This window comes from Plecotus auritus (genome assembly GCF_963455305.1).
Source record: "Plecotus auritus genome assembly, chromosome: 6".
Classification (NCBI taxonomy): domain Eukaryota; kingdom Metazoa; phylum Chordata; class Mammalia; order Chiroptera; family Vespertilionidae; genus Plecotus; species Plecotus auritus.
Window position 1 is genome coordinate 142,781,413 of NC_137773.1, and position 288,358 is coordinate 143,069,770.

The window sequence follows — 288,358 nt, forward strand, 5'->3', positions numbered from 1 at the left end:
GTTTGAAAGCCAATGGGCTGTGTGGATTCTGGATGTCCTTCAGACTCTGACCTTCTGGCATTCTGAGTTCGTTTCTCACACTTTGTGCAATTGCTATGGGTTATATGTGGGCAGGGATTCCATCTTCCACACTGTCAGCCCAGCCCCAGCACAGCATCTGGCCCATAGTAGGCAGCTGAGCATTTACTGAACGAGTGAAGGGATGACTGAAGGATGAGTTGTACATTTTTTACAAGGGTTTTCAGACTTTGGTCTGCTTGGAGGCAGGTACTGTGTTTTCATTTCTGAACCCCCAACTCCCAGCACGGACCTGGTGCAGAGTAGGTGCTTGGCAAGGGTTTGTTGAATAGATAAATGAGTGAATGAATCAATGGCTTAATCCTGTTCATGAGACAAGTTGAGGACGCAAAATATCAGTGCTTTTATACTCACCGTGTATGCCTTAGGATGCTTCGGGTGCAAGCAACGAACAACTGTAACTGTAGGGCAAACAGAATTTACTGGGAAAGTATGGGGGAGAGGCTCGCAGATCATGCCATCGAAAGCATGTGTCAAGGCAGCAGACCTGGCTCATCTGTTTAGAAAACCTCTATGTGGGGGGGGGGGGAGATAAGTAAAAGGCCCTAGCTGGTTTGGCTCAGTGGATAGATCTTCAGCCTGCGGGTCCCTGGCTTGATTCTGGCCAAGGGCACATGCTAGGGTTACGGGCTCGACCTCCAATAAGGTGTGTGCAGGAGGCAGCTGATCAATGATTCTCTCTCATCATTGATGTTTCTATCTCTCTCTCCCTCTCCCTTTCTCTCTGATATATATATATATATATATATATATATATATATATATATATATATATCTTAAGAAAAGGAAGAATTAAGGGAGATGTCACCAACACAGGTAAGCTCAGAATGTGAGGACAGCCCCAGGTGCCACAAGGGGCAGGGGGCAGGAGGCGGAGAAAGAATTGAGCAAGGGGCTAAGAAGCTAAGAAAGACTGGGGCAACTTACTTTCTTCTTCTTTTAAAACTCTTGGCTAAACTACTGACTAATCCTGATCGCCATCTCTTAGCACCAGGGCCATTTCCTTTCTGTTTTGGAAACTTCAGGAGGCTTTGATTAGATGGTCCAAGGAGAACCATTCCGAGTAAGGTGTGCCAGTGGTCTGAGGTCCTACCGGGCCAAATCCCGAGGCATTTGCCATGTAGCAATTGCCTCCAGTCCCAGCTCCAACATATATTTCAGGGGAAATGGGGGAAAGAAAGAATACTGTCCAAACTCCCCTGTGGCACGTGTTATAGGTCTGTTTTCTTGTTTAATGCTTGTCGGCGAGGTATTATAAACCCCATTTAGCAGTTGAGGCAACTGAGACTGAGAAAGTAACCTGCCCAGTGACAAAGTCAGCATTTGAACCCAAAGGCCCTGCTTTCTTGCTGTAGCAGGTGCCTCCCCACTGGTTGTTTTAGCTTAGACAGGTCATGTAGCCTCTCTGGGTTTTCCCATCTGCAAATCCAGGGTCTGAAAGACAGGCTCATCTCCTGCCCTAAAGAGACTATTCAGCAATGTTCCAGACAGCCCCAGAGGGCCACGGACAGGTGCAGCCCTGTAGGGTGGGTGCAGCTGGTGTGGCCTGGGCCCACGGTGAGTCTGTCCCAGATGGAGATGACTGGTTTAAGTGACTTTGCGCAGGAGAGCCAGCCCACTACAGGCTGGAGGCGAGACCTACCCGTGTGAGTCACTCCACCTCTCCCTGCCACCAGAAGGGACGGTAACAACCTATGTCTGGTCCCCCTGGGCCTCTACCCCCACCCCCAGGGGTGTCCTGTAACCAGGGCACAGCGATTAGGAGTACGTGCTCAGACACACACACACACAGACTTTGCAAACAATGCAGGGAAATAAAGTTCTCACAGGAAACATTATCATATTGACTCACGACAGACCCATCCATAAAACAAACTCCGGGTACCTGGGGCGGCTCGGAGAGCAGTGGCCTGGAGATAGCAGCCAGGCAGCTTGCTCCTGGGCCCCAGAGGAAGTGGGTGCTGCCGGGGGAAGGGCAAGGTGCCCTGCTGCTCTGACGCTTGCCCAGGATCTGAATTATTTGTCAAAAGGAACAAAAATTGTCATTTTTTAAAAACACAAGTCCCAAAGCACTATGGCCTCTTTGCCTTGTCACAAGAGCTCTATTGCAAAAACCCCTCTTAATACCGTGGTATTTTGCAAGTCATCTGCCATGGCAGTGCAGAAAGTATTACCGTCTCCAGAGGCCTGTGTCTCCATCAGTCCTTGCTTAGCAAAGCAGGATTGTAGAAAACGATTTTGCTCCAAAACTCTATTCAGATTTGGGAAGGCAGCTTGGAGCATCTGCCAGGCATCAGATGGACAGGCCTCTTACTACATCTAATCTACTTGTTTGGAGCCTCAGTTTCCACATCTGCAAAATGGGAGCAGTCCTGAGAATTAAAGTGAGAAAATGTGTATGCAGCATATAGCACAGTATCCACCTTCCTGACCTTTTGTGAGAAGCAGCCCGAAAAAGTGACTCTACTCTCTTATTCCTGGGAGCTTTGGCACCCCTCGTCCTACTCTGTACTTTGATTTCCTCCTCTGGAAAAGCAAGGGGTATAACTAGCCCTGGCTGCCTGCCTTCCCCCATCAGACGTGCCTGTTAGAGGAGCTGGATTGTAAGCCAGGCTTACGACACTGGGTTGTGAGGGGTTCAGATACCAAGGAGATGGTGCCTGCAGTGTTTGCATTGTTGCAATCCCAGCTGAGCCCTGGCCCGGCCATTTTTCCATCTTGGAATTAGAATGCCGTCCCAAGACTGGGCTGAGAGAGGAGCAGGGTCAGCATCCCCTTTTTAGTTGTGAAGATTGAGCTGGGTGGCCACTGGGAAGGGGTCATTGGTGGTGCAAAAGGCACCCCTCCTTCAGGCCTCAGCAGACTGCAGCTTCCCCTGAGAGCGCTGTCAGCTGACTCCCAGTCCAGGTACCTGGCAGGGAGTTGGCACATCACACGTCCACGGGCCATGCCTAGCACTGACTGAGGTCTTCATGAAATCACGCCCAGCCTTGCTCTGTCCATCCATTCATTCCCCAGGTGTGACTAGGGTCTCTCTCAAGAATATACTCAGACCAGGTCACACTCCTTACCTCAGTCGTCAGGGTTCTTTGGAGTCTGAGTTCACCAGCTTCCCCCTCACCATTTCTCTCTCCTGCCCTACGTTTCAGAATCACTCAAGGATCCGCCGTTTCCTGAACCTGCCATGGTTTCAATCTTAGTGCCTAATGCATGCTCTTCTGACTGGTAGGTTGTTCCTTCTGTTATCTTCCAACAAACTTCTATTCGTTCTTCAAAGCCCAACTTCAGTGTCCCCTTTTCTAAACCATTCTCCAAACAGTTGCTCTCTCCTCTGTGCTACTTCAGTGTCCTTTCACCTCTCTGTCATAACAGCTCTTATGCCCTCTTATCATTTACTTCTTTACAGAGCTATCTGTCTCCTACTTGGGACCCTGGGCTTAATAGGTTAGGAATGTGTGGGTTGCTTCTGTTTAAGGAATCTCTGATGGTGTCCAGATTTACAACCAAGTGTCCTTCAAGGAATCCAACTTCACCTTGAAGCTTTAGTAGCTTATTTTTCTACCAGATAGAGTGAGACTGTAAATGGGTCTGCAGTTGCTGGTGCACTAATGGCAGCTGACGCATGCCTGCATGTTTAAACAGTATGAATGTGTAACGCTTTCATTCTTCCCAGGGAGATATTTTCTGGGCGATAGAGATATTTTGTAAATAACACACTTCTTTCTTATTAGAGGTAAAGCAGGGAATGAAAAAGCAAAGCTCCAGAAGAAGTACAACTGTCTTGCCAGACTCTAGGTCAGCTCCAAGGATGAGAAATAGGATGCATTTCAACCCTAAGGAATGAATGAAACTTGGGATGTATGTCTGTCAGGCAGGATTGTCTGGAGCACTTCCTAGAAATCTTGACCTGTCGCCATCAGTGGGGAAGGCTAATTAAAGGAAATCAAAGAGGAGATTCCAATGTGCTGAAAAAACAAAGGCAGCCAACCTGCAAACTGCTACGTCAGCTCTCTACTCTGCCCCTGTCCCTCCCCCGCCCACACCCACCCAAATGCTCTTTCTTTTCTTGATCTGATTTTGCAGACTTTCCACTACTGACATCTACTCTTTTCTGTTACCTGGAGGGGTAAGCAGAGATCAATGCAGTAACTGACCCTCAGGGGCTGCTGCTGTCCCTTCCTCGTCCTCTGTCCCATGCAGAGCCAGCCAACTGACCATAGTGGTTCAGAATGAGGACAAGGAAATGCACATTAAAACTACTGGACACCTCTATTCCCCCATCAGAACAACGGAAACTAAGAAGACTGGCCATAGCAAGTGCTGGTGAGAATGTAGAGAAACGATCACTCAGACACTTCTGATGGGAATACAGTATGGTGCAATACACTCTTGAGAAAACACTTTGGCAGTTTATTATAAATCTAACTATACTCTTTACCATATGACCCAGCCACCCCTTCCCAGGCACTTTTAAAAGTGAAATGAAAATATATATCTACACAAAGACTTCTACATGAATGTTCAGAGCAGTCAAAAACTGGAAACAACCAGAATGTAGTCTGTCCATACACTGCAATATTATTTGGCCATCAAAAAAGGAATGAACATTGATGGATGTTATAACTTGGAATGAACCTTGAAAACATTATGCAAAATGAAAGAAGGGCGTGACAAAAGACCACATATTGTAAGATTTCATGTATGTGAAATGTCCAGAATAAGCAAATCTATAAAGACGGAAAGTAAATGAGGGGTTGCCAGGGGCTGGAGCGAGAGGTGAATGAGGAGTAGCTAATGGGGAGGGAGTGACTTTTTGGGGTGCTGAAAATGTTCTAAAATTTATTGTGGTGATGATGGCTGCACAAATCTGTGAATATATTTAAAAACACTCCGTTGTATACTTTAAAAGGGTGAGTTGTATGGTATGTGAATTACATCTCAGTGAAGCTGTTACACACACACACATACATGTGGTGATGGGGACCATGACTCAAGCCCAATGCAAGCAGCACAGCACAAGGAATCTCATAATTAGACTGAATTGGGTTGTGGAATCCTGTTTGGCTTGGCAGCATTTGAAAACATTATTTAGTCTCTGTGCCTGTAGGCTGGGCATGTGCTCATTTACACAACCTACATGGCTTGACGTGTTCACCCTTGCAGCAAGGCGGGGGACCCCTGAAAGCCCAGTGGGTGGGGGTACACAGTCCTGACCTGGGATGAACTTCTTTAGAAGCTGCTTTCACAAGTGTTATATCATGAGATGCCACAACGCTGGCAAGTAGGGCTGCCATGTTTCTGAATTGGCAGAGAGTGGGCCCTGGATGGGGCCCCACATCAGTGTGAGGCTGGTCTGATGTGTTATTCCTCCCTCTTTTGCGTAAGAGTAATAGTAGGACATTTATGGAGTACTTACTGTGTGCCGGCCCAAGCATCCACCTTAGGCTGTAGCATCTCATTTAATCCCCACCATGACCCAAAAGGACATTCCTGTATCACCTCGTGTACCCAGTGGTAGGTGTATACCTTCTTCAAGGCCACCCAGCTATAAGTGGTGGAACAGGGATTAGAACTCCAGTCAGTCAGGCTCCAGAGCCACAGGTGGGTCACAGTGGCAGAGCCACAGGGCCTGAAGTGTCACCTGCTCCTACTGCACCCAAACCAGGAGACAGCAGAGGGCGGGAGGACACAGGGCTTGCCCGAAGGTGAGGCAGCCAGAACTGGACACTTCAGCCTGTAGTCTCAGGCCAGTCACACTGGCTGCAGGTCAGAAGCAGAGGAGCTGGGCATTTACCCTGTGACAGGTGAGAAGGAGAGAGAAACACCGTGGGCGTTTGTCCTGCAGAGTTCAATTTGGAAAATTACCAGGCAGAAAAGGGGCTTCTGATTGAGAGAGAGGATGGGAGGGAAGGAAGGAAGAAAGGAAAGTCTTCTCAGCTCAGTGAATATCGAAAGATGGGTGGTTTTATTTCTTGGTTGGTTGTTTTTCAGGGTCATTAATTGCGGGCAAAGCATAGGATTAGTTGCCTGTTCAGAGTAGTTCCTGAACCTTCTTATTGAAGAAAACCCTGGCAGCCAAGCTTTAGCTTCCCTGAGATCTCACCCTGTCCAACAACCACCCCTCCTCTGTGTCTTCTACTCTACTTCCCAAACTCTTGATTTTGAAAGGTTTATCCACTTAAGAGAGACTGGGCTGGGTTCACCCTTAGACATAGCTACAGGTCATGTTCTTAAACACGACTCATTTCAAACATCATTAAGTTTGCATCATTGCCAAGTAGTAACGGTGAGCATAGCTGGCATCACTCTGAGGCTCTGCGCACATTTTCTTCAGACCCCTCCAGGCCCTTGCAAGGTTAGCTCTGCTCCCTTCATTTTCGAGGTGACCAGACTGTGGCTTAGGAGGGGTCATGTCATATAAGTGACTCGGGGCATATCAGTGAGAGCTCTTGAATTCTCGAATCTTGGGGAGTAATGCTTTTTATCTGTTTTGGCTTTTGCTGATGACTAGCTTTAGTGCTTTCTGTAACTTTCCCTGCCTGGCTCTTTAACAAACATTCTAGGTAGAGTTACTGTCCTGTGGGTTATATGGGAAATTCTCATTCATTTACTTTATATCACAACCTAAAAACAAAACAAACAGGGGACGGCATTCATTAAAAATATGAATCAAATTGTACCAATCAAAAGAAGTCTATCGCCGAAACCGGTTTGGCTCAGTGGATAGAGCGTCGGCCTGAGGACTGAAGGGTCCCGGGTTCGATTCCGGTCAAGGGCATGTACCTTGGTTGCGGGCACATCCCCAGTGGGAGGTGTGCAGGAGGCAGCTGATTGATGTTTCTCTCTCATCGATGTTTCTAACTCTCTATCCCTCTCCTTTCCTCTCTGTGAAATATCAATAAAATAGATTTAAAAAAAAAAAAAAAGAAGTCTGTCGATGGTTTTTCAATGTATATACAAATTCTTTTCTCCTCTGCACTTCATCAGTGCAAATGACATACTCTTTTCTAGTATCAGGACCAAGACAGCAACCACCCAGGTGCTGTTTCTGCCTTCTGGCCAGTCCACAAGCGTTCGCTGACATCTCTCTGGAAAGGGTCAAGGGCGCAGTGGGCACAGATGAGTAAGACCCAGGCCACAGAGGGCGATAAGGCATGCTCATTAAATAGCAGTGGGTGCCAGGCCTCATCTGATAAGTGCTGTGGGAACGGCTTAGATAAGATGCTGAAAGTGTGTGAAGGGAGAGGCCTTTCTGTCTGGGGAATCGGGCCAGGCTGAAGGATGGGTACGGATTGGATAGGAAGGCGCCGTGAGAAAGAACTTCCTTCTTCTGAGCTTCTCCCTCACCATCACTGTGGCTCTCATGGGTGGCTACGTGCCAGGCTCTGGGCCACCCACATTATCTACATTGTGGTATTTAATCCTTAGAGCAGCCCACGGGGGCAGTTAGTTTTACCTCCCCCTTCTTTCAAAGGAGAAACTGAAGTTCCAAGAGTTTAAGCCACTTGCCCAAGGTCACAGGAAAGTTCCAGAAGTGGACTTTGAATCCAGGTCCATTTGAAGTCACAGCCCCTGCTCTTAGGTTGATTTATCATTTTCTTTTTTTCACATTTAAAAAAACAAATTTTAAATTGTTGCCATTATTACATATGTCCCCATCCCCCCTTGAATTTATCATTTTCAAAGAACTTTCAAAGGCGTTCTCCCATCTGATCTTCCTGTACCCAGAGTTTCTCTATGTCTCACCAGCCTGTTGGCATAGATGAGTCATGCTACCGGTAACAGGGTGAATTTTACTCTCTCACCACCTCCCCTTCCCCTGGCTCACCCTGGTCCTCCAGCCACCTGCAAAGCCTCGCCCCTCTGGTGGGAGTCCCCAGGGAGTGTCTACAGCCGCCTCTTTCTCTATACCCCCCATTAAGTTCAAGGCCCCAAAAGGCCCCAGTCCCTCTACCCAGGTGTAGGCCCCCTTTGAGATTCCTTTCTCAGCCAGTGGCCTCAGGACACTGCGCCCAGGGCATGACCTCAGCTATCCTGTCATCACCCCTCTGTGAGCCTTGGTTTCCTTCTCTGGGCAGGGAGAGGGAGCAGTTCAGTTCCACACTCATTCCCTGAGCAGTGGCTGAATATAACAGTGAACCATGGAACTGAAGGAACGGATGGATCAGGCCAGGCCCTGGATAAGACACACACATAAGCAATTACACCCCCAAGCCCCCTGTCTGGGGAGGGAATGGGGGAGTAAAATGCCACGAGGCAATCAAACTATTGTGGGAAGGGCCATTCCTGGCTGGGGAGAGGCCCATATGGCGGCCATTCACGGAGGCCTTAACATAAGCCAGATCCCGGGCTCAGAGCTTTACCGGCATTAACCCGTTTAACCCTCCCCCAAAGCCAGTTGGGCAGGAACCAATATTATTCCCATGGTAGAGACAACAAAACTGAGGCGCAGAAAGGTGACGTTACTCGCCCAAGGTACACAGTTAGTAGTGTTGGGATCTGGCATAACTAGGTCTGAGGGTCCGTGTTCTAAATTGCTGTCTTTATAGAAATGAGGCCAGTAAATCTTGACTTTGAAATATCAGCTCAGTCCTGATGCTGCTAAGCTCCATCTCTTCCTACATTATGCTTCTTGGGCTAGAATCATACATTGTTTCCCCATCTGCTAAGTCAGCTGGGACAAAAATTCTGCAGCTCAAGTAAAGCCCTGGGGATCATCTCCCAATTCACAGAAAAAAATCAAGTCAACAGAGCTGTTTCAGTTGGGAGTTTTCCTCCTGTGCAGTTTTCAGAAATCTTGGGAGTCTATCCCTTATTCCTCCTGGACATCACATAAGATGGTGTCTGGCTGATCAATAACAATCATACCCATGAGTTTCATCGAATATTGGCAAGCACTTTACATGCATTGCCTCATTTACCCTCGCCAACACATGTGGCAGATATGTGATCTCTGTTTTACAGCGGTGAGGACCAGAGCTCAAAGACGGGAAGTGGTGGCCCAGGCAATAAGTGACCAGCCCTTGAACCAGGTCTGGTGGTGTGAAAGCCTGTGCTCTTAACCATGCCCTGTGTGAGTTTCTTATTTTCTCAGTGGTTCTCAACTCAGGCTGCACGTTTGAAATGCCTAGGATACTTTTAAAAAATACTTTGGCTAGCCTTAGCCGGTTTGGCTCAATGGATAGAGCATCGTCCCAGGTTCAATTCTGATCAAGGGCACGCCGTACCTGGTTGCAGGTTCGATCTTCAGCCCTGGTCGGGGCACGTGTGGGAGGCAATCAACTGATGTGTCTCTCTCACATCGATGTTTCTTTCTGTGTGTCTCTCCCCCTCCCTTCCACTCTCTCTAAAAATTAACAGAAAAATATCCTCGGGTGAGGATTAACAACAACAGAAAAATACCTTGGCTATACCCATCCCAGACCAATTCAATGGGACGCTCTAGGATTGTACACAGCTTGGAGACCTCGACTCTAGGAAATTCCTCATCTTCCACCCAGAGCCTCCCTTTGACATGGAACTAAAGGGAGACTTGGATTGTGGTGAGGGAGAAATGGAGTTTACCAGATTCTTCTCCCCCTCACCTTCCCTGCCATCTCCTCCTTTTATAGCTCACCAAGAACTAGCCTCTAGTCTCCCTCTCAGTCTGACACCATTGTGATTTGGGATAACATTTCTATGTGGCCTCTACCCCGAATGGTGTCTCACAAGCCTAGCACATACTAAGTGCTCAGGAAACATTTGGTGAATAAATTTATAAAGAGACCTCTCCAGCCATTCTTTCCAGGCAGGTGAGATTGTATGGATCTATTCATGAGTTTAAAGAACATGCACAATGGGGCCAAGCGGTGCCCCGCCCAGGAGGTAGCATTATGTTTCCACCAGCAGCACATGAAAGTGCCCCTTGCATCACCCCTTTCCCAGCAATATAGATTAATTTTTAAAAAAGAAATCCTTTCTAATTTAATAGTTAGAAAACAATCTCGGTTTTGGTTTGAATTTACGTTTCTTAGACTACTGGTGAGAGTGAACATTTTTTTCATGTGCTTATTAGTCATTTGTATTGCTTCTGCGAATTGTCTGTTCCCAATTTACTAATTTACAACGAGAAATATAACTGCCAAAGGGACCGGATACACGTGTCCTCCAGCCAACACACCAGCTCCCTATAGGCACACCCCACGGGAAGCCAAATTCTAATCAGAAGGGTGCTTGGTTAGCAAAGAATGAAAAAAAGGGAGGGGTTAGTTATTGGACTCCAGGGTTAACTACATCAGCACAAGCTAGACCTACCGCTGGGATCATGATATCCTTGGCCAGCGCATCCTCCCTCTTTCTCTTTTCTCTGCCTCCCTGACTACCCAACTCTTCCTGAGATGGACACGTTCTTTTTTAGAAACATTACTACATTCATTTAGGATTCCCTCCTGGTTTGTATGGTTAATCGTGCAAGGCAATCTTTCTTCCTCTCTCCTTTGCCTCCTTGGACTGCCTTCCCATTTTGGAAGGATTTACAGAGTGTAGATGACATCTTGTGGGGTGTCTGCCTCCCTCCCTCTCCTGGAATTGCCCCATCCCTTAAGTGAAAACAGCTCTAGGGGGTCTCCACAACACATCTGACATTTGGAATGTTCACCTACTTGTGTAGTTTTCAAGCCTTACCTTAGCCTCTCCCAGGGGTCTCTGACCTCCATGAGATTAAGATCCATCGCCATGAGGACTTTGAGAGTGGAGAGGAAGGTTTTGATGGCATGGTGCAAAGAATAAGAACTAGAGGAACCAGTAAGAATAGCTCTGGGATTTAACACTGTCCTACACTAGAGATTGAGAGGCATAGCAGAGCTACCTAATACATAGTCACAAACCCAAACAGGCAGCCAAAATGAGGAGACAAAGAAACAACCCCCAAATGAAAAAAAACGAGAGAATTCTGCAAAAGAAGAGAGAAATGAAATGGAAGTCAGAAATTTATCTGAAATAGAGTTCAGAATAATGATGTTAAAGATGCTCAACAGCATAAGAAAAGATACAGTAACTATGAAAACAGAAATAAAGAATGACATAACACAAATAAAGAACACGTTGGAAGGAATACACAGCAGATTAGGGGAAGTGGAGGACTGAATCAGTGAATTAGAAGACAGTGTTGAAAAAAATCACTCAATCTGCCAAAACCGGTTTGGCTCAGTGGATAGAGCATCGGCCTGCGGACTAAAGGGTCCCGGGTTCGATTCCAGTCAAGGGCATGTACCTTGGTTGTGGGCACATCTCCAGTGGGAGGTGTGCAGGAGGCAGCTGATCAATGTTTCTCTCTCATCAATGTTTCTAGCTCCCTATCCCTCTCCCTTCCTCTCTGTAAAATATCAATAAAATATATTTTTTAAAAAAAATCACTCAGAGAACCAAAATGAAAAATAAAAATAAATAAATAAATACAAATCTAAAAATAGCTCTGGATAGGTGTGCGGTCTGGGAGAGTGCCTGGAGCAGGAAGGACAGGAAAGATTTCATTCAAGGACCAGAGGAGAAAGAGGATTTAGGTGGGCAAGGGCTGGGTATCTCTGGCCTGGAACATGCAGCTGCCCCTTTCCTGGTGGCCCTCGGCCCTTGGTCCTCTTTACTCCAGGCCTCCAGAGTGACCTTCCTAAACCATATCTGACCAAGTCACTCCCCTCCTTTAACCCTCCCCTGTCCCCACCACCCATGGGATAAAATTCAAGTTTCTAAGGACAGCCAGCATTCAGGGCCCTTCACAATAAACAACTTTCCTTTCCAGGCTTGTTTCTCTTCCCCAGAAGACTGTTGGATGTTCCTGAATGTGCCATGTGTGTTCACACCTCCAGGTCTTTGCTCAGGTAGGGCCTTCTGCCTGGGTTGCCCTCCCTGACTTGGCCCATTCCTCCTCATTCTTTAAGACCCAGCTCAAATGTCCACTCCTCCCTCCAGTCTTTCCTGGACCAGAGGAAACTCTTAATTGTAGCATTTTTATGAGGAAGAAAAAGTGTAACTTTTCCAAGTATCATCCCCTGCTGGCCCCTGAGAACTTTGACTTCAAATATCATGTTTGGTTTATCAGAGTGTCCTAATCGCCATCCAGAATGGTGCCATGTGCAGTAGAGACTGGATGAACAACAAAGTCACTGTTATAGACTTGCTCATGGGGAAGCACCATGCAGAGAAGACAGAGATCTGGACTTTGGGGCCTTGGCAAATTTTTATTCTCTCTAGACCTCGGGTCCCTTCTCTGTAGAAGGAGAGCACTGGGACATGACAATCTGTGATGCTATTTATTAAGACTTACTCTGTACAGGCACTATTCTAGAAATAAGCACAGTAATTATATAAGGTATGTAAATATTTCTGGTAGCATGAAAATATAAAACAAAGTCCTTAAAGTTACTTGCAGTCTAGTTCTGGAACCAAGGAAGGGAAGACCAAGAACCCTTAGGGGGAGAGGTTTTAAATTGCAGGGGGTTAAGCAGGGGGAGGTGTATTTCATTGCAAGAATCATTGTGCCACTCTTGGCCCCAAGGAGGCGGTGTGATGAAGCGTGAGAAGCAGAGCTCAAATCCCAGCTCTGCAACCCTCCAGCTGTGTGACCTTTGGCAAGTCACTTTACCTTTCTGAGTCTTACAATTTGGAGATTGTCTGCAGAGAGTTGCGATGAGGACTCAGTTGGATCTAGGACTCCACAACACTAGGAGTGTTATATTATATAAATCAATATATATTATTGATTTTCTACAGAGAGGAAGGGAGAGGGATAGAGAGCTAGAAACATCGATGAGAGAGAAACATCAATCAGCTGCCTCCTGCACACTCCCTACTGGGGATGTGCCCGCAACCAAGGTACATGCCCTTGACCGGAATCGAACCTGGGACCCTTGAGTCCGCAGGCCGACGCTCTATCCACTGAGCCAAATGGGTCAGGGCAGGAATCCTTTCCTTTTAATCCCAAGGAATATAAACTACAAGCCTCATTGTCCTCATCTGCCAAATGAGGGTTGCCAGGAGGGCTAATCAGAGGTGAAGTGAGATCATGGGTGCAAAAAACTGTGCTGGGATATTTCATAATGTTAGCTTTCCTCACAACCCGGCAGTGTAGCATACACCCAGCTCCATCTTGAGCAGAAAGCTTAAAACAAGGAATTCAGAGCTCTGGAGACAGCGGAGAAGGAAGCACAGTCAAGAAAAAGAGTCAGAGGAAGGCTCTGGAACACGTGATGATGGCCTCTCCCATCAGAAAATGCTCTTAAACAAACAGCAAGTTTCCTCCATTAATAAGGCCTGTGGAATGCAGATGAGATTTTTTTCCTCCTCCTTTTTTTGCTGATTAAGTTCCCCCAAAACCCCCTTAAGAATTTTAATAAGAAATGCAAAAATCAACAAAAGTCCAGCAAACCCTTTCCTGTTATTAAATAAAGGGAAAGTAAATATTGCAAATTGGACATATTTCATAAGAGGATGTTTTGTTTGGGCGAAAAAAATGAGAAAGTAAAGAAAAAGCTATTTGCTTTCTGGCAGCAAATACATGTCTTTGCTGAATTTTGGTTTCAAATTTGATGACTGGGGCATTATTTCTGGTTTGCCTGGAATTCAGACCTTTTGACATCTGAGGTGGATGTACCCAGGCAAGCAGGAAAGCCAGGTTTGAGCCATGTCGGCCTATTCTCCCCTCTCTCTAGTGAGCAAACCAAAGATTTCTTCGGACACCCAGGGTTTATGATCTTGAGCTCAGTGTTGGGGACCTGTGGGGGTCACACACAAGACAAAAGCAACTTCGAACAAAGAAGATTTTTATGAAGGAGAGAGAGAGAGAAAGAGAGAGAGAGCGAGAGAGAGAGAGAGAGAGAGAGAGAGAGAGAAAATGTTCTCTAAACCTCCTTTTTAGGATAAGATATGGGATCATAAAATATACTATATTAATGCAACACAGAGGCCCTATAGTTAGGCAGACCTGGTTTTAAATCCTACCTCTGTCACGTCTTAGGTGGGTAATCTTGGGCAAATTACTTACCTTCCTGACTCACTTTCCTCACCTTCAGAATGGGAAGAATCAATGTACTTACTAAAAGAGCTGTCATGAGCAATAAATGAGTGGGAAAATGAGCCCATGCAAGGCAAACACGAGGCTCTATATGTATCCCATATTCTTTGTGTAGTGTGACCAATGTAAAGGAAGAGAAAAAGCAGTAAGGCTCTATTTCTCTCTATTTCTTTGTGGTGATTAACAGTTTGCAAAGAACATTAGCACTCATGACTTTACATGCTTGTCACCTCAGCCAGAGGAGATGGGCAAAGTGGGAATTGCCCTTAGTTTCCAGTTGGAGCACCTGGTGCTGGAAAGTAGGTGTGGCCACTCAAGGACACACTACATGTTCTTATGTGACCATGAGTTCAGAGAAAATGATGAAAGGAAAGCGAGGGAGGAAGAGAAGCAGAGGGTGTGGCCACATCCAGCCATGTTGCCCCCACAGAGAAGTATATCTTCCCCAGGTCCCTTACCCCCTCCTGGTCCTGTCTGTCTTCCTTGTGGGGTTCCCACGGTCTCTCCCTGGTGGGGAGGGCAGTCACAGGTGGTGGGACCTTTTGTGGGATGCCAGGAGTTGGATCCCATCAGCCGCATTCCCTTAACAACAGAGTCTGGGCCTGTGCTTCCCAGTGCTAAAATCTGTGTTCCTCTCATGCCATCCAAGAGTACTGGCAAACCCCATCTTCAAATCAAAAAATTATTTGGATTTTTGTACTTTTCTATCTTTGTATTTGTTAGTTTGCACAAATTACCTTGTGCAGAAATTAAAACAGATGAAGAAATAAACAAGTAATTTAACAGTCATCTATATTCCCACTCCCATATTAGCTTCTAGGGTCTGTTTGTTTTTTGTTTTTGTTTTAAGAAATAAAACATAAGCCTTGGCCAGGCAGCTCAGTTGGTTGGAGCATCGGCCCAATATGCTAAGGTTGTGGGTCCAATCCCCAGTCAGAGCACATACAAGAAACAACCAATGAAAGCATAAATAAGTGGACCGGCAAATCAATCTCCCTCTCTCTCCCTCTTTCTCTCAAATCAACAAGAAAGAAAAAAGAAACAAACCATAACGCTACAAGTCCCACAGATTTCCTGTTAATTTAAGTTTAGCTTACCTATACATATTCAGTATTTTACATTGTTTTGTGTGTATTTTAGTTTACATAAATGGTACATAGGATTCATATTGTTCTGTGTCTTACCTTTTTCACCATTATGTTTTTTTAATCTATCCATGTTGATATGTATATAAGAGAGCTAGTTTATTCTTTTAATTTAAGCTGCATAATAGTCCATTCTATGAACCGTTTGTAACACATTTTATATGTCCATTCCGTTAGGGGTGGTCATTTAAGTTGTTTCTCCCACCCACCCCATCCGCTTTTTTTTTTTTTTTTAATTACAAACCACCGTTCTTTGATTTTAAAACTCTTTGTGTGTCTCTGGGTATCCACATTTCTCTTGGAAATTTACGCAGAAGTCAAATGTATTTTATTGTTAGTCGTAGGGCCGAAGTAGGCATACTTGAAATCCAACCCCCTCCGATGCCTACTCCCTGTGAGACCCTGGGCGACTCATTTCACCTCTCTAAATCTGTTTTCTTATCTGTAAAATGTGTGTGCTAATTCCTAACTCATTGGATTATGAGAGAATTAATTGAGGCTATTTCTAAAAATCACCCGGAATCCTGCAAATGGTAGGAGTCCAGTTGCTCTCATCATCCATGCTACCGGTTTTCCTAGCAGCCACAGCAGGATCTAAGGCAACGCCCAAGCCTTTGCAAAAGGGACCCTGGGCCCAGCAAAGCAAAGCGCTAGGGATTTGCCCAGCCCACCGCTTACCACATGGTATCAACTCTTTCCCCTGCCCGGTCTGGTGTCAGCTCCGTAAAGAATTGAGCAAATGTACCCTTCTGCACCTCAGTTTCCTTGCCTGTAAAAATGGGATGACAGCACCAATTTGAAGGGCTGTAATGAGACTTAAATGCTACATAATGTATGCAGGGTACTTGTCAGAACTGTCTGGCCTTTCCTGCTCACTCTGAACCCTTTCTCCTTCAAAGCTGTGAAACTATCTGACGTTCACCGGCAAGGTAAAGTTGAATTATGTCCCTAATTGGATTTTGGTTTCACGACCCCTGCGTTTCACGTTGCGTATGCTGCGAGTAAACGCGCGCGGAAGCTTTGCGCGGTCCCGGGGTTTGTTTTCCTCACCGCAGTGTCTGCAGAGGCCCTGTGGTTTAAATTTGCTAAAATATCTCCATCTAGTGGACTCGCTGAAACATTGCAGGGTTCGGCCCCACCTGGGGGAAAAACAATGGGTGACACTGGGGCCGCCCTGCCCTGCTCAGAAACGCCGCTGGCTCCCCATTGTCTACGGTGTAAAGTCCAAAGGCCAAGCCTGGAATTCGAGCGCGCGCATAATGCAGCCCCGCCCTGCTTATCGGATCTTATCTTCAGCTTGGACCTCCAGCTCCGCCGGCCCAGCCCCGCCAGGCCCAGCCCCTCCGGCTCCGGAACCTCAAAGTCCACACTTGCCTGGCACATGGACCCGCCGTGTGCCCCAGACCCCACCTGCCCTCCCCTCTTCACTTTCCCAAGGCTAACCCTCCTTCCAGGCTCAGCTCTAAGGCCATCTCTTCCGGGAAGCTTCCTGGGTCCTTCAACCCATCCGTCTTCCCTGACCTCCCACCAACACTTGCGTCATTTTTGTATTTCCATATTTAAAGCTGTGTTTTGACAACGCACTGCTCTCTCATATCCAGCGTGATGGATCAAAATAAATGCAAGCCCCATGGTCCCTGGATCTAGATCCTCCTCTGGCCTCCACGACTTCCAAGCTCTGAGAACTTGGGTGAGGGACGGAATCTCAACAGTGAAATAGAATAGTAGTGAGAACACCTATCCCACAAGGCTGTGGTGATAATTAAGATAGGATGCAAAACGGCTGATATATATAGTCAATTCTCATTATTGGTGGATTCTGCATTTGCAGTTTCACCTACTGGCTAAATTTTATTTGTAAAGCCAAAATCAATACTCACAGAGCTTGGTCATTCACAGACATGCAGGCATAGAGTGGAGAAAAATGTGGGTTTTTTTCTTCCAGAATGCACATTCTCAGCTGCAGTAAACAGATGATAGTCTTCTTGTTTCAGCTCTCATTCCATAAATGTGTTTTTTAGTACCACGTTTTGCGCATTTTTTTTTTTACTTAAAATTTTTTTATTGATTTCAGAGAGAAAGGGAGAGGGAGAGATAGAAACATCAATGATGAGAGAGAATCCATTGATCAGCTGCCTCCTGCACACACCACGCTGGGGATTGAGCCTGAAACCGGAGCATGTGCCCTGACTAGGAAGCAAAATGTGACCTCCTGGTTCATTGGTCGATGTTCAACCACTGAGCCACGCTGGCCGGGCTTTCGCATGTTTTTTAATCCTCACCCAAGAATATGTTTATTAATTCCAGAGAGAGAACGTGGGAGAAACATCGACTGGTTGCTTCCTGTATGCTGAATCGAACCCACAACCTTTTGGTGTCAGGGAGGATGCTCCAAACCAACTGAGCCTCCCAGCCAGGGCCGTTTTTCGAATTTTTGTGCTTTCTGGTGATTCTGCTGTTTCAAATGGACCCCAAGCAGAGTGCTAAAGTGCTGTTCCTAAGCCAAGAAGGCTGTGATGTGTCTTACAGAGAAAATATGTGTTAGATGAGCTTCCTTCAGGCATGCATTATAGTACTATTGGCCATGGGTTTAATGATAATGAACCAACAATCGATATTAAATGAAGTATTTTTAAAATAGGAACACAAGACAAGGTTATGTATTAAATGGTTGATGAAAATGTGGCAGGAGACTGGCAGGAATCTATCCCTATACCAGGGGTGGGCAAACTTTTTGACTCGAGGGCCACAATGGGTTCTTAAACTGGACCGGAGGGCCGGAACAAAAGCATGGATGGAGTGTTTGTGTGAACTAATATAAATTCAAAGTAAAGGAGAGGAGGGGAGAGCAAGAGAACCGGATAGAACAGCCGGATCCGGCCCGTGGGCCGTAGTTTGCCCACGGCTGCCCTATACCCTAGGACAGTGGTCGGCAAACTCATTAGTCAGCAGAGCCAAATAACAACAGTACAACAATTGAAATTTCTTTTGAGAGCCAAATTTTTTAAACTTAAACTTCTTCAAAATAGACTCGCCCAGGCCATGATATTTTGTGGAAGAGCCACACTCAAGGGGCCAAAGAGTCGCATGTGGCTCGTGAGCCGCAGTTTGCCAACCACGGCCCTAGGAGGAATGCCTCAGTATTCACTAATTCAGTGTTTACAGTGACTCCATAGAACTACCGGGATAATGAGAATTATATATATACCTTTATAATTCTCATTATATATGTATATATAATTCTCTATATATGTATATAGGTGTGTGATAAAATTTTAAAATTAAAGGTACATACTGAAATATTCTGATTGAACTTATGATGTCTGGGATCACTTTAAAATGCTACAACAGTGGGATAAAGGTGTGTGTATGGACAGTGTAAAAGAAACAAAAGGCTGAGGATTATGGAAGTGATGATTTATTAGATAATTCCCTGTACTTTGTGTATGTTTGAAAAGACCATTTAATAAAAAACTTAAAATACACTTTGAGAGAAAATCTTGGGGGAAGAATATCTTTTTCAGTAACTTCTACGCTGGACCCTCTGTGGGGACAGGGCTCCAGATGACACTACCTGAGATTCCCATTATGGGGGATTCCCAAGCCCCTGAGTGTGGAGACCACAACTGAGCCTCGCGGGATGGCTGTAGTCTCAGCAACCCCCTAACTTGCTTGGCTACCTCTGGCAACTCACCGTGCCTCTGAACCTTTTTTCTTATCAGTTAAATAAGGAAGTTGAACTGGACAACTTATGAGTTGCCTTTCATTGTTAAAACCCTCTAATTCTAAAACCAGTATTTCCTAAATTGGCATGTTCTGGCACAATATTACAGCCTCCCCACAGCTCTTTTCTTCCTTTCCCAATCCATCCCAATACCACTCTTCTCTGAATCTTGCTGAAGTTCTTTTTTGCAACATTCCAACAGGAAGCTATTCTGATTTTGGTCTATCTAAAGTCTGAACTCCTTAGCTGAGTAGTTAAGGCACATGGTGTCTTGCTAGAAAGAGCTCACAATCCAGTTAAGGAAGACCAGGAAACAGGGAACACAGAGGAAAATCACCCAAGCCAGCCTGTGGAGGCAAGAGGAAGTCTCCTGGAGGAAGAGATATCTAAAGGGTGACCAGGAATTACTGCTGCAAACAGTGGGGAAGGATGTTCCCGGCAGAGGCACAGTGTGTTCCAAGGCCTGGAGACAAGAAAGTTGGGAAAGGTCCAAATTTTCAAAGACAGTCACACCTCGCCTCATCCTCCCTGTTACCAACCTTCCCAACTGCCCATCATGTGTGGTGTGTGCGCTGGGGACCCTGAGATTCATATTTGGGGAGGTATATATTGAACTCCCTACCAGGCCTCCTTTAAAAATAACCAGGTCAAGCCCATGGACCCGGGCTATAGGGTAGTGAAGAACTCCGGGTAAAGAGGGGAGGAGGGGGGACTGGGAGACATCTGTAATATTGTCCACAATAATATATATAATAAAAAATAAAATAAAATAACCAGGTCAGGAGAAACTTCTACACTTCACAGCGCGCTTTTGTTTCGCTCATCTAAGTCATTCCTTCCAGACAGCCAGCGAGGGAGAAGGTGGGGATTGAAATGCAGGTCTGACTCCTGGTGTGTTGTCCTTTACACTGCACAGGGCAGCCAGCGCACAGTGGCTTTGGGTCAGTTGTCTGCGAGAGGGCGCTTCCTTACACCCTGCATGCGGCAGCCTTTACGTATGCATTGAGAACGCTGAGACCAGGGCAGGGGCAGGGTCCGGTAATAAGTCCGGTGAGCTCAAGCGTCCCATCGCCTAAGGGACGGGGACTCCCAAGTCTTTAGACCAGGACTCCACTAGCTGCTGGCAGAGTGACATTGAACAAGTGATTCGGATCTCATCTGTAAATCGGGTCCTGCGGGATTGTTGTGAGAATTAAACGAGAATAGTAACAGCATAACACTGAGGAGGACAGGAGAGGACATGCTGCCTCTGCTTCACTCTTCACGAGGGGCCAGCAGTACACACAGAACACCGACCCCACTCCCCGCTTTCAGGCTGCACGCACGCGCACTCAGCGAAGACTAGGCGGGCGCGCCACGGGTTCTGCGGCTGCGCATTCGTCCAGTTTTGCGGCCGCACTACTTGACGGCAGAGGTGTCCGCCCCCCACCCCCGCCGGCGTTGTCGGGGTAACGGCGAGCGCGTGGGGTGGACGAAGGTAAGGCGCCAGGCCTAGCGGCGGGAGGCGCGCTGGATCGCTGAGCGCGGTGGGCCCAGTCCACGGCGCCGGGGCGAGGTCTCACCGCTGTAAGAGACAGCCACTCCGAGAGCCTCGCGGGCCAGAGTGAAGGGCCCAGAGCCTTTCCCTGGGTTCCACAGCCAGACTGGGCCGGGAGGAGGAGCTAGGCTGCCGGGAGGAACTCCTCTCCTCCTCCTTATGCGCTTCGTACTTCTCTTTCTTCGTTCTTTCTGGAAATGTTCACGCCACGTCCCAGGGCTGGAGATGTCGAGGTGCATCTGACCCCTCTCTGCCCGGGAGGAACCTCAGCCGCTAGTGGGGTTGCTGGGGGTGGGGTGGGGGTGGGGTAGGGGTGGCGGGCACTGGAGGAAACCAGCAAAGGGATAAGTTAAGGTAGAGTTAACGACTTTGTTGGGCCCTTCACACTTTTTGGCTTGTGTGCCGTCATTTGTTGCAGCTGCATCTACAGTCTGGCTAGCACTTCCCCATGGTAGCCCAGTGCTGTGCGCCTTCGCACAATTACCTGTTTAATCCTCACCACAGCCTTCAAAGGGTTATTGTTTGTTTATATGCCTTAGTCTTAGGTTCTAACTTGAAAGCTCCCCAGAGGCAGGATTGTTTACCTCGTCCCTTTTATCCCTGCCTCCCCTAGCCCCGAGGTAAGCAGTTGGAGTTCAAACGCTTTTTAATTGGGAGAAGGTGAACCTTGCAGGGTGGGAGGTTTTAACCAGGCTGGTGGACCCAGCGAGTTGGAAGATTAAATGTAGTTTTGGTTTTGCTTTGTTTTGTTTGGAATAAACATTTATTGAGCACCTAAAAGGTGTTAGCTTATCTGCTCAAGGGAAAAATAAAGAACAAGCCCTGCTTTTAATAGAAAAGTAAATATATTTAGCACTTCGGGCGTCTGGAATCAGGTATGCCCTGGTTTGGGAAAGGAAAAGTAACAACCTCTTAAAGGTACAATGCATTCAGCCCTTCTGAATCCCTTTCCTTATCTGTACAATAGGGAATAGGGGCTGTTGGGATTAAGTGCGTTTGAATAGGCCATCCAGTAGGCAGTGGTTGGCAACTTGGGCTACATGTTGAAATCACCAGGGTCCCACCCCAGAATTTCTGATGTAATTGCAACTAAGGCCTAGGCATTAGGAGTTTTAATTTACTGCCAGTGATTCTAAGGGCAGCTAAGCTTGAGAGCCACTATTACATGCCAACCCAGGTGAATGTTGTTAATCTCTTTTCATTTGTCATAACCTACACCCGTGGTCGGCAAACTGCGGCTCGCGAGCCATATGCGGCTCTTTGGCCCCTTGAGTGTGGCTCTTCCACAAAATACCACGGCCTAGGCGAGTCTATTTTGAAGAAGTGGCGTTAGAAGAAGTTTAAGTTAAAAAAATTTGGCTCTCAAAAGAAATTTCAATCGTTGTACTGTTGATATTTGGCTCTGTTGACTAATGAGTTTGCCGACCACTGACCTACACTGTCTCCAAGTCTAAGCCAACCACCCTTCACATCCCAAACTCCCTGACAACTGACCCAGTCCTTCCTGTACATCTGTGTGTGCTTCAGACATGGGTCTTCTTCTAGGCCAGTCTCCCTGCCTTACAAACCTCACATCTTCCCTAACAATGGGGCTTTGGACAATGCGTTGCTCCCCCTCAGCCTGGGTTTCTGTGTCTGTGAAATCAGGATAGTAGTACCCACCTGTGTAGCATACAGCACTGTACCTACCGATGATGGTTACCTCTTCAATTTTACTCACCTCCCACATCTTACATCATACTGTTCTCCTGTCATGGCACTAAAGAAACATTTCCTAAGTGGCTATTGCAGATTTTGAGAATAGCAAATTCAATCCTTTCTCCCCTTCTTTGCCTTCCAAGGTCAGCACAAGGTAATTCTTTCACAAAACTATGAAGCTAGAGATCATCTTGTCTTACTGAATTTTTAAAATAACAGCTTTCTTGAGAGAGCATTCACATACCATAAAATTCACTTTTGTAAAATGTACAACTCAGTGATTTTACTATATTCGCAGAGTTATGCAGCCAGCACTGCAATCTAAACATTTTCATCACTCTCAGAATAAACTCTATACCTATTAGCAGTCACTCCAACATTTCTCCCTTCCCCCAGCACCTGCAATTGCTAACCTAATTTGTGTCTCTATGGATTTGTTTATTCTGGACATTTCATATTAATGGTTTTATACGTACGGTATGTGGTCTTTAGTGACTGGCTTCTTTTACTTAGCATAATGGTTTCATGGTTCATCATGCACATTGTAGCATGTATCAGTACTTCATTCTTATATTATTGACTAGTGGCCTGGTGCACAAAATTCATGCGGGGGCGCGTGGGGAAGGAATTGTCCCTCAGCCTGGCCTGTACCCTCTCCAATCTGGGACCCCTCAGAAGATGTCTGACTGCCAGTTTAGGCCTGATCCCACAGGGACCACTGGCTCCTAACCGCTCACCTGCCTGCCTGCCTGATCACCCCTAACCACTCTGACTGCTGGCCTGCTCACCCCCAAGTGCCCCCCCCCGCCAGCCTTCTTGCCCCCAACTGCATCTCCTTGCTGACCTGCTCACCCCCAACTGCCCCCCCTCCAGGCCTGCTCACCCCAACTGGCCCCCCCTTGCTGGCCTACTCGCCCCCAACTGCCCCCCTGCCAGCCTGATCACCCCCAACTGCCCTCCCCTCCTGGCCTAATTGCCCCTAACCACCTCTGCCTCTGCCCCACCACCATGGCTTTGTCCAGAGGACGTCCGAAAGGTCTCCCGGTCTGATTAGCATATTACCCTTTTATTAGTATAGATAATAATATTCCATTATGTGGATATCCTATAAATTTGTTGATTCATTCATCTGTTGATGGACATTTGGGTGGTTTTCATTTTTGGGCTTTTATGTTAACATTCACATACAAATTTTTGTATGAACATGTTTTCACTTTTTTTTTTTTAAATATATTTTATTGATATTTTACAGAGAGGAAGGGAGAGGGACAGAGAGCTAGAAACATCAATGAGAGAGAAACATCGATCAGCTGCCTCCTGCACACCTCCCACTGGGGATGTGCCCGCAACCAAGGTACATGCCCTTGACTGGAATCGAACCCGGGACCCTTCAGTCCGCAGGCCGACGCTCCATCCACTGAGCCAAACCGGTTTCGGCTGTTTTCACTTTTTTTATATCTGTACCCAGGAGTGGAATTGCTGGATCATATGGTTACTCTGTGGTTAACATTTGGGTAACTACCAAGCTGTGTTTCTAGTCCTGTTCAATTTGAAGATGAAGAAACTGGGCTCAGAGAGCTTAAGTGGGTTGTGAAGGTCACACAATAATAATGGCATCTTTGTATATATGGAAGGCCTACTAGGAGCCAAATTCTTGATGTGCATGCTGTCACATGGGCAGAGATGACACTAGATCCTGGTTATTGAGGTTTTGTGAAAAACTGTTTTGTTTTGACAAGAAATCTATCACATACACTTGGATTGGAGTACAGAGTTGGTTTTCTAAAAATATATTTTTATTGATTTCAGAGAGGATGGGAGAGGAAGAGAAAGATAGAAACATCCTATATAATAAATGGCTAACATGCAAGTCGACCGAACGGCAGAACGACTGGTCGCTATGACTTGCACTGACCACCAGGGGCAGACACTCAATGCAGGAGCTGCCCCCTGGTGGTCAGTGCGCTCCCACAGGGGGAGCCCCTCCCGCCTCCGCGGCAGCACTAAGGATGTCTGACTGCCAGGTTAGGCCTGCTCCCCCTGGGCCTAAGCCATCAGTCGGACATCCCTCAAGGGCTCCCGGACTGTGAGAGGGCTCAGGCCAGGCTGAGGGACCCCTCCCCCCAACTCCCTGAGTGCACGAATTTCGTGCACTGGGCCTCTAGTCAATGATAAGAGAGAATCATTGACTGGCTGCCTCCTACAACTGGGGGTTAAGGACTGCAACCTGGGCATGTGCCCTGACTGGGAATCAAACCATGATCTTCTGGTTCATAGGTCAATGCTCAACCACTGAGCCACACTGGCCTGGCAAGAGTTCTTGCCATCAAGTGTCATACCTCAGACTTGCTTATTTAGTGTACATTCACCATCAGAAAGGGGAAAATCCTAAACAAACCAGACAAATTAAAATATAACTTTTCATTTCACTTGTTTGAGAGGATTTAAATTGGAAGTTCTTGAAGTTAGCCATTAAGTATTTTCTTTAAAAAAAAAAATCCAAATGTAATATATACAAGTCAAATATTAACCAGAGGTTCAATTATAAAAGTGAAAGTCTCATAAAAGTCTGAATTGCTCCTGGAAATCCCTAGGAATTTGCTCACTAGAGATTAATGTCCTGCCTCAGAAAAGCTAATACAGTATTGCTTAAGCTTTAAAATAAATTGCTATTTCTACAGTTGCATACCAAAGAATTGACTTAGGTTGAGGACTATGTCAGCAAGTGAAAATCTAGTTAAGATACCCTTGGAAGAAAATCTCTTAATTGCCCATTAACATGTAGTATACATAGTTTTGTTATAAATGCTGTAGTGTGTGTGTGTGTGTGTGTGTGTGTGTGTGCTATGTGTACAGTCATGCTCAGTATGTGATCACATTGAGGGATCTTACTTAGAAATTATTCTAGCATTTTGCTGCTTGGAGTACTTTGGCACTTCTATGAAGGTTCTGACTTGCTGATCTTATTTTTCACCGTTACCTTTGTAACTGATTTATCAATTTCTCTGACTTCCTTAATCTATGTTTTCCTTTGTCCTCATTTTATTCCTCAACTTCTTTGAGAAGGTGGATAAAGACATCATACATTGGACAAAGCTTTTATTTTATTTTATTTTATTTTTTGAATGGTCATGAGTCCTTAAGACCACTCACCTTCCTTTCACCGCTTTGGCCACTTTCATTGGCTGTGTCAGACTTGGTTACATCCCCTGCCCAGTGTGATGTTGGTTTTGAATGGAGGAGGCACCTAAATAATTAGTCCTACTTCTTTGTGAGGGTTTGGAGCCATGTACTTTACACATTTGTAAAAGGGCTCCACTGTATCTTCAAGCAGCAGACACACTCTCAGCTTTAATCGAGTCTAGACCCAGGACTGAGGGAGCAGCAGATTCAAGTCTTCTGTCCCATTCTAGGGTGTCTGCTCATCACTTGGGGTGGTTAGCCAATCTCTTGCACTGTTTACATTTTTTTCCCCTTGCATATGGTTGAGTTTTCCTAAGTTAAATGCATCTACCATGGCTCTATGTTTCTATCGCACAATACACTCAACTCTCCTTCCTTTAGCCATTATTGAATTGCAGCCTGTTAGGTGCTTGTTTTGTCTCAGACTGAGTGTAAGGCTTGAAAGGGAGAGGTACTGACTTCAGCTTCCTTTACTCCCTCCTACTGCTGAGTGCACAGTAAGTAATCCCACAATTCTCCATAACCCTTTAGCTTTTAACCTTGAGAAACAGTGAGCCTTCAGACAAAGGGGGACAGATGCTACCTGTGCTTACAGCAGAACCTGGAGCGAAGAGCATGGGCAGCTTTGGAGTTCAACAAACCTGGGATGGTCTAGTGCCCAACTCTGGAGCCTTTTATATAATACTAGAGACCCTGTGCACGAAATTCATGCAAGGTGCTCAGCCCTCGCAGCCCCTCACAGCCTCGGCCAGCCCTCGCAGCCCCGGCTTTGTCCAGAAGGTCGTTCAGCTGTTTGGTCTAATTAGCATATTGGCTCTTTATTATATAGGACTAGTGCACCTTGAAAGAAACTGTGGGCCGCGAAGCTGTGGTGGGCACAGGGGCCCATCCTCCGCGCCCCTGCCCGGCCCCTCCCGCCGCACCCCTGGTCCCCTGTCTGCCAGCAGCCCCGCTCGCACCCGCTGACGACACAGTGTGATTGGGGCCGGCGCCAGCAGCAGATGCAGCAGATGTGAGCAGGGCTGGTGCTATCAGCAGGTGCAAGCAGTAGCTCTGGCACAGGCTGCAGGTGTGAATGGGGCCGGTGCCGCAGTAGGTGCGAGAGCCGGGCGGGACCACAGCATGCGGGAACAAAGAATTTTCAGTAACCACCAGAGGCTCACCCTGATGACAGTGACTGGTGCCCCGCCTTGGTCTGGCGCCCCTGCTCACCTGCTCCACCATCCTGCCGCGGCCCATGCCTGCCATTTTCCGCACTCTGCTGCTTGCTGCTGATGCCTGCCCACCATGTTCCATGTGTGTCCCTGATGGTCAGCACACGTCATAGCAACCAATTTTTCAGTTCTGCCATTCAGACTATTTGCATATTGGGGTTTTATATATATAGGTCTTAAACCTGAATCCATTTCCTCATCTATATAATGATGTTGGTAGTGCTCATTCCATAATACTAATTATAGCAAATACACACATAGCGCTCACTATGAACTGGGTACTCTTCTAAGCACTTTATGGGTCTTAACTGTAACATGGAGGGTTGTTGTTTTTCATTCTTATTTTGCAGATGAGGAAACCAAGGCACAGAGAAATTAAGTAACTTTTGCTCACAGTCACATGACCAGGAAGTAGCGAAGCCAATTCCATTCCAATTGGAGGTACATTATGGACACTTAATTGGGAATTTCTGCTGTCATTTTTATTTATCAGTTTATCTTAAAAATTGGAAGATGATTGCTTGGCCGGTGTGGGTCAGTGGTTGAGCATCGACCTATGAACCTGGAGGTCACGGTTTGATTCCAGGTCAGAGCACATGCCTGGGTTTCGGGCTTAATCCCCAGTGTGGGGTGTTTAGGAGGCAGCTGATGAATGATTCTCTCTCATCATTGATGTTTCTATCGTTCTCTCCCTCTCCCTTCCTCTCTGAAATCAATATACTTTTTTTTTTAAATTGGAAGTTGATTGACATATGTTTGGAATGTATTTTAAGATTGCCCCCCCCCTTTTTTTTGAAAATGAAGTGCTCACTAAATTTAATTCTTTGAGAACAGGGTCTCTTGGTTTTATCTTTATATCCCCAGCACCTCTGATATTAGGAGCCCCTGATAGGTACTCCATAAAAGTCTATTGGCTGAGTGAAAGAATGGGAGTAATCCTAATAGGCAGGAATCCTATTGTACTGGCTTTTAGGAGACTTTTGCGTAGCATTGTGACTTTTTGGGCATATCGCTAGGCCTCAGTCTTGTCAGCTGTAGTTAGAAATAATGCCACTGACTTCTTGGGCATTTTTATAGGAATTAATTGAGATATTCTAGGTGAATGAGATTTGCACTGCTTTTACAAAATATTCTTGTGACTCTGTGTCTTTTAGTTCACTGCTTTATAAATATTTTATATTTCCCATAGACCTAGGTTTTCTGAGCCTAGGTATAAGTGTACTCACATTTTTTTTTATCAGTGTAGTTATTGATTGTTTCTTTCTCTTCATTGTATTCTTTAAAGAACAGTTACACTCGAAAAATGGCGGAAGCCTTTTTCCATGCCCCAAAGAGGAAAAGAAGAGTGTACGAGAATTATGAGTCTCCATTTCCAATCCCTTTTGGTCAGAAAGACTTTAAAATATTCCGTGCTGAAATGATAAACAACAGTGTAATTGTGAGGAACGCAGAAGATATTGAGCAGCTGTATGGGAAAGTAAGTACAAGGGGCCCTGGCACAGCTACTTCCTGACAACCTGGAGCCAGCTATCCTTCCTCCTTCTCTCCATCCACTCCCAAAACAAACCATAAATGATGCATATTCTTTTCTTGCTATTTAGTCTCCTGTAGGAACACTACAGTTTGACTCAGGTGCCCTAAAGGCATATATTATGAGGATAACTGCCCCACCCTGGACCCACGTTTCAGCAGTGAAGTAGGGTCAGTAACATTGCCCCTTCTTATCTTTCAGTTATAAAAAGCAATGCACATTCATTGTGTTAAAAAAAAAAATTCATGCCCTAACCAGTTTGGCTCGGTGGATAGAGCATCAGCCTGCGGACTGAAGGGTCCCAGGTTTGATTCCGGTCAAGGGAATGTACATGGGTTGCAGGCACATCCTCAGTAGGGAGTGTGCAGGAGGCAGCTGAATCAATGTTTCTCTCTCATTGATGTTTCTAACTCTCTATCCCTCTTCCTCTCCCTTCCTCTCTGTAAAAAATCAATAAAGTATATTTTTAAAAAATTTTCAAGCAGTTTATAGAAATTAAATTAATGGGTAAAAAGTTAAAATTCCCCACTTATTCCCATTCCATCCCCAGAGGTAGCCAGAGTGGCGTACTGTCCTGGCTCATGGACAGATCAGATGAGGCTTCAGCATGTACTCTGGCTCTGCTTCTGCTCTCTCTCAAGTTGGGGACCTCTTCTTAGATGAGGACAAGTTGTATAGTTTTTGCTGATTTCTGTTGATGATAGGTTAGGGTTGAGATTGGTAACTTGCTCCCCTCCCTGCCCCACATAGCCAGTTCATCAGTGGGCCAGTTTTTAAACAGCTTTATTGAGGTATAATTTACAGCCATAAAATTCACCCATTGTAAGTGTACAATTCAGTGATTGTAATACATAGAGTTGTGCAATTACCACCACAATCCCATTTTAGAGCCTTCCCATCCGCACAGAAAGTTCCTTCACGCCCATCACACTTAATCCCTGCTCCACTCCCAGCCTAAGGCACCCAGTGATCCACTGCCTGTCTATAAATGTGCTCTCTTTAGACATTTTTATAAAATATATAGGTTTTGCCTTAGCCAGGTGGCTCGGTTGGAGCGTCATCCTGTACACCAAAAAAGGTTGCCGGTCCTATTCCTGGTCAGGGCACATATCTAGGTTGCAGGTTTGATCCCCAGTTGGGGCACATTCATCAGGCAACTGATCGATGTTTCTTTCTCACATCAGTATCTATCTATCTATCTATCTCTCTCTCTCTCTCTCTCTCTCTCTCTCTCTCTCTCTCCCTCTCTCCCTCCCTCCCTCCCTCCCTCCCTCCTTCCTTCCCTCCTTCCCTCCTTCCCTACCTTCTTCTCCCTCTAAAATAATAAAAACATATATATATATATATATATATATATATATATATATATATATAGATGGATGGATGGATGTTTGTTTTAACCACCTTCCCAAAGTGGCATACAGTGGGTGGCATTGACCTTGGTTAGATGGAGGTCTAAGCCAAAGGCAGTCTATTCACATTTGTAATACATAACATTAAATAGGAGCTTTGTAAATTGCTATACACATTATTTATTCTGACTGTTAAATCTAGATGAGGGTAAAAGGTGTTCATTTTATTATTCGCTCAATTTCAGTTTTCTATGGGCTTAAATTAAGAAATGAGGCCGGGTGAGGGGGTGTGGGTAGAACCCATGCTGTTTTTTGAATCAGCAGGAATGAGTACAAGAGAATCCAGGAAGTTTTTTTGTACCTGGTAGACTTGGTTCCTGCTTTTAGACACATGTTCCTGCCTCTGCCTGCCCTGTTGCCTTCAGCTTATCAGACCTAGACTGAAATTATTAGTTATGAGACAAAAGAGGTATACTAGAAACTTATCACAGAGACAAAATGCTAAGACCTGTATTTGTATTCATTAGATAATCAGAGGGAAGGTGTAAAGCTGTGAAAAGTGGAATAAACTTTGTTAACTCAAATTGTGATTCTCCCTCAGCTAAAAAATTGATAACTAAAGGTGAACTAACTTTATTTTCTCTCTTCCTGGAAGGGTTATTTTGGAAAAGGAATCCTGTCTAGAAGCCGTCCAAACTTCACAATTTCAGATCCCAAGCTGGTTGCTAAATGGAAAGGTAAATTTGCATGTCATTCAGTTCTTTTGGCAAAGTATTATTTTCTTTCATTTTTTTATCTTGTACCTCGGATTATATCATAAAATTCTAGTGGAGAAGTAAGATGCACACTGACAATTTTACTGCTAAAATAGTAGTTAGTATCATCTAATAACGGTTGAAAAGGCTCTTATAATTGAAATGAGTTTTATCTAATTTCTGGAATTATCAAAAGTGTTATTCAGGCTTTTCTGTTGTTAAGCATTGCCTAGAAGACTACTGAGCATGTGGAAGGTGGTGATAATTAGGTACCTGCTCACCTGAATGCAAAATGAGTTTTATTTCTAGAGTTAGAATTTATAACAATAACTTTAACATTGATGTATTTGTTAAAACATAGTAATGTGTATAGTTCTCACTTGCTGGTCCTCTTTAATTTATAAATCTTCTAGTATATTTCTCTAGGGAAGTCTCATGGTAATTACATAGCCAATATCAGGTTAAAACATAATTAGAAAGGATTTTTTTAATCCTCACCTGAGGATATGCTTTTCATTGATTTTTAGAACAAGAAAGGAAGGGAGAGAGAGCGAATTATCGATGTGAGAGAGAAACATTGATCAGTTGCCTCCATAGATGCCCCTACGGGGATTGGACCCACATCGTGTACCCTGACCAGGAATTGAATCCATGGCCCTCAGTGCATGGGACAATGCTCCAACCAATTGAGCCACACCAGTCAGGGCTAGAAAGGATTTTTAAAAACATTATATTGTAAAAAAACAAAAACAAAAAAACACAAAACTCTACTGAGATATCACTTCAGCAATTACATTGGCAAAAATCCAAAAGTCTGACCATTGGTGAGGCCCTGAGAAACACTCTCATGCATTGCTGGTAGGAGTAATCCTATCTAATAAAAGAGTAATATGCAAATTGGCCATCACTCCAACACACAAGATGGCTGTCCCCATGTGGTCAAAGATGGCTGCCCCCATGTGGACACAAGATGGCCTCCACAAGATGGCCAGCAGGGGAGGGCAGTTGTGGGCGAACAGGCCAGCAGGGGAAGGCAGTTGGGAGGGACCAGGCCTGCAAGGGAGGGCAGTTGGGGGTGATCAAGCCTGCAGGGGAGGGCAATTAGGGGTGACCAGGCCAGCAGAGGAGGGAAGTTGGGGGCGACCGGGCCTGCAGGGAAGGGCAATTGGGGGGGACCAGGCCTGCAGGGGAGGGCAGTTAGGGGTGACCAGGCCTGCTCTAGTTCTTGAAATAAAAAAGAGCCTGTATATCAAGTTGGTGGTATAGCCACAAGGGGGAAACTATTTTGAATGACTTCAAAACATGATAATTTGACTATTCAATTCTAATGGGATAGACTTCACATCAATTATCTCTTGCTATAGTGTTATTTAACAAACCACCCCAAATTTCAGTGGCTTTCAGTAGCAACCAAATTGCTTACAAGTCTATAGGTTTGCTGGGTAGGTGTGCTGATCTTGGCTGGATGGGCTCATCCTTATGTTAGTCATGGGTCAGCTGGCTGCTCTAATGGGTCTAGTCCAGTAATGGATCTAGCTGGACTCACTGATTGTCTGGTTGGCTGTCAACTGGTCTAAGATGGCCTCACCTGGTATGAGGAATGGGAGTGGGGGGGGCCCACCATGTGTGTCATCCTCTGGCAAGCTCTCCCAAGTATGTCCTCATGGTTATGGTGGAGGGTCAAGAACAAGCCCCAGTGTGCCGGTGCTTTCCACGCCTCTGCTTGCATCATGCTTGCTGATACTTCACTGGCCCAGCGTCAAAGGGTTTGGCAGATTGGCAGACCTGAAGAATTGGGGCCATCAACCTGCCATATACTCTAAAGAAAGAAAAGAGCTACAAAATAATCTTTACATTGTTTTCAGCAAGTATTTTATGGGTTGTAGTGTTGTTATAGTTATGCTGAGCCTGTGATATGTATATTGTATAATTAAGCAAATCAGTAATTTTGATGATGTGGTTAAGAGCAGCCAGGATCTTTTAGATGAAACATTTTGTACCAGGAAGCAAGGAAGCTACCATAAACTACTAGGCTTATTTCAAAAGAGGCTTTTACTGGCCACGGAAACATTTGGGCATCAATAAGAATAATGCTACAATTTATTTTAAAATGTATTCATTCATAATAATACCCCCAAAATGCTTGAATCCTTTAGTTCATACTGACACATGCCAGAAGAAATTCATCAGTCACCTGTGGAGGATACATCATTTTGAAAACTGGAATATATGAACTGGTTCCTAGGGTAGCCACATAGTGAGGGGTTTGTCTTTATAGAAGAATCCCGCTAATAAACAAAGAATAAATAGTAGGATTAGAATGTCACCGTTTTGCAACCTCTAATGAATGATTAGATCTAGGCATTGGTCAGCAGTGGTGCTGATGACATAAGAAGAGTCAACACGACATTCTGTGTCTTCTGATGGTTATGTTGTGGTTGGTTTGTTTGTTTTGTATTGATTTCAGAAAGGAGGGGAGAGGGAAAGAGACACAGAAACAAATATTTTTCACCCAGCCCTTCAACATTCCTCCCACCCAGCAACCATCAGTTTATCCCCTATATCTATGCGTTTGTTTCTGTTTTATTTTTTCATTTACTTTGTTTTCTCGTGGAATCATATGGTGTTTGTCTTTCTGTGTCTAACTGACTTCACTCAGCAGAATACCCTCTAGGTCTATCCCATGTTGTCTAAAACCCACACCATTAGGTGACCCAATAAACATTTTAGGTGGAAAGACCTCTCCAACCAGATACCCAGAGCTAGAAATAGAGCCCAGAACTCCCAATCCATATCCAAAACCCTGGCTGGGTAGCTCAGTTGGTTAGAGAGTCACCTGATATGCAAATTCACACCCAAACACCACCATTTAACTTACTTTAACAGCCCTTTCTTACAGGCACAGCTTTCACTGAAGATGCTTTAGGTAGCACGGGGCAATGAGGGTAAAGTGTATAACGTTAGGGCCTCGGTATTCTCGTCTGAAACTTGAGAGCATGAGCATTCAGAGGTGGCAGAAAGGATGCCTCTTGCACGCCATCCTGCTTCGCTGCAGTGTTGAGTTGAGAAGGATTCCGAGGTCACATCTGAGCCCAGCAAGAGCACTGATTGGTCAGCTGCTGCACCTGCCGGGGTTTGAGTGCAGGGAGTGATGGCATATAAAGCACGTATTTGCCATTGCTGTTGGACAGTCAGCCTTCTAGGTGTGTGATTTTGTGGATGTTGAAATGCTCTTAGTGTTTTCTAGGTTTTCAGTGGTTTTGCTCCTTAAGGAAAATTTGTCTGAATTAATAGAACTTCTTTGTTGTTACAGATATGAAGACAAATATGCCTATAATCACATCAAAGAAGTAAGTCATGGTGAACTGCGGCCTTGGTCAAAATTATGGCTTAAACTGGGTCTATTTTTAGATAACCTTTTCTGATGTGGTATTTCATACTTTTTTTTTTTTTTTGGAATAGTCTTTGAAAATGTGTCTGAATTTAATGTAAATCAAATAATATTTGAAATGTATTAAGTTTAGTTTTAAAAATAATTCTAAACCAAATCATTTGCAGGTTGAATTCCTTCCAGAATATGAACAGAACAGCTGCCCTGTAATGTGTATGTGTTTAAGTGCCAAGGTGCTTAGGCTTACGTTTAGAACTGGCTTCCTGTGCTGTGTGGGCATGCACGCCCTGACCCTGTCCTTGCTCAGCACTTGCAGGGTTAGGGAAAGGCTTTCACCGAGGCTCTTCCTCGTCCACTCTAGTGCGACTCCTTCCCCTGGGCTTTGTTCACGCTGTTCCCGTTTCCTGGAACATTTCTCCCTCACCCTGCAGACATGCACACAGCCTGGCCTTCACACTCCACACATAGCCTACTGGTCGCTCTCTGAGTTTCTCTCCTCACCACCACCCTTCCCTCCACTGAGTTGGGGGTCATTCCTCCAGCTCCCATGGAGCCTGCTTTGGGACCCCTCACTGCACGGTTTGTCACACACCAAGATTTAGAATGTCAGTTCTTGGAGAGCAGAGACCACGTCTGGTTCCTCTTGGCAGCCCCAACACTTAGTGTTCCCTTGGTAGATCTTATTGATTTACGTTAGTCCGTCTAAATCCTCATCATCCCTGAGGAGCAGTTCGAGTCGCAACTCCTCTAGGAAGCCTTTTAAAACCACACAGCCCTGCCCTAGCCGGTTTGGCTCACTGGATAGAGCGTCGGCCTGGGGACTGAAGGGTCCCAGGTTCGATTCCGGTCAAGGGCATGTGCCTTGGTTGCGGGCACATCCCCAGTAGGGAGTGTGCAGGAGGCAGCTGATCGATGTTTCTCTCTCATCGATGTTTCTAACTCTCTATCCCTCCCCCTTCCTCTCTGTAAAAAATAAATAAAAATATTAAAAAATAAAAAAATAAAAAATAAAAAAAAAAAACCACACAGCCCACAGTGGTTTCCCATCTTGCTTCTGCGTGTTCGACAGGATCTGAGAGCCCCTTTTTTTACATGCCCAGTAACCCCGTGGCCAGATGAGTGTCTGGGAGGCAGTGGCACCAGGGAGATCTCAATGGCTACTTTGGCTGAGATTGCAGGCTGGGCGTAGGGGTAGGGCCCCAGACTGTGGGAGGGGCCTGCTAAGAACCTGTCAGAACCTGCATCCCAGGAGGCCTGCAGTATAGGCAGGTTGCTGCAACCAACACTGAGACCAAGAAACGGAAGAGAAGCCCACCCCTTAGCTGTATCCTGATTAAGCTGGCAATAAGGTGATGTGACATCAAGCCAGTTTGAATATGTAAGTTTCTGAATGTCATCTACCTGAGGGTTATCCCTTGTAACCTCTGCAGTGTAATATTCCAAGGATGTTATTGATCCTTGTATTAGTTCCCTAGGGCTGCCATAATAGAGTACCACAAACTTGAGTGGCTTAGAAGAACAGAAATTTATTCTCACAGATCTGGAGGCCAGAAATCCAAAACCAAGGCACATAGGGCTGTGCTCCCTCAGACAGCTCTAGGGGAGGATCCTTCCATGCCTCATGTTAGCTTCTGGTTGTGGCCAGCATCAGCATCCTCATCATTATGGCCAATGGGTTCTGGTTGCTCCAACAGTGCCAGTTACTGGTCTGTATACCTGTATCATCTCAGTTCATCTTAAGAAACCTTTCAGGTAGGTGTAGTCATTCCCATCCCATACATGGGAATCTGCAGTTATCTTGCCCAAGATTACATGAGATTAAGCCAGAAAGTCCAGCTCCAGAGCCTGAAAGAAATTGACCATAATGAGAATAATATAGTTTTGTATGCTGGCATTTCTGAAATACGTTCCTTGTGCTAGGTACCATGCCAATAACATGCTTATGGATTGTCTCCGTAAGTCCTTCCATCCCCCTGTGAGGTAGGTCCTGTTATTTTCTGTCTTTGACAAGTGAGGAAACAGAACCAGAGGAGGTTAAACTTGCTCAAGGCTAGTACTTGGACCTAAGCAGACTGACTCAAAACCAGTTTGCTGTGAACTTCCAGTGATAAAGGGACTTTAAGCAATAAGATGGCAGAGAAGGGCATTCCATGGAAATGGAAGAGGTGTGCTCAAGGCATAGAAACATGAGTAGCTGAGGCGTGTTCAAATGGTACCATCTGTGTTGTTGCCCTAAAATGGGTCTGCTTTTCATCAGTCTCATTACTGTTTCTAATCAGAGCCGCTGCCACCTTTTCCTTCTGCCACTCTCCCCTATGTTTTCTGACTTTCACTTTTCTTTTCCTGCCGTTTCTCCAGCAGTGTTTGGGGTTAATTGCAGTAGGATTTGGCTTTTGAAGGCATTGCCAGCCAATTAGAGGACACCTGTTCCATGACCCATATGCCATATGTGTTAGTCATTTGTGCATCTGGCTGTTTTCATCACCAGTCTTACTTAGAGTCTTTCTTCTCCATACTTTTATAGCCACTTTCTCATTTGCACTTTCAAAAATGAACATCTGAGGTCATTCTGAGACAGAAATGCAGGCATGATTCTGGCATTTGTCAGAAAAGCAAAAAGAGGCTGGAGGTGCTAAGTGGCTTAGCTGAGAATCGCGGAAATGCCAACTGCAGAACGTGAAGTGTAGTCCTTGCCCCCACATGGCTGCCCCTGCCCTCGAAGAGCAGTTAATTAAGGTGTACATTTCCAGTCATTAAAATGTCATTTGCATTTCAATGTGATATATATTGAGTCAAATGTTTTTATTTTTCAAGTCTCCCTAAAAACCTGACAATCATATAGTAACACATATTTATTGAGCACTTACTACATCCTGCGCACTTCACATGTCTTGTCTCCTTCAATCCCTGCAACAACCCCGTGAGGTAGGTACAGTGACCCCTGGTTCACAAAAGAACTGAACCTTAGGAAGGTACATAACTAGTGCAAGACCATGATGGAGTGAGGGTTTAAACTCACATCTGCTTTGGCTACATTTTTGCAAAGAGCAGAGCAGTGACCTGTGTGTGCTGTCTCTCTCTATTCCAGATCTTTTGCTCAAAGCGGGGAACTGTTGAATCTTTAATTCTGTGCTGCTTTCATATATTTTGAGTCAAGGAATTTGATAAAAGTGGATCCCTTCCCCAGAAAAATATACATTGACACAAAAATTTGTGTTCAAATGAATAAGATTTATAGATCCATAAAAGCATCGAACCAATGCTTTAAGTGATATGAAGAGCAAAGGTTCTTTTTAGATCTCTCAGGTGAAAGTTTTGACTGCATGCACCAGTGACCATACTTTTCATACAGGTGAAAGGCATCTCGCTGTTGTATGGGCAGCTACATTTTTTTGCCCTGATTATAAAAAGTAGTACATAACATGATCCTTCGGCGGCATTAGTACCATTTCCCCATCTTATGGGTAGAAAAACTGAAGCAGGGAGAAGTAATTGGCTTTGTCACACACTTATAAGTGACAGAATCAGGGCTGAACACAAAATGTGCAAGCCAGAGTCCATGCATGTCATCACTGCATCATCCTGTTTTTTCAGTGTTAGAGACACCTTGCCAGGTTCTAATTTTTAAATCTAAGAGACTAAGCACTGTTGGTGACCTGTTAAATCTTGCTGTGGCTAACAGGTTCCATTCCAGTGCTACAGCAGTCCCAGTGACCCGGGATTGACTGACTGGTGGCTCTCAGTTTCAGGTCTTGGAGACAAGAATCGGGGGGCGGGGGGGCGGTGTTCCCAGTATATAGGAATGCATGTTCATCCCCATCCCATATTATAAAAGTGTAATATGCAAATCGACCAGACAGCAGAATGACCGATCGCTATGTTGCACACTGACCACCAGGGGACAGACACTGAATGCAGGAGCTGCCCCCTAGTGGTCAGTGTGCTCCCATAGGAGGAGCGCCACTCAGCCAGAAGCTGGGCTCACTGCTGGTGAGAGCAGCGGTGGTGGCAGGAGCAAGTCTAAGCCGTCAGTCAGACATCCCCCAAGGGCTCCTGGACTGCGAGAGGGCTCAGGCCAGACTGAAGAACCCCCCCCACCCCCAAATGCACGAATTTCGTGCACTGGGCCTCTAGTGTAGAATAAACAGGATATGGACAGTTTGGAGATTCTTCTGATGAATTAGTATTAAGCAGCCACAGATCTTTTTCAAATACTGCAGAAGCCACCTTCCTTGTTTAACTATGTGTGGGATGTAGCAGTTTATAAGCTATGACATAGTCATCCCTATGCAGACAAAATACTCAAGTGAAGATTAAAATTACATCTGACTTCTCACAAGCTATGTGTCCTCTAACTTAGGTGCTTTTTACACTAATTGCTGTAGGTAGAGGCCAGAGTGCTTGAGTTTCACAGAGTCTTTGGCCTTCCGCAGGCCAGATTTCCCACACGTGGCGTGGCCTCACATTCCATGTACCATCCCAGCAGCATCGTTAGGTGCTGACAGTCAGCAGAGCAGAGCTCTGTTGTCTTGCTATAAATTCTGTAACCAGGAGGTGTTCAGGGCTTGCCTTCAAGTTAAGAAACTAAGCATGCATTTTCTCATTAAAATATAGTTTAAAAATTATTATGGAAGAAGGGGCCTTTTCTATAAGGATGCTTGGCTGTATGTACATAATTGTAATCATTTTTTTCCATGTGCAGTGGAGACATTAGGAGGTACTGTGAAAAATATTGAAATGTTCATTTTTGCTTTCCAATACTAGACAAAGGCTCTTTATGTTATGAATGAAAGATATATCTGAAAATGTGATACCTAAAATTGAAAATAGCACAGAACAAGTTCTGACAAAGGGTGGCCATTTTCTCTTTATATTTACCAAAATCATTTGGTCCACCAGTTTTAAATTACACAAATTGTCATACTTTGCTAAACTGAGGTTAATTTTTTTTAAATTCAGCAAGTTAAATGAAGCTCTATAATAAAAGCAAACAAAAGTAATACATGTTCATTGTAAAACAGAGGATGCAGAAAAGTATAAAGAAAACATTTACCGCCAAAACCGGTTTGGCTCAGTGGATAGAGCGTCGGCCTGCGGACTGAAAGGTCCCGGGTTCGATTCCGGTCAAGGGCATGTACCTTGGTTGCGGGCACATCCCCAGTGGGAGGTGTGCAGGAGGCAGCTGATCGATGTTTCTCTCTCATCGATGTTTCTAGCTCTCTATCCCTCTCCCTTCCTCTCTGTGAAATATCAATAAAATACATTTAAAAAAAAAAAAAAAGAAAACATTTACCTATAGCCCACCATTGAAAAAAACCACTGTAAACATTTTGGCATACTACCTTCTCATCCTTTTTACATGTTCTGTTGTCTTTTATTTTTTGTGGGTTTTTTTTTTTTTTTTTTTGTCTGTTGTCTTTTAAATTCTGAAATTCAAGTGTTGTTGCTAACACTATTTCTATTTTTCAGGTATCATCGTAGTGTAGAATGGGCCACAAAGTTCATGCAAAGACAGGGAAAGGATGAGAGTACAGTGCACAGAATCCTTGAAGATTACACAAAACCACTTGAGCATCCTTGCATAGAACAGAATGAAGACGTTTCATTGCATGATGAGCTGAACTCTGAAATGGTTTCCAAAATAGAAGCCACAGCAGATAGAACGAAACTTTCTGTGATGAACGGAGACTTGGGAAAGTCAGATGATATGAAGGATCCTAGCAAACCATCAGACTGCCTGCAGGACGGCTCTGGGCATGACCCACTGACTGCAAACGGCTTGGATAAACACTTATTGGAGGTCACTGCACCTCTGTCCCAAGTCCATTGTAGCCAAAAAGATGTTCTCTCCCAGTGTGGTACTCAGGACAGCAGCCAACGAGTGGGTCTCCTCTGTGCCAGAGAGGGAGAACCTGATGATGAGTACGTGCTGGTGGAGGAAGTCGTGTGTGATGTGAGCGAGAAGGAAGATGTCCCAAGTGAGAAAGTAAGTAGAAGAAAATAAATCACTTCTTCCAAAGCCATTTGTTTCTGGCCAATAGAAGGTGTTAGCTAATTGGATGTCCCTCACTTGGAACTGGTAGCAGTCCCATATTAAGCACCCAGCTTATGTGAGAGGCAGTCAGGACATCATACTGCAGACGCTCCAAGGGAGCTAGCAGACACTGGGTCCTGCCCTGTTGACTCAGTAGTTGTGAGGGCTGTTTCAACTAAAACCTTGAAGTTTGTGAATAACTTAACTTTTTTTTTTTTTTTAAATATCTTTTATTGATTTTTTTACAGAGAGGAAGAGAGAGGGATAGAGAGTTAGAAACATCGATGAGAGAGAAACATCGATCAGCTGCCTCCTGCACACCCCACACTGGGGATGTGCCCACAACCAAGGTACATGCCCTTGACCGGAATCGAACCTGGGACCTTCAGTCCACAGGTCGACGCTCTATCCACCGAGCCAAACCGGTTTCGGCTAACTTAACTTTTTAATAAATTAAAGCAGATCCAATAATCCTATCTTGTTAGGGAGAAAAAGAAATGCGGTGTTGATTGCAATTAGTCTTGAGTACAGCTGAAGGGCGGGTCTCAAGTGTGGAAGTTAGCGGTCACCAGGGAAGCATGGGAAGCAGGTTAACAGGCACTTCTTAAGGGACACTCAGAGTTGCCCTAGAATTATCTGTAATAGCTTAACATGAGAAACAATCTAATCGTTAAGGAGTATGTGAAACACCCACTTGAAGAAATATTAGCTAGCCTTTCTTTATATATATATATATATATATATATATATATATATATATATATATATTATTGATTTTTTACAGAGAGGAAGGGAGAGGGATAGAGAGTTAGAAACATCGATGAGAGAGAAACATCGATCAGCTGCCTCCTGCACACCCCTTACTGGGGATATGCCCACAACCAAGGTGCATGCCCTGACCGGAATCGAACCTGGGACCTTTCAGTCCACAGGCCGACGCTCTATCCACTGAGCCAAACCGGTTTTGGCTTAGCTAGTCTTTCGAGTGAGGTTTGTGGCTCATTAAGAACCTAGGCACAAGCTTATGAGATACAATGAAAAAAAGCAGCACATAAAACCAACTAACAAAATGATCACTACGGGAAATACTCATGGGGCACAAAGAAAGGAAATAAAGTGTTAAAGTAGAGAAACAAAACTTTTCCACATAAGTAATAAAAACTTATTTTTTAACAGTATGGATCCAACAAATGTGAATCTGGGAAATTTATAGGAAAGTTGTTCATTTTAAAATGCAGTGTCCTTTGTATAAAATGTAGTGCTTCCATTTGTTCTGTGTGTATTATTTTTCTTTCTTTTCAGTCGGCACAAAAGAGACTAATCTGCAGAAGAAATCCATATAGGATCTTTGAGTATTTGCAGCTCAGCCTAGAGGAGGTATGTGCCCAGCCTGTTTCCTTTCCAGCTACTGGTCTCTGGGACTGGGCAACACTATAGATTATAGAGTCTACCTCCAAATGCAGTTCTGCATGTGATTCAGTAACTCTGGGTATTCCCTTCTGCAGAATTACCAACACATGCTCTCTTTAAGACAATAGCTGCTTTCTCAAAAGTTGACTTAAAAAATGGCATTCTAGCAACTGCATCATGTTTTTCCTCTGATTTGGAATTCCTCTAGCCTGTGTTCACATGACATTCAGTCCTTCCTTTTTTTTTTTTTTTTTAATATATTTTTATTGATTTCAGAGAGGAAGGGAGAGGGAGATAGAAACATCAATGATGAAAGAGAATCATTGATTGGTTGCCTCCTGCACTGGGGATCGAGCCCACAACCCAGGCATGTGCCCTTGACCGGAATTGAACCTGGGACCCTTCAGTCCACAGGCTGACACTCTATCTACTGAGCCAAACTGGTTAGTGCCAATCCTCCCCTTTTTTGCTTACATTTGTACTGTACACAGACATGTCCTTTCTGCCCTTCAGGGTAGCACCCCTTCCTCAGCCTCATGTCCTTGGGTGTGCCTCCTCTCTAGGAGCTCTCCTTCCGGGCTTGGATAGCTTCTGCAGTGCCTAGCACAGTTCTTGGCGTATATCTAGGTGTCAAGGAGTGCTTGTTAAATGCATCCACATGGGTGATTTCATAGATGCATGCACAGAGAAGTAACTGTGTCTCTGTAGCCTCTTGATCTCCTGGTCTGCACATCCTCCCTTGCAGAGAAGCCAGTGATACAAAGAACAGACTTTCAGAGCAGGAAGGGATGTTTGGAATTATTTACTTCATCTCATTTTACAAATGAGACAGTTTAGTCTACTGTTGAATATACAATAGCCACTAGCTGCGTGTGGCTATTTAATTAAAACTGAACATAATTCAAAATTGTTTCTCAGTTAGTTGTGCCAACTACATTTAAAACACAACAGCCCTGTCAGTATGCTCGGTGGTTAGAGCGTTGGCCTGCGCACTGAAGGGTCTTGGGTTCGATTCCTGGTCAGGGGCATGTACCTGGGTTGCAGGTTCATTCCACAACCCCTGGTCAGGGCATGTGCAGGAGACAACCAATCAATATGTCTCTCTCACATTGATGTTTCTCCCTCTGTCTTTGTCTCCCTCTCCCTCTCCCGCCCACTCTGTCTAAAAGCAATGGACCTGGGGAGGGAATGAGATCTGGGTAGAGGGGATCAATGTGGGGAAAAAGGGGGACTTCTGTAATACTTTAAACAATAAATAAAAATTAAAATATATCTATATACATAAAAGCCTAAGGGACCATTATGACTGAACAACCAGTCGCTATGACACACACTGACCACCAGGGGACAGATGCTTAATGCAGGAGCTGCTCCCTGGTGGTCAGTGCACTCCCACCAGGAGAGGGGCAGCAGGCCAACCTCCAACAGTCCCTACCCCCTGGCTGGCCAGCCCCCCGATAGGCCTCGATGGCTGGCCAGGCTGAGGGACCCCCCCCAACCTATGCACGAATTTGTGCACCAGGCCTCTAGTATATATAAAATACAATAAAAGCAATGGAAAAATATCCTCAGGTGAGGATTAACATAAATATGTAAATAATAAAAACATAAAAAGAAAAAAACTGTAAAATAATCACAGCTACATGTGGCTAGTGGCTACTGTATTGGACAGCACTATGGATAGGTGCTTGACCTCTGAGTCTCAGCTTTCTTCTCTAAAATGAGGGTTATAGCCGAAACCAGTTTGGCTCAGTGGATAGAGCGTCAGCCTGTGGACTGAAGGGTCCCGGGTTCGATTCCGGTGAAGGGCATGTACCTTGGTTGCGGGCACATCCCCAGTAGGGGGTGTGCAGGAGGCAGCTGATCAATGTTTCTCTCTCATCGATGTTTCTAACTCTATCCCTCTCTCTTCCTCTCTGTAAAAAATCAATAAAATATGTTTTTTAAAAAAAATGATGTGATCTTTAAATAAATAAATAAATAAAAATGAGGGTTATATAACACCTTATTTATAAGATGGTCTGGAAATTAAATTATGCCTGTAATGAGTTCAGCACAGTGCCTGGTATATAGTAAATGCTCAGTAAGTGTTAGTGCCTGTTATTCTTATCATTATTAAGTTAGTTGTAAAAGCTATTTAGTAGCTAATTGGAACTTTCTTTCACAGGTGTTTTTTTTTAATCCTCACCCAAGGATATGTTTTTATTGGTTTAAGGGAGAAAGAGAGAAACATCGATCAGTTGTCTCTCATACGTGCCCTGACTGGGGATCGAACCTGTGACCCTTTGGTGCACAGGATGACACTACAACCAGCAGACTAATGAGCCAGGGCACAATCAGTGTTTTTTTTTAATTTAAGTATAGTTGGTATACAGTATCACATTAATAAAAATTTATTTTTTAACAGTATGAATCCAACATATGTATTTGTTCTGTATGTATTTTCTTCCTCTTCAGTTTCAGGTATGTGCAATCAATATTTTGCAAAAATATTCACTGGGTATTTACTTTGTGCCAGGCACTGGGTTTAGTACTAATAATACAGAAGTACATAGAATATGGCTCTGGTCCTAGAGGTAGCTCCGAAGTAACTGATTCTGTGTGATAAGTACAGTGTGATATGTATGTATTGTCCCAGTGTTGCTCCTCTTGTGTCCTTGTACCCAATGCCTGTCATCCGTTAGGTGCTTAATAATTATTTGTTAAATGGATGTGTACGAGGTGTGGGATTTGCACAGAAACTGGTGGAGTCTGGAGGGACACGTGCTAGCTGGAAAGATTTTACAGAGTTAGTGATATCTGCAGATGTTGAAGGATAAATAGGGATTGCCAGATGGACACGGGACAGCATGGGCTCTTTCATGCAGCTCAGTCCCGGAAGTGAAAGCACAGCACAGGAGGACTAGATTGTGGGAGGCGTACCTACGAGTAGGTGTCTGACTTGGTCATGGTGGCACCGGGGAATTACAGGCAGTGATATAGGTGAGTGGCAGGGACCAGAGCTGGCATCAGGAGGAGCTGAGGCCATGAAGACCCTCTCGGCTCCGGTAGGCGACATCAGTAGGCCTGGAGAGAGTATCAGGTGTAGAAACTGGGGTTCAACCTTACTGTTCCAGGTGGGTGACCCGTTGTGCTTTTAATGACAGAAAGCCTCCTCCCAAACACTCCCTGAAGAAAGGCAAGAGTAAGAGGAGATAGCCGATGAGACTGCTCTGCATTCTTGGAAGCTGCTTGGCTCCTGAGAACATTCCAGAGACATATTGCAATAGTTTTCAGGGAGCACGCAATTAAACCTGGTTCTGCTTCTCAGTTCTGTTTGGCAGATTGCCGTTGAAAGAATCACCCGTGTTTGGCACGCCACTTGCACTGTTTAATGTATTTCCGTAAATGTCTGTCAGGAATACAAGCAGCCCTGCTGTGGTGACTCAAAGCAGTTCTTTTTAGGGACTGAGAATGGTAATACCACAGCTGACTTAAAGATCTGCTTCTCAGAGATCTGTTATGAAGAGCTATTTTGCTGTTATATGCAACGTTAAAATAATTGTTAAACTCATCCTTCTATCTTATTAGTATTGTCGAAGAAAAAACTTACCAATGAGATCTCAAGGGACATTATTGCCAGTCTCCCCAGACCTCCCCAGTGTACTGATGACTTACTTCTAAATAAAACCAACTCAACTGAAGTGAGATCCTCTCCATCTGTAATTAGTGCCTGAAATCAGTTTGCATTGATTCATGAAAGCCTAATTTTAGGCCGATTAAAATGAGGCATTGGTTTCATCAGTTCTTAGGGAAATGTATGTTTGCTAATAATGGAAAGTCTCTGAAGAACTTAAATTCTAACAGACACCAGGAAGGAATTTCTTGCTGGGCAAAAATTGGATGGAACTTTTCCAGCCTACAGAATCTGAATGATTGTCAGAAAGGAAGGGAAACTAAAGCGAATTAAGCAGTTAAATGTTTGCATAGCTTTTTAAATTTTTATGAGATTTAATCTCATTAAAACTTCAAGAAGGCATTATTATTCCTATTTTATAGGTGAGGTAGTATAGTTTAAGTGAGATCTCCAAGGCCCTGGCCATTAATGAGATTCCATCCCAGATCTGTCATATCTCAAAGCTCATTCTTCCTGTTACACCATTCTGAACCAAGAAGTGAGAAAATGAAAGGGAAAAAAAGACGTGGCTGTTTGAGGAACCAACTTTGTCTTTTCCTTTGCACCTTTAGGCCATTGTTGGTGTCCATCTGAGAGAGAAAAAGTATTCTGTATTAATAAGTATTGGGCCATGGGAAGGGAAAAGGTCAAAATAAGATTGAAGACACCTGGGAAGCTGTCACCAGTAGCTGAAAGGAGAACGATAACCTGGTGTCCACACTGAGCACTCCAGAGAAGAGCTGAGGGCCTGGCCTGCTCTAGGTGGCTCTAGGCCTAAACCAAGGGCAGGATCCAGGGACCTGTTTCTGTATTCTTCCAGCACAGGCATTGCGCACCCATAGTGTACTAGACCCCTTTCTACACCGTTCTGCTCTCATAGAATTTGCATTCTGTTTGTAGAGACATACATAAGAAGGATATTTTCAGACAAAAATAAGTGCTCTTTTGAAGAAGACAGTCAATATGGGGGTTATTTAAACCGTGTGGCTGGGGAAGTCCTCTGAGAAGTAACCTTTGAGTCTGGGGCAGATTATGCCAGATGTGGGCATAGCAATTACAGAGGCAAAAATGAGCTTAATGTGTTTAGGGGACAAGTGAAGCCAAGGCTAGAGAGACTGGTGATCAGACATAGAGCTGCTGCTGATGGTGGGAAGCAATAAAGGCCCTGGCTGATGTTGCTCAATGGTTATAGCATTGTCCCACAGGTTCAGTTCTGGTCGAAGTCAAGAGCACGCACATACTCAGTTACAGGTTTGTTCTGGGCCCAGTTGAGGCATGTGCAAGATTGATGTATCTTTCTCACATCAATGTCTTTCCCTTTCTCTCCCTCCTTTTCCTCCCCCCCCCCCCCCCCCGCCACTTCCACTCTCTAAAAAATCAATGGAAAAAATCATAGGGTGAGGATTAACAAAACAAACAAAAGAATTCAATAAAGCCCTTTGGAGGGTTTTAGTCATGGGGGCCACATCTTCACGTTTTTTGTTTTGCTTTGTTTTTTTCTTTTTGCTTTTTTAAGGAAGGGAAAGGGAGAGAGAGATAGAAACATCAGTGATGAGAAAAAATCATTGATTGGCTGCTTCCTGCACGCCCCAGTGGGGGCTTGAGCCCGAAACCCAGGCATGTGCCCCGACTGGGAATCAAGCCGTAATCTCCTGATTCATAGGTCAATGCTCAACCACTGAGCCACACCGCCTGGCCAGTCTTCACGTTTTGAGAAGATGGCTCTAGCTCCTGTGGAGAGTGGACTGTAAGGGACTAAGTAAAAATAAAGAGGCCTTGGCAAAAGTCCAGGCAGGAGGTGGTGTCTGGACCATGGCGATTGAGACCATGAAACCACCTTCATCTTCAGAGAATCTCTAGATTCTCTGAAGATGTAGTAGTTCTCAAGCCATTTTATTCTTTTAAAATTTATTGAGAATTCCAAGAAACACTGTTATGTGGATTATGGCTATCAACAATTACCAAGTCACCTCCTTGGTTAAATTTATTCCTAGATATATATTTTTTTTTTGATGCAATTGTAAATGGGATTTTTTTTTTCATTTCTCTTTCAGATGGTTCTTTATTAATGTACTAGAGACCTGGTGTTCGAAATTCGTGCATGGGGGTGGGGGGGGTGGGAAGGGTGTCCCTCAGCCCAATCTGCACCCTCTCCAATCTGGGACCCCTCAGGGGATGTCCAACTGCCGGTTTAGGCCCGATCCCTCTCACAATCTGGGACTGCTGGCTCCTAACCACTCGCCTGCCTGCCTGCCTGATTGCCCCTAACAGCTTCTGCCTGCCAGCCTGATCACCCCCTAACTGCTCCCCTGCCGGCCTGATCGCCCCCAACTGCCCTCCCCTGCCAACCCGATCATCCCCAACTGCCCTCCCCTGCCAGCCTGATCGCCCCCAACTGCCCTTCCCTGCCAGCCCAATCTCCCCCAACTGCCCTCCCCTGCAGGCCTGATGGCCCCCAACTGCCCTCCCCTGCTGGCCCGATGGCCCCCAACTGCCCTCCCCTGCCAGCCTGATCTCGCCCCCAACTACCCTACCTTGCATGCCTGGTCCCCCCCAACTTCCCTCCCCTGCCAGCCTGATCACCCACAATTGCCCTCCCCTGCTGACCATCTTGTGGCAGCCATCTTGTGACAGCCATCTTGTGACAACGTGAGGGCAGGCATCTTGTGGCGGCTACATTGTGACAATGTTGCGCGAGGGTGTCGTGCAAGGGCATGATGCTACCTAGGCTTTTATTATATAGGACTAGAGGCCCGTTGCACAAAGATTCGTGCAGTAGGCCTTCCTTCTCCTAGCTGCAGGACCCAGGCCTTCACTCCGGCTGCCGCCTTCTGTCTTCTCTCCAGCCAGAGCCTTCAATCTTCTCCGCTCTGGCCAGAGAGCCGCTCCTGTAGCTCCCTCTGCCCCCCACCCTCCCCCTTGCAGCAGGCGTCCTGCCCCACCTGGCCACTCCACACCTGCATTTGCAAATTAACCCGCCATCTTTGTTGGGTTAATTTGCATACTCCTGATTGGCTGGTGGGCGTTATGGAGTTACTATCAATTTGCATATTTCTCTTTTATTAGTGTAGATAGAAACTCAATAGATTTCTTTCTATGTATTTTATATCTTACAACTTTGCTGAATTTATTTATTAGTTTTAATAGTTTTTTGGTGGATTCTTTAAAGTTTTCTATATATTAGATCATGTCATCTGTATATAGTGAGTTTTACCTCTTCTTTCCCAATTTAGGTGCCTTTTATTTCTTTCTCTTGCCTATTTGCTCTGGCTAGTACTTCTAGTACTATGTTGAGTAAAGGTGTCAAGAATGGGTGTTTTTCACTTATTTTAAACCAGTTTGGGACATTCATATTTTCTTAGATTTTTTTAATCTTCGAAGATTATATGATCCATTTCTGTTAAAAATATGTGACCATTTTGATGAAGATTCAAGAACATTAATTTGTATTGGAGGTGAAAACAAGTCAATCTGTAAAATAATTTCTCAGCAGTTGAAATAGTTTCTAATGAGCATTTTCTGCTTGCTCTGTTTTAGGCCTTCTTCCTGGTCTATGCTCTGGGGTGTCTAAGTATTTACTATGAAAAGGTAAGTTGTTTTATTTATATGTAATCCACGTTAAACTTTTCCTGATATTAAAAGTAGGTTGTAGTAATTTCAATTGCTTCCCTAAATAAAATAGGAAGTGACTTCTTCTCGAAGTTCAGCTTTGGGTCCTGATTTGGAACTGTTCAGGCAAAAGCCAGCTTTGACCCTTTTAGGTTGAATTTTATTCCTAGAGGTTAGGAGAAAAGCAATATCTTACATAATGACCAGGAAATCTGTGTCAGGACAGTACTACAAAATTAACAACAAAAGTAAAAGCTACCAGTGTTTAACACTACTTCAGGCTGTGTGTTAGGTGCTTTACATACAATATTTCTAATCCTTATTTTCATCTGCTAAGAATTTTATAGATAAAGTGACTGAAGCTCAGAGAAATTAAATAACTCCCCCAAGGTCAGGGTAGCTCCAAAGCACATGATTTTGTACAGCAGCCTGCTTCCCTTAGAAGAAAGGTCATCCCATTAGAAGTTGATACCATTGCTTGCCTTCTAGTAAAGGAAGTGGAGGGCTGAGTACACATATGGGAGGGAGACTTTCCCCTGTACACTTTTTTTTTATGAATAGTTTTTTATTGATTTTTATAGAGAGAGGAGGGAGAGATAGAGAGAAACATTGATGTCAGAGGAAACATCAGTCAGCTGCCACCTTCATGCCTCCTACTGGGGATCAAGCCCGCAACCCAGGCATGTGCTCTGAACGGGAATTGAACCATCAACCTTTCAGTGCACGGGACAACACCCAACCAACTGAGCCACACTGGCCAGGGCTCCACTATTCACTTTTTGTACTTTTTGAATTCTGAACCATGTGATTATAATACATATTCAAACTGATTCAAATGAAATTTAAAAAGAAAAATGTAAGCACAACAGTAAATAGACAAGAGAAAGCATATTTCATTATGTTCTTAGAAGTACATGATTTCATCACTCATCAGATTCTAATTATATAAATCTTTTTCACAAGTATTCCATGGGTTTGAAAATGGGTGTCTGGCTGATGGGTGACTCATTTTTCCAGATGGAGGCCATTCTTAGCCCACCCTGCCTCCTCTCCTGGGCTTCAGCTGAAATTTGTCAGAATATTCTAGCTGCTACATAGAACCCTCAATATCTGAAACATGGTGGGCTATCCAATTGGAGGTTCAGCCTTCTCTATAAGACTTGCTCTCAGAGGAGGGGTTAAGTGTTTCCTCGCAGTGGGATTTGAAGGCCACACACATATGGAGCTTCCACCTTAGGAATAACTCCAAAAAAGTAAAAGAAAAACCACAACTCTAACTCATACTTATGGTATTAAAATCTTCATCTGAGCCAACTGAGCAAATCTTTTCGAGTGACTGAACCTTAAACCAACTGAAGAATTGACCATTTTACCAAGCACTGAAATGAAGCAGAAAACTTTCCCAACTTATCTGGTTTTCATTGTTGTATTTTTTTGTATTGATACATCAGAATGTTCTCTGAACCGAACATTCTCAGTCTCTTCAAGTCCTACATTAGAAACAAAGTCCTCTTATAAGTAGTGGATTATTAATTTGTGCTATCAGATAACAAATTCTCTAGTTTCAAAAACTAAATGGAGCATTCTTTTAAAGCTTTTACAAAATTATTTGTGGCTTTTCTGAGCATGGCCTGACATATACTAGTAGTAGCTGCTCTTTAGGGTCTTTTGGAACATGCTGCCTTGTGGACTTGTTACATTTGAGGCCCCAGCTCAAATGTACTCGTTCCTCTGCCTGGAATGTTCTTCCCCAGCCACCACCCCCCCCTTCCAGATCCTCCACCACCCGCTTTCACTCAGATATCACTGTCTCAGGGCAGCCTCTCCCGAGTCCTTTAGAGCAGTGCTATCCACTGGAAATGCAATGGGAGCCTCAGACAGGAGCCGTGTGTATAATCTAAAATTTTATGGTAGCCACATTAAAAAGTATTTTTAAGGTGAAATTAATTTATAATATATTATATAGTTTATGTAACCCAACATGTCCAAAATTATGGAGATAGTTGTTTTTATACTAAGCTTTTGAAATTTTGTGTGTATTTTACATTTGCAGCACATCTCAGTTCAGGCACCTCATTGGACAGCACATGTCTAGCTCTTCTAGTTAAGTCCCTCTGTTCTGGGTACCATGTTTGTTGTTGTTAGATATTTTTTCCATTGATTTTTAGCGAGCGTGGTAGGGGGAGGAAGAGAGAGAGACATTGATGTGAGAGAGGCACATCGATTGGTTGCCTCTCGCATGCACCCCAACTGGGACTGGGGAACGAACCTGCAACCCAGGTATGTGCCCTTGACTAAGAATCGAACCTTGACCCTTTGGTGTTCGGGCTGGCACTCTAACCATTTGGCCACATTGGCCAGGGCGGTACCATGTTTGTTTTATTCACTGCTCCAGCTTCACACTTACTGACATTGATTCACTAGAATGATGAGTGAGTACATACATAATAATGCCTATTTTTGTTCAATAACTTTAGGAGCCTTTAACGATTCTGAAACTCTGGAAAGTTTTCACAGTAGTTCAGCCCACATTCAGGACTACCTATATGGCGTACCATTACTTCCGAAGCAAGGGCTGGGTGCCCAAAGTGGGACTTAAGTACGGAACAGATTTACGTAAGTAATTTGTGGCTTGGTAGGTGTGAGAACTAGGGTTTGCATCAGATCCTAGGATGAAAATCAGATTTGGTTATATGTGCTGTTGCTCATCTTTTCTAAGAGGTTCTTCCTTCTGGCTTAAATAAGAATATTGGATATTTGGATTGGGTTTAGGGTATGTCCAGAGTGAGTGAAAGGGCAATCTAGGAGAAAAGCCCAGGAGTAGAAACTTGAAGACCCAAGTCAGGTTTCTCCTCTTGTCTGCTCTATAATCTACAGCATCCCCATATCCCTACCCTCACCTCTCATTAACCATGTGGTCATGTTATATAGGGCAGTCCCTTGTCCTCTGGGCCACAGTTGCCTCATCTGGCAAATGAGAATAGTCATCCTCCTATATAATAAAGAGGTAATATACAAATTGACCCTCGTGCCCTCACAAGATGGCTGCCTATGACCAGGCCAGCAGGGGGATTAGTGAGGGACGACCAAACGACTGAACAAGCAGGCTGCGTGGGGCAACCAGGCCAGCAGGGGGGTTAGTTAGGGACGACCAAATGACTGAACAGCAGACTGCATGGGGTGACCAGGCCAGCAGGTGGGGGGGGCAGTTGGGGGCAACCAGGCCAGCAGTGGGGGGGGCAGTTGGGGGCAACCAGGCCAGCATGGGGGGGCGCAGTTAGGGGCGACCAGGCAGGCAGGCAGGTGAACGATTAGGAGCTAGCAGTCCAGGATTGTGAGGTGGATGTCCGACTGCCGGTTTAGGCCCGATCCTGGCAGTCAGACAACCCCTAAACCGGCAGTCGGACATCCCCCAAGGGGTCCCGGAATGGAGAGGGTGCAGGCTGGGCTGAGGGGACAACACACACACCCTGTCCCCGTGCACGAATTTCGTGCACTGGGCCTCTAGTTATATTAATAACTACAGCTCTCATTTATTAATAATCATTTAGTACATGCCAAGCATTGTACTAAGTGTTTTACATTCATTAGCTCATTTAATGCTTACAGCAGTCCTGGGCAATGGATACTTGTTAACCTCATTTTTCTGAGAAGGAGATTGCAGTTTTGGGAGAATGGGTCATTTGCCCCTAACAGTTTTCAGGGCCAGTAACTTATAGAGCTGGACTTTTAATGTTGGAGCCCAGACTCTGAGAAACTTCTACGTAGTTCTTCCTCAGCTGATCTTTACTCGAAGTGAGGAGTCTGAGCCATGTAAGCACTTCATTCAACAGAGAATTGCTGATGGTCTCCTGTGGGCCAAGAATACAGAAGTGAACAAGACAAGCACAGAGCTGCCTTGATGGGACAACTTACTTTTTGGCGGGAGAGACAAACAAGCAAACAAATACATAATGCATTTGCAGGTGCTGATAAGGATTGTAATTAAACAGCAGAGTAAAGGACGCTGGTAAAGGTGGTCAGGAAAGCACTGAAAATATGTGACCACAGCGAGAGCCATTCACTTGAGAATTTGGGGAAGAACATGCTAGGTAAAGTGAACAGTAAGTGAAAAGGCCGGGAGGCAGAACAGCTTGGCAGGTCTCAGGAACCACAGGAAGACTGTGTCTAGAACTTAGAGGTCCAGAGGAGAGTGAGCGTTAGGCTGGGGCCGGCTCACGTAGGCCCTGGCAGAGACTTTGGATGTTACTCTGCTGATTGGACGTCTTGGGAGATTTAGGGCAAGTGAGTGACTTAAATTTAATGACTTCATTTAACAGGATCCTCTATCTCATCTCTTACTAAAAGACTGCAGGAGAGCAAAAGTGGAAGCAGAGTGACTTAGTTAGGGAAGCTGAGCCCAGCCAGCCCTGCAGATGCAATGTATGTGAGATTTGTGGGTAAGAGAGGAATCAGGGATAATGCATAGGTATTTGGCTTAATGTTTTGGACACATTAAGTAAGCCCCCTGGAGATATTGGGAAGATAGGCCAGATATTTGAGAGGCCTTCTAAGAAGTCCCTGGCCCCTGAGGTCTTTGGAGCTCTGTCACATACTTGTTCCATATGCTTTGGAGCCTTTTAAGTACCCAAAGAAAGCCAATTCAATCTTTTAAATATTTAAGTGCTCTAAAGTTGAGTGTGCTTAACCTAGACTCAGAGGATAGTCTTCAGGGGCTGGAAGGTACCTCCTGAAATTTTACTCAAAATCCCATATCGCTAAGATCAATGGTTGGTTTTGTTTCTTCCATGCCTGGATTTCAGATACAGATATTCTAACTCAGAGTTACCACACAAATATTCAAGATTAGCTTGAGATTAGTTTGCTAGGTTTCCAGATAATTGTGCTGGCTACAGGTCACGTTGCTTAAATAAGGGATGTGCCTGTTTCATTTTTCTTCATTGGCTTCCTGCCCTGTTCTCCTTTTCATTCTCCTGTAAGAGTAGCCACTCAGGCCCTGGCTGGTGTGGCTCAGTTGATTGGAGCATCGTCCCGTACACTGAAAGGTCACAGGGTTGATCCCTGGTCAGAGTGGGTACAGGAGGCAACTGATCCAGTTTCTCTCTCCTATCGATGTTTTTCTTTCTCCCCCTCTCCCTTTCTCTCTCTCTTAAATCAATAGGATTAAAAAAAAAGGAAGAAAAACAAAAGAATAGCCACTCAGTGCAAATGCTTGGCAGGTCTTCTCCAACTTTCTTAATTTATGGGTGAAATTTGAGTAGAATTTTCCAGTGGATAAGGCTGCAGTGATGCATTAAGAGGTGGCATGGGGTGATGGAAAGATCACTCTTTGGGGTCACAGCTGGCTTTCTTCATCTCTCCAAGCTTTCGTTTGCTCTTCATATAACATGGGTAACAATACTTGCTTTGTAAAACACCTTTTTTTTTTTTTTCTTTTTCAGAGAGAGGAAGGGAGAGGGAGGGAGAGATAGAAACATCAGTGATAAGAGGGAATCATTCATTGGCTGTCTCCTGCATGCCCCCTACTGGGGATCGTGCTTGAAACCTGGGCATGTGCCCTGTCTGGAAATCAAACCTTGACCTCCTGGTTCATTGGTCGGCACAACCACTGGGCCACACCGGCTGGGCAAGAACTTTCCTGATTTAAAAATAAACTGCCTTATAAGGATAAATGAAAGAACGGACAAGCAGGCAGATTTTCTAAAAGAAATCAATCAACTGCTATTTCCCAACTCCCCGGAGGCCTTTGCCACAGCTGGGGCCTATCATGCACTTGGAGCTGCCTGTATTATTAATGTGAGACCAGGCCTCTGGCCCAGCAGCCACACGAAGGGTGTCTTCCCAGTTCCTGCTTTAGCAAGGGTTCACTAGCAGTGCTAGCCTGGGATGGGAGGAACACTTCCTAAACTTTACCCCTTCTCCAGGCACAGCTGCTCAGTGCCTGGTTTTTAACAATATTATTTTAGTTTTGAAGGCTAGTGACCTAATCACATGTACCTCAGAACTGCCATCCCGGGTTAAATCCAGGACATTCTTTTAACAGTTGTTTCTGCTTACAGAGCTAATGACTCATGACAAAGGGCCGTTATGAAATTCACATCTTATCAGGGAAACTCTTCCTTGAATAAATCTTGTCAATCAAACTTCATTCCAGGAGCAGTATTTGGAACAAATGATAGGGATCTCAAATCAAGTGCAGCTGCAGAGCTAGTTGACCTTGGTCACCCAGTGCTGAAAAGGAGACTGGAAGCCAGGGGGAGCCTCTCTTTACATTTCCACCCAGAAGCTCCTGTGGTGCTGGCTCCTTTGACCAAAGCTTGCTTTTCTGCTCTTGTCTAATTCAGTCTTTCTACTCCTGTGAGGGGTGGTGTTCGCCTCCCTGCCACAGGCTGTGCCTCCCTCCAAAGGGCTCCCAGGACCTCGTGGCAGAGTCCCTGGCCCCATGCTTTCAGCAGCAGCTCCTGAACTCCACAGACTGAATTACCAGTAGTCCCCTATTGTCAGACCTTTCGCTTTTCTCAATTTCAGTAACGTGTGGTCAGTGTTGGTCTGAAAATATTAAATGGAAAATTCTAGAAATAATTCATAAGTTTTAAATTGTGCTTCATTCTGAGTAGCATGATGAAGTCTCTTGCTGTCCCGCTCCATCCCTCCCAAGACATGAATCATCCCTTTGTTCAGCGTCTCCAGGTCTCCACGCTGTAGATGATCCCCACCCATTAGTCACTTAGTAGCTGTCCAGTCAGCCATTGGGGTATCACAGTGCTCATGTTCAAGTAACACTTATTTTACCTTAATTATTGCCCAAAGCCATTATAATGGTTCTATTTTATTATTAACTAGGGGCCCAGTGCACGAATTCATGCACCTTGAAAGGAACTGTGGGCTTCGAGGCTGCTGTGGGTCTTGGCCCATCCTCGACACCCCTTCCTGGCCCCTCCTTCCACAGCCCCTGGTCCCCTGTCTGCCAGGAGCCCTGCTCCCATGCGCTGATGGCGCAGCCCTGCCCACACTCGCTGACAGCATGGAGCGATTGGGGCCAACATCAGCAGCAGGTGTGAGCGGGGCTGAAGCCATCAGTGGGTGCAAGCGGCAGCTGTTGCCCCAGTTGCCCCTCAGGAGCTGGGGGGAGGTAGAGAAACCCTTGGGTAATCGAGGCTGTCAGCCACTGCTCGCACCCGCTGACGGTACCGAGCGATGGCGACGGACGCTGGGTGTTGGCTGCAGGTGTGAGCGGGGCTGACACCGGCAGTGGGTGCAAGCGGTGGCTGCTGGCCCCGATCGCCCCTCAGGAGCAGAGGGAACGGGAGAAGCCCTGAGGGGCAATCAGGACCAGCAGCCTCCACTCACACCTGCTGATGGCGCCGAGTGATCAGGGCCAGCACTGGGAAGCCCTGAGGGGCAATCAGGACCAGCAGCCTCCACTCACACCTGCTGATGGCGCCGAGCGATCAGGGCCAGCACTGGGCACTGGCAGCAGGTGCGAGGGGGCTGGCGCCAGCAGCAGGTGCGAGCAGCTGGTGGGACTGTGGCGCACAGGAGCAAAGAATTTTCAGTAACCTCCAGATGCTTGCCCTGATGACAGCGACCGGTGCCCCTCCTTGGTCTGGCACCCCCACTCACTTGCTCCACCATCCTGCTACAGCCGACACCCACTATGTTCCGCGCTCTGCCGCCTGCTGCCAAAACCCATCATGTTCCATGCATGACCCCTGGTGATCATAGAGACTGGTTGTTCGGTTGTTTGGTGTGCCGCCGTTCAATCTATTTGCATATTAGGGTTTTCTATATATAGATTATTGTCGTTGATCTCTAACTGTGCCTAATTTGTACATTAAACTTTAATACAAATATGTATGTATAAGAAAACCACATATATAGGGGCTTGGTGCTATCCAGTTTCAGGCATCCTCTGGCATCTTGTAACATGTCCTTCATGCATGGGAGGGGGCACTACTGTAGTAGGGCAGACCAATCTGAGTATTGTGTATGGTTTTGTGATTTCTTTTCCCCACTTGACTTTGAATTTCTTAAAAATAGACATGAGCCTTGTTCATATCTAGCACCAACACCTAAGTCAGTACCTGGCCAGATTAGCTCAGACACTTTGAATTACATTGATTTGACATGAATAACAAAATGTTCATCCACACCTGGCCTGTGTTGCTCAGTAGTTGAGTATCGACCCATGAACCAGGAGGTCAGGGTTCGATTCCCGATCAGGGCACAATCCCAAGTTTCGGGCTCAATCCCCACTAGCAGCATGTAGGAGGCAGCTGATCAATGATTCTCATCATTGATGTTTCTCTCCCTTCCTCTCTCTGAAATCAATAAAATTTTTAAGAAATAAAAATGTTTATCTACTTTATACAAGTTTCACATTCTTAATACACTTTCAAGCGCTCACGCCAGAGAGTATAAAACAAGCAGCAAGATAAGAATCACTTTTACTTGACTTTAGAATTCATTTGTGGGGTGGGGATGGGAGGAGGGTGTTAGGGTCTTGGCAACAGATTTGCTTTACTAATTGCATTTCAGGGGGAATAACAGTTTGGATTTTAAAAATAGACTGCAGGGCATATTGCAGATTACCCACATACAGATAATTGGGTGTTTATATTTCTGTGGAGCAGAAAAAAACTTACATAATAAAATAAGATTTTTATTTCACATGGTTATACATTTTCTTTCTCTTTCTTTGCAGTGCTGTATCGAAAAGGACCTCCATTTTACCATGCAAGGTTTGGAGTGATTTTTTTAAATAACATTTTTTTCTGATTTAAGAGAGAAAGAGAGAAAGAGAGAGATAGAAACATCAATGATGTGAGAGAATCACTGGTCAGGTGCCTCCTGCATGCCTCACACCGGGGATCGAGCCCGCAACCTGGGCATGTGACCTCACCGGGAATCGAACCATGACCTCTTAGTTCATAGGTTGGTGCTCAACCACTGAGCCACGCGTCCAGGCTGGAGTGATTTTTGAATGTCAGTGACTTAAAGGGACATGATATTTTTGGCCTGCACTTTAATTTTTAGTGCCACAGAATCGGTCATGTTCCTGTTGGCCTGATAAAGATAAAAATACTATGTGTCTGTGCCTTACCCACCAACAGTGTGATACTATATAAAAAATAATAAATCTGTGTTTTAGTATTAAACATTGAGTTAATCTATGTAGTAACTGTTCATCTTAATTCACTGAGTATTAGTATCCAAACCATTGAGTGAATTCTCAGCTTTCATATTGGGAGAAATATTTCTGTTCCTTTTCTATATGTGTTGAAATCAATCTAAAATTTTATAACATGAAGTGTGAGTTTTTCATTAATATTTTCTCAGCAGTCCAGGGAAATTTAGCATCAAATGATGTACATTTTTTTTGTAGCTTCATTCTTGGTAGGAAAAACAATATTCTTTTTAAATGGATTGATTTCATATGTTTTACTTTTAAAACTCCCTTTGTGTGTTTTCCAGTTACTCTGTCATTATTGAGTTAGTCGATGACCATTTTGAGGGCTCTCTTCGAAGACCTTTCAGTTGGAAGTCACTGGCTACCTTGAGCAGAGTTTCAGTGAATGTCTCCAAGGTAACAACATCAGCTCTGGCATTATCTGTCACTGAAATGGTTGGATTTTTTTTTTTCTTCTTAAATGTAGTAGAAATAGAAAAGTCATTTGGAGAAACTTCAAAGTGTTTCTACCAGTGAAGTTCTGGAAGATTGGGCTAGAAGCTCTCCTCCCCCTTATGTCCCTCCCACCACCACCTGGTTCTAAGCTCCAGGAATTGAACTTTGAAGTTCCCCATAGTGATTGATGTTGGTGGGCATTGCCTTCCTTCTCTGGGGTGCCTTGGGTAAGCACAGCCAGCACATACTCAAAATTCACCCACACATTCACAAAGGAGTCCAAACACTGACATGTTTCTTTTTAAAGTTCGCAGATCTCTTGAAAAGGCAACGAGGGAATTAATATTTATTGCTAAACACTTTACATGTTTCTCACCACCATTTCTTATCCTCATCCAAAAAGTGAGGAATCAAAGTGTCAGAGATGGTGAGTGAGAAATCCATGATCATGCAGCTCAAATGCAGAAGTGGGATTCAAACTGAGAGCCAGCTGACTGCCCGGCTGTGTTCTGTTTCCTGCTGCCATCAAGATAGGAGGGAAGTCACCAGGACTCTACAGGATGGAAGCTCTGGGTGTTCTCTGTGATTCAGTAGTTTACTAACTGAAACAAATTGTGGGCCCCCTCCCATCTGTCCCACTGCTGCTGGGAGTGTGAGAGCTGAGACTGGCGAGTCCAGAGGGGCCAGGTGACAACTGTCTTCAATGCCAGGGAAGTTGCTTAGGCTGTAGCCTAGGAAATATGGGAGTCTATACTGTTTCTAATGTTTTTATGCCCACTTTTTGAGCAAACATTTAATATATTAAATTTTATGTTTATAACCAATATATCTACTTTATTTGCATTCTCCTGACATGTCAACAATGTCTAAATGGCAGGTCCTTAGTCTAGAGTGTGAGCCCAGCTATGATGTTCCCAGGAGGACACTGCTGTGCTTCTTGATGTTCCCAGGAGCACATGGTGAACAGGAATGGAGACTGCATTTCCTGCTGGCGCACTCAGATTTGTATTATGATTTTGTGGAATATGGATATTGTTTTTATTTCTCAATAGGAACTCATGCTGTGCTATCTGATTAAACCTTCTACCATGACTGACAAAGAAATGGAATCCCCAGAATGCATGAAGAGAATTAAAGTTCAGGTGTGTAACTTAGAGGTCATTCAGTTCATCCCAGAGATTCTCATTGCATCACGTCCTCTTGAACATGTGCTCCCAAGAAAACAAAATTGCCCATCTTGCCTTGGAAAGAAAGTCTTCTGGGGCCTTCCCTGCAAAAACCCACTCTCATTCCCTCTTAATTTCTGCTGTTCCCATACCTGCAATGTGATCTGGTTTCTGTCCTCACCGCCCAGCTGAGACTGCTGTCCCAACGGCCTGGGACCCTGTGGCCAGGCCAGACCTCTCCTCAGTCTCATTCTCAGAGGCTAGGAGTGTCACTGCTGACATTCCTTCCTTGAACTTCTCATCTGGCTTCTGGGGTTCTGTGTTGAGCTGAGTCTCCCCCCGGTCTTCCTGACAGGATTTTCTCTGCCAGGGCTGCCAGGTTCATTATTCCGTCATCCAGTGTCTAATATCTCCATCTCTCGCCCTGTCTTTGACCCTCCTCCACGTCCAGCACTTCATTGTTTTTCTCTAACCTTGCACCCTTCCTCTTGGTCTCACTGCCCCACTGCAGACCTGCTCGAGGACCCCCCGTCTCATCCCTTCAGTTTGTCCTGCCATCCCCACTAGGTTAACTTTCCATAAAATGCCAATCCAGATCCACTTCTGTCCTCTCAGTGCTGACCTGGATATATCAGCGCCATCATAGACTTGGTTCCGATGTTAAATATGAGCTTTTGTACTGGCACTTCTAATCCTGGAAGGTGCTAGTAGAATCCCACAGCTGAGGAAAGTTTAGCTTTCAAAATCTTTTCACAGATACGGTAAGGTTTATATCGCTGCATTCACTTTCCTCCGAATGTCCAGTTACAAGAAATGGGAACAGATATCCTCATTACGTAGATAGCTTTTTGTGAAAAGTAGCTGTGATGTCACATGCCTAGCATGTTCTTTCATTCCTGTTTTTGAAATTTATTCGTCTTTTTTGTTTTTATTGGTTACAGGAAGTGATTCTGAGCCGCTGGGTTTCTTCACGAGAGAGGAGTGACCAAGATGAACTTTAACATTTAACCTCAGAATTCTGATTTCACCAAAAAATATTTATTGAGTCTCCTACAATAAGCCAAGCTCAGGGCGAGGTAAAGGGTCCTTTTATTGTAATTGGCCATTAATTGGAAAGTTTAAAGGGTATGGTGCTCCCCAAACCAGAGAACTATTAGTGTTTTCTTTTTATTTATTTATTTTTTAAATATATTTCATTGATTTCCTACAGAGAGGAAGGGAGAGGGAGAGAGAGCTAGAAACATCGACGATAGAGAAACATCAATCAGCTGCCTCCTGCACACCCCCTACTGGGGATGTGCCCGCAACTAAGGTACATGCTCTTGACCACAATCAAACCTGGCACCCTTGACTCCGCAGGCGGACGCTCTATCCACTGAGCCAAACCGGCCAGGGCGAGAACTATTGGTGTTTTAAAAAGAAATTACACGGGAGAAGAAGAGAGCCCTGTGCCCGGATGTCAGCTTCTGTCCTCAGTGGGCACTGATGGTGACTGGCCCCAACTCCTCGCCTCCAGGCCCCACTCTGCATCCTCATCTGTTCAGTGAGGAGCGTGGAAAGATGAGTCCAGCAACAGGGAACCTCTGTTTTACTCTAATCTAACCTCTGCATGGTGACAGTTCCCAAAGCAGCACTGTATGCACAGGCATCTCGTTACCCACATCCAGTCTGTTCCCCAAAGAGTGCTGGAAAGCGTTTCTGCGGGTTGCAGGACACCATGTTCCATTACTTTAAATGGAAAAAATTACATGTCTCCGCTTGTCCAAGAACTTCAACCAATTACTGAAGCACGTAACAGTCCATTTAATATTTAGCAAGGATTTTTGTATCATAGAAAGCATTTAAAACATCAATTACCTAATTATTTGTCACTTTACTAATTGATAGGCATATTTGTGTAGAATACACAATATTATGCAGTATTAGATAAAAGTTGCACCTTGCTTCAGTTAACTTCTTTGAAATAAAAATAGGTGGTGAAATAATATGTGAAGGAAGATACAAAATGAGTGCAATTGACTTTTAGTAAACACAGTAAACAAAGCCTTTTTTTAATTGGTTAGATCCCAATGAAGAGTTGCCTGAGGAGTGGCATTTAGAGGCAAGAGGAGGGTAGTGGGCAGAGGGCATGGGGGTGGGGAGATTGAGCAAGAGGGAGCCAGTGTAGGAGTGAGGGAACAATGGTCTGAGGCTCATCCACTGTCCAGATTCGAGAAGCTGGTGGACAGCCCCTCCTCGGCATTAAATGCTCCAGAGTAGATGGTTCAGAACCATCTTTGGAAGCTGAGACAAAAATAAAAAACACAGAATGAACACTTGTTTGCATCCCTCGATGCAGGACCTTAGAGATCCTGACAGCCTAAGAGTCTGCTGTGGTTGTGTTTTAAAGGTTTGGCATTCAAATAATGGAGCTCCCCTGCCTCAGACCAATAACGACCATCAATTTGAAAGAGCTTCTTAGTACGTTCTTTGCTCTTCATTAGTGATGCTAACAGTTCTTCAACATTTTTACTGTTCACTTTGCTTACTCCAGGCTCCTTAGCAAAATGAAAGACTTTGCTTTGACTCATCACTTTCTCAAAACCTTTAATGCTGGCAAAAAATTTCAGGAGGCATTTCTTCCCTATTTCATTTATCATTTGTAGTGACACTTCTTTCCAAGTCTAATCAGTGCACCAGATGCCTTTATGGTAAAACCTCTTCCAGGAATCCTTCATCAAAGTACAGTCCTCCTGTAAACACTCAGATGCTTTGTCATCCGCTGATGTGCATTGAAGGTTGTGGCAACTCCTTGGTATAAAGGCTACAATAAATGTGGAGAAGCCAAAGGCCGCACAGATATTTGTAACTCAGCGCTCCAGAAGAATGTCCAAAGCATCATCTTTAGTCAAAGAAGCCTGTATGGAGGTTTTCCTTCTTTATATGTAGATTTGAACACAATGTAGCAGGCCATGCACTCCTCAGCGTTACCTGAGGGCCCTGGGGGTTCTGGAATGGTATACCAGCAAAGGTTTTAATTTAAATCACCCTCACAGTTTCCAGGTAAAAGTATTAGCTAGCCCTGGCCAGTTTAACAAAGTGGTTAGAGCATCAACCCACAGACTTGAAGGGTCTCAGGTTTGATTCCTGGTCAAGAGCATGTACCTTGGTTGCAGGTTCTATCCCTGCCCCCAGCCCCAGGTCAGGGTGCTTGTGGGAGACAATCTATCAATGTGTCTCTCTCACATTAATATTTCTCTCCTCCTCCTCTCTCCCCACCACTATCTCTAAAAATCAATTTAAAAAAATATCCTCAGGTGAGGATTAACAACAACAAATAAATAAAAGCAGTATTAGAAAAGGAGAATAATGGCGGCGGAATAGACAGACGTGTTCCGAGCCTTGTCCCGGAGCAGAAAGAAAGAACAGCTGAGGGTCGCGCAAGGAGTGTTTGTTGGCTGGTTGGGAGACAGCTGAATTCCAGAAGGAGGTGGGGGACTGCTGAACGGGGTTCCCCTGACCTGGCAGCAAGAACTGCGGCTGGGTCCCCTCCCGGAGCTGCGGGCTTGGACGCGGAGTCTGCGCCATCTTGATCCGGAAAGTGGAGCTTATCTGAAGCCTGAGAATCCACAACGGCGGCACCCCAGGAACAGCTGCGAGCCCCAGAACAACGCTCCCCAACTGGCGCAACCACACGGGTTCAGAGAAGCTCTACACTCCACCACGGAAAGGTCAGATTTCGCCTGGGATAAGGTGAGGTCTCTGGTCCCGGCGGGAGAGAGGAACGCGCGTTTTGCGGGAGCTGGAGGACCAGGGAAGTCTGTGCCTAGAAAAATCCGTGGCTGTAGGGGCTGGCGTGATCTGTGACTGTGGAAAGGGGTCCTCAGAGCTGCTAAGAGAAGGGCACTCTAAAAAGCAACCCATTTTGATCTGAAGTGCAGGGACACCCTAAGAATTTCAGGCAGTCCAGACTTACGCGCAGCCCGTGCGCTCCCTGGGTGCCTGGGCTTACTCGCAGTCCCGGAGTTCGCACACTTGGGCTTTTTCCTCTTCAAATCCCTGCTTCTGATTACTAAGCCCAATACATAGGATCACCCAGTTGGGGACACCCTGGGAGACTGCAGGGGAAGGTTGTTTTTCTGGAACCTGGGGATCGGAGCAGGGAGTGACCATCAGAGAGTCAGCTCTGAGGCAGACCACTCCCACAGGCCCGAGTGCCACAGGGAAAGAAGGCTCTAACACTGCCTAGAGAGGCCATAGATAGACCCGGAAGTCAATCCAGAAACACTGCCACCCAGGGGCTGAATCACAAATTGACTCTTGTGTAATCAAAAATAAAGGAATACGAGAAATTAAGACACACCGCCTGCTTAAAATCAGGACTGGCTTACAACACCGAAGAGCAGTGGATCGCAGGGAACTGCAATACTGTCTGGACTGAGAAACAGGCGTGCCAAACAGAAAAACAGAGGAAGTGAATGACCTTCACTACTCCACATTTTATTTTTACCTTTATTTTTTTTTATTTTTTTATTTTTTTTTTAATTTTCATTTTTTGCCTCTTTTAATCAAGAAACTTTTTTTTTTCTTTTTTCATCACTTGATTTTGCCTTTTTAATGATTACATTTTTATTTTCAATCCGTATTATTACTACTGCTATTTTATCTTTTTTTTATTTTTTTAAAGTGTCATTTTATTTTCTCTTCATTTTATTTTGGGATTAGGGTTCTACATTCTATTTTTTATCTTTCCTTTAGCATCGTTTTACTCTATCTCAACTCTACCTTTAGGCCATCACTCTCTTCCTAACCTCCCCCTTTTCAGTGTCCTGTTTGTCTTACCCTTTTACTGCTTTAGATTTTCCCTATTCTTTCTGTTTACCCCTTGTTAAAATTTCACCCTACTTACATATCTAATCTCCAATCCCCTGCTCCAAGTCCACATACACCTCTCCCTTCGCTGTCTGAGTTATCCATAAACTTGTCCTTATCTCTGTCCTTTTGTTGTTGTTTGCTTGAATGTAGATTATATCCAATTTTTATGCTTTTTTTGTGAGATTGTTTTGCTTATTCTTCTTTTGTTTATTCTTTTGTTTGTTTTGTGCTTCAGCTTAACCTTGCCTCACTCCATATTAGTTGGTGTTGTAGTTTGTACTAATCCCCAGGCACTTGTTGCTGGCATTTGCTGGGATTAGTGATTGTTCTATTGGAGTTTTATCCCCAATATATATAGTCTGTTCCCCTTTCTCTCTTAGTCAATTTCTTGTCTCTTACTTTTTTTTTTTCTCTTTACTTTCCCTTTTCCCAATTTCATTTTCACACTCCTTTTTTCTTTTTTTCTTTCTTTCTTTCTTTTTTCCTCTTCTTCTTTCTCTCCTATCACCTAATTTGCCTTTCTCTGGTGGTCACCTTTATTGGAGGTTATTAATATCGTGAATACATTCCTGTTCAGTGCCTCGTGAGTTGTACCTGGTAGTGCTGTATTTTGTGCCTTTAAATCAACCCAGGAGAGAGAGAACTACATAACCAGACACCCAGAGAAGAGAGACCATGGGGAGACAAAGAAGCAGCCCGCATATGAAAGAAAAGCAGGCATCACCAGAAAAGGAAGTAAACGAAATGGAGGCAAGCAACCTTCCAGAAAAAGAATTCAGAGAAATGGTCATAAGGTGGCTGAAAAGAATGGAAGACAAATTCGACAATATGAGCAAGAACCAAGAGGAAATGAAGAAGAACCAAGAAGAAATGAAAAATGACATCGCTGCTGTAAAGAACTCAATAGAAAGCATCAAGAGTAGACTAGAAGAAGCAGAGGACCGCATCAGTGAGCTAGAAGACAAGATGGAAAAAAATACCCAAGAAAAGCAACTTCTAGAAAAAAAAATTAAAAGGCAGGAGGAGAGTCTAAGGGAACTTTGGGACAACACGAAACAAAACAACATCCGCATAATAGGGGTTCCAGAAGGAAAGGAAGCTGAGCAAGGAATAGAAAACCTCTTTGAAGAAATAATGACAGAAAATTTCCCAGATATAGGGAAGAAAAAACCCACACAAATCCAAGAAGCTCACAGAGTCCCAAGCAAAATGAACCCCAAAAGACCGACGCCAAGGCACATTATAATTAAATTGGCAAACACCAACGACAAAGCAAGAATCTTAAAAGCAGCAAGAGAGAGACAGAAAGTTACATACAAAGGAACCCCCATCAGACTAGCAACTGATTTCTCAACAGAAACTCATCAGGCCAGAAGGGAATGGAATGAAATATACAAAGTCATGCAAAGGAAGGGGCTGAATCCAAGAATACTGTACCCAGCAAGGCTGTCAATCAAAATTGAAGGTGAAATCAGGAGCTTCACAGACAAAAAAGGACTAAGGGAATTTATTACCTCCAAACCAGCAATGCAAGAAATGCTAAAGGGTCTACTGTAAAAAAAAAAAAAAAAAAAAAAAAAGAAAGAAAGAAAGAAAGAAAGAAACAGGAAGCGAAGAAGTAACACAGGGGTAAAGAATAGGAATGGCGACAAATAAGTACCTATCAATAATAACTTTAAATGTAAATGGATTAAATGCCCCAATCAAAAGACATAGGGTAACAGATTGGATAAGAAAACATGACCCATATATCTGCTGTCTACAAGAAACCCACCTCAGAAAAAAAGACGCACACAGACTGAGGGTGAAGGGATGGAAAAAGGTTTTCCAGGCAAATGGAACTGAAAAAAAAGCTGGGGTAGCAATACTTATTTCTGACAAATTAGATCTCAAACTGAAGGACATAACAAGAGATAAGGAAGGCCATTTCATAATACTAAAGGGAGCAATCCAACAAGAAGAAATAACTCTGGTAAACATATATGCACCCAATACAGGAGCACCCAAATACATAAAAAAACTCCTGGAGGATATCAAGGGAGACATTGACAGCAATACAATCATAGTAGGAGACTTTAATACCCCACTATCACCATTGGACAAATCCTCTAAACAAAACATCAGCAAAGAAACATCAATCCTAAATGACTCACTAGACCAGATGGAATTAATTGACATCTTCAGAACATTTCACCCCAAAGCCACAGAATATACATTCTTCTCAAGCGCACATGGGTCATTTTCAAAGATAGACCATATGTTGGGACATAGGCAAAGTCTCTTCAAATTCAAGAAGATAGAAATCATTTCAAGCATCTTCTCAGACCACAGTGGCATAAAACTGGAAATCAACTACAATAAAAACAACCCAAAGAAATCAAACACATGGAGACTAAACAGCATGCTATTAAACCATGACTGGGTTACCAGAGAGATCAAAGAAGAAATAAAAAACATCATGACAACAAATGACAATGAAAACACTACAATCCAAAATCTATGGGACACAGCGAAAGCAGTCTTGAGAGGGAAGTTCATAGCTCTACAAGCCTACTGCAAAAAACAAGAAACAGGGGTAATAAATTACCTAACCCAACAACTCAATGAGTTAGAAAAAGAGCAACAAGAAAAGCCCAGTGTAAGCAGAAGGAAGGAAATAATAAAGATCAGAGCACAGATAAACGACATAGAGACCAAAGAAACAATACAAAAGATCAACAAAACCAAGAGCTGGTTCTTTGAAAGGATAAACAAGATTGATGAACCTCTAGCCAGGCTCACCAAGAAGCAAAGGGAGAGGACCCAAATAAACAAGATCAGAAATGAAAGAGGTGAAATAACAACAGATCCCGCCGAAATACAAAGGATTGTTAAAAAATACTACGAACAACTCTATTCCAACAAACTGGACAACCTGGAGGAAATGGACATATTCCTAGAAAAATATAACCTTCCAAAACTCAATCAGGAAGAATCTAAACAGCTCAACATGCCAGTAACTATGGAAGAAATTGAAGCAGTCATCAAAGAGCTTCCGGCAAACAAAAGCCCGGGGCCAGATGGCTTCACAGGAGAGTTCTACCAAACATTCAAGGAAGAACTAAAACCTATCCTCCTCAGACTATTCCAAAAAATTCAAGAGGAAGGAACACTTCCAAGCTCCTTCTATGAAGCCAGCATCACCCTAATACCAAAACCAGATAAAGACAACACAATGAAAGAGAATTACAGGCCAATATCCCTCATGAATGTAGATGCCAAAATCCTCAACAAAATTCTAGCAAATAGGATCCAGCAGTACATCAGAAAGATCATACACCATGACCAAGTAGGGTTTATCCCAGGAATGCAAGGATGGTTCAATATCCGCAAATCAATAAATGTGATACATCACATAAACAAATTGAGAGATAAAAATCACATAGTCATATCAATTGATGCAGAAAAAGCATTTGACAAAATCCAACACCCTTTCTTGATAAAAACTCTCAACAAGGTGGGAATAGAAGGATCATACCTCAACATCATAAAAGCTATATATGATAAACCCACAGCTAACATCATACTCAATGGGCAAAAACTAAAACCATTTCCCCTAAGAACAGGAACAAGACAGGGATGCCCACTCTCACCACTCCTGTTTGACATAGTACTGGAAGTATTAGCCACTGCAATTAGACAAGAAGAAGAAATAAAAGGCATCCAAATTGGAAAAGAAGAAGTAAAGCTGTCCTTATTTGCAGATGACATGATATTGTACATAAAAAACCCGAAAGACTCCATCAAAAAACTAACAGACTTAATAAATGAGTTCGGCAATGTAGCAGGATACAAAATTAACACCAAGAAATCTATGGCATTTCTATACACCAACAATGAACTTACAGAAAGAGAGACTAAAAAAGCAATCCCATTTTCCATCGCACCAAAAAAATTAAGATACTTAGGAATAAACCTAACCAAGGAGGTAAAAGACCTATATGCGGAAAACTACAGGACACTGAAAAAAGAGATAGAGGAAGATGTAAACAGATGGAAGAACATACCATGTTCATGGATTGGTAGAATCAACATCATTAAAATGTCCATACTACCCAAAGCAATCTATAGATTCAATGCACTCCCCATTAAAATACCAACGGCGTATTTCACAGACCTAGAAAGAACTCTCCAAAAATTCATCTGGAATAAAAAAAGACCCCGAATAGCCACAGCAATCCTGAGAAAGAAGAATAAAGTAGGAGGGATCTCAATACCAGATTTCAAGCTGTATTACAAAGCCACTGTCATCAAAACAGCCTGGTACTGGCACAAGAACAGACATATAGATCAATGGAACAGAATAGAGAATCCAGATATCGACCCAAACCAATATGCGCACTTAATATTTGACAAAGGAGGCATGAGCATACAATGGAGTCAAGACAGTCTCTTTAATAAATGGTGTTGGGAAAATTGGACAGATACATGCAAAAAAATGAAACTAGATCACCAACTTACACCATACACAAAAATAAACTCAAAATGGGTACAGGACTTAAATATAAGACGGGAAACCATAAAAATACTAGAGGAATCCACAGGCAGCAAAATCTCAGACATTTGCCAAAAGAACTTTTTCAGTGATACTGCCCCTAGGGCAATGGAAGCCAAACAGAAAATAAACAAATGGGACTACATCAAAATAAAAAGCTTTTGCACAGCAAAAGAAACCATCAACAAAACAACAAGAAACCCCACTGTATGGGAGAACATATTTGCAAATGGTATCACTGATAAAGGTTTAATTTCCAACATCTACAGGCAGCTTATACAACTTAATAAAAGGAAGATAAATGATCCAATAAAAAAATGGGCAACGGACCTAAATAGAAGCTTTTCGAAAGAAGACAGAAGGAAGGCCAAGAGACACATGAAAACATGCTCAAAGTCACTAATTATCCGAGAGATGCAAATCAAAACAACAATGCGATACCATCTCACACCTGTCAGAATGGCTATCATCAACAAATCAACAAACGACAAGTGTTGGCGAGGATGCGGAGAAAAAGGAACCCTCGTGCACTGCTGGTGGGAATGCAGACTGGTGCAGCCACTGTGGAGAACAGTATGGAGTTTCCTCAAAAAACTGAAAATGGAACTCCCATTTGACCCAGTAATCCCACTCCTAGGAATATATCCTAAGAAACCAGAAACACCAATCAGAAAGGATATATGCACCCCTATGTTCATAGCAGCACAATTTACAATAGCTAAGATTTGGAAACAGCCTAGGTGCCCATCAGCAGATGACTGGATCAGAAAACTATGGTACATCTACACAATGGAATACTACGCTGCCGTAAAAAAGAAGGAATTACTACCATTTGTAGGCACTTGGATGGAATTAGAGAACATTATGCTAAGTGAAATAAGCCAGTCAATGAAAGAAAAATACCACATGATCCCACTCATTTGGGGATAATGAAAAACATTATAAACTGATGAACAAAAAGATAGTTACAGAGGCAGTAAAGCATCAAACAGACTGTCAAATTACAGTGGTAAGGTTAGGGAGAGGTGGGGGAAATAAGAGATCAACTGAAGGACTTATATGCATGTATATAAGAGTAACCAACGGATGCAAAACATTGGGGGGTGAGGGCATGTATGGGAGTGGGGTGGGGGTGGGGGGCAATGGTAAGATATGTACACATATAATACCTTAATAAAAATTTGAAAAAAAAAAAAAATAAAAAAAAAAAAAAAATAAAAGCAGTATTAGCTTTTCTTTGGAAGTATTAAGTCCTAGCACTTTCTTCTTACCTTCTGAAATAAATGTACCAGATGGCATTTGTTTTCAAAAAAAGCTCAAGTTCCTCAAGATTGGAAATAGACTCTACAATAAAACCACCTTCAGGAGATCCTGCAGTTCATCGGGAGAGATGCCACAGCCTCACTGAGAGCAGAAGTTTCTTCACCCACATCCCTCAAAGCTTCAGGCTTGCATGGTTCTTAAATCTCTCAAACCTCTGAGACTTGCTTTAAAACTGAAATTCTTCACCAAATCCTCTCTCCTCCATCACTTTCCCATTCTCCTGAGGTATTCAGAGCCACTCACTGTGCCAGCATGTATTCAAGTGGCATCAGGCTGACCAACTGCACAAGAATTTCACTGAAAATAGCACACCACAGTTAAGAACACTGAAACTTTGTGCAACCAACGTTTTTCACAAGTTCTATTTTGTCAACGTAGTGCAAAAAATCATACAAAAAAGTAGACACCTGCTTGGTCAAGATTATAATATATAATCTTGTGGGAGACAATCTATCAATATATATATATTAATTATATTTTACTAGTGACCCGGTGCACGAAATTCATGCACATTAAAAGGGGGACCCAGAGTCAAGTCCCCGCCCACCCACATGCACCTCAAAATTGCATGAGACCCAGACCCGGCCGCTCCCCTGCATTGGGCTAGATCCAGACCCAGGCAGTCCCATCCTTGTCAAGCCCTACCGGGAGGGGGGCACAGCCTCAGGTCCCCAGTCAAGCCCCACTGGGGGAGGTGATGTGGCCTGAGTTCCCCTGACCCAGCACTGGGAGTGCACCTTGAGGTCCCCCATCAAGCCCCACCAGGCAGGGGGGTGCAGCCTCAAGTCCCTTGGCTTGGTGCTGGGGGGGGTGCGGCCTGAGGTCCCCTGGCCTGGTGCCGAGGGGGGGGGCATGGCCTGAAGTCCCCTGTCAAGCCCCACCTGGTGGAGGGCACAGCCTGAGGTCCCCTGGCCTGGCACTAGGGCAGGGGGAGCAGCCTGAGGTCCCCTAGCCCAGCACCAGGACGGGAAGCATACCTTGAGGTCCCCTGTCAAGCCCTGCTGGGCGGGGGTCGCGGCCTGAGGTCCCCAGCCTGGTGCCGGGGCAGGGGGCACGGCCTGAGGTCCCCTGTCAAGCCCCCTGGGGGCAGGGGAGGGTGTAGCCTCAGGTCCCTGCTGATTGCTCGTTAAGGCTCCTTAAGGGAACTTGGCCTCAGCTGTGGGTGCAGCCATCTTTGTGACGGAGTGATGGTCAATTAGCATATTTCCTCTTTATCAGATAGGATATGATCATTTTTTTAAATACACTATCACTTCCAACTATTTTTTCTAATGCAGCAGTATTTCCTAGGCCTCTAAAACTCACCTACTTTCTTCATAGGCTTTTCCACTTCCATAGGAGACATTTTTACTTAATAAGGCCGGGAAAATGATGGGATAATAGACCATGCGTCCAAACAGTGCAAGCACCGGTCACCTAAGGCAGCAGCGCATTCTGTGTCCTCTTTCTGGTCCAGACACAACTTGAATGGTTTTGCTGCAAACTCATCTGTTTCGTGTGTTGTTTAAATTTAGTAACTAATACAGGCTAACATTTTTTGCAAATTGTTACAGTAAATATTCAGGTAGTGGGAGTTGAGATAGGGCAGACACCTGTGTTCTTGTTTATCCCACAACAGCCTTTTGAGTTCAGATGGTGGACCCTCCACAGGAAGGTGTGGGGCTCGGAGATGTGGCCACTGTCAGAAGTACAAGTGGAAGACGTGGCCTGAGAGCTCCTGCATGCAATGCCTTTACGCCATCTCCACCACTGAAGTGACACCAGCCTAGACGATCCTGTGAAATCAGAAATAGGGCTTGTCCGGTTGGAGGTTAAAAAGGAAGAATGCCCTCCACACAGGGCTGGGTATGTGCTGGCACTGCTGGGTGGTGGTCCCCTAACTCAAAGGTTGGGGTGCAGCCTGAGATCCCTCTCACCAGGGACCTGCTCATGCATGTAAATCTGCATACATCTCAGGGGGTTCACACATTCTGTGAGGACCATCTGTGGGTCCAAGGTGGGAGCAGTATGTGGTTCCTGACTTTTAATTCGTTGCCCTGGAGATGATTTTATTGAAAGCTAGGCAGTGAAATGAGCCTCGTAGAAAGGACCCATTTCGACCTCAGCTCAGCCTCTCAGTGGTTATGTGACCTTGGGCAACTTACTTGCCCTTTATGAGCTTCAATTTTCATACCTCTAAAATGGGGCCAATTGATATATTTATTTCATTGTGGTTATATAGATAAAGGAGAACTCAAAAAATACCCGACACAAGGAGTTTGCCCTCCCTTCTCAGGAGTGGCTCAAACCCACCAAACTGGCAGGAGATTAAGAAGACACAGTGTCCATGATCAAAGCTAAATCTGGGTTGAGAACAGAGGTGTTGGTGGAAGTTGGGCTCATCTGATAACAAATGCAAGCAGTGTTTGTGCACAGAAAGTGGAGAGGTGAGGGGACTTTGTAGAGGCCCTACTATGGCCAAGGGCTATTTGTCCTTGGAGTGAGTTTACCTTGGAGTGAGTTCTTTAGTCTGCCTTCTGAAGAACCTGTGGCCAGAGTCAGACAGTGGCCGTTGGAAGTGCTGAACTTGCCCAGGGGGCAGCGATGCACCTGTATGTGGTTCTGTAACCACAGACCTACCCTGCCTTTAAGGCACCACCTCCTCAAGTTAGAGTCCATAGCTTACAGTTTTCAGGATTTTTGAACTGTTTATTAAGGCTCTGGTTTTGGTATTAAGTTTTAGCAATTCCTTAATCTCTCTGATTGGCCTTGGGTGGAGGACAGGGTGGCTAAGATGAACTCCTTGCTCTGAAGTCAGATGCAGGTTTGCATCCAAACTCATCCACTTACTAGCCCTACGATCTTAACCTCAGTTTTCCTCATCTATCAGATGAAATTCATGTTCAGCCACCCCCCAAAAAAGTATTAACATGCTACAATGGCGACGATTCCCGAAAACATGCCAAATGAAAGAAGCCAGACACAAAATGTTACATATTGTTTGATTCCAACTATATACCCCAAACAGGTAAATCCAATGAGAGAGAACACATTGGGGGTGACCAGGGGCAGTGGGAGAGAGGGCTGAGGAGCTTATGGTACAGAATCACCTTTCAGGTGATAAAATGACTTGGAACGCAATTGAGAGGGTTGCACAACATTGTACTAAATGCCTGAATTTTTTGCTTTAAAATCAGTGTAATATGAATCTCACCTCAATAAAAAAAAATTGTTGTCAACCCCAGAGGATCACAGGAGGATTTTGTGGGTTGGTCCTTACAAGCAGCTTGTTAACACAGTGCCCAGCTAATGTACTTTTAGTCTTTTGCAGCTGTGATGATTCATTGTGGGGGGGGGGGGGGGGGCGTCATTGTGTCCTCTATTAAGGCAGTTACCTGTGCAGTTGATTACCGTACATTGCTTCTCTTAGCTTCCATTTCAGAGGCTAACGTTTTCTGCCCTCATCCCCAAACTGTGAGGGGGAAATGGTGACATCTGTGCCTTTACTGCCCTGAGTGCTCTCTAAAGAATTTCACTTCTGCAAAGTAATTGGTTCACACATAGCACTTGGTACGGGTTAAACCTACAGGAATGGGACACAGTTTTAGGCAGGTGTATCAGGCTGCAGTTGGTTAGAGTTCCCCATGATTTTGAGCCTCATATAGTAGTCTGAAAATTCCTTGTTACTTACTGATTAGTTTTTATTTTTGTCATAATTATTTTGACAAAATAATTCCTAATTATTTTGCCTTTATTGTTAAATCATTTTCATTTTCTCTTTTTAAAAAACACTATCATTTACTTGAATTTGGTTTTTAACTTAGTTTTCCCTTGTGGGGGAGTACTTAGGGTAAAAAGAAATGAAATGCCTCTCCTCCCCACCACCCACCTACCATTGATGATTTTACCAACCAAATTGAATTTTTAGAAATCTGATTACAGACTCAAATAATTATCCCATGAATGTTAACTTATTTAAAACAACTCTGAGGCCCATTTCTAAAATTGAGAGAGATTTAAACCGTTCAATTTAGCTTAAATCTTTGCTTTTTCTATAAATGCTAAAAACATTTTAAGTCTTGTTATCATTTTGTGAAATATAGGGATGCCTTACTTAAAAATACATGATTTAAAAAAACACATTTGTGAAACGGTTAAACTAAGAGGTAATATTTTTTTTTATTTCAAAGCAATTCGATCTAGTTTCTTTTAAGTGAAAAGCTTTACACATTTACATTTTTTGGAATGTTTACATATTCTGAAACAATATTGCATAGGTAGATCTTCTTCCTAACTTAAATGTCCATTCTGGTAGAGTGGAAACAGTGGCATCAGGAACACTTGGTCCAAACTCCAAGACTAGCCTAGGAAAGCAATGGCAACCTTGGAAACATTGCCTAGTCACTCTGAGTCTCGGCTTCCTCAGCTGTGAAATGAGGATGAGTAATTCCTCCTGAGTTTGTTTGGCAGACTAAATGAGATGACATGAAAGCATCCATACATGGTATACCTTTTTCCCTTTCAGATAAACCAAAAGTGTAAGCATTACCATACCCATTTCTCTAGTTTATGCCCCGGTAGGTAACACAATGGAGGAGGAGGTTATAGAAAAATAGTTTGAGGTAAAGTAAAGACAGCTCTGAAGATGGGGGAAGGTGAGGTAGCAAGCACTTCCTGAATTAAGGGAGCTAGATATGGCCTCTGTGGGGTTTTTAAAGTAATGTTTATTTGGGTTTTCTTGGTTATAATAGTAATCCATGCATGCTGTAGAGGCTTTGGAAAAATACCTTTGTGTGGGTCATTTTAGTCTTTCAAATCAGTAACACTGAGACAAACTCTGACCTCTCTGTGAAAAGGAACCCAGTGGTCTCATTCCATAAGCACTGATGGAAGACCATGTGTGCATGGGTCAGTGCTAAGTGCTGAGATGAAGAAGTGCGTCTGGGTAGGTGGCAGGGAGAACTCTGAGACTTCATCTGGGAAGCAGAGCTGGTACCTACCTCATCCTTCAGTTAGCACTTAGCTGGTGTGATAAAGAAACAATCAGATTCTCAGTTTATCATTCTAAGAACAGAGCAACATTGCCACCTATTGGTGTTATGAGATGCTTAATTTCCTTTATTAGGGGTAAAAACTGGAGGGTAATATTGTGACATTACCAGTAGGGACTTTATAGCCTGCTGAAGTGAAGAAATAACAGGCCGACTACTGCCAGAGTCACCTCCAGGTGGGAGAGCAGCCTCTAAAATAGAGGATGGGGAATGTTGAAGCTTTGAAAAGTAAGGGATGTAGCACTAAGACAGTAGCATGAAATTGGCATTCCTAATATTGATCTTATCTGAATTGCTTTATGACATATTACTTCCTCTCCAATTTTGAATGTTGATGAAAGCAAAACCCTTGTTTTCTCCTTTATCTCCGCTAATGCAAAAATTGCTGGCCCAGTGGCTGCACATCCTAGGTACCACTGGTCTCTTGCAGGTCACCAGTGGCCCAGGAGTTAAGAGCATGGACTTTGCAGTCAAATGTCTTTAAACCCTGGTTTTGCCACTGTGTGACTTTGGGCAAGTCATTTCCTCAGTTTCCCTTTTCAACTGTAAAATGATGCCAGCATAATGTTGGTGCCTACTTCACAGGTGGTCTTAAGTGAAAGGGAAGAATAAGAAGTGTTTGTTCTGGTGTGGAGACCTTTATGAATACTTGTTAACTGCAGCTGCTACGATTACCAATAATCAGGTAAAGAATGGGACAAGAGAAGGGGAGTACTAAGAGAGCATGTTAAGAGCAGGGGCAAATTGGAATACTATTCCCCAAACGCAACACATTTTTCAGCAAAATTAAGTTCCCGCTGAAATCTTTACAAATTCTTGAACACCACAGAATAGCAGTCACAGTTCTGTTTAAAGTGGTATCATGTTCACTCAGCCGGCTTGGCTCAGTGGTTGAGTGTCGGCCTATGAACCAAGAGGTCACAGATAATCGATGATTTTCTCTCATCATTGATGTTTCTGTTTACCTCTCCCTTCTTCTCTCTGAAATCAATAAAAATATATATTTAAAAAAATAAAGTGGTATCATGTTCTGGGTGGGAAGTTTTGTTTTTCTCTAAAGTACCAGAATTTACAAGTACAAACATTGATGTGCCTGCATTTTTTCCCACTGAAGTTGCCAGTCCTGAAACATTGACCAAACACCTCTTTGGAAGCAAGCTTTAAGGATCTGTAGCAAGTTTCCTGAATATATTACTAAGTAATTGTTGGTATTGTGATGGTGGGTACATTGAAGATGGGTTTGGTGCTTTAAAGTTGAGTACCTTGAGGATGAGTTTGGTTTTCAGAAGTTAGACATCACTTGGTGCCCAGGCTGGAGAATAAGATGTGGTGGAGTAGATCACATTTGGCCAAAAACGAAGTGATTTCTGGAAGCAGGTTCCAAAGAGGAATTCTGAAATGTTTTGCTGATTGGCTGTTTAAAGTTTCATGATTATTTGGATATACAAATTCTAACAAGCTTGTTAAAATCACCTCGTTTCTTTATAGTTGCTTATCACAGCTTTCCCCTTTCTTCTTCTGAATATTAGAAAAACAAGACATCCCTTCACTGAGTCCTTCCTGAAGTGGCACTTAAATTGGGAAGAGGAGGTGCTGTAGTAAACCCAGCTGCTGACCTCCTGTCAGGTCAGGCAAAATGAGAAGGAAACGACTGGTGTTCGGCTTCTGAGGAATTGCCAGTCCAGTTTGTGCGCAGGGATTAGAAAGGCTAATTCGGGGGTGCATGCCCATTGCCTAACTTAGATTCTGAGACCTTTTCTTTTTTTTTCCTTTTTCCCCTATTGTTGACCATCAAGAGGTTACTCTATGCTTTTCAAAGAAAAACAGTGAGGTGAAAATACTCATTATTTCATAAATTGTAGATGTCTTGCTCACCTTCTTACAAATGCCCCCACCTTCTGGATTCACATGGAAAGGTGAATTTATTCAGCTCTAATTAATTTATAGGAAGAGTTTTCATTGTTCTGGGAATAAAATATGCTGCCACTTTATGCTTTTAACGTGGATTCTCAGTTTGAAAACTGAAATTCTGTGAAAAGAATTTTGAAAGCCCAGAGCAATTTTTATTAATTTTGTAAATTCTTATACTGCAATAAACTGAAGTATGCTTAAAGGGAAGCCCTGTCACTTTTTTTTTTTAAATTAACCACAGGTTACTGTATTTAGAAATCTCTGTGATCTAGTAAAAGTAGTAACCCCCAAATATCCTGTCCCTTCTGCTTTTACACGGCCCACTCAGCACAAACCACTCCCCGGAGGAGGACTTGGCTCTTGACCGGGGTGGTCGATCACGTAGAAGCCATGCTCTTCTATCGCCCGGTACAGCGTGATGTACTTGGAAGCCTTCCTGGTCCGGGGGACCACAAATTTCTCCGTGAACTCGCTCTTGTCCAGTTGCTCCTTGCCTTCCGTGGTCAGAATGCAGTTAATGAATGTGAGGGTGTAACTGTAGCAGTTGTGATGTTCTTCTTCGTACCTTCAAAACAAGGACGTGAAGAAGAGAAGGCTTAGCTTTGAAAGCTGCTCAGGAACAGGCCGCGAAGCTGCTGAAGGCCTTCCATAACTGAAACCGGGCTCACTCAGCGAGCTGGGCCCCAGCCTGGGCAGGGACGCTTGGCATCTTAGGCTAGTGCAGATTGCAACGTAAGATACAGATGAGACTTAACTGAATGTTCAGAGTGGTGAGTGAAGGTGCACATAAACCCCAACTTGGGGAACTTAATTTTGCTGAAATTCTAGATTCTAGAAGTGGAATTTCATTTCTTAAATTTTAGGATAGCCTACATTTCAAGGGTAGCCTGAAAACAATTTAAATGGACAAGTATGCTATATATCTAAAGTGTTAAGGGAGCAAGGAATTGATAAATTAATTTCAAAATTGCTAAAACCAAACAATAGAACCTTAAAATATTTATAAATTTTGAATATCATTTCAATTTTTTGTTTTATGTAATATAATATCACAGCTTTTGCTGTACATATTACTATTAAGTGTTAAGTATGTAAAAAATACCTATTCAAATAATGAGAGTTCTAAGTTCTGGCCCTTTAACTCTTAAAATGCTGTGATTCTATTATGTAATACTAGAGGCCCGGTGCATGAAATTCGTGCATGGGTAGGGTTCCTAGGCCTGGCCGGCGATGAGGGCCAATTTGTGGGGCGACCGGCAGGGCGATCGGGTGGGCCCCCGCTGGCACCCAGCTTGGCTGGCCTGGGGCCTGCGGGCAGTTCCTGCATTGAGCATCTGTCCCTTGGTGGTCAGTGTGCCTCATAGCAACCGGTCACACTGCCGTTCAGTCAATTTGCATATTTGGCTTTTATTATATAGGATATGCTGGCTCACCTCTGAAGAAACCCCTGCTTAAATTCTGTTATAGGTGCTACTACTAAACGCTGCTCAGCATCCTCAGTGAGTTGATGACATTTGTGTGGCAAATGTGGGCCAGGGAGCAGGTGGTCTCAGCAGCCCCATACCTGTGAGGTAGCCAGGCCCCCGTGGTGGAGAAGTCTTCCAGGTACTTGTCCCACTGGTCCATCAGTCCAAACATGCCAGGCTGCACTAATGGGATACTTACACTCTGCTCCCAGCCTGCTTCATCTCGCTGGACACCATGCACAGTGTAATTATAGACGACTCCTGCAACCAAAGCCAGGATCATGCAGGGGCTTGAGGGGAAGTACACGGCTGTGAAAGGGGGACATCAGAAAATGACAGCAGCACCACAGTAACCTCACATATCGGACACCCAGGTTGCACTTTCTGATTCTTGCCAATTAGCAATAGACCCCGAAAGGCTCTGGGACTTCCTTCCTCCAGGATCATCAAGTTCAGGAGGCAGCCACTCGCCTACGTGATTTCGAGAAGGCCTTGCCTAGACGTAAGGAGAGGCTATGGTGCCTCTGCCTCCCCTACTTTCTGCAAAGCAGTTCCTTCAGGGAAATCCAGTTCTTGCTCCACCTGCTCCTCAGCCCTCTGGAGTCACCCCCGGGAAACAGAGACAACAATAGGCACCAGGATAATCATCTCCAAATATTTTTGTTGAAGTTCTCTGTTTACAAATGGGCCTAGCTTTCCTTCAATCAGCAATAAATTTCTAGTGATCAGACTGGTGGTTAAGTTTTACTGATCACATGGGTAACTCTGAGTTCAAAAACCCAGTCCAAGGTTTCTGTACACAGTATCAGTTTCTCCTGCCTCAATGGCTCACCTGGCTGGCTTGCTCACCTTCCCAGGCCTGCAAGTGGCTCACCAGGCCCTTTTCCTGCAGATAAGGATGTTCTGGGTTCAGGAGTTGCAGACTCTGTGCCCTCAGAGCTAAATCTGGCCAAAAGAATGTTTTATTTAAACATGCTGCTGCTGCTTTTTTTTTTTTTTTTTTTTTTTACAGAAAACCGCTGCAGGCTCCACCACCTGCTCTGGTATTATATACCCTGACTTATCCAGAGGTTTCTGCCTAATTCCCAGAGACTCTGGAGTATGAAGACCCAGTAGCGGTGGACTGCGTGGGTACAGGATTGGAGAGCAGAGGGCCTGGGTCCAGATTCTGGTTCCCACACCCAATGAGGTCTTGGGCAACTCAGTCTCTCCAGGATTCTGTTTTTTCCTTGTTTAAACACCAAAAAAAAACTAAAAGGTTTCTGTCATTCTTGGCTGAGAAAACATTAATTACCTTTTTTTCAAATATTTAGTATTTTTAGGAATACTTTGCTGTACAGTCAAGTATTTGGTGGGATAGTAGCATTACTCACCTCATGGTCCAGCAAGAGAAACCAGGGACCAGAGGAATTCCTAATTAAATGTTGCACGATCACTTTTCTTTAGAAATGCCACTCTCGTCTGGATACTTTGGGGATTTTTTAAGCTAAAAAAAAGAAATATGAAAATGCACTCACCATTTGTGTTAGTTATTCCAACATGAAGATCAGACCTTCCATCATAATCCCTGAAAGAAACAAATATTTTTTCCTCATTTGCATATGTCTGGTACAAAGAGTTGGTACTTAGAGCCGGGGAGTGATGGGCCTCCTCTCTTGCCTGGTGCCAGATTGCCAACAGTGTCCGGGTTAGTGAAAGCCCTGTTTCAAAGCTGGTTAGGCCAATTCCACATCTGAGATCTAAAATTTTCCCCTGCCCCCATCTATTGTGTTGCCCCGCCCCCAATACTAAAGGTGAGTGTGCTAGAAGGCCAGTCCTGCTAAAGCAAAACGTCAGCATAACACCTGGCAGAGGAGCCCACCCAGAGGTGATTTGTTGAAGGAGCACCTTATTCTTTCCTCCTTTTCTGTGAGGTGACAGCCTGTTCCTCAGGCAAACATGGGTGAGAGGCTCCTGAATGCCTCCCAGGGGAGTCTGCCTTCCAAACTGGTATCACCCATTTTGGTCTTGTAGCCTATGACCACACCCACTTCTCTTGGACAGCCCTTATTTCCTGGAATTATTGTTTACCTGAGACTGGACATTAGATGGGTAAGTCCGTATAATTTAACCTTCGTATACAGTCCCGGGCCGTCACTTACTAGCCCTGGGACATTGGGCAGGTCCTTTACTCTCTCTCATCCGTTTCCTCAACTAAACCAATAAACTGGGAATACCATAAGCCTCCGAGTGAGCTGGCTGTAAGAATAAAGTGTCTATTGAGTGCCTGCCGCATAGAGGTTATTTTTAAATGGTAAAGCTCCTTTATCAGACCACAGGTCTGGATATTTGGTTCCTCATTAAAGCAAGCAGGTGCAGGTTTTAAAATGACCAAGGACACACATGGCTGCCCCATCTCTTTAGAGCAGTCTCCTTCAGGTCATCTTTTTGGAACCACTTTGAGTTTTTTTCAGACCCTGGGGATTCCAGAGGTTGAAAATGAGGCGTGACTCAGTGGTTGAGCGTTGACCTATGAACCAGGAGGTCACGATTCAATTCCTGGTTAGGGCACATGCCCAGGTTGCTGCCTTGATCCCCAGTGTAGGATGTGCAGGAGGCAGCCAATCAATGATTCTCATTACTAATATTTCTATCTCTCCCTCTCCCTTCCTCTCTGAAATCAATACAAATATTTAAAAAATGAAATGAAATTAAAATGAAGCTGAGAAAAACAGGAATAGTCTTGGGTGGCTGATGACAGCGCGGCACCCACCAAATTTTCTACCCCAAGCTCATTCCCTGAGCTCATCACTGCCCTTGGTTTCCTGCCTAAGTCCTCCCTCGTTCCCTTCTTTCCTTCAGTTATTTCTCAGTCTTGCAACACATGTTTATTGGGTGGCAACTATGAGCCTGTACAGTCAGGTATTTCTCCTATTTTGAAGTGAAGGGCTAGTGACATACAGGAAATAAAAACGGGTCTCTGCCCTCACGGAGTTTTCTCGCTTCCAGAGAAGACTTTTGAGCTTTAGTTTAGCAAGTTTCTAATAGACCTGTAAGTGCTGTGAAGGGAAATAATACATAGAATGTTGCAGATGCACATAATGGGGCAGGGCCAGGGCCACCCCTCTCCTATATGACACCTTTATACAAATGAAGGGGCCCCTTCTTCCTGCAGAAGCAGCTCTCCTTGGCTTGGTGAGTGGAATACTGAATTTCAGTGCTCACCACCACGTTGGCCCCATGCCTCTGTGCAGTCCAAACCCTGCACAGCCATGTGGCAGCCCTGAGGGATCCTAACCTCGCTAGATCAGAGCCTCAGTGATTCCTTTGGGTCACTGCTGGGTTCTCTCATGAAGTCAGTGAAATTGTCTCAAGGTAAATTGTGGGAGTCAGTCCTGAGAGTTTGGAAATTGGGTGTAAAGGAAGGAAATGGTTTGGAACTTAGCTTTAGAGGGTCTGGTGGGCAGGAGGCTACATAAGACTCTGCAAATCCTGTCCTGAGGGGTAAAGGGGTTGCGAGAATGCCAAAGCATATGACTTGTTTCAACACCACCACCTCAATTCTGCCAATGCCCAGGGAAGCCATGTATGTCAGTATGACCCCACATCACAGAATAAGCAAATCTTAATAGGGGCCAGTCATGTGTCATTTGAGTGCAGGGCTGTGGCTTATTCACCGTGACATCCCTAGAGTTTCCCACCCAGAACTGCTCAGTAAGGATTTGTTGAATGAACCATGTTTTGGCAAATGAATTCCAAAATTTAACCACTTTATTAAAAAACGTTTTGAATCCAAACAGTTAATGACTTCAAATTAGCATGAATGAGGGGCTTGTTTATAAAACAGTTTGGTACAACACCTTTTACACACTTTGGTTCATTTCAGCCTCAGAGGGACAGTAAAGAAATCGATGAAAGAATTTAGTTAGCAGGGAAGTGAATAGTCAACTCTGATGTTCTCATCCCAAGCACTCCTGAGGGCATGAGAGAGTTGGGAGCATTAGATCGGGATGATGCGCATGGACACGCTTCCTAAAGCATGTACCATCATTCAGTAGCATCCCTGCTCTTTTGCAACCTGGCTTGTCCATTTGTAAACTCCACAAGGACTCTCAGGAGGCACAATCCTTTCTTTTGATTTCGGAAACCTTAAAGTCAGGTGGTGTCTGCAATGGAAATAAACCAGCTCCAGTCTTCAATTTAATTCACCTCCATGCAAAAGAGTCTTCAGGCTCTGTACATTGAACCTGTTTATCAGAGAGATTACAAACTAACTCACAATAAAGGTATTTTGGTAAGATTGGCTGCTGGGTCATTTTTTCAATTAGCCTCTTAGCTCAAAATCTATGGCTAAGTAAGTCTCCAGATTATGGATTTTTCTCTCTTAAAATTGTATAAGTAGATTTGACCTTCATATATTCTTGCACTTGTCGCTCCAGGAAAGTATGCACACCGTCTACTTCTATAAAACAAATAAGCCTACATTTTAGAATTAAATGCCCAAAAACTGGAAAGAATTGTCCACCACATTTCACTCTCACTGTAAAAGGTTTTAGTGACTACAATACAGAAGGAAAGTTTGCACAATTCAATGTAACACTTAAAAAACAAACAAACAAAAAAACACTGTACCTAAGAAACGTCCCTTGAGTTGGCCTGAGGAGGAATGAACATTTTTCTTGATGCCCATTGGTAAACGGATTGGAGATGCTAACAGGTGCTTCCTCCAGCTTCCTGGAGCCCACATCCTGCCGGCAGAGGGGGCAGCATCGCGGCACACTGAAGCTGTAGATGTATTTCCTGCAATGGTTGAATTTAATTAAAGGCTTTCCGGCCTCTGCGCACTGCATGGCTGTCCGTCCTGGGCAGCCAGGGGTAGTTTCCCCAGACTTCCTTTTCCTGATTGCACAGGTAGCAAATTCACGCAGCCCGAGTAACCTGATCAGCAATGACGTCATTCTGATTGACGGCCTCAGAAGCCAAACCGGGTAGAATTAACCAGTACAGTAACCAGGCTGCCCCTAAAACTAGTGTCCTAAAGAGCTTTCATTTTCCTTTTCCTTTGTGCTTGCTTACATGACTGTTTTTCTAGCATTTATACATTTTGCATCTGTTGGCAGCCAGCTCCTACTCATGCTTTAAAGCCCTAGGTTTCTGTGAAAACTTTCTCTGCTTCCTCCAGGGTCGCTTGCCCTGCCGCGCTGGATTCATGTTTCCACCAGAGCACTGTCCTTTAATTAGTCATTAAGTCTATGCGCCTCTTGGAATTAGGCATCTACACTTTTTTTGTGTTTCTAGTAAAGTTTATATCGTTTTGGTTTTGAATACGTAACCTTACTTTGAGATTACTCTCTTTTGATGCTTTATATTGTAGAAGTAATCTTGCTCATAAAAAATTAACAGCACAATAAAAATAAAGATAGTGGTTACCTTAGGTGGTAGTTACTGACTGGGAGAGGGTGTGAGAGGTTCTCAGACTGCATTTTAAAATCAACCAAAAAAATAAAAAATAAAATAAAATAAAATAAAATCAACCAACTAGCCCGGCCAGTGTGGCTCAGTGAAAGAAAGCTGATGTAATTCTATTAATATCAGACAAAGTACAAGAAGAAGAATTTTGAGATATTTCCTTTTTTGAACTAGCACTCTCAGAAACATCTTTTATATAGTGTATTACATGCACCATTCTGTCTGGAGTCAACACATTCTTTTTTTTTAATATTTTATTGATTTTTTTAGAGAGGAAGGGAGAGGGAGAGAGAGTTAGAAACATCAACGAGAGAGAAACATCAACCAGCTGCCTCCTGCACACCCCCCACTGGGGACGTGCCCTCAACCAAGGCACATGCCCTTGACCGGAATCGAATCTGGGACCCTTGAGTCCGCAGGCCGACGCTCTATCCACTGAGCCAAACGGGTCAGGGCAACACATTCTTTCACTGAAAACTATCCTGATGCAATGAACAACTAGCATTCTCAGAAACATCTTTTGTATACGTCTTTACATAGTGCACAACAGGAGGTGAATAGATTCTTTCACTGATATAACACTGTCCTGAATCACATGGCAACTAGCACAAAGAGGGAAATTTATTAGTCATAATGAGCTGAAAAAACAGAAGAGCAATCTTAAATTTATTTGAACCTAAAAACATACTTCAAAAAATATATACCAAATGTTAACCAAACTAAAAGGATAATAGACAATTCCACAGTGGGATTACACTAGAAATAAAAAGAAATCAATAAGAAAAGGCTAACTAGAAAATTCCCAGCAGTTTAGAAATTAAGCAGCATACTGCTAAATAATTTATGGGTCAAAGAATAAATAACAATAGAAATTAGAAAATATTTCAAATCTAATCGTAATGACATTAAAACTTATGAAATACAACTAAAAGGGGCTTCGAGGGAAAATTATAGCTTTACGTACTTAAAAAAGAAGAAGCTATAAAACAAGAACAATTTGAACTTAAAAATATAGAAAAAAGAAAGATAATAAAGATTAGAGCAGAAGTCTGAAGTAAAAATCACACATACAGTACAGAAAATGAACAAAGCTAAAGTAAACTGCAGGATGAGATGGCTCCCATGGTAAATTATTCTGAACATTTAAGAAAAAAGTAATACCTACATTACACAGACATTTTCAGAGAATTGAAAAGAAGGAAGACTTCCAAACTCATGCATACCTCAGATACTAAAACTTGACATGGACACTCTGAGGAAGGAACAATATAGACCATTATCTCTCATGAACAAGGATAAAGAAATTCTAAACACAATATTAACAAATAGGATCTAATGATTTATAGAAAGAATAATATAACAGAATAAAGAATAAAACAATATGCCTTTCTTGATGGATGGGAAAGGATTTGATTTTTTAAAAAAGACATGTTCATGATAAAAACTCTAAGAAGCCCTAACCGGTTTGGCTCAGTGGGTAGAGCGTGGGCCTGCGGACTGAAGGGTCCCAGGTTGAATTCCAGTCAAGGGCATGTACCTTGGTTGCGGGCACATCCCCAGTAGGGGGCGTGCAGGAGGCAGTTGATCAATGTTTCTCTCTCATTGATGTTTCTAACTCTATCCCTCTCCCTTCCTCTCTGTAAAAATCAATAAAATATATTAAAAAAAACAACAACAAACTCTAAGAAAACTTGAAAGAAAAAGAAACTTCTTTAACTTGATAATGGATAGCTTCAAAAACCCTAGAGTTGCTGAAACCGGTTTGGCTCAGTGGATAGAGCGTCAGCCTGCAGACTGAAAGGTCCCAGGTTCGGTTCCGGTCAAGGGCATGTACCTTGGTTGTGGGCACATCCTCAGTAGGAGGTGTGCAGGAGGCAGCTGATCGATGTTTCTCTCTCATCGATGTTTCTAACTCTCTATCCCTCTCCCTTCCTCTCTGTAAAATATCAATAAAATATATTTAAGAAAAAAACAAAAACCCTAGAGTTAACATTTTAATTAATGGTGAAATACTAAATAATTTCCCTGAATTCAGGAACAAGACAAGGTTGTCCACTGTTACCACTTTTATTTAAGGCTACACTGAGAGTTCTCAGCGGTAAGCCAAGAAAAAGAAATAAAGGATAGCTCAGTTGGTTCAAGCATTGTCCTGATGCACCAAGGTTGTGGGTTCAATCCTGATCAGGGCACACAAGAATCAGCCAATGGATACATAAATAAGTGGAACAACAAATAGATGTTTTTCTCTCTCGCTCTTGCTCTTGCTCTCTCTCCAAGATCAATAAATAAAATTTTAAAAAAAGAAAATATATATTGAAAATGAAGTAAAACTCATTATTTGCTGATGGCATGATTGTGTGTGTAGAAAATCCAAAACAATCAACAAACAAACCATTAGAATTAATATATAAATATAGCATGGAACAAGCAACAACAATTAGGACATTTTTAAAAATATCACTTAAAATAGCATCCAAAAACCCATTTAGATACCTAGGAATGCATCTAATAAAAGTTGTCAGAGACCTGTACACTGAAAACGACAAATTTCCCAATGTAGTTCCTAAATTTCTGAAATTTCAAAAGTTCTAATTGGAAGTATATACTGTGCTCATTCATTGGAAGACAATATTTTTACAAAAGCAAAGTAAAAGAACTACATACAGTTATATGTTGTTCTCATAGTATGTATACATCAACACTGACGGCTATATGTTGTTCTTACAACACATATAGGTCTCACAGGTATAATGTTGGTCAAAAGACAAAGAGTACATACTGAATTATTTCATTTACATCAAGGTCAAGAACAATCTAATTTGTGATGATAGAGGTGAGAATTACACTTATCTTTGGGAGCTATTGATTGGAAAGGGGCGTAAGGGAGCCCTCTGGGGTATTGATAATGTTCTTTTATCTGGGTGGTGGTTTCATCAGTGTATACATATGTAAAATTCATGGGAGCACATGTGTTTTGTCTGTTATATTTCAATGTTTAAAAAAATTTTAAGAATTTTTTAAAAGGCAATAGGAAATCATTGAAATGTTTAAAAAGAGTTTAATGACATGATCCGGTTTACTTTTAACAAAATAGGTTTTGTGTAACAACAGACTAGCAGGGGGCAGGAGCAGAAGCCAGAAGAGCAGTGAAGAGGCCATTGCATGGGCCCAGGCGAGGAGTGAGGGCTGCTCAGACTAGAACCATAAAAGCAGAAATGGAGACAAGAGGATTAATTGGAGGGCAGGATCTGCTCTCAAATGTAGGTGCAGGATCTGCAGGATATAGAGAACCAGAGGAACGTGTCAAGAATTATCTTTCTGGGTTTCCACCATAGGAAGTGGAAGACAAATAGCAGAGGAATGCCTGGAAAGAAATGACTAAAATTTGGGATGGGAGTAGAGATTTTGTAAAAGAGCAATGGGAGAGGTCTAAGGGATTCCTTACTTGGGAGGCGAGGTCTGGCGGTAACAGTTGAGACAGGGCCTGAGAAAGGGGTCCGGGAGTATAAATTTACATATAGGTCGGGGTGTTTAGGATTAAGATGCGCAGAGGAGAGGCGGGAGCTTAGCCTCCAGAGAGGTGAGGTGATTCTAGGGACGCGAAAAGTCGCTAAGTAATGCTCTTGGAGATGGGGCAGACCCGTCGGAACTAACAGCACACGGTATAAGACTGGCAGAACTAGGGTGCTCGCTAGGACCCGCCCAGGAGGCTTGGAAATGGCGGGACGAGGAAGGCAGGGACTGAGGATCGGCTCCGCCTCCACCCCGGGGCGGAACCAATTGTGACGGCGGCGAGGTTTCCGGCCGGCACTACAAAGGTGCACACGGGGAGGGAGGGAGAGGGGTGCGGCGTGCGCCGTCGTGACGCGGCTGCGCGGGAGTGGCAGGGCCGAGGCAGCGACGGCGGCGGCCAGACTAAGAGGCGGTAGCACGACCACGGCCCTCTATCCCGACCACCATGAGCACCAAACAGGTCACTTGCAGGTTAGTTTGCGGCTCTGCGGGGTCCCGGAGCGCCGGGCCGTTTGGGGCGTCTCCCCCGGGTCCTCGGCGACGAGTGCGCGCTCGTGCAGCCGCCGGGGAAACTGAGGCTGGAGCGGATTCGTGGAAGGTTGCTCAGTTCACCGTCCGGCGTTTCAAGGTGGAGCTAGCACTGGGCCCGAGCCGGGGACCCGGCGGTGTGTGGCCGTGTTTCGTGACCGAGCCCCACGATGAGGCCAGCGCCGGGGCTGAGCTTGAGTTGGCAGCGTGGTCCCTGTGGGCTGGAAGGACGTACGAGCCAGGGACATGCGGGGTGCTTGGGCCTGGGAGAAGGGCTCTTGGAACTTACAGTCGAGCAGGAAAAGGAGATTTGGATTCGAGTAAGGGTACGCTAAAAGGTCGTTTACAAAAGGGGATGCGACACAGGAGTGGGTTGTTAATCGGTGATAAGGGCCTCAAAGAAGCTGAGGCCCGAAAGCGGCCTTGGTTTTCTGAGAATTCGAAGAACTCCGACCTAAACTTACAGAAAATAAGCAAGTAAACACTGTTCGCAAAAATAACAGTAGGTAGGATTTTTTGAAAGTTTAAGTGCTCCTCATATTTCCAAGTCCTTAATATTCATTGTCTTTAGACTTCACAATAACAATATTAGACAAATAGGATTTCCGTTTTACAGTGCAGGAAACAGACTGAGAGAGGTTAAGTGATACTCTTACTGAGACAACCCATTTACGTGGAGAAATACAACGGTAATGGATGAATGGTTGTAGAAAATTCAGAACCGGATGAAATAGAAATAGTTTGGTTGTGTAACACCGTGATTTCTTGGTAAGCTTGTGCGTTCGTTACCAGTATTGGGATCCTTCTCTTGCTGAACTGATACTTGGAAAGTACCAATTTTATTTTAATAACTTTTCAATTAAACCTGTTTGGGAAACATTGCTAAAAAGAATGTTAGTTTGCTTATGTAATAAACTGTTTATTTAAGTATCATTTATATTGTTATTTCTCTTTTTTAGTATGAATAATTGAGAAGTGACTGAAAAAAATTTTCCTTTTAGCATTAATGTATAATCAGCTGTTCAATCAATTTAACCAAGGCCCAGCTGATTTATGTTAAGCAGTGGTCAGAGATTTGCACTTAATGTCTCTAGGAAAGACTTGTACTAGGTTATTTGTACTAGAAAGTCTTTTGTGAAGACGTGTGTGTTTATTTTTATTTGTATAAAGTTTCCCCAGTGAACTTAAGAGGCCTTTTCAGAGTGAGCAGCAATACACATTTATTTGAGGTTTCAAAAAAAAGAAGAATGTCTTTTCGGGAATCACTGATACAGGCAGAAACTCACGTAGTGTTTTAGTTAGGAAACAAAGAAAAGGGGTATTTAGGAGAAAGTGAAGGGGAACAATTACATCTATGGAAGGAAGGCATTTCTATTGATGCAGGTAAGCTAACATTGTGATGCTAACTCTAGATAGTGTTTTTAATGTTAAGTCTTTAGTCATATCTGCCTTCTTGTTTTCCTTGCCAAGAGTCCTTTGGGGCACAGTTTTGATTTAGGCCCAGTAAAGGTTATTTTGCCTTGTTTTACATTACAAAGGCTTGAGGAATAAGACTTGCAAGGCCGTCCCTGTGGGCTGGCAGCTCCAGCTCTAGTTTAATGTGACTGTTTATATTTTTACATCCCTGTTGGAGCAATTTCTTAGTCATTGTGGACTATAGCAGATTCTGGCTACTGCTTCTAAATGGGTTCACAAAAAAGTGCACATTAGACAATGTTTTATAATCAAAACTCAACTCTGGGTAGTACCTAATTTTACGGATACCGAAATCCTATGCTCAGAAAGACTTGAGACTTGCCCCAAACTTCACATCTAATTGCAGGAATAAGAACTTAAATCAGCATCATCTTAGTTATTTTCTGCACCAGGAGATGGCCTGACCTGAAAGCTTTAGTCTTTGTTTGCCAAACAGGGGCATCCTGCAGGATGTTGCATGTAAACTAAGAGTGAGTTGGAATGTTGGGAAGGGATCACTTCTATTTAAATACAGTCCAATTCTGTTGGGTGGGGCTTACAACGTGCTGAGTGCTCTACCAGCCATATTGCTTATAGTCCAGCAACCAGGACTGTTCCATAGATTGTGAATCTGAGCCTCAACATTGAAATATGATTACCCAATGTCATTCAGCTTCCAAGTGGCAGAGCTGTGACATCAGAGTCCATGTTCTTGTAGACTATATGGCCTCCAAGTAAGTTTTAGAAATGCTAAATGAAAGTTTCAAAGCTTTTAATATGTTCATATAAAAGGAAAACATAGGCAAAAACCTATAGAAAGTTCACTTGCCAAAGGAGTGAAGGAATCAGCCCTCGTAAGGACTGAACATATATTTAAATGGGAAAAAAACTGCAGTGTTACCAAGAGTTCTAAGTTTACATTAGTGTGTTCATGGTGGAAAAGCCTTTCTCGCTTTATTATCTTATTCACTAAAGTCCTTTTTATTTTTATTTTTTAGTTGAGAGAGAGAAACATCGATTTGTCGTTCCACTTATTTATGCATTAATTGGTTGATTCCTGTGTGTGCCCTGATTGGGGATCAAACCCACAACCTTGGTGTATCAGGATGACGCTCTAACCAACTAAGCTACCTGACCACTAAAGTCTTATCTCTAGACATTAGTAACTTATAGGAAATGTTCAAGGTATGATTTATTTGGAGGACAGACTTAAACAGGTTTCTTGGGTTTGTCTTAGGGTGCAAAGTATTTTTGTGGCTTGTTTTCCTGACTGGAATGTGATGTACATGCTTATTCTCAATGGCAACAGGACAAAGGGTTATTAATTTTGCTTCCATTCTAGTAGGTATTATATCTCTCCAAGAGATGGATATGAAGTCCTAGGATTCCCAAATTTAATGACAAAGACTGTCTAAATGTTTATTGTCTGGAATGGCAGCTCATACAGTTTTGTTATTCAACTCTACTTCCTAACCATCTCCTATGTCTTCCAATCTGTCTTCAAAGTACTGGTTCAAGCCTTTATTATAGCTTGGTAACCAATTTTCTTTGTCATCCTCAAGTTCCTTTGTCTTACTACTATTAAACAATCTAGAAATTTCAGTTTCCTGAGACAGTCAAACCTAGAGTTTTTCATTCTTTGAAAGTCACAAAACATGACCAGTAAGTGGTAGGAAGAATGTGAGCTCCAGAGTTGGGATAGTTCTGGATTCTGATCCTGATACCACCTGTGCCACAGTTTCCTCATCTGTAAAATGGGAATAGTAATGCCTAACCAGCAGAGTTGGTTAAAATACTAAATAATAACAACAAACCATCTTGGAGCATTTATGATGTGTTAGCATAAGCAATTACATGCATTGTCTCAGCTAAATCTCACAGTAGTCTGTAACAGCAGTCTATGAAGTACAATTATTATAATCATACTAGTAGCCCAGTGCATGGATTTGTGCACATTGAAAGGAAATTAATTAGAAGAAATATTATAATATTGCTATTCGCCCTTTCTCTATAATAGAAGTGTCAAAGATGAAAGAAAATTAGTAAAATGTATATGAAAATAATATATAAATTTATTAATAAATAATAACAACATGATATAACAACAACAAAGGCACGATATAAAAACAACAAAAAAATTATTTTAAAACATGATATAAAAACAACTTAACCCACAGCCGAAGGTGGAATCACGTGGCCCAGTGAGGAATCAGGTGCCCCAGCCAGGAATCGTGCTCCTTCCTCTCTGGTTCCGGGGTGTGTCACCTGAGAACCACTGCTGCAAGTCACTGCAGCTCGGCAGCTCAGCAGCTAGGCAGCTCCTGCGTTGAGTGTCTGCCCCCTGGTGGTCAGTCCGCATCATGTACCGGCCAGTTGGATGGTCACTTAGCCTTTTATATATATAGATTGCAGATGGGTAAATTGAGGCTTGGAGATTTAAATAATTTGCTTTAGGTCACATAGCAAGCCTTCTGACTTCAGAGTCTTCACTTAACCACTACACTGTATTTCATTCCCACTTCCAGTACATTTATTTCAAGCCTATTACCATGCTTAGCATTAGCTAGCTTCTTTCCTCCTTGACAGATCTGTTGTTACAAGTAGGAGAGCCAGAAATTTTAAGCCTGGAAAAATGTGTAGGAAAATATAAAGGAAGGTGACAGGGAGAATATAAATTATCCATATACTTGGAGATGATTTGCAAAAGTGTACTGCTACAGACAGGCACCATTGAAAGGCCTTCAAGAAACCAGATTGATTCTGTTTTTTCAGCCCTCAGCAACAGCTAGAATTATTGGTGGTTTTGTGGCCAAGAGTGAGCTAATATACTTTGCAGCATATACCAATAATAGCCATACTGTCTGAAACAGTCTTGGAGTCACCCAGAATAGCAGACCCCTTTGGAGTGTTCCCCAGAAAGAATCTCCCTACTTTTTTTTTATTTTATTTATTTATTTTTTTTAATATATTTTATTGATTTTAGAGAGGAAGGGAGAGGGAGAGATAGAAACATCAATGATGAGAGAGAATCATTGATTGGCTGCCTCTTGCACGCCCCTACTGGGGATCGAGCCCGCAACCCAGGCATGTGCCCTTGGCTGGAATCGAACCTGGGACCTTTCAGTCCACAGGCTGATGCTCTATCCATTGAGCCAAACCAGCTAGGGCCCTACTTTTTTTTTAAATAAATCTTTATTGTTTAGATTATTACAGGTGTTCCTCTTTTTTTCCCCCCATAGCTCCCCTCCACCTGATTCTCCACCCCACCCCATGCCCTTACCCCCCGCCACTGTCTTCATCCATAGGTGTAAGATTTTTGTCCAATCTCTTCCCACACCCCTCACACGCCCTTCCTCCTGAGAATTGTTAGTCCACTCCCTTTCTATGTCCCTGATTCTATTATATTCACCAGTCCATTCTGTTCTTCAGATTTTTTATTCACTTGATTTTTAGATTCACTTGTTGGTAGGTATGTATTTGATGTCATTTTGTTGTTCATAATTTTTATCTTTACCTTTTTCTTCTTCTTCCTCTTCTTAAAGAATACCCTTCAGCATTTCATGTAATCCTGGTTTGGTGGTGATGAACTCCTTTAGCTTTTTCTTATCTGTGAAGCTCTTTATCTGACCTTCAACTCTGAATGATAGCTTTGCTGGGTAGAGTAATCTTGGTTGTAGGTTCTTGCTATTCATCACTTTGAATATTTCTTGCCACTCCCTTCTGGCCTGCATAGTTTCTGTTGAGAAATCAGCTGATAGTCGTATGGGTGCTCCCTTGTAGGTAACTAACCGTTATTCTCTTGCTGCTTTCAAGATTCTCTCTTTGTCTTTTGCCCTTGGCATTTTAATTATGATGTGTCTTGGTGTGGTCCTCTTTGGATTCCTCTTGTACGGGGTTCTGTGCACTTCATGAACTTGTAAGTCTATTTCTTTCACCAGGTAGGGGAAGTTTTCTGTCATTATTTCTTCTAATAGGTTTTCAATATTTTGCTCTCTGTCTTCTTCTGGCACCCCCAAAATTCGGATGTTGGTACGCCTAAAGTTGTCCCAGAGGCTCCTTACACTATCTTCATATTTTTGGATTCTTTTTTCTTTTTGTTTTTCTGGTTGGGTGTTTTTTGTTTTCTCATATTTCAGATCTTTGGTTTGATTCTTGGGGTACGTTGATCTACAGTTGAGTTCCTGTATATTCTTTTTCTTTTTTTTTTTTAATATATTTTATTGATTTTTTTACAGAGGAAGGGAGAGGGAGAGAGAGCCAGAAACATCGATGAGAGAGAAACATCGATCAGCTGCCTCCTGCACACCTCCCACTGGGGATGTGCCCGCAACCAAGGTACATACCCCTGACAGGAATCGAACCCGGGACCCTTGAGTCCACAGGCCGACGCTCTATCCACAGAGCCAAACCGGTTAGGGCGAGTTCCTGTATATTCTTTATTTTAGACAGTGTATGCTTAATTTCTGACTGGTCCTTTTCCATTTTTTTTTGCATTCTCATTAAGGTCCTTGAAGGTCTCACTAAGCTCCTCAGAGGTCTCATCAAGTTTCTCGGCGGTTTTTAGAAGATTCTTGAGTAACCTTATAAATGTGGTTCTGAACTCTGTGTTGTCCAGTAGTTTGCTTTCCTCCATTTCTTTCATTCGTGACATGTTTCTTTGTCTCCACATTTTGCTGCTTCCCTGTGTTGATGGAGTGGCTTTGTGTGGTAGGTGACCTATAGGGGCCAGTAGCTCAGCCTCCCCAATCACATGAGGTGGACGCTCTTGGTACACCCCTTTGTGGGCTGAGTGCAAAGTCTTGGTGTAGTTAGGTCTTGATTGCTGTTGGTACACTGGGAGGAATTGACCTCCAGGGCAATTGGCTGTGAGGACCCGCTGTGTCTATAATGGAAGAACTGCTGCGCTGGAGACACGCTTATGGTGCAGGACTTGTTTCAGTGGGGCTTTGGTGCTCACTGAGTCTGCCTCTTGAATGTATCACTTATGGATGTGAGGAGTTGAAATCTGGTGTCTCACACTGACCACTAGGTACACTGGCTTCTGGATCTTCAATGGGATGCAGGTCAGCTACTGTCTGAGGCCACCCATCAGGCGCTACAGCGAGAACTACAGTTTTCTCCTCTTTGCTTGGGGTTTGGAGGTTTTGGAGCTGTCTGACCCCGGCTGCAAGTTTGCTATGTTAAGCTGCGATAATGCAGGCCATTCATATGCTAAAGCCGCTGCTTGGAGCTTGGGTGGGTTTGTAGATTGTGCGGGGCGGGGTCTCAGGGCGTGACTAGGCTAGGGCGTGGCAAACAGCAATGGCTGCCAGTTAGCCAGCTCTGCGTCTTCGACCACGTCCCGGGTCCCACGCCCCAGCACAGTAAACAATTATTTCTGCGCGCAGCCCTGCAAGCAAGCCTCACTCACTTTCTGACCCAATGGCAGACAGTCCAGCTTCTCCCCATAGGAGTTTGGGTCCCCCGTGTCTCCCTAGGAACTGGAGTTCGGAGTAATCTGGAGCTTGTCTCCCTTTGGGTTGAAAAAAGCAGCACTCCCTGTCGCCCGTTGCCAGCCCGATTCGCCCGCCACCGTACCTCAGCTTTTCAGCACTTGTGCACCTCTCAATGCTGTTTTCTCTTTCCTTCTAGTTGTAGAACTTCCACTCAGCCAGCTTTTCCGTGGTTCTGGGTGATAGACGTTTTGTCTTTTAGTTGTAGTTTTGAAATTGTTGTGTGAGGCAGCAGTTTGGGTGTTTACCTACGCCGCCATCTTGGATCCTCCTCTCCCTACTTTTTTTTTTAAGTCTCCAGCTATGTATTTCCCAGCCATTGTACTACTGGTTCCCCCCCGCCGCCCCCCCCCCCCACACACACACACATTATCTGCCCCAATTCATATCTAAGAAGGGATAGATGGTTTGGCCATCAGGAAGGGTGGACAGTTGGAAATTCACTACAAGGTATGAGAGTCCTGGATTAAGTTGAATACAACAAATGGGAGGAATGGCTATAAGTAGTTGACAAGGATGCCCCAGAGGTCAGGCAGGATGTATTCAAGGTAGTTTGTGTTTGTCACTGGGGAGTGGAAATGGAGACATGCTGCAAAAATAAGACTGGGCTGGCTTTGCCTCTTGCATAACATTCAACTTTCTTGAAGGCAGTGATGGTGGTCTAGAAGTTATTTTTGAATCACTTTAAATTTGAGCTTGTTTACTTACCAAAGTGAAATGGCTGCGCAGAGTCACCAGCTTATAAGTGGCAAAACTAACTAAAAGCTCTGGTTGGTGGTTAAATATTTGTTTTCTTAATGGCAAAGAGAATTAGTGAATGCAATTTGGAAGGCAGATTTTCTGAATATGACTTACTAGAGGCCCGGTGCACAAAATATGTGCACTCAGGGAGGGGGTGGTCCCCTCAGCCCAGCCTGTGCCCTTGGGGGATGTCTGACTGATGGCTTAGGCCCGCTCACCTAAGCCCGTGGTTGGCAAACTGCGGCTGGTGAGCCACATGCGGCTCTTTGGCCCCTTGAGTGTGGCTCTTCCACAAAATACCACGGCCTGCGCGAGTCTATTTTGAAGAAGTGGCGTTAGAAGAAGTTTAAGTTTAAAAAATTTGGCTCTCAAAAGAAATTTCAATCGTTGTACTGTTGATATTTGGCTCTGTTGACTAATGAGTTTGCTTGCCGACTACTAAACCATTAGTCGGACATTCTTAGTGCAGCTGCGGAGGCAGGAGAGGCTCCTGCCATCACCACTGTGCTGGCTAGCCATGAGCCGGCTTCTGGCTTAACGACGCTCCCCTGTGGAAGTGCACTGACCACCAGGGGGCAGCTCCTGCATTGAGCATCTGTCCTCTGGTGGTCAGTGTGCATCATAACAACCGGTCTTCCCCCATGGTTCTGCCGTTAGCGTCAATTTGTATATTACCTTTTTATTATATAGGATGGGATGTGGTTGTAGAATTATAAAAGGCATCCTTGTACGACCAATGCAAAAAATCTTTCCTCTTACATGCCTGGTTAACAAATAGTATCTGGTAGAGGACTTCTGGCCATCTCCTACCCTGTTTTTTGTTTGTTTGTTTGTTTGTTTTCAGGAAATATTCTTGTCTAGTTTCTCCAAAAGAAACCATTAATAAAGTGTTTGTTAGATCTCACTTTTTAAAAAATTTAATAAATCTTTATTGTTCAGATTATTATAATTGTTTCTCCTTTTTCCCCCCATAGCTCCCCTTCACCCGGTTCCCACCCCACCCTCTGCCCTTACCTCCCTCCCACTGTCCTCAATAGGTGTACAATTTGTGTCCAGTCTCTTCCCGTACCCCCCACACCCCTTTCCCCCTCAGAATTATCAATCCACTCCCATTCTATGCCCCTGATTCTATTATATTCACTAGTTTATTCTGTTCCTCAGATTTTTAATTCACTTGATTTTTAGATTCACTTGTTGGTAGGTATGTATTTGTTGTTCATAATTTTTATCTTTACTTTTTTCTTCTTCTTCCTCTTTTTAAAGAATACCTTTCAGCATTTCTTATAATACTGGTTTGGTGGTGATTAACTACTTTAGCTTTTTCTTGTCTGTGAAGCTCTTTATCTGACCTTCAATTCTGAATGATAACTTTGCTGGGTAGAGTAATCTTGGTTGTAGGTTCTTGCTATTCATCACTTTGAAAATTTCTTGCCACTCCTGTCTGGCCTGCATAGTTTCTGTTGAGAAATCAGCTGACAGTCGTATGGGTGCTCCCTTGTAGGTAATTAACTGTTTTTCTCTTGCTGCTTTTAAGATTCTCTCTTTGTCTTTTGCCCTTGGCATTTTAATTATGATGTGTCTTGGTGTGGTCCTCTTTGGATTCCTTTTGTTTGGGGTTCTGTGTGCTTCCTGAACTTGTAAGTCTATTTCTTTCACCAGGTGGGGGAAGTTTTCAGTCATTATTTCTTCAAATAGGTTTTCCGTATCTTGCTCTCTCTCTTCTTCTGGCACCCCCATAATTCTGATGTTGGTACGCTTGAAGTTGTCCCAGAGGCTTCTTACACTATCTTCAACTTTTTGGATTTTTATTCTTTTTGCTTTTCCGGTTGAGTGTTTTTTGCTTCTTTGTATTTCAAATCTTTGACTTGATTTTTGCATTTCTCTAGTCTGCTGTGGAGTCTCTGTATAATTTTTATTTCAGTCAGTGTATGTTTAATTTCTAGTTGGTCCTTTTTCATATCCTCGAGGGTCTCCTTGAATTTATCGGCCTTTTCTAGGATATTCTTGAAAAACCTTATAACCGTGGTTTTGAACTCTATATCCAGTCGTTTGTTTTCCTCCATTTCTTTCGTTTGTGATCTGTTTCTTTGTCTCCACATTTTCTTTGCTTCCTTAAGTTGGTAGGGTGGCTTTGTGTGCTAGGTATCCTATATAGGCCAGTGGGTTGGCCTCCCAGTTACCTGAGGTCGACACTCTTGGTTCACCCCTTTGTGGACTGTGTGTACAGCCTTGTAGTTAAGGCTTGATTGTTGTTGGTGTCACTGGGAGGAATTGACCTACAAGCCAGTTGGCTGTGAGGACCCGCTGTGTCTATAATGGAAGAACTGCTGCGCTGGAGACACGCTTAGGGGGCCGGACTTGCTTCAGTGGGGCTTTGGTGCTCACTGAGTCTGCCTCTTGAATGTGTCACTTATGGATGTGAGTAGTTGAAATCTGGTGTCGTCTCACACTGATCACTAGATACACTAGCTTCTGGATCTCCAATGGGGTGCTGGTCAGCTACTGTCTGAGGCCACGCAGCAGGAAGTACAGCGAGAACAACAGTTTTCTCCTCTTTGCTTGGGGTTTGGAGGTTTTGGAGCTGTCTGACCAGAGCTGCAGTTTGTTTGGTTAAATGCAAAAGCTGCTGTGTGGAGCTTGGGTGGGTTTTTAGATTGTGCAGGGTGGGGTCTCAGGGAGTCACTAGGCTAGGGTGTGGCAAACAGTGATGGCTGCCAGTCAGCCGTCTCTGCGTTTCTGTGTTTCCAAGTCCCCGCGTCTGCATGCACCTCTGCAAGAAAGTCACCCTCACTTTCCGACCCGATGGTAGATAGTCCAGCTTCTCCCCGTAGGAGTTTGGGTCCCCAGCGTCTCCCCAGAAACTAGAGTTCAGAGTAATCTGGAGCTTGTCTCCTTTCGGGTTGAAAGAAGCAGCGCACCCAGACACCCGCTGCCAACCCGATTTGCGCACCTCCGTACCTCAGCTTTTCAGCGCTTGTGCACGTCTCGATGCTCTTTTCTCTTTCCTTCTGGTTGTAGATCTTCCACTCAGCCAGCTTTCCTGTGGTTCTGAGTGATAGACGTTTAGTCTTTTAGTTGTAGTTTTGCAATTGTTGTGTGAGGCAGCAGTTTAGGTGCTCACCCATACCGCCATCTTGGTTTCTTCTAGATCTCACTTTTTATGCAACTGTTTGTATAGCCACTTTGAGTCTGTTCTCTTCCATTATTTGAGTTTACTAATCCTGATAATTCTTTGTCATTCAGACTTGGCTCTTGGCACTGATTTTTTTTTTAACTTTTATACCTTCAAAGATCAAAGATCTTGCAATAGTATCTCAGTCTTGATTTTGAATAGCATTTTTTTTTTTCAGAAAGAATTATCAGACTATTTAGAAGTGTAATACACTTGTGTGTCCAGGATTTTCAAGACAACCCCTACATCTGGAGGTAGGCTAGAAAGACCCACAATACTCGGCATATAGTTGTACTCAGGGCTAAGACTTATTACAGTGATGTAGTAAGGAGTCACAGCTGGATCACAAGGGGTAAAGACACAGGCAGCATCTGTAGGAACCCATGTGCAGACTTTCTACCTTCACTCTCTTCCATGACAGGTCACATAGCATATTTTGCCCCCAGCAGTAAAAATGCTGCAACATATGTCCTGGGAAACCCATTAGGGATTCATTGTCCAAATTAATTACTCTCTTTATCATATACCAAAATTCTAGACTCCCAGAAGGAAAGCAGATGTTCAGCATAAGCCACATTGTACAGTTAAGACACAGTGAACAGTCTTATCACTTAGGGAAATTTTATATCTTTGTAGAGAACTGTTTACAAGCCTCATTCCAGATTCTAGGCAGGAGCCAGCCTTTTAAGCATGCCTTTCTAAAGATAGCAGGCTCAGACCTGCTCTGTCAACCCTTTTCTGCACACTTCAAGTCAGTACTGTGAATAACAAGATCTCTTTGATATAAGCCTTTTTAAATCTCATGCTAAGTTTCTTTTAAATTTTTTTTAATGTTTCAATTACAGTTAATGTACAATATTATAATTAGTTTCAGGGGTACACCATAGCGATTAGATATTTACGTAATTTACAGAGTGATCCACCTGATTAGTACCCATCTGACACCATACATAGTTATTACAATATTATTGACTATATTCCCTACACTGTACTTTACCATCCCTGTGACTATTTTTATAATTGCTTTTTTGTAACTCTTAATCCCTTCATTTTTTAAATCATCCCCCTAACCCAGGGGTGGGCAAACTTTTTGACTCGAGGGCCACAATGGGTTCTTAAACCGGACCGGAGGGCTGGAACAAAAGCATGGATGGAGTGTTTGTGTGAACTAATATAAATTCAAAGTAAACATCATTACATAAAAGGGTACGGTCTTTTTTGTTTTTTTCAATAGTTTTATTCATTTCAAACATTTTAACAAGAAGAATGTAAACACTAATTATTATAATTTGAAACTTCAAAAAATGGAGGAATCATAGCACAATAACATACCTTATATTGAAATGGCAAAGGCAAAATAAAATTGCCTAACAAAGGAAAGGTACAAAAGCCTTTCAAATTAAACTTAAATATAATAAAATAATTTAAAACTAAAACAAATAGAAAAGAACAAAATGTGTAAACAGTAAATTAAACATTTTCTTTAGTGCAACTTCCAAATTATGCCCGGGACGTAGATGTAGATGGCAATGTAGACTGGGTTGAAAGGTTTTTGGTCTTTAAAACATCAACTTCAGTGGAAACAGTGTTGTTGGTCTCCTTTTTAGCTAATGCTCTGATACTGTGCTCTCCAGGGGCGTGTCTCCCTACATCACCACGATAACGTGTCTACGCATTCCCAGGGTGATGCCGGGGGACGCGTCCGCGGGCATTACAAGGAGCCTCTAGAAGATTGAGAGGTTGTTCCTTCTACTGAATGGGCGGATATAAATCCACCCACGCAGAAGAAGGAGCTGCAGCTGTGTTTCCGGACGTTGCCATGTTAACACTGCTGCTGGAGAAGGAGCGGAGGGGAGAGCAAGAGAACCCTCCGCTCTTTCAGCTCCTCGGGCAGGATAGAACAGCCGAACGGGGCGGATCCGGCCCGTGGGCCGTAGTTTGCCCACGGCTGCCCTAACCCCTTCCATCTGGTGACCATCAGTTTGTTTTCTGTATCCCTGAGTTTATTTTATTTTTTATGCTCCATATATGAAATCATATGGTATTTGTCGTTCTCTGTCTGGCTTACTTCACTTAGCATAATACTCTCTAGGTCCATCTAAGTTGTCGCAAATGGCAAGATTTTTTTTTTATAGCTGTGTAATATTCCATTATATATATGTACCAGTCTTCTTTATTCATTCGCCTCTTGATGGACACTTAGGTTGCTCCCATATCTTTGCTATCCTATCTAATAAAAGCCTAATATGCTAAGTGTCTGGTCATCCATTCATCCGTTCAATCAAAGGATAATATGCTAATGACTAGAGGCCCAGTGCACAAAAATTTGTGCACTCAGGATGGGGGTCCCTCAGCCCGGTCTGCACCTTCTCACAGTCCAGGACCCCTCGGGGGATGTTCGCCTGCCGGTTTAAACTTTCTCCCCACAGGGGAGCAGTCAGACATCCCTCTCGCAGTCTGGGAACCCTTGCTCCTTCCCACCCGCCTGCTTGCTGCTCCTCACCGCTTGGCTCACTGCTCCTTAGCACTGCCTCGGAGGCAAGAGAGGCTCCTGCCACTGCTGCTGCGCTTGCCCAGCTTCTGGCTGAGCAGTGCTCACCTGTGGGAGCTCACTGTCCATGAGGGGGCAGCTCCTGCATTGAGCATCTTCCCCCTGGTGGTCAGTGCATGTCATAGCAGCCGGTCATTCTGCTGTTCGGTCGATTTGCATATTACTCTTTTATTATATAGGATATGCTAAGGCAGCTCAACCACTCTCTATGACATGCACTGACCACCAGGGGTCAGTCGACCAGTCTCTATGATGTGCACTGACCACCAGAGGGCAGATGCTCCGACTGGTAGATCAGCTTGCTGCTGGGGTCTGGCTGATCGGAACTGAGCAAGACAGCCTGGATATGCCCTGGAGCCCTCATGCGGTCCCTCTCCGGCTGGCTAACCTCCTGTGTCCCTCCCCGGCCCTGATCATGCACCCGTGGGGTCCCTCAGCCTGGCCTGCGCCCTCTTGTAATCCGGGACCCCTTGTGGGATGTCAGAGAGCCGGTTTTGGCCTGATCCCGCAGGCCAGGCTGAGGAACCCCACTGTTGGCATGAATTCGTGCATTATTTCTAGTTGTAAATAATACTGCAGTGAATATAAGGGTACATAAGTCCTTTCAAGTTGGTGTTTGGATTTCTTCAGATAAATACCCAGAAGTGGAATTGCTGGTTCATGTGGTAGTTCTATTTTTAATTTGTTGAGGATGGCTATTTTCCATAATGGCTACACCAATTTGCAATCCCATAACAGTGCAGGAGGGTTCCCTTTTCTCCTCATCCTCACCACCACTTGTTGTTTGATGATTTATTGATGATATCGCGTTTTCCTGATGGTTAGCCATGTTGAGCATCTTTTCAAATGTCTATTGGTCATCTGTATGTCCTGTTTGGAGAAGTATGTAGTGAGGTTCTTTGCTCATTTTTTAATTGGATTGTTTGGGGGTTTTTTGGTGTTGAGTTGTATGAATTGGATTGTTTGGGGTTTTTTTGGTGTATGAGTTCTTTATAAATTGTGGATATTAACCCCTTATTGGATGTCTCATTAGCAAATATCTTCTCCTATTCAGTAGGTTGTTTTCGTTGGTTTTCTTTGCTGTGCAAAACCTTTTTCGTTTGATACAGTCCCATTTTGTTTGTTTTTTCTTTTATTTCCCTTGCCCGAGGAGATATGTCCAAAAAAAACAAAAAAAAACACCAAAACACCAGGGCAGACAAAAGTAGTTTGAAGTTGTGAGTATACAAAACAGTTTATTATTGTACTAGAGGCCCAGTGTATGAAATTTCGTGCACTGGGGGGGTCCCTCAGCCCGGCCTATGCCCTCTCTCAGTCTGGGGGATCCCCCCCCCCTTAAAATCCTCCTGCAGCAGAGGCAGGAGAGGCTCCTGCCACCGCCGATGGGCTTACTGTAAGCCCTGCTTCTGGCTGAGCAGCACTCCCCCTGTGGGAAGCACACTGACCACCAGGGGGCAGGTTCCTGCATTGAGAGTCTGCCCTTTGGTGGCCAGTGTGCGTCATAGCGACTGGTTGTTCTGCTGCTTGGTCGATTTGCATATTAGCCTTTTATTATAAAGGATTATTGTATTACTTTTCATAAAAACAACTGTAAACCTATTTTTGCCCACCTCTTATTGCTAAGAACATTGTCAAAGAGTTTATTGCCTATGTTCTCTCTAAGATCTGGTTTCAGATCTTACATTTAAGTCTTTAATCCATTTTGAGTTTTTTCTTGTATGTGGTGTAAGAAAGTGGTCTAGTTTCTTTTTTTTTCATGTATCTGTCCAGATTTTACAACATTTATGAAGAAACTATCCTTACTCCACTATATATACTTGCCTCCTTTGTCAAAGATTGACCGTATAGACATGGGTTTATTTCTGGACTCCCTATTGTGTTCCATTGACCTATGTGTCTATTTTAATGTCCAGTATCATGTGCTTTTTGTTTTTGCTTTTATTTTTTGAGAGAGAAACATCGATTAGTTGTTCTACCCATTCATGCATTCCCTGGCTGATTCTTGTATGTGCCCTGACCAAAACGACGCTCCAACCAACTGAGCTACCCAGACAGGGCAGTACCATGGTGTTTTGATTATTACTATAGCCTTGAAGTATAATATGAAGTCAGGTAGGGTGATAATTCCAACTTTGTTTGTATTTTTATTTTTTTTAAAGAGTTTGGTGAACTTTTTAAAAAATATATATATTTTATTGATTTTTTACAGAGAGGAAGGGAGAGGGATAGAGAGTTAGAAACATAGATGAGAGAGAAACATCAACCAGCTGCCTCCTGCACACCTCCCACTGGGGATATGCCCGGAACCAAGGTAAATGCCCTTGACTGGAATCAAACCTGGGACCTCTCATTCCACAGGCCGACGCTCTATCCACTGAGCCAAACGGGTTAGGGCTGAAGTATATTTTTTTATATGAAGTTAGGTTAAATATCTTCTTATAATGCTTTATTTGTTTTGTGTTAAGGGGCCATTTAAAAAGGACAGTTTGGTATTTGGATTTTCCTAGTGACCTTTTTCGTAGTCTTTTATCCCTAGTGCTTTATATACAGGATGAGGCAGAAGCAGGTTTACAGTTGTACTTGAAACAGTTTATTTTTGTATTATTTATTAGTTATTGTTTTATTTTCCATATGAACAACTGTAAATCTACTTTTGCTCCACCCTGTATATACATGGATTAATTTCTATTAGTCATTCTCATATTACATTCCTGTTTCTTTTCCATGGGAGTCTTCACATGTAATGGTGTGAGCCAATTCTAGTTGTTCATATTCAAGAGGTTTTATCCAGTAAGTCCTTCCATGTGTTCAAAAGAAACTGGGATAACCAAAGCCTTTCCCCAATTCTGCAGTTTTATATGGTCTGTTCCATGTGCATTGTTACAAATCTTTGAAAAGTTGTGTGATAAATGAAAGTTTCCCCACATTCCTTACATTCATAGGGTTTCTCTCCAATATGGGTTATTTCATGTGTTTGCAAGGAGCTGGGATCTCTGTAGGCTTTACCACTTTTTTTATATTCACAGTGAGATTCTTTTATGTTTTTGAAGATCACTGGGATACCTAAATGCTTCATTACATTTTTTACTTACATGTTTTCTCTCCACTGTGATTCATATGTTGGAAAACTTTGATAATATCTGAAGCCTTTCCCACATTCTTTACATTCTTAAGGTTTTCTCTCCAGTATAAATTATTTTATGTGTTTTTAAGTAACTGTGTTCTCTGTAGGTTTTACCACATTGTTTACATTCATACGGTTTCTCTCCAGTGTGAGTTTTTTCATGTGATTGGAAACCTAGATGAGAACTGAAAGTTTTACCACACTGCTTACATTCATACAGTTTCTCACCTGTGACTAACTTTTGGTTTGTTGGTAAGACTGCAGTGTATGTAGGCTTTACCACATTGTTGACATTCATAAGTTTCTCTGCAGTGTGAGTTTCTTTTTAAAAAAATATATTTTATTGTTTTTTTACAGAGAGGAAGGGAGAGGGATAGAGAGCCAGGAACATTGATGAGAGAGAAACATCAATCAGCTGCCTCCTGCACACCCCCCATCGAGGATGCGCCCGCAACCAAGGTACATGCCCTTGACCGGAATCAAACCCGGGACCCCTGAGTCCGCAGGCCGATGCTCTATCCACTGAGCCAAACTGGCCAGGGCTGCAGTGTGAGTTTCACGTATTCGAAGAGAACTGGAAAAAAGGGAATGCAGATTAGTGCAGCCACTATGGAAAACAGTATGGAATTTACTCAAAAAATTAAAAATGAAACTGCCATTTGACCCAGTGATCCCACTTCTAGGAATATATTCTAAGAAGTCTGAAACATTAATCAGAAAGAATATATGCACCCCTATGTTCATAGCAGCATTGTCTACAATAGCTAAGATCTGGAAACAGCCCAAGTGCCCATCAGTTGAGTGGCTAAAACTGGTGTGGTACATTTACAAAATGGAATACTATGCAGCTGTAAAACAAGAAGGATTTCTTACCCTTTGCGACAGCATGGATGGACCTGGGGAGTATTATGCTGAATGAAATAAGCCAGTCAGATAAAGACAAATATTGCATGATCTCACTTATAAGTGGAATCTAATGAACATAATAAACTGACGAACAAAATAGGTCCAGAGATATAGAAGCATAGAACAGACTGCGGAATTTCAGAGAGAAGGTGGGTGGGAAGAGATCAATTAAGGAGTCAGTGGGGGGAGAAGGAAGACTTATGTCATACTTTCAACAAAAGATTTAATTTAAAAATTTTAAAATTGGTACAGAGACATGGAGTCATGGAACAGACTGATATATCTCGGGGTTGGGGGAGATGGGAAGAGATTAACCAAAGAACTCATATACATATATGCATAACCAATGGACACAGACAATAGTGTGGTGAAGGTCTGGGGTGGTAGGGGCTAGGAGGAGGGGAATAAAGCAAGGGGGGGGGGAGTTAGGAGACATCTATAATTCGGTCACCAATAAAATAAAATTTAAAGAAAAAGGAAACTGACTCTCCAACCCTCCCATATCCCTCAACTAAGTGGTCTTGCTCTGGACCAGCAACCCTATGTAACAATGCTATTTTTAGGACCATCTGTGGCTTGGCACTCTCACCATTGAAACCATTTCAATCTGCTCGTCAATGGTCAACCCTTCCCCTATTCAAAGTACTTTCATGGAAGCACTGTTATGTCTAAGGGAGATGCCAAATAAAGGGTAAGCACAGGCCATATGCTCAAAACCATTTAAGTCCAATCTAGTCCAATAACAAAATAAGCATTAAGTACCTCTTTGCCCTGCAAATTGTTATATGCCCCCAGGGATACACAGATTTGTAGGGGATTAGATGAGTGAGATTATTTACATTATAAAAATACTGATTGTTAAAAAGAGAGAACTGAGAAACTGAAGGCTTGACTACATTTTTTACGTTTATAGAGTTTCTTTCCTAAGAGTCACTTTAGGTGTTTGAAAACTTGCATGTTATCTAGAGGGTTTTCCACATAGTTTACATTGATAGAGATTCTCTCAAGGGTGGGTGCTTCCATGTATTGAAGTGAAGTTGAAGAAATAATGGTTTTCCCACATGCCTTACATTTACAGGTTTTTCTCTCCATTGTGATTTCTTCCATGTTTTTCAAAACACGAGAGATAACTGAAGGCCCTCTCACATATGTTGAATTTATATGGCTTCTCTCCATAATTCTGACACTCATGGCTTGTATCCAGTTTGACATCTGATGTGCATATTATGAGATGAATGATGCATAAAGACTTTTGCAGAGGGGAGTAAAAAATGGCAGTGGAATAGACAGATGTGTCCCGAGCCTTGTCCCGGAGCAGATAGAACAGCTGAGGGTCGCATGGGGAGTGTTTGTTGGTGAGTTGAGGGACAGCTATATTCCAGGAGACGGTGGGGGACTGCTGGACGGGGCTCCTCTGACCGGGCAGCCCCCACTGCTGCTGGGTTTCCTCCCAGAGCGACCTGCTCGGACGCGGAGACTGCGCCATCTTAAAGGGGAAAGTGGATGTTATCGGAAGCCGGAAAATCTACAACTGCGGCACCCACGGAACAGCTGCAAACCCCAGAGCACCGGTCCCCAATTGGCGCAAACACGCAGATTCAGAGGAGCTCTACACTCCACCACGGAAAGGTCAGATTTCACCTGGGATAAGGAGAGAGAGAACTACATAACCAGACACACCCGGAGAAGAGAGACCATGGGGAGACTAAGAAACAGCTGGCATATGAAAGAAAAGCAGGCATCACCTAGAAAAGGAAGTAAACGAAATGGAGGCAAACAACCTTCCAGAGAAAGAATTCAGAGAAATGGTCATAAGGTGGCCGAAAAGAATGGAAGACAAATTCGACAATATGAGTAAGAACCAAGAGGAAATGAAGAAGAACCAAGAAGAAATGAAAAATGACATCGCTGCTGTAAAGAACTCAATAGAAAGCATCAAGAGTAGACTAGAAGCAGAGGACTACGTCAGTGAGCTAGAAGACAAGGTAGGAAAAAATACCCAAGTAGAGCAGCTTCTAGAAAAAAAAATTAAAAAGCAGGAGGAGAGCCTAAGGGAACTTTGGGACAACACAAAACTAAACAACATCCGCATAAGAGGGGTTCCAGAAGGAGAGGAAACTGAGCAAGGAATAGAAAACCTGTTTGAAGAAATAATGACAGAAAACTTCCCTGATATAGGGAAGAAAAAACCCACACAAATCCAAGAAGCTCACAGAGTCCCAAGCAAAATAAATCCCAAAAGACCGACGCCAAGGCACATTATAATGAAATTGGCAAACACCAACGACAAAGTAAGAATCTTAAAAGCGGCCAGAGAGAGACAGAAAGTTACCTACAAAGGAACCCCCATCAGACTATCGACTGATTTCTCAACAGAAACTCATCAAGTCAGAAGGGAATGGAATGAAATATACAAAGTCATGCAAAGGAAGGGTCTGAATCCCAGAATACTGTACCCAGCAAGGCTATCAATATTGAAGGTGAAATCAGGAGCTTCACAGATAAAAAAGGACTAAGGGAATTTATTACCACCAAACCAGCAATGCAAGAAATGCTAAAGCAGGGGTCCTCAAACTACGGCCCTCGGGCCACATGCGGCCCACCGAGGACATTTATCCGGCCCGCCGGGTGCCGCAGCCTGTCCTGCTTAGCAGTCGACTCGTCCTGGGTCCGCAGTGCACATAGGAATTAGTTCATAGTTGTTTTGTTTTTTTAACTATAGTCCGGCCCTCCAACTGTCTGAGGGACAGTGAACTGGCCCCCTGTTTAAAAAGTTTGAGGACCCCTGTGCTAAAGGGTCTGCTGTAAAAAAAGAAATAGGAAGCAAAGAAGGAAAACGGGTAAAGAATAAAAATGGCGACAAATAAGCACCTATCAATAACTTTCAATGTAAATGGATTAAATGCCCCAATCAAAAGACATAGGGTAAAGGATTGGATAAGAAAACATGACCCATATATCTGCTGTTCTACAAGAAACCCAGCTCAGAAAAAAAGACGCACACAGACTGAGGGTGAAGGGATGGAAAAAGGTATTTCACGCGAATGGAAATGAAAAATAAAGCTGGGGTAGCAATACTTATATCTGACAAATTAGATCTCAAAGTGAAGGACATAACGAGATAAGGAAGGCCACTTCATAATACTAAAGGGAGCAATGCAACAAGAAGAAATAACTCTGGTAAACATATACACACCCAATACAGGAGCACCCAAATACATAAAAAAACTCCTGGAGGATATCAAGGGAGAGATTGACAGCAATACAATCATAGTAGGAGACTTTAATACCTCACTATCACCATTGGACAAATCCTCTAAACAAAACATCAGCAAAGAAACATCAATCCTAAATGACTCACTAGACCAGATGGAATTAATTGATATCTTCAGACATTTCACCCCAAAGCCACAGAATATACATTCTTCTCAAGTGCACATGGGTCATTTTCAAAGATAGACCATATGTTGGGTCATAGGCAAAGTCTCTTCAAATTCAAGAAGATAGAAATCTTATCAAGCATCTTCTCAGATCACAGTGGCATAAAACTGGAAATCAATTACAATAAAAACAGTCCAAAAAAATCAAACACATGGAGACTAAACAGCATGCTATTAAACAATGACTGGGTGCCCTAACTGGTTTGGCTCAGTGGATAGAGCGTCGGCCTGCGGACTGGAGGGTCCCGGGTTCGATTCCGGTCAAGGGCATGTACCTTGGTTGCGGGCACATCCCCACTGGGGAGTGTGCAGGAGGCAGCTGATGGATGTTTCTCTCTCATCGATGTTTCTAACTCTCTATCCCTCTCCCTTCCTCTCTGTAAAAAATCAATAAAATATATTAAAAAAAAATACAATGACTGGGTTACCAGAGAGATCAAAGAAGAAATAAAAAACATCATGGCAACAAATGACAATGAAAAGACAATAATCCAAAATCTATGGGACACAGTGAAAGCAGTCTTGAGAGGGAAGTTCATAGCTCTACAAGCCTACTGCCAAAAAACAAGAAACAGTGGTAATAAATTACTTAACCCTACAACTCAAAGAGTTAGAAAGAGAGCAACAAGAAAAGCCGATTGTAAGCAGAAGGAAAGAAATAATAAAGATCAGAGCGGAGATAAATGACATTGAGACTAAAAAAACAATAAAAAGATCAACAAAACGAAGAGCTGGTTATTTGAAAGGATAAACAAGATTGATGATCTTCTAGCCAGGCTCACCAAGAAGCAAAGAGAGAGGACCCAAATAAAATCAGAAATGAAAGAGGAGAAATAATAACAGACCCCACCGAAATACAAAGGATTGTTTAAAAATACTATGAGCAACTCTATTCCAACAAACTGGACAACGTGGAGGAAATGGACATATTCCTAGAAAAATATAACCTTTCAAAACTCAATCAGGAAGAATCTAAACATCTCAATAGGCCAATAACTATGGAAGAAATTGAAGCAGTCATCAAAAAGCTTCCAGCAAACAAAAGTCCAGGGCCAGGTGGCTTCACAGGGGAATTTTACCAAACATTCAAGGAAGAACTAAAACCTATCCTCAGACTATTCCAAAAAATTTAAGAGGAAGGAACACTTCCAAGCTCATTCTATGAAGCCAGCATCACCCTAATACCAAAACCAGATAAAGACAACACAATGAAAGAGAATTACAGACTAATATCCCTCATGAACATAGATGCCAAAATCCTCAACAAAATTCTAGCAAATCGGATCCAGCAGTATATCAGAAAGATCATACACCATGACCAAGTAGGATTTATCCCAGGAATGCAAGGATGGTACAATATCCGCAAATCAATAAACGTGATACATCACATAAACAAATTGAGAGAAAAATCACATAGTCATATCAATTGATGCAGAAAAAGCACTTGACAAAATCCAACACCCTTTCTTGATAAAAACTCTCAACAAGGTAGGAATAGAAGGATCATACCTCAACATAATAAAAGCCATATATGCTAAACCCACAGCTAACATCATACTCAATGGGCAAAAACTAAAACCATTTCCCCTAAGAACAGCAACAAGACAGGGATGCCCACTCTCACCACTCCTGTTCGACATAGTACTGGAAGTATTAGCCATCGCAGTTAGACAAGAAGAAGAAATAAAAGGCATCCAAATTGGAAAAGAAGTAAAGCTGTCCTTATTGCAGATGACGTGATATTGTACATAAAAAAAACAAGACTCCATCAAAAAACTAATAGACTTAATAAATGAATTCGGCAGTGTAGCAGGATACAAAATTAACGCCAAGAAATCTATGGCATTTCTATACACCTATAGTGAACTTGCAGAAAGAGAGACTACCATCTTTGGTACATTTACCATCGCACCAAAAAAATTAAGATACCTAGGAATAAACTTAACTAAGGAGGTAAAAGACTTATACGCAGAAAACTACAGGACACTGAAAAAAGAGGTAGAGAAAGACGTAAACAGATGGAAGAACATACCATGTTCATGGATTGGGAAAATGAACATCATTAAAATGTCCATACTACCCAAAGCAATCTATAGATTCAATGCACTTCCCATTAAAATACCAATGGCATATTTCACAGACCTAGAAAGAACTCTCCAAAAAAATCATCTGTAATAAAAAAAAAAAAGACCCCAAATAGCCACAGCAATCCTGAGAAAGAAGAACAAAGTAGGTGGGATCTCAATACCAGATTTCAAGAACTAGACCACCAACTTACACCATACACTAAAATTTACTCAAAATGGATACAGGACTTAAACATAAGACGGGAAACCATAAAAATACTAGAGGAATCCACAGTCAGAAATCTCAGACATATGCCGAAGCAATTTCTAAACCGATACCGCTCCTAGGGCAATGGAAGCTAAAGAGAAAAATAAACAAATGGGACTACATCAAAATAAAAAGCTTTTGCACAGCAAAAGCAACCAACAAAACAACAAGAAAGCCCACTGTATGGGAGAATATATTTGCAAATGTTATCACTGATAAAGGTTTAATCTCCAACATCTACAGGGAACTTATACAACTTAATAAAAGGAAGATAAATGATCCAATAAAAAAAATGAGCAATGGACCTAAATTGAATCTTTTCAAAACAAGACAGAAGGAAGGCCAAGGGACATATGAAAACATTCTCAAAGTCACTAATCATCAGAGAGATGCAAATCAAAATGACAATGCGGTACCATCTCACACCTGTCAGAATGGCAACCATCAACAAATCAACAAATGACAAGTGCTGGTGAGGATATGGAGAAAAAGGAACCCTTGTGCACTGCTGGTGGGAATGCAGACTGGTGTAGCCACTGGAGAACAGTATGAAGTTTCCTCAAAAAACTGAAAATGGAACTCCCATTTGACCCAGTAATCCCACTTCTAGGAATATATCCCAAGAAACTAGAAACACAAATCAGAAAGGATATATGCCCCCCTATGTTAATAGCAGAACAATTCACCATAGCTAAGATTTGGAAACGGCCTAAATGCCCATCAGCAGATGAGTGGATTAGAAAACTATGGTACATCTACACAATGGAATACTACACTGCTATAAAAAAGAAGGAATTCTTATCATTTGCAGCAGCATGGATTGACCTGGAGAACATTATGTTAAGTGAAATAAGCCAGGCAGTTTAAGAAAAATACCACACGATCTCACTCATTTATGGAAAATAAAGAACATTATAACCTGACAAATAAAAAGATAGTCTGGAACAGACTGTCAAATTACAGCGGGAAGGCTGGGGAGTGTTGGGGAGGGAGGGAAATAGATCAACCAAAGGACTTGTATGCACACCAATGGACACAAGACACGGGGTGGGGGGATGAAGGCATGCGACGGGGTAGGGGAGGCTGGGGGAAGGTCAATGGGGAAAAAATATATATATATGTACTAACATATGTAATATTTTAAACAATAAAAAAAAAAAAGACTTTTGCACACACACTATATTCCCATGGTTTTACTCCAGAAGTCTTCTTGCTCAGGTCAAAATTTGGAATAAGGCTGAAGTTTCTTTACATTGACACAGATTTACCTTTTCCCCCCTTTTTTTCCTGAAGGTTTCTCTCATCATATCTCTATAGAGTTCTTCTGTGAAGGATATAGTAAAGCCCACTCCTCCGGAGTGAAATTCACAACCACATCCTCAAAGGCCATTGAGTCCACTTCTAGGTTTCCTGGGTCTCCCTGAGTCCTTCCTATACGTATCACAGCAGGAAGGAAGCTGTCACAGCCATCAAGGCCATCAAGGGCATGCAGCAAGCATTCTCCCAGCATGACTTGTTAAAAAGACTTTTCTGCCCTGCCTGGTTTGGTTCAGTGGATAGAGTGTCGGCCTGCGGACTGAAGGGTCCCAGGTTCGATTCCAGTCAAGGTTACATGCCTGGGTTGTGGGCTCGATCCCCAGTGCGGGGAGTGCAGGATGCAGCCGATCGATGATTCTCTCTCATCATTGATGTTTCTGTCTCTCCCTCTCCCTCTCTGAAATCAATAAAAATACATTTAAAAAAAAAGACTTTTCTTCCCCCCCTCTCCCCACCTCTATCAGGAGTCAATCATGTACATGTGATTCTGATTGATTCTGATTACCGGCTCTTCAAAAAGCCTCCATCACCTTCCTTGAACTCTACTGGGCAAAATTGCTATGCTTTACTTGGGGTTCCCCTCCCTGCACCAAGGTCCAGAATATGCCTCTAGGCAGTAAGCCACACTGAACATGGGCTCACCTGCCCTGTGTGTGTCCCTTCTCTCAAGGACCATTATTATGTTGCCTTTTGTCCATGTCTGAAAGCAGCTCTTTGATGTATTTCTCTTTGTTTTATACTAGAGGCCTGGTGCACAAAATTCATGCACGGGGGGTGGCGCCCCTCAGCCCAGCCTGCACCCTCTCCAATCTGTGACCCCTGGGATCAGGCCTAAACAGGCAGTCGGACATCCCTCTCACAATCCAGGACTGCTAGCTCCCAACTGCTTGCCTGCCTGCCTTCCTGATTGCCCCTAACCGCTTCTGCCTGCCAGCCTGATCACCCCCTAACCACTCCCCTGCCAGCCTGATTGATGCCTAACTGCTCCCCTGCCATCCTGTTTGCCTCTAACTGCCTTCCCCTGCAGGCCTGGTCACCCCTAACTGCCCTCCCCTGCAGTCCTGGTCACCCCTAACTGCCCTCCCCTGCCAGCCTGGTCTCCCCCAACTGCTCTCCCCTGCAGGCCTGGGCCCCCCCCCCCCCAACTGCACTTCCCTGCAGACCCAGTCACCCCCAACTTCCCTCCTCTGCTGGCCGGGTCACCCCTAACTGCCCTCCCCAGCAGGCTTGATCGCCCCCAACTGCCCTCCCCTGCTGGCCTGATTCCTCCCAACTGCCCTCCCCTGCTGGCCATCTTGTGGTGGCCATCTTGTGTCCACATGGGGGCAGCCATCTTGTGTGTTGGAGTGATGGTCAATCTGCATATTACTCTTTTATTAGATAGGATAGAGGCCTGGTGCACGGGTGAGGGCCAGCTGGTTTGCCCTGAAGGGTGTCCCTGATCAGGGTGGGGGTTCCCTTGGGGTGTGGGGCGGCCTGGGCGAGGGGCCTGTGGTCGTTTGCAGGCCGGCCATGCCCCCCGGTGACCCAAGCAGAGGCCCTGGTATCTGGGATTTATTTATCTTCTACAATTGAAACTTTGTAGCCTGGAGTGGAGCCAAGCCTTCTGCTCGCTCCAAGGTGGCAGCCATTTCTGTTGGGATTTATGTATCTTCTATAATTGAAACTTTGTAGCCTTAAGCAGAGGCCAAAGCAGGCCAGGGCTGCAGAAGCTTGGCTTCCTCCATTGCCGGGGCAACCCTAGCCTCCTGCTCTCTCCAGCTCCATGGCTGCCACCATTTGTTGGGATTTATTTATCTTCTATAATTGAAACTTTGTAGCATTGAGTGAGGCCTGGGCTGGCAAGGGTCGGCAGAAAGCTTGGCTTCATCTCCGGGGAAACCCAAGCCTCCCTCCTGCTTTCTGTGGCTGCAGCCATCTTGGTTAGTTTTATTTGCATATTCCCTCCTGATTGGCTGGTGGGTGTAGCGGAGGTACGGTTAATTTACATATTACTCTTTTATTAGATAGGACTAGAAGCCCAGTGCACGAAAATTAGTGCACTCAGGGGTGGGGGAGTCCCTCAGCCTGGCCTGCGCCCTCTTGCAGTCCAGGAACCCTCAGGGTATGTTCGACTGTGGCTTAGGCCCATGGGAAGTGGGCCTAAGCCATCAGTTGGACATCTTTAGCGCTGCCACGGAGGTGGGAGAGGCTCCTGCTGCTGCCACTGCACTCACCAACCGTCAGCCCAGCTTGTGTCTGAGTGGCGCTCTCCCTGTAGGAGCGCACTGACCACCACAGGGCAGCTCCAGCCCCGCCCTCCATCGCCCCTCCGCAGCCGGCCGGTCACCACCGCCTCCCTGATCGCCATTCCCTCCCTCTGCCTGCTGGCACCCACCTTGGCTCGCCTGGCGCCACCCACTCGTAGGCCCCTCCCCCCCCACCAACCAGTCATATGTTTTCCTTTGGATCCTTCAGCATATTGAGCATATTTATAACAGCTGTTTATAAAAAATCTTTGTCCGCTGTTTTCATCATCTGTCATTCTTATTACTGACTAATTTTTCTCCTAGTTTTGGGTTGCATTTTTGCCTGCTTTTTGGCATGTCAGTTTTTGATTGGATGCCAAATATTTGTGTTTTTGAGCCTTTGGGTTTTGTCTTCTTTCAAAGAGTATTAATGTGTGTTTTGGCTGACTAAGTTATTTTCTATTTAGGGTATACCTAAAATACTCTCTACTTTAGGACTTATTTACCCTTAATACTTGGTGTGCTCCTCCGGGGTCTCTCTACTGTTTGCTCTGAGTATTCAATCACATTTCTCTACTCTGGCTGGACAGAATACGAATGCCTCCCAGTTATTCCTTCAGGGCCTGAATTAGACATCACAGTGGAACATTCTCATATATATATATATATATATATATATATATATATATATATATATATATATATACACTAAAGGCCCAGTGCACAAAATTTGGGCATGGGTAGGGTCCCTTGGCCTGGCCAACAATCAGGGCTGATCTGTGGGGCGACTGGCGGGGTGATCAGGGGGCCTTCCGCTGGCACCTGCTTTGGCTGGGCTGGGTCCTGTGGGCTGGGGGCAGCTCTTGCATTGAACATCTGTCCCCTGGTGGTTAGTGCACGTCATAGCAACCGGTCGTTCCACCGGTTGTTTGGTCAATTTGCATATTAGGCTTTTATTATGTAGGATAGGATACATATATCTTTTGATGCTCACCACAACCCAATAAAGTGGGTAGTATGACTTTCATTTTGTAGATAAAGATAGTGAGGCCCTGGGAAGCTGATTTTGTGACTTACTCATAGGTGATAGGCTGGATCTTAGGCCCAGGTCTCTTTGACTCCATTATAACCATACCCTGTAAGCTCCATGAGAAAGAAGGAGCCGTATTTCCTCAATTATGAGGTGCACATTTTACACATGTAACTCAAATCAAGAGGATATATCTTAAAATAGAAAATTATGGGGTCATTTTTCTTCCAGAAAAGAAAAATTATGGGGTCATTTTTTTTCCTTGAATTACTTGTGGTACATCTAAAAATCATTATGTCTTAGAATTAAGGAAATATATCTCCAGTGCCAAATACAGCCTTGATAATATAATATGTACACAATAGATATTTGTATGCTAGGTTACAAAATATGGTGATTTTATACAGCAAAGTATGCTTCTAAAAGTTTTATGCCTCTGCTTGTCTCTTCAGGTATTTTATGCATGGTGTGTGTCGGGAAGGAAACCAATGCCTGTTCTCACATGACTTGGCAAACAGCAAGCCATCCACCATCTGCAAGTACTATCAGAAGGGCTACTGTGCCTATGGAACTCGTTGCAGGCAAGAATCCCGCCACTGCCCCAATTGTTACAGAGTTAAATATTATCTAGGATTCGGATCCTTCATTTGGAACATGGATCTTGAGGGGAAATTTCAAATTTAAAAAGAATATGACAACATTACAAAAAGTATGGCAAATAATTTTGAGACCTCAATTTCAGTACCCAAAACTTAAATTTTTCAGAATCACTTTTCAGGCCTTATTTTTATGTCTCTAGTTACAAAATTGCACTCATGGTATATATAAAATTTTATATCTTGCTTTTTTCCCCCCTACTTAACATGTCATAAGCATTTTCCTATGCTGCTATTTTATAATGTTAACAGACCATCATTTTATTAACTGTGACTCCATTAGAAATTTAAATGGCTTCCAATTTTTTTTTTTTTGCTATGAACAGTTATGTGCATAGAGTTTTCTTTTTACCACTGACATATTTAGGCAACTTTGTAACTTCTAAAACAAGGAAATATTCCAAAAATCTGTTCCTGTCCTTTCCTAATGAAGAGCTGCTCTGTTTTTTCCCGGGTTGCAAAGCTCCCTTGATTCCTTCCTCTGGCTGCCTATGGAATAATGGAAGTTGGCCCACCTTGCCCTACTCCTGCCAGTGGTGCCCCAGAGAGCAGCTAGGAAGGCTGGTCTCCAGCTGTTACACTGGCCATTATTAACATTGTGGGGACTCCTGCCCATAGGAACACTGGATTGGGTGTCAGGAAATTTCAGTTCAACATCTGTCTGGAATTTTCAGGGTTTCTTTTTGTGTTCTGAGGCAGTATGTCTGCCCCACTCATGTCCTACAAAGACACTTAAGAGAATTTTCTACTCACTGAATTTCCAGGCATTTTTTAAAATTGATAAGCCTTTTATCAGTTAAAATATGGGGAGAGATTGTTTCATTCTCCACCTCTGCAAATGGAGCAGAAGGAAGGACATTCTACGTCTGGGCAGTGTGGGAGACATGTGCTTGTAGTGTGTCCATAATGCATCTGCTGTGTGTTTTGTTTAGATATGATCACACAAGGCCCTCTGCTGCAGCTGGTGGTGCCGTGGGCTCCATGCCCCACAGTGTGCCCTCCCCGGGCTTCCACAGTCCTCACCCTCCTTCCGACCTCACTGCACCTATTGTGAAAACTAACTTACATGAGCCTGGGAAACGTGAGAAAAGAACATTGGTACTTAGAGACCGAAGTGAGTGAGCAGAATCCTTTTATTGTCTCTTTTTGAAAAGCAGTCTTGTCTTGTTTTTCATATTCCTTTCTGGTCTTCTCTTGACAAGAGGGTTGCTAACCTAATACCCCTCCAACTTGTCTGAATGCAGAGTCACCAGATCTGTCCAGCTTCATTTGGCTGCAGAGTATTCGATGGTGCATTTGGCCTTGTGCCCAAGGCTGAGCTGAACCCTAAGTTTGGCCTGGCAAAATATAAACAGTGACTTTTTTGTCAGCTTGAAACTACCATCTGCATATGTTGTTGCCCAGTTCTGAGGAACACCAAACTGTTCATTACGTATTTTGATAAAGAGCATGTATCACTGTTTTACCCCTAGGTCAGTACATAGTCTTAGTTTTTATGGTGAGCCAGTGTTTGCCATTTTAGGTTGCACTTTTGGTAATAAGAATAGCATGTTGGGGCTTGGGGAGTGGTCTGTACCCTGGAACAGGATTTGGGCAGAAAGAAAGCTAAAAATCATAAAAATTGTTTTTGTTGGCTGGTCCTCATCTGGTGAAGAAATTTCTAGATATTGGAATGTGTGATTTTAAGATAGGCAGATTCCATCCTAAGCAAACAAGTAAGTGGTCCAGTTAAATATGTCCCCTCTAAAAAGGCAAGAGTGTGTCTAATGGGAAGGGAAGGGCTCCAGGTGTGAGAAGAGGAGGCCATAGGACAAATTTCACATTGACCCCAGGACTCACTCCAAGTTTTCATTAATTCTAATTCACTTTAAAATGATATGTAACTTTACTGGTATAAAGGAAAACACTATTCTATTGACCACATTCTAATTTCCCTTTGACACACACACACACACATTGATATATATATATGTGTATTAACTGGTCCAAATGTTGACATTTCTATACTTGCTATTTTTAAATAGCAACTTTAGTGTTCTTTTGTATAAATATATCATGGTCTGTTTGTGCTATTTCCTTGTGTTGCTAACTATGCTTTTAAGTTAATGTCACTATGAACATTTTATGCTGTTCCTTTTATTTTTCCCTCTTGGCCTGTTTTTTTCCTATATGTTCCAAGAGTGAAATTCCCAAGGTCAGAGTTGCTTAATCTGTCAGGTTTTGACTAGCTGCTTACCAGAATGGTTGGGCCAGTTTTCATTTATGTGTGTGCTGTGTGTTTTGTATTAAGATCTCTCTGGCATGGATGAAGAAAAGGCTTGCCCAAGTGTGGTGAGTAATCCAGGAGGCAGTGACGCCCAGAGTAGCCCAGAGATGAAGCCGAATTCCTACCTTGATGCAATACGGAGTGGCCTTGATTACTTAGAAGCCAGCAGCTCCTACAGCAGCAAGGAGCAGCTTTGCCCCTATGCAGCCGCCGGGGAGTGCCGCTTTGGGGATGCTTGTGTCTACCTGCATGGGGAAATGTGTGAAATCTGTAGGCTACAAGTCCTGCATCCCTTCGACCCAGAGCAAAGGAAAGCTCATGAGAAGGTAAAGTTATAAGACTTTGTATGAACTCATTTTAAGAAATTTGAAATGCACTATGTGACAAAATTGTTGGTATTTCTGCAAGCATCTGACTGCTAATAATACCTGTATTGTGTACCTGGCATATTTACACCCTATTTTGAAGTCCTTTTCTATTGTCATTTGACAATTCTTGATTATTTAGAATAAAGGGGAAAGGAGAGATGTCAGAAGCATAAAGCTATGCAAAGTTCAGAAAATAAATCCAGCCTCAGGAGCCTAGTGTGTGTGTGTCTGTCACACACATAACACACACACACCCTTCCTCCCTAGGTTTACATAGCATTGTGGCTACAATCTAGCCAGGCTGAATTCTGGAGAATTTGAGGAGCCCAAAGCACAGAATTTGAGGAGCCAAGTGTTGGAAGGGGCCTTTCAGGTCATTAGGTGCCAGTGTAGGAAGCACTGCCTCACAGTGGGCCCTGTGCTTGGTTCAGGGGTCTGAAGATGGGTGAGAGAGAGGGGAGGAGCCCACAGCTGTGGTGTTGAACCCCTGAGGAGGAGCTCCCTGAATGTGGAGGTTGTGTCCGCCACTCTCCATTGTCTTCCCAGAGGTGTTCAGATGAGTGCAGAATTAGAGCTTCACCCAGGTGTGCTGAGGTCTTTGTGCTGTTCACGTTGACTTATCTCACATCTGTGTCCACTGTGAGCACCGAAGGGAAGAGCCTAGGTCTTTGTACTCTTCTCAGACTGTAGTGCCTGATACATAGTACTGTACGTCACCTGCTTACTGAATAAATGAATTCATTAAATAATTTATTCTCTTGAGAAGTAGTGCTGCTTACCTCTGACTCTGTACTGCCAGCCTGATGTTTCAAGTTAAGGATTATTTGGCGTTTTTGGTATCGGTGTGGTTCAGAGTGGGGAAGGCTGCCCAGAGGAGCAAGGAGACCAGGATCCCAGTTCTTGTGAACTCTGTGATCCCACACTGGTGCTCTAACCTTTGGGACATCCATGGTCTCAGCTCTAAATTGGAAGTGACCGTATCATGCTAGGAAAGCAAGGGGCTTGGCCAGTGAGTGTCGTGTCCTGAATCCAGGGATTGCTGTACCCTGCATAAAGCAGCCACAGTCTGTGTTCCTTCCTGGTCTTGATTGTGGCAGTGTGGCTGTCCCCCGGCTCTCCCCGCTACTCAGCAGCCCAGAACCTAAGGTTTCCCTCCTCTTTCTCTACTTCAGATCTGCATGTCAACATTTGAACACGAGATGGAAAAGGCCTTCGCCTTCCAGGCAAGTCAGGACAAAGTGTGCAGTATCTGCATGGAAGTGATCCTTGAGAAGGCGTCTGCCTCTGAGAGGAGATTTGGGATTCTCTCCAACTGCAATCACACGTACTGCTTGTCCTGCATCCGACAGTGGAGGTGTGCCAAGCAGTTCGAGAACCCAATCATTAAGTAAGTACAGCAAGGAGTCTTAGCTGTAGAAGAAGGGGGAGAGGGGTGTTTGATCTGGAATCTTCTTCCATCTAAAGGCGTTTCAATGGAGAGTATAAATTGTGAGTGCTGGCCCCGGGTATGTGAACTTGGGCACATCACTATCCTTCCTGAGCCCAAGTGCCTTTTCCTTTGATATGTGGTAACAATTCCCACCAAGCTTCAGGGCATTGGAGGGACACGCAGCAGGGATCATCTGTTGAGGTTAATGGCAATGCCTGTTTGAGCTCAGGACCAACAGTTATGGGGGCTGCCCTTTGGCCAATTGCCTATTGTCTTTTTAAGCTTCATTTTTTCCATCTGTAAAATAGGGTTATTTGATGATTAAGTGGAATAATGCATGTACAACATTCACATGTCTGACAAACGTGATGTGTTCCATGAAGCCAAAATTGAGATATAATTGACATATAACAACACAGGATTCTTACATTCTATAGTGGGACAAGGTGGGGCCGGGGGAGAGCTAACTCATTGGGAAGTCACTGCATGCTGTGGACTGTTTTAGAAATTCTTCACACATTAACTTATACTTCTCTCAGAGACCCTACAATCTTCCTCATTTTACAGATGAGCAAACAGGTATGAGCTCAAATAACTTGCCTAAAGTTAGACATTTGTGTGGTAAAATAACAGCTTTATTGAGACAAAAGTATACAACCTAGTGTTTTTTACAGTATATTCACAGAGTTTGTACAACCATTGATTACTACAATCTAGCTTTAGAATATTTTATTATCTCAAAAAGAAACCTCTATTTGTAGTCATTGCCCATCCCCTCCCTACTTCCAGGCCCTGGCAACCACTAATTTACTTTCTGTCCTGTGGAACTATCCTAGACATTTCAAATAAATGGAGTCTTCTAGTATTTAGCCTTTTTGTGTCTGGCTAACTCTTATACTTAGCATGGTGTTTTTAGAGTTCAACCATGTTATAGCATGTACCAGTGCTTCATTCCTTTTTATGGCCAAAGATCTCATTGTATGGATATTGGGTTGTTTCCATCTTCTGATTATTGTGAGTGGTGCTGCTATGAATATTCACATACAAGTTTTTTTATGGAAAACATGTTTTCATTTTTCTTGCATAGATACCTATGAGTAGTTGGGTCATATGGCAACTATAGTTAACATTTTCAGAAACTGCCAGACTATTTTCCAAAGTGGCTGACGCATTTTACATTCCACTAGCAATGTATGAGAACTCCAATTTCTCCACATACTCATTAATACTTGTTATTGTCTTTATTTCTGATTTTAGCTATTCTAGTAAGTGTGAAGTAATATTTTATTGTGGCTTTGATTTACATTCCCCTGATAACTAATGATATTGTGCATCTTTTTCTGTGCTTTCTCAGCATTTCTCCAAAATGCTTACTCATATCCTTTGCCCATTTTAAAATTGGTCTTTTTATTGTTGAGAAAAACATGTTTCTAATAATAAATATGTTGGTTAGGAAACATCTGGAATGGTCATGCATTTGAGCAAGGGGTTTAGGGTGTAGTGTGCACAGGATTTGTAACTTAATCTGTTCCATACTAAACTGATTCTTATTTCAGGTCTTGTCCAGAATGCCGAGTGATATCAGAGTTTGTAATTCCAAGTGTGTATTGGGTAGAAGATCAGAATAAAAAGAACGAGTTGATTGAAGCTTTCAAACAAGGAATGGGGTAAGTGCTTTGAGTTTGGGCATGATCCTAATGCCTGCCTTGGTTCTTTTTTTTTTTTTTTTTTTAATTTTATTGATATTTTACAGAGAGAGGAAGGGAGAGGGATAGAGAGCTAGAAACATCGATGAGAGAGAAACATCGATCAGCTGCCTCCTGCACACCTCCCACTGGGGATGTGCCCGCAACCAAGGTACATGCCATTGACCGGAATCGAACCCGGGACCCTTCGGTCCGCAGGCCGACGCTCTATCCACTGAGCCAAACCGGTTTCGGCACTGCCTTGGTTCTTGTTTCGGTCTTTGCCCTTGCCTGCAGAGCCTTCCCTTTCCCCCTGAGAATGTGGTCTTGGGAGCCTGAAGCCACTCACAATCTCTTCCTTCTCTCCGGCATCATGCTGGGCTTTGCAGATACAGAGATGAGCAAAGCCATGATGCACTGGACTTGTTTCTAAGCTGAGGTTGACTTTTTATTTATGATTATGTCACCCGAGCATATTTTTTTCCATTGATTTTTATGGAGTTGAAGGGAAGGAGTAAAGTGGTGGGGAGGGGGGTGAAACATTGATGTGAGACACAGTGATTGGCTGCCTCCCACATGCATGCAACTGGGGCTGGAGAACAAACCTGCAATCCAGGTACATGCCCTTGACCAGAAATCGAACCCACAACCCTTCACAGGCTGATGCTCTGACCACTAAGCCATGCCTGCCAGAGCAGATGTCTCTTCTAACTGGTGTGAGGTGATATCTTATTGTGATTTTGATTTATATTTCGCTGATCAGCAATATGCAAGCATCTTTTCATGGACCTGTTGGCCATTTGTATGTCTTCTTTGGGAAAATGTCTATTTAGCTCCTCTGCCCATTTTTATTTATTTTCCCCCCAAGTTAATATGACTTTAGTTGCAGTTTCAAAAAAGTACAGTGTTACATGTTGACTCTAAAATCTTTATTTCACTCATGATATCCTCATGAAGTCAGATATAACTATGTTTGTTAGATATTTATTTTCACTTGTATATTCTGATCTAACTTCATTAATAAATGAAATGGTTTCATTAAAAAAATAAAGTACATAGGACATTGCTTTTCTCTCCCCAAGAGCGAAGCACTTATAAAAATTATCTTTCTTTAAAAAGTCATAATTAGACTAGTACTTTATTATTTTTTTTTTAAATATATTTTATTGATATTTTACAGAGAGGAAGGGAGAGGGATAGAGAGCTAGAAACATCGATGAGAGAGAAACATCGATCAGCTGCCTCCTGCACACCTCCCACTGGGGATGTGCCCGCAACCAATGTACGTGCCCTTGACCGGAATCGAACCCGGGACCCTTGAGTCCACAGGCCGACGCTCTATCCACTGAGCCAAACCGGTTTTGGCTAGACTAGTACTTTAAGTAGTAACGAGAATATTTTGTCTTTATTGTTGAAAGTATTACAGCCTGGCTGGCATGGCTCAGTGGTTGAGCATCTACCTATGAACCAGGAGATCACGGTTCAATTCCTGGTCAGGGTACATGCTTGGGTTGCGGGCTCGATACCCAGTGTGGGGTATGAAGGAGGCAGCCAATCAATGGTTCTCTCTCATTATTGATGTTCCTATCTCTTTTTCAAAAAATACTTTTTTTTTTTTCTTCTCATTTTAGAAAGGGAAACATCAATGAGAGAGAACCACTGATTGACTGGTCCTCCTTGATCCCCTCCATCCCGGTCCTATACACCCCCCTCCACCCTCAGGCCTTCACCACACTATATTGTCTGTATCCATGGGTTATGCATATATGCATGTAATTTCTTTGGTTAATCTCATCTCGGCTCCTCTCCCCCTTTCTGCCCATTTTTAAATGGATTGTTCTTGTTGCTGCTGAATTATATTTGTTCTTTATATATTCTGGATATAACCCTCAGCAGATAGGATTTATAAATATTTTGTCCCATTCAGTAGGTTGCCTTTTCATTTTGTTGATGGTTTCCTTTGCTGTGCAGAAGCTTTTAGTTTGAGGCAACCCCAATTGTTTATTTTTTGCTTTTGTTGCCTTTGCTTTTGGTGTCAAATCCAAAAAGATTACTGGCAAGACCAATGTTTAAGAGCTTATTACCCCCTGTAGTTTCTGGTAAGTCAGTGGTAATTCAGATTGTATTATTTCTCTGGGATTTCTTTCAATATTTTTCCCTGGGTTTCAGCAGTTATATATTTTACGTAGGAGTGGTTTTCTTCATATTATGCTGCTTGTTGTTCTCTGAATCTAAGTTTTTGTCATTCACCAAATTTAGAAACGTCCGGTCACCAAATATTTTCTCTACCTTCTTTTTTTGTTTCTGGTTTCTTCTAGTTATCTTTTGGTTCTTCAGGCCAGGACTGGATTTTTCCATGGCAGTTTTAGCCACCCTTCATAGACACACCCAATTGTGGCCTGCTCTTGGCTAAAAGCTATTTTTTCTATGAAGATAACTCACCTCTTTGCCCTTCCTTCTTCTTAGTGTCTAATCCAGCCATGGGCAAACTACGGCCCGCGGGCCGGATCCGGCCCGTTCGACTGTTCTATCCGGCCTGCGGAGCCGAAAGAGTGGAGGGTTCTCTTGCTCTCCCCTCCGCTCCTTTACTTTGAATTTATATTAGTTCACACAAACACTCCATCCATGCTTTTGTTCCGGCCCTCCCGTCCAGTTTAAGAACCCATTGTGGCCCTCGAGTCAAAAAGTTTGCCCACCCTTGTCAGGGCCAGGTCTAGAAGCTTACTAAAAGCAAAACTATGTTACCTATAGGTTCCTTTTTTAAAAAATATATATTTTTTATTGATTTCAGAGAGGAAGGGAGAGGGAGAGAGAGAAACATTGATGAGAGAGAATCATGGATTGGCTGCCTCCTGCAAGCCCCCTAGTGGGGATCGAGCTTGGGACCCAAGCATGTGCCCTTGACTGAAATCGAACCAAGGACCCTTTGGTCCGCAGGCTGACAGTCTATCCACTGACCCAAACCAGCCAGGGCTATAGGTTCCTTTTTAAATTGTACATTGATTACAAAAGGCTTGGTTTTTTCCTCATGTGATATCATGTGTCCACCAGAGGGCAGGAGTGGCAAGGCAGAGGGTAGGAAGAAGGTCTGCTGGAATTGTCCAGAAATTCTCGTTATTGTTTGGATCTTTCCTGGCCTCAGTTTCCATTGATGACGGTGTTTTTATTCATTCCACAAACATTTACCGAGTACCCACGACATATCAGGCACCTTCAAGATAACACCAATGGGGGCTATGGAATAGATTAGTAAATATAATTTCATGGGAAATTGCAAAAGGGCAATTATGATACAGGTTTTCTGGTGATAAATTCTTCATGAGGCCCAAGCCATATGTTGCAAGAGGATGCACCTGGATCCATCTGGGTAGGAGTGTCAGAGATACCTGAAGTATGAATAGCTTCTCCATGTGTGTTAGAAGGTTGGGGGTGGGTGCACAGAATGACATGGGTGCAGGATGGTACACATTTTGTGTCTGGGGAGCAGTGGAAGTGATCACTGAGGTTGAAAGGGGTATGTAGAAGGATTTGGGAGGACCTACTACCACAGGGATAATAGGGGACAGACTAGAGTCAAGTCTAAGGGGGGAAAAACAGGTGACCTACTATTTGGAGATGCTCCTCTGTGGTAGAGGTTGGAACCTGGTGGGAGAGGAGGCCAATTAAGAAATTGACTGACAGGCGGGTACTAGAGAATGGCACCTCTAAACTGACAGGACAGGTCTATTGGGAGTGCTCTGTAAGCAGAAGTAATAGTTGAATGTGAGTGCTGAGAACAAAGGGAGTGAGAGTGATCTGGAGGCTTTTGTCCTTGGTGACCAGAAAAGGCTGGAGAGAAAGAAAAGCAGTTATTTTGGGAGTAGGAACTAGAGAATAGTTTTGAACTAGATGTGTTTATTAAAGACTGTGTCCAACCGACTCTGCTAAGAACACACTGCTTGAGCAGTCATTTCAAGATCTCAGAACCTCGGGGGCAGGGGGACCATGGAAGGTGTCTGGTTCACACACCTCTGCTTGAATGGACTCCCCTGCCGCCTATCCTGGGATCAGACCTGGTGGGAGTAGTGCCCAGGCAATCAAGGTAGTTCCCTCCCCTCTGAACAGGTATTAGGGTCTAAGGGCCCTTCACCACTGGTCTTTCACTAAGAAACACTGGAGTCAGGGAGCCCCCCTTCTTTGTCATCTGCCACCATTACATACTCCTGCTGCCCCCTGGCAGCAGCCCACACTTTCTGCGGTGATCTGGCTTTATTCTGCAACTTCCCTTCCTCAGCACCCCCAGATAGCCCTCTGGGTTATTGGGCTCTCTTCCTCTTCTTTAACTTGGGATCATTTGTGAGAATTTCATTTGAGCAATAAGAAATGGGAATTCTCTGATTGTTCTTAACCCATTGTGGACCAGTAGTTTTATTGCTAGCTTTACCCAGTGGCCAGTTTCTATTGAACGAGTACAAAAAAACGTTTCACATAAATGCACGCTTTAAAATTAAATACCCATTGCATTTTGAAATTATTTATTACATGTTCTTGCTTAATATCCTTTAAAAGAATTCTCATGATCTGTCCGCAATGTTTTAACATAGGGGTCTGTGGCAAAGATAGGAAAAAAATTAACTTTTGATACCTGTATGTTGTAGACCTGTGTTTTATGCATTTTAAAAAACACTTCTGAGAGGGGTTCTGTAGCACATAGTTAAGAACCCCTGCTTGAGAGGATGGGGACCAAGGAAAACTGGGGTGAGACCTGTAACTTTTTTCCTCCTCTGTGACTCGTATCATTGCTGGTCCCGAGGATGGAAAGTTCCCTGGGTGGATCTCCTGTTGAGGACTTGGAACTGAGGCAGGTAGCCCAGCTTCAGCACCTTGGAGCCCATGACAGTTGCCTTTTTGGAGCACTGCTCAAAACAGTGGGGGTACCCATGCAGGTCAAGTTCTGTATGAGGGCGTATGTCACAATGGCAATACCAGTATTATCCAACTTGGAAAACAGCATCCCAACCTCTCTGAACTTCAGCTTTCCTCCCTGTAACATGAGGTTGACCCAATCCTAGCATTGTAGGCCTAGATTCTCCCACCATCTTGGATTTTTTTGTTTTTCAGAAAAAAAGCGTGTAAGTACTTTGATCAAGGCAAGGGGACCTGCCCATTTGGAAGCAAATGTCTTTACCGCCACGCTTACCCTGATGGGCGGCTAGCAGAGCCTGAGAAACCTCGGAAACAGCTCAGTTCTGAAGGCACCGTGAGGGTAAGGACTTTGCCATCTCTAGTCAGGCACTTCTAGATACTGTTCCTGAGTTTTTCTCTAATAGTTAGGGCAACCAAAAATAGACAAAAGAAAAATAAGCTACTCAGCCTCCATATTGTCATTTTTGGTAACCAGGCATATTTGGCTATTTTTGCAGTTCTTCAATTCAGTGCGCCTCTGGGATTTCATCGAGAACCGAGAAAGCCAGCATGTCCCCAACACTGAAGATGTTGACATGACAGAGCTTGGGGACCTCTTCATGCACCTGTCTGGAGTGGAGTCGTCAGAACCCTGAAGATAGATGGTTGTCCCTGCATCTTGGGCTCCGCCAGCAGAGCCTTTCCCAAGTAGGGTGTGCAGAGCTTCCTTTACTGCAGCCCCAGGTAGTGTGTTGCTTGGATTTGAGTGGGTTTGTATTTAACCTGGGCTCTCATCCATTCTCATTATTACAGCCATGAGAAGAGTGAAGGATGTAAAATTAACCTAACAAGTATATGGAATCACTACTTTAATAGCTGATATCTTAGTTACACCTCAAGCTCCTCGGGGGGTGGGGGGACGGGGGACTAGCTAAACAGCCAGACTGAATTTTGATTGATTGCTTTTAAAACAAACTTGGCTATCCTTCATGAGCTTTAGCTCCCTAGAAACTACAGTCAACTTGCAGTTGCCCCTAAAGCAGATTTCTTTTTCTTACCAAAGGATTCTTCATCCCTAAAAATGATTCCTTAAAGTGAATTTCCATAGTACTTAGTGTGTGGTCAAAACCTGATCTATACAGGGCTTTTCCAGAAACAAAAAATGGGCACTGCACGCCTTAGTGCCCCAAATCAGAGCAGGAGTCTCACTGCTATATAGTCAGTAAGCAAACTATAAACCTTCTTCCTTGTAAGGGGGGCTCTTGAATTAGCAGGAAGTGTGAGGTGGTAGATCAGGAGTACAGCCCCTCATTTCTGGTTAGTGTTGTGGCCACGATTGGAGGAAACCTTACACATGTGCCTCCAGGGAAACATGTCCCTAGCGCTCCCCTGTGGGCTTGGTACACACGTGCTCTTGTATGTGCCTCCTGCCCAACCTATCTAGTCTTACCTGTAAAAAAAACTGGTCCAGCCCCATCAGTGGTCCTAAGCATGTCTTTTTATCATCAGTTGTGATTTTAATTGAAGGAGCATAATCTTGTGAATCAGAACAAACTCACTCTAAGCCTGAATTTACCTATTTTTATAAACAGTTATAGATATCAAATATTTTGTAAAATGCATTAAAGTGTGGGTAGAAAAAAAAAGGTCTATTCTTACCTGAGTTTAGAGTGCTTTATGCATAATTTTTATAGTTAACTCTTTAGTGAAGGGTGACAACACAGGCAAAGGCTGAATTAAATTCATTCCTAGCAGAGGCTCTGGGCCCATTTCGTGCTTCTCGAGTCCTGTTCCAGAAGGGATGAACAAATGGAGAGTTCAAGCTGTGAGCTTAACATTACTCTAAAAGGAAGAAACAGCCAGTAAGCCTACATTTAATTTATTTTATTAAAATAACAATTGAGGAACCATCAGATAACTGTATTTTGTCAGGCGCAATAAAAACAAAATTAAAACCCAAATCATCAAGAAAACCTGTATTTCCTGGCTTCCTTGCATACACATGACGACTGTTGAGAGACAAGGCTGGCCAATGGCCCCACCCCATAGGGGCAGCTCCTGGAAGACAAAATTCAGCATGATGGAAGACTGCTCCCTGAGAGAGCGGAGACTTGGAAGGGGTAGGCCGGGCACCTCTTCTGGAAAACCATCCCAATGCACTGGAGACCTCCATGAAAAAGGAAGGGTCCCCAAACTCAAGTTCCATAGTACCAAAGCAGACGCCTTTAGGCGGCCATGGTCTCAACAGTCCTGGGCTGTTGGGTGCATTATGTGCAAAACTACCTGTTTGGCGCCACACCACTCACCACTATCTCTGAAGAAAGTCCTTCCTGTGATAAGCATTCCTCATAGGAGCTGATATTCAAAATCCACATGTCACCCCCATGATGGCTGGTTTGCCTACCTTCATTTTCCCTCCAAGTGCTTTTTCTTGCCCTAAAAGTACTTGTCTAGCCCATGGCTGGGGTCCCAGATCATATATTGCCATCAGCAGCCACTGGTGAATCTGGAGAAGGCTCAGCTCATGAGCATGGAGGATGCAGGTAGGGAGCAGGAGAAACCAGCATTGTAAATGGCTTCCTTCTCCCAGGACCAGAAAGGGTAGAAAAGAAGGCAACATGAAGTAAGGCCCTGTGAGTAGTCTAAAAGGTCCTTAGCAGCAGCTTCTCTGAAAACAAGCTCTCCGCTCCCATAGAAAGGGAGCAGAAAGATGGTGCCTGCTGACTTCCCTTCCTCCCCTGGTGGCCTGAGTACAGGTGCAAAGTCAGCTAGAAGACAGGCAGTCTAGGGGACGTGGTCAGTGTGCAGGCATTGATGTCCTCGGTGTGGGCTGCCCGATGCAGGGATGGCTCAGAAGCGCTCCTGTTGATTTTCGGTAGAGAGTGTTGGAGTAGCTCAATGGATGACAGGATCTAAAACAGCCACAAAACGGTCTCATTATGTGGGCCTTGGCATTTCCACAGCAGCAGCAGCTTTCAATTAGGGACCCAAAGACGCAAGCTGTTCTCCTCACCCCACCTGTAACATCTTGTGGAGAACACGAGCCCTTCCCTGTTTAACCAGTTACTGCCACGATACTTTGAATTAAAAAAGGTCCACCAGCCTACGTCTATAGACGCTTATGGCGTACAAATGGTTTAAAAAAAAAAACAAAAATGCCAAAAAACCCACCACCATACTTCCTTGTCATTAAAAACTCCTGCTTCAATTTAATCAGTTCCAGCACCTTTGAGCTAAGTCTTACCTGGGGAAAAAGAGGCCTCTCTTCCTTAACTTTCTTCACACAGTCGGCTACAAGCCGCTTCATTGCTTTGGGGCAGTTCTTGTATAGCTTACTAAGGTCTGGGGAGGCATACCCTCGGCCCACCATGAAGATGATCTAAGGGAAAGAAAACAGTTGAGGGAATGGGTGATTAACACTGAAAGCAGCAACTTCCAACCCTCCAGCTGCACAGACTGGCAGGAGGCCCAGGAGCTTCCACAGCAAGTTAGGCCCTTTACTGGCAGTGCACGTACCTGATCTCGGTTGTTGATGTGGGAGTAAGGTAGCTCCCCTGTCATGAGCTCATACAGCACAATGCCGTAGGAGTAGACGTCAGACTGGAAGCTGAACGGGTTGTTATCCTGCATTCGGATCACCTCTGGGGCCTACAGAGACAAAGTGCATTCCTCACCATCTGCACCCAGCACACCCAGGGGCCAAACTATCCCTTCCATTGGGTATGAGAGTCCTTTCCTCTGTCCTCTATAGCTCTTCCCTAAAGGGCCCCCCTAACACCCTCAGGGGCTGGCTAATTCGAGCTCAGAAATCCTAGTCTCTGGGATCTAGCACTTCCTTTCACCTAACTCCTCCAAGCTCTGTGCTTGAGCATGGTTCTGATCACCAGCTTCTTCCAGGAAACCCAAATTCACGCCCGGCTGTCTGATAGAGAAAGCGTCAATGAGGTGGCCTGGACTTCGGGGGAAATGTGGAGAAATGCTTTAAGTTTTGCACATAGACCTGCAGGGCACCCCTTCTTCCCTATACCCTCCTAGTGGGAGCCATGCCGCCTCACCATCCACAGGATAGAGCCGGTGGGTTGTTCAACCTGCTGAGAACCACTCCAGCGCGACTTGACTGTTGCCAAACCAAAATCTCCAATTTTCACCGTCAGGCCTTCATGGAGAAATATATCTCAATGCTTGTTAAGGACTCCGGTTCCAAAACACTGGTCAAGTTAATTTTGAAAAACTTACCAAATTCTTACTAGCATTGCATCTCTCCATCTCCCATCTGCCCCCAAGCCTGCTCTGCACTGGATTTGCTAGGGTTTCTAAAGTTTTAAAAAGTACTTTTGAAATGTCCCTTCTTCCAGGAGGCATGCAAAGAATGCTTGGAGTGCAAAATTATTTGGCTCCAGCCCAAAACAAGGCTGTTTAGCCCCTGCTGCTTCTCCCCATTTACACATCTAGGTGCCAGGTCCCTGGCCTGTGACCTTCCCACATAATGTAGGTGCCTGAAACCCCAAGACTTAAGAGTGCAGGTGCGCCTCAGAGCTGCATGGCCTGCTGTTACATTTGTTTCTGCCAGTGTTCTGCCCTCAAATGGCACGTGAATAACAATAGAGCCAATCATTCAGTAAATACTGAATGTCCTAAGACATTTCTTATTAGAACAGGTAGCACTTGATGACTTCAAAATCAGAACCAAATTCACCTCATTTCTGTGTAGTCAGGCAGTTGAAGGCTGCCTTGTGATCTGCTGATGCCCAGTAATTCACCTTAAAATCTGCGGTATCTGCTTTCATGGCATAATGTATTGGTCCCCAAAAACCACTAGAAAAAAGTATTCCATACCTCAGACGTGTACCCCAAATAAGCCATGTCCCATAATCAAACAACACAATTGTCATGCCTGTCATGGCCAAGAAGCAAAACGTCAGCTGCAATGCCACACTCCTTTTCCAAGAGAAAGGGTGGGAGAGGGAGGGAGATGTGAAATTGTTACATTTCATGTCCATTAGTGTGAAAAATGCCTTAATTCAGTATTTCTACAAAAGCACATTAAACCTTAGAAAGGGGAAGAGTTGATTCTAATAACCTCTAAGGAAACTATTTCTATACATTTAAGACAGACAATTATAAGTAGTAATTTTGAAAATCTTACATTTGGCTTCACCTATGTTCTGATGAGATACACAGTATCCACAAACTAGGGATGGGGGGGGGGGACAAAAAGCCCCGCCCCCCACCCAAGTTAAATTTAGTAAACAGCATAATAATAAAACTAAACCTATTTCAAGCATAACCCAAACACATATCTCACTCTTGTGGAATCCTTTCCAAGGTCACTTTTTGCTGAGATAACTTTGAAATGAAAGTCTCCCTTGTTTTCCTAAATTGAGAACTAAGCAGTCGAACAACCACCAAAGGATACTGTTGGATTTCATGTCTCTGTGGATGATGTTCTTGGCATGCAAGTAGCTGTAAAGGGAAAACAGTTTAAGGGGCCTGGCTAGAAAGCAGCTTCCAACTACTACTAAGAAGCAAACCATCTGAAGGCCAGGCTCCCAGTGGAGCTACGTCTGGGGATGGGCCCTGTGATGGTCAGGCAGGGCCACATCATGCCTTACCCTGAAGTTCAAGACTATAGCAAAATGGAGCGACTCTTTAAGCATCAATTTTAACCAAAAAGTAATTCTCACAACCAAAATGCCCCTTAACTGATTAACAAATAAAATGCAGCATATATCCATATAATGGAATATTATTCAGCCACAGAAAGGAATGAAGTACTGATATATACTATAATATGGATGAACCTCTCAAAAACATTATGCTAAGTGAGAGTAGCCAGACACAAAAGATCTCTTGTTATATCTTGGAAATATTCTAAAATAAATAGTGATGGTTGCACAACTCTGAATATATTTAAAACACACACTGAGTTGTACACTTTAAAGGGGTGAATTTGATGATATGTGAATAATATCTTTAATTTTTTCCTAAAAAGTAATTGTGACTAGTTATTTCCTAAAACGTAGGTAGAAATTAACCTTTTATATAGCACTTACAAGCACAGCTTAGCTTAAGCTCCCAGGTATGTGGTGTATGAGGAGTACACACTCCTCCACATAAGGTACTTCAGAGGAAAAGTTTCAGAAGCACTGCTCTGGGCTCGCCAAGAATGGAAGGAATAAACACCTTTCACAAAGAAATGTGCCAAGCAGAGACACAAAAGGGTAGTATGTAATGGAGGCGCTGAGCATGACCTTTTAAGCATTATCCTAAAAGTGACATCTGATGCCCACTCCCATAGCTGTAAGGCTGGGTGGCTGGATTTTAAGGGCAGTGGCTAAAAACGGAATCTGAGTCCCAAGATAGCAGCCTCAGCTTGGATGAGGAACATGAAAGTGTCATTCCCATACCAGAGGCTTATTTTCAGCTATGCAAAAATATCACAGAAATCACTTAACAGACTTGGCTTTTCCTAATCCTGATTTAGGGACAAGTTGATGCTTGGACCCCAGACTTTGTAGTCATCAGGCCATCTACTCACTCCATTCCCTGAGCCGTCTGCCGGGCAATGTCAATCAACTGGAACATCTGGAACTTGGTCTCTTGGACATGTAGGTGTTTGTAGAGGCTGCTGCCCTCACACCATTGGGTCACAATCGCCAGGTTGTCCTTCGTCATATACCCCATAAAGAGCAGAATGTTCACGTGCCGTGTTTTGCTGGAGGAGGGAAGAGAGAAGGCTATGAACTTTCCCTTGTTTCAGATTAAGGAGATCAACTCTGCTTCCTCACAACAAATCCTGTATGTTCTTGACACCACTCGTGCTTACAATCTGGGTGGCTGGCAAAGCAAACAATAATCCATTTGGTGTTCTGAGCTATCAAAGGAGCCCACCAAGACTCACGATTCACCTCTGTGCTGGCCTTGTTTGTATAAAGGACATTCTCTTTATCGTGCATTCACGATTCTCCCCACAGGGATCAGCAGGACCCCTCACTGGTGGAATTCAACATTATCCAACTTATTGCTACAAGTCTAAATAGTGACTCAGAGATTTGAAAGTTGGAGGTTTGACATCCAGAATAAGAAAACTTGGCCATAAAAAAAGAGCTCATGAAAATAAATGTGAAATGGAACCTATTTCTCCCTACCTCAAACCAAAACTCAAGAAACAGAACCTGGGCTACTGAGTATAGTGTGCCCAGAGACGTAAAGCAATGGAGGGGGTCTGCTCATTCTAAAGGTTTGACAACCACATAAGCTGGAAGGAAACCTTCCATTCCCTTTCACTTGAAAGGGAGGAGTTTGAACCACAGGCCTCCACAGTGAACTCACTAACCACCAGTCCCAGCCATAGGCCCTCAGAGACAGGTCTGCACCATGTAAGCCCACTTACTCTATGGTTTGTGTACCACCACCAGTCCCCACCCCTGCCACTCCAGGCGGGCCAGACAGGCCAGCTTTCTACTCACCGCAGGACAGCCACCTCATTCCTGAAGGCCTGAAACTGCTCTGGTGTGGGGTCAACAACCTTTAGGATCTTTACTGCAACGTCTCCTGCAAATTAGTTTGTAGTCAGTATAATCAGTTGAATGATCTTACTTTTCATGGACCCTAGGTTTGAGATACAGTGAATCACTTATTCAAAAATCATGTACCTAGAAAGATGGAACATATATGCAAAATTCTAAATTATTCAAGTGGCTGAAAAAGAAGTTACATAGGTTACACTACTATCCTTTAAATACCACCCCACAAGCCCTAGCCAGTTTGGCTCAGTGGATAGTGTTGGCCTGTGGACTGAAGGGTTGCGGGCTCGATCCCCAGTGGGGATCGTGCAGGAGGCAGCTGATCAATGATTCCCTTTCATCATTGATGTTTCTATCTTGCTCTCTTCCTTCCTCTCTGAAATAAAAAATATATTAATACATACATACCACCCCACAGGGTTGAACAGGCTTGGTTTAAACTATTCCTAGGAAGCCTGGCTTCCTGAGGTAAGGGCATGTGTGACAGGTCACACAACCTGGGCCTGTGAGGATGACATCAGTGGGTGGACATGAATGGCCCAGCAGATACTGAATCTTGGGGCCAGAAGGCTGGTGCCAGGAAGGAGGCCATTTAGCAAGCAGTTGTTAAACTTAGCAGCCACGTTTCAATGAGACCTGAGATGGTCCGTTGTAAAAATTCAAAGATATATATTGAAATTAAGCTCCTTTGCTTTCAATACTATTAAACAGAATTCCTAACGATTAATAACGATTGCTTACTATATCCTGGCACAGTGTGTGTTTTCGCAGGCATTATTTCATTTAATCCTCACAGTTGCCTTATGACATACATACTGTTATCCTCATTTTACAGAAAATTTATAGCCACAAACCAAAGTGCTGGAATCAAGATTAGATAGAATCCCCAGTCTGACTCCAATGGCTACTTCTAACTATAATACTATCAAGTTACTGTTAATCATTATCAATCACTGTGAGCCTCTTCATATTACCTTAGAAATATCCATGGATCAATTCTACTTTATATGTGCTACCAATTTAGAAGCCAATTTCAAAAATGCTTTTATGTCATATTTATCATAGAACTTAAAATAAGTTACTTGAAGCCCTATTAGGACCTTGGATTTTCATGGCAAATAAATTTACTAACACAGCCTTCTGGTGATCAAATAAAGGAGTCAGTTGAATGGCACCTTGGAAGTGACAGTTCCTCCACCTATCAAGCACATCATATCTTGGCAACCTCTGTTGGAGCATTCCTCACTTCACTTTTGGGGAGCACCAATTGGTAGATAGTTCTTGGGACAGGTCCCAAACTGTTGCACTGTGATCTCTGGTTTTATCAACTAAAACTAAAGTCCACTTAACAGCAGCCTCCACCCAGGCTTTCATCCAATTCCCTGGCACATGTATTTACCAAGCCGGGCTGCCTGTGAAGTTGCTGCTGACCTGGGTTGGGAGCTGCACACTATATTCAGAGCTGCCTTCTAGGAAGATGGAGCTAGTAAACCATGAAGCCCCAACCTCAAGTTCCTTATGACTGAGTAGGATTAGCATAACTGCTCATCTTGGAGCATTTGAGCCAAGAAAGGTGAGGAACAGGTGAGGTAAGGAGGGGAGGGGTGAGAGAAATAAGAGCTGTGTTCAGAAAACTCTAGCATGGGATTTGGGCACCTGCAGGATAGGAGAGAAGCCAGGAAGAGGTCTGCTGCAAGAGCCCAGGTAAGATGCAGGCACAGTGGTGGCATGGGAATAGAAAGGAGGGGGTGGAGGCAAGAAGCCCTATGAAGGTAAAATGATCCATGTGGCAGCCAACTGAGTGGCAGGGCTGGGAGATGGCAATGCTGCTGGCCCAGGCACTGGGCAGAGCTTAAAAGGGACAGGCCAGGGTGGGGTGCAGGAGGAAGGCTTGGGGAGATGCTGTATTGTTCCTCAGGAACTTCCTAGTTCATGAGCCCTTCCTTTTTTTACAGCTTTCGTCCAGACATGTTCTAGTTGCCACTAAACTCATCCCCAGTGGCACCAATTTTAGACCTAATCTGTAATGCAACCTCAGAGCTCAGAGGATTCACTGGGAGCCAAAGCTTGCTCACAGTGACCCACTTGACTTGGTAGTCAGCTGATCATCCTTCACTTCTAGCCTCCATTTTTTGGAAGAGTGAACGGGGATAATTAAAAGTTCCTATTTTCTTTGTTCCATCAACACAGCCCGTTCAAATGCACCCATCTCTCTAAATTCTATTATCCAAAGATACATCATAACTCTGTGAGATCCACAATACCTGAGTCTTCATGCAAGTCATTGATGGGAAAACCGAACAGGGTCAAAGACAGTCCTATGGCCCCCACAGGGATGCAACGGCCAGCCAGCTCACAGTAAACAGTTACAATAATAGATTATATGTAATTTCTCACTGAAACCAGACTCTATATGACCCCACTTCATTTACGTGTAAATATTCTAAGAATTTCCATGATAGGCAGTCTGCAAGGGATAGTGGGCAAACATAGGAAAACGGAGTTCAGCTCATATAAAGAACAGCTTTCCTATTGGTAGGAACTGCCCAGAGTTGGAATGATTTCTCATGGGATCCTACAGCCTCCAACCCCAGACCTCACTCCTATCAGCCTTTCCCCTCATTTACTCTACTGAAGCCATCAAGGCCAGGTGAGTGGTCCACTTTGCACCTGCTGATATCTGCACCACCCTTAGGCTTTATACAAATGCCATTTCCTCAGCAGACTCCTCCCCTACCAATCTACAAAAACTGAACTGGGCCTGCCACTCCTTGCCTGCTTTCCTCCATTTTTCTACTCTGCACTTATAACACACTATATACTTTACTTTTCTTGGTTAATGTCCTCATCAAAATATAAACCCCATTTAGAGAAAGAATTTTATCTGTTTTGTTCACTGCTTCATTCCTAGCCCCTAGAAGAATGCTTGGTATTAGAAGAATACTCAGGAAGCATTGCAAAAGAATGAATTCTAAGATGCAACTGAAAGCAAGATAAGTTATGAATTAACAAGCTGTCTGTTTGAGGCTCTGGAGTGGGAAGTGGGGAATATTGAGGACTCAGCTGTTTGCAGCCCAGGTTCAGAATCAGTTTTTGGCAGGGTAAGTCAGGACTCAGTGCCCAGCCTGAGGCCCCCAGGCCTTCCCTGGCCCCGTCTGTAGAATTCGGTCCGTTGGCTCTCCAAACTATCCAAATACCTTTATAGCTGGCAATCTTTCAACATCTAAATGATGGTACTTATCACATAAGTAATATAAAGGACAAAGGTAAACAGCCTATTTATGGAGGGTAGCTACATGAAGTAGTTAACCAGAACTTCTTACTTTCCCTTAAGAGTAAAGTCAGAAGCAAATATAATACAAACAAGTTAAGACATGTTCCTATAGGTTATTGTGTTTTTAATGAGATGTTGATATCTCATTCATCGTCATTGGAGAAGAAGAGCTGTTATCATTGGTAAATTGGGAGTGTTTTTAACCTTTTTAAACACTAATTCATTTCCCCATTGGGATTGTCTAAAATTTATACACACACCCTGTTTTCTAGAACAGAATAGAACGAACACCATTCCTCCTCCTCTTATTAACTCAGTGAAAGTTATAAACGTCAGCGTTAGGCTGAGATGGGGATCCCCAGACAAGGGTTATACCAGACTGCTTGCCTCACACTAAGTGGCGTAGGTTCTCCAGTTGAGAGACCTGCTTGAGGGTTTTGCTGCCTTCTTCTCATGCTGTCAGTGATGGTCCCTGTCATCAGTCTACAGCCTCTATTGCTATCTTCATCCCCTTTAATGTGTTATTTGTAATGAGCAGAGACTACCAAGTCAGCCCTCAAACTTATGCTTAAAAGGAGGCTCTGTACTTGAACCCCAGGGCCTCTTCTTTACATAAAGTGAGCTTTTAGTTCATGGATCCGAGGTCTTCATCTCAGCTGCTCTGAGACCCTTCTGTTTACTTTCACACCTGCTAGGCAGAATCACAAATTTTCAAAAAAGCTCTCACTGATAAACTGAATAAAATACTGTATACAAGAAGCAGAAAAACATTAACGAAGGGGGTGGCAGGGAGAGTACAGCACCAAACACTCAATCTAGAAATTATGGTTTCCTTGACCCTCCCATTTTTCTTGTTTATTCAGAGATCATGGCTCTCTTTTTGAGGGGCTGACATAAAAGTCCATTGCTCCTTGCTCCTCTGACTTTTCAGACTTTAAAAAACTAGAATCTTAAAAGCATTAGACATATTATCTACCTTCTAACAGGAGACTTTATGGCAGTATCAGTATAACAAATAGATCTTATCGGTCTAAAAGCTCATGATTGAGAAAAAACACAAGCTCATAAGCAGTACTGTGGCAAATCTAATGCTTTAAAAATTATGTGCTCATCAGGAAACTTAAATTTGGGCACAATTTACACTGCATCTATTGGCTTTTAGCTGATGCTTAAAAATATGTGGCATAAAAATGATTAAATGCTCCTAATGGAAGCATTAAAGCAATAGTCACTGCTCTAACGCCTACAATTACTATCAGCCTTGTTGTTGCAGATACAAGCACCTCTATCCTTTCCTAAGGGGTCACTTAGACATTTATGACATCTATTTGGATAATACTCTGCAAGAGTATAATTTCTCAGAAAGCCACAGGCAGGCCACTACTATATTATATAGAATTTTCAAAGGAAAAGGAATCATCCTACACGTAATTTACAAACGTTCACTTCTGTGCCAGTCCCTTAAAGAAGGAGAAATGTGTCAGATGATTAGTTACAAGTGGTAAACTCATGTTCATGAACTTAAGGTTCAGGTAATATTGGAGGTATTCCTCAGTTTTCAAAACCTTGAATTTTAATTCTCCATTCACGTGATGCTCTTAACCTCTCTCAATCTTTGCCTGTTTACAAATAAAGATAATATGAGAGCATCCAAAGTGGAAATATAGGCACGTAGGCACTTTAGGTGTTTTTAGTTTTTGTTTGTTTGCTTTGGTTTGGTTTTTTTGCTTTTTAAAAATACGAATTTATAAGAGATGTCTTTTTAGGAATATGTAGCATTTTAAAGGCAATACTTCTTATGTTAACATCCTAAAGCCAGAGGCATTAAAAACATGAAAGAAAATGCCAAGTATTTAGTTGCCAAATACACAAGCTGTGGCTACAGACATTGCAATAGTACATTCCTTCCAAGAGAAAAAGTGTTTCCATTAGAATAGGAATACTAACAACTCCGCAGATTCAAGAAGTAAGCCTTTGAAAGCTCCCTTCCCTATTTGATGGGGATTCCCACAGCCAATCCCAGGGCAGAGCAAAGAGAAGCTGTTGCAGGAGGCTCCTGGCTCTCCTGTGCCCAGCTGTTTGACCAGAGGCATGATGGTTCCCCTCTCAGGACCTGTTTTCTTACATGTAAAATCTCTAAGGTGCTTTCCAGCTTTAAGTTTCTAGAATCCGTGCTCCCCTTATAGCAGCAGATTCTTATTTAAGAAGCTTCAAAGCATGTCCCTTGTGCAGCCTGTATTTAATCCGTGTAATAAAAGCCTAATATGCAAATCAACCAAATGGCAGAATGACCAGTCACTATGACATGCACTGACCACCAGGGAGCAGACGCCCAATGCAGGAGCGCCCTCTGCCCACAGGCCCCAGGCCAGCCAAGGCAGGCGCCAGTGGGGCCCTTCTCCCCCGCCCCGCACCCCCCGATCGATCTGCGGGTTGCCCCACAGATTGGCCCTGATTGCCAGTGAGGCCTAGGGACCCTACCTGTGCACGAATTTCGTGCACCGGACCTCTAGTCAGTTTATAAGAAGATTCCCTGACATTTAGGGCTCACCTCTTATTCACCAATTTCCAATTATCCTGACAACCTTATACCAATTACAAGCATTGTGGAGTCTAAAATGAATGCTGTGAAATGTCACTGAAATATTAAATTCAATCTTCAGATGTAATCCAGTATCCCTAGAGAGTGCTGCTGTGAGCTATAGAGCTTGCTGAATCCTATCTCCCTCCTATGCTCTCCGTACTGAAACTTGACTTCACCCCTTGAAGTAAAGGCCCCAAACTTACCATGCCACTTGCCCTTATAAACAGTTCCAAAGGAGCCTGACCCAATCCGAGTGGAGAGCATCACTTCACTGGCTTCTATTTCCCAGTAATAACTTGAATCTCTCTGTCCACGAGGCCTCTGAAACAATCAGATCATTAAATACATTCCATGGAATGGTAGGGTTTCAAAGGAAAGATCAACTCCATCTATTCTCATACATTTTGAAGATAAACTTAATATAATTCCAATTTTTGTTTTTCAGAAAATGCCATCTTAGTTGCACCCTCCCTTACAACAAACCAGCAAGTTTTCCTAATGCAAGCATACCAAAAATGGCACGACATTTATAATGTGATTCATCAAATGTTTTTTATTAGAGTCCCCTGCCTCCCAAAGTTAAAAGCATTCTCATTTCCAAGTTTTTCTTACTGAACCCTAACCTGCAGGAGATACTTTGGCTATACTCACAATTTTGTTTTTCTCCTGGGTCCCAGATCCTGGTGCCCGCTCTCTCTGTGCCGGCACAGGGGTTTTGGGCTGTGACCAGCCCGTTGGGCTCAGATTGTTGGGGCTGCTGGACAAGGCTGAAGGTGAGGCTTAATAGACAAGATAAACAGAATCCACACATGGATAAGCCAAAAGAAGATACACAGCATAAAAAGCAAAAGCCCATTACTATTTGCTAAGACTTTGGACAAGTACCTGATTCACTGTGACTTCGGATTGCATCCTGAAATAGAAAAGGAAAGCTGGTCAATTTCTGCATTAGAAAAGATGTTCTCTGGGGAAGTGGGAGGGGTGGATTTGCAGGAACAAAGTAGATGACAAAATCTCTAAATACAGTCTAATCATACACTTTTATTCAATTAAATTCACCAAATGTCACTGGCTAATATTTCTAATATTGTTATCAAATATTAGGAGGACTGATGTTAATTTTTCATATATGATGAAAACCAAATTATCTCAGAAGAAAGCAATGCACACAGCAGACCTACGCTTTAAGGAAGGCTAGCAAAGTTACTATCAGCTAAGATCTTCCCAATGCTTGGGTATCTTGCCCATGAGGCCAAAAAAAAAGTGGGGATTCAGTGGCAAGCTCACTCTTACTCCTCTAGGAGTTTATTAGGGCACATTGGCCAGAAGCTGGATTTGATATGAGTGAGCCATGTTTTTATCACTTTATCCAAGCCTAAAAATCAGGGAAAGATGAAAGGATCATAATCTCCTAGTCCAATACCTACATTTTACATATAAGAAAACAGTGTAACAGGTCAAAAGACCTGGCCAGGGTCACACTGCCAGTAGGTGGCAGAACTAGAACAAGAAACCATCACGAGGGATCTCAGCTCGTTCACCACAAAATGCTCCTCAGACCTTATGGGCAAGCTCTGAAATTAGTTACTCTCTAGGTGGGTAAGACGTCAAATGCTATCTGTAGAATTTATTACAAACTGGGTGAAAGTTAAATCACAAGGCCCTCCACAAGACCTAAATACTCAATTTATATATCCTCACTTAAGAGTATATAAATAGTAACAATATAAAATCACTTGGCCCCCACATCCTCAAAAAGGGTATTTTTCTGGGAAATCCTATCCTCTTTGTTTTCTCTGTGTCACCATAGTTAAGGTAAGATACTTTTTTCCACACAACTATTACTGGAATGCTGCCACTCCGTAACATCTTCACAAGATTTAAAGAAAAATCATAAACCAAGTTGCCCTTCCTGGCCTTGGCAGCCCCGACCAAAGCATCTTCAGAGTTCACCAATAAAGCCTGGATCTGGGGTTCCCACACCTGGCAAGTTTTTAATAATCCCCTAGAGAGGTGTTTAATATCACAGATTACCATCCCCACTAGGACTCAGTAAGCATGTTTGGGAGAGCAGGTGGGAAGTCTAGAAACTTGTATGGTTTTAAGTACAACAGGATGATTGCCAGAAGGGGAAAATATTGGCCAAAAATAAAACTGAATTTTATTAAATACGCAGCAGCTACAGCTTTATTATCCAACTAACCTATTAGTTGTTTGTAGTCAAAGCATGGCACAATGTATTTTATATTCCCATTCACTAGGATTTCTTTCTTAATGTCACAGTAATTTTCTTCCTTGTATCAATTCTATACCACATATTTTATTCTGTCCTAATATCTACAGTTGGATTGATTTATCCTAAAAGGGATCTTTCAATCATCTTGGAATCTAAATATTAAAGCAAGAATGTATACTTTAAGAATGCTTCACTTTTAATGTTTTCTTTAAATATTTAGAGTATTTACACAGGAACAAGTCATATAGAAAAAATAAGTAACTGATATATTACCATATGATTAACAGGGCTAATTATGATAAAAAATAGAAATAAAATTCATAGCTTATATACACATGACCTCCTCACAATAACCCTGTGACACTCAAAGTGTTCCTCCCGACAAATGACTACTATAGACCCCATCTCAGAAAGCCAAGTTTTTTGTTGAGTTCCTGCCACCTCTGATTGGTAGGACAAGTGATTTGAGGGTTGAGTGAGGTAAGCTGCACCTGAAGTGGCAGGTATCCCTGAGGTTCTTCAAGGAACAAATCATGATGTAGAGAGAGCATAGTTATCTCTGATAAATTTTAACAAAGGATTTTCAGGGCATATCAACCAAACTGACACATTTGGTTTTTAAACAAGGTATAAAAAGAATAGTGGTGCTGTACCACCCAAATTTAACTAGCATTGGTCTTGGATTGGAAATGATTTAAAATTTTTTTTAATGCCCTTAGCCTCAAAATCACACTTGAGAAACTAATTTCACTTGTCAGCAATACCACAGACAATATTTTTTTTTACTCCTATGTACTCTATTTCCAAAAAAAAAGAAAAAACATGAAAGTCTGACAATAAATATAAAATTTAACTTAGTGATTGTTTCTTTTCTGATAGTCTACTGTCTTGACAGTCTTAGCAATCCTGTTAATTGACAAGAAAGCAAAGGTATAAAGAAGAATACCTACTCTTCCCCTCAAACAAAATCCTCTGGACCACGCCCTGGGAGAAGCATTCAGGCTGTTATTCTAGTCCAAAGCAATGAGAAATAAAGAAGAATAAAGAACAAAGGAAGTAGTTTTAAGTGTATTCAGTTGTTATTAAAGATGAACTAGAAAGCAAACCAAACAAATAGAACAATACAAAAGCCAAGAAAAGAAAAGGCGTTTGAAAGCACTAGCTTTGAGCACTTTTACATCTCCCTAAATACCTGCTTATTAAAATCCTGACTCCACCCTTTGATTTCTAAGTTAAAACATTTAAAGTCTTTCAGAGTTTGTAGTTTTCCATCACTATTATTTTCTTTCCCACACCAAAATGAAACTACTCTTTATGTAGCTTATTCACTAGCTCACTGAAATCCTATTCAAATCTAACATGGAAAAAATGAATTCAAGGGTTAACATTTCTTCAGGAAATTTTAGTTCACTTGAATGATATACCAACCAGATTACTGAGCCAATCTAAAGATGTAGTGGATAAAAATGAAATTAAAAAGTTCAGAGATCTGAGAAAGTGCTTATCAGGTTTGAAACCCAAAACTCTCTGGCACAACAGTCAATCCCACCCGAATTGACTGATTCCCATCACCACCCACAGGGCCCTATTATTACCTCAATCATCCTGCTGTCCACAGGTAGGGTAGTGCTGACCATGTGGACATTAGGTGTGGATGTCGACCTCTGCCTCTGGGAGAGGGAACCTTCAGAGGAGGGGCTGGAGGTGTTGAATGTAAAGGCGTGGGGTGTGGAGTATCTGTGCTGGGAACTAGGTGAAGAGAAGAAAGACAATTCCATGATTAACATGCATGCCTCCCCACTGGAAAAGTCATTCAACTACCTACTTCATTATGATACTTGGGACACCCTAGCAGGTGTAGCTCACTGGTTGGGCATCATCCCATGCACTGAAAGGTTGCCTGTTCGATTCCTGTTGGCACTTGACAGAGTTGCAGGCTCGATGCCCGAGTTGCGGGCTCTATCCTCAGTAGGGAGGAGGGTGCAGGAGGCAGCTGATCAATGTTGTGCTCTCACATTGATAAGTTTCTATCTCCCTCTCCCTTCCTCTCTCTAAAAAAATCAATACACATATTAAAAAAAAGAAAAAGGAAAAAAGATACTCTGTGGTAAACCCTACTTGTACTACATACAACCTTTTACAAAATGTTCTTTTCTTTCAATATGCATCATTTAAAATTTTTCCTGTGTAGATGCTTTTGCATGAAAATTTTCGAAAAGGAAATAATACATGCTCTTGGAATTCATGTGAAAAGAACATCTAGAGAATACTCCAAATTTGTAGACCATCTCTGGAAAAGAACAGATTAGCATTTGCCAACCCACTAAGCTAGCTAGAACTTGCCCAGTTTAATTTAGAGACTAAATCAGAGAATTTTAAGGAAAATTATTTAATAGATGGTTAGACCTGCTGAGCACGTCTACAAAAAGGCCAGCATTTTATCTACTGTGCATCTTCTCCTCCCATAACCAACTCACAGTCTGTTAATATGAGTTCTTTTTTTTTTTTTTTATCCTCACCCAAGGATATTTTTCCATTAATTTTTAGAGAGGGGAAGAGAGAGGGAAAGACAGAAAGAAATATTGATGTGAGAGAAACACATCGATTGGTTGCCTCCTGCACGAGCCCCGACCAGGCCCAGGCCATGGAGGACCTGCAATTGAGGTACATACCCCTGACCGGAATTGAAACCGGGACCTTTGGTCCACAGACTGACGCTCTATCTACTAAGCCAAACCTGCTAGGGCATGAATTCCATTTTTAGGTTGCAATATCTAACTGTGAATTAATCACTGGCCTCTAGCAGCCAATGCTACTCCCTCACCAACCAGACTGGAAACACATTAAATATGACATTTTCACTATTTGCTCTAAAGATGTTTTGTTCAGGTTCAAGTAACCCCATACATGAATTCAAGGGATAAAAGGCTTGTTTTTCTAGTGGAAATTGTTCTATTGCCTTGAAAAATTGCCTTCGAAGGTAATTCAATGTTTAAAACCTCAGAGGCCTGGTTTCTTCTGTGAAATCTTCAGAAGCAAGTACAGTTTTTTTGGTCAGACTTGCTTTTCAAATTATCAAGAAAAACAAAATCATACACAAATATATATCCAGATAATATTTCGATACAAGTCCCTTGTTCTAAGACATGCTGCTTTTAACAATTCTATGGTGGTTTCATAAAGGCCATTAAATATTATACAATTATATATACATTAAAGTCAGATTTTTGACAAAGATGTAGCTATTACTTTAGGTTCAAAATTCACATGTAACACTAAGCAAGATGTAAAGTCAACAAACACTCATTTTAAAGGTGGAAAACAGTAAAAATGTTCAAAATCATAGGTGCATTACAAAGGGTGTTTGCATAAAAAATACCACCAAAAAATGTATTTTTAACCTTTGCTGACCAGGTTTTGTCTACATGTTTCAATTATCCCTGTAAATTTCAATTTAACTGCAGAAAAGATACACTATTGAAATAGTATGTCTTGGCATTGAGATTACAAAGCAGAAAATTGAATGTTTGCATCCCTTTAAAAAATGAAAATTGTATCAAAAGTATGTTGTTTCAGAAGTCTTTGTATTTACAATATTCATGCAAATTTGTGAACAAGCTTTCATTTTGATCAAACTGATCATCCACATTTTTGTAATAAAACTGAAGACTCAAAAAATATATATGTAGAGAGAAACCAAGATTGCGGCATAGGTGAACACCTAAACTGCTCCCTTGCACAACAATTTCAAAACTACAGCTAAAAGACAGAACGGACATGATCCAGAACCACAAGAAAGCTGGCTGAGTGGAAATTCTACAACTAGAAGGAAAGAGAGGGGCACACGGAGACTCAGAGGAGCTGCAAAAGGCTGAGGTACGGAGACACGCACGCGGAGAGGACGGGTGGCTGAGTGCCTGGCTAGCTTTCTCTAGCAGGAGGAAGGAGGAGCTCCCGACTGCGCTGAACTCCAGTTCCGGGCGAGAATCTGGGAATCCAGATTCATTGGGGGAGAAACTGGACTGTCTGGTAGCGGGTGAAACTCAAGGGCGTCTTTCTCTCAGAGGTGCTTGCAGCAATTACCGAGGGACACTGAGACCCAGGGGCCTCATAGGGCAGGGCCGACGGGAAGCCAAGGCTGTCTGCTCAGCCCTGAGACTCCACCCCATCCAAGCTGAGCACAGAGGCTTTTGCAATTTTGCAAGTCTTGTCTCATAAGGCTGTCTCCAGCACAGAAGTTCTCCCGGCGTAGACACAGCTGATCCTCACAGCCAATTGGCCTGGAGGTCAATTCCTCCCAGTTATAACAACAACTATCAAGCCTTAACTACAACAAGGCTGTGCACACAGCCCACAAAGGGTGCACCAAAAGTGTCCACCTCAGGTAACTGGGGAGGCTGAGCCACTGGGCCCTATAGGACACCTACCACACAAAGCTACTCTACCAACTCAGGGAAGCAGCGAAAATGCGGAGACAAAGAAACAGATCACAAACGAAAGAAATCGAGGAAAGCAAATGACTGGATATAGGGTTCAAAACCACGGTTATAAGGTTTTTCAAGAATTTCCTAGAAAAGGCTGATAAATTTAGCGAGACCCTCGAGGATATGAAAAAGGACCAACTAGAAATTAAACATACACTGACTGAAATAAAAAATATTATACAGAGACCTAACAGCAGACTAGAGGACTGCAAGAATCAAGTCAAAGATTTGAAATACAAAGAAGCAAAAAACACTCAACGGGAAAAGAAAAAAGAATCCAAAAATTTGAAGATAGTGTAAGAAGACTCTGGGACAACTTCAAGCGTACCAACATCAGAATTATGGGGGTGCCAGAAGAAGACAGAGAGCAAGATACTGAAAACCTATTTGAAGAAATGATGACAGAAAACTTCCCCCACCTGGTGAAAGAAATAGACTTACAAGTCCAGGAAGCTCACAGAACCCCAAACAAAAGGAATCTAAAGAGGACCACACCGAGACACATCATAATTAAAATGCCAAGAGCAAAAGACAAAGACAGAATATTAAAAGCAGCAAGAGAAAAACAATTAATTACCTACAAGGGAGCACCCATACGGTTGTCAGCTGATTTCTCAACAGAAACTATGCAGGCCAGACGGGAGTGGCAAGAAATATTCAAAGCGATGAATAGCAAGAACCTACAACCAAGATTACTCTACCCAGCAAAGCTATCATTCAGAATTGAAGGTCAGATAAAGAGCTTCACAAATAAGAAAAAGCTAAAGGAGTTCATCATCACCAAACCAGTATTATATGAAATGCTGAAAGGTACTCTTTAAGAAGAGGAAGAAGAAGAAAAAGGTAAAGATATAAATTATGAACAACAAATACATATCTATCAACAAGTGAATCTAAAAATCAAATGAATAAAAAATCTGATGAACAGAATAAACTGGTGAATATAATAGCATCAGGAGCATAGAAAGGGAGTGGACAATTCTCAGGGGGAAAGGGGTGTGCGGGGTGCGGGAAGAGACTGGACAAACGTCGTACACCTATGGATGAGGACAGTGGCAGGGAGGTAAGGGCAGAGGGTGGGGTGGGAACCAGGTGGAGGGGAGCTATGGGGGGAAAAAAGAGGAACAATTGTAATAATCTGAACAATAAAGATTTATTAAATTAAAAAAATATATATATTTTTTCTTTTTAAAGATAGCAGTCTATTAAATACCATGGTCTTAGCAATGCAAGGCCACAATAAGTTCAGTAATTGAGCGTTGGGCTATTAACCAGACGGTCACAGTTCGATTTCCAGTCAGGGCACATGCCCAAGTTGCAGACTCAATCCCCAGCAGGAGGCAGCCGATCATTGATTCTCTCTCATCACTGATGTTTCTATCTCCCTCTTCCTTCCTCTCTGAAATCAATAAAAATATATTAAAAAAAGAAAAAAGCTTTAAAAATTTTTTTTGTTTTTATTACATCATTTTACATAGTTTTGGGACCCTTCTCCTGAGGCTCACCTCACTACATGAAGGTAGCAAAATCACAAGGTTTTTAAAATATGATGAGATATTAAGGGGCATACATGATAATAGAAGAAACCTCTAGTAAGAGTCACTTTCCAGAATGTAAGAACCACAGGACCACAAAAAAGAAAGTTCTACATTTTTTTCTAATACCAATAAAGCAGCAAAGGGTTTACACAGAGAGGAGAGAATGCAAAAAAAAAAAAACCCTTTTCTTTTATATTCAGGATGCAATCCCACCTCTCAAGTCCCCATTATAACTTAAAAAACAACAAACAAACAAACAAAACAGCTGTAATAAAAAAATTTACCTAACAGGTATCCGGGAAACAGACTCTCGCATCCGACGCATTGTCAAAGAAGGCAGTGCTGGGATCCCACTATCACCAATAGTGGAATTTGGAAACAATCTAAATGAAATCAAAGACTAGTTTATAGACTTGCAGTTATTTTATAATCAGCCTGACTTCCTTGCAAATTAAAGCTCCTCAAACCGAACTTTTCCTATTCACATTTTCTTTGATCATTTTAGGCTACCCAGAGTAAAGAGACCACCAACCCAAATTACTGGGTTTGAATGACCACAAATTGTGAACAATATTGACCTGTCAATGAACATTGCAGGCTCTATGTGTTTCTAGGAAATACTGGCCCAATGTCCAACTATGTCAAAATAATATTTTCCAAAGCTCCAATAAGGCACGTTATAACATAAATCGTGTAGAGCTTTTCTGGAAACGTTCTGTCTCAGAAACACATAGATGAAAAGACTGAAATATAAAGAGTAAGTCACATTCAGCACCAAAAGTCATAAATAAGAGAAGTGGTAGTGAGATGAGTACTTGTGCTCAGCAATTTCACATTACCTCAGGTAATCCTCACAAGAACACTGCAAGGAAGGTAATAACCTTCCCCCCCCACCCCAGATAAGTGAATCAAGGGGCTCAGAGGTGGTTATAGTTAATGACAACATCAAAATTTTGACCCATGTCTGCTGGACTCCAAAGCTTGTGCCATTTATCCTATACAAGGTCTCTGTAAAAGCAACATGTCACTACCACCAAAGTAAAAAAAGATGTTCCCATTGTGGTTTAATGATAATACTCCCTTAGTTTATTCCTCAAAAAAAGGATAAGACTTTGACTTTTCATATTCCTATATTAACAGTTTTAAAAAGCATTTTGGAATATGTACCTTTAACTTAAACCTTACTAAAAGATATTTCTTCTATATGATATACATTTTGATAACTGGTTTATCTCCTGAGGGATACAAATGTCTTTTAAGGTTTTAGATTCAAATCATTTCAAGACTGTTTCTCCAGTGTGAAGTGAAGATAGAGTGCATTAGTGAACTACTAGCTGACACTGTCTTTTTGGTTCCTGAATCCCTTTGTTCTTTGCATTACTGAATCACAGTGTCTCAATCTCTATATGACGGATTAACAGCCCTACCTGCTCATTTTAGAGAGTTATGCTGCACTAAAACTCACTGGTTTCAGATATGTCATGTTTCTAAAGTAGATGGTTTCCGGATCACAATAATTCATTTACCAAGTCCAAAACCCTGACTTGTCAGTCAAATATACAAGAAGCATCCTCAAGTGATGTTTAAATCCCCACCCCTTTATATTATGTTAATAAAGAATAATGCCTTACAACAGTTGTCTGACATTACTCCAGTCCACACACATAGTAGGTACTTTGGTGCTACAATGCTCGTGAAATTTGTAGCCACAAGTCTGACATCGAAATCCATTTAGCAAGAACTTCTGACACATGTCACAGAAGGCAAGCTTCAGGAAGGTCTTCCGAGCCTGGAGTGACAAGAACATGGGTGTAAATTATGCTGAATAAATGAAAGGTGACAAAAGACAGAATAATTTCTTTCTTGACTCCCAAGAGGTTTCATAATCATACTTCCAACATTTGTAAAATTCATACCTAGAAATTAAAGTATATCTGTGACTAATGAAGCCTAAACTGCCGTAATGTAAAACAATTGCATAATTAAAGCTGTAGATATATGCTTATGACCTTAGAGAAATTCCTGCTAGCCAAAACACTCGATATGCCACAAAGAGAGAAGAGATGTGCAACTTACAAAGTTGTGTGTTGTGAGAGGAACATGATCCAGGAAGTCTACTTGAAGTTCTTCTCCAATCAAGGAGGCAGCATCAGTATTCCAATCTAAACGTGCTTTTTTACTAAAGAGGATTTAAAAAAACATACAAAAGGAAAAATGTTTAAACAAGGTAAGAGTTCTATTATTACTGGAATACAGGTTGGTTGGTTTACACAATGAAATATAGCAATCTCATGATAATATAAATATGCAATAAATTGGACTTTGTGATATTAAAATCCTATTAAAAATCCTAAAGAACCTATAAAACAGGTTATAAATACTGCTACAGTGGCAAAATTTAATCTTCACTTGCTTACTTCAATCTAGAAAATAGAAAGGAATCACAAATGAAATGTACTTTTCTATTAATAAACAATAGGCTCAAATCTGTAGTTTGCAGACTCTATAAATATAAGTTGACAGCCGACTTGACTGTCTTAATATTTATTCTGAGACCACTCTTTCTGTGCCTAGAGTATACAAAAGACCAAAAAATCGATGCATTGAAGTAAAATGTAATTCCCAGCTCCTTTCTCATGTCTTGTCTAGTTAATTAGGCCCATCATCCTGAATGATGAATCCTCTCAGGTAGGGAGAGACCACCACCATTCAAACCTTTGTTTACCAGAAGACTATTCCAGCCTTTTTTCTTTGTTTTTGTTTCCAACAGTAAATAATCAATCCCTTAATATAATTCCTTATACAAGGTCTAGGAAGTCCTGTTTTGCCCTAAAGAAAAAAGAGGGGCAGCCCTATTTTCCAATCAATCTTCAGGTGCTGTCTATCCAAGAAATAATGTAGAGTAGTTCTAAATCAATGCAGCCTTGGATGGGAATGGAATGGACCAAGTTCCTCCTTATCTCAGAATCTCTCTAACCTTTTTTCTTAAATGACAGATTTATTTCTCTCAGTTTTGGAGGCTAGAAGTCTTAAGATTAGGGTGCCAGAAAGGTTAGGTTCTGGTAAGAGCCCTCTTCCTGGCTTGAAGGTGGCTGCCTTTGCACTGTATCCCTCACATAGATACCATCTCTAGTCTTTAAGGAACACTATAGATTGGCTTGGGGACCAACCTGGGGCTAAAGACGACATCTGCTTTGAAGATCTGCACTTCAACACTGCCTCCTAAGCTGAGAGAAATAGCATAAATAGAGAAATTTATGCTCACTTCTTTGAGTAGACTCATTTCTGTGCCATACTCTCAAAATGGGGGACTCCCTCAAATATTACAAATGTTAGCTGAAGCTCAATAACAACTAGCACTTTCCAATAAGGTAAAGACAAGGTTATTTATCCACGTTTTGGGGGTATGGTAACAGATAATGGATAATTATAAGTGGCTCTGATATGCTGGTGTATTATTCCTAGCCTCGGAGGGGATGCTTCTTTCGTGCCACTGAATCTTCCTTGAAGCAGAAATTCTTCTGCATCTTTTAGCCCTGTGTCAATCAAACTGTAGGGATTCAGTAAACTTAACTGAATAAAAATAAATGAGTGAATTACAAGAGAGTCGATCTCTTGGGAATAGCATTCTTTATCTATAAACAATAATACAATACTTTGTGAGTACCTAATGTGTGCACTGCATTATTGCAAACACAAAAAAACTTTGCTCTTAAAAAAATCTGACATTACTGTTTCCATCTATGAAAACATCTAACATGTATTTTATTTTTCAATGCAATGGTTTTTTTGTTTTTAAGTATATTTTTATTGATTTCTGAGAGGGAGGGAGAGGGAGAGAGAGAGAAACATCAATGATGAGAGAGAATCATTGATTGGCTGCCTCCTGCATGCCCCCTACTGGGGATCGATCCTGCAACCCGGGCATGTGCCCTTGACTGGAATCGAACCTGGGACCCTTCAGTCCGCAGGCCCAACGCTCTATTCACTGAACCAAACCAGCTAGGGCTCAATGCAATGTTTTTAAGCAATAATTTCAAGCTCTTAGTATTTTATTTTTCTGAATTGTCTCTTTATAAACAAAGATATACAAATATACAATATTTTACAGGAAGCTAGTATATTTTTAAAAGAATGGAAAACAGTTATTATTTGAAGAACCTTACTAGCATGAAGAAGCAGCTGACTAATTTTGAGTTCTTACCCTTTGTGTTCGTGGAGAAGTCTGAACACTGCGCAGCACTCTGGTTGCAGGCCCCTCACCTTGAGTGCTTTCATAAGGCAGTCATGCAAGCTCATTCCATTTCGTACATTGACCTACAAACAAAGGACCATCTTTAGGACCAACACAGGCTGCACACCCTTGGAAAAACAAGCACAGAAATAAATGCACCAGTCTGTAAGGGTGCACGTAGCTTATAATGGTGTACACAGACACACACACACACAGAATGTCTAGCAATAGGTGAGCGCTTGAATAAAATACGGAACACCTGTGTATGTCACATTATGCCACTACTACATTATTCATAATGACGTGGAGGGAGGGGTGTCCATGATATGTTAACTGGGGGGGAAATGTTTTTCAGAATAATACAAAGAGTAAGGTTATTTACAGGGTGGAGAACATGTGTATGTATCTGTGTGAAAAGATATACACCTAGCTGTTAACATCAAGAGAGAGTGATTGGAAAAGATAAAATAATAAACTTTCCCTTTCCACATCTCTATTTTGTCTGACTCACTGAAATGTACATGCAAGCATAAACATCCACCAGAAAGAAAAATAAGCCAATCTGATCTATAAACAAACGAGTCTTTCTGATCAAAAATTTGTATTTCAAACTATTTTCAACCAAATAGTTGATCTTCATAAAAAAATTTCCATCTTGCCCTGGTGAGGTGGCTCATTTGGTTGGAGCGTCATCCTGTGCACCAAGCGGTTGCGGGTTTGATTCCTTGTTGGGGCACAGATTTAGGTTGCAGGTTCAATTCCTGGTCACGTAGGGGAGGCAACCAATTGATGTTTCTCTCTCACATCAATGTTTCTCGTTCTCTCAAGTAAATTAAAACGTATTTTTGGATGAGGATTTTAAAAAAAATTGCCATCTCATTTGCACTTCACACTAGTGAGAGCAAGCAGGAAATGAAAGGGATAGATTCTGCCCTGCTGTAAGGACAAACACCACTGCTAGTTTAAATAAATGTACACAACATTCCAGGTAGCCTCAGCATTTATGCCTCTCCACAGTCCCCTGTACTCAATCCTAAAAAGTTAAGACAGCCCTAACCGGTTTGGCTCAGTGGATAGAGCGTCAGCCTGCGGACTCAAGGGTCCCAGGTTCGATTCCAGTCAAGGGCATGTACCTTGGTTGCGGGCACATACCCAGTAGGGAGTGTGCAGGAGGCAGCTGATCGATGTTTCTCTCTCATCGATGTTTCTAGCTCTCTATCCCTCTCTCCCTTTCTCTCTGTAAAAAAATCAGTAAAATATATTTAAAAAAAAAAAAAAAGTTAAGACAGGCATTCAGAGGCCTATTAGAATGTGTGAGTGCCCACGGTGCTAATAAGGGCTGCTATATAAAAATTTCAACTAAAACCTTAAAGGGTTTTTATACAAGCCCTATATACTTTATTTTTAAAGCCAATAAAATTGACACAACATAAGGCAACTGGAGTCAGTATGGCTAGTAAGGAGAGCAGAATGTAATGACAGTATTTGTGAACTGCCTACAGTGGAGCTCCCCCACTAGGTGAAAGTGTAACATGCCAGTTGCTGACCCAGCTCCTTCTGAGAGGAACGTGAGTGTATCTTTTATAAAGGTTTAAAATATTTTAAAACATTCATTTAAAATGTTACATAACAAGTTTATTTTAAAGGTTTCTTGAAGCAGTGATACTCTTAAAAAGATCACACTAACTTCCAGCTTTTCAGGAAAAAAAAAACAACAACAAACAAGTGAAGTGAAATAATGATGAGCTGAGCCCTGACCACTGTGGTTCAGTCGGTTGGAGCATAGTCCTGTACAAATGAAAGGCTGAGGGTTCAATTCCCGTTCAGGGCACATACAAAGGTTGTGGGTTCGACCCCCCAGTAGGAGGGGGTGTGCAGGAGGTGACCAATCAATGTTTCACTCTCATCTCTCTCCCTCTCTCTCCCTCCTACTCTCTCTTCCTTCCCTCCCTCCTCCCCCACCTCTCCCATCCATTAAAGCATGTCCTCGGATTGAAAGGGGGAAAAAAAAAAGAACAAAATAATAAAATAAATATGAGCTGAACTATGAAGAACAGCAAGAATGAGGACAACAAAGAGTCATAAACACATCCTAAGAGTATCATACATGACCTGCATCAAACACTGTGCAGCAGTGCTTTGAAAGCTGTAAAGTGATACCTGTATTATATCATTAATCTTCATTAAAACTAACAGACTCCAAGAGTTAGACAGTTCTTTAAATATCTTCTAATCTAGTGGGGTTCTCAAATGTGGCTGCCATTAGAATCATACAAGGGGCTTGTGAAATATAGATTCCCAGCCTCTCCCCTCCAAAACAAGGATTTTGATTCAATTAATCTTGAATGAAGCCCAGGAATCTCTATTTTAACCTGCTTTGTCAGGTGATTCTAAATGTAAACAACAGTCCTCGTTATGGTCCAGTTACTCATCCAACAATAAGCAGCAGCAGCAGTTAGTCAGAGAGACATGTTTACAAAACAAATGACAAGAAAAAATTCAAAATATAAGCAACTACTAATTTATTACTTCTAAAATTATGTAAATCAGATATACATCTTCTCTGTCATTCTCTCTACAATTCCACATAGATACATGTTGAAATTGGTTAAATCTGACTAATTTCTGGAGCCCACAAGTAATGATGAGAGTTATTTTGGGTTCCAGCAGTGAAGCAACCTGGAGCTAATTAGAAACAGCTGACTGATGGTGTTGGCCAGCAAGCAACTCCTTTCTTCTTCAGTGCTCCCCAAGGCTGGGTGCCTGGTGAAAGAAGCTGGTTCTTCCAGAGACAGAGGATCCATCTCGAGTCAAAAAAATAGGAGAAACTAACTTTTTCTACTGAAACTTCTCTTGAGCTGTAGGAGAAATCAAGTTTCCAAATCACTGGTTCCCAACTACCAGTTGTGTTCAAATGAAAGCTGCCAAGGACTACAGAGATGTAGAAAAAAATCAGAAATAATCATAGCTACCATTTTACTTATGAATTAGCCACTGTATTCAGCATGCCTCATTTCATAAAGGTCAGGAAACAGAGCCTCAAAATATTATGTAACCTGTCTAAATGACACAGCTAATAAAAGGCAACACAGGGATTTAAGTTTGGGCCTGCTTTCTTAAAGGTCCATACACTTAATCATTATGCCAAACTAAGTTTCCCAGTCTTCCAGGCAAACTAACAGTAGATGGGGATAGAGAAGATAACTGCACACCGAAGCCGCAACAGATGATCTTCAGCTTCCCATCACATTCATACTTCCCACCTGGGCTCTCCATTATAGTTAGAAAATTGAAATAGTAGGTAAAAATCACTTTGCAAATGAAAGACCACTACTGAAATATAAGGGGATTATTACTATTTATTTTGCCATCATTAAACTTTCATTTTTAGGAAACAAAAATAAATTTACTTAAAACTTTAAATGACTTTTGGGTTCAAACGTACCTTAATGCAATACTATAACTGGGAGGCTCCTTAGGTTCACAAAAGAAGTATAATTTATCAGTGAAATGGGGAGAGTGGAACTGTTAGAACTGGGAAAACTCTGTCTTGACCTCCCAACCTCAGAACCCTGCCTCACACTAAGTACCAAGAGTAAACACAGTGCAATGATTTTACATAACGAATGAAGGGTGGGAAAGGAGAAGGCGTGAAAGTCTGAATTAAGGTTTTCAAATGTTCCACCAAGCAAAATGAGCACAACTTCACTTTTCTGCTTCAACGCGGAGGTGCTGGGATAGTAGGAAACTTTTTTGAACATTTTTTTTTAAGTTGGGTTTTTTGTTTTGTTTGTCAAAAAACTGAGTGGCAGTGTCTGCCATGCATGATGCTAATAGAAATCTGTCACTGATACTACAAAAATAAGCTTTGCAGCAACAACTGGCTAGTGCCCGTGTTCTGGAAAAGAAGATGATGCTCTGATTCTAAGCAACCTCCAGCTTTGCCCTGGGGCCTGTGAACTTTAACATAATAAATTTTTCTAGGTAATTTTATTTTCTTCTAAATATTTAATTATAATATTAAAAAAATATAAGTGAACATTTTGCTTTAATATTCAGAAGAAAATAATTTTTTAAAAATATATTTTATTGATTTTTTTACAGAGAGGAAGGGAGAGGGATAGAGAGACAGAAACATCGATGAGAGAGAAACATAGATCAACTGCCTCTTGCACACCTCCTCCTGGAGATGTGCCTGCAACCAAGGTACATGCCCTTGACTGGAATCGAACCCAGGACCCTTCAGTCCCCAGGCCGACGCTCTATCCACTGAGCCAAACTGGCTAGGGCAGAAGAAAATAATTTTTAATTATTAATGATTTTTTTTAAATTAGCTAGAAAGGTCTAAAGGAGCTTTGAAAGTCTTTAAAATATATCCCCATAAGAACATAATATATGCCCTGGCGGGTATGCTCAGTGTTGGGTTCAATTCCCAGCCAAGGGCACATACCTGGGTTACAGGTTCAATCCCCAGCCCTGGTCAGGGTGTGTATGGGAAGCAATCAATCGATGTATCTCTCACATCATGTTTCTCTTTCTTTCTTCCCCTCCCTTCCACTCTCTTTAAAAAGCAATAGAAAAAATATCTTCAGTTGAGGATTAACAAAAAAAGAATGTACTATTTGTTTAAACGAAGTGCAGAAAAGAAGATATACTAGGCAAGAGTTATAATAGAAGAAAGGCCAAGGGTTGGGAAAAAATAGGGGGTATGAGAGGAACACAGCCATATAAAGTAATAAAATCTGCAACTGGAAAGCCAATTAATGAAGACCCTAAGTGACAGTGAAGATTCTGCCTGTTTATAAGGTGGGCAACATGATCCGTAATGTTTCCTATAGGCAGATGGACAACTAAATTTTCTCAGAGGAATGTTCACGTACCACTGTTCTTTGCTTGTTTGGCAAGAAAACACGGATAGTATTGCTTGTCTTAGAAGAGTCCATAAGTTTGCCATCATCTGATGCTCGGCGCTGATAGCCAAACTGCTGAACTATTGTGGGGGAAATGCAGCTGGGGCCATCAAACACTGCATCTTTGAATCCAAAACCATTGCTGATCGTCTTCCAGGCCCCCTGTATGTGCTCCATTGATGCAGCTTACACAATACTTAAACCTGGTTATAAGAAAACAACAACAAATTATTTTTAATTATTTTATTAAATTATAATTCTAAACATAAGCAATTAACTCAACAATATATAAATTGTGAAAATCATGGTATGTGGGTTTTTTTTTTTAAGTACTTCATTTTACTTATTTTTATCTTTTTGTGGTGAGAACACAACATGAGATACTCTTGACAATTTTTAAGTGTACAATACAATATTGCTGACTATAGGTACAGTGTTGTACAAATCTCTAAATCTTATTCATCATCTTGCTTAGTAAAACTTTTGCCTTTTATTAGCAACAATCCATTTACCCCTTCCCCAGCCTCTGGCAAACACCATTTCATTCTGATTCTATAAATTTGACTATTTTAGAGCTTTCTTATAAGTAACTAGAGGGCCAGTGCATGAAATTCATGGATGGGTAGGGTCCCTAGCGGTTGCTGGCTGCCAGCTGGGGCCACCCTTCATTCCACACCGCCCCCTGGTCATAGTGAGCGATCGAACTCCTGATCAGTCGAACTCCTGAGGGGACACTTTGCATATTAGGCTTTTATATATATAGATACCTTCTGCTTAAATAAATCAGAAAACTTCTATATTAGTATATTCCTATAAAATATTTCTGTTAATCCTCACCCAATGATATTTTTTTAGAGAGAGTGGAAGCAAGGGGGAGATAGAGGGAGAGAAACATAGATGTGTGAGAGACACATCGATTGGTTGCCTCCAGCACCAGCCCTGACCAGGGCTGGGGATCAAGCCTGTAACCAACATACATACCCATGACCGAAATCGAACCCAGGACCCTTCAGTACTTGGGCCAATGCTCTAAACACTGAGCAAAACCGGCCAGGGCCTATAAAATATTTCATAGATAACTCAAAAAATTAGCAAAGTGGGGATTAAGGATCTCTTACCCTTTAAGACGGCATGGAGGGACCTAGAGAGTATTATGCTAAGTGAAATAAGTCATTCAGAGAAAGACAAGTATCACATGATCTCACTCATATGTGGAATCAAATGAACAAAATAAACTGATGAACAACATAGATCCAGCGATATAGAAGCATGGAATAGACTGATGAATCTCAGAGGGAAGGCAGAGGTGGGTGGGGAGAGATTAACCAAAGAACTTATATGCATATATGCATAACCCATGGACACAGACAATAGTGTGGTGAAGGCCTGAGAGGTGGGATGTGGAGGGGGGAGCCAATGGGGGAAAAAGGGGGACATCTGTAATACTTTCAACAATAAAGATCAATTTAAAAAAGAAGATTCATCAAAGGTTATACCACCAGAGAACATGAGCCAAGATCTCTTGACTTTTAGTCTAATACTTTTACAATTACTTTTACTTTTACATTTCTGTTCTTTAGTTATTATATATTACATATGTGTACACTTGAGTATGAGTAATATGTTAGTATTAAGAGAAATTATTTTTAAAGTGTAAGCCATAATTTTCTACCTTCAAGGAAGGAAAAGAAATTAGTATTTCTAGGATGTGTTAGACACTTTATATATAAAGTAGTGTCCCGGTGCACAGATTTGTGCACATTAAAAGGAAATTAGTAGAAGAAATATTTTAATATCGCTATTCACGTCTTGCTAATGAAAATAGATTCTACTGAGTCTCCTATCTACCTACTCTAGGACTTCTGTGAGGATCAAATGAGATGAGGCATGGGAAAACACTTCACAAACATTTGGTTAATTGTAAAATGTTTGCATGTGGCTATAAAGCAAGTCAGGTTCCTGAGCTGAAGAAACTCCAAGGATGCTAGTCGCTAGGGAGAGGAAGCCGGGCATTGCTATGTGACATCATTACCCAGTGCCCACAGCAACCATTTCTGGACTGGGCTGGGCTGCGGGCCGCATTTTGTGCCATGGGTTCTTGGCAGCGTTGGCAGCGATTTGGTGGGCTGTCACTCCGGGGTTGTGGCGGGGCCTGTGTCCCACTTGGAGGAAGCCGAGTGTTGGTTTGTTGGTGCCAGGTCCGTGATGCCGTTTATTTTTAAATGGCCAGTGCGCATCATGGCAGCTCCTGCATTGAGCGTCTTCCCCCTGGTGGTCAGTGCACATCATAGCTACCGGTCGGATGGAAGGACACTTAGCCTTTTATATATATAGATTATCTTATTTAAGAAACCCAAAGATTTTTAATAACTTTATATAGCCACCTTTTTTTTTTTTTTTAAATAAATAAGGCACAGAAGAATCATGCTATTTGCCCAAGAACACCAACGTAACAGGTAAAATAACCAAATTCTTTATCTGTTTAAACTCCATGAACTTTCCACCACAATATTCAGAGTTCAGTTTTGGTATAGAAACAAAGCTTATAAATAGAAGCAAGCAGAGATAGTCATCTAAACAAAAATAACCATATGTTTTATTCAGGCAACAAGAAAACTGCAACAGAGGGCTCAGGAGTCCTCAAAACTTTTTAAACAGGGGGCCAGTTCTCTGTCCCTCAGACCGTTGGAGGGCCGGACTATAGTTTAAAAAAAAAACTATGAACAAATTCCTATGCGCACTGCGGGCCCGGGACGAGTCGGCTGCTAAGCAGGACCGGCAGCGGGACCGGCAGCGGCACCGGCAGGCCGGATAAATGTCCTCGGTGGGCCGCATGTGGCCAGCGGGCCATAGTTTGAGGACGCCAGCATAGATAATCACACAATGACTATCAGAAACTCTGCAGTGAGGACACACAGTGCCCTGACACTGACAAGGAGTCAGCACTCATGCAGAAATGAGAGGTCTGTTTCCTCCTGTTTCATATGTCAAATTTGCTGAAGGTGTTAACATTAAAAATGTCGAATTTTGTGCCAAAAAAAGAGCATTTGCAGGAAGTTTTAATTCATTATTTATTTTGAAGAAAAAGTTATCTTATACTTCAGGAAGCTTATGGTGAACATGCTTCATCTCAAGATACTTGTGAACACTGGTTTAAACGTTTTAAAAGTAATGATTTCGATGTGAAAGACAAAGAATATCCAGGTCAACCAAAAAAGTTTGAAGACCAATAATAACAAGCATTATTGGATGAAGTTGCGTGTCAAACTCAAAAACAACTTGCAGAAAGATTAAACAATGCTCAACTAACTATTTCCGATTGTTTACAAACAATGGGAAAGATTTTTAAAGGAAGGAAAATGGTTGCCACATCAACTGAACAAAAGACAAGTGGAAAACCGAAAAGTTATCAGTAAAATGTTGCTTCAACAGCACGAAAGAAGTCTTTTTTGCATCGAATTGTGACTGGCGATGAAAAGTGGATTTATTTTGAGAATCCCAAATGCACATAATCATGGGTTGATCCAGGTCAACCATCAACATCAACTGCAAGGCCAAATTACTTCGGAAAGACAATGCTCTGCGCTTGGTGGGATCAGGAAGGTATGGTGTATTATGAGCTTCTAAAACCAGGTGAAACCGTTAATACTGATCGCTACCAACAACAAGTAATCAATTTGAACCACGCTTTGATCGTGAAATGACCAGAATGTGCCAGAAGACACGGCAAAGTAATTTTGCTTCATGATAACACACCATCACACACTTCAAAACCAGTTAAAGACACGTTAAAAGATCTTGCCTGGGAAGTATTAACCCATCCGTCATATTCACCAGACCTTGCTCCTTCAGATTACCACTTGTTCCGATGGCATGAGCACTTTCTGAGCAGCACTTCAAAACATACGAAGAAGTGGAAAATTGGGTCTCTGCATGGTTTGCCTCAAAACAAGAAAAGTTCTATTGGGACTGTATCCACAAATTACCTGAAAGATGGGGGAAATGTGTAGCTAGGGATGGACATTACTTTGAATAAAGCACTTTTGATGTTTCTCTTGAAATTATCGTGTATTCTTTGATTACAAAATCCGCCATTATTAACCGGTACACCTAGTACAGTGGTCGGCAAACTGCGGCTCACGAGCCACATGAGGCTCACGAGCCGCGGTTTGCCGCTCTGTTGACTAATGAGTTTGCCAACCACTGCGGCATTAACCTAACCGAGAAGTTTTGACTTCAGGTTAAAGACATTAGTACATTATTAAAATGTTTTTAAAGTGTTTTTCCCTAAGGCAGTGGTCGGCAAACTCATTAGTCAACGGAGCGGCAAACCGCGGCTCACGAGCCGTAGTTTGACGACCACTGACCTAGTACATCAGGCTAAAGGAGGCAGGTACTCAGTGACTGACCTTGCAAATACTTCTCCAGAAAAGAGCCAAACGCAATTTGCCTTCACATGGAAAGAATCACAATTTATTTTTGCTATGTTACTTGAACCTCCCTGGTTTATTGTTATAATTTGGTCAGAAGGGATTTGGACTTGATGCAGGTCTCCAGTATAAATAATACACTGTACAGGGCCCCCTGGGAAGGCACATGGGCATTCTTTAATTATTGTCAGCTGAACCCAGTGGCGTCACTGCCCTAGCGGCTTTTCCAGTCATAGGACGGCTCCTAGAGATAAAAACAGATAATGGACCTGCCTTATACTAGCTCCTCCTTTCAGCAATTTTGTAAGCAATACCAAATTATGCATAAAACAGGAATTCCCTATAATCCCCAGGGACAGGCAATTGTAGAAAAAGCTAATCGAACTTTAAAGATTCAATTACAAAAACAGAGAGGGGGAGAGAGGTATAATCCTACTCCACAGAATCAGTTAAATCATGCCCTTTACACTTTAAATTTTTTAAATTGTGACCGATGAGGGTCGCACAGCAGCTGAGAGGCATCAAACTCCTGGTGCCGTGGCATCTGCCAGCATGGCACGATGGAAGGATTTACAAATAGGGCAGTGGAAAGGGCCAGATCCAGTAATGATGTGGGGAAGAGGCCAAGTTTGTATCTTTCCAGAAGGTGCTTCTAACCCCATCTGGGTGCCAGAGCGAGCAGTGCGTCACAACCATGGACCTGGGAGAACAGCTCATCCCACCATTCAAGAAGCTGAAGATCACCCCTCCGGTGATGATGCCAGCCCAGCCGCCGGCCCCAAAGAAGGAGAGAAGCAGAAGGCAGCTGGCCAAAACCACCCAAGAAGCTTAGTGTCCCCACATGGGGTCAACTGAAGAAGCTGACCACTGATGCTCAGCACGTGGTGAAAGAACAGGGGGTTCAGGTGACCCCCTCCAACCTTTTTCTTGCTATGATGGCACTTGTCAGCTGCCAGGTAAGTATGGCTGCAGCAGAAACTTACTGGACTTATGTTCCAGATCCCCCTATGATCAATCCAGCCACCTGGACTGGAGAATCAGTGCCAGTGTTTACTAACAACACTAATATGGTCGGGGGTAGCTCCAACAAGCATATAACTCCTTCTTCCCAAGGTGATTATACTTATAATGGCTTTAGTGGGGAGCTCCCTATTTGTTTATCAAAAAGGGGGACTTCAGGATGTCTGCAGCTTGGCCAAGAAAATAAGACGTCCTATGGAGGCACAAACATTGCTAACACTGAAGGCCCCTGGGATATGAGAAAATATGTTCAGACAGTTACTAAACTAGGATTTCCTAAGGCCACCCGATGGCTGTCTGATAAGCATCCCCCACTCCCCTCCTGTCCTAATAGCACCACTACTGAGTTGGGAGCATTTCCTCAATGGCAAGATTGCGCCAATTCTGTACCAGTGAGACATAATATTTCTGGCTCTGACTTGTATGTATTAGATTGGTCCCACAGGCTTGATGCTAAATATCCCTATCATGAGCCTATGTCACCAGGAGGTTTTGTAGGTAATGCCCTAACCACGAGAACAGGAAATTTACAGAAAGATCTATGGCGTTTAGCCGCTGCTCTTGACTTTCTTAATTTTACTGGCTCTTTCTTAGCTAATACTAAAGGTGCATGCACATCGAGCCCTTGCTATGGCTTACGAACCTGTGTCCAGCCCCCATATGTATTGGTGCCTGGAAATATGAATATCACCAGATTGGACACCCATTATGCAATGCCATTACTGAAACCTTACCAGCTGTGTTTCCAGGCATAACCTGAATGAAGATATATTAATTTTAGAGCAGCCTTCTTTTATTATGCTTCCTACCAACATAACAGGAAAATGGTATCATGATGCGGACCTCCAGGCATTGCAGGAATTACACAATCAACTGTCCCGGGAAAAGCGTGCTTTGGGACTTATTATTTTTGGTACTGTTACCCTAGTTACTGTTATTGCATCTGTTGTGACTGCTTCTCTTGCTTTGACCCAAAGCATCTAGAACGCAAAGTTTGTCAATGAATTGGCTAAGAACACCTCAACTACATTTCATGATCAAGAAGATATAGACAAAAGGCTAGAAACAAAGCTAAATGCTTTGGAAGCTGTAGTGATAGGACTAGGTAATCAATTAGAAAGTATCAAGATTAGACAGCAGTGGCAATGCCATGCTGCTTTTACATATATTTGTGTGACTTCAGCACGCTATAACAGTTCTCTATGGGATTGGAATAAAATCAAGATGCACCTACAGGGAATATGGCATCATAATAATATCAGTATAGACCTAGTGCGGCTACACAAACATGTGCAAGCCATTCATAATAGTCATGATGAAATTATATCTCCAGCAAAACTGGCAAAAGAATTGCAGGATGATTTAAAAGAATTTAATCCATGGACTATGTTAAAAAACACCGCCTGTTACCTAATTGGATTCCTTTGTGTACTACTAATCTTATCCTGCTTTTTTTCAGTCATCAGCAAACTCCTGCGATCTCAAGTCCGAAGGCTCCAACTAGATGTCCACAAGCTACATTTAAAAATGAAAAATGAAAAATGGGGGAGATGTAGAGGGCCCCCTGGGAAGGCACATGGGCATTCTTTAATTATTGTCAGCTGAACCCAATGGTGTCGGCAAAGCCACGCCCTGGGAACACGCCTCGCCAAAAGGGCAAGGGTGTTGTCAGCTCGACCTTCATTTCAGCCCATGGTGTGGGGAAGTGGGTTTTGATATCTAAATCCAGTCTAGCACCAGGAATGCTCAGGGCCTACTCAAGAATGCAAATAATCTCCTTTTGTCTTAACCTTTTGGTGAAACTTCCTGGTATTTGGGGGTATAAAATAAACACGCTGCATTGGCTTTGGGTCACTGTCTCTCCATCAGAAGAGGGCAGCGGTCCACCCGGCCCCAGCTTTTCTTTCTATCTCTGTGTCTTGTCTTTTTCTTTTATTTCTCAATCCCCAGCCGCCTCTACTCAGGGATTGGACCTGCTCTCTAGCCGCACTGGACGCGGAAAAAAGAGAAAATAGTTACAATACACTATATGGACGATATTATGACATTATCGGAAACTAAAGAGCAGGCTAAGCCTGATTTGAATGCACTGGTACTGCACATGACCAACCAGGGCTAGTTAATAAATCTAGCAAAGATCTGAGGGCCTGCCCAAACAGTGAAATTTTCAGGAATAACCTAAGCAGGAGCCACCAGGGATATTCCACAATAGACTAAAAGTAAACTGCTACTGCTACCCACCCCTAGGTCCAAACCAGAAGACCAGCGATTGATTGGTTCATTTGGATTTTAGAGAATGCATGTACCACATTTGGGAGTACTGTGAGCTCCCATCTATAAGATATAGATGTATCTATATATTTGGGTGGGTACATGAACAAAAGCAGGCTGAATTGCAAAAGGCTGTAGCTCTCTCAACAACTTTGGGCACTTGTGATCACCACTCATTTATGATGTTGGAAGTGTCTGCCACCCCTTCTCATGCAGCCTAAAACTTATGGCAAAAGCCCATGAGTGCCTTCATTTGAGAGACAATTATTAGCCTCCCTGGGCATTAAGACTACCTCAATGACTGAAGGACATAAAACAATCATGTAACCCGAGATACCCATAATGTCTTGGGTGATGTTGAAGAAACACTCTAATGAGAAAGGCAGTGCCCAGAAGAGTTCCATAATAAAATGGAAATGGTTTATACAGGAGCATGCTGCCTAAGGAAAGCAAGAAGGCAGCCACCGTACCCATGAGTAGGTAGTCTCTTTTCCTCTAGAACTGTCTTTGGAGCCACCCGCAGAGCTGCTGGAAACAACTGCCACAATGACAGTGCCTGATGAACAGCTCTCAACTAAACAACAAAGAGCTGCTTGGCAGTTCCAAGATGAACAGAGAATATCACAAACTCACACTCCTCTTTTGAGAACTTCCTTCCCTCACCACAGGAATAAGCCCCAAGCAGCGATGTTTATATGTTTATATTCATGATCCTACCCTCTAGGCCCCACTAAAATGGAATGGAACAAGGATCCAAGCTGGGCAACTTGATTTGAAATAGAGACTAGATAGAATGGTCCTATGAACTGAAACATGTAAACTCAAGAGCTATAAGAGGAAAATGTGGGTCCAAAAGCAGTAAAAGCAATATTGCTATTAAGATGGCAAAATTCTCCAATTTAAAAGAAAACATAGGAGCCCTAGCCGGTTTGGCTCAGTGGATAGAGCATCGGCCTGTGGACTGAAGGGTCCTGGGTTTGATTCCAGTCAATGGCACATGCCCAGATGTGGGCTTGGTCCCCAGTGAGGGGCATGTAGGAGGCAGCCAATCAATGATTCTCTCTCATCATTGATGTTTCTCTCTCTCTCCTTTACTCTCTGAAATCAATAAAAATATATTTTTTTTAAAAAAAAGAGAAAAAGAAAACATAGGAGTAAATAAATCATCATGATCTTGAATTTGGCAGTGGCTTTTTAGTAACATGATCACTGGGGAAAAAAGTAATTGACAACATTTATTTGTTTTGGAGATTTTGTTTAAAAATAAACAAATTGTAATCCCCCCTCCCCCCCCCCAAAAAAAAAGTATAAGCAACAAAAGAAAATACAGATAAATTCATCAAAATAAAAAAACGTTTGTGCTTTAAGAACACCATCAAGGAAGTAAAAACAGCACAGCAGGTGTGGTTCAGTGGTTGAGCATCCACCTATGAACCAGGAAGTCATGGTTCAATGCCGGTCAGGCACATGCGAGGGTTGCAGGCTTGATTCCCCGTGAAGGACAGGCAGGAGATAGCCAATCAATGATTCTCTCTCATCATTGATGTTTCTCTCTCCCTCTCCCTTCCTTTCTAAAATCAATGAAAATATTTTTTTAAAAGAAAAAGACAACCAAATTTAAAAATAGGCATAGGATTTTGAATAGACATTTTTCCAAAGGAGATACAGGAACAGGTAATAACAACATGAAAAAGTGCTCAACATTACTAATCATTAGGGAAATGAAAATCAAAACCACAATGATACCACTTCACACCCATTAGGATTACTGTTATAAAAAAAAGTGTTGATAAGAATGTGGAGAAACTGGAACTCTTGTGCATTGCTGGTGAGAATGTAAAATGGTGCAGCTGCTATGAAAAAACAATATGGCAGTTACTCAAAAAAATGGAAATAAGAATTATTACATGATCCTGCAAGTCCACTTCTGGATATAGACCCAAAAAAACTAAAGCATTTACTCAAAGAAATATTTGCACACCCATGTTCATAACAGCACTATAGTTCACAATAGCCAAAAGGTGGAAAAAAAAACAAGTGTCCAATGACCAATGAATTGATAACAAAATGTGCTATACACATACAAAGGAATATTATTCATCTTTAAAAAGCAAGAAAATTCTAATACATGCTACAACATAGATGAACCTTAAGGACATTGTGTGATGTGAAATAAGCCAGTCATAAAAGGACAAATATTGTATGATTCCACCTACGACACACCTAGAGTATTCAAATTCATACACATAAAGTAGAATGGTAGAGTTGCCAGAGGCAGGAGGAGTTTAATGGGTACAGAGTTTCAGTCTGGATTGATGAAAAGGTTGTGGAGACTAATGGTGGTAATGGTTACAATAGTGTGTGAATGTTCTTAATGCTACTGAACTGTACACGTAAAATGGTTAAGATGGTAAATTTATATTTGGTTAAGATGGTACATTTATGTTATGTATATTTTACCACAGTACATTTTTTAAAGGAAATTTAGTTGTGCCCTGGCTAGTTTGCTCAGTGGTTAGAGCATCAGCCCATAAACAGAAGGGACAGGTTTGATTACAGCCCAGGTCAGGGCACATGTGGGAGGCAACTGATCGATGGATGTATATCTCCCACATGGATGTTTCTCTCTCTCTTCCTCTCCCAACCTCCCCTCCACTCACTCTAAATATCAATGGGAAAAATATCCTCCAGTGAGGATTAAAAAAAAAAAAAGTTTACAGTTGCCTAATCCTATCATGTCAATAAAAAGTAAAGATAACATGTTGATTATTATAGGTCAAAACACTATGAAGTCACTGATACTAAATTTGGAGGCACTGGAAAGCTCAGGCAACTCCCTGGATCTTATGGCTTCATCTTTTTAATTTTTTTTTACTCTTCATTTTTTCCACCATCTTTTATCCCCTCTATCTTCTCTTCTTCCCCCTGCACCACCACCCCCACCCCCCGTCACAATCACCACACTATTGTCAGTGTCCATGAATTTTGTGGCTTCATCTTAAAAACAAGGTGGGTAGAACTAGATCAGTCCTGTTCCCAGCTTAGTGTCTCTGGACCCCTGTGGACTTCAAATGTAATTTAAAAAATCCTCTGGTTACTTTCAACATTTCCAAATAAAACCTAATAAAATTACTCTTTTACCTTCCAAAAGCCTGCCCAGAGCAATAAAAATTTTTAAAATCAGGGTTCTCTCTTTCCTACAGACTAGAATTATAGGACTCCAGGGTGGACTTGCAGGTTATTAAAACCTTAGGACCTAAGCATGTTTGCAGCAGCATTATTCCTAATAACTAAAAGGTGGAAACAGTTCAACAGCCCATCAACTGATGAACAAATAAACAAAACATGGTATGTCCAAACAACGGAATATTACTTGGTCATAAAAAGAAATGAAGTACTGATATATTCTACAACATGATTGAACCTTGAAAACGTTATGCTAAATGAGAGAAGCCAGTGACAAAAGTTTACACATTACATGAGTCCATTTCATTAAAAAGTCCATGATAGGCAAGTCCATATAGATAGAAAGTAGATTAATGCTTGTCTATGGCTGGGGGGATGGGGAAGTTTGGAGGGTTATTGCTACGGGGTTTCTCTTGGGGGGGGGGTGACGTTTTTATTGATTCTGGAGAGAGAAAGGAAAGGCGGTTGGGAAGGGGGGGGGGGAGAGAGAGAGAAACATTGATCAGTTGAGTCCCGCACACGCCCTAACTGGGGATTGAACCCACAACCTAGGTATGTGCCCTGACCAGGAATCAAACCCACAACCTTTTGGTGTACAATAATGAGGTTCCAACAAATGGAACCACCTGGCCAGGGTAAGAATCCCTCCCCCTACACACACATAAAATATAAATATTTTAAACTCCATGAGAACAGAGACTCAGCCTTGTTAATCTTTGTAAACTTAACTCCTAGAATACTTGGCAACTAGTTGTTGAATGACTAAATAAACTGAGAATATGCTTAGAAATAAAAAAATTTAAAAAAACAAACCTGTAGCTCTAACCGGTTTGGCTCAGTGGATGGAGCGTCGGCCTGGGGACTGAAGGGTCCCAGGTTCGATTCCAGTCAGGGGCATGTACCTTGGTTGCGGGCACATCCCCTGGTGGGGGGTGTGCAGGAGGCAGCTGATGGATGTTTCTCTCTCATCGATGTTTCTGACTCTCTCTCTCTCCCCCTTCCTCTCTGTAAAAAATCAATAAAATATAAAACAAACAAAACAAAAACAACCTGTAGCTGAATAAACTTGGCTGTGTGGACCTGGGCAAATCACATCTAAGGCTTAATTTCATCTGTAAAATGAGCACAACTATATTGAAGAGGTTGTTGTGAGAAGTAAATGAAAAACTACAAAGAGTGTAAAACTCAACGTCTGATACATAGTGGGCACTTAATCCATGATAGCTATTACTACATGGTAACTATATTACCATTATCGATGATAATGTAACAGTGCTTATCAGCACAAAAAAGTAACCTTGATTCCTTTATTTACCTCACCCACCACATTGAATCATTCATCATGTCGAGTTTCTCCTTCAAAATTCAACCACTTTAGCCCCTCCCATGTGGCTCAGTTTGGTTGAGCATAGTCCCATGCACCAGGAGGTCGCTGGTTCAATTCCTGGTCAAGCCCGGATTGCAGGCTCCATCCCCAGTAGGGGGCATGCAGGAGGCAGCCAATTGATGTTTCTATCTCTCGCTCCCTCTCCCTTCCTCTCTCTGAAATCAATAAAAACATATTTTTTTTAAAAATTTTTAATCCAACCATTTTAACCTAATCCCAGCCAATCATCATCATCTCTTGCCTATTCCATCTATTCCACTATGTTTCACTCCCAATCTCTCTAAATCTATTCTCTAGTCATCTTAAAACACAAATCTGGTCATAATTTTCCTCTCCTAAAATCCTCCATAGGTTCCCCATCACACTCAAAATAAAACCCCAATTCTTTTTTTTTAATTATTTCAATCTTTATTGTTCAGATTATTACAGTTGTTCCTCTTTCCCCCCCCATAGCTCCCCTCCACCCAGTTCCCACCCCACCCCATACCCTTACCCCCCCCCCCCACTGTCCTCATCCATAGGTGTATGATTTTTGACCAGTCTCTTCCCACACCCCCCACACCCCTTTCCCCCCTGAGGATTGTCAGTCCACTCCCTTTCTATGCCCTGGATTCTATTATACTCAACAGATTATTCTGTTCATCAGATTTTTTATACACTCGATTTTCAGATTCACTTGTTGATAGACATGTATTTGTTGTTCATAATTTTTATCGTTACCTTTTTCTTCTTCCTCTTCTTAAAGAATACCTTTCAGCATTTCATATAATACTGGTTTGGCGGTGATGAACTCCTTTAGCATTTTCTTGTCTGTGAAGCTCTTTATCTGCCCTTCAATTCTGAATGATAGCTTTGCTGGGTAGAGTAATCTTGGTTGTAGGTTCTTGCTATTCATCACTTTGAATATTTCTTGCCACTCCCGTCTGGCCTGCATAGTTTCTGTTGAGAAATCAGCTGACAGTCGTATGGGTGCTCCCTTGTAGGTAATTAATTGTTTTTCTCTTGCTGCTTTTAATATTGTCTTTTGCTCTTGGCATTTTAATTATGATGTGTCTCGGTGTGGTCCTCTTTAGATTCCTTTTGTTTGGGGTTCTGTGAGCTTCCTGGACTTGTAAGTCTATTTCTTTCACCAGGTGGGGGAAGTTTTCTGTCATTATTTCTTCAAATAGGTTTTCAGTATCTTGCTCTCTATCTTCTTCTGGCACCCCCATAATTCGGATGTTGGTACGCTTGAAGTTGTTCCAGAGGCTCCTTACAGTATCTTCATATTTTTGGATTCTTTTTTCTTTTCCGATGGGTGCTTTTTGCTTCATTGTATTTCAAATATTTGACTTGATTCTTATAATCCTTACTCTGCTGTTGGATCTCTGTATATTTTTATTTCAGTCAGTGTATGCTTGATTTCTAGTTGGTCCTTTTTCATATTGAGAGTCTCACTAAATTTATTGGCCTTTTCTAGAAAATTCTTGAAAAACTTTGTAACCGTGGTTTTGAACTCTATATCCAGTCATTTGCTTTCCTCCATTTCTTTCATTTGTGACCTGTTTGTCTCCGCATTTTGGCTGCTTCCCTGAGTTGATAGAGTGGCTTTGTGTGCTAGGTGTCCTATAGGGCCCAGTGGCTCAGCCTCCCCATTTACCTGAGGTGGACACTCTTGGTGCATCCCTTTGTGGGCTATGTGCACAGTCTTGTTGTAGTTGGTATCACTGGGAGGAATTGACCTCCAGGCCAACTGGCTGTGATAATCAGCTGTGTCTACGATGGGAGAACTTCTGTGCTGGAGACACCCTTATGAGGCAAGACTTGCTTCAGTGGGGCTTTGGTGCTCACTGAGTCTGCCCCCTGAGTGTGTCCCTTATGGATCTAAGGAGTTGTAATCTGGATGGTTCTACTCTGACCCTTGGGTACACTGGCTCTTGGATCTCCAGGAGGTGCTAATTTAGCCTCTGCCTGAGGCCACCCAGCAGGAGCTACGGAGAGATCTGCAGATTCCTCTTCTTTGTTTGGGTTTTGGAGGTGCCCAGATGAGGCCCAGCTGTGAAGCAATGCAAGCTGCTGCGGGGCCTTGGGCCTTCTTTTGAATGTTCTGGGTCTCTCTGACTCAGCTGCAGTTTGATAGGTAAGTTTAGATTTCAAAGGACCAGGCCTTTCATATGCAAAAGCCTCTGCCACAGCTTGGATGGGGCGGGGTCTCAGGGCATAGCAAACATCAATGGCTTCCCATCAGCCCTGCCCTAGGAGGTCCCCAGGTCTCAGTGTCTCTGCAAACACCTCTGAGAGAAAGCCGCCCTCGAGTTCTGCCTGCTGCGAGACAATCCAGTTTCTCCCCATATGAGTCAGGGTCCCGAGAGTCTCGCCCGGAACTGGAGTTCAGAGCAGTCGGGAGCTTGTGTCTCCCTGGGGATTGAAAAAGCCAGTCGTGTACTCAGTCGCCAGCCCCTTCCCGCACGCACGTGCACCTCCGTACCTCTGGACTTTACTTCCGCAGCTCCTCTGAGTCTCAGTGTGCTTTTCTCTTCCCTTCTCGTTGTAGAATTTCCACTCAGCCAGCCTTCCTGTGGTTCTGGATGATGTCTGTTTGTCTTTTAGTTGTAGTTTTTGAAGTTGTTGTGCGAGGCGGCAAGTTCAGGTGTTTACCTATGCCGCCATCTTGGTTTCCCCCCCAAACCCCAATTCTTTAACTATGACCTACAAGGCCTTACACAATGACCTGGCCTCTATCTCCCTTTTCCACCTTATCTCCTACCACTCTCTCATGCTCACTTTATTTCTGTCATACTGAACTTCTTGCTGCTAGCTCACTTCTTATCAAGCATGTTTCTACTCAAAAGTCACTCCTCAAAGGGCAGCTTCTTGACCAACCTGCCCCGAACCATCATTCTTTTCTCTCTACTCAGCTTTATGGTTTTCATAATACTTTGAAATTGTATTAGATATCTGCCTACTCAGTGTTTATTGTCCCTTACCCCACTGGACAATATGCTCCAAGAAGCTAAGTTCATTTCACCCTTATAACCCCTTTGCCTTTAACAATGTCTAGAATACAGTAGGTCCTTGAGATATTTCCTGAATGAATAACAAAATACTGTCCAATGGGTCCAATGAATGCTGCATTCTAACAGAAATCTTCAGTGCAGTCATTTAGGAACCACCCTATGCTAAGGGACTACACTCTAGAATCAGAACACTAACAACTGCAGAATTCTACAACTGTACAATCGGCACAATACAACTATTGACTGGCAGTCAGCTAAATAGTCTTACAACAACTCATCAGAACAGAGCCCAGGCAAAAACCAGCTAGCTGATAATACCCAACTGAAGCCATTATGGAATTACTATACTGATGTTATTTCCAAAGTTTGATTTACTAATATTGTTTGGCCTTTCCCTCCATGGTGTGTGTGTGTGTGTGTGTGTGTGTGTGTGTGTGTGTGTGTGTGTGTGTTAATAAAAATAAGCACCACTTCTGTTCACCTGGCTGTCACATGAAATTGTAAACATTTTCCACCTATACACATACATGTTCAATCTGTCCTAAATATACAATGCTGAAAATAAAAAGTGGTTTTAAACCACAGTAACCCTACCAAAGAAAATAGAAATGTGTTTTTAAACATGCATAAGGTCATGTGCAATCCAAAGGAATGTGTAGAAAGAGAAGCATTCTTTAGAGGGAATTTTTCAGTTTAAAGGAAATACAATAATTCCCAAGTATTTGGGGTGCATGTTTCAAAAAAAAAAAACAAGAATGTTTTAAGCATTATGCTAGTTATAGTTTAGATTCTTGGGTATAAATTTAAAATATTCTTCATGTAGGATGGACCTGAGAGCATTATGCTAAGCGAAATAAGCCAGTCAGAGAAAGATAAATATCACATGCTCTCACTCATATGTGGAATATAATGAACAACATAAAGTAATGAACAAAAATAGAGCCAGAGAAACAATATTTTAGAATATAACAGAATTCTGTTATTTGCAGATTTTTAGTATTTCCTACAACTTTTGTGATATTACACTATGTAAGTACAGTTTTGGTAATATTATATTTAAAATCCTTTTTATTGAAATACTAAGTTTATTGCATGTAACATTGTTATATTTAAGATAGTTTTTCTTGAAACATTGTTTACTGCATGTAAAAAACAACAACAAAAAAAACACCTTAGGACGCAGGACCCAGGGTATAATTATATATGTATGTATTCTTTCATTTCTTTTATTTTTGTTTATTTTTTATGTTTGTTATAAATACTCAAATATTCTTTTTTAAAAAAATAAGTAAATAAAAATTAAAAAAATAAAAAACAAATATATATATATATATATGTATATATATATATATATTCTTCATGTAGGTAAATTGCCCACCATGAAACCAAGCAGACATTCAGTAAAACTGAGAATTAAAGAGTAAGCAATTAAGGAGTAATATTAATAAAGAGTAATACAGTAAAATTAAGAAGTTAACAATAAACAGTAGTAATTCCGTAAAACAAGCTTAACATTTTGTTAACGCTTCCAGGATTTCCAAAACTAGCAAAAGCTAAATAATGAGAGAACTGCTACATGTTCACATTATGTTTGCAAATGACTATAATGGTAATCACTACTTTCTCTCTATTTGTTATGGGCCAAATAGCACAGGCCATAATATTGTACCCCTAAGAATAATTCTCCATTTTAGTAAAAGAATGAAGCAAATTTCTTAATAAGAACTGTTGAATGTCAACAAGTTTTATAAGCCACAGCAAATTAGCTGATTTCTATGGTGCAATATAAATTTCTCAAACTCCTTTCTTTTTTAGAACTATTTTTTAAATATATTTTTATTGATTTCAGAGAAGGAGATAGATAGAAACATCAATGATGAGAGAGGATAATCGATCGGCTGCCTCTTGCATGCCCTACACTGGGGATCTGGCCCACAACTCCAGCATATGCCCTGACCGGGAATGGAACCATGACCTCCTGGTTCATAACCACTGAGCCATGCTGGTCGGGCTAATCTTATTTCTTGAAAATAAAGCAATGAAAATCACTGGCCTCCTGCTTCAGAGCTTTCCACTAAACATATAGCAGAAAACTCACTGGCTGTACTGGTGCATGCTGTTCATGTAAACTCTCAGGAAATGTATTCCTGGTTTTAAAAAATCTGATTTACAGTAAAAGTTGAGTGTTTCTGAACATTTCTATATTTCTGAATTATTCAAGAAGGAGTTTGGCTCAGCCGGCGTGGCTCGGTGGTTGAGCATCAATCTGTGAACTAGGAGGTCATGGTTCGATTCCCAGTCAGGACACATGCCGGGGTTGCGGGCTCGATCCCCAGTGGGGGCTGTGCAGAAGGCAGCCGGTCAATGATTATCTCTCATCATTGATATTTCTCTCTCTCTCCCTTCCTCTCTGAAATCAATAAAAATACATTTTAAAAATAAAGAAATGATTAATTACCTGTTTAAGTCTAAACACTGGAAAGGCAAGGTACAAGTCCTCCCATAATATTGCACTTCCATCCTCAGGCAACAAATCAAATAGCCATTAAGAGCACAGTACCAACACTCAACCCCCAAACATCAGCAGAGAAGTCACATTCTGTTGGATAAGGCAAAAAGCTGTACTGTATTTCCAGAGTCTGCAGAGTTCTGAAAACTGTTCCCACAATCTGCATGCCCCAATCTACACAAAGCACCACGAGAAACCAATTATAGCAGGTATAAGAACACTCAAGTATGCAAATATCCTATCTAATAAAAGAGTAATATGCATATTGACCATCGCTCCAACACACAAGATGGCTGCCCCATGTGGTCAAAGATGGCTGCCCCCATGTGGACACAAGATGGCCGCCACAAGATGGCCAGCAGGGGAGGGCAGTTGGGAGGGACCAGGCCTGCAAGGGAGGGCAGTTGGGGGCAATCAGGCCAGCAGGGGAGGGCAGTTGGGAGAGACCAGGCCGGCAGAGGAGGGAAGTTGGGGGTGACCGGTCCTGCAGGGAAGGGCAGTTAGGGGTGACCAGGCCTGCAGGGGAGGGCAGTTATGGGCAAACAGGCTGGCAGGGGAGCAGTTAGGCATCAATCAGGCTGGCAGGTAAGTGATTAGGGGATGATCAGGCTGGCAGGCAGAAGCGGTTAGGGGCAATCAGGAAGGCAGGCAGGCGAGCAGTTGGGAGCCAGCAGTCCTGGATTGTGAGAGGGATGTCCGACTGCCCGTTTAGGCCCAATCCCGGTAGGGGTCCCATATTGGAGAGGGTGCAGGCTGGGCTGAGGGACACCCCCCCTCTGTGCACGAATTTCGTGCACCAGGCCTCTAGTCCTATCTAATAAAAGAGTAATATGCAAATTGACCATCACTCCAACACACAAGATGGCTGCCCCCATGTGGACACAAGATGACCGCCACAAGATGACCAGCAGGGGAGGGCCGTTGGGAGGGACCAGGCCTGCAAGGGAGGGCAGTTGTGGGTGATCAGGCCAGCAGGGGAGGGCAGTTGGGAGGGACCAGGCCTGCAAGGGAGGGCAGTTGGGGGCGATCAAGCCTGCAGGGGAGGGCAGTTAGGGGTGACCAGGCTGGCAGAGGAGGGAAGTTGGGGGCGACCGGGCCTGCAGGGAAAGGCAGTTGGGGGGGGGACCCAGGCCTGCAGGGGAGAGCAGTTGGGGGGGACCGGCCTGCAGGGGAGGGCAGTTAGGGGTGACCAGGCCTGCAGGGGAGGGCAGTTAGGCGTGACCAGGCCTGCAGGGGAGGGCAGTTATGGGCAAACAGGCTGGCAGGGGAGCAGTTAGGCATCAATCAGGCTGGCAGGGGAGTAGTTATGGGGTGATCAGGCTGGCAGGCAGAAGCGGTTAGGGGCAATCAGGAAGGAAGGCAGGCAGGCGAGCAGTTGGGAGCCAGCAGTCCTGGATTGTGAGAAGGATGTCCAACTGCCCTCGAGGGGTCCCAGATTGGAGAGGGTGCAGGCTGAGCTGAGGGACACACACCCCCGTGCACGAATTTCGTGCACCGGGCCTCTAGTTTTATATATCAAACAAAGTAAGAAGGTAGTCAATATAGGGGCCACACTATGTTTGTGAAAGTGACTTGAAATCAAATTATTTCCTAGTACAATTCCCAATAAGCTGTTCAAAGCGATCTTACAAAAGACATTTGTATAATTTATTCTGATGCTCATAATCCAGGAGAACACGGAGTTGTGATAAAAGCATTTTAAACTCAATACATTCATTTCACCCTGCTCACACTGCGGCCCAGCTCTAGTAATAATTTCAGAGGCATTTCTAAAAATGAATTACTAGTGCTCGATTAGTAAAATGTAAGTTAGAAAACAAAATAAACTTTTCAAAAACTTTGGGAGTGTCTCATTGGCTTTGCTTGAATTTATCAAATGCTATAAAAATGTTTTAAAAGCAGGATTATGTTTAAGGTACAATATTACTAAGGAGAAGCACACATACAAAATATTGTTAAGTAGCCTCGGGACAAGTCAAATCTGTTAAGACTACAATTATGTAAATGTAACTAGCAGTACTTAGGTTATAATTTTAAGTGATTTGAGTTCCATGCTTTAAAGTCCATCTCCCACTTTAAAGCCTAATCTGAGGCATAAGTGCCTGGAAATTCTACCCTACCGACTTCTGGAGATATAAACGATACTAGAGCACTCACTCAACATTTCTCATTTATTCTCTTGTCACACAGCTCCTCTCCTAAAAGGTGGCCCCATCTTTTGGTTAAAAAAACAAACCAGCCTGGCCAGTGTGGCTCAGTGGTTGAGTGCCGACCTATGAATCGGTTCAATTCCCAGTCTAAGGCATATGCCTGGGTTGGGGGCAAGATCCCCAGGGTGGGGTGTGCAGGAGGCAGCTGGTCAATGACTCTCTCATCACTGATGTTTCTCTCTCTCTCCCTCTCCCTTCCTCTCTGAAATCAATTAAAAATATATTTAAAAAACCCACAATTATAGCAATCCTGATTAATCCACAAAGCTTTTCAGTTCAAATGTACAAGAACTAAAACATCCTAAAACTTCTGCCTAAAAGAATCAAAGAGAAATTGGCAAATTTAGAGTTAAAGTTGACTTTGTTTCACCCTCTCCCTACCTCAGCCAGTTCAAGCAGCCACATAAATCTTACTATTGACCCTTTTTGAGTAGGGAAACACACACACACACACCAAATAATGTAAATACTTAACACACAGGCATTTTCAATTTTCCTCAAAAATGCCTCATAAATCAGAGTTTATAATTACTCTGAAAAACCTTACTTTCTAGTTTTTCTTCAAATATTATATTTCACTTATATTAAGTGGCAGAACAAAAATACCTAAGGCAGCCAAGCACTTTGGTGTTTAAATGTGGTTTTAAGAGAATCTACCTAAAACCTAGTTTCTGAGAATGTAGCAATACATTCTGTGTGATTAAGATTGATTCCAGCCCTAGCTGGTTTGGCTCAGCGGATAGAGCGTCAGCCTACGGACTGAAGGGTCCCAGGTTTGATTCCGGTCTAGGGTACATGCCCGGGTTGCATGCTTGATCCCCAGTAGGAGGCATGCAAGAGGCAGCCGATCAATGATTCTCTCTTATCATTGATATTTCTCCCTCTTTCTTCCTCTCTGAAATCAATAAAAATATATTTTTTAAAAAAAGATTGATTCCAGAAAGTTTATTTCAATCAATAGACCTTATAATTTTACAGAACTTTACAGTTTATTCAACTCTCCTCACCACTATCTCACGGGACTGTTAAACAGGGTAAAGCAGGTAGTATTCCTACTTCTTTTTTAGATCAAGAAAACGTAAAGTTCAAAAGCTTTAGTGATGCCCTAGCGGGCTTGGCTCAGTGGATAGATCATTGGCCCAAGAACTGAAGGGTCCTGGGCTTGATTCCGGTCAAGGGCATGTACCTCAGTTGCAGGCTGGATCCCAGCCCTAGTCCGGCACATGTGAGAGGCAACCAATAGATAGATGTCTCTCTCTCTCACATCGATGTTTCTCTCCATCTCTCTCTCTCTCCCTTCCACTCTCTCTAAAAATCAATGGAAAAATATCCTCAGGTGAGGATTAACAACAACAACAACAAAAAAGCTTCAATGAAAATTTAAGAGAAGCAAAACAAATAAAAAATTCAGATCTTCATTAAATTGCAGTTCTATAACACACTGATTTAATTATGTGATGTTACTATTGCAGCACTTTTAAAGAGTTTATAAATAATGCATCAGACCTGTATGTAGAGGAAAGGAACAATGGTCTTATATATCACAAATTTATATTTTTCTTCATATTTAAGAGATGTTTATTTCATTTCTAAATAATACATGATTTAATTTAAATTCATTATCCTAGTATTCCTAATGTTTTTTCCTAACTTGGCCTTTCTTTTTATCTACTAAGTAATATAGAACAGAGGATGTATCAAAAACATAATCTCTTATTCTGAAAGTTAATTCTTATAATCTGCAGTAAATGGATACAATTTAAGACAAATACAATGAAGAGTCCATAAATTTTTAAGCCATTCCTTTTTATCCTCATTCCAAAACAATTTTCCCCAGATTAGATAAATTAGAAAACTTCTGAACTTAAAAACCATGACTCACTAATTCTAAATATTAGTCAATACAAAAGAATTCCTATACATCAAAATAACCTAGGCACTGCCCTCCAGTTAAAATTCTTATTGTAATATTATCTAGCTGCCCTGAGTTTCTCCTTCACAAGCAGAGAGGAGGAGGAACTAGTAGTAAAGAGCTTTAAAAGTCTATGTCTGGCATAAATGGCCTGAATACAGTAAATAATGTCTGTATTTTTAAATAGTATTTTACTTACTGACATCTAAATTTAAAACATATTTCTTTCTTCTCTACTTAGCATGTTTTATAACATGTGAGGATTAAATAATATATGGGAAGTACATAGTGTTAGCCTGAGATAGTAAATGCTACCTATTATCATTTGTTATACAATAAATGATGGTTTTATTGATTACAATAATCAGGAACTCTTCAAGGTGAACCTTAAACCTCCAGCCTGGGTTTTTCTGAGTTCAAAGCCTAAAGCTCTTAATTACTATGTTATTGTATTCCAAAAATTAAGTTCCTGGTTCCAAAGTACAGACCAACTTTGAAAGACCTTGTTTAGCTCTCACATTACTTAGGGGAGTAAGACTGGCACTATCTATTCATTTGCTCTTTGCAAACTGTATCCATATTCCCAGAGATCCTCTGCAGAACCTGTTTCTTCCTCTTTAAAATAGGATAATGTATGTGACTACATCACCAGGTTGTTGGGAAGATTAAGGGAATTAAGACAAAATCTTAAGTATAGTCAGTCAATAAAGGTAAGCTATTATCTTTACGGGTCACTTTTTAAAAAAGTGTTTCTTTATAAACAAAAGAATCACACTCTTAAAAATCAAATGTCATCTCATCCAAGCTAGGAAACAATATGTCTACTTTGGAAAAGGCTATTTGGATTAGGCTATAGTTTCCCAACCAGTCCAAAAGGACACTCTGATACACTGCAAGGTGGGGTGTGTGTGTCAATATGTTTAGTTTCCTCACTCCTCTTTCTCAATTTCTGACCACAAACTGATAACTTCATCAGATGACTTGCCAGCATAAACGCACATAGAAAAATGGGACACTCTATCCTTCTCAAAATTAACAAGCAGGGACTGCCCAAGTTTTGAAGATTCTGTTAAAAAAAAGGCAATCAATTTTAAAATACAAGTTAAAAATCAGCTAGTTCAAAAATAATTATGTTAATCAGCTCCACAGTGAAATAAGTCTTTAGCCAATTTCATTTTTAACTCTTGCAACAAATTAGTTTTTCATTATTTTGATTTTAAGTTAACTTTGTCTGAACCCTTTTTAACCCAAGTTTTGCTTTTCATCTCCAAATCAGTCATTGTTTTACAGGGAATGAGAATAGAGGAAAAATGTAGAAGGAAACGAACCTAATGATGAAGAGTATAGCCATTTTTACTTTTTATACAACTTCATTTTCCTTTTAAATATTTAAATATAATAACTTTACAAAAACACCCACTATAAATAGCAAAATGTCCCCATCCTCGGTTCCCTATAAAACTTTTGCTCTACTTTATTTTTTTCTATAGCACCTAAATAATATATAAATTAGGGGTCTTTTTTTTTAACCCCTTCTTTGCTTTACCCCTTCCCTTTCTTCTCCTGTCTAACTCCACTAAGTAACCTATTTTAACAGCCTAATATTCTTTGGTGATTTTCTCTATGCTTATAATACCATACATACATATAAAGGTTTTAGCAGTAATTTATATTTCCCAATCTACTAATCTTTAAAAAGATACATTAACTGATTACAGAATACCTGTTCTGGGGGTGGGGGAGTTGGAAAAATACAAAAATAAATAACCGCCCTGACCGGCTTGGCTCGGTGGATAGAGCGTCGGCCTGCAGACTGAAGGGTCCCAGGTTCAATTCCGGCCAAGGGCATGTACCTTGGTTGCGGGCACATCCCCAGTAGGGGAAGTGCAGGAGGCAGCTGATCGATGTTTCTCTCTCATCGATGTTTCTAACTCTCTATCCTTCTCCCTTCCTCTCTGTAAAAAAATCAATAAAATATATTTTTTAAATAAGTAAATAAATAAATAACCTATAGATGGCTCTTGCCAATATTTGTGGACATATGTATCTTGTCTTTTCTATGCATAGATATACACTTATATTTTTATTTATAAAAATGGGATCTTCTTATACTTAGTGTCCTACTTTTTCCATTTAATATATCTACCATGCAGGGTTAACTGAAATCATCTTTCACTAGTAGACTGAATACATTGTAGATTAAAAGAATATGCCCTGGCCGGATGGGTTAGTTGGTTGGAGCATCTTTCCATACACCAAAAGGCTGCAGGTTTGATTCCGGGCCAGGGCACATACCTAGGTTGCTGGTTGATACCTGGGTGCATAAGGGAGGCAATCAATCAATGTTTCTATCTCACATCAATGTTTTTCTCTGTCTATCTCCCTTCCACTCTCTCTAAAATCAATAAAAACATATCCTCAGTGAAAATTTTTAAAAAACTTCTTAAAAAAAGGGGGGGGGGGTATGAGGGTATAAAGAAAGGTGGTTACAACAACGACATGTACCAGCTTATCAAAAACCTTTATTCTTTTCAAAAAAGATGAGTCGTTAATTGTGTAATTAATTTATCTCTTTGAAGAATATTATATACAAATATATTTATAAGAAAGAAAAAAAGTCCATCAGATGCAAATATAGACAGTTGTCTAACTTCTAAGCTACTGGTTTGCCTAGCCTATCTTATAAAGAGGGAATATGCAAATTGACCGTCACAAAGATGGCAGCGCCCATAGTCACAAGATGGCAGCACCCAGTCCCCTCAGCCCACTGGAGTCCCCCAGTCCTTTCAGCCCTGCCCAGTTGCATGGTGTGGCCGGACCCGCCCTCAGCCCCCCAGCCACCCAGAGGCGCAGACAAGCCTCAGATGGTGGCTGCCCAGCCGACGCCCAAGGCACAGGCAAGCCTTGGATGGCGGCTGCCCAGCTGCCCAGGGCCACCCGAGGCTCAGGTAACCAGGGCCGGCCGAGGCTTGCGCTGCTGGCAGTGGCAGCAGCAGAGGTGTGATGGGGGCATCGCCTTCCCCTGATCACCGGGTCGCCTCCCGCCCGAGGGCTCCTGGACTGTGAGAGGGGGCAGGCCGGGCTGAGGGACCCCCCTCCAGTGCATGAATTTTCATGCACTGGGCCTCTAGTTAAATATAATTAGCATAAAGAAAAAAGCCTAGAGCCACTTCATATCTATTAGGACAGTTATTAAAAAAAGAAAAAGATAAACAATGTATGTTGGCAAGGGTGTGGAGAAATTTGAACTTCCATGCATTGCTGGTGGGAATGTACAATAGTGCAGTTGCTGTGAAAACAGGTTAGCAGTTCCTCAAAGGGTTAAACAGAACTACCATATGATCACTCCTAGGCATATACTCAAAAGCAGAAACTAAAAACAGACACTTATATACCAACTAGAGGCCTGGTGCAGGGGAGTAGGGAACCTCAGCCCCACCTGCCCCCTCTTACAGTCCGGGAGCCCTCAGGGGATGTCCTACTGACAGCTTAGGCCCACTCCTCTGCGGGAGGCAACAGGCCGATCATGGGAAGGCACCGTCCCCATCACCCCCTCACTGCTGCCACCTCTGGCCTCCCTCTGTGGGAGGCGACTGGGCTGATCAGGGGAAGACGACGCCTCCATCATGCCACTGCCACTGCCAGCCACCGCGGCTGCCTGAGCCTTGGCCCAGCCCTCGCAGTAGCAGCAGCTGCCGCGGCTTTGTTCAAAAGGACGTCCGACGGTCTAATTAGCATATTACCCTTTTATTAGTATAGATGTTCATAACGGCATTATTCACAGTAGCCAAAAGGTGGAAACAACATGAGTCCATCAACAGATAAATAAATGGATAAACAAAATATTACATACACATACACAGAGGAATATTTAGTCATAAAAAATAATTAAATTCTGTGCCCAGATGGTGTGGCTCAGTGGTTGAGCACCGACCCATGAACAAAGAGGTCACCAGTTCAATTCCCAGTCAGGGCACATGCCCTAGTTGTGGGCTCGATCCCCAGTAGGGGTTGTGCAGGAGGAAGCCAATTGATGTTTCTCTCTCATTGATATTTCTATCTCTCTATCCTTCTCCTTTCCTCTCTCTCTAAAAATCAATAAAAAACATTTTTTTAAAAAAGAATGAAATTCTGACACATGGTACAATATGAATGACCCTTGAAAACATGCTAAGTGAAATAAGCAAGACACAAAATTATAAATATTGTGTTATTCCCTTATTTGAGGTACTTGGAATAAGCAAATGCATAAGAGAGAATATAGAAAAGTTTACCAAGAGGCTAAGGGTAAGAGGAATGGGGAGTTATTGTTAATGGATACAGGGTTCTGTTTGGGATGACAAAAAAGTTCTAGAAATAGTGGTGATGGTTGCACAATGTTGTGAATGTACTTAATGCCACTGAATAGTTTACATAAATATGGTTAATATGGTAAATTTTACACAGAAAAATGTTTGGTGGGTGGGGTAAACTATATATAACAAAATTTACCATATTAATCATATTTATGTATATACACAAACTTTTAAGACTTGGAGATTTATAACCAAGAGTAAGACATGACCTACCCTTAAGGAGCTTAAGTCTAGCCAGAGATGTAAGACATCTATACAAAATTCAATTCAATAAACATTATTAGCACCTTACATATTCAACAAATAGAGCTGCAATCAGAGCTAGCCACTGTGCTAAAATCTGGGTATTCAAAGGTGATTAAGATACAGTCCTTTATGAAAAGAAAGAGAAACATAAACAAATACTTTAACAAAATATGTACCACAATAAATACATATAAAGTCTACAAAGCAGAGTACCAAAATGTACTTATACAATTTAAGTTTAAATAAAAGATCTCATGAGAAGGCTAAACTCTATTTTGTAAAACTGTTTGAAATTCTCTATTTAGATAGTCCCTAATTCTGTAAAGTCAACTCTGCTATTTTTTAGACAGCCCCTTATTCTGAAAAAAAATAACTTTGCTTTCTAGCCTGCTTGAATAATAAGGAAGATAAACTTAGCTGTCTGACCTTGTAGGCCAGAGACTAGATACACCCATACTCTCATGCCATGCCAGATGTACTTTTTAATTGGATAGAACTGTTCTCAAGGCCACAAGCTTCCAGCAAAATAACCACTAAGCACACATAGGGCTGGCTCTTTAATAAAAAGAAAATTTCTGCTTGTTGCTCTGCTTAGAATTTGAATTCATTTTTCTCTAAGCCCACCGGTGTATATTAAAGTGTAACTCCAAACTCTCAAAGCGTTGCTTGGTTTTTTTCCAGTCTTCTGCAACAAAACCTAATATTAAGTGTTGGAATTTAGATTCAACACTTTCAAAACACACAGACCTGGTCCCTCAGCCTCTCAAAGGAAATTTTTTTTTCACAAGTATCACTAAATAAGGACTTGAACATTGAGTTGGAAGCATTAATTTGAGCTTATAATCTAAGGAAATGGTAAACTCACCAATGACTACACGATAAAGGCCATAAAAAATAAATACAAAGAGTTTTAAGGCAGGGCTCAAGGAAATAACAGTAAGTGAGAAGAGAAAAAGATCAGGATGAGATATTCAGAAGATGGTATTCAAAATGGTTCTTAAAAGGGAACAGATAAAAGTAAGGAAATCATGCCAATCTCTATTCATTGAAAGCAGAAACTTACCTTATTCACCCTGCACCAAGCACAGTAACCTGCATCTACTTAAGTGCTAATAAAAATGGTTTTTTAATTCCACTAAAGATAGTATGAGGAATCCATGTTAGCAAGACACAGAACCAAGAACTGTATGCGTATTCTGATAGGTAATGGAGGAAACTCTTGGAAGATTTGCACAAAGGCCAGCACATCTATACTTGAATATTCTTGTATCATGATAAAAAGGATATATAAGATTCATCCATGAAAGAAAGCTGGGTAACTGGGGGGACAAAACAAACAGGAAGGTAGCATTACTCTGCACAACATAACTTCCTGTATCCTTTCAATTATGTGGCATGTGACTGTATTATCTATTCAAAAAATTATTAAAACTTCATTTTTTTTAATCTGCACATTAAGAAAGTGAATCTGGCAGTAATAATGGATAATGCACTGGCATGGGGAAAAACATAAGGAAAAGGAGCTCAGTGCTAGCCAGGTGGCTCAGTGACTGGAGTGTTGTACTGTATACCAAACATTTCATATAAATGGAATTCTGAACATTTCATATAAATGGAATCATACAATATGTGGTCTTTTCTCCTGAATTCTTTCATTCAACATAATGTTTGTAAGGTTTACACATGTTGGAGAATGTATCAGTACACCATTTCTTTTTGTTCCTAAATAATATTCCACTGTTTAAGTTTTTATATTCCAGATACAAAAGTTTGGGGGTTCAATTCCTGCTCAGGGCTTATACCCAGATTGTGGGTTTGATTCCCAGTCAGGACGTGTATGGTAGGGAGCTGATCAATGCTGTTTCTCTCTCACTCTCCCTTCCTCTCTCTCTAAAAAGCAATTTTAAAAAAACATATCCTTGAGTAAGTTAAACGAGTTCAGTTCAGAGGCTTAACAGTAAAGGCAAATAGTAATAAAAGCCAGAACTAATCTGAAGTAGAAAGTAGTTGAAAGAAGCTAAAAAATATAGTTGTCAATGTAATCTGACAGTGACTGAATGTCTGTACTTACGTAAGGGCCCATACCATAAATTGAATTGATTTAATTTTAATAAATGTATTTTTTTATTTTTAAGCAATATATTCAGAGAATATGGAAAGTATAAAGAGGAACGTTATCCTTATGTCTACTGTTTAAAAACCATTGTTAACATCTACATGTATTTTCTTCCTATGTGTAGTTTTTAAGATACAATTCACATACCATACAAATCACATATTTAAACTGTACAATTCAATGTTTTTTATTATATTCAGAGTTGTGCATCCATCTCCACAATCCATTTTAGAACATTTTCATCACCCCCCAAAAAAGATTCCTATCACAGTCATTGCCTGATCCCCACTCCCTCCAGCCCCTGGCAACCACTAATCTACCGTCTGTGTCTGCAGATCTGTCTATTCTGAACATTTCATATAAATGGAATCATACAATATGTGGTCTTTTCTCCTGAATTCTTTCATTCAACATAATGTTTGTAAGGTTTACACATGTTGGAGAATGTATCAGTACACCATTTCTTTTTGTTCCTAAATAATATTCCACTGTTTAAGTTTTTATATTCCAGATACATAATTTTGGTGTTCAGCATTTTCCATGTCATAAATGCTTCATACGTGTCATATTTAATGAAAAGCACAGTGCTTCATCAAGTGGCTATACCAGTTTACATAATCATTTTATTACTGTTGAACATTTTAACTCTTTCCAGTTTCTTTCTATTGTAAACAAACTTTCTTAAATCAAATGGGAGCTCCTTTCTGAATGATCTACCTGGATCCAGAAGCTCTGAGCTTCCTAATGAGATTTGCCACAGAGAAGAGTCACATTCTTCCAAGGAAATTTTAAGATTTCATCTATCTCAAGCTTAGGTAAAGGAATATGTTAAAAGTTATCCGAGGCTGAAAAGGATGCCTCCAAAATACCCATTTTACGAATGAAAACTCATAAAAACATATTAGCATAGTTAAACATTAACTAGCCTGATGGAGAAAGGTAAATCCTTTGTCCAAATGTGATGCCTAGTATTAAGTAGCTTCAAAGAAATCAGAAAACTTGCTTTCCAAAGCAGATTGAGAGTGTAAAAAAAGAAAAAGAAAAAGAAAAAACACCTCTTGAGACTAAAAATGGCGGTGGATAAGTGGATGCTACACTCCCAGGACCAAACTGAAATTACAACAAAAATACAAAAAAAAAAGCCCTAGCTGGTTTGGTTCCGTGGATAAGAGCGTCGGCCTGCAGACTGAAGGGTGCCAGGTTCGATTCCAGTCAAGGGCACATGCCCAGGTTGTGGCCTCCATCCCCAGTGTGGGGTGTGCAGGAGGCAGCCAATCAATGATTCTCTCTCATCATTGATGTTTCTCTCTCTCCCTCTCCCTTTCTCTCTGAAATCAATAAAAAAATATTTTTAAAAAAATACAAAAAAAGCCACCCTGAATAATCAACTGAAGACTAGCTGGAAAGAATCCTAATAACCAATGACGGAAAGTGGAGACTGCATAGAGACTGATTAAAAAATAAATAAAACACACATCTTAACTAACACAGAAAAGATGTACTTAACTCTTTTTTTTTAAGATTTTTTTTCCTCACCAGTTTTTCTTTCTTTCTTTTTTAATATATTTTTATTGATTTCAGAGAGGAAGGGAGAGAGAGAGAGAGAGAGAAACCTCAATGATGAGAGAGAATCATGAATAGGCTGCCTTCTGCACACCCCCCACTGGGGATCAAGCCTGCAACATGGGCATGTGCCCTTGACCGGAATCAAATCCGGGACCCCTCAGTCCCCAGGCCGGCATTCTATCCGCTGAGTCAAACCAGCTAGGCCCTAGCTGCTAGGGCAATGTACCTAACTCTTGCTATTAAATGACAGTAAATAAAATCCAACAAGTAAAAAGAGAAAATGACACTGGTGTAGTCCACATGGTCCTCATAAGCAATCAGATATTGGGTTTTGATTGCCATCAATTACCACTGCCTGCTGCTTCTCATTCATTAATCAAAAATGTAAACAATCTTAGTCACAAAAGTTTTAAAATTCTAAACTAGTTTTAGAATTGTTAATCCCACTCAATAAAATCCCTTAGAATCTGATCTAAAAATAAAACTATGTGTCAAGTGTTCCTCAAGAAAAGCTATGTACACTGATTGGAATGTGAGGCAATTAATACACTTTGTGAGTGATTTGCCAAAGAGACTTTAGATAGCCTGAGCCAAAACCAGTAACAAAGAAACAACACCCACTTGACATTTTCCTTGGTTAAAATGAAATCCTAGGAGTAATTTTAGAAGAAAGGCTAACATCTGAAATTAACTACTAAAATCACTGAGAGCTACATAGGTATTCTGGGAGAAATGAAGGAACAGATGACTCAACCAATGTAAAATTCAAGATGAAAACTTTAATACATTATTACGGAATTTTACTCACAACTTTAAGGCAAGAATAAAATACCCAGCCATTACTATCACCCTATCTAATAAAAGAGTAATATGCAAATTGACCACACACAAGATGGCTGTCCCCGTGTGAACACAAGAAGGCCGCCGTAAGATGGCCAGCAGGGGAGGGCAGTTGTGGGTGATCAGGCCAGCAGGGGAGGGCAGTTGGGAGGGACCAGGCCTGCAAGGGAGGGCAGTTGGGGGTGATCAATCCTGCAGGGGAGGGAAGTTAGTGGTGACCAGGCCGGCAGAGGAGGGAAGTTGGGGGCAACTGGGCCTGCAGGGAAGGGCAGTTGGGGGGGACCCAGGCCTGCAGGGGAGAGCAGTTGGGGGGGACCGGCCTGCAGGGGAGGGCAGTTAGGCGTGACCAGGCCTGCAGGGGAGGGCAGTTAGGGGCAAACAGGCTGGCAGGGGAGCAATTAGGCATCAATCAGGCTGTCAGGGGAGTGGTTAGGGGGTGATCAGGGTGGCAGGCAGAAGCGGTTAGGGGCAATCAGGAAGGAAGGCAGGCAGGCGAGCAGTTGGGAGCCAGCAGTCCTGGATTGTGAGAGGGATCCCAGATTGGAGAGGGTGCAGGCTGGGCTGAGGGACACACACCCCCCCCCCGCCCCCGTGCACGAATTTCGTGCACCGGGCCTCTAGTGAAGATTATAAGCAAGGTTAATTTAGCCCTACACATGAAATACTAACTGAATTTAGCACAGATATCTGGTATTACATTTTGAACCTAGTTTGTTTGTTAAATAGGAATCCTTTTCCATCCATACACATGCATGAACACACATACACACACAAAATAAGGCAACCTAAATATTACAAACCCATCCTAAACCAGCCCAGTGTTCCTTAGTTTCCAATTAATTTAGTCAAGGTGAGCAATTTTCCAACTACAGTCATTTATTTTGAAGAAATGAGACTTCCATGACTTTGCACAATTTAAAAAAAAAAAAACAAACTTTTCAAGTCACGATTTTGTGGTTTCATAAACCCCCTATTGTCACATTAGTCCACTGCCTTTCAAAGGCAATATTTAAAATTCTCTTCTGCAAATCGACATTAAGGCATGCTGTTTGGCTAACAAGCTCCTCCCAAGACCAGGATTATTATGCATGGCCCATTATGTTCCTAACATGCAAAACAAAAGCACTCCCTCATGTAACATTTTTCTATTTTTAGGCAGTAGGTTATCAACAAAGTTTTATCTGAAATTAAAGTGCAATACAATAATACATCTACTAACAGACTACTTAAAATAGTAATTTGAAGTAATTAATTATATTTTCCATTTAATAAGTAATCTAGTGCTTCTGGAAAAGTCAAATTTAATTTCCAAGAAGTTTTTAATCTTCAGAGAAAACCACCTACTGTGATTTCACAAGTGACATGTTTTAAACTAAAAGCAACTAGTTTCAGAGCAGTTGTAATACAACACTTGATGTTTAAACATTCTCCATTTCATCTTTTAGATACTTTTCATCATAAATGACCAGCTTAATCTGCTTCTCGCTGTTTTCTTCTGCTAAACCAAATCCCTTAAAATATTTTAATGTATTTCACAAGCCTTCTACTTTGAAGGCATACACTTTTTTTTTTCAACTACTGACAAGAGTTTAACAAGACTAAGCAATTCCACTATGATTTATGCTCATAAACACCACATACCTAAAAGATAAGCTTTTACAACAGAAACTGTAACGGGTTTATTTTCCCAAGTATCCAGTGTTCAACTGGGTCAAATGCTTCTGTTGCAATTTAAGCAGCTTAGTCCTTGAAGTGATAAGAGTGAAAATAAGCCAAAAGAGTCTTTTTCTTAAGACAAGTTTTGGGGGATAATATTGGTTAATAATACTATGTAAGTTTTAGGTGTGCAATTTCATAATACAACATCTATATATTCCACCCAAAGTCTAGTCTCCTTTCATCAACATCAAGAGAATCTTAATGTTCTCCAGTGGTATATAAGCATCACAACTCAAGAAAGATTTAGAAACTGTTAGCTGAAGTCTATTATTATGATAATAAACAACACTTTAACATAGCATTAATCCTGTTTTGGGGAAATCATGTTCATAAAACTAAAGACTTCATAACAGAATTGGAATCCATGGAATCAATCCAAAGATACAGTTTACTGTACAAAACACATTTACTAAACTTAAAATACTCACTTGCGTTCTACACTTTTTCAGATGTTTTACATAACCTGCCAATTTCTATATGACTGGGTAGCAGCCATTTAAAATGCAGTACGAGTACAGTGGACTACATTTATAAAGTCAACGTTTCTGTGAGCAAGTTATAACTTTAAAACAGTGATTTTCAACCTTTTTCATCTCATAGCACACAGAAACTAAATATTAAAATTATGTGGCACACACACAAAATAACATATTTTTTGCCTTTCTGACAAAAAAAAAAAAAGAATATAAATTTTGATTCATTCACACAGGACAGATATTGTTGGCTGGCTGTTGCCATTTTTTTATTTGACAATCTAAGGAACAGTGCCCCTGACTAAATAGTCAGGCATTGCTTTTTTTTTTTTTTTTTTTTTTTTTTTTGAGAGAGAGAGAAGGGAGGGTAGGAGAGAAAAGGGAGGGAGGGAGGGGGGGGGTCTAGGAAGAGAGAAGGGGGTGGAGAGAAAGAGAAACATGGACTACTTGTTCCACTTATCTATGCATTGATTCCTGTATGTGCCCTGAAGGGGGAAGACAGAAGGAACAGCAACCTTGAGTCCAATGGAGACCATGCTCTAACTGAGCGGGTTACCCAGCCAGGGCAGGTGTTGCATGTTTTAAAAATTCTTGAGACACACCAGTATGCCATGGCACACCGGTTGAGAATCATTGCTTTAGAAGAATTTTCTGCAAGAGTCTCTGGGAATATGAGTTCAGTTTACTGATTGTATAAAGCACTTATCAAAAATATTAACTGGGTTTAACAAAGTAAATCTTTTCAATTACTATCAGCTTCAACATCATCAAGAAAAGGGGGGAAATTAGTCATCAGCAAGAAAAAAAGAATAAGCAACACATCTAAAATAACCCAAATTTAGTAAACTAGTTCACTATCTTCAACAAAGAGCCTTCACAATCTAGACACCTTTTCTTTTAGGCCCTCATCTCTCACCACTTCCTTCCAGCACCCCAGACTATTTATTTGCTGCTCTCCAAACTCATCCCAACCCCAGGATGGCTCTACGCTTTGTACCAGCTGTTCCTTCACTTTGGAATGCTCTGCCCTCCTCACCTGGTGAGCACTTACTCATCCAAAACTCGGTGCAAAAGTCCCCTCCTGTGGACAAGCTTCCTCAACTCCCCTAAGGAAAAACTAGTTCCCAATTCCCACAGCACTTGGTAAGCCCACCCCTATCACGGCGCACTGTTTTCACGCCCTGGGGGCCAACAGAGGGTAGATTCCCCCCACTGAGCCCACAAAGGAAAGGCAAGCAGAAATACTCAGTGAACGTGCGCTGAATTCATCCCTACATAGATTAAGTGATCCTCTAGAACCCGGTCACGTCTCAAGGAGACATAGGAGGTCCTATCATTCTTCCCACCAGAAAATGAATACCAGAGGCACACCCAGAGCCCTGGAAAGAGAACAATGAATGAACACAGCCGCCTCGCCTCTCCTGGTGTCCAAACTCCTCTCTCTGGGCATCGCCTAGCGCTGCAGAGCCTATGATGCAGCTGCAGAACTGAAACGGCCTGGCGGCTCTCACTCCACACAAAAGACAGCCCTGGACCTTCATTCCAAAGCATCCCGAGACCAATGCTCAGTATAAGCATCCCAAACCTTTCGTTAATAACCCATAGAGTCCTGAAACCCAAGGCACCTCGAGGTCCCTATGCCTTTGTGGTGGGCAGTGACCTATCATATCCTCCACGGGTCGCGGGTTCCTCTCGTCTTCCCTAAAAAGGCTGTCACTTGAGTGACGGACCTTGAGAGAAGATGCAAGCTCGGGTCCCACACTCCGCGCCACCTCCCTCCCCCAAGAAAAGAAATTAGCTCATCTGAGTGACAACACAATACGAGGCAGCTCTGGGCGGATTTTCCCATTACCAAAATGTGAGGAATGTGCACGGGGTACAGGGGTGGCGCTGGCACGTTTCCCCGAAACACAAGGAAATTACAGTGGAGATGTGGGAACTTGGCTTGCCGGCCATGACACCGGGCCCCGGGGTCCCCGTCCGCCAGCGCCACCGGGGTGACAGCGGCCTGGCTTGGGCCCTCCACCCACCAGCCGTGGGGCCACTCCGTCAGTGCCGCCCAATCCGGTCCAACGGAGAAACGAGCCTTTCAGCCCCGCCGCCCGTCTCCCCCGGCATCCAGGCCTCGGCCCTGCCGCCTACCTGAAGGAGCCGGGGCGCCTCCGAATACCGTCGTCCGTCCGGCGGCAGCGTCTGGCCCGCTCCTCCTCCCCGCGCCGGGTGAGGGAGCGGGAGGCGGTCACATTCGGCGCGTCCCCAGCCCAGGGGACGGGGCCCCGGGCAGCCCCCGCATCGTCGCACTCGTGCTGCGCGCCTCAGGGCACACGCCCCAAAGCCCGGCCAGCTAGCCCTCTTTGGGGCCCAAGGAGAGCGGCAGGGAACCCTTCCCGTCTCACGCTCCTTCTCGTCTTACTCCCTCCATCTAAGATGGCGGCCCCAGCGCCCGCGATGAAGAAACTCTCGGGCGGCCCCGGCAAGCGAGCCCTCCGCTCGGTGCTCCTCCTCCCGACCTGCGGCGCTACAGTCTCTCTGCTTCTGCGCGAGCCCGCCTGGCAGGCAACTTCAAACTTGGCTCGGGCATCTATCGCTCTGGCCTGAATTTAGGCCCCGCCTCCCCGAGAAGGGGCGTGGCCTCGCCATCCAGCTGGTCGCCATTTCGGAGAGGAGCAGGCTGTAGGGCGAATAGTCACCGGCGCTTGGGAGAGGCTGTTGGCAGTTGAGAAGGGCCAGCGATTGGCCGCCTCCAAGGGGTCTGAGGCCAGAAGGAGAAAGGCCAACTTGCCAGCATCACAAGGCCGAGAAGTACCTGAGGATGCTCAGCGTAGACGACGGTCCAGCTTTGGCGCATCATCTCCAGAGTTGGGCACTGGGGCTATCAAATCGAGACTCCACCACTTACCGGTTATATGGAAAAGCCCCTAAACTTTTCTGAAACTCAGTTTCCTCATCTGTAAATTGGTGGTTCCTTTTGCCCCTGTCAGATTGGCAAGAAGTTAAAAAGGGTAATATCCAGTGTGGTCCAAAGTAGATGAAAGCCTGTTGTGAACCCGCCCTCAATCAACAACTGGCAGGAATGGGTATGGGGAGGGCAATTGATTCTCTATTGACATTTTTTTAAATAAATCTTTATTGTTCAGATTATTACAGGTGTTCCTCTTTTTTCCCCCATAGCTCCCCTCCACCTGATTCCCCACCCCATGCCCTTACCCCGCCCCCCCCCCACTGACCTCATCCATAGGTGTAAGATTTTTGTCCAATCTCTTCCCACACCCCTCACACCCCCTTCTTCCTGAGAATTGTCAGTCCACTCCCTTTCTATGTCCCTGATTCTATTATATTCATCAGTCCATTCTGTTCATCAGATTTTTTATTCACTTGATTTTTAGATTCACTTGTTGGTAGGTATGTATTTGTTGTCATTTTGTTGTTCATAATTTTTATCTTTACCTTTTTCTTCCTCTTCTTAAAGAATACCCTTCAGCATTTCATATTATCCTGGTTTGATGGTGATGAACTCCTTTAGCTTTTTCTTGTCTGTGAAACTCTTTATCTGACCTTCAACTCTGAATGATAGCTTTGCTGGGTAGAGTAATCTTGGTTTTAGGTTCTTGCTGTTCATCACTTTGAATATTTCTTGCCACTCCCTTCTGGCCTGCATAGTTTCTGTTGAGAAATCAGCTGACAGTCGTATGGGTGCTCCCTTGTAGGTAACTGTTTTTCTCTTGCTGCTTTTAATATTCTCTCTTTGTCTTTTGCCCTTGGCATTTTAATTATGATGTGTCTTGGTGTGGTCCTCTTTGGATTCCTTTTGTTTGGGGTTCTGTGCGCTTCCTGGACTTGTAAGTCTATTTCTTTCACCAGGTGGGGAAAGTTTTCGGTCATTATTTCTTCTAATAGGTTTTCAATATTTTGCTCTCTCTCTTCTTCTGGCACCCCAATAATTTGGATGTTGGTACGCTTAAAGTTGTCCCAGAGGCTCCTTACACTATCTTCATATTTTTGGATTCTTTTTTCTTTTTGTTTTTCTGGTTGGGCGTTTTTTGTTTCCTCATATTTCAGATCTTTTGTTTGATTCTTGGGGTCCTTTGATCTACTATTGAATTTCTGTATATTCTTTATTTCAGACAGTGTATGCTTAATTTCTGACTGGTCCTTTTCCACTTTTTTGGCATTCTCATTAAGATTCTTAAATGTCTCACTAAGTTCCTCAGAGGTTTTTAGAAGATTCTTGAGTAACCTTATAAATGTGGTTCTGAACTCTATGTCGTCCAGTAGTTTGCTTTCCTCCATTTCTTTCATTCGTGACATGTTTCTTTGTCTCCACATTTTGCTGCTTCCCTGTGTTGATGGAGTGGCTTTGTGTGGTAGGTGACCAGTGGTTCAGCCTATCACCTGAGGTGGACACTCTTGGTGCACCCCTTTGTGGGCTGAGTGCAAAGTCTTGGTGTAGTTAAGCCTTGATTGCTGTTGGTACACTGTGAGGAATTGACCTCCAGGCCAATTGGCTGTGAGGACCCGCTGTATCTATAATGGAAGAACTGATGTGCTGGAGACACGCTTATGGGGCAGGACTTGCTTCAGTGGGGCTTTGGTGCTCACTGAGTCTGCCTCTTGAATGTGTCACTTATGGATGTGAGTAGTTGAAATCTGGAGTCGTCTCACACTGACCACTAGGTACACTAGCTTCTGGATCTCCAATGGGGTGCAGGTCAGCTACTGTCTGAGGCCACCCAGCAGGAGCTATAGCGAGAACTACAGTTTTCTCCTCTTTGCTTGGGGTTTGGAGGTTTTGGAGCTGTCTGACCAGAGCTGCAGTTTGTTAGGTTAAGCTGCGATAGGGCAGGCCATTTCTATGCAAAAGCTGCTGCGTGGAGCTTGGGTGGGTTTGTAGATTGTGCGGGGCGGGGTCTCAGGGAGTCACTTAGCTAGGGTGTGGCAAACAGCGATGGCTGCCAGTCAGCCATCTCTGCGTCTCCACATTTCCAATTCCCCGCGTTCCGCGCTCCAGCGCAGTAAACAATGATTGCTGGGCACACCTCTGCAAGAAAGTCACCCTCACTTTCCAACCCGATGGCAGACAGTCCAGCTTCTCCCCATAGGAGTTTGGGTCCCCAGCGTCTCCCCAAAGACTGGAGTTCAGAGTAATTGGGAGCTTGTCTCCCTTCGGGTTGAAAAAAGCAGTGCACCCAGTCACCCGCCGCCAGCCCGATTTGCGCGCCTCGGTACCTCAGCTTTTCAGCGCTTGTGCACGTCTCAATGCTCTTTTCTCTTTCCTTCTAGTTGTAGAACTTCCACTCAGCCAGCTTTCCCGTGGTTCTGGGTGATAGATGTTTTGTCTTTTAGTTGTAGTTTTGAAATTGTTGTGCGAGGCAGAAGTTTAGGTGTTTACCTATGCCGCCATCTTGGTTCCTCTATTGACATTTTTAATGCGCATACCCTTTCTCCCACCAGTGCCACGTCTAGGTATGAATTGTAAAGAAATGTGAACACCTATGCACAAAAAGGTATGTGCAAAGATATTTATTGCCATATTAGAGATACACTTGGAAAAATGTGGTTTAAATAGGAAACTGGTTGCATAAGCAGAACTATCTCCACAGTATGGAAGATCTATCATCTATCTATTAAAAAAGAATGAGCCAAAACCAGTTTGGCTCAATGGATAGAGCGTCAGCCTGCAGACTGAAAGGTCCCAGGTTCGATTCCAGTCAAGGGCACGTAACTTGGTTGCGGGCACATCCCCAGTAGGAGGTGTGCAAGAGGCAGCTGATCGATGTTTCTCTCGCATCGATGTTTCTAACTCTCTATACCTCTTCCTTCCTCTCTGTAAAAAATCAATAAAATATATTAAAAAAAAAAAAAAAAAAAGAATGAGCCCACCCTAGCCAGTGTGGCTCACTTGGTTGGGGCCTCTTCCTTTCCCCTGTACCAGAAAGTTGCCTGTTTGATTCCCTGTCTGGGAAATACCCAGGTTGCAGGGAGGCAACCAGTGATGGTTTGCTCTCTCTCTCCCTTCCCCTATCCCTAAAATCAATAAAACATCTTTTTCTTTAATTGAGCTAGATCTATGTACTGATTTTTTTTTTTAAATCCAAGACAATATATTTTTAAAAATAGAACATATATGGTATAATTTATTCAAACACAGGAGCACAACTACTGTGTGCAACATTCATTTAAATTTTTAAGAGCCTATTGTGTACCACACATTGTTCTAAGTATTGGGAAATCAACAATAATCAAAAACCTAGCAATGAGAAGCCAAAAGAAAGTATAAATAATATTCAGGTAATAATAATATAAAGAAAAAGCAAGTGAAGCAAGATAGATAATGTTGGAGCATGTGGACCAACATGAAAATAAGTGCGGGGGAAAGATGAAGGCAATGAATATGGAGGACCTATGAGGGGTGTTGTTTTTTTTTAAAAAAAAGGAATCACTAAAAAAACAAAATTCAGCCCAGTGTAGGGGGTCCTTCCATGCACCAAAAGGTTGCCGGTTGGATTCCCAGTCAGGGCAAATGCCCGGGGTTACCAGCTTAATCCCCAGTAGGGCGCGTGCAGGGGGCAGCCTATCAATGTTTCATTCTCATGACGATGTTTCTCCCTCTCCCTCTCTCTAAAAATCAATAAAAATATATATTTTTTTAAAAATTCAGTTGAGTAATCTTGAAGATCTAATTGACCTTATTGAGCGATATCAGGCAGCATCCTATCCAGCAACTAGAAAGGTGCTCCTAGGGGTACAAAATGGAAGGTTTTTATAAGAAGAAGGGGGGGGCGGGGGGAGGGGCGGGCAAGGGAGCTATTGGTGATGGGGCAGTAACATCTTTTCTTTGGGGGAAGAGAAGGGAAAGGGTTTTTATCGTGCAGATTGCCTCTTCTTTCCATGGCGGGTGGAAAGGGCCTATGTGACAGATTACCTTACTGGTGCTTGACCAGAAAATAGTGTGTGGGAGAGGTTGAATCTGCAATTAGATCAGGTATTAAGTCTAGGTTTGGTATCATGGGCTTTGAATATGAGTGACACATTTTGGGCCTGTAGTTTTTTGGGTTTTTTTCTTTAACATAACAGCAACACCTACTTCATAGGATTAAATAATAGAAATCACTTAGCATAGAGCCTTGGGTTTTAGACTTCAGTTTGTGGAGTCTGCCTACATTCAAATTTGTACTCTGCCACTTCTTCAACTGTGACTTGGAAAAGTCCTTTAGACCTCAGGTCCTTAGCTTCCTCATCTGTAAGGAAAACATGCTAGTACCCACCTGATAGCAGGGTAAGACTTTGGTGAGTTGAAGATGTAGAGCACTTAGAACAGTGCCTGGCTCATTTACACTACAAGTGTCAGCTGTACTTACATAGCTCTCTCTCATCATCATCACTACTTAGGGCAGAGCGGCAAAGCCACAGCTGCTGACCGTAGGCCGTTCCTTTCAGTTGACCCAGGAGTTTGTCCTGCACTTCACAGCTTAGAAATCTTTTTTTTTTTTTTTTAATATATTTTATTGACCCTTCACAGAGAGGAAGGAAGAGTGACAGATAGTCAGAAACATCGATGAGAGAGAAACATCGACCAGCCGCCTCCTGCACACCCCCCACTGGGGATGTGCCCGCAACCAAGCTACATGCCTCTGACCGGAATCGAACCCGGGACCCCCCAGTCCGCAGGCCGACGCTCCATCCACTGAGCCAAACCGGTTTCGGCCACAGCTTAGAAATCTTCAGGAACCTGTGCCTCATTCAAACCTCTCAGCTGATCAATAAACGTGCAAAAAAAAGCGCCTACTTAATTTTTTCAAAAATAATTTTTGAGGTAAAATTCACATAACGTGAAACTAACCATTTTATAGTAGCAATTAATATATTTACAAGGTTGTACAACCACCACCACCATCTAATTCCAAAACATTTCCATCACTCCAAAGTAAAACCCCTTACCCATTAAACAGTTTCTTCTATCCCATCCTCACCCAGCCCCTCACCACCACCAATATGTGTGTTCTATCACCGTGGCTTTATCTGTCCTGGGTATTTCATATAAATGGAATCATACCATATGTGACCTTTTGTGTCTGGCTTCTTTCACTTAGCATAATGTTCTCAAGGTTCATCCATGTGGTTGCATGTGTCATTACTTCCTTTTTATAGCTAAACATATAAGTATATACCACTTTGTTTATCCATTCATTTGTCGATGGACATTTGGGCTGTTTCCATTTTGTTGCTATTGTGCATAGTGACTGCTATGAGCATGCATGTATATGTACTTGTTTGAGTACCTGTTTTCAGTTTTTTCAGGCATATACCAGGAGTGGAATTGCAGGGGTCATCTTGCACTCTGCTGGGTTGCATGTCCCCACTTTGAAACCTCTGATTTGGTGTGTTGAAGAAATGTCCATACCTGTAGAGAATTTTTATAAGAGTTTATTTGAGCCAAACTGGTGACATATGCCAGGGAGCAAGATCTCAAATCCTCCAGAGAATAACAGTTTTGCAGTTTCTTTTTTGCCTTTGAAATTAAGGAGAGACCATAAGGAAGATCACATGGAGGGAGAAAGCAAGGCAGGGATTGGATTACAAGACTGTTGAACTCATATGAGGGTGGACTCATATTAGAAGGAGGGGTATGAGCCCGCTGGTGTGGCTCAGCAGTTGAGCCTTGACCTATGAACCAGGAGGTCTCCGGTTCAATTCCTGGTCAGGGCACATGCCTTGCTTGCAGGCTCAATCCCCAGTGGGGGCTGTGCAGGAGGCAGCCAATCGATGATTCTCATCATTGAGGTTTCTATCTCTCCCCCTCCCTTCATCTCTGAAATCAATAAAAATATGTAAAAAAAAAAAAAAAAAAAAAAAAGGAGGGTTGTGAAAGGAAGCATTTCAAAGGTGTGTTAACCTAGATTCACAGAAACAAAGGATAGGGCTCGCTTAAGGCAAAGATAAGCCTTTTAGTACCTGGGCCATGACTACCCACCCATCTACTTCCCATAGAACCCCTTTTTTTCATCCACTGGTGGTAGGAGAGGTCAGGAGAGCTATGGTTATTAGGAAAGGTCTCAGAAGAGAAAAGGGGGAAAGGAATGAGTCAGAAATGGCATGAAGGAAGACTGGACATGCCATGATCTCAGATCAAACAGAGGAGGCGAAGAACAAGAGGTAACCTCGGTGGGAGGAGTGATTCGGGAGACTACTATGGAAACTCTCCTGTGTATTGGAATGTTCTCCTTAATTTAGGAGGTGGTTACATGGGTGTGTGTATGTTATATGTATCTACATATATATCAGTAATTGGTATGTGCACTTTTCTATACATTTGTTACACCTCAATAAAAAATTCTTTGGAAAAACACCAGGTCTCTAAGCCTGGCAAAAGGGCTCAGATGAAGGAAAGAAAAACTTCACAAATAATAGTTACTTTTTATGGAGCCTCTTCATATAATCAGACATTTTACACAATCTCCATTACTCATCTCAACTTGAAAGGCCTGATCTTCAAAAGAGGAAGCCTTCCGAGAGGGTAATTAACCCAAGGGCAAAGCTGGGAAGTGGTGGAACAGGGATCTGAACCTGTTCATTTGTTTATTCCTCATGAAGATTAATGTTGTGCTTCATATGTGCCAGGCCCTGTAGTGAACAAGTCAAAGTCCCTGCCCTCGAGGTCTAGCAGGGAGACAAGCAGCAAACAAGTGAACCAATATATCAACATGAGAGTTAGGATTGTGATAAATCAATAAAGGGAATGAGTAGAGAATGATAGAATGGGAAGGGGTATGCCTGTGACTTCTCTTAGGAGGTGGTAGTTAAACTGGGCACTGAGAGATGAGAGAGAGCCAGGGGAAGAGCATTCTAAGCAGCTGGAACAGCACTGACGATGCCATGAAGTGGGAAAGGAGTGCAGGCCAGTGGGGTCAGAGCACAGAGAAGGCTGGGGAGGAGATGAGGCTGAGGAGGTGGGAAGAGGACAGAGGATGGAGTCATATCCAGCCTGACTCCCAGTCCCATGGCCTTTCCATTCCATCCTGCCTCTCTGGTGAGTTTAATTTTAGTCACAGATGGGTTTGAAGTGTGGGCTGGCCTGGACTGAGTGCTGGAGACAGAGCCAGGTAAGCAGTTACCCCCCACCAGGTGATCCCAATGTACTCTAATGGCGAGCTATCCAAGTTCTGTGGGAGGGCACGCAGAAAGGGGAGGGTGCAACCAGTTCTGCCAGGGAGGGTCACAGAGGTCTCTGCAGAGGCAACATTTAAATTGAATTTTAAAGGAGGAGTCAGAATTTTCCAGACCGAGAAGAGCGGGAGAGCAGAGTAAGAGGTGGGAACAGCATGGGCAAAGGCATAGGAGGCGTGACTTAGCATATGTTTGGAAAACAGCTAAGTTTTCATTGATGTTCCTATCTCTCTCCCCCTCTCCCTTCCTCTCTGAAATCAATAAAAAATATGTTAATAATAATAATAATAAGTAAATAATTTTAAGTTTAGCCCTGGCTGGTTTGGTTCAGTTGTTAAAGTGTCAGCCCGCAGACCAAAGGGTCATGGGTTCAATTCCTGGTCAAGGACATGTACCTGGGTTGCAAGTTCAATCCCCAGCCCTGGTCTAGGCACATGCAGGAGGCAACAAATTGATGTGTCTCTCACATCAGCCCCACTTACAGTGACCAATGGGGTCCATCTGCCTCTGAGGTGTGGCCAACACAGAGCCTCAGACAGTCTCTGCTACCATCTCCATGGCTCCACCTCCTCTGACTTCCTCCCATCCCCAGACCATACCTTCAACCTGAAGACCACTTCCAACAGGAGCCTGAGCTGCCGCCTTTCCACCATATTCTTAATTCAGTAGCTGCTGAGAAGAACAGACACTGTAGGTCGCAGCTGCCAGAGGAGGCTCCATGGAGATGTGGTCCTTGAGCTGGGATTGAAAGTCGGAAAGAGCATTTTCAGCAGAGGGAATAGTGTGAGCTGCTTCTCCAGGTTTGCTGGGTGCTGCAAGCCTGAGAGGAGAACAGGTACCTTTCCTGGGACAGGAGGAGTCAGGCCTGTGAAATAGACCAGAACCTCAGAGTCAGGCCTTCAACAGGAAAGGGATGCCCTTTACCAAATGTCATAAAGGCGGTGAGGCCTGGGCGGGGGAACCCTCCTGGAGGGATGTTTTGGTGAGGAGAGGCATCTAGGGGTGGCTGAAGTCCCTCCTCTCTCCTCTACGGAGTAGCAGGCATGGGCTCTGAAGTCAGACAAGCAGGAGATCAAATGCCAGCTGGGCCCTCCTGGCTGTGATGCGTGGCCTCTCCCTCAGGTGATGTCGGAGTAGGAACACCTGCCTTGAGGGGTTATTGGGAAGAAATGAAACAGAAAAGTACAGGCCCTGGCACGCAGCAGGTGCTCAGGGGAGTCTTGCTCCTCATTCCCTTCCTCGCCAACACCTCCCCTTGACTTACTGCGTTCTGCCCTAAATAAACAAGTCTGCCAGGTCTTGAAGAAGAAAAACACCAGAATTTTCAAGTATCTCTTTCTCCCTTTCAGTTACCACCCTCATTCTTTCTTCCCTTTTAGGGCCAAATGTACCTAAAAATAGTGTGGACTCAGGCTCAGTTTTCTCACCCATCCCTCCATTAAGCCCCAACCGTCTGCCTTCCACAGCCACCCCTGAATGCCTCTCCTCATGGAAACATTGCTCCAGGAGGCCTTCCCACACCCAGGCATCTCTGCCTTTTTGACATTTGGTAAAGGGCATCCCTTTCCTGTTGAAAGCCTGTCTCTGAGGTTCTGGTCTATTTCCCTGGCCTGACTCCTCCTGTCCCAGGAAAGGTGCCTGTTCTCCTCTCAGGCCTGTGGAACCCCGTGCACCTGGAGAAGCAGCTCACACTATTCCCTCTGCTGAAAATGCTCTTCCTGACTTTCAACCCCAGCTCTAGGACCACATCTCTGTGGAACCTCCTCTGGCAGCTGCAACCTACAGTGTCTGTCCTGTCTCTGAATTTCTGTGAGTTTCTCACTTCAGCCCACACTTCATTACGCTGTCTTTTCTCAGTCTCTCATCGTGTCAACTGGAATCAGACATTAAATTTCTTTTTAATTGATTTTAAGAGAGAGAGGATGGGGGGGAGAGAGAGAGAGAGAGAGAGAAACATCGATGTGAGAGCAACACATTGATTGGCTGCCTCCTCCATGCACCCCACCAGGGATGGAGCCCACAACCCAGGCCCAGGGATCAAACTAGCAACCCCTTGGTGCCCGGGATGATGCCAAATCAACTGAGCCATAAAGGCCATGACAGACTGAATTTCCAGCTACTCTTCCTATTGGCTGTGTCAGGCCAACAAGCTAATACACCTGTCTGAAAGGTTGTCTTATCTGTGAAATGGGGATAATAACACATGTCATGGGGCTTTGGTGAGGCTGAGACCCTTATTAAAGCATCTTGTGTTGGTGAGAAGCAGAGCAGGCTTCATGAACATGAGATCAGGGCAGACCCCTGCCTGCACCCAGAAGGTCCAAAGCTTGGGTTTTAATGATCTGTGGTCTCCATCTTAAAATTCTTGATAATTTTATCTCTGAATTTGTGTTTTGATAAGTGAAGTCTGATGGGACAATGGAACATGCAAATAGGGACTTTGGAACCTCTGCTCACACGTGGTCCTGCCTCCTGCCTCCCAGGGGTTCTGGTCAGCTCCCTACTCCCCCCTTCCTTTCTGACACTTCCCTCCGTGCCAAGTCCTGCCCAGCCTCCCTGCCTCTACCCCCATCCAGCAGCCCTGGGAAAGACCCTACAGCCAGCAGGCACACCTGGGCCTTATTGGAGTCTGCACTCACCCTGTGAAGATCCCTGCACCTCAGGGAACCCAACATTAAATAGCAAACACAAAACACTGTGACAAGTCAAGAGAAAGGAAAAAGTTCTACATTGTAATACTTTTTAAATATATATATATATATTATTGATTTTTTACAGAGAGGAAGGAAGAGGGATAGAGAGCTAGAAACATTGATGAGAGAGAAACATCGATCAGCTGCCTCCTGCACACTCCCCACTGGGTATGTGCCCGCAACCAAGGTACATGCCCTTGACCGGAATCAAACCTGGGACCCTTGAGTCCACAGGCCGACGCTCTATCCACTGAGCCAAACCAGTTAGGGCAACATTGTAATACTTTTAATGGCACTTTTTCCTGCTTCATGAATGAGGGGCCCCACATTTTCAGTTTGCAATGGGCTCAGAAATTATGTAGCTGATTCTGGAGAGAGGCCAGGAAGGTTATATGGCCCCACAAGGGTCTTAAAATTTGCCAGCTCTCCCCAAACAAGGTTACAGAGGTACACTAATGAGAATACTAGTAAAAGGAGAAACCACCCAGCCAAAACCGGTTTGGCTCAGTGGATAGAGCGTCAGCCTGCGGACTGAAAGGTCCCAGGTTCGATTCCAGTCAAGGGCATGTAACTTGGTTGCGGGCACATCCCCAGTGGGAGGTGTGCAGGAGGCAGCTGGTCGATGTTTCTCTCTCATCGATGTTTCTGACTATCTATCACTCTTCCTTCCTCTCTGTAAAAAATCAATAAAATACATTAAAAAAAAAAAAAGGAGAAACCACCCAGCATACAATTTTAACATGGAGCCTTGTCACCAGATCCTACTGTCTGTGGTAGACCATTACTCCAATAGCCCATTGTTGTGTAACAAGTCACCACAAACTCAGGGGTATAAAACATCAACTATTTTATAATGCTCACAGATTGTCTGGGTTAGGAATGCAGACAGGACCTATCAGTGACGGCTTTCCCAGGGTGTCTGGGGCCTCAGGAGAAAGGACTTCAATGGCTGGGGCTGGAGTGTCCACTGCCAAGATGGTTTCTTTACTCCTATGCCTGGCACCTCTGTGGGGGTGGCTGAAAGGGGTGTGTGTGTGTGTGTGTGTGTGTGTGTGTGTGAGAGAGAGAGAGAGAGAGAGAGAGAGAGAGAGAGAGAGAGAGAGAGAGAGAGAGAGAGAATTAGCTGGGACCATCTGACAGAGCACCTCCACCTGGCCTTTCCAGCATGGCAGCCTCAGGGTAGTCAGAATTCTTACAGGGCAACTCAGAGCACTAGCAAACAATGCAGAAGGGGCGCCGTACTCTCCTGGTTGAAACAGTCACAAGCCCACCCAGGTTCAATAGCAGGGAAAACAGATTCCGTCTCTTGATGAGGAACTGTCAAGGTTAGAGAAACTCATATGGGTGGGACATATTGTCGCAGCCATCTTTGAAAAGTGCAATCAGCCTGGTTGAGTGTCGGACCATGAACCAGGAGTTCACGGTTCGATTCCCAGTCAGGGCACATGCCCAGGTTGCCGGCTCCATCCCTGGTAGGGGGCGTGCAGGAGGCAGCCAATCGATATTTCCCTCTCATAGATGTTTCTATCTCTCTATCCCTCTCCCTTCATCTCTCTAAAAATCAATTTAAAATATTTTTTAAAAAAGAAAAGTGCAATCAGCCACAGCTATAAATTAAGTTTTAAAATAAATCCTGTAATTATCTTGCAAAAAGCATCATTAATTTCTGTTATGGTTATAATGGGATTATGATTTTAAAAAATTAATTTGTTGAATATAAGCATTTAAAATATATAATCACCATTTTAAATATCTGCTTTGGCATTCTACATTTTAAAAAATATACCCATAGGGCTTGAAAGGGGACCTCAGGCCATGCCCCCCATCCCAGCGCCAGGCCAGGGGACCTGAGGCCATTCCCCCCGCCCAGGTGGGGCTTGACAGGGGACTTCAGGCTGCGCCCCCCACCTGGCAGGGCTTGACAGGGGACCTCAGACCGCACCCCTGCCCAGCAGGGCTTGACGGGGGGACCTCAAGCCGCGCCCCCCTGCCCCAGCATGGGACCAGGGGACCTGAGGCTGCGCCCCCCTGCCTGGCTGGGCTTGACAGGGGACCTCAGGCCATGCCCCCCACCCAGTGGGGCTTGACAGAGGACCTCAAGGTGCACACCCAGTGCTGGGTCGGGGGAACTCAGGCTGCACTCCCCACCCCAGCACCAGACTGGGGAATCTCAGACTGCACCCCCCCACCTGGCGGGGCTTGACAGAGGACCTCAGACCTAACCCCCCACCTGGCAGGGCTTGACAGGGGACCTCAGGCTGCGCCTCCCGCCTTGGCAACCTCAGGCCATGCCCCCCACCCAGCTGGGCTTGACGGGGACCTCAGGCCTCACCGCCTGACCCAGCGACAGGCCAGGGGACCTGAGGCCACACCCCTTGCCTGGCGGGGCTTGATGGGGGACCTCAAGGTGCGCTTCCCTTCCTGGTGCTGGGCTAGGGGACCTGAGGCTATGCCCCATACCTGGCAGGGCTTGACAAGGGTGGGACTGTCCGGGTCTGGATCTAGCCCAATGTTGGGGGGAAGGTGCCGGCCAGGTCTGGGTCTCACTCAATTTTGAGGCGCACGGGGGTGGGCAGGGACTTGACTCTGGGTCCCGTGGTGTGCCCCAGACTCTGACAGGAGGAAGGTTTTCATATACATTTTACTAATTTTCTTTCATCTCTGACACTTCTATTATAGAGAAAGGGCAAGTAGCATTATTAAATTATTTCCTCTAATTAATCCCCTTTTAGTGTGCACGAATTTCGTGCACCGGGTCACTAGTAAAGTTAATATTAACAAAAATCACTAACAGTGATTGAGAGCTAATAACTATATCAGGCCTAATGCCATAAGGCCTACTAGTATAGTAAGTAGTAAATCATATGATTGATTCACATAACAATGCTGTGAGAACATCATCAACAGATGAGGGAACTAAGGCAAGGTCACACAGCTAACATGCCTGAGCTCTGGATCCAATTCAAACATTTCAACCCCACCCCCTTAATTTTTAAAAAATAGCTACTTGTTTTTTAATATAATTTCAAAGAGAAAATGTGTAATAGTACTATAATGAACTCACATATATAGAACCTGCACTTTTAACTCTTACAATATATTTGTTCAATAAATAAATAGGCACTGAAACATAGTAAGTAGCTCATTTTAATTAAGAAAACATCAATATTCCCAAAATGAAAATCAAAAACAAAGATTAATCTTGGCTGAAAGTCACAAAGCTGAAGGGGGAAATGAAATGTGTCTAGTATTTTCTGCACAATTCTTACTCATTTCTGTGTTTATCCTTCCTGAAGTTTACTTACAGCAACAGATTCACAAAAGCTCAGAGCTTACAGAAACCTTAGAGACTTTTCGATGCAAACCACCTCCTAACCTCCTGCCCCCACCTCCCACACTCGTCAGGTGGGTGAGCTGGCCCAAAGGAGGGGCAGGGCTCTGACTCCCAAGCAGCCAAGGGGAGCTGAGAGCCCAGTGGCTTTAGAACCGGATCAGCTCAGGTCAAAGGCCAGTTCTGTAACTTATAAGCCATGTGGCCTTGGACTGAGGCCTAACCTCACAGAGCCTGGGTTTTCTTATCTGTAAATGGAGCAAAGAATATAGACCTCATGAGATTATTGAGAGAATTTGAGATAAGATATGTAACGAGCATGGTACCTATTAGGGATCTAATAAGTGTCTCCTTTCTCTGTCTTTTCAAATAGCTTTAATACTTCAGATTATTACTCTAGAACAGAGTCCCAGAAGTAGAATCACTGAATCTACTGAAATAAACATTTTTCCGGCCCTTGATCTATATTGCCAACTTGTTTTCCAAAAGGGTGCTGCCACTGGTGGCATTTGAGATTGCCAGTTTCACTACCCCTTTGTCAACACAAAATATTATAATTTTTTCTGCTGATTATTAGAAAAAGAATGAAAGTACTTTATTACTGCTTTAAGTTGTATCTCTTTGATTAATTGTGCAGGTGAATATTTTCCCACATATATGTTCCCTACTTTCTGACCTATCTGTGCATGAGCTTTGACTACTGGGGTATTGGCATTTTTTCTTATCAATATGTGTGAATTAATTTTTATGAGAAAGCAGTTAGTGTCTTCCATACTGATTGCAAGTGTGTGTTCCTAGTCTTTTGTTTACCTTTTTATTTTGAAACTGTTTTATTTATTTTTGGTGATTTTGTAGTTATAGTTATTGTTGTGGTAGTTTTGGATGTTTTTAAGCCACGGAAGTCTTTTGTCTGTATTTTGATGTTTTTCTTTTATTTTTTAAAATTTAATTAAATTTAATTTTTTTCCATCACCATTTATCCCCGATACCCTCTTTCACCTCCACCCACTCCCTCCCCCCTTAATGATTTTCTTTATGATTTATCCTATAACTTTAAAAAATATGTTTGTATTGATTTTAGAGAGACAGGAAGAGAGAGGGATAGAGAGAGAAAGAGAGAAATATCTGTGCAAGAGAGAAACATTTATTGGTTGCCTCCCACAAACACCCTGAATGGGACTGGATGGAACCCACTCAGCACTCCTGTGGAAAGCAACCAACCAATGTGTCTCAAGTCAATGTTTCTCTCTCTCTCTCTCTCCCTCTCTCTCTCTCTCTCTCTCTCTCTCTCTCTCTCTCTCTCTCTCTCTCTCTCTCTCTCCCCCACCCCTTCATCCCTTCCACTCTCTTAAAAAAATTTAAAAAAGGCAATGGAAAAAATATTCTCAGGTGAGGATTACAATAAATAAACAAACAAACAAATAAATAAATAAAATTGGAACCAAGGAGAACTGGACAGAAATTATCCCATGCTAAACTTGGAGGTACCAGGAATGTAGAAGAATGGGACCCAAAGTGCTGTTTTCCTAGCACCTAGAAAAAAAAGGGGGGGGGGAGTTCCACATCTAATTTGCAAATTACACCAAAATGAAATGCAAAGAGTGGAAATTTAAACGTAAAAAATGAAACCATATGCACACTAGAGGAAAACATGTGAAAGCTTAAACAAACTTTTTCAGTGCAGGGGAGGCATTTCTAAGTGTGAACAAATGCCAGAAGCTGTAAAAGAAAGAAGGGTTGATAAATTCAACCACATAAAAGTCAACTTTCTGCATGGTAATAAATACCTTAAGTAAAATCCAAGGCCAGGTGGCACACTGGGAAACAATATTTGTGGTTCAAGTCATAGTCAAAGGATTGGTTTCTATAATAAGGGCGCTCCAAAAATCAATAAGACCAAGTGCCCAATTAAAAATAACCAAAGGAGCCCTAGCTGGTTTGGCTCAGTGGATAGAGTATCGGCCTGCGGACTGAAAGGTCCCAGGTTCGATTCCCAGTCAAGGGCACATGCCCAGGTTGTGGGCTCCGTCCCCAGTGCGGGGTGTACAGCTGATCCATGATTCTCTCTCATCATTGATGTTTCTATCTCTCTCTCCCTCTCCCTTCCTCTCTGAAATCAATTTAAAAAATAATAATAACCAAAGGATATGAAAAGACAATTCACAAGAAGAAACATGCAAATAAATCAAACATCTTAAGAGATAGCCACCATCATAATAAGAGAAATCACACTGAGAGCCCACTTTTCACCTATCAGATTGGACAAAGTCAATTTGCTAACTCCCTCCCAAGTATTTTTGCAGTATTATTTTATTTTATTTTATTTTATTTTATTTTATTTTATCTTATCTTATCTTATCTTATTTTATTTTTTTAAAAATATATTTTATTGATTTTTTACAGAGAGGAAGAGAGAGAGATAGAGAGTTAGAAACATCGATGAGAGAGAAACATCGATCAGCTGCCTCCTGCACACCCCCCACTGGGGATGTGCCTGCAACCAAGGTACATGCCCTTGACCGGAATCGAACCCGGGACCCTTCAGTCCGAAGGCTGACGCTCTATCCACTGAGCCAAACCGGTTTCGGCCTTATCTTATTTTATTTTATTTTATTTTATTTTATTTTTTTGGAGTATTCTTGATTGAGAAAGGCAGAAGGTTAAGACCACAATCACTGGGTGACCTCTTAAGAGCCTTTTGCAATTCTGGGACTCTGTGACCATCATAATTGTCATTGTCATTATTTTATCAATTAGCATCATCTGAGTGTCAAGACATCAGCTGTATTAGAAAAAAGCAACTATAGCAAAATAGTTAACTATACTATAATGGTTAACTGCCTAGGTTTAATTCTTGGTTCTGCCACTTACTAGGTGGCCTTGGGTAAGTCATTTAACTTTTGAGCCTCAGTTTTCTCATCTGTAAAATAGGAATGATGTAGGATTGTTATGAAGAATTAATGAGTTGATATATGTAAAACCTTTAGAACAGTGCCTGGGACATGGTATGTACCATATAAGTACTAGCAATTATTATTACCACTGGGTGATCCTAAAGTCTGAAAATATAGAGAATTTTATTATGTATTATCAATAAACCATTTTTTTTTTCTAAAAATTCCTCTGTGGCCTTAACCAGTTTGGCTCAGTGGATAGAGCGTTGGCCTGCGGACTCAAGGGTCCCAGGTTCGATTCTGGTCAAGGGCATGTACCTTGGTTGCAGGCATATCCCCAGTGGGAGGTGTGCAGGAGGCAGCTGATCGATGTTTCTCTCTCATCGGTGTTTCTAAATCTCTATCCCTCTCCCTTCCTCTCTGTAAAAAAAATATAAATAAATAAAAATTAAAAATTAAAAATAAAAATTCCTCTGTGCTTCCAGACCAATGGCCACTTTATATGTGCTAGATGCTTTAAAAAAATACCTTATTTAATCCTCCCCATAGTCTTTATATATATATATATATATATATATATATATATATATATATATATTTTTTTTTTTTTTTATTGATTTTTTCAGAGAGGAAGGGAGAGGGATAGAGAGTTAGAAACATCGACCAGCTGCCTCCTATAAACCCCTTACTGGGGATGTGCCCGCAACCAAGGTACATGCCCTTGACCAGAATTGAACCTGGGACCCTTCAGTCCGCAGGCCGATGCTCTATCCACTGAGCCAAACCGGTTAGGCTTCCTCCCCACAGTCTTGTAAGGTTTGCTTTATTGTCTCCATTTCACTAAGAAAACAAGGGATCAGAGAGGTGAAGTTGCCCCCCCAAGATCACACAGCTAGTGAGGGCCGCAGCCAACATTCAAACGCAAGTCTGCACAAGTTCTTTTCACTCTATCTCAGAACATCCTCTCCAGATTGTCTTTCTCAGTCCAGGCACCCTTTGGTCCACTGAGGATGGAAAAACTCAGCCCAACCAGAGCTCCTCTTTAGTTCTGACGCTACAGCATGCCCTGGTGATTTATAGAGAAGGTGGGAGCATTTTCCATACCCCAGCCCCACCCTGACCCAGGATTCTTAAAGTGGAGAGAGACCAGACAGGCGGGCTCCGCCTCCTAGAACTCTGGAGCGAGAGGGGGCGGGGGAGGACGTGGAAGGGGTGGGGTGTGGGGGTGGGGCAGGGGCGCGGGCGTTGCTCTGAGGCCCAGGGAAAGAAGCCAGGGCTCCTATTTACATTCGGGCATAAACAATGGCCCGAAATTCCCTCCAGCGCTGCCCCTCAGGAGCAGGCCCCAGAGTGCATCCAGGCTTGTTCTACCGGACGATCAACGCGTGCAAAGTGTGCAGTGACCTGTTTCTAAATAGATCTCATTTGGGCCGTGACTTTGAAAGCGAGCCAAAGGCCCCAACCTAAAATAGACAGCCTACTGCCCTGTTATTTTCATGGCTTAAAAAAAAAAAAAAAAAAAAACTCTCCAAAGCAAAGCAAGTATTTTTATCGCAGGCCTTTGCTCAGAATAGCAACACCTATTTATTTGGAGGGAGGAGACTGCAGGGCAAATTTCATCACCGGAAGAACATTACACTCAGTACACGGGAGAGAATCCTTCCCATAGGAGGGCGGCTCTGTTTGGTCTTCACTCCAGTAGCATCGTCAGCCTTTACCCCAAACCTCAGTACACAGTCCAAATCTTGGCTCCCTGGGCACCTCACTTTCTAAACTGCTCCTGGACCGCTGGCCGCAGTCAGGGTTAGGTAAAGGGGCCTCACCTCAGCTTTCAGACTGTTTACAGCCTCCACCCTTTACTTCTCTCTTGGTGGCCAGAATTCAGATCTTCCTTGGGTCAGGCTCACTGACCTCAGGTGCATACATAAGTCATGAGTAATCATCATTTTAGCTAAAATGTTTTGAGTGCTCACTGGATGATGCCAGGCACCATACTGTGCTTTTCTCCTGTAGGTATTATCTCACTGAATTTTAAGGCCTGTTCTACGAGGTTGGACTACCATCAGTCCCATTTTACAGAAGGCAAAACTGAAACTTAGGTGAACTGCCCAGGATCACACAGGCAGAGGATGAGCGGTCGGCAAACTAATTAGTCAACAGAGCGGCAAACCGCGGCTCGCGAGCTAGGAGGTCTGAACCCAGACTGAATGGCTCCCAAGTGTGAGCCCTAGATCATTCTCTCATGGTTGTTGGTTTTTATTACCTATGCATATTATCTCATTTTGTATAACATACATTTCTGTGTGTCTGTGGAGATGACCCAATATGCTGGACATCTGAAACGTTTTTATTAGCTTCTTTAAACTTTCCTGTATATTTTTTATGAGCATGTATCATTTTATTATCAGAAACCAAACACTAGTTTGAGAAAAGTAAACAGAGGAAAGCATTTAGTGTCTCTGGCAGGGGCAGTGTGGTGTAGTGGTTACAGGCCACCAGAGTTTAAATCCTATCACTGCCACTTCCTAGCTGTGTGGCCTTGGGTAAGTCATTTGTCATTTGTGTCTCTGTTTCCTCACCCATGGAAGAGAGGCCAATAATGAAGCATAGTAATCCCTCCTTTGGAAAACTGCTGTTTGAACTACTCTGTTATTCTTAGTCTCTTATTCTGTAGGTCAACTCTGTTATTTTTAGACTGTGAAATAACTTTGTTTTTTGCTTGAATAGAAAAGATAAACTTAATTGTCTGACCTTGCAAGCTAGCCATCTAACTGATATGCTGATATTGATGCCAGGTGCCTGTATAGATATGATATTCAAGGTTACAGGTGTGTGTTAGATAGGATATGTACTCAAGGTTACAAATTGTATGTAAAAATAACTTACACAAGGACCTAAAAAAGATTTAAAAAGAGAATGCTTCCTCCTTTGGGTGTTCAGAATTTGACAGAGGTAATTTGCTCTGAACCTGCGCGCAATAAAGATGACTCCTAACTAATTGGCTCATTAAGGCATCTTGTCCAGCTCGCTGATTTGTGATGCAACAATAATAGCACCTATGTGTTCAATGATGTGACTGCTGCTACACCCTGGAGCTAAATCCAGTTAGATTCAAGCCAGAACAGAGATGGCTTCCCATAAGTTTCCTCTGAGAGTGTCTGACTAACCTCCCCTATGCCCCAGATGTGCTGGTTCCTGGAATAGGCTCTGGTTCTGCTGTGGGCAAGTATGTAAGGTGTTTTCCCCTCATCTGAGGTGGGTCACACCCCAGTACTTCTAGCCTTCCTACCCTGTCCTATATAACCCTTCAGCACCTGCCATGTGTCATCTCTCTGCTGCCCAAGACAAGCCTGGTTACATACATTACATAGTTCCCTTCATAAACTCGATGTAATGCTGGAGTTGTCAGCCTCTTTCCCTGGTCTCTCGGCTCAGGAAAAATTTCCCAGCAGAGGGAGAGTCATGATTTCCACTTTGGATAGGTTGAGCTGGAGTTTGGAGACGTCATGTGGAAGTGCCAAAGGAGAGGAATGTGGGAATCCTCAGTGTATAACTATGGCAACCGTAGTTGAGAGTACACGTGAGCTTGCCCAGAGAGAACATCAGAGGAAGATGAAAAGAACACCAAGGACTACAACTTGAGGAGCCCAACATTTAACAACTGCGCTTTTGCAGGATGTTAAGGTTGCCAAGGAGGCAGAGAAGGGCAGCTAGAGAGGTAGAGGATTGTGCATTGTTGAGAAAGCCAAGAAAAGAAGGTAATGGGAGGAGAGAGTGGTCCACAAAATCTCACTCTGCTCCAGGGTCAAGTTAGAAAAGGACCAAAGGATTCATTGAGATTGGTGGCCTTCAGGAAAGCCATTTAAATTTTACTTGGGCTTAACCCTGCACTTATACTCTTATTAGACAGCACTAAATGAGTGGGTCTGTGACACGGACTGGCAAAGGAGCTGGGGCTGTTCCCAAAGAGTGACACCAAATGGCTAGAAACCCCCATGAAAAGGTGCTCAGCCTCATTAGTCATCAGGGAAATGTAAACCCAAACCACAATGGGATTCCATTTCACACCCACCAGATTGGCTAAAAATAAAAAGCCTAACAATGCCAGGATTTGGCAAGGATGTTAAGCAAATGGAACTCTCATGCATTGTTGGTAGGAATGTCTAAGTTGGTACAACCTTCTTGGGAAATGCTTTGACGTTAACTAGTGTGGTTGAGGATGTGCACAGTGTTTTGGGCGAGGTTCCCTGGGAAACAAACTCTGAGGAGGAGGTTTGCAGGCAGGAGATTTCATGGGCAGCACTCTCAGGAGCAACACTTGCAAGGGAGTGAGAACAGCAGAATTTCACAAAGGGAGAAGATGAACTGCCATGGCGTTGTAGCAGAGCCCTCAGTCACCCGGCGCTCTAAAAACAGGATGGCCCTTCAGAGTGGTCCTGAAATGATGGAAAGGGGCCAGGCATTTGTACCCCTCTATTGGCCAGTCATTGCCCGAGGCCGCCCCAAAAGAGGGGCCATAACCTTGGACAAAGCAGCCCCATCTATTAGAAGGCAAGTCTCCTGGCAGCTGGGGAGTGCATGCCTTAGTCCCGAAGAAGATCCGGGCACACATCACAGCATTCACTACAGTTCTGTAGCATTTGAATCTCCTGCTTGGTAAAATAAGTTAATGTCATCTGAGAACAGGTCCTCCTGAATTCTGATTCATTTCTTTTTTATTTTTTTCTGCATAAACTTTAAAAGGTTAGTGGAATGAGCTACCGCTCTCACGCTACAGCTGGCCTACTCATTATCTCCCTCCTCTACTACGCACTCTAAACCCTACTGCTTGGCTAGCACCTCTGCTGGTCTAGGTGGCTTATCTAGCAAGATGGCCCAGACCTCCATCTCTCAGGGATCTGAGACGCTGGTCACCATGCTTGTCTTAGTCATGGTTCTGTATCTGTCTACTTACCCTCAAAATGGGTCAGACAAGAACAAAGAAACACTGGAGTAGGTCACCTGCTGGGTCAGATGTGTTCTTCCCTGTCCTGTTGTGTAACAGCCACCCTGCCTTCTCTGATGTCATGGTCAATTTACCTGCCAGAAGGGTGACTCCGCTTTTTGCCTGCTAGTCTCTTGGCACAAGGAACGTCAAGAGATCAGGTAGCAGCAATAGCTTAAAGTATAATGGGACTCTTGTGTCTCCTAGTGGAAGCATTGCCTGCTGTGAACCGAGACCTCTGAGACGTACAGAGTCTAGAGTTGTGGGGGCAGGAAGCCCAAATTCTCCCAGAGGCTCACTGGGAGTATGGTGAGAGGAGTCACTCTTACTTCTACCCCCTATTCCCAGATCCATTTCCAAGCATACCTCGTTTTATTGTGCTTCTCTTAATCGTGCTTTGCAGATACGTATGGCATTTTTTACATATTGAAGGTAAGACTCTCCACCAGCAAAAAGATTATGACTCGCTGAGGCTCATATGATGATTTTTTTTTAAAATATATTTTATTGATATTTCACAGAGAGGAAGGGAGAGGGATAGAGAGTTAGAAACATCGATGAGAGAGAAACATCGATCAGCCGCCTCCTGCACACCTCCCACTGGGGATGTGCCTGCAACCAAGGTACATGCCCTTGACCGGAACCGAACCCAGGACCCTTCAGTCCGCAGGCCGACGCTCTATCCACTGAGCCAAACCGGTTTCGGCTCATATGATGATTAATATTTTGTTGTTGTTGTTGTTAATCCTCATCTGAGGATATTTTTCCATTCATTTTAGATAGAGTGGAAGGAAGGGAGAAAAGGGGAGAGAGAGAGAGACATTGATGTAAGAGAGACACATTAATTGGTTGCCTCCTGAATGTGCCCTGACCAGGCCAGGGATTGACCCTGCAACCCAGGTATGTGCCCTTGACCGGGAATCAAACTCACTACCCTTTGGTGAGCAGGCCAGTACTCTAACCACTGAACACACTGGCCAGGCCAACAATGAAGTATTTTTAATTAAGGTATGTACATTGCTTTTTTAGACACAATTGCTATTGCACACTTAACAGGTTACAATATAGTATAAACATAACATGCACCAGGAAACAAAAAATTCATGTGACTCACTTTATTGTGATGCTCTATTGCCATGGTCTGGAAACGAACTTCAATATCTCTGAAGTATGCCTGTATTCTACTTTTTGTAGACAGCACTCACTCATGCTTGCTGGTCTAGGGTGAGTAGTGCTGGAATGAAGCATCCTGGAAGGTGATGCTTCATTCACACAGATATTTCCCAGTTGGTGCCTCGGTTGCAACTCTTTTTTCTAGCTAAAGTGCTTTTTATTTTTAGACCTACCAAATATTTTTAATACAAGAATTCTTTAATATGCAAACTTCAATCATAACAGCATCTGCAAAACAGTGAGGGCGAGGGTGGGTTATGAGGGGGAAGGGAAGGTTTTCAGGTCCCTGTTTCCCTCACCTGTGATTGCCTTTGTTGCCTGTGAGAACAAGGTCTTAACAGAGGAGAATTAGGGCAGCCAGAGGCATAGGCATCTTAGAGCCTGCTCTAGGGTGGCCTGAATGCAGTAGGCACCACCAACATGTCATCATCGCCACTTCTAGGGAAAACCAAGTACAGTTAGGAGACAATAGGAAAGTGGTTGTTGTTGAGAAGAAACTTATCATTTTTTCAGTGTTCTGCTGATCACACTTTTTGGGTGTAGAATAGGGTTTTCTAGAGATTGTTAGATTGGCAAGAGGTAAAAGCCGCCTGGGAGAAGTACAGAAATGGAATCTGAGCCTATCTCGTACCGGGATTCCTTGCCTATGAGTCTTGGATCGGCTCTGATGTTTGGGAAAGGGAAGGGATGACAGAGCCTTTGGCCCAACAAGGCTGGAGCCCTGCCAAGCATTGACCAAGAAAGCCTCTAGGCAGGCCAGGGAGGTCTTGGGCAGCAGCTTTTGGCCAAGAGTACTCAAGAGAGCATAGCGGTACAATCGCTTTCAGGCAGAATTTGTTGCATGTGTGGAGTAGAGAAAGGACACAAGTCAGAAAAAAATTAAGAACTAAACAATTATGAAGTGCTTGCTTCTTACAGGTCTGTGGGGTAGAATTGAGATGATACTTCTGGGCTGAGGCTGGGCGAAACCCAAAATTTGTTCTCTCTTTGCCCAGTTTGGCTTAGATGTAGGTTTTAGCTCCAAAGGCCTGCAGAGTTTAAAGTCCTCCAAAGGCCAATGGCTTCTGAGCAATGCAATGCAGCATGTCATAAGTCCAGTAGATCCCATGATCATGCACCCACTACTGTACCTCCTTTGCTATGAAATGAGCCCCTTGGTCTCTAAAGTGATGCTATCTGAGGCCAAATGTCATCAGATCAGACACTCTGCAAGTCTTTAGAATGGCTGAGCCCTAGTAGCCAGGAAAGGCAAACTCATACCTAAAATAGATGTTTCAGCCCTGGTCGGTGTGCTCAATGGTTAGGGCATCAACCAGTGCACCAAAGGGTTGCAAGCTCTATTCCTGGTCAAGACCTGGGTTACAGATTCGATCCCCGGTCCCAGTCGTGGCACATGCAGGAGTCAACCAATCGATGCCACTGCCCATAAGTCTGTATTTATTCTTATCTTAGGCCACTTGTCTACAAAGTGGATGCCTATATGCATTGCCCAAAGCCCTGCCTGTGGGAAGATTCCATCTCATTACTGTCTTTAAAGGTCACTTCTGAGTGAGGCTATAGTGAAACTGTATTGCATTTTCAGCTTTTGCCCACTTACCAAACGGACCCATCTGTGAATCAAGGTTGGCATTTTCCATCCTTGTCAGCTAGCCATAAAGAAGCCCCATGGAGCCATAGGTGTGAGATGAAGGAGAGGTGTTAATGCAACATTGGTGGATGACATGGAGGTATAGGTCATCTACTTGTGCAGCTTACTTGTGTCTTCTGCCCTACTTGTGCCTGGTCCCAGATGTACCATCTTTTTAAAATATAAATTTTTTTATTGATTTCAGAGAGGAAGGGAGAGGGAGAACGAGATAGAAACATTAATAGTGAGAAAGACTCATTGTTTGGCTGCCTCCTACACACTCTACACTAGGGATGGATCCCACAACCTAGGCATGTGCCCTGACCAGGAATTGAACTGTGACCTCCTGGTTCATAGGTCAACGCTCAACCACTGAGCCATGCCAGCCGGGCATATATACCATCTTAGTTTGGATTGCTGTTGAGTCCACTTGACCTTATGACTTGGTAGGTCTGACAGATCCCAGTTTATGATGGGCTGTTTTGGCGATAGGGTCACTTAATGTTCCATAGCCAGGCGCGTCATGTCTTCCAAAGCCCAACCCAGGAGGAGTTTCTCAAAAGGTGATAATCCCTTGCTGTAGATTGAACAGCCTTGCTCTACTAGTAGATTGTAGTAATCTCACTGGGGCTTGCTATAAAAGCATGGCATCTTTTCTCACCACAGGTACCTCTAATACCACAGACCCTTTCAGGCCATATGGCTTGAGAGGCAAAGCTGTTTGCAGTACAGTCTGGATCTACTGCAGAGCTCTTTTCTGCCCAGAATCTACTTAAAGTTGGCAGCCTTCCATGTCACTCAGAACATAGGCTGGATCGGTATTCCCAAGTATAAAATGTGCTGACTCCAGCATGCAGAGGTCTACCCCTGGTAGGAGGTACAAGATGCAATCATATGTCCTTCACTTTGCAGGGGTTGTTCCAGCATATTCCAGCATACCTCAGATCACTCACCCCCCAAAATCTACACCGATGTGGTGAGCCCCTTACAATAGGGTTAATTGACCATCCTCTGGAGCCCTTGAATTCTTATAGGGTTTTATCGCCTGCAACTGAGCCATGCCAGTTAATAAAGTGGACCAATATGATGTTTTGCAGAATGTCCAGATGTTTCAATTCATTCAGAATATGTAATGACAGAGGGCAGGAGAGTTAACATAGCCTTGAGGTGGATCATAAGTGTATATTGTTGTCTGCCCCACATAAAAGTGAACTGTTTCTGGTTGTTATTAGGGATGAAAAAGAATGTATTTCGGATCGATGGTTGAATACTATTATCTTGAAGCTTTCTTAATCTGTCTGGCAAAGCTACCACATCCAATGCAGCAGCTGCACTTGGGGATACTATTTGGTTGAGTTTGGAGTAGTCCACCATCTGGTTTCTGCCTGGGTCAGATTAGTGAATTAAAGGGGGAATAGATGGTGACGGCTACCCCTGAATCCTTTAGATCTTACATAGAGATCTCAGAAGAAAGTATTCCTGGACCCATTTTGCAGACGAGGAAACTAAAGCTTAGAGAGTCACTAAAATAGTATATTTGTTGTAAAATAAATTTTCACGTTGTCCAATCTGTTTAATTCACAAGCTTTTGCATTTAACCACTAAGCTATCCAAACAATAATTGTAATTAGAACTAATTTAGGAAAGTGAAAAACGATCTGAATGAATTGTTCCATGTCCCCAAACTTCTATCATGCTTTTTGCTAGAAGTTTTCATAATAACTCACTTTGGGATCAAAGAGGACCAGCTCTACCTAATTTCTTAAGAGTGGGGTGTCAAATTCAGTTGAGAAAGTTTCGTTAGCTTTTATTCCTGGCAGCTTTTGGATGAGCTTTATTTTCTAAGCTATATGCCAGGATGTTTCCCCATTTGATTTTTCCAGGATCGTGATGGAAAAAGAAAGAGGAAAGAGTTGCCACCCAAAATTAAAATGTGGCTTTTCATGTGGAACAATAGAGCATGAGGCCTCCTATAGCCAACAGTAACTTTCTTGTGCAAAGGATGAAGCTGCTCTCAGGTACAGCTACTCTCAATAGGCAAGCTATTTCATGGGTCTCAGTTTCCTCATCCATGTAATGTAATTAATAACAGTATATACCTCATAGGATTGCTGTGTCTTGTTTATCTCTGAGTCCCTAACATAGCTGGCACAAAGGAGCATTTGGTGAATATATGCTGAATGAATGAATGAATTGTGAAGATTAAATTAGATGATACATATGCATAGCATGGGGCAAACATTAGATTCTAAGGTGGTAATTTGACAATATTTATTAAAAGCTTGAAAAACACACAGGTCTTTTGACCCAACAATTTTATTTCTGGAGTTGAAACCTTAATCCTAATAACTTTAATAATTAAGATAATGAATTAATAATGATGACTATCTTAATTATTCATACAATTCATAATTTAAAATGCACCAAATATTTAGCTACAAGAATGCTCATAGAAAAACAGCCCAAATGTCCATCATTTTTTGGTGAGAAATAGATGTGTGACACATAGAAAGACTTAAAAGGTTGTTTCCTTAGTCACCTAACTGTTCCCCTGTGTTTTCAATTTTTTGCCATTATAAATAATACTGCCACCAATATTTACACATACACCTTTTCTCAAATTTCAAAGTCTGTCCTTCAGATAGGTTCTCAGAAGTCTGGTTGCTAGATCAAAGGACAGAAATATTTTTAAGGTTCCTGCTAGCTATTGACAGACCGCTCTCCCAAAGAGCCATTACCAGTTTCAGTTGCCACTAGCATTGTACAAGACTGCCAGTTTCCAAACAGTCTTCTGAATGTGAGGTAATATAATTTTAAATAGTTTTGCTAACTTAATGGAGAAAATAAGTTATCTCCCTGTTGTTTTATTTTTCTTTTTTTAAAAATTAGAGACAATTAACAGCTTCTCACCCTTAAAAATAAATTAATAGTTCATATTTATTCTTTTGTAAATTGGTTTAGGAGAAAAGCTATGGACTTTTCACCATTTAACATCATCTAACCATTTAACATCTCAGTTTCCTCATCTACAAAATAGAGCAATACCAGAATAATTGTGAAGTCAAGTGATATAAAGTCTGTGAAAGCTGTATTTTGCATGTATTTATTATCATTACTGGACCCATTTAGCCTCAAATATACCTATAAAAGTTTGTTTTTTAAATTAAAGTTCTGTTTTGTCAACAATCCAGAAAACTTCCTCCACATCTCAACTCCTGAAGGCCTTATTTTTTGTGGGTGACCTGGTGCCTTAGAAAGCTGTGAGAAAAGTCCCTTCTTAATACCTCCGTGTTTTGAAGGAAACAATAGACGTGTTTGGAGTTTTACAGAGAAGGGCCTCCATCAAAGCCTGAGGGTGTCATTATCTGACACCAGCAGGAAAAGCAAGCTCAGGGATTCCAGCGTGCAGCCTCCCCCTCTCTGCAGACTCGAGCTTGAGCTTGCGTTTGGAAGAAGAGCCCCTCTTATCAGGAAAGGTCAAGGGCGTTCTTAGACCCAAATGAAACGCTCCAGGTGCCAGAAGCTGACCTCATGCTCACCTGGCAGGTGCAGGAGCCAGAATGCTTAACCACTCTCAGGAAGTTTTCTCCTTGCTGTTTTTTCTGTTGCTAGGAAACCCCGCTTCGCCGAGGCTCATTGGTTAGAGCGCCTTCTTGTGTCCATGCCTGTAATAGCACCTTCAGTTGAGCAAAGAGCAAAGATTACTTTTTGTTTTTAATACTTGATTTCAATAATTTTTTATTGTGGAATATAACATACAGAAAAATATCCAAGATATACATACAGCTTGAAAAATAGTTATAAAATAACCTCCCAGGTAAATAAATAGAGCACGGCCAGTACCTTCCCCCACATCACACTCCCTCTCTACAGAGAAACGCTCTCCCAATCCTTTAGTTATTCCTTTATCGCATCCTTTTGTTGATGGAAATTTGTGCTATTGCTAGCTTGGGACTATTTTGAACGGTGCTGCTATGAACCTTTCTGTACATGTCTGGCTGCATATATGCATGCGTTTCTCCAGGTTGTGTATCTAAGGATAAAAATGCCACAGAATGTGTATCTCTAACTTTACTAGACAATGCCAAACAACTTTGTGAAATGGTTGAACAAATAAATGTGCATTCCCACCCAGCACCCGATGTGTATTCCTACTGCTCCAAGGGGCTACAGTGGTATTGTCAGGCACTAATTTTCACTAATCTGGTATTTCATTGCCATTTTAATTTTTATTTCCTGATAATGAATGAGATCAAGCACATTTTCATGTTTTCAAATCCAGTTGGATTTCCTCTTATTCAAAGTGTCTATTCAAAATTTTTGTCCTTTTCTTTTGGGTTGTTTGTGTTTGCAGTAAAAGCCTCTAGTTTCTGTTTTTAGCATATCTCTGTTTTCAGTAGCTATTATGATAAACAGATTTTTAAAAAAACTTTTTATTTGACATAATTTCAGACTTACAGAAAATTTGCAAGATATTGGGGTGATCACTTCATAAGTTATATAAATGTCTAATCACTATGCTGTACACCTGAAACTAATATAATATTGTATGTCAACTGTAATTGAAAAATATTTTAGATTTATCTTAAAAAGTTGTAAGACTAGAATAAAAAAAAGTCCTACAACCCTTTCACCAGATTCCAAAATGTTAACATATTGCCACATTTACTTTATCCTCCTTTCTGTAAGTACCTTTTTTTCCTGAATTTGAAAGTAAGTTGAAGATATGATGGCTCTTTACCCTAAATGTTTCAGTGTGTTTACTAAAAACAAGGACATTCTCTTACATAGACACAGTACAATTATCAAAACCAGGAAATTGCCCAGTTGGTGTGGCTCAGTGGTTGAGTGTCAACCTATGAACCAGGAGGTCAGAGTTCGATTCCTGGTCAGGGCACATTCCCAGGCTGTTGGCTCGATCCCCAGTGTGGGGCATGCAGGAGGCAGCTGATGAATGATTCTCTCCCATTATTGATGTTTCTATCTCTCTCTCCCTCTCCATTCCTCTCTGAAATCAATACAAATATATTTTTAAAAATACCATTGGTACATTAATAATGTCTTAATAGTGACACATTAATATTTTATCTGCAGACCTTATTCAGATTTTGCCAGTTGTCCCAATCATGTCCTCAGTAACTGAAGAAAATTCAAGATCATGTGACTGGAATATGCTGAATGCCTGCCAGAACCCACCCTTGAGCAGAGGTGGGATCAACCCTCCCCAGATCCATTGGGTACAGGTTTTGTTTTCCAAACTTTTTTTTTATTGTGGTAAAATACATAACATAAAATTTACCATTTAATCATTTAAAGTATATAATTCAGTGGCATTATGTAAGTTTACAACATCTTATAATCATCACCATTATCCATTTCCAGAACTTTCTCATCACTCAGAACAGAAACTCTGTATCCCTTAAGCAATAACCTCCATGCCACCATACCCCAGCCCCTGATAACTTCTCTTATACCTCTGTCTCAATGATTTTACCTATTCTAGGATCTCATATAAGTGGAATGGCACAATATGTGTCCTTTTATGACTGGTTTATTTCACTCAACATAATGTCCTTAGGTTCATCCCTGTTGTAGCATGCGTCAGAATTTCATTCTTTTTTTTTTTATGGCTGAATAATATTCTATTGTACGGATACAGCACATTTTGTTGACTCATGCATTCATCAGTTGATGGACACTTGGGTTGTTTCCATGTTTTAGCTACTATGAATAATGCTGCCGTCAGACCCTGATGTAACTCTAGCCTCAGGTGAAGAAGAGAGGGAAGGAAGGGTGGGTGGAAACATCTAGTCTGCCAGGTTGTCTAAGGAAGGTCTGGCAGGTTGGGGAGTCTTGTGTCTCCCAGGAATGGGCCTGCCTTACTATCCCTCTTGTGCTAAGTCAGGCTGGGAGCATCCCATGGGAAGCCTGGCCTCGGTGCAAACACCAGCACAGCAGCCTTTGTCAATTACAATCCCTTCGAGTCAGAGGTCAGTGAGGCCCATTTTTATACCCCTTAAGCCCCACCAGGCTACAAGAGTGATCTTTCTAAAATGAAATCTCACTGTGCTTTTCCTCTGCTTAAACCCCTCCCATGGCTCCCCAGTGTCTTCAGGCTAAAGTCCCAGCTCCATATCCCAGTTCTCAGGGTTCTGCTGGAGGAAAGGGGACAATTTACCCGTGTGCTTGATTTCCCATTAATCCTCACTCCAATGTGCAGCTTAGATGCCTGCCACACTGGACTGACTACCTGCGGCTCCATTGACATGTATCCTCTCTCCTTCCTCCATGCCTTTGCCTCTGCTGTGCCCTCTACCTGGAAGCCCTTCCTACATTTCCCCACCAAAGCCTAGCTCAATGTCAAGTGCTTTCCCCAGCTCCCCAGGGCCTGTCAGCAGCATAGCCTGGCTCTATCTCTGGTCCAGGATGAGGTACTCTGTAGTAGACAGAGGATTCCTGGGGCTGTGTCAGGAGAACGGGACAAACAACGGCCACAGTCTTCTCAGGCTTCTTGCCTTTCCTCCCAGCGCAAGCTGGCTTTGTGTGGTCTTCCAGTCTCCACTGTGATTGAAGCAGAAATCCAATGCAGAGTCCAGAGAGGTCAGAGATAGGAGCTCCCCACCCCCAAACCAAGCCCTTTCCACCTCCCCCCTCTACTTTGCAACCCTGCCTTCCTGGGCTCAGGATTCAACACTTTATTTTTAGAACACATATTGGACTGGGGCTCCAACATGTCCAGGAATCCACTTGACGTCTGAGATGTAACCAGACCCTGAGCTGGCACTGGCCCTGAGCTCTAGCTGGGCAGAGGAGCAGTGACAGGGTTCACGGGCAGTGCGAGGGGCCAGGGCCCCATGGGGAGATAGACCCTCTGCGGAGATCTGGAGCATGTGGGACTTTCTCCCAGGCCACAAGGGGCTCCTACCACATGACCCACTTAAACCCCTTCTTTGACAACTGGGACCCAGAGAGGCCAGTTACCAGCAGCAGAACTGGGATTGAACTCATGTCCCCACAGTTCAGTCAGGCTGCCAAAAATTGGGAAGGGGAATGGAAAAGATTGTATCCTTTTTTTTGTTCTGGCTTTCTCTCCCATTTTCAGTAGCTCTTTCAGCTCCTGTCTCCAACTTAACACTACAGAGGGCCCCCAGTGCACACTAAGCTGATAGCCTGCAGGCCAGATCCAGTTTTGTTTGACCACAAATAATTTGAAATTTATTTATTTAATCCACACCCGAGGATACTTTTTCCATTGATTTTTCTTTAGAGAGAGTGGAAGGGAGGGAGGGAGAGGAGGAAAGAGAAAGAGAGGGAGAGGGAGAGAGAGAGAGAGAGAGAGGGAGAGGAAGAAACATGATTGGGAGTTGGTTGCCTGCCTCAACTCAGGAACGTGCCCTTGACTGGGAATCAAACCCAATACCCTTTGGTGCGAGGGCCAATGCTCTAACCACTGATAAACACCAGCCAAGGCGGAAATATTTTTTAAATTGTGGTAAAACACACATAACATAAAATATACCACCTTAACTGTTTTTAAACGTCCAGTTCAATGGTATTAAGTACTTTCACATTGTTGTACAACCATCACCACATCCATCTCCAGAACCTTTTCATCTTCCCAACTAAAATTCTGTACCCATTTACCATGAACTCCCCATTCCCTTCTCCACCCAGCCCCTGGCAACCACCATTCTACTTTCTGTGTCTAGGAACCTGACTGCTCCAGGGACCTCATCTAAGTGGAATCATATAGTATTTGTCCTTTTATGATTGGCTTATTTTACTTACCATAATGTCCTCAGGTTCATGCCTGTGGTAGCATGTGTCACAATTTCCTTTCTTTTTATGGTGGAATAATATTCAATAGTGTGTATAGACCACATTTTGTGTATAGACCACATTCATTCATCAATGGGCACTTGGGTTGCTTTCACGTTTTGGCTATTATGAATCACACACACTGCTATAAACATAGATGTGCAAACATTTAAGTTCCTGCCTTTTTTTTTTTTTTACTTTTTAAAAAATTGATTTTAGAGAGAAAGGAAGGGATAGAGAAAAAAGAGAAACATTGATTTGTTGTTCCACTTATTTATGCATTTATTGGTTAATTCCTATATGTGCCCTGACTGGGGATTGAACCCGCAACCTTGGCATATTGGGACAATCCTCTAATCAATTGAACTATCTAGCCAGGGCCTTTGAGTTCCAGCTTTCAATTCTTCTAGGTCTATATCCTGAAGTAGACTTGCTGGATCATATGATAAAAATATGTTATTTTTAATTTTTGTGGAACTACTATACTGGTTTTCATAGCAGATTTTGAAATTTTTTAAAATTAGTTGCCAACATTAAAAATATATATATATATGGGTTTTCCCTGGCTGAGTGGAGTGTTATTCCGTGAACCAAAAGGTTGTGGGTACAATTCCTGGTCAGCGCACTTACCTAGGTCACAGGTTCAATCTGCAGTTGGGGCATGTATGGGAGGCAACCGATCTCTCTCTCTCTCTCTCTCTCTCTCTCTCTCTCTCTCTTTCAAAAAAAAAATCAATAAAAACATCCTTGGATGCGGATTAAAAAAAATCTGGGTTTTATACTTTTGAGAAATTGAAGGTCTGACACCATTGGTCCTGCACTCCTAGCACCAGCCTCATCAGGGCCCCCTTCAGAGACACCGGCACCCACAGGCAGTGCCCCTCCTCGGAGGCCTGGGTCCCAGCTCTGCAGGGCCCTCTTGTTGGTTCTAACCTTCCCTTTGTCCCCCAGCCCTAGGTGGTAACTGCTTCCTTCTGTGAGACTCTGTGAAACATTGGTGGTCCCCTTTTGCCTTTTCAGCCCTCCTGTACCTGTTGAACACATTCCCTATATTAGATCTTTCTGTTAAAATACCCGGTGTGGTTCTGTTTTCCTGGATGGCTCTGGCTGGTACCACTCAGCTTTATAACAGCTGCCCTCTTTGGGTAGACTTCACTTCTCCTGGTCCCCTCTTCTCCACTCCCCATTATTCAACATCTGGCTGACTTTGCCTGCTTGACTGTAAGGTATCTGATGTGTGTCCCTACTCTAATCAAGTAATGTCTGCTTACTGAGCATCTACTATGTGCCAGAGACTGACTTGATGCAATCATCACATTAATCCTCTCCATAGCACTGTGAATCGGGCACTGCTGTGATTCCCACTATACAGATGGGGAAACTGAGGCCAGGACAGGAAAGGCTAACTACACTGTCCTTCAGTCAGCAACTTCATATTTCTGTTATGAACCTTTGCGTTCTATTTATACATTTGATAACTATCTGACCTGTGCATTCCAGGCTCCCTTTAGGAGAAAGTAAGTTATACATAATTGCTTGGAATCAAAACCTCAGAAACTAACATTCCCTGTCTTCGTTTTCTTCTCTGTAAAATGGGGATCATGACAGATGCTACCTCACAAGGTTTCGATGAGGATTAAATGACATGATGTGTGCAAAGTGCTTAGCTCCATACCTAGCATGTAAGAAGTACTGAACAAATGTTAGCCATGGATATTATTACTAAGTATAGAAGGGTTGTTGTGTAAAGCATGAAATTTAGAGTGGCTGGAAAGGATGTGTATGGAGAGTGTGTAGGAATGGAAAAGTGCCTATTCTGTGTGAAAGAAAAAAGGGGCCAAAATAAACATAAATGAGTTCACACACTAAAAAGACTTACAGGAAACAGTCAAAATATTAACTGCAGCTGATTTACAGCTGAGATCTGGGACAATTTTTTTTCCAATGAAAATGTAAAAGATGCAATCCCATCAGCATTCTCATTAGCTTCTTCACAGAAGTTGACAAGTAGATCCTGAAACTTGTATGAAAATGCAAGGGACCCAGAACAGCCAAAACAATCTTAAAGGAAGAGGAACACAACGGGAGGACTGTGCAACAGGCATGGATGTCGGGGCCAAGGAGAGAGCTGAGTGTTGAGATCGCACAGCCATGACTCTCAAGAACATTTCTTGCCCTGGCCGGTTTTCTCAGTGGTTAGAGTGCCAGCCAGCTAGTCTTCTGAAAGAATGCCCCAAACTTCATTGACAGAGGTATCTTAGAACAAGAGTAAAAAATTCTTGTTGTAGGAGTTGCTTTGCAGGTAGTAAGGCTTTCATCCCTTGAGGTGTGAGAGCTGGGCTGGAATTCTCTAGTCTCACTGTTTCCAAAAGACAAAATTGTCACCAGACCACAGTGATTTCAGGGAAAAGGACTCACGGTTAGATTTTCATAAACCTTAGTTTATTCATTTTAAACGCCATTTTGTTTCTGATGATCATTTCCCTGCTTTTTTCTTTTTATGTAAACCTGTCCTTTCTTTAATAAAATGATGCTGATGGTTGACTTCTTTTTGGTTATTTTTATTGTTCTCAGCTGGCAAGGTAAAGAGTTGGCAGCTCTCTCACTTTTATTTTTTTTAAATCTTTATTGTTGAAAGTATTACATATGTCCCCTTTTTCCCCCATTGACTTCTCCCACCCTGCCCATGCCCCCCCCCCCCATCCCTCTCTCACTTTAAAAAAATATTCTACAACTCTAAGAATCCCCAAGTCTGGGAATCACTGGGAAAAACTCGCAGCTCTGACACTTATTTCCTGCAGGAACTTAAGCAAATTATGAAACCTCTTTGAGTCTCTGTTTTTCCATCTGCAAAATGGGGATGATTCACACATCTCATGGCTGCTGTGAGAATTAAGCCAGATAATGTATGTGACTGTACTTAAACATCATAACCACTTGGGAAAGTGTCCTCCAGAGTCTGTGAGTTTCATGAAGGCACCCACTTTTCTCTTCTGCAAGTTGAAGTGTTCTTGTTTCTTCGTTCTTTATATTTCCACTCTGGTCTCTTCTGTATGTTCTCAGTTTGTCACTGTTGTTCTTAATCTATAAATCTAGAACTGAACACTGCTTTTGGTGTGGCCTGGCAGTGTAAAGTAGGACCTACTATCACCTCCTTCTAGACTCTGTACCTCCATCAATTCAACCAAAATTTACAATGGAGTTTGTTGAGATGAGAGTGCCTAACAGCCTCCAGATCTTTTTTATAAAAAAATGTTTGCAAAACCCTGTCTCCCATGTGCAATTCAAGTCTTGGACCTAAAATGAGAGGCTTTACTTTTATGATTTACTCAATAGGACAGGGTCAAAGAAGACCCCAAATGTATTCTTGAACTCAAGAAAGCCAACAAAATATGTCACTGACTCTTTTTAGTACAAGGAAGAAAACATTTATTTAAATCTTGATGGAGTCCAGGGCTGCAGAGCTGGCACTAGGTGATGGAGCCCAGATGCTGTGGTTTCGTCCCCCATAGCTCACCCACATCAGGTTTACCCAGAGGACCTGACATGGTGGTTCCATGGCTCAGGACAGTGGACTGTAAGTCTGTCCTGGGGTGGCTCTGAAGGAACTGAGAGCACACCAGGATAGCCTGGGGGTTTGAAAGATTGCAGAGCCCAGACAGATTACAGCTTGCAGGGCCCAGGAGTCTCCTACTGCTTCCTGAGAGCAGAAACGTCCCAGAACCTTCCTGCTGGTCCGGGTACCATGAAGGGTTCAGTTCCCTCACCCTCCCTCTGCCTTCCATCCTGGCAGCTGGATTGCATGCCAACACTGCCCAAAGGATACCTCTGCCAGGGCTGGTGCCAATGTTCAGACCGTGTGGAAGGAAAAGAGCTCTCTTTATTGCCCTAGCCTGGCCTGCCCACGTGTCTCCCAGAACGTCGCTCTGCGCTTGAAATGCCACGCTGGTCACACTAGGGCTGGGCCTGGCTGCCCGCCTGGCACTGGCCTCAGTCAGTCCTCCTGAACCCTGGAAGAAAAAGCCCACAGGATGGCATGGGATTCTGAAGACAGTCAGGCCTCATTCCCACCATCACCCCAGATGCCTAAGACCCATCACAGCTGGAATAATGTAGTCACCCCAGAAGCCATGGGTCTCAATGACCCACAGCCATTGCAATGAATTCCCCCTTTATGAATTAAGTGGTTTAAAGAAGATGGAAATCCTCAGCCCAGAGACACACAAGCCCCCCTGGCCTCTGAGTTTTGAGACTCAATAGTAGACACAGAGCTGCTGGTCATCAAAGAGGATCTCCTTGCCCTAACTGGTTTGGCTCAGTGGTTAGAGCGTCGGCCTGTGGACTGAAGGGTCCCAGGTTTGATTCCGGTCAAGGGCATGTACCTTGGTTGCGGGCATATCCCCAGTAGGGGGTGTGAAGGAGGCAGCTGATAGATGTTTCTTTCACATCGATGTTTCTAACTCTCTATCCCTCTCCCTTCCTCTCTGTAAAAATCAATAAAATATATATTTTTTTTAAAAAAGAGGATCTCCTTTAGCTCAGCCCAGCCACCCTAGCTGTGTGACCCTGGGCAAGTCACTCTACCTCTCTGAACCTCAGTTTCATCAGACAAATGAAAAATAAGTAAAGCCCCACCCCCAGTGTTATAAAGCAAATAAAATCACAGAGAAGATAGAGTTTGGGGAAATGTTCTATGACAGAACACCCAGACTCCCTTCACTTTACTACAGTGTTTCACACTTAAGGACTTCTGCATCCCTTCCTGACATGATTTTCAGCCTGTGCAGTAGGTGTTATTACACCCATTTTTCAGTTGAGGAAACTGAGGCTAACAGAGCTGGTAAATTGGAAGAGGCAGGAATTGAACCCAGGCCCCAACTCCAGGCCCTGTGCTCTTTCCTATATGCTAAACCTCATTGGCAACAGAAGACCCTGATTGAGAGAGAGAAAGTGAACTTAGGAAGAATATAAAAGTTACCGATCAGTCTGAGCTTCTGAAAGAGGGGGATGAAGCCTTGCAGGACTCTGTGGATCCGGTACACTGCCCAGACAAGAAGAGAAAGGTGACTGAACTTGGTGCCTCCTCAGGGGATCTGGGGTCAGACCTCCTCCCGCCCACACTTGGACCAAGGCTTAAGCCACACAAACAAGGCTCTAACGGTGGAATTTCAGGCAGCAGGTTATGCTTAGATAATAGTACTAGAGTTATTATTAAAAACAACAGCCACGAATAGCAATAACAGTTCCAGGAAATGGAGAATGCAGTACCCAACCCCATTAACTAACTTGTTTTCAGCATCTGCCTGATTCTGTTTGTTTGCCACTTTCAATTGTTTTTGTTGCATTTTTACAGAGCTGCCCATTTTTCCACAGAGTTTTGCCAAAGACCTCACATTGACCTTGAAAGCGGTCAGGAGGAAAACATGAGCATAAGAAAAATCTTTAAAAAGTGCTTAGGTCATGGCTTTCTGGCCCTTGGCAAGCATCTATGGCTGGTCCAGCCACCACCCTCTAAGAGTCTGGGAGGGGGGCAAGGGGATGCTTACCCAGACCGAAGTAGATGCCAACGGTCTCCAGGGAGGCGAAGGTGAGCAGGCCAACCCCAAGGGACATGAACCAGTCTGCAAGGACAGTCAGGGAGAGAATGGTTAGCCTGCAGGTCTGAACCCCCAGCTCCCCAGAAACTGTTCCCACAGCCCCCACTCACCTGCGTAATAGTGATAACACACCAGCAAGGCCCCAATTGCAAAGCAGAGGAGGACGAAGTGGAAAAACTCATCTGTAAAGGCAGAGGAGGTGGGGAATTAACTATTTGCTTCTTTCTCCCTCTTTTTTTTTAAATTCTCACCCAAGGAGTGAGGATATTTTTTCCATTGATTTCAGAGAGAGTGGAAAGGAGTGGGGAGGGGGAAAAGGAGGGGGAGAGAGAGAAAGAGAAACATCAAAACATCAGTGTGAGAGAGACACATTGATTGATTGCCTCCTGAACACGCCCTGACTTGGGGGGGGGGGGGGGGGCGGAGAATCAGACCTGCAACCCAAGTAGGTGTCCTTGACCAGGAATTGAATCAGAGACCCTCCAGGGCGCAGGCCAATGCTCTAACCGCTGAGCCCGCCCACTAGGTTAATTACTAAAAGTATTCCTGTCTCTGCTGAAGTGTAGCTTTTACTCAGAGACACTTCTCCTGACCAGCCTAACTAAAACAGCACCCAAGCCCCACCCTTTCCAGCCTTTATCTCACTTTATTATTTTTCTAACACTTATCACCACTCAGCTGGTTATGTTTTCATTTCCGTGTTTATTCTCTGTCCCCCTCCGTAGGGTGATGGGTGGAGATTTTGCCCATTGACCGAAGCAGCACAGGCAGGCAGAGCTGCTGACACTTAATTTGTGGAATGAATGTATATACAACTGTAAAAATATGCAAATGTTTCAAGTTTAACAGTTTCACATTGCCCCATTCTCACTCCCTAATCCTACTCCTTAAAACCGAGTGGTGTTTGCCAAAACCTTTCCAGGCACATATATGTACAAGCACATTAAAAAAAAAAGCAGCAGGATCAATGTGTATGTATACCTGCTGCTCTATAATTTGCTCTTTTCCTCTCATTGATAGATCAGGGTCATCTTTCCATCTCAGAGCATAAATAGATCTGTCCTGTTCTTTTTGATGGCTGTATAGAGTTCCATGGTATGAAGTCACTCTGGTTTATTTAACTAGTCCCCCACTGATGAAGTTATTGATGTCAGATGTTTGCTGTTACCACCTATGTTGTACCAAACATCACTGCACATGAACCGCTGTGCATTCTGTGGGCCCAGTGCCCAGAAATGGAAATGTGGGCTTGGAATGTTTGGAAGAGAACATAGGAGAGAGAGAGAGAGGAGCTGAGAGGCTGGCAAGAATTCAGGGGTGGTCTGTGAAAGAGGCCCCCCCATGCACTTTGCCAGGCACTGTGTGAATTGTCAGAGGAGAGAACACAGGGGCTTTGACCCATTCAAGGGGCTGTGATTACAAGAGATGCAAACAAAGATTTCAAGAAGAAAGAAAGGAAAAGGAAAAAGAGAAGACAATGCAGAGACGTTTGCCTGGAATGAGGCAGGCTTCCTGAGTGGGTGTTGAGGCTGCCAGGAATGTGTCTTAGTTTAGTCCCGTGTAGCCACTGAAGTGCTGTGAAGCTTTGGACAAGCGTCCTGATCTTTCTGAGCCTCAGTGTTCTCACTGATATATTGGGAGAGCAACCTCTTTGTCACTGATAGGACAGATGGGGATCTAGTATGGGAAAGTTTGTAAATGGTAAAAGTCAGTGTGATATTTCATGTCACTGCTGGCAAGGAGCATTTTGAAGGCAAATGAATGAAAGGGGAGGAGGGTATTTCTGGTTTTATTTTCCTGGGGAAAAATTAAAGTGAGTATTTCTAGGACATTCTTTGCTCTGAAGTCAGTTTACCCTTTGGGGGTATATCTGAAACGAATATAATGTTGTATGTCAATTATATCTCAACTGAACAAAATAAACACCTAAATTCCATTCAGAAAGTCAGGGACATCTTAAAATTCAACATAAATTTTACCAAATATACTTATAGCTCTGCTCCTCTAAAGAAAATAGCAAAAACAGCAGTATTGTTCACTTATAAGAACCATAATTATTATTTCATCAAAAAGTCAAAATAAGCATAAGACAAATGGTAATACTTTATTTTGTGGAACAGTTCTTTGAACAGACAGTTCAAAATGCCCCAAACTACCAGATTTTGCCAAGTGTGGAACACACACACACACACACACACACACACACACACACACACACAGTACACAAAGCAAGATGGTGACGTTCTAGCAGCCCTCTGCCTGCAGAAGGCTCTGCTCACAGGGAGAGACTGCTCTGTGTGTCTGACGGGCCATGAGCAAGGGTCAGGGCAGTGTTAGCGGCATGGTCTCCGACCATACTCTAAGAAAGAGAGGGGAAAGGGGACTCACCTTCTCACTTTGGGGTATAATGCATGTCCTGAAGCAACTCAGACATGGTCTGCACTTAGGGAATCCCAGTTTTAGTCTGACAAGGCTCATCTTTTAGCCCGGGAAAATTAAACAGCATGCTCTGGTCATCTCGATGGACAAAGGCAGAGCAGGGGACGTGGACCCACGTCTCCACTCCCTGAAGGTGGGCTTTTGCAACAACTCAGAATGTTTCTAGAACAACTGCCATTTATTTAATAAAAATAATGGTCTCCCTTCCCACACTTCTCCTCCTCCCTGAAGCGCCCCCAGATTCCAGGCCTGGAATGGAGGAGGCCCCTCTGGTTCTCATCACCCCTTCTCTAGAACTTGTCTAACCTAAACTCACAGCTTCCTCAGCCCAGTCATGTCTGGAGGGCATTTATCATCCCAGTAACTCCACTTACAGCAGAAAGAGCTTGAGTCCAGGGTTAAAGCTCGGGTCATTCCACTCACTAGTTATAAGACCACTCCCCATTCCTGAGCCTCAGTTTCCATATCTGCAAAATGGGAATCATTGTACCACCTTCTCAAGGTGATTTGAAGCTGGGGAGTTTGCAAATTGCAGGGCACACGACAGGGGTGGGCTATGATTACTGTTGTTCTAGGCCACCAGCTGACTTTCTACCCATAGAAATCTGGACAAGACAAGCAGAAGCAGCTTTGGAACATTAATTTCCTTACCATCTTTCTTTATATTCAGTCTTCTTAACTGAGAGGCCTCCTCCATTTCTCCTTAGGAGCAAGAAATTAGTGTTTAACGTTGACACAGGACATTGGTGGGGTTTTCTCTTTCCTGCCTCACTGAGAATGGATCTCCTGGCTTCTTTTTCCTGAGTCAGAGGACACTCCCTGCAAGACCCATCAGGGCCAAGATGTGAAGGTGGGGAAGGCTGTCCCTGGGACCCCCACTGACCCCTCCTGCCTCCACAGGCCTGAGTCTATGCTCTGTTCCATTTCCCCTGAGCTTGGAGGTCCCCTTCCTGAATGGTTGGGAGACACTCTGGCTGGTGATGGCATCCCTGCCGGGACTCACCCACTTTCCCAGGATGGCTGTGATCTCATCCCACCCCCTGGAATTCAGGCCGCCCTCCGCTCCCCTCTTGGGGCTGGAGTACTTACCACTTGCTGGGTCTGAGCCTCTCCTTCGGAGTCCTGGAAGTTAGAAACTCAGCATTAGTGCCCAGCCCAGCCTGGGTCCGTAACAGTGGCCTGTCCCCTGGGGAAGGCCATAGGTGACCTGTGAAAATGCTCCTGTCAAATTGTCCATCGCCAGGAGCTCTTTCTATCAATCCATTGCTGGTTATAACCTCTTTGCCTCTTTTGGACCTCCTTTCTAATCTCCACTGGCTCCCTGCCTCATGCCACAGCCAGCCCTGCTGCTTGCTGAGCCCCGGTCAGAGCCCCAGGCTCCCAAGTGGACTTGGGGTCCCTGTCTCACAGCCATGAACCCTGATAACAGTTGGCAATGCCCAGACCTCATTCAACACCAGCACCGACAAACCCTCTCCCGAAACTAGGCACTCACCTGATTCTCCAGAGGGTACCACCTCCCCAGGAGCACCTGCACAGAAGGAAAAGCCATGATCACAGACGCATTATCCTTATCCAGAGACTTTCCATTTGATCTGAGTGGGTTAAGTGGGGACTGGAGCGAGCTGGAGGGTTCCTATTCCATCTAAAGGGACAGTCACCACCCACCAGCCACTAAAGCCACTGCAGCCGCTGCAGGAATGCCTGCCCAGTGTTACAGGTCTTCTACCTTCCTAGGAGAAGCCAGAAATCCGGTTTTTTACATAAACTTCTTGATTATAAAAAAGGTTGGCAACTATTGTATTTAGCAAATCAGAGTTTGTGAAACGTGACTTTTTTCCTATGTTACTATGTAAGGAAAACCACTGCTAATTATCATTGCAAGTTACCAGTGATTTTATGATGCACTCTGATTTCAGATAGGTCCAAATGTGAAAAAATGTGGGTTGCAGAATTGATGAAATGTATTAATAATAATTTTTAAAAACACTCTGTGAGCTTTGTACGTAGCAGAGCAGCTCCCTCGCTTCGACCAATGAAAGTCAGCCCTCGACACAAGGGTTTGTAGAAAAAAAAAAGAAAAAGAAAAACACTCTGTGAGCCAGATAAAACACATCTGCACACACAGGAGTCACCAGTTTGCAACCTATGCCTGTTCATGATGATCTAGATCTAGGTGATGACACCTAGCCGTAAGACCGCAGCCCCGCCTGGCCCCGAACTCCTGGGAGCTATGCTGGGTTGTACATGGGAGCCCCAGCTCCATCCCCGCAATCCCGAGTGTCAAGCCCCTTGTCTGGGTGAGCTGAGCCCTACATACCTGCCCTGAGTTTCAGCCTCACCATTAATCTGGTCTGGGGTGACCTTCCCATCCAATCGCCTTCTAGTTCTTGGTGCCTATTCTAGTTTCTGGTGACCTCTCTCCTAGCCCATCACCTTCTTCCCCTCAAGGGTAGGTAGGACTTTTAATAAGGTACTAAGAAGGGAGTCTGTGTTGGTGCCCTGATGATTTTGCTTGTTCCTCCTTCCATGCTATCTCCACTTCGGGAGCAATTCCTGTTAATTTGGGGGAAAAGCTCCAAACTAAGAGTCAGATAAGACTTGTAACCACTTCCTCCTCCTCCACCACCACCACCACCACCACCACCACCACCGTGAGCCCCCACTCCTGTATACTTCCTGTCTTTGAGGTCAGCCCCAGGACACAGACACCAGAAGGGGGCACTCAGCACATGGCAATAAACATTCAGCACGCTCAGCTGTCCTTAGGGTGAACATGCAAATGAGAACACTATCTACAAGTGACCCAAGAGTGACCAGCACCAAGGGTACAGAGACTGTACCAAGAATGCCACGAAACAAGACTCCAACAGTGTAACTTACTGAGGACCTCCAATGCCTTGGGGTGGGAGTATGGGGAGAAAAGAATTCACAAATACATGACAATATCTACATGAGCTACAGTAAATATGAATTACTTTCATGATGAGAAAAAATATTTTAAAATATACATAAATATCAGTTTCTCTCATTTCACACCCAAAGAAATCTTTCTTTCATAATTGGGTAATTAAAAGCATGTTTTTAAAAAAAACTAAATAATACTTGTTTTTCTTTAAAAATAAAAAAAAAAATTCAGATAAACAAATGAACAGCATAAAGATTGCCCACAATGCTACCACCCAGAAGCAGTCATTGGTAATATTTTGCTGCAGAACATCAAAATATTTCATTTACATTTCTTCGAATATAAAAATAAGTGTTTCTTGATGTTTTTCTTGGGTCATTTTCAGGAGTTAGAACACTACGTAGATCATGGAAATGTTGGATGAAACAAAGTTAAGGAGGTTTTCTTATCTGACCATGTGCATTAATCAGGCTTTTTGGCAAACAGGTTCATTCCTATAAATTCCCCCATTTCATCAGAGTTCTATGAAGCAAATGGCCATAATATTTAGATCTTGCTGTAATAATCACGATGCTCAGAGACAATTATTCCATAATCTGAGTCTTGTAGAGTTCATATTTTTAATTTTCTCTTGCCGGCTTAAACAGCCAAGTGTTCCATGAGAGAGTACTGATCATGACTCATTTTGCTGGTTGGGAAGCTGAGGCCCAGAAAGGTTGGGAAATTGGTCAAGTCAAGGTTATAGTTCAGAAGAGAGCCCAGGACAGTTTCATCACGGTGCAGAATGCTTGCCCCATCTCCATCTGCCAATGTTATAACCACTCATCTTACCACATTTTCTGCATCTGCCCACAATGTTTTAGCTCATGAAATACACATGATCTCGTTTCTGCCCAACAAACCCCTAGGCCCTCCTGTCGTTTGTCTAATTCTGTTTTTTTCCATAGTCACTGGACAATCAATTACCTCCATAGAGTTGAAGCTCATCCTTCAAAAGGTCAGGCTCCCCATGCTCAGCACCTGGGTAGAGACAAACCCCATTAGTCAGTTCTTCCCAGGAGCGACATCCCAGGGCAGCTTCTGTCTTGCACCTGCATGAAGCCTTAAAAAGTCTTGTGCTGGGGGTAAGCAGGGTGGTAGTCAAGAGGCAAGACAGCCTAACAAGAGCTTCCCCTTTTCTCTGTCGTATGCCCCCACTTCCCTAGCACACCCAGAGGTGACTGTGTTCATTTATTAAGAAAGAATTGGAGGTCTGAGAGGCCTTGTTCAAACTCAGTAATAACAGTTTCTATTTACTGAGCACTTAATAAATGTACCAACACTGTATGAAGTACTTTATATTTAATAGTTCATTTGATCCTCCTGGAAATCCTATGAAGGAGGTATTAGTCCCCTTTCCTCCCCCATTTCACAGATAGGAAACTGAGGCTCACAGGTATTACCTGAAGTTCACATAGTCAGTGACAAGTCCAGGGTTCAAACTCAGGTCTATCACCATAGTCCACAATCCTAATCATTTTGTTTTGTTTTGTTTTTATAATATAGTTTATTGATTTTTTACAGAGAGGAAGGGAGAGGGATAGAGAGTTGGAAACATAAATGAGAGAGAAACATCGATCAGCTGCCTCCTGCACACCTCCTACTGGGGATGTGCCTGCAACCAAGGTACATGCCCTTGACTGGAATTGAACCTGGGACCTTTCAGTCCACAGGCCGACGCTCTATCCACTGAGCCAAACTGGTTAGGGCAATCCTAATCGTTTTTATCTCCAGAAACAGAATCCAGAGCTCAACTCCAGCTTCATGGGCAGCATTTATTAGACACCTCATGTGTGCCAGGATTTGTAGTAGGCATTCATCCAGGCTCTTTTCCCCATGCTCTTTTCTTCCCATGATCCATTTGGGCTGAAATTTATCTTTTTTTATTTTTTTGCAAAAATTTTTTTTCTGTTGTTAAAAATAAAACATGCTTATGTCAAATATTTAGACTATAGAATAGTTCAAACAAGAGAAAATAAAAATCACCCATAATTTAACTACCCAGAGATAACCATTATTAGCATTTGGGTATTTTTCCTTCCAATCTTGTTTATAGCCACATATGAGTGAAATTGTACAAAGTGTATATGAGATCAAACTGATGATATGATTTGATATCTTTCTTTTTTACTTCAGAGCATTATAAAGAACAGAGAGCTCTAACTGGGACAGGGTGTGGCATCACTGACCTATCCTGCAGTTGGTGGACATTAGGTCTTTTCCATTGTTGCCCTACTATAAACAATGCTGCTAGGAACATCTTCACACAGACATGCTCAGGCCCAGTGAGAAACTCAACAGTGAGCCGAGTGGGAAAAGGAGAAATGGTTAAGGCTTGTTGCCTACCCGGTGAGCCGCCCCTGTGGGAGTGTCCAGCCCCCCGACTCTGCCGATGTTTTCTGGTTTTTCTGGGGCGCTGGTCCTCATCACTGCTCTCTGCAGGGAACAAACACAAGCTGTAGGAGAACCTCGTCCTGAAAGGAGCCTAGAATACACTTGTTCTGTTGTTCATTCCCAGAATTTAGTTTTTGTGAGGAGTGTGGTCCAGGAAAAACAGACTTAACATGTGTTTAGTGATTATCTCTGGGAGACAGAGCAAAGGATGATTTTTTCTTCTTCTTTCTATATCTTTACATGTTCCACATTTTGTACAATGTGTCTATACGTGCCAGGCTGGTGTGGCTCAGTGGTTGAGTGTTGACCTATGAACAAGGAGGTCACGATTAGATTCCTGGTCAGGGATGTGGATCGGTCCCCAGGTTGGGGCGTGCAGGAGGCAGCCAATCAGTGATTCTCTCTCATCATTGATGTTTCTATCTCTCTCTCCCTATCCCTTCCTCTCTGAAATCAATAAAAATATATATTTTTTTAAAAATGTGCCTATGGGTAATCTTTCACAATAAAAATTTTAATTAAAAGATAACAGGCTACATTAAGAACAAAAAGATGTAGGGAGAACAGTGCTGGTGCATGACTATCAGTGAGGGTCCTGGGCCTGGAGGAAGATGGGGCTACAGTGAGACAATCGGGCTTGGGGCCTTGAGGTCACCGTCTGAGCCTGAAGGATGGGCCTGGTCTGACTCCCAGCAGCAGGCCCGTCACTGTGGATCAGACACCAGGATCCTGAACATCAGTCTGTCCCTGTGTGCTTCTGCGTTAGTTTGCCTGTTGCTTTCTCTTAGTGTTCAGTTTAGCTAACCACAGCCAATCCCACGTGTGCTGTGGAGACAGGAGGGAAGTGCTTTATGGCCACACTTGAGGGACATTAGTGTGGGAGCAGCACCCCCTAAGGGGCAACCAGAATCAGAACACAGACTGTCCCCTCCCACCACAAAGGAGAAACACAGGGACAGAGTCCCCCTGGCAAGAGTCCCCCACACCTGGAAGCCCTTCTTCCAGAGCTAAAGCTCTTAGTGGGTGGGTTTGTGTACTTTTAATAAGGGCGATGGTTTCCTTTCCAGACCCATGAGGAGCCTGGCCACGCACAAACCCACTGGACCCACTCACCGTTCTCTCTCTTCTGTCTGCTGAAATAAGCATGGATTTTGTGGCCTTAAGCCTCAGTCTCATCATTTGCAACATGACGACATATGTCTAGGGTGCCAGGGCTTTGCAAACATTTTTAAAAATTTAGCCTCAGATTGCTTTCATCAGATAAAATCTCAGACCCAGGCCCACTAAGTACAGCAGATCAGGGCTCTGGTTGAGGAGGAATAGACCAGAGCGAATCCTTAGGCTCCTCAGGCCCAGAAAGACCTCTAGGGAATCCCAGGTTACTGAGCCCTCTTACAACAGGGAAGTGAGCCTGTGCCTCAGTTTCCTCATCTGTAAAATGGTAACAATAATAGTACCTCCCTTAATGGATTGCTATGAGAATTAATTGAGTTATTACAGTGCTCGGAACAGTACCCGGCACATAGGTCAGTAGCATCAACACATGCTCGCTATGATGTTGCTGCTGCTATAAACTCAGCCTTACATTTTGAATCAAAAGAATAAAAGTGAAAGAATATTATGCTGTTTATTAGAGAATAACGTGACAATTTGTAATCAAGTCCCAGATAGAGACACTTATTTCTCTAAACTTGTGGGGAAGCAATACTTAGGACATGATTTGTATGAAATACTAAAAAAGCAAAAGCAATGGTGGTCTGTGGGAGAAAAAGGGTATGGAATTTCCACTCCAGCGTGAGGGGAAGATGGGGCTACAAGGGAGGCACAAGTGGGGGTGGGGGGTGAGGGGGGAGCAGCCCATGAATTTTAAGGAACCATTTAAAACCGGCAAACTTTTAATTTACTTAAACCTAATCCTACAGATCAAAAGTTTCTAATAGATATATTATAAAAACTGTAAATAACTATATAATCAAACACCATGACCCTCAATTTAAAAACAAATAAATGGGTAAATAAATAAAAGCAAAAGCTTTTGAGCAAGGATGCTCATGAATGGGATAAATTGGTGGTAAGGTGGGGTGGATCTTAACAATAATAGTTCCTTTTTGAGCTTTTACGATGTGCTAGGTGCTAAGACGTTACACATGTGAAAAATATTATCTTCATAAGAATCCTATGAGGTAACAACTTTTTTTTACCATCCCTATCTTAGAGATTAGGACCTCAAGGCATACAGGGTTAAGGGATTTATCCAAGGACACATAGCTAGTTAGTGGCCAAGGAAGGATTTGAACCCGAGCAGGCTGCTTTATGAACAGGTGCACTAACTCTGACACCAGACCGTCCCTAGGAAACCTAAATGCTACTTTACATGAGATGCAGCCACTTGAGGGGTTAATCAGGAGGCATGAGAAATAGCTGCAAAGATATGACAGAACAGCAGGGCAAAACGCAGAGGACAAGACAGCAAAAAATGTTAAACCATGAACAAAATTGTCTATATGATTATATATAACTGTATACAAGTTGTGTGTACCGATAGGCAGGCTCTGGAAGGGAATGTGGGAAAATAGAATTGAAGTATCAGTGTGGGAGATTGTGGGGCATGGTTTTTCCATGTAAAGGTTTTCTTGAATAATATAAGATTATATGTGTGTATATTTAAATCTTTGCTGTACCTGAAGCAGAGGAGGACGATGATGAAGAGGAGGAGGAGGAAGACGAAGAGGAGGAGGAAGAAGACTTGTCTCTCTTATATTGTTTTTGAGGAAAGAGTCCAGCCTCCCTGTCTTGCTTGTGGATATCTGTCTCTCCATCTGGGAGGAACACATCGGCAAGGATGAGTGTTTCCCACCTGTCCCACCCCAGGGACTACCAAGGCCTCCTCAGGGGTCTCTCTAGACTTGGGGACCCAAGAGGGGCTGGTTTCTCAAGGACACTCTTCCCAGAGGCCCCAGGGTTCTAAGAAGGCCCAAAGCAGAAATTTCTCTAAACATGGAGCCCAGATAGGGGCTTCTAAGGCCCCTGTCCTGCTCTGAGACCACTAGACTGTATAAATAGTTCCCAATTGAAGATTCTCTGTAAATTTCAGGGCAGGTGGAATCAGATTAAGCCCTATCTTCCTATCTCCTATTCTGGGGCTCTCCCTAGTGCCAGCCCAAGCCCACAGAGACTCTTAGAGAGTTGGGGAGCAGCTGAGGGCTCCCACAGCTCGAAAGTGCTGGAGGACAGACTGGACCAGCCGTGGGCAAACTACGGCCCGTGGGCCGGATCCGGCCCGTTCGGCTGTTCTATCTGGCCCGCGGAGCCGAAAGAGCGGAGGGTTCTCTTGCTCTCCCCTCCGCTCCTTTACTTTGAATTTATATTAGTTCACACAAGCACTCCATCCATGCTTTTGTTCTGGCCCTCCGGTCCAGTTTAAGAACCCATTGTGGCCCTCGAGTCAAAAAGTTTGCCCACCCCTGGCACTGGACCAAGCACATATGTATGTGTGCATGTGTGTAAAATCACTACTTCTTTGGACGTTTCAACTGTGACTTGAGCCATTGTACCACATGAGCTAAGCAGGGTCTTCCTCTGTTCTACCCATTGCTGGACTCCACCTCCCATGAGACTTTGCCCAGAGGATCAGAGAAGGCAAACATACAGTCTACATCTTCTGTATTTCCGTGGACTTGACTGTGGTCTGGAGTCTGGGAGGAGGATCCTGAAGTCTCCATTGCCTTCCCTGGAGGAATAACAATAACAAGTAATTAATATCACTTGTAATTAATAATCAGTAATAAGTAGTTAATATCCTTAATGCAGAGAGAGCTTGGCAAATAAATAAGGAAAAACACTCAATTTAAAAAGGTATAAGAAAAACAACTTACAAAAAAAGAAAAATACAATTAGGGAAATTTGGATAATGATAATCTTTTGACAATATAAAAACTTACTTTTAAAAAATAGACTTTAGTATTTAGAGCAGTTTTAAGTTCACAGTAAAATTGAGTGGAAGGTACAGAGATTTCCCATATACCTCCTATCTCCATACCTGCATAGCTTCCCCATTATGAACATCCTCCGCTAGTAATTTTTAGGTGTGATATTTATATTGAGGTTATATTTATTTAAAGTATCCTTAAGTTTAGAGATAAATACTGAAATGTTTATAATAAAATTATATTACGTCTTGGACTTGCTTCAAAATAATCCTGTTGCGTAGTTGGAGGGCATGGGTGGGGATCCAAATAAACAAGCATGACCATCAGTCAGTAGTTGTTGGAGCGATATCAAAATATAAATCGTGGTTCTCTCTGGGTGGTGTTACCATGCATATTTTTAGTGTTTTATTTTTACTTTGCATCTTCTAAATTTTTAATAGTAGTGCTATTGTCATAATAATAAAATAACCAATAATTTTTCATTACTTAAAAATGTAACATACTACCTTATATTAGTATAATAGCACTTAATGGTTTTCCAAAGGGCTATGTGTCTATAATTCCATCTGAGCCTGATCACAAACCAGTCAGGTAGGAAATGGGATTAATTGGTCCTCATATATGAATTGTAGTTTCTAGATAATGGATATTTAAATCTTTGCCCACCTCCACCTCTAGCAACCACCTATCTGTTCTCTGTGTCTATGAGTTTGGGTTGTTTTTGTTTTAGCAGAGAATCTACTCTTTAAAAAAATGGTTTTTTAAAAATTTATTTCAGAGAGGAAGGGAGAGAGAGAGAGAGAAACATCAATGATGAGAGAGTATCATTGATCAGCTGCCTCCTGCACGTCCCACATTGGGGATTGAGCCCACAACCCAGGCATGTACCCTGGCCATGGAATTGAACCGTGACTGCTTGGTTCATAGGTCGATGCTCAACCACTGAGTCATGCCAGCCAGGCCAGAGAATCTACTCTTAACCCACCACAAGACCTTGGCAAGGCAATATCTTTCCCTTTGTCTCAAAGATGGACCAGCTGGGTTTGAATCCTGACACTTCCAGCTGTGGGAGCTGAGCATGTTACTGAACCTCTTGCTGTACCTCAGGTTCCTCATCCATAAAATGGGGACAATAATAGTGCTTCCTTCATAGTATTGTTGTGAAAAGAGCATGATCTAAAACACGTGAAACACTTAGAACAATGCTTGGTACAGAGCAAGTGTTGAATAAACGCTAGCTGAGATGATTATTATTATTAAGACAGAGGAGCTGGGTGGGAGCAAAAAGACAGTATTTGTACAGTGACAAGAGCATGTGCTTTGGGGTCAGTCTGACCAGGGTCCAACTCCACTTCTGTCACCTGTGCATGGGATGACCTCAGGTAGAGCAGTTCCCTTCTCTACGTTCTATTTATCACAACTGTGAACTAGTGATGGCAGAGGCTTAGGGAGGAAAGATGGCCAGTGCCTGCCCTTAGAGACCTCAGAAGGCATGAGTTCCCTCTTCTCCAGGCCTCTTATTACCCTTGGACAGTCAGTGTCCAGCCCCAGCCCTGCTCACCCCCCATCTCCTATTACCCTCTTTCTAGAATAAAAATTCCCATCTTGCAGGGCAGAATTCAGCTAAACATTAGGAAATCACTAGCCAATAAAACTGATTAACATTCAGGAATGAATGAATGATACCCATACGCCTCCAGGGCATATCTATGTTTTGAAAAGAACTCTTTGTACATAGCAGGTGCCCAGTACGTGGTCATTAGCTGAGGTCATCTCTAATGTGGAATTTCAGGTAGAGTGGAGGAAGAGATTTAGAGCACCTATGGGAGAAAGAGAGCTTCCGGCTGATGCCAAATACACCAAAAGTTCACCAACCCGGTCCCATCTCTTTCCCGCTCTAGCTGTCACTTGGCAGTCCCTGGCCACACACAGCATTTTCAGGCCTCCAGACTCCTATCTATGCCATTTTTCCTATTGTCAAAATTGTATCTGACCTTCTAGGCTACAGCTCAAATAACACCTCCTTCATGAAGGCTTGTGCTAGTTGCCTGACCAGAACTCTCCCTTATGACCCCCACCCCATTAACCCTTTTTCCCCCACCACCCTTGGACTTCTTGCTAACAAAGCTGCAATTTTGTTCTTCCAACTCCAGTTAGATATTCATTTTTCCAGTCTTTCTCAGAGCTGAGGATGGCCATGTGACCCAATTTTCGCTAATGAAAAGTTAGCAGAAACTTGTTGGTGTTCAGGAATGGTTTAGTTTCTCTTACAAAAGTGGGCAACCGGGCTGGTGCTATGTCTTGCCTCTCCTTCCATCCCTGAACATGGCTGTGATGGCAGGAGCTACAGGGGCCATCTTGTGACCTTGAGGAAAAGCCAAAGCAAACCAAGCCCTTGCTCACAGCTGCTTGCTTTCTTGTTATTTGAAACAAATAAACCTCATTTTGCTTAAGCCTCTAAGGATTTTTGTTATTTGTAGCTAAATACAATTCTGACAGAAACACATTCTTACATTAATTGAGCACCTACTATATTCTAGCACTGGGGAAACAGTGGTGAAGAAGTTGCAGCACTTTCCTCAAGGAATTTCAAGGTAGACCTGGGGGCTGTTGGAACCCAGGGGCCAAATCAGATTAGAGTCAGTCAAGGAAAGTTACTGATGGAGGTGGTGCTGGGGGTCAGTTGGAAGGGCCAAAGGGAACAATGTGCAAGGCACAGAGGCAGGGGCCATGGACCACATGGGAAACAGTTGGCAGGAAGCATCTTTAAAGAAGAATGGGATTTGGAAGAGGCCCAGAGAACACCCCCATTGCATCCCCCAGCACATCATTCTCGAGCCATAATCAACTTTGCCTTATACCAGACTCTTCTTCAAGGTAGGGCATCTTGTTGCATAACTCTGGAGCCACCATTCCTAGCCACCTTCAGATCTGTGCCCAGGGCTCTGCAGAGGGTGTGTCTCTGGGTGTGTCTCTTCTACTGGATCATGAATCCCGCCAGGGTTAGAGACTGAGGCTGATTTATTTATGTGTCACCGAACCCTGCACAGGGCCTGACAGAAACCAAAAATGATGATGATGATGATGATGATGATGATGACGACGACGACGACGACAATAGCAATACATGCTTACTATCTTCCAGGCCACCAACTAAGCATGCTACGTGTATTAGCTTGTATTCCTCACCACAACCCTAGAAGGGCTCACCATGGTTGTGCCCATTTTATAGGTTAAGAACACTGAGGCAGAGAGAAACTAAGAAACTTCCCCAGAGCCATGTAGCTAGTAAGTGGCTGAGCAACAGTATTTGTTCAGTCCATGTTGAGGGCTGGAAGGACTAATGCTGGCACCTGTTCCCAGGCCCCTGTCATTTGTACCAGGAAAGAAGCCACTAAGTGTTATACAAGTGATGCTGACTTGGCTTATATTTAGCCTCTGGTGGAAGTGTCCTCATAACCAACTTCACTTCCTTGGGCAGTTCCTCAGCACACTGATCCATCGGGAGAGGGGAAATGGTAGGAACTATCCTTGCCCCTCCCTTCCTTCACCCTTATTTCTGCTATGAGAAAGGATAAATAGGATTTATAGACATATATTTTAAATATGTTTTATTGGTTTTAGAGAGAGAGGAAGGGAGAGGGGGAGAAAGAGAGAAACATCTTTGACCAGGGATCGAATCTACAACTTGGGTATGTACCCTGACTGGAAATCAAACCAGCGACCTTTCAGTGCATGGGACGACGCTCAACCAATTGAGCCACACCGGCAAAGGCATAGAATTTTTATAATTTAAAACTCAAGGATCAGTGTGCAAGGCAATGCTTAGCACAAAGGACAGAGGACTAGTGGTGGAACATCAGGCACTGATAGAGGGATTGCTGGGAGGGGCTTCCGAAGACTCTAGTTCAGTGCATGTGACTTTGAGCCAAGAAGGACAACCATAGACAGTTGACCGAGAAGTGAAGAAAGAAGAAAGCAGGAAGAGGAAAAGAAACATGGCATGTGCCCTGCGATCTAATTTCATTCATGTAAGTCTTATTTATTGTATGCAGGAAAACCTTAGGTTTAGATTGACAAAGTGACTTGTCCAAGGTCTCCCAGCTTTCAGATGACCCCCTACCCTGACAGAGAACCCCCATCCCTAGCCCTGGTTAGAGGCATCTCAGGTGGTCCCACATTTGAGGCTGATCCTACAAGGAAATAGACTCATTTTCTAACACTTTTCTCCAAAAGCCCAGCCCTGCTGAGTCACTGGTGGTGCCAGGTCCTCTGCACCCACAGGTCTTGCTAAACTGGATTTCCCCCTTCAATTCAGCCCAGATTTCCTAAGTTCCTGCTGTCACAAGGGCCTGGGCCCAGAGCGGGAGGGATAGTAGGAGACAGCCTCACAGCCCTTTTCCTGCCCAGCTCACTCAATCCTCATACTAATCAGGAGGGAGGCAGGAAGGGTGGGGATTATTGTCCTATTTTACAAATGGGGAAACTGAGGTCTAGAAATGGAGGAACTTGCACAAGGTCACATAGCAACTCAGGGGCAAGGCTGGCTCCAGAACCCTGTCTCTTGATTCAAGGGCTGCTTATCTTTCCCTGGTGTCTCTCCCTGGAGGAGGGGGCTGAGGCAACTAAGATTGAGTTAGATTTCAACAGGTGGCAAAGGGCAGAGTGGGAGAAAGATTCAGTGGAGGGGGTGGGTGGCAGTGGGCAGTTGAAAGGGTAGGAACCCCCTGAGGCTGGGGAAATAGTCCTGGGCCTTGAATGCCAGGCTAATGGCCAACTGTTCTTGCAGGTGAACTGTGAGGGACGTTCCTAAGGGCCACGAATGCAGGGCCAGTTCAGTTCAACAAGCCCAGGGGAGGAACTAGGGTTGGGGACACAGGAAGCAGAAATAGCTGGGAGGGGAACAGAGCTGACAGAGAGGGGGTGCTTGCTGGTTTTGCCCACTGGACATCGAAGCTCTTTTCTTCTGGCAATTACACCAAAGAGTCAAGTTAGAGCCCTCAATAATCTCCTCCAGTTTCCCACACCCCCAAACAAGCATGCACCCTAATTTCAAGCATAGACTGGTCAGGCAGACACAGATCCAGGACCAGCATCCCCCAAATGGATTGTGTCCCCTTCCCATGCTCCTTGATATGGAAATTCTGGAGGGGTCCCTGCCCTTCACCCAGGTTAGATCAATAGCCTCTCCCTCCCAGGAATCTGATTTGTGACATGTGTGACACAAAACCCAAGGTCAGCTGGCTTTGGTCTGCCCTGAGACAGATCCCTGAAGAGGCTGTTCCTCTCATTTCAGTTCCTGGTCACTGTCTGCTCTGTAGTTTGGTTCCTTAGCAATTCCCTCTCTTCTACGAGACCCCATATCCTTCCAAGAAAGTCCTTTTTTGATAGCTTGAGGTGGTTTCTGTTACTTGCAACCAAAGCATGTTGGTTGAGACAAATATGTGGGAAGGCTCTGAGATTCTAGGCAGAGCAAAGCAGGTCTGGGTCAGAGGGGTCCACAGATTTCACTCTAGCCTCCAGGGCAAGACTTGGGCAGAGCCCCTGAGATCCTCCATTTTGCATCTCAACTCCAGGCTGGATCGAGGACTTGCACTGTCCTATCATCCCCCTCCCTGTAACCACCCAAGCAGCAGTTGTCCACAAGATCTTGCCCTAGAGACTCGTACCTTTGCTGAGAACAAAGGCCATCTTAGAGCTTCCCACAAGTTTTCTATTGTTTCTGTAACAAATTCCCACAAACTTAGAGGCTTAAAACAACAACACAAATTTAGCATCTCACAGTTTTGTAGGTTAGAAGTCCAACATTGGTCTTACTGAGCTAAAAACAAGGTGTTGGCAGTGCTGCCTTCCTTTCTAGAGGCTCTGAGGGAAAACCCGTTTCCTTGCTGCTGGTTTATTTCTTCTCCTTCCTCTTCTCCTCTGCCTCTCCCTTCTTATCCTTCATTTTCATTGCCTTCTCCAGCTTCTAGATGCCACCCACATCCTTTGGCTTGTGGCCCCTTCTTCCATCTTCAAAGCCAATGATGTCAGGTCAAGTTCTCCCATGGCACACTCTGACCTCAATGAGAACTTACACAAAGAGATAGAAACCATAAAAAAGAACCAGTCAGAAATGAAGGATATAATAACTGGAATGAAGACTGCATTAGAGGGAATCAAAAGCAGATTAGATAAAGCAGAGAACTGAATCAGAGATTTGGAAGACAGGTAGTTGAAAACACCCAATTGGAACAGCAAAAAGAGAATCCCCAAAATGAGGATAGTTTTAGGGACCTCTGGGAAAACATCAAGCAAAATAATATTTGCATCAAGGGATTACCAGAAGGAGAAGACAGAGAGCAAGGGATTGAAAACCTATTTGAAGAAATAATGTTCGAAAACTTCTTTAGACTGTTGAAAGAAATAGACATACAAGTCCATGAAGTGCAGAAAGTCCCAAACAAGATGAACCCAGAGGCCCACCCCAAGACACATCATAACTAAAATACCAAAGGTTAAAAACAAAGAGAGAATCATGAAAATAGCAAAGAGAGAGCAGTTAGTTATGTACAAAGGCACTCCCATAAGACTGCCAGCTAATTTCTCAATAGAAACTTTGCAGGCCAGAAGGGATTGGCACCAAATATTCAAAGTGATGAAAAGCAAAGACCTACAATCAAGATTACTCTACCCAGCAAGGCTAGCCTTTGGAGTCCAAGGACAGATAAAGATCTTCCCAGACAAGAAAAAGCTAAAGGTATTCAACCACACCAGTATTACAGGAAATGCTAAAGGGATTTCTTTAGGACAAAGAAGAAAAATATGAATAAAATGGTAATAACTACATACCTATCAATAATTACTTTAAATGTAAATGGATTACATGCTCCAATAAAAAGAAATAGGGTGGCTGAATGGGGAAGAAAATAAGACCCATATATGTATATACTGCCTATGAGTGACCCACTTCAGATCGAAAGACACATGGACTAAAAGTAAGAAGATGGGCAAATTGGAAATTACAAAATAGTCATGGGGATGTAAAGTACAGGCTAGGGAATATAGTTAAGAACATTACAGTAACTATGTAATATGCCAGGTAGGTACTGAAAATATCAGGTGGAACACTTTATAAAGTTTATAATTATCTAACTACTATTCTGTACACCTGAAACCAACACAAAATAATATTGAAAATAAACTGTAGCCCTGGCCAGTGTAGCTCTGTGGTAGAGCATTGGCCTGTGCACAGTAGGGTCTCAGATTTGATTCTCAGTCAAGGGAATGTACCTGGGTTTCGGGTTTGCTCCCTGCCCACATCAATGTTTTTCTCTCTTTTTCTCCCCCTCCCTCCCTCATTCCCACTCTCTCTAAAAAGCAATGGAAAAATATTCTCAGGTGATAATTAACAACAACAACAACAACAACAAAGTAAACTGTAATTGAAAATATAAATAACTAAAAGTAAAGGGATTGAAAAAATACTTAATGAAAATAATAATGAAAAAAAAGTTAGGGTAGCAATACTTATATCAGACAAAGTAGACTTTAAAACAAAGGCTATAACAAGAGACAAAGAAGGACATTTTATATACAATAGCCAAGATATAGAAGCAATTTAAGTGTCCATTAATAGATGATTAGATAAAGAAGATGTGGTAATATATTTGATGGAATATTACTCGGTGATTAAAAAAAGTGAAATGTTACCATTTGCAACAACATGGATGGACTTAGAGGATATTATGCTAAGTGAAATAAGTCAGACAGAGAAAGACAAATACTCTATGATTTCACTTATACGTGAAATCTGAAAAACAAAATAAATGAACAAACAAAACAAAAACAGACTGATGGACACAGAGAACAAACTGATGGTTTCCAGATGGAAGGGGATTAGGGGGATGGGTAAAAAAGGGGAAAGGATTAAGAAATACAAATTGGCAGTTACAAAATAGTCATAGGGCTATAAAGTACAGCATAGGGAATATAGTCAATAATATTGTAATAGCTGTTTGGTGTAAGAGGGGTACTAGACTTATGGTGGGGTCACTTTGTACTATATACCTGATACTCATATAATATTGAATATCAAGGGTACTGAAAAATAAAAAAACGTGAAATTTATAATTTTTAATTAAAAAAATAGTCATAAAGTACTGAATTTAAGAGCTTAGATAAATAATGTTAGGCCCTGGTCGGTTTGGCTCAGTGGATAGAGCATTGGTCCAAAGACTGAAGAGTCCTGGGTTTGATTCCAGTCAACGGCACATATGTGGGTTGCAGGCTCAATCCCTGGCCTTGGTCAGGGTGTGTGCTGAAGGCAACCAATCGATGGGTCTCTCTCACATCCATGTTCCTCTCTGTATCTCTCCTTCCCTTCCAGTCTCTCTGAAAATCAATGGAAAAATATCCTCTGGTGAGGATTAATTAAAAAAATTAAAACATACACACACAAAAAAACCCCCAACCATTTCAAAAAGAAAGAAAAAAGAAAAATAATGTTAGGCTGGCAAAGTTTCTTTAGCATCTCCCTCTTCTCTTTAGAAGATCACAGCCCTTCTTCTTCAGCACCCTCCCCCTTCCTGTTCCAGACTCACCTTGCCCCTCCCCCTCTATCCACCCGCTCTCCAGGTTTGGCAGTCTCTCTTCTCCAAGCTAGAATTCTACAGAGTTGCAGCCAGGAGATCAAAGCTGAGCCCCAGGAAGGAAAAGAGACTTGCCCAAGAACACACAGCAAGGAGTCTGCATATAAACTCAGATCTAAGGCTGAAGTCCAAGCATGAGGGAAAGAAGGAAGATGCCACCATTTCCACTTCCTCTGCCATTTTGTCCCAAGTTTGTCCAGGAAGTTTAATAGTGAGAAAACAACCCACACTGCCCAGCTGACCATCAGCCAGATGGACCTGTCATGACTCTGGGTGAACCTTGTAGCCACAGAACATCCAAGGATGCAGCCAGGGCCTTGGGTTGCCCCTGAGGAGTGAAACAAAAGGGTGCAAAGGGACAAAGTCAAGTTTGTGCAGAAAGAGGATGGTGGGCCCAGTTTGGAGGTTGTTCACACAGAAAGACCTAGGAGTGTTAAAAGACACTCTGAAAGGTAAGTAAATTTTAACACAGACATCTAACTTAGTATTTAGCACATAATAGGTACACCACCAATGTTTGTTAAAGTGCAGTATAAGCCAACAAGGTGATAGAGCTACAAAGCAAAGCTAATACAGCCTTAGGTCATATTAATAGAAGCACAGAGTCTACAGTAAAGAAGGTGACCATATCCCACCATCCCCCATGCTGAGTTCAATCCTGGGTTGTGCATGAAATAAGATCTACTAGACAAACAGAGAGAATCCAAAAGATGTGGTGGGTATAGAAACAACACCCAAGGGATGTGGCTGGTGGAGCAGGATGCTCATCCTAGGGATGAGTATTGCATGGACAGACCTGGTCATTATCCCCAACTCTCTGCAGGACTCCTTCAGGACAGGGGGACAGGTGGGGTTGTGAGCCCAGAGGGAGGGGTCAGGACCTTGGGGAGTCAGAGGGACGAGTGCCAGCTCAATATACAAAAAGAATTTTCTTGAAATGACATCTATTTGGGGGTGGTCATGAGTACCAACCATGAGAGGTGGCAAGCTGAGGAATGGCAGAGGTTGGCTTAGATATCCTTAGCTCATAACCTATTAATCTCTAAAATAATGATTTCCAAAGTATAGGAGGAAAATATTAGTTCATCTAGCTCTACTTAACTTTTAACTAAAAATAGTTAATAGTACATTGTTCAACTCTGATATGCACCCTCTGCCATGTGTCAGACATCAAATGTCATGTCCCCAGAGGCCAGTGGGGAGCTCAACAATACAGACAGGTCTGCTATGGCCACATTTTCCATTTTCTACATTCAGCCTGTTTTGACATATTTCGGTGTACTAGTGCTGGGTTGGGTGGATTTGAGGATCAAACAATATAGCTTTGACTGACTCAGCCCCCATAGGATGGACAAGTGGCTTCAAAGAGTCCCTGCAAAGGAACCTCGAATGGAGATAACTCTAATCTAGGAAGTACAAGCAAGCAGCAGGAAATGTGGGAGACAGACCCCACCCCCGCTCCCGCAGTTCAAGTCCTTCATCAGCCACATGATCACGTTGAAAACAATAATGAATAGGATCTCTCTCATGTATAATTGCTTACTGAAATAATCATAATAAGAAAAAACTATTTGAGACATGAACTTCCATCACTATCATCAGTGAGAAAATTCACTCCGAGTATATATTGAGACGTTAGCTAATGGTCCACAGTACTTGTACATAATTTCTAAATCTATAAATATGTATATACTAGAGGTCTGGTGCACGAAATTCATGCACCTGTGGGGCCCTGTGCGCCCCCCAGGCCCCCCATATTCGTGTATTTTTGTATATGTGTGTATGTTTGCGCATGCATATATATATATATATATATATACATATATATATATATATATATATATATATATATATATATATATATAGTTAATCCTCATCTGAGGACATTTTTCATTGATTTTTAGAGTAAAAGGGAAGGCGAGAGACAGAGAGAGAAACATGGATGTGAGAAAGAAACATCAACTGGTTGCCTCCTGCACATGCCCCGACCCCGATAGGGCGAAATACCGTCACCGACAGGGCCGACTGCTGGCAGCCCACTGGGGCTCAGTCGTTGAGTGTATGGCAATTTTCTGTTTCTGTTTCCACTTCTGGTAGAGGTCCTGCTTGTAGGAGCTGCTGATGTAGTGACCACTTTCTGTCTTGATCTTCTTCTTGTCCTCCTGTCCTGACTGTCCCACAAACCACTTCTTCCCGTCCCACTTGAGCTGCTGCCGGCCCCTGGTCAGGTTCTGGGCCTCGTCCCCCATCAGGTGCAGGACAGCGCCAGCCACCTGCTGCTCAAAGGCTCCCCTGTCCCCTCCAACGCTCAGGCCCCATTCACTGGAAGTCCTTGGGCCCATAGGAGACATGGAAATCCTGGCCCAGTGGCCGGGCCTCCTCCTTCCACCTCTTGGCTCCCTGCTCAGGTCTTGGCTGCTGCTGTTAGCGGCCCACAACCTCTGTGAAGATGTCCTCCACGCTCCCTCCCGCTGCGTCCTCCCCCTCCCCCTCCCTCTTCCCCCTCCTCCTGCTCCGCCTGTCCATGCAATACTCATCCCTGCGGTGCTGGGCAGCTCAGGGCTGGGCCAGCCAGGCCCTCCTGCTGCTCCTGCAGGCCCTGCTGGAAGCTGACGATGGCCTTGCAGCCCTTCTGCCGCTTGGCCCGCATCACCTGGCTGCTCAGGTCCCGGCTGGAGGCGTTGATCTCAAAGATGGTCGCCTGCGAACGGTACTGCTTGATGCTGTCCACCAGCCTCAGCCGCTACAGCTCCTCCTCCTCGAAGCTCGAGCTGAAGAGGGGGTGCAGGCCCAGCCCCGCGAGGTCCAGCTCCTTGGCCTGTTTGATGGACTCTGGTGAGGGCACACATGCTGCTGCTGGGCATTGTCAGCCACGCGGCCCAGGCCCTGCTGCTCCAGCGACGCCTCCAGGGTGTTCCGCAGGCCGCAGGCCTCAGCGTCCACCACGCTCTGTGGCACCCAGCCCAGCACGCTGTCCATGCCGCCCGCACCTCAGGGCTCCTCGTGGGGGCGGGCGAGGGTGAGGGCACGGCCCAGGAACAGGTGCAGATCCAGCAGGTAGGGGACCTCATCTGGGGCCACCAAGGAGTAGGCTGTGCCACCCCCGGCCACACCACCCACGTGGTGCAGGAAGAGCTTGCCCTCGGCCGGGAAGCTGAAGTTGATGTCATTGTCCAGCAGCGGGGTGTCCAGGCCCCGGCCCGCCAGGTCAGTCACCATGAGCGTGGAGCACTTGCCATAGGTGAACTTGGCTAGGTTGATCTTGTGGGCTGTCTGGTCCAGGGCGCTGTAGATGTGGGCGCAGCTCACCTGCTGGAGCGGCCTCAGCCTGGGGAAGCGGGGCCAGATGGTGGTTGACCAGTCCTTTTGCATTGGGTGGATTTGCATATTAGCCTTTTATTATATAGGATTGGGAGCTCCTAAAGCATTTTTCACAATCAGAAAGTGTGACAACTACTGCTCCAGATCCTTAGACCCAGCTAGACACTAAGGAGGATATTCCCTGTTTGGAATATTTATTTCAGATTTAGGGACCAAGAAAAACTAGGTGGGAGTGTGCCACTCAATAAACTTTTGTGAGGCCTCCCCAAATGTTTGACAATTAATGGGAAGAAACAGTCTTAAAAGGTTTTCCCTGGCTCTGACTCCCCTAGGTGGGAGCCAGTCCAGTTTCTTCTTTCTCATCTTCTCATCTAAGTTCCTCTGTCTTTTCTGTTTCCTCTCTCTCTTCTTCACTCCCCCCACCACACACACACACACACACACACACACACACACACACAATTGGCAACAAGAAAAACCAGAAGGGAGGTATTTGGTGCACAGTGCACAGAAAGAGCTTGCTGGCTCTTGAATGTCAGGCAGACCTGGATTTAGTTCCCACCTCTACCCATCGCTGACTGTGAAGACCTCAGGAAAGTCACATCCATTCTCAGAGCCTCAGAATCCTCTGGAAACATTGGAGCATGACTACAACTCAACAATAAAAGGAAAAAGAACTCAATTTTAAAAGAGTCAAAGGGTTTGACTAGACATTTTTCTGAAAAAGATATACAGATAGTCAATAGCACATTGAAAGATGCTGGACACCATTAGTCACTAGGGAAATGCAAATCCAAACCACGATGAGATACCACTACATGCTCATTAGGATGGCTGAGATAAGAAACATAAGTGTTGGCAATGATGTGGAAAATTGGAGCCTTTGTATATGGTTGGTGGGATTGTAAAATAGTATAGCCGCTTTGGAAAACAATGTATCAGTTTCTCAAAATGTTAAACATAGATTTATCATATAAATCCTAGATATATACCCAAGAAGATTGAAAACTTATGTCCACACAAAGATTTGTACATGAATATTCACAGAAGCATTATTCATAATAGCCAAATGGTAGAAACAACCCAAATGTCCAACGACTGATGAATGAATAAACAAAATGTGATATAATCATACAATACAATATTATTCAGCCATAAAGAGAAAGAAGTGCTGACACATGCTACAACATGTATAAACCTTGAAAACATTATGCTCAGTGAAAGAAGCCAGTCAGAAAGGATCATCTACTGTATGATTCCATTTCTATAAAATGTCTAGAATAAGCAAACCCATAAAGAGAGCAGATTAGTGCTTGCCAGGGCAAAGGGGAATGAGGAGTGACTGCCAAAGGGTATGGGGTTATTTTGGGGGTGATAAAATGTTCTAAGCTAGATAGTAGTGATGGTTGCACTACTTTGTGAATATACTAAAAATCACAGAATTGTACACTTTAAAGGGGTGAATTTTATGGCATGTGAATGATAGCTCAATAAAGTTTTTATCCTTTCTTTTTTTAAAAAAAACAGGGCTTCACACATAAGACTGTTGTGAAAGTAAAATAGGGCCTCTGGCAGGGCAGTGCCCAGCGTGGTCCTGGTGTGGAGCAGTGTGGTGGCTTTTGGAGGGCTGCGAGGCACAGGTGCCTAGATCTTAGATGCCTACACTAGCCTGAATTCTAGGAATTTCAGAGCCAGGAGGAAGTCTCATTATTTACTGATCTGCTGAGTTTGGATCCCAAATAGGACATGCCACACTTCACTCAATACAGCTCCCCCAACACATGTTCCTGACTCAACTTTTCTCGCAGTTTCTGAACAAAACTAACATAACAGGCATGAGACCATATATCATCTTTCTTGTCCCCCTTGAAAGAAAAATATACTGACTAGAGTCCCAAATGCTGCCTCTGAGGAGAGAAGCTGGGATGCTCTGAGCAGAGGTGGCACCCCTGATTTGGGGTGACAGCCTGGGGGCACAGAGGAGGGTGGTGCTGGGACAGGAGGGTGTCCTGTCCTCCACTTGCTGGTCAAGGCACAGAGGCTGGGAGGTTTGAGGGGACATAACCTCACCCTCCGAAGCTATTTGGTCCCACAGGGCAGAGGTATCTAGTCAGACCCTTCATTTCACAACTGGGGAAACAGGCTCAGAGAGATCAAGGGGTTTTCTGAAGGTCCCGAAGCAAGTTAGTGACAGAATCAGGAGGTGGCCATCTGCTATGCCCAGCTGAAGCCTCAAAGTGACCTGGGGTGGTGGTGGTGAGTATTTGCCATCCTCCCCTGATTTTCCCAGAGATGGAAGCTGAGTGCTCACCCAGCTAGGAAGACACAGAGCTGGAATTCAAAACCAGGTCCACCTAGAAACCACAAAACTTCAGCCGTGTTGAAGAGCCAATTAAAATATAACCCCTCACCCTGCCCCATGTCCCATTACCTGCTGTCCCGAGGCCTGTCAGGTACAAGGTGAGTTGTATGTGGACTGTGCTGATGCCAGGCTGGGTAGGGGAAAAGGACGGCAAGAGAGGCCCTGCCACACCCCCATGACGGACAGGGGGCGGGGCCTGACCTGTCCCTGGGCCACACTCACTCAGCAAAGTGGCATTCCTTCCTGCCAGTGCTCTCAGCCCCAGGCCTTCCTGACTGATTTGCCTCTTCCCTATGACACCACAGGAGCAGCAGATGGGGCAACCACGCCCAAGAGACCTGCCCCCTGGGCCATGGCCATGCCCTCTGTCTCCAGGGGGAAGTGATGTGGGGAAGTTGCACCACCCTTGGCTGTGCTAAGCTCTGGGCAGGGAGGAGGTGGGGCATCTCCCAAGTCCCCCTCCACCTGCATTGGTGAGGCTGACTCAGGGCCCAGCCATGTGGACCAACCTGATGCTACTAGGAAGGGTGAGGTTGGGCAGACAGCAGGTGGCGGGGAGGGGCGGGGGAAGGGAACGACACTTAAGGGGCTGGGAATTCCTATTCCTGTGAGCAGACTGGCAGTGCCCTCTCCTGGTGAAGAAATTGGGCAAAGGCTAGAACATGCACTGCCTGTGCAGGTGGGAAAATGCAAGTCCTGAGGGGTGGGGACCAACCTCTCATAGATAAGGCCAAGACTAACCCCAGCTCAGCCTGCCTCTGCCTCTCACTCACTAATCAAACACTCTAAAAGCAGGACAGTAAGCAAGTCCTACACTGCCCTGGGGAGCAAGCACCCAGGCCAGAGGGAGACAGGCCCTGACAGGCCCATGAGGGCCAGGCCCCAGGAGCTGTGGGTTCCCAGGGCTTTCTAGAAGGGGAGTCATCCAGATTCTAAGCTCAGGCCAAAATCTTGGAGTCACCCTTTACTCTTTGTTCTCCCCTATCCTGTAGCTGACCTATCTGGAAAGCCCTGTTGGCCTCACGTTCGACATATCCCGAATTTGGCCCCTTTTCTCAATGGCAACCACCCTGGTCCAGACAATACAATTGCTAGTCTCTCTGCTCCTGACCTCAGCCCACTGTCTGTTGTCATGACAGCAACCAAAATAATCCAATTAAAACCCATCTCAGATCATGTACCTCCTCTGCCCAGCACCTCCCAGGGCTCCCCCTCACTCAGAATAAAACTCAAGTTCTTTTACAGCCCTGCATGATCTACAACCCGCCTCTTGCTCTCTCTGATCTTAATTTCTGTGACTTCCTCTCTCACTCTGCCCCAGTCACACTGGAATGTGCTCCAAACACTCCAGTTAGACTCCCTTCTCAGGGCCTTTGCACCGGGCATTCCCTCTACCTAGAATGCTCTCCCCAGACAGCTACCTGGCTGCTTTCCTCACTTTTCAGGTCTCTACTCAACTGTCACCTTCTTCCCTGGCCACCCTGAGTGAAGTAGTAACTGCCAGCGCCACCTTTCCCTCTCATCCTGCCTATTGTTCACCATCTGACATACTGTATATTTTCTTGTTATGCATATTTCCTTGTTGCGTATTTGTTTGTTCCAGGATCCAGGACAGTGTCTGACACAGAGCAGGTGCTCAATACATTTTGTTGAACAAATAAGTGACCTGAAAGGGTAGCCCAACAAGCATTCCAAAGGCATTCTAGGCAGAGGGAACCATGTGCACAACCATAAATGCTTAGAGGTAAGAGACACTGCTATATTGAGGCTCTGCGAATGGTTCAGTACAGGGAGAGCAGGGGCGTGGGGAGCTGGAGGGGAGGAGAAGGGACAGGGAGAGAGGCAGGGCTTCCGAAGTCAGGCCAAGGAAGCTGGATGTTATGCTGAGAGTGATGGGGAGCCACGCAAAACAGACATGATCAAATTTATGTTTTAGACAACAATTTGGCTACCTTATTTTGGGTTGGTGGGGAAGCTGTGAGAGGCTGGCATCCGGTGAGCATGAGCCATGGCAGGGGAGATAAGGAAAGGGTCAGGGTCCTGCACTGTCTGAAGCCACCAGCCACGTGTGGCTGGTTATGGAGCGTTTGAAATGTGGCTGGTCGGAATTGAGATGTGCTCTATGGTTAAAACACACACTGGATTTCCAAGATGTGGTATGAAAATAAAATATATACAATAGCTTATTTTGGATATATTGGGTTAAATAAGATATATTATTAAAGTTAGTTTCACCTGCTTCTTTTTGCTATTTTTAAAGTAGCTACTGGAAAATTAAAATTTTTCATAGGCACATAGAACACATAGTGTATTTCTATTTGACAGCATTGAGTTAGAGGGTAAAATGGACAGGGCTTGGTGGTCAGTGGACTGTGGGGGTGAGGGAGACTCTGTTCTAATTGCAACTCTCTACTCCCCCCGCCCCCAATTGCTCCTTTGTGATGACAGCATAGTCTCTAGTGGCAGAAAGAAGGGGCCACAAGGAAGAGCGAATGGAGTTAGTTTTTATCTCAACATAAGCACACACACACACACAATTCCTATCTTCACAGGAAGAACTATTTAGAAATAGGTTGACAGAACAGGCAATTAGACCTCTGTCCTGGAGGTATGTAAGAAGAAACTTGAAGACCATCATTAAGCAGGGAAAAGGAAGTTGAACTAATTATTCTCAAAATATGGTCCCTGGACCAGGAGCATCAACAGCACCTTTTAGAAAAGCAAATTCTCAGGTCTTATCTCAGTCCTACTGAATCACAAACTCTGGAGGTGGGACCCACAATGTGTAATTTAACAAGCCCCCAAGGTGAATCTGATGCCTACTCAAGTTTAAGAACCACTGGGCTAAATAACAGTCCTACCTTATGTGAATGACTGACACATAGTAGGTGCTCAAAAAAAAAAAAATAGCCACTACCTTTTGCTGGCCTTCTAGTTCCAAGTTGAGGTACTTCCCCTCTCTGAGCAAATGTAGAATTTACCTCCTGCAGCACCTGGTTGTATGTGAACTTGGCACAGGATGGAGGCACAGACTCAGGGCATTTCCTATCTGTGCCACAGGCAGAACTCCAGGACCATGACAGAGCTGCCAGATATATAAGGGAGGCCCCAACTCAACTTCATCCCAAGGTGACCCCACTGCCGTGTGTGTGTGTGTGTGTGTGTGTGTGTGTGTGTGTGTGTGTGAGAGAGAGAGAGAGAGAGAGAGAGAGAGAGAGAGAGAGAGAGAGAAAGAGAGAAAGGGAGACAGAGAGAGAGAGAGAGAAAGAAACAGAAAGAGAGCATGTGAGGGGGGGTATTGATTCATCAGACAACCTCCCACTGTCCTGTGGGCACAGCTGACAGCCCCAGGGGAGCCAGCTCAGCAGCTGAGCGTGGCATCCGGCTTCCCTGCATTCCAGAACTGCCAGCCTGAGGCCCACCTGACTCAGCAAGCACGTGCACTCTGGAAACACCAGACAGCTCAGACACAGTCTCCACATCCATATAAACACGAGGAGAAGGCAGCTCCTACCCATGGTGAAATTATTTGTACAAAGTGCTCAGATCAGTGCCTGGACAGTTAGCCCCACTACCCCTTGGCATTCTTGTGATGGGGCCATGGGATTCCTCTGGCTGATGGAAACTCCCCAATGACCTCTTCTGTCTGAGAATTATGCACAGTAGGTATAAGGGGGAAAGAATGTGCACCTACTATGAGTACCCAGTTCCTGACAAAGACGCTTGTAATTCCCTTAGTTGATGGAGGTGATAAGATCACCTTACACAGAGCTCCTAAATCCCTTGACATTTTCTGGGTGATGGAAGCCTCTTTTGTTCTAATGAGTCAACTCTTGGTGCGCTCTTGGAAAGCTCCAGGATGGGGCTGGTCACCAGAAAGACCAAGCTGTGATTAGAAACTTGGAACTTTCAGCCTCTGGGAGGGAAGAGAGGCTGGAGACTGAGCTAATATTAAGTCATGCCTAGGTGATGAGGCCTCCATAATAATCCCTAATCTGTGGGGTTCAGAGAGCTTCCAGGTTAGCGTGCCAGGAAGGTGGTGTACCCCAACTCCATGGGGACAGAAGCCCATGTACTTGGGGACCTTCCAGACCTCACCCTATGTACTACTTCATCTGGTTGTTCATTTATATCCTGTATATCAATATAATAAACTAACAAACATAAGTAAACTTGTTCCTATGTTTTGTGAGCTTTTCTAGCTAATTATTGAACCTGAGGAGGAAGCCATGGGAACCCTTGATTAATAGTAGGTCAGTCAGAACTGTGGGAGGAAGTGCCACTTGCAATTGGCATCGGAAATGGAGGAAGTGTCACAGAAATAAGCCCTTAACATTTGGAGGCTGTGCTAACTATGGATAGTTAGTGCCAGAATTGCTTGGTATGAGGGGAAAAAATCACACAGTTGGTGTCAACACTTAAGAGTACCAGGATTGAACATGTAAGTAAATATATTGTAGCTAATGAGAGCAAGATTTACCCCTTTTAAAGAAAGACATTACAGCCTGGCCGGCGTGGCTCAGTGGTTGTCTTTTATCCCAAGGCCACACAGCCAGGAAGCAGCCTAGCAGGGATTGGAACCCAGCAGCCTAGCAGGGATTGAAACTCCAAAGCACAAGCTACTCCCTTTCCCAAGAGCCAGCAGCCTCCTGGCTATTGAGAGAGGGCTCTCCTTGTCCTCCTACAGATCCTTCCACACAGCTTGTATCTAACTGTGGGCAGCTTCATGGAAGAATTGTTGCCCAAGGTATTAAGGGTTCTGGGGTCAGTTCTAATTCCATCCCAGATGGGTGACCCTTAGCAACTCCCTTTGCCTCTCTGGGTCTCAGCTGCATTGCTATAAAATGAAGAAAGGGATCCTGATGGCCTGAGGGTTGGGGGTGGCAGGCAGCGGCCTTGGTGTACACTTTTCAGATCCTCTCTGGCTCTTGGACAGACCAGCATGAGAAGTGGGGTAGGGTGGGAGGGCTTTGGGTGGCTTGACCCACAAATAGCAGCTCCTGTTCCCTGAATGCTTAGAGGAGAAAGCTGAGGCTCAGAGAAGTACAGTAACCTGGCCACGGCTACACATAGGGGGACTGGCAGAACTAGGATTCCAACCTAAGACTGTGATACCATGCCTAGGCCACCGAGCAGGGTCCAGGGGCACAGAGGGAAAAGCCGGGACCCACAGGAATCACAGGGAGGCATTGTCCCGTGGTAAGTAGTGACCTCCCCGTCGCTGGGAGTATGCAAGCCGCTGCTGGCCGGGACTACGGAGCCCCTCACGGACCCCGCTCTGCCTCCCGCAGCGGCGGCGGCCGAGGCCGGAGCACTAGCCCGCGGGGCGGGGCGGGGGCTGCTATTTCTGTCCGGTGAGCGCAGCCGGGAGGCGAGGCGGGGCAGGGGGCGCCCGCGCCGCCATATTCCCTCCCGCCGGCCGTCAGCGGCGCGCAGCCACCATGAGCACCGCCACCTTTCACATCTCCAGCCTCCTGGAGAAGATGACGTCCAGCGACAAGGACTTCAGGTGCGCCCCGCTGCCCCGCCCCGCCTCCTCACCTCCACGGAAACCCTCGGTCTTCCTCCGCTCCCGAAGCGCCGGCCCACCCCCAGGACCCGCAGCCCCTGCCTTCCCCCACCCCCACGCCTCCACCCCCGGTGTGAAGCCCACACCTCTCCCGCCTCAACGCCCGCACCGGAGGGTGACTCTAATCTCTGCTTCACCTCCCGCCGTGCAAACTTCAGTCCCCGCCCCTGTCCCCCATCAAAACCCCAGCCTCCCCTCTGCCCCCTTCCTCTGCCTCTGCTCTCTTCACCTAAGCCCAGCCCTCCTCTCGCCCCGCGTTTGATGGTCCCACAGTGAAGCGAGGGACCCCAGCGCTGCCTGTTCTTTCCTGCATTTGGAACCCGGCCCCTTCCCTGGATCACACCCCGGGGTTGACTTTTTCACGGATAACCTCAGCACCCTCCCTCTTCGCTCTTCCCCATATCACTCCAGGCTTTCTCCCTGCACATCAGGGCCCCCTTTCCCATCTCACCCCTCCCTTCCCTGGTTTTCTTTGACACAGCTTAAAGGAAGAGACTGGGCTGAGTGGCTTTGCAGGCACAGATAGATTATGTTTAGGGTGGAGGATTCTGGGTTTTGTGTGCCCACTCCTCTTCTTCCTCCTTCCCCCAGCATCACTGAGCCACACAGGAACAGAGCTGAAAAGAATGGAGGAAACCTCTGGTCCAACCCCCTCATCCTGGGGGAATGGGTGAGACTGAGGTCCAGGGAGGTGAAGGGATGTGTGTCCCATGGTCACACAGCCAATTCTGGACCCTCTAAGCTGAAAGGAGCCTGCAGAGACCAATATAGCTGCACCCACTTGTTGAACATTCTATCACTTTATCCCCATTCTACAGATAGGAAAACCGAGGTCCAGAGGCATGAAGGGCCTAGGTGCAGTCACAGAGCTAGGAAGTGGAGGACTTGAGGACCAAAACACAGAGGCTGAGATCTTAACAGGCCCTCTGATTCCAGCCCCCTGACTGGTGAGGAGATTGACCCCTCTGCCTTCTCCGAAAACCCATTCCTCAACATCCCTCAAGATCTCTGATATAGCTTTAGTAGAGCCTTTGAGCCACAGTTCTGGCTTTAGATCCTGGCCCCAATCATTTCCTGGCTGTGTGACCATGGACAGGCTGCTTAACCCGTCATGAACCTCAGCTTCTGTTTCTATAAATGCGGATATTAATAGAACCCACCTCAGAGGGTTGGTGTGAGGATGAAATGAGTTAATGCATGTGGAATGTTTAGATTAGTGGCTGGCACCGTAAGCACTTAATAAATGGACCCATGATTTGGTGCCTATCAGAAATCTGCCATGCTCTCTCCCCATTCTGGGCCTTTACCTGGAAGTTCTGTTCCCCGTCCTCATTTTCCCCTTTCACCTGGCTAGCTCCTACTCAGTTGTCACCTGTTTGGGTTGCCTCCTGACACCCAAGCAATTTTAGGCACCTCCTCTGAGCTCCCACACCTCTTCTGCCCATGTTTCTGCTATGTCACATCTTAGCCTTGGGAGACCCAGGGCTCATGGACCACCAAACTGTGAGCTTCCTTTTCTTTTCGTCCCAGAGCCTGTTCTTTGTACCCAGTAAGTGCTCAGTGAATATTTTCTGTGTCCCAAGCTCCTTGCTGTGCTCTGCAGTGTCATCTCATCAGTCCACCTGTCCACCTGGGCGATAATGATTGCTCTTCCTGTTCTCCTAAGGCTTGGAGAGGTGAAGTGACTTGCCTGAGGTCACACAGCTGAGGGGATTTGTGCCACTGTTTCTAGAACCTTAGGTCTTGTCTCCAGGAGGGGTTGGTCCTGCCACCTAGAGCCTAAGAAGCCCTTTCAGCCTGCTCTGCCAGTGGCCCTGAGAACATTTAAAACTACTCAGGCATAAGAGGATGGTGTCTATTTTTAAAGTCCAAATACCACAGAGGCTGGGTCCTGCTGACCAGCTGTCCAGGCACCCATGTGGCTGAGTGTTTCAGCTGAGTCTCCTCTAAGGTTTCTCTGGAATGAAACTGAGACTGTGTCCTCTGGATCCTGGAGGCAAGCAGTGACTGCAAATGGAAGCCCCAGGCAGGGTGGAGGAAGTTTTTTTTTATTTTTTTATTTTATTGATTTTTTACAGAGAGGAAGGGAGAGGGATAGAGAGTCAGAAACATCCATGAGAGAGAAACATCGATCAGCTGCCTCCTGCACACCCCCTACTGGGGATGTGCCCGCAACCAAGGTACGTGCCCTTGACCGGAATCGAACCTGGGACCCTTCAGTCCGCAGGCCGACGCTCTATCCACTGAGCCAAACCGGTTTCGGCTGGAGGAAGTTTTTGATCCCTGCTATTCCTGGGCCCCCACTCGGTGGGCAGGAGGCTGCCCAGTTCCCACTCTGACTCTAACAGGGAAGTGGGTAAACTGGGGGGTCTGGCAGGAATTCCCACATCTTTTCTTGAAAACACAATGCTATTGCCCTAACCGGTTTGGCTCAGTGGATAGAGCCTCGGCCTGCAGACTGAAGGGTCCCAGGTTCGATTCCGGTCAAGGGCATGTACCTGGGTTGCGGGCACATCCCCAGTAGGGGGCGTGCAGGAGGCAGTTGATCGATGTCTCTCTCTCATCGATGTTTCTAACTCTCTATCCCTTTCTCTTCCTCTCTGTAAAAAATCAATAAAATATTAAAAAAAAAAAAAAAGAAAACACAATGGTATTGGTTGAGGATGCAGGGGAACTGACTAGTGGGGCTGATTTTCCTCCCAACTTGCTGTGTGACACTGGGCAGTTCCTGCAACCTCTCTGAGCCTAGATTCCTCGTCTGCTAAGAACTCATTGCCCTCTTAACACCTCCCAAGGATGTTATGAAGTAGGGCAAAGAAAATTCTCATATTTTAGATGGAAAAGCGGGACTCAGAGAGGAGTCAGTTGCTCAGGATCACCCAGTTGATAAGTGACAAGACCAGTGTATTCACTTAAAGCCAAACGTTGGTGCTCAAGCTCTTGTCTACCAAGTTAAACACTTTTCTGTACACCCCCACTATCACCACCACATACATATACACAGTAGAGCTTTCTTTCTCAGAGAGCTACGTGTTTCCAGGAACTGGGGTGGGGGTGTCTGCAATGCTGAGGCATATTTCAGGCATGATTTCTGAGTTTAGGTTTTCACACAGCTGTTTGGCGTTGAGCCCTGTTAGATGCTGACTCTATCTAACCTTCCTCCCTTCCTGCCCTCATTCTGCCACCCCCACCCCACACTCCAGGCCCTCTTAGGACCTGTTCTTTGCTGGGCCTGGAGTCCCAGAGATGAAACTGACAAGTCCCTGTGAGTTCCTCATTTAATGGGGGAGACACATTGGTGACCAAGTGTGCAGTGTAGTGTGAGAAGTGCTATGATGGAGGGGTGCAGTTCTCTGAGGGGTCCTGTCCAGAGAAACCAAGTGTGCTGAGAGAGTGTGGGTAAGGGGGGGAGGGCAGGTGGTCAGAAGAGTCATCCCTGAGGCTGATTTGAGCTGGGCCCTTGGCAGATGAATAGGCTTTCAACAGGTGGAGGAGAAAGAAGGGACAGAAGGCCCATCTTGGGCAAAGGAGCACATCCCTTGGTTGCCAGGCTGAAGCTGGCTCTCCATGGACTGCAGTAGCAATGCAGCTTAGAGACCCTGCCTGCCTTCTGAGAATGTCCCTTCAGCTGGACAGACCTAGGAGTGCATGTGCCTACCCCAGCCCTTGGCCTGGCTCAGATCCAAGCCTCTCCCTTCACCTTATCTTGGCTGCTTCTCCTGTGATGGCCAGGCCCAGAGGTGGGCACAGTCAGCCCTGCCACTCCTTCCTTCTCTCAGCAGCTTGAGGCTTATCCCAACTATTAAAAATAAACAGCTGTAAAAAAAAATAAATAAGTAATAAAAAGAAAAAGAAACAGCGGTGACATCGACAAGTGTCCTCCTGGTAACAGGATGGTGTGGGCCATCATGACATGCAGCAGCAGGTCTGTGCCTGCAAAAATGAGGCGGACTGTGACCAGTTTTGCAGCAGGTGGAGGAGATGGGAGGGCGAGGAGGCTTTTGGTTGATTGGCTCAAGCCAGAAAGCAAGGCTGGTGTGAGGAGGTGGGGTGGCCTGGTGGGTCAGCAAAAGCTGGAAGCTTCCTGGGGCCACCACTCTTTGATCCCGACTTCATGGCATCTCTCCTTGCTGCTCTGTCCTGCTTTCTCCTCTAATGTCCACTCTCCAGTGCCTGAAAGAGCCTGTGAGCAGGTGGTGTGGGCCTGATGGGAACCTGGTGGCCTGGAGTGTGTGTGTCCCACCTAAAGAGGGCAGCCATGACTTGTCTAGAGCCAGTTATTGTCACCAGTAACAGTAGGCCCAATTGTATTCAAATATTCTGTTTTCAAGAGAATCTAGAAATCATTACATTTATGTCAACTCTCCCAAACATTTGCAAGGTGGACACAGCTGAGGGCTGCCAGTTTGAGACTCTGCCCTCCTTTCTGAATCTTGGCAGGAATGGTGCTCCACAGTGCCCCCTGCAGCCCAACTCCATGACTTTCCAGCTCAATCTGCCACTGCACATTCAAAAGCCCTGAACAGGGCATCAGGCCACACGGATCTGCCCATCTGGGGGTGGGTAGCCCTGGACTCTGAAGACCACCTAGGTCAGGAGCCACAGCTGGGGATTGGTCAGCTGCTGACATCAGTGTCTAAGACATGCTCGGGCCCATCAGCATGGCAAAGGGTAGTGATTCTCAGAGTGTGGTCCCTGCCCCTCAACATCATCCAGGAACTTGTTAGAAATGCCCCAGCTCAGACCTACTGATTCAGAAACCCTGGGGGTGGGGCCCAGCGGTGTTGGGCAGCCCTGCAGGTGGTTCTCATGCTGGCTACAGTTTGAGAGCCATTGGTCTAAGGGCAGGGGCTGAAGTGGAAGTGGGCCGGGGTAGCCCTTTCCACCTGTCTGGTGGAGAAGCTTCTTGGTGACACCTGACTTAGTTGAAAGGTGTCTGTTCAACTTTCTAGCATGAATGAGACGTGAATGATGTACTGTGTCTTTATAATAATGGCAGTGCCACTTACTGAGTGTTTATGGACTGAGTTCTCACTGTGTGCTAAGCACATCACATGCATTATCTCATTTTATCTTCCATACAACCCCATGAGGCAAATACTATTCTCATCCCCGTTTTTCAGACAGGTAAACCAAGGCTCAGCAATGTGAAGTGGTTTGTCCAAGTTCACATTTTTTTAAATGGCAGAAACAAGAGCCTCCAACCTTGAGACCCTAAGCATTTAGCTAGTGTGTTCTGCTCTGCCACTCCTGGTCGGCTCCAATGTGCAGTTGGTGTCTCTCACACACGGGTCTTCTGACTGTGTCCACAGCCTGGATCACCTACTTTCCCTTGAATCTTTGCATCAAGGTCTGCTTCTGGGAGAACCCTAAGAACTTCCCAAATCACTGGGGCCCAGGAACTGCTTGAAAATTCTCCTCTGCCCTCCCTGCCCAGGTTCATGGCCACCAGTGACCTGATGTCAGAGCTGCAGAAGGACTCCATCCAGCTGGATGAGGATAGTGAGCGCAAGGTGGTAAAGATGCTGCTTAAGCTCCTAGAAGACAAGAATGGGGAGGTGCAGAACCTGGCAGTCAAGTGGTGAGTGTTGGCCTTGGGAGGGGACAGGGAGGCACCCTCTGGCTATGCTCCCCTAGTGGGGGAGCTCCCCAGGGGCCCCTGCCCCTTTGGAGTACAGTCTCTGAGAGAAGAATTGCTAAGCAGCTTTTGGAGTCTCAGTGGAGTTGGACAGTGACTTGGTCTGGGTTCCCCCAGAAGTAGACCCAGCAACAAGGATTCAGTTGTAAGTTTATTTGAGGGGTGATCCCAGGCAAATCCCAGGAATAAGGACGTGAGGCAGGGAAGGGAGAAAGCCAATAAAGCCTGCGTTATCAAGCAAGTTACTGCTGTGGACAAGCAGAGCTTAGCCCTACTGGAGGCCCCTTAGAGTGTTCCCACGTACCAGCTCTCTGTCAGTCCTTGACTGAGGGCTACTCCTGGGGTAGGGTGGAGGGTAATGTATTCCCTGGCACCTCCAGCCAGAGAAAGTGCTCAGGTACAGATGCAGGCGCTGGCACTGGAAGGTCAGGCTGGCGTGCACCAGCGTGGTGAGAGCTGAAGGGACATGATGGCCCCAAAAGCCTTTGCTCTTGGCATCATGAGGCGGTGGTCCTCAAATATGCACAGGACGTGGGGGGCGGGAGCGGGGGAAGGGGAACGGGTGGGCCAGGCACTGAAGAATGGCGGGGGTCAATAGTCAACAGAGGATTGGGGCACTGCCTCTTTAACAGTACTCTGTGAGCTGGGCCAAGGCATTCTGGGCCATGTTAATTAATTTCAACTTGATTCAAAGAGCAAAAGGAATTCAGTAAAGAGTTTTATGCAGGACCGTGACATGGTCAGGTGTGTGGTATGGAACTGAGAGAGGATGGACTGTGGTTTCCCACCAGCACAACCAATATGCCCTTTTTACAGCAGGTAGTCTGAAGTACCCTTTTCCTCTCATGAAGTGAAATTCACACATATTATAACCTGCCTCCACACAATTTCAAAGCAGTATATATCATGCCCTCAACTGTAACATAAAGGAGAAATAGAAGGAATGTGGCTCATAGTAAAATAGGATGTGCTTCAGTAAGTGCTCGGGCTTGACAGCAGAGTGGTAATGAAATCACAAGAAGCCCGCACCTCAGCCAGACTCACTGTGAGTGCCCAGACTCACAGGAAGGTGAGGATGTTGGGGACTCAGATACTACAAGTGGCCCTGCTCTTAGTGACACGTTTTCTGAAATGGTGACTATCTCCTTGTAAAGTTTTCCAGAAAACAAAGTACAATCTTCCTTCCGTTTACCTGATAATTACATGGTTGGAAATTTTATGGTATATTAAAATAGTGCAAAAATTACGGAGAGAAGAATTGCAGAGCAGCTCTCGGGGTCCCGGTGGAGTTGGACAGTGACTTGGCTTGAGGGAACATAAGGGGCAGCCTGACTCAGGCTGAGCCTGGGGCTTTTGAACCCCCTCGTTCCCTCCCTGTCAGCTTGGGTCCTCTGGTGGGCAAAGTGAAGGAGTACCAGGTGGAGACCATCGTGGATGCTCTCTGTGCCAACATGCGGTCAGACAAGGAGCAGCTCCGTGATATTGCTGGCATCGGCCTCAAGACTGTCCTGTCGGAGTTACCCCCTGCAGCCACAGGTACCCAGGTCCCAGGAACTAGGTACTATAATTATTTGTCCTAGTTTATGGTTAAAGAAACTGAGGCTCAGAGAGGTGAAGGGACTTATGTAAGGTCAACCTGCTAGTCCAGTGGTCGGCAAACTCATTAGTCAACAGAGCGGCAAACCGCGGCTCGCGAGCCGCATGTGGCTAGCGAGCTGCAGTTTGCCGACCCCTGAGCTAGTCAGTGGCAGAGAATTCAGATCCCTATCTAAAGTTCAAGGAATGCTTTTAGCTGCAAGTTACAAAATGTAACTCGTGGCATCTTAAAGAAGTGGAGGATCAGCAGTTCCATTTTTGCAGCAATTCATTTAGCAGCTCAAGTTGAGTCTCTGTGCAAGTCTCTTGCCCTTTATAAGAAAAACACGTGTTTCCCTAGAACCCCTCCCATCCCCCATAATGGGATCATCTGGCCCCTCCTAGCTGTAAGGGAGTCCAGGAAAGGAAATGCTTAACTTTTCCCTTCACCCTGGTGGAAGGAGGGGTTGGGTATGGGGTGAACCAGCCGGCAGGTTGGCCATCAATTCTAGCTCCCTGAGTGTCAGCTTAAGTTCGGTCAGGACTTTGGGTCAAACATGGGACCACTCAGGCCCTGGATTTCCTGAGTCAACAGATCAAAGGCTGACCAGAGGTAGAGGCCAGCTCTGCAACTCACCATGCCCATCTTGTGCTCTGTGCAGGCTCCGGCCTGGCCACCAATGTGTGCCGGAAGATTACCGGCCAGCTCACCAGTGCCATTGCCCAGCAGGAGGACGTGGCCGTGCAGCTGGAAGCCCTGGACATCCTCTCTGACATGCTGAGCAGGTGCAGGAGGCCACCCTGGGCAAGAAGGATCGGGGTAGGAGGGGGAGCAAAGGGGACAGGGAAGGATTTAAATCCACAGAGCCATCATCTTCTGCACTCCAGGCCCTGTGCTCAGGGCTCCTTAATCAGCCCTTCAGTCCTGCAAAGGAGAACTCGTTTGTCACAATTTTATAGGCTGTGAGAGGTGTGGTGACCTGCCCAAAGTCACACACTCAGTAAATGGCAGAACCTAGAATTTGAACTCAGGTCTCTCCATAGCTGAAGCCCAGGTGTGTTCCTCTTTCTCACCCCCTTCTTTTTCTTTCTTCTTTTGAGCTAATATAGCTGGGCCTTTCTTTTAAATTGTACTGAATATTTTTAAGCATTCATTCATTCAGCCTCCCAAGATTTGAGCACCTACTTTGTGGCCAGAGAAATGTCAGGTGCTGGATTAGTTCTGCGAATGTGGAGTGGCTCAGTCTTGGTCCTTCTTAGAAAGGAGCTCACAGACACATCAACTGTGAGTAGAGTAAGAACACCAGTAAGGATAAGAGCAGGGCTTGTAGGAGCTCAGAGGAGGAGACCCTAACCCAGTTGGAGGATGGGGACCCTTCCTAGAGAGGATCTTGGTAGATAAGCCTTCAAGAATGGGCAGGACTTGGGTAAGCATGGGCGGGCACAAGGGGGACACTGGAGGAGGAGACTGCGCTTGGCCCAGAGAGCAGAGGCAGGAGAAGACTTGAGGTCCCAGGGGTTATGCAAGGCATTCATGGGCTGGAGAGGGCGATGTGGAGAGATGAAGCCTGAGGGCTGGGCAGGAGCTGGAGGTGGGTGAGGTCACAATCATACTGAAGGTGTAAGGAGCCCGTGGAGGGTCTGATGGCAGGGGCTGAGGAATGTCATGTGCATATTTGTGAGTTTTAGACTGATCATCCTATTTTCAGTGTGCACGGTAGATGGAAGGGGGTGGAATAGGTAGGGAGACTGGTTTGGAGGCTTCTGCAGGCAGGTGAATTCAGGTTGTATTTTGGAAGTAGACTCCACAGGGCTTAGAGTGGGTGAGAGAGAGACTCAAGAATGATGCCCAGGGGTCTGGCTTTACTACCTGGGGGCACAGACCCAGGGCCATTGCTCTGGTGGATGCCCTCTGGGAGCAGGAACAGGTGTGGGGAAGAAGGTGATGGATTCACCTTGGGGCATGTTGAAGTTGAGGTACCTGGGAGGCCCCCACTCAACTGAAAACTTCCTAGGGCAGGTTCTAAAGGCAGAAGCTGTCTTGCTCACCTGAGCCCCCAGCACAGGCCCTATCACATAGGTAAACCCATAAATAAATGGAACCCAGACGAGAGGTCTGGGCTGGATGGAGAGATATGGGAAGGTGAGGTCAATGTGTTAGTGTAGAGTGAAAGAAGAAAAGGTCTTAGGACAGAAAATGCACAAGCGTGGTCTAAAGGTGAGGATAGAAGCTGCTAAGGTGGGCAGGGGCTGCCTTCTACCTGTATAAAAACCGTTCTCTTGTGTTGCCTCTTGCCTTGAGCTCAGAGCTCAGCTTTTTCAAAGGGCACTGGGAGCCATAAAGGAGACTGAGGGAGATAAGCAGAGGAGTAGGTTTTAGACTCCTCTGGTCTGTGTGGGGGGTGGACACTGAGGCAAGGCCCAGACTCCCAGGAAATCAGGACAGCCTCACTGTAGCCCCCATACCTATTACCACTGTGCCTTCTTCCCAAGCCGGGAGCCTGGACATCTGGGTTCAAGTTCTGGCCTTGCATTTCTTGGCTGGGTATCCTTGAGAAAGTCCCTTCCCTTCTCTGCTTTCTTTACGTAATAATAATAAATAATCACACCACACAGTTGCAGTGTGCCTTTCCATTTAACAAGGGCAATTGGGTTGTTAAAATTCCTGGGAGCAGGCCAGGAGAGGATGGGGAGTGATGAGGTGCCTGGCTCAGGGTGCTTACCCAGTGGGCCCGCCTGACGCCCCTGACGCCCCTTCCGGCTCCCCAGGCTGGGCCCCCCACTAGGTGCTTTCCACGCCAGCCTCCTGCACTGTCTCCTGCCTCAGCTGAGCAGTCCACGCCTGGCCGTGCGCAAGCGAGCTGTCGGGGCATTAGGCCACCTGGCGGCTGCCTGCAGCACCGACCTCTTCGTCGAGCTCGCCGATCACCTGCTGGACCGGCTGCCGGGCCCACGCGCACCCGCCAGCCCCGCTGCCATCCGCACCCTGATCCAGTGTTTGGGCAGCGTAGGCCGCCAGGCAGGCCACCGCCTGGGTAAGGGTGCTGGGTTCCTGGACAAGGAGGCGGGGTCTAGGCGAGTAGGTGCTGGGGAACGGAGCAAGGCCCCAGGCTGAGGGGGCGGAGCCTGGGGCGGGCCACCTCTAGAAGGGGGTGGGGTTAATAATTTGGAAGGGGAGAGTGGGCCCTGAGAGCCAACTGCTTCTGAGCCTCAGATAATTATAAATCATGTCATCAAACTTACTGGTAAATAAAATGTTTTAAAAATAAATAAGTGCTCGCTTTGGCAGCACATGTACTAAAAATTTAAAAAGTAAAATATTTCTATCTTCTTATTTTGACAAATATACCTTCATAACAACCTGTAAGCCAGGTGTGAATTTTTGAAGTTTTTATTGGGAGAATATACATACAATAAAGCACACTGTTTAAGTGCACCATTCAGTGTGTTTCCGCCTTTGGGTCCACCCATGGAACTACCACAGTCAAGATGCAGAACATTCCCATTACTCCCAAACGTTTCCTGTGCCCTTTGTAGTCCATCTCTTCCTTAGGCGCCTCCCCCCCTCTCGCCCCGTGCCCCCCCCCCCCCCCCCGCCGGCAACCACCGATCTGTTTTCTGTGACCATAAATTAATTTTATGGAAATGGAATCCTGCAGTCAGGTTTGAATTTATTCTCAAACGCCTTGGAGTTCCGGGCTAGAAAAAGTCAGTGTGGGTAGAGTTAGCCATGGTCTGTCCCTCCCTTCCCTCTGGCTCTCTCCCTGAGAGCGGCCTTATGCACACCTGGGGACCCCAGCCCGCAGTCCACACTCTATCTACTCCCGCCCTTCTTCTTCACCCTCTCACGACAAATTGCAGCCACCCCTTGGCCACTCTTGGGAGCACGGTCCTGGGAAAGAGGCCTGCACAGGACCCAGACAAAGGTTCAGGGTCAAGGGGGCAGGAAAGTGGGGAAGGGTGTCGCTGGAGGAAGGCTAAGGGGGACCCTCTAAAGCCCAGGGATCAGGCAAGGGCCCCTCCTGCTTCTCCCCTTTTTCCATCCAGGGCTACAACCTAGTACAGGAAATAAGGCAAGGACATATAATCATTTCAGCAACAGGTGCTACTTATTGAGCGCCTACTCTGTGCCAGGACCTGGGCGAAGCTCTTTATCTGCATCATATTAATCTTCACAAAATCTCTATCTGGTAGGCATTGTTATCTCTACTGTGAAGATTAGACCAAGGTCAGAGAAGTGCTGTGACATGCCCAGGCTCCCAGAGCTCATAGGTGGCAAAGTCAGAGCTAGAACCCACATCTGCTTGACTCTGAAGCCTCTGAGTTGAGTTTGCAGTGGCCAGGGATGCAGGTGCAGGGACAGACTGAGTGCTGTGGGCTAGGAGAGCCTGGGAGAGGGTCTGGCCTGTCCTTAGTGACCAACCTGGCCTTACAGGGGCCCACCTGGACCGCTTGGTGCCTCTGGTGGAGGAGTTCTGCAACCTGGATGATGATGAGCTCCGGGAGTCCTGCCTCCAGGCCTTTGAAGCCTTCCTGAGGAAGTAGGTGCAGTGGGATGCTGGAAGATGGGGGCCCCAGAGTTTCTTTGGGAAGTTGGTGGGGCAGGGTTGGGGGCAGGATGCTGGCCTCAGAGCAGTAAGATCTCAGGACTCATCACTGGGCCCCACTTCCTACCCTGTCCTGCCTGGGTCCACCAAAGCCTCCCTCTCCCACCACACAGGTGCCCCAAGGAGATGGGCCCTCATGTGCCCAATGTAACCAGCCTGTGCCTCCAGTACATGAAACATGACCCCAACTATAACTATGACAGTGACGGGGATGAGGAGCAGATGGAGACAGAGGATAGTGAATTCAGTGAGCAAGGTGGGTGACCAACTTGAGGAGGGTGGAAATGAGTGCAGCCCTCCTGGGACCCCCTTCCCCAGCCAAAGATGGGCCACATTTAGTGCCCTTATCCTGACCCAGCTGTTCCTCAGGCTCCAGCCCTGCCTTCCATAATCTGGATTCTCCACTGTCCCCATCCTTTCTGACTGCACAGTAAGGGTAGTAGTAATCACTAACATTTATTGAGCATCTACTGGTGTCCCAAGCACTCTCTCATTTCAGGTTCCTTACAGGAACCCTAGAAAACCAGGTGTTTATTATTAGCCCTGTATTTTAGACAAGGAAACGGAGACTGAGAAGTGATTTGCCTGAGATAACACAGCTCTGAGGTAACACAGCTAGGAAGTGGCATAGCTGGGACTTGGAGCCATGTCTGTCAGACTTCACTGCATTGCTACCCTTTTAGTCATGGCTTCCAAGAGATAATCCTTTAACCCAGCAGAGTGAAGCTCGGATGGTAGAATGATATCTGGATGGGGAATGAACTCAGTGGCTACTTTCCTTCTGTGTCTGTGATCCAGTTCGTCACTCAGATGGGTGCCCCTTTTGTTCTCAAAGCAGGGCATCAATGGAGGCCAGGGATTTGGGGTCTGATAGGGTACTTGGAATGAGATGGGATGGTGGGAGACAAGATTGGACAGTCATATTGGGGCCTCGAATACCAAGCCAGGGAGATTGGGCATTTTCTTGTCAGTAACAGGGAGCTGTGGATATTTCTTCATGGGTGGCATAGGGTGGAGGTAACAAATAATGGTCCTTCAGAGGGGACATCTGCTAAGCTGCCAGGATGCACCCATGGGACCATCCCGTGGGACAAGCTGGCTTGTCCAGATGCCAGCTCTGAGAGCTGAGTCTTCAACAGAGCAGTGTGGGTAAGAATACTGTGGCCTCTGAGCCTGTGACTAGGACCAACCCCCTCTGAGCCTTGGGTGTCTCCACCTACTACAGGTGTTATAGGTGGGTGGGCCTCATGGGCATGAATCTCAGCTATCCTGTTCCCTAGCTGTGTGCCCTCAGGAGAGTCTCTCACTATCTCTGATCTTTATTCTAGACATCTCTTCATCTATAAAATGGGGTTCAAGGCACTGTGTGGGCTCTGGCCTCTCAGGGGAGCTGTTTGTAGGAAGCCGCACAAACAGAGCATTTCTTGCTTGGAAGCCAGGCAATCAGGACCCTTGAGAGGCTGGGACAGGGTGGGGTGGGGCAATGCAAAAGGAGGCCCTATTTTACCTCTTCCTTCTGGAATCCCCATAAATGAAACATCACACAACCAGTCCTGAAACCAAAGGATGGGTTTTGTGTCCCAAATGGATTCTCTAGGTCCTTATTAAAGACTTGGAAGTCAAGTTTTTCCCTGGTGTAGTCAAAATAGGGAGGAATATGGAGGCAGGAGGAGAACTTTGATTTAATTCCAGCTATTTCCCTGCTCATGTAACTTGGGCCCAGTCGCTTCCCTTTGAGCCCCAATTTTCTCATCTCTACAATGGGAAAGTAATCCCCATCTAACAAGGTCGTTGTGAGGCTAAAATGAGGTTGTGGATTTGACGTGCTTGGTGCCATCCCCAGCACACAGTAGGTGTTCATTAAATGGTAGGTAACATTCCTATTACAGGGGTAGGCAAAAGTAGGTTTACAGTTGTTCATATGGAAAATACAATAATTAATAAACAATAATACACTCTGTGTTTCATGTACACACAACTGTAACCCTACTTTTGCCCACCCCTGTAGTGTGTAAGTAATGATCAAAAGGTGAAACACGGGCTTGGCTCCCTCTTCACCTCTCCATCCTGGGAGACCACTTGGGTGGGGCAGGCAGCTCCCTGTCCATCTGCTACAAAGTGCAGGGCTCCATGGGTGTCTGGTTCCTGCCCCAGAGAGTGAGGACGAGTACAGTGACGATGATGACATGAGCTGGAAGGTGCGTCGGGCAGCAGCCAAGTGCATGGCAGCCTTGATCAGCTCTCGGCCTGACCTGCTACCCAACTTCCACTGCACCTTGGCGCCAGCGCTCATCCGTCGCTTCAGGGAGCGTGAGGAGAATGTCAAGGCTGATGTCTTTGTGGCCTACATCATGCTGCTTCGGCAAACGCGGCCCCCGAAGGGATGGGTGGAGGCCGTTGAGGAGCCTATCCAGACTGGCAGCAGCCTCCACATGCTGCGAGAACAGGTGGGCACACCTTCACCTCTCTCCCCCTCCAACCCCCCCGACTCACAACTTACCCTCCCACCTTCTCACAACCTTCCATCCATCCACACACCCCACCATCTATCCATCCACTGACGTGTGCGTATTGAGCACCCACTGTATGCCCGGCTCTGTGCATCAGGCTGGGGCACAGTGGGGAACAGGACATATAAAAGCCCTGCCCTTGGACCACTCAGTTTTGGGGTCTTGCTGATAGATTGGATGTGGAGGAAGGGGCAGGGAGGTGGCATGTGAGTTCTAGGCTCTGGCTGAAGCATGGAGTGCAGTTCCCTGAGGTGGCAGAACATGAAGAGGGCGATGTCCTGAGTTCTGTTCTGGACATTTATGTCCAAGATTCTCGGATGTTCAAATGGAGACATCAGGTGGGCAGTCAACACTCAAGTCTGGTGTTGACAGTGTAGATCGGGTGTCATTTTGTGCTGGCATCTGAAGCTTGGGGAGCAGATGAGCTCGTCTGGGGAGAACCCAGCTGGGGAAGAGAATGGGCCCTTGGAGTGTAGGGGTGAGAGCCAGACTGCCTGTGTCATTTTGAGCAAGTTACTTAATCTCTCTGTACCTACTTCTCGATCTGTAAAGTGGGCCGAGGTGTAGTACCTACTTCAGAAGGTCTGAGTATAGAATCAGGTGTCTGGTACAGGGCAAGTGATGAAAAGGTTGGGATGGAGCGATCCTCTCCATGCTGGGGTCCCCAATGGGCACCCAGCAAAGGCCCTCAGGAGTTGGGGTATGGAAGCTCCCTGGGTGGTTACTGACGTCCCCTCACTTGCCCACAGGTGCCCCTTGTGATCAAGGCCCTACAACGGCAGCTGAAAGATCGGAGTGTCAGGGTCCGCCAGGGATGCTTCAGCCTCCTCACTGAGCTGGCGGGCATCCTCCCTGGCAGCCTGGCAGAGCACATGCCTGTGCTGGTAGCAGGTAGGATGGACTGGAACCTGGTATCTGCTGTCCTGGGCCTCTGCCAGAATCTGGCCCCCAATCCTTGAGAGTGCCCCTATTCAGCAACATACAGTGGCTCCCCATTGCCAGCAGTGAGAACAAGGCTGGAGTGCAGGCCCTACATCCTGGTTTCAGATGGCCTTGTGTCCCTCAGCCCTGGCCCCAGCCAAACTCTGGCCTCTTAGAATCTGCTGCATCAGAGCCATCCAGCTCAAACACCTGTGGGTGTTCCACCCTCGCACCAGGGAGGACTGTGTTGGGTCAGGGTCTGTGGCCCATAATTTTTGCACCCATCCTGCAGGCATCGTCTTCTCACTGGCTGACCGCTCTAACTCCTCCACCATCCGGATGGATGCTCTGGCGTTCCTGCAGGGGCTGCTGGGCACAGAGCCTGCTGAGGCCTTCCATCCACACCTGCCCACCCTCCTGTCTCCGGTAATGGCCTGTGTGTCTGACCCTTTCTACAAGATCGCAGCCGAGGCCCTGCTGGTGCTACAGGAGCTGGTGCGGGTCCTGTGGCCCCTGGATAGGCCTCGGATGCTAGACCCCGAGCCATATGTTGGAGAGATGTCTGCAGCCACCCTGGCACGGCTCCGTGCCACCGACCTGGACCAGGAGGTGAAGGAGCGGGCCATTTCCTGCATGGGCCACCTCGTGGGCCACCTGGGTGACCGGCTGGGGGATGACCTGCAGCCATCGCTATTGCTCCTCCTGGACCGCCTGCGGAATGAGATCACCCGGCTGCCTGCTGTCAAGGCCCTGACGCTCGTGGCTTTGTCCCCGCTGCAGCTTGACCTGCAGCCCATCCTGGCCGAGTCACTGCCCATACTGGCCTCATTCCTGCGCAAGAACCAACGGGCGCTACGGCTGGCCACACTGGCTGCCCTGGATGCCCTGGCCCAGCGCCAGGGACTCAGCCTCCCTCCATCTGCTGTTCGGGTTGTGTTGGCGGAGCTGCCTGCCCTGGTCAGCGAGAGTGACATGCATGTGGCCCAGCTGGCTGTAGACTTTCTAATCACAGTGACCCAGGCCCAGCCAGCCTCTTTGGCTGAGGTCAGTGGCCCTGTGCTCTCAGAGCTGCTGCAGTTGCTGCATTCGCCCCTGTTGCCAGCAGGTGTGCTGGCATCTGCCCAAGGCTTCTTGCAGGCTTTGGTGGGGACCCGGCCCCCGTGTGTGGACTACACCAAGCTCATGGGCCTGCTCACTGCGCCTGTTTACGACCAGGCTGTGGACAGTGGACCGGGCCTGCACAAGCAGGTGTTCCATTCTCTGGCTCGGTGTGTGGCAGCCCTCACAGCTGCCTGTCCCCAGGAGGCAGCAGGCACAGCAAACCGCCTGGTCTGCGATGCCAGGTCACCCAACTCCAGCACGGGGGTCAAAGTCCTGGCCTTCTTGTCGCTGGCTGAGGTGGGCCAGGTGGTCGGGCCTGGCCCCCAGCGGGAGCTGAAGGCTGTGCTCCTGGAAGCCTTAGGGTCACCCAGTGAGGACGTGAGGGCTGCAGCCTCCTATGCACTAGGCCGTGTGGGCGCTGGGAACCTGCCCGATTTTTTGCCCTTCCTGCTGGGACAGATAGAGGCCGAGCCCAGGCGGCAGTACCTGCTGCTGCAGTCGCTCAGGGAGGCCCTGGGGGCTGCCCAGCCTGAGAGCCTAAAGCCCTACGCCGAGGACATCTGGGCCCTGCTGTTCCAGCACTGCGAGGGGGCCGAGGAGGGCACCCGGGGGGTAGTGGCTGAGTGCATCGGGAAGCTTGTTCTCGTGAACCCGCCATTCCTTCTGCCCCGACTCCGGAAGCAACTTGCTGCAGGTATGCGCCCAGGTCACTGGTGGGCAGTTTGCCCCTGAGCTTCTGAGCATACCACACAAAGTGAGCTAGTATCTTGTGTGTAAGATAAAGGCAGAGGAGTCATTAAACACTGTTTCCTGAGACTTACAGGCCTCTTCCTGTGAGATCTCTGGAATGGAGGAGACTGAGTCCTTGATCTTCAACATAAACATTTCATGATGCCACTTTCATAATCCTTGGTGTGGAGAGCACCCTCATGTTCCAGGCAAAGGTTAATAAAAGCAGTTCTCTGAGGGGCAAGGCACTGCAGCTTCAGAGTGCAGCTTTTTGGGGATAGCTTGAGTCAGGAGCAAATGGAAATGTAGACTAAGATTGGATGCCATGCCCTGGGGTTTGGGGAAGGCCGAGCAGGAACCAAGGGGCAGGTTCTGTGTGGTCAGATCGGGGCACATCAGAGTGTTCCATAGCTCAGGGAGGAAGAAAGCAGATAGGTGTACCTGTGGGGCTATTTGGGCCCCTGAGAACAAAAGGCCTCCAGGCCTGGAGCTGGTCAGCTGGTCCCCTGAGAGGGTCATTGGGTGTATCATGTCACATAAGGTAGGCAGAGTGCTTTGTATAGTGTTGTGGTACTTAATCAACACCGCGTACCTGCTGCTGTTGCTATGTTGGTGGTTATGTGAAGCCCTTGCTGGGTTGATAAGAGCAGCTGTGTAGCCCTCACCCCCGTGTGAACAGGAAGAGCATTCCCTGAGGACATTACCTGTTACATTCACAGGGCTCTTCACAAGGACCCTTGAGAGGAGTCTCAGGATGAGGAGCAGCCCTGCCTTTTCTAAGCTCTGATTTGTTTCTGCCTCATGCATTCTATTGAACCAGATAACCAGCCCCATGTCCTTTTTACCAGGGGTTTCGGAAAAGAAAGCTCAGAGCCAAACTGGTGGCCTGCTTCTAGCGAGTTCACGGGACTTCCCAGTTGCCTTTCCCTGTAAGCCCCTCACTCTAGTCTCCATCTCACTTCCCTTCCTTTAAAAAAAAATATTTTTATTGATTTCAGAGAGGAAGGGAGAAGGATAGAGAGGTAGAAACATCAATGAGAGAGAAACATCATTGATTGGCTGCCTCCTGCACGCCCCCTACTGGGGATTGAGCCGGGAACCCAGGCATGTGCCCTGACCCCTGACTGGGAATCAAACCCAAGACCTCTTGGTTCCTGGATGGACACTCAACTGCCAAGCCACACCAGCTGGGCTACTCTTGAGTTCTTGGTTCTCTGTTTGTATCTGACAATGTGGTTACCTGCAAATTGACAGTTTTAGTCTCCCAGCCGCAGCAGGAAGAATCAGGAAGATTCTAGGCTGCCAAGGGAAATGGTAGCATTGACTTTCCCAAAGATTTTGGGGAGTTTCAGGTGGGGAGAGGTATATTTTTGTCTTCCATGGAGGCAGAGGAGAGTCTTGGCACCTTCTGACCTGTGTGTATCCAGGATTGGCCCTGCCCCTCATCAAGCCACTGCCTCTTGTCCTGTAGGTCAGCCGAACACCCGGAGCACTGTCATCACAGCGGTCAAGTTCCTCATCTTGGACCAGCCCCATCCCATTGACCCCCTCCTAAAGAGTTTCATTGGTGAGTAGAGCATCCCCTCTGTCTCCAGCCCCATTCAGTCCCCTACACAGCCCTTGAGCTTTAGCTGATTTTTCCCTCATCATCATGACAGCAGCAGGGCCTGGGTTCAAACCCCTTTTGCTGCCACTGAGTTGCTGAGTGAGCCCAACATGCCCCTTCTCACCTCTGAGCCTCAGTTTCCTTATCTGTAAAATGGGGACATGAAAATCTGCAGTTCTAAGGTTTTGGAGACTCCATGTAGTATAATTGAGGGAGAAAGTGCTTCATGAACACACAGGCTCTTAGAAGTGCAAAACTACCAACCTCTCTAACACTTTGGCTTCAGTGGGCACCGAACTGGGTAGGGCTGCACCATGGCAAGGGAGAGTGGATCCTTGAATGGTCCCTGTCAGAGGGACCTTCTGGCCTGAGGAGCTCAAGGAGCCTTCATTAGGAGGAGGCTTAGTCCTCCTTCCTTGGAGCCTCTGGAGGACCAGGCTCACTTCTTCAGAGCTCCAAGCCTATGGGTCTTTGTTGTTGTTGTTATATATATTTTTAAATATACTTTTATTGATTTCAGAGAGGAAGGGAGAGGGAGAAAGAGCTAGAAACATCAATGATGAGAGAGAATCACTGATTGGCTGCCTCCTGCACGCCCCCTACTGGGGATTGAGCCCACAACCTGGGCATATGCCCTGATCATAAATTGAACTGGTGACCTCATGATTCATGGGTCGATGCTCAACCACTGAGCCACATAGGCCGGCACCATTTCTTGATTTTATTTATTTATTGAATATGTAAAACATTAACACAGTTATTAAGAAGTCTAAACTATACAAAAAGATATACTCAGTAAAGTATGACTTTGTGTAAGTTTATTCACCTCTCTGATCTTCAGGCGCCCCATCTATAATAATATCAGGTTAATATTTGTAGGATCTTTGCCTTGTGCCAGGGCCTCTGCTATGTGCTTTATAAACTACCACATTTTAAATCATAAACACATTGCTACAGAATAGATACTGCTATTATCACCATTTTACAGATGAGGATATCGAAGCTCTCCAAGGTCCCAGAATTAGGAAGTGGTAGAATTTAGATTTGAACCCAGGCCAGACTTGAGTCCACATTCTTATCTGGACTTTGAAGGCTTGTTGTGCAAAGTAGATGCTCAGAATATGTTCACCCCCATTCAGCCAGGTATGCATGACTCACATGGACCAGGTAACTGATTTGGGGGTAGAGATGGTTTGTGTCTTGACTGTGCCATCTCTCACATCCCCTCTCATTTTTCTGCCACCAGGAGAGTTCATGGAGAGTCTGCAGGACCCAGACCTGAACGTGCGCAGGGCCACTCTGACTTTCTTAAACTCAGCCGTGCACAATAAGCCCTCGTTGGTCCGGGACCTGCTGAATGACATCCTCCCACTCCTCTACCGGGAGACAAAGATCCGCCGAGACCTTATCCGAGAGGTGAGGCTGGGGGAGGACTGAGCGGGAGCTTTGGGACTGACTGGTGGGGCTATGCTGAGGATTAGGGTCCAGCTCATCAGATGATGAGGCTCCATGGCCTAGGTCAAGTCTGGACCCTTCACTTCACAGCTGTGTGACCCTGCCAGGGCAACTTAATCCACTCGGAGCCTCAGTTTCTCCTCACAGGTAAAATGAGCAGCAGAAGTGGGGTATGCAGCAGGAACTAGGGGAGGTGTTCCTATACTCTGGGGGTCACATCCTTCTCTCCTGCAGGTGGAGATGGGGCCCTTTAAGCACACAGTGGATGATGGGCTGGATGTGCGGAAGGCAGCCTTCGAGTGCATGTACTCACTGCTCGAGAGCTGTCTGGGCCAGCTGGTCATCTGCGAGTTCCTGAACCATGTGGAGGATGGCCTGAAGGACCACTATGATATCCGGGTAGGATAAACCCCCTGCTAGAACCATGCCCACCCCATACCAGCGGGAGAGCCAGGCACCACTGGGCCCACTGCTTGTTTGTCCCTCACTTCCTACCCCAGGAGCCCCCATGAAAATAGCTGTATTGTTTTTTTCTGATAAGAACCCATGTCTCACTCTGGCTGGTTTAGCTCAGTGGATAGAGTGTTGGCCTGCAGACTGAAGGGTCCCAGGTTCGATTCTGGTCAAAGGCACATCCCCAGTGGGGGGTATGTGGGAGGCAGCTGATTGATGTTTCTCTCTCATCAATGTTTCTAACTCTCTATCCCTCTCCCTTCCTCTCTGTAAAAAAACAATAAAATAGATTAAAAAAAAAAAAAAAAAAAAAAAGAACCCATGTCTCAAACACCTTTGGTGGGAGTCTACACTAGCAAGCTCTTTGGATGGTTTGGCAATAACTAGAACAATTTATAATTCTCAGACATACCCTTTGACCCAACTTTTCCATGTCCATAAGCCTCTGGACTGATTCCTGCACATGTTCAGAGTTTTATGTTCAAGATTTTTCTTCACTGATTTCTGGTAATTGGGAAAATCTGGCAGCTACCTAAATGTCCACTTATGGAGAACTGGCTCCATAAACTGGGTACCTCCAGTCATGGAATCCTAGCCACATTAAAGAGTGAGCTAGTTCTCTGTGTACTGATGTGAAAGATGGCCAAGACCCACTGCGTGATAAGAGTGAGTTATTTTTAATGGTTTTTTCCCATGCTTGAGCAAGTCTTTCTGTTCTTCTCTCCCATTCTGGCCAATGCCCTTCTTGCCTGACCTCCAGGGAGCACAGGACAGGGCCTGGGCATTAGTGCAAACTTTGGGATGATTTTAAAAATCCAAAAATAAACAAAATTTTGTGTGAGCCAGCTAAATACATCTACAGACCTGGATTCAGCCTGGAGAATAATGGCGACTGCTTTTGAAAATGGTAAAGTCCCTGTAAATGATACACAGTATAAAGAGTGGTCGTTTGAAATCCGCATTTCCTATCCAGCCCCTTTTGGTACTGAGGAGGGTGGGTGAGACATCTATTGAGCAATCTACCGTTATTTCATCAAGCCTTCACATTAACCTTTGGAGAGTGAGTTTAGATGCCCAGTTTGCAGGGGAGAAACCAAAGACCTGGCTAGTTCAAGGGCACAAGGCAGGAAGTGGAGGAGCCCTGGGTCATAGCTTTTGCTGTTCTGCCCCAGTCGTCTTTTGCTGTGGGGCCTGTGGAGGGCGGGGTAGATAGCTGGTGGGGATGGGCAGGACATATTGATTTCCAAACAACCTCACTTTATATAGTGTATCATTTGTGAGGATTTTAACATTTTCAAAAGAGGTCATCATTATTCTCCTGCATGCTGAATCCAGGCCTGTAGGCATGTTAATTGGCTCATAAAGTTGTTATTTTCTATTTATTGATTGATTTTAGAGAGAGGGCTCCTGAACCATGTGGAGGACGACCTGTATGGGGGGGCGGGGGGAGAGATTGATTTGTTGGTCCACTTGTTTGTGCATTCATTGATTGACTCTTGTCCCTAACCAGGGATTGAACCTACAACCTTGGTGTCTCAGAACAGCACTCTAACCAACTGAGCTACCTGACCAGGGCTGGCTCACATAGTTTTTTTTAAATCAGGTGCCAACATTTAAAAATTGAGAGATTTACATGAAAATCAGGGTTTCTTTTGAAAACAGTCTGTCAAGTCTGGGCCACATTCCCATCTAGCCACAATAGGGTGGAGCTTAGTAGCTGCTGTCTGGAGTGTAGACTCCCTACTCCTTCCCAGTTCCCATCTGGCCCCCTTCACTCATGAACAGTACCTGCCTGGCCCAGTTGGTATCTGAGCTTGAGAACTGCACCCTCCACCCCCACCCCCCACCCCCCACCTGGTGCCTATTCTGATCTGATTCTCTTCAGGACAATCAAGTATAGTTGGCATAGTTGGTGTTACCAGACACTGGCAGGGGTGTGAGTGGGAATTAGTGCTCAAGTTTGGACTTGAGCTCCAGGTGTTGGGTCCAGAGTCTTGGCTCTTCCCCAGGGCCTGCTTCTTTTGGTCCTGGGCCATTTCACCAAGTACTGTCTCCTTCCTCCTGGGCAGATGCTGACCTTCATCATGCTCGCACGATTGGCTACCCTGTGTCCAGTGCCTGTCCTGCAGAGGGTGGACCGGCTCATTGAGCCACTCAGGGCCACCTGTATTGCCAAAGTAAGCCCCTGTCCAGCCCTATAGGCCCTCTGCTGATCGTTCAGTTACCATTTACCAAGAACCTCCTAAGGTATAGGTGGTGTGGGAAGGGCTTATTTTAATTATTGTCATCCTATGAAGTAGTTCTTATTACTCCTTATTCTTACCATTGTATACACAGGGAACAGAGGCTCGGAGAGGCCAAGTTGTTGGCTGAGGCTACACAGCTAGTAAATTGCAGAGCTAGGATTCAAACCCAGCTCTGTCTCTGTCATTCATTAAATATTTCCTGTGTGTCAGGCCTTGTGCAAGGTTCTAGGGACACAACATTGAACATGATGGGCTCCCTCTTCTCACATCCTAATTGGGAAATTGAGGCACTCTTAGACAGAAATCATATGTTGACTGATTGATTAGTATGGGGCAGAGTTGCTGCTAGACTGGAGTGCCTCAAGGGTTCAGTGTAGGGATCCGGGGCAAAAGGTCTCATGGAAAGCTGCAGTGTTGAGAACAGAGCCTGGCACACTTAGAGGGTAAATTACCCAGTAAATACCTATTGAGTGAAGAACTAATTTGGGTTTTGGAAGATCAAAAGACTTAATCACAAAGAGGGCACAGTATTTTAGATTGGAGCTTAATGAGGAGAAACACCCATAGAGCAGTAATTTCCAAGTAGTAACACCTTTTCAAAAAAAATTTTTTATGTGGATAAAACAGATAAAATTGGTAACTTATTAATAGAAACCTACCTTGCAAATTTCTATTTTTAACATATACTTAGTATGAAGTCAAGGAAAACAGTGGTACTGCAGGCCTACTGAACTCTTGACAGTCTCTGTGGCCAAGTATCTCTGGTGTACTTTGAACCATACTGCATGGAGAAAAATCCAGTTCACAGGAAGGAGCTGCAAATGGCATCGCAGGGTCAGGACACCCTTCACTCACTTTCATCTGAGGCCTGCATGAAAGCCACTCAGTCTGGTTGCTCAGAGGATGCTATTTGTCGAGCACTGTGATGAGAGCTTGTCACATCCATGTCCCCAACCCCTCATCCACAATTCTGAATCCTATGAAGCTCTGGAAACTAAAAGACTATAGTAACTAGTTTGGCACCAAAACTTAACTTGAACGGGCACCAGGCTGTTTATGACCTTATTTCCCTCTTTGTGATATTCATAATATTCTTACATTTTTTTTTCCTAAACTTAGTGGGGGAAATACTAGTGTATTTGATTACAGGGTATTGTATCAGACTATCGCCTGATTATCTGTATACTATCGCCTTTCTAAAACCCCTCAAATTCCTTAATTTCAAAAGCACATCTGGCGCTACGGGTTTCAGAGAAGGGGTGTGGGCCTGCAAGGTCCTTTAATCCTCATAGCAGCCCTATAAGAGGAGGCTCTTATTTATAGTTGGGGAAGTGAGGGACAAAAGTTTCTACCTGAAGTCACAGCTCTCACCGGGCAGAGCCATTTGAACCCAGGACTGTCCAACCTCGTACCAAGCTCTTAACCATTAGATTTTGAGGGGGAAGAGACTGGTGTTGTTTGGGTTAAGTCATGGAGGGCCTTTATTCCGTAAGCATAGAATTTCTTAGTCTCTAAATGGGAGAGGGTGGGGATGAGGTAATAGAGTGAACATTTTACACCAATTATCACCTTGGATTTATTATAAAAAATAAAGGTAATTTAGATTGGCTACTCAGAAGCCCTTTGGGTGACTTTGAAGCTGATTTAAATGAGAAAGCCCAGAGGTGGAGGGAACCTTCGGGAGGCTGGAACCATAGATTGTGAAGCAAGGGAGTGTGCCATAGGTGGTGGAGAGGAAGCCAGAGACTGTGGTGCAAGGACAGGCTCAATAAAGGATGGCTAATTGTTGTTTCCCACTTTAGGTCAAAGCTGGTTCTGTGAAGCAGGAGTTTGAGAAGCAAGATGAACTGAAGCGCTCTGCCATGAGGGCAGTGGCCGCCTTGCTGACCATCCCAGAAGTGGGGAAAAGCCCCATCATGGCTGACTTCTCTTCCCAAATCAGATCCAACCCCGAACTTGCCTCCCTCTTTGAGAGCATCCAGAAAGATTCTGCTTCAGCCCCCAACACAGATTCAATGGAGCTCAGCTAGTCTTAGCTCACCCCCTAGATGGGCCCTTCCTTAAGAGAAGGGGGCCCACCCAGGCCTAAGGTCTCAGCCTCTCTTCCACCACCAAAGGCCACTGGCCTTTACTCCTTTCATCTCCCTGGGGGCCCTCCTATTCCTCTTTGGGGTTTACAGTGCCTTCTCCAGGGACCCTAATCATAGGTTCCCCAACCTGGAGCTGTAAGGCTGCCAACAGTTGGGCCCTTTAACTCAGGACAGCCATTCAAAGCACTGGGGTGGAATTTTTCAGTGTGAATTCACATCACAAGGTTGATGCGACTTCACACTGATCTAGTTCTTTCAAGCTGGGGAGGCACTGCTTCACAAAATACTTAGTCTTTACTCTTGTGCTCACAGCTGTGAGGTTAGGAGGCAGCAGGCTGGCCTTTCTTCCCACTAGTGCCACCTATTTGTCACACCACTCTCATTTTACAATTCATTTGATCAAACTGATAATACCAAGAATTAGTGCTTTGGCTGGGCATCTTAAAAGCTCAGATACTTTTGAGTTATTCACATTTTTAGAATAAAAAAAGATTTAATAAGCAGTGATAAATCAGAAAGGTTTTCTTGCAGGGGGAAGAGTGTGGGTAGTGAATTACACCTAATGTGTTTTTCTAATTTCAAAACTCTTTATGAAATAAACTGGTAAACAGCAAAGCACTACTAATAAGTACAAACCATCTTTCATGTCACCCCCACCTAGGCATAACCAGTTGGTTTGTGTCCTTCTAAGGTT

The 288,358-nt window shown here is 44.0% G+C and overlaps 6 protein-coding genes across 29 annotated transcripts in view; 3 read left to right on the forward strand and 3 right to left on the reverse strand.

Annotated features, from left to right (window-relative positions):
* The first annotated feature begins 20,398 nt into the window (after positions 1–20,398).
* Positions 20,399–69,789, forward strand: TSEN2 (tRNA splicing endonuclease subunit 2). 10 transcript variants are annotated; one of them, XR_013960881.1, is made up of 14 exons: positions 20,413–20,471; positions 26,977–27,067; positions 27,912–28,103; positions 30,165–30,246; positions 33,578–33,614; positions 39,125–39,641; positions 40,992–41,066; positions 48,292–48,342; positions 50,841–50,979; positions 57,068–57,104; positions 57,838–57,949; positions 59,041–59,130; positions 60,096–62,483; positions 69,767–69,789. XR_013960881.1 is itself a non-coding variant. In XM_080673827.1 (13 exons), exons 3-13 carry the CDS (start codon positions 27,930–27,932, stop codon positions 60,153–60,155), a joined length of 1,374 nt encoding a protein of 457 aa, XP_080529953.1. In that variant the 5' UTR covers positions 20,399–20,471; positions 26,977–27,212; positions 27,917–27,929; the 3' UTR covers positions 60,156–62,490. The 10 variants fall into 10 exon arrangements, 8 of the variants coding, with proteins under 8 accessions (XP_080529953.1, XP_080529956.1, XP_080529954.1 ...); XR_013960882.1 differs by lacking the exon at positions 69,767–69,789 and having other exon boundaries at positions 60,096–60,230; positions 60,514–61,133; XM_080673827.1 differs by lacking the exon at positions 69,767–69,789 and having other exon boundaries at positions 20,399–20,471; positions 26,977–27,212; positions 27,917–28,103; positions 60,096–62,490.
* Positions 69,790–76,672: 6,883 nt separating this feature from the next.
* On the reverse strand, positions 76,673–83,386 carry MKRN2OS (MKRN2 opposite strand; the record flags this gene model as incomplete). Of its 2 annotated transcripts, XM_080672786.1 has the most annotated exons (5): positions 77,131–77,371; positions 78,371–78,533; positions 79,790–79,839; positions 82,884–83,051; positions 83,328–83,386. In XM_080672786.1, the coding sequence occupies 5 exons, from the start codon at positions 83,384–83,386 to the stop codon at positions 77,131–77,133; spliced, it is 681 nt and encodes a 226-aa protein (XP_080528912.1). The 2 variants fall into 2 exon arrangements, with proteins under 2 accessions (XP_080528911.1, XP_080528912.1); XM_080672785.1 differs by lacking the exon at positions 83,328–83,386 and having other exon boundaries at positions 76,673–77,371; positions 82,884–83,180.
* Positions 83,387–87,542: 4,156 nt separating this feature from the next.
* MKRN2 (makorin ring finger protein 2) lies at positions 87,543–135,537 on the forward strand. Of its 6 annotated transcripts, none has more exons than XR_013960961.1 (9): positions 87,543–87,704; positions 116,004–116,132; positions 117,140–117,321; positions 118,498–118,799; positions 120,014–120,228; positions 121,827–121,937; positions 127,056–127,200; positions 127,358–127,583; positions 133,324–135,537. XR_013960961.1 is itself a non-coding variant. In XM_080675593.1 (8 exons), exons 1-8 carry the CDS (start codon positions 87,679–87,681, stop codon positions 127,493–127,495), a joined length of 1,248 nt encoding a protein of 415 aa, XP_080531719.1. In that variant the 5' UTR covers positions 87,543–87,678; the 3' UTR covers positions 127,496–128,595. The 6 variants fall into 6 exon arrangements, 2 of the variants coding, with proteins under 2 accessions (XP_080531719.1, XP_080531720.1); XR_013960962.1 differs by lacking the exon at positions 133,324–135,537 and adding an exon at positions 128,592–128,805 and having other exon boundaries at positions 87,558–87,704; XR_013960963.1 differs by lacking the exon at positions 133,324–135,537 and adding an exon at positions 128,595–128,805 and having other exon boundaries at positions 87,558–87,704.
* RAF1 (Raf-1 proto-oncogene, serine/threonine kinase) lies at positions 128,704–193,375 on the reverse strand. 3 transcript variants are annotated; one of them, XM_080675582.1, is made up of 18 exons: positions 193,004–193,356; positions 157,596–157,828; positions 152,686–152,798; positions 150,558–150,660; positions 150,113–150,270; positions 148,766–148,864; positions 144,055–144,208; positions 143,410–143,469; positions 141,109–141,136; positions 140,875–141,002; positions 140,427–140,544; positions 134,309–134,393; positions 133,378–133,554; positions 132,256–132,302; positions 130,895–131,013; positions 130,356–130,487; positions 130,084–130,218; positions 128,704–129,751 (listed from the first exon to the last, which is right to left on the reverse strand). In XM_080675582.1, exons 2-18 carry the CDS (start codon positions 157,800–157,802, stop codon positions 129,608–129,610), a joined length of 2,007 nt encoding a protein of 668 aa, XP_080531708.1. In that variant the 5' UTR covers positions 157,803–157,828; positions 193,004–193,356; the 3' UTR covers positions 128,704–129,607. The 3 variants fall into 3 exon arrangements, with proteins under 3 accessions (XP_080531708.1, XP_080531709.1, XP_080531710.1); XM_080675583.1 differs by lacking the exon at positions 143,410–143,469 and having other exon boundaries at positions 193,004–193,375; XM_080675584.1 differs by lacking the exon at positions 152,686–152,798 and having other exon boundaries at positions 193,004–193,346.
* Positions 193,376–228,955: 35,580 nt separating this feature from the next.
* On the reverse strand, positions 228,956–262,803 carry TMEM40 (transmembrane protein 40; the record flags this gene model as incomplete). Of its 7 annotated transcripts, none has more annotated exons than XM_080675596.1 (12): positions 228,956–229,555; positions 230,524–230,586; positions 231,092–231,166; positions 231,253–231,324; positions 234,233–234,283; positions 234,671–234,703; positions 235,077–235,112; positions 237,456–237,509; positions 238,875–238,964; positions 241,604–241,741; positions 242,572–242,652; positions 262,706–262,748. In XM_080675596.1, 11 exons carry the CDS (start codon positions 242,642–242,644, stop codon positions 229,536–229,538), a joined length of 705 nt encoding a protein of 234 aa, XP_080531722.1. In that variant the 3' UTR covers positions 228,956–229,535. The 7 variants fall into 7 exon arrangements, with proteins under 7 accessions (XP_080531722.1, XP_080531728.1, XP_080531724.1 ...); XM_080675602.1 differs by lacking the exon at positions 262,706–262,748 and adding an exon at positions 257,234–257,465; XM_080675598.1 differs by lacking the exon at positions 238,875–238,964 and having other exon boundaries at positions 262,706–262,803.
* The window catches only part of CAND2 (cullin associated and neddylation dissociated 2 (putative)), a 26,832-nt gene continuing 1,017 nt past the window's right edge, over positions 262,544–288,358 (forward strand). The window contains exons 1-15 of the mRNA XM_080675579.1: positions 262,544–262,673; positions 268,171–268,314; positions 269,753–269,907; positions 270,609–270,732; positions 272,716–272,981; positions 274,382–274,487; positions 274,667–274,809; positions 276,708–277,000; positions 277,813–277,954; positions 278,277–279,779; positions 281,286–281,381; positions 282,667–282,836; positions 283,110–283,274; positions 285,398–285,505; positions 287,377–288,358. The exon at positions 287,377–288,358 is cut by the window's right edge and continues 1,017 nt beyond it. Of these exons, the coding sequence (XP_080531705.1) occupies positions 262,606–262,673; positions 268,171–268,314; positions 269,753–269,907; positions 270,609–270,732; positions 272,716–272,981; positions 274,382–274,487; positions 274,667–274,809; positions 276,708–277,000; positions 277,813–277,954; positions 278,277–279,779; positions 281,286–281,381; positions 282,667–282,836; positions 283,110–283,274; positions 285,398–285,505; positions 287,377–287,604 (3,711 nt within the window). The 5' untranslated portion in view covers positions 262,544–262,605 and the 3' untranslated portion in view covers positions 287,605–288,358. The remainder of the gene's footprint in view (positions 262,674–268,170; positions 268,315–269,752; positions 269,908–270,608; positions 270,733–272,715; positions 272,982–274,381; positions 274,488–274,666; positions 274,810–276,707; positions 277,001–277,812; positions 277,955–278,276; positions 279,780–281,285; positions 281,382–282,666; positions 282,837–283,109; positions 283,275–285,397; positions 285,506–287,376) is intronic.

Excerpts from the sequence above, each read along its gene's own strand:
- TSEN2 (XM_080673827.1), top strand. The coding sequence starts at position 27,930 with ATGGCGGAAGCCTTTTTCCATGCCCCAAAGAGGAAAAGAAGAGTGTAC. Across the intron at positions 33,615-39,124 it reads CCTATAATCACATCAAAGAA|GTATCATCGTAGTGTAGAAT; the intron begins GTAAGTCATGGT and ends TCTATTTTTCAG. Across the intron at positions 50,980-57,067 it reads TAAGTACGGAACAGATTTAC|TGCTGTATCGAAAAGGACCT; the intron begins GTAAGTAATTTG and ends CTTTCTTTGCAG.
- MKRN2 (XM_080675593.1), top strand. The coding sequence starts at position 87,679 with ATGAGCACCAAACAGGTCACTTGCAG. Across the intron at positions 120,229-121,826 it reads TTCGAGAACCCAATCATTAA|GTCTTGTCCAGAATGCCGAG; the intron begins GTAAGTACAGCA and ends TTCTTATTTCAG. Across the intron at positions 127,201-127,357 it reads GTTCTGAAGGCACCGTGAGG|TTCTTCAATTCAGTGCGCCT; the intron begins GTAAGGACTTTG and ends CTATTTTTGCAG.
- RAF1 (XM_080675582.1), bottom strand. The coding sequence starts at position 157,802 with ATGGAGCACATACAGGGGGCCTGGAAGACGATCAGCAATGGTTTTGGA. Across the intron at positions 144,209-148,765 it reads GTTTCCCGGATACCTGTTAG|TTCCCAGCACAGATACTCCA; the intron begins GTAAATTTTTTT and ends CTCTTCACCTAG. Across the intron at positions 129,752-130,083 it reads AGAGGCCTCTTTTTCCCCAG|ATCCTGTCATCCATTGAGCT; the intron begins GTAAGACTTAGC and ends TGGCTGTTTTAG.